Source organism: Leptopilina heterotoma, unplaced genomic scaffold (assembly GCF_015476425.1).
Source record: "Leptopilina heterotoma isolate Lh14 unplaced genomic scaffold, ASM1547642v1 Lhet_480, whole genome shotgun sequence".
NCBI classification, from domain to species: domain Eukaryota; kingdom Metazoa; phylum Arthropoda; class Insecta; order Hymenoptera; family Figitidae; genus Leptopilina; species Leptopilina heterotoma.
Window position 1 is genome coordinate 1 of NW_025111103.1, and position 234867 is coordinate 234867.

At 22.4% G+C, this 234867-nt stretch overlaps 5 protein-coding genes across 8 annotated transcripts; 1 reads left to right on the forward strand and 4 right to left on the reverse strand.

The window, feature by feature from the left end:
• Positions 1–50590: 50590 nt before the first annotated feature.
• Positions 50591–169535, reverse strand: LOC122507615 (tyramine receptor 1). 2 transcript variants are annotated; one of them, XM_043620420.1, is made up of 3 exons: positions 169379–169535; positions 53077–54342; positions 50591–52424 (listed from the first exon to the last, which is right to left on the reverse strand). In XM_043620420.1, exon 2 carries the CDS (start codon positions 54292–54294, stop codon positions 53125–53127), a length of 1170 nt encoding a protein of 389 aa, XP_043476355.1. In that variant the 5' UTR covers positions 54295–54342; positions 169379–169535; the 3' UTR covers positions 50591–52424; positions 53077–53124. The 2 variants fall into 2 exon arrangements, with proteins under 2 accessions (XP_043476355.1, XP_043476354.1); XM_043620419.1 differs by having other exon boundaries at positions 50591–54342.
• LOC122507614 (protein Diedel-like) lies at positions 59183–59563 on the reverse strand. Its single transcript, XM_043620418.1, has one exon. The coding sequence runs from the start codon at positions 59561–59563 to the stop codon at positions 59183–59185; it is 381 nt and encodes a 126-aa protein (XP_043476353.1).
• LOC122507616 (protein Diedel-like) lies at positions 62745–66242 on the reverse strand. Of its 3 annotated transcripts, none has more exons than XM_043620423.1 (2): positions 65695–66242; positions 62745–63205 (listed from the first exon to the last, which is right to left on the reverse strand). In XM_043620423.1, the coding sequence occupies exons 1-2, from the start codon at positions 65832–65834 to the stop codon at positions 62998–63000; spliced, it is 348 nt and encodes a 115-aa protein (XP_043476358.1). In that variant the 5' UTR covers positions 65835–66242; the 3' UTR covers positions 62745–62997. The 3 variants fall into 3 exon arrangements, with proteins under 3 accessions (XP_043476358.1, XP_043476356.1, XP_043476357.1); XM_043620421.1 differs by having other exon boundaries at positions 62745–63960; positions 65695–66233; XM_043620422.1 differs by having other exon boundaries at positions 62745–63922; positions 65695–66229.
• LOC122507613 (protein Diedel-like) lies at positions 82119–82505 on the reverse strand. Its single transcript, XM_043620417.1, has one exon. It carries the CDS (start codon positions 82503–82505, stop codon positions 82119–82121), a length of 387 nt encoding a protein of 128 aa, XP_043476352.1.
• A 10820-nt stretch (positions 169536–180355) lies between the features above and the next one.
• Positions 180356–217061, forward strand: LOC122507618 (delta-1-pyrroline-5-carboxylate synthase). Its single transcript, XM_043620424.1, has 6 exons — positions 180356–180525; positions 191703–192036; positions 201656–202303; positions 209266–210083; positions 213183–213473; positions 216843–217061. Exons 1-6 carry the CDS (start codon positions 180436–180438, stop codon positions 217011–217013), a joined length of 2352 nt encoding a protein of 783 aa, XP_043476359.1. The 5' UTR covers positions 180356–180435; the 3' UTR covers positions 217014–217061.
• The last annotated feature ends 17806 nt before the right edge of the window (positions 217062–234867 follow it).

Sequence of the window (234867 nt, forward strand, 5' to 3'; positions counted from 1 at the left end):
AGCCCTACTAAATCCTGAAGAATAGAGAATTTTATTTCAATTTTTAAGTAGTAGCAGGTCCACCCGGTACGCTATCAGACAATAGAAATTGTGTAAAAATACTTAAAAATGATTTCTCCAAATTTAATATTTCTTATCATCTGACAATTATCTTAGTTCTAGTAGGGTGACCGGAGCCCTACTAAATCCTAAGAATAGAGAATTTATTTCAATTTTAAGTAGTACACCTAGCACCACACACGCGTTCGCTATCAGACAATCAAAATTTGATAAAAACATATTTAAAATTTATTTCTTCCAAATTTAATAATTCTAATCATCTGAAAATTACCAAGTCTAGTAGGGTCTAAGCCTTATACAATTCTGAAGAATAGAGAATTTATTTCAATTTTAAGTAGTAGCACTACCACCCGTACCGCTATAGACAATCAAAATTTGATATAAAAACATATTTAAAAATTTATTTTTTCCAAGTTTAATAATTCTATCATCTGAAAATTACCATAGTCTAGTAGGGTCTAGCCTTACACATGCTGAAGAATAAGAGAATTTATTTCAATTTTTAAGTAGTTAGCACCACCCACCCGTACGCTATCAGACAATAGAAATTGTGTAAAAACATATTAAAATTTATTTCTTCCAAATTTAAATTTCTAATCATCTGAAAATTACCGTAGTTCTAGTAGGGACCGAGCCCTACTAATCCTGAAGAATAGAGAATTTTATTTCAATTTTTAGTAGTCGCACCACCACCCGTACGCTATCAGACAATAGAAATTTGTGTAAAATATATTAAAATTTATTTTCTTCCCAATTTAATAATTCTAATCATCTGAAAAAGTACAGAGTTCTAGTAGGGTCTAAGCATTACACAATTCTGAAGAATAGAGCAATTTATTTCAATTTTTAAGTAGTAGTAGCACCACCACCCGTACGCTATCAGACAATAGAAATTGTGTAAAAATACATTAAAAATTTTATTTTCTTCCAAATTTAATATTTCTAATCATCTGAAAATTACCTAGTTCTAGTAGGGACCGAGCCTTACTACAATCCTGAAGAAGAGAGAATTTATTTCAATTTTTAAGTAGTAGCACCACCACCCGCACGCTATCAGACAATAGAAATTTGTGTAAAAATACATTAAAAATTTATTTCTTCCAAATTTAATAATTTCTAATCATCTGAAATTACCTGAGTTCTAGTAGGGCCGAGCCTACTAAATCCTGAAGAATAGAGAAATTTATTTCAATTTTTAAGTAGTAGCACACCACCCGTACGCTATCAGACAATAGAAATTTGTGTAAAAATACATTAAAAATTTATTTCTTCCAAATTTCATATTTCTAATCATCTGAAAATTACCTTAGTTCTAGTAGGGACCTAGCCCTACTAATCCTGAAGAATAGAGAATTTTATTTCAATTTTTAAGTAGTAGCAGCCACCACCCGTACGCTATCAGACAATAGAAATTTGTGTAAAAATACATTAAAAATTTATTTCTTCCAAATTTAATATTTCTAATCATCTGAAAATTACCTTAGTTCTAGTAGGGACCGAGCCCTACTAAATCCTGAAGAATAGAGAATTTTATTTCAATTTTTAAGTAGTAGCACCACCACCCGTACGCTATCAGACAATAGAAATTTGTGTAAAAATACATTAAAAATTTATTTCTTCCAAATTTAATATTCTAATCATCTGAAAATTACCATAGTTCTAGTAGGGTCTAAGCCTTACACAATTCTGAAGAATAGAGAATTTATTTCAATTTTTAAGTAGTAGCAGGTCCAACCCGTACGCTATCAGACAATAGAAATTTGTGTAAAAATACATTAAAAATTTATTTCTTCCAAATTTAATATTTCTAATCATCTGAAAATTACCTTAGTTCTAGTAGGGACCGAGCCCTACTAAATCCTGAAGAATAGAGAATTTTATTTCAATTTTTAAGTAGTAGCACCACCACCCGTACGCTATCAGACAATAGAAATTTGTGTAAAAATACATTAAAAATTTATTTCTTCCAAATTTAATAATTCTAATCATCTGAAAATTACCTTAGTTCTAGTAGGGACCGAGCCCTACTAAATCCTGAAGAATAGAGAAATTTATTTCAATTTTTAAGTAGTAGCAGGTCCACCCGTACGCTATCAGACAATAGAAATTTGTGTAAAAATACATTAAAAATTTATTTCTTCCAAATTTAATATTTCTAATCATCTGAAAATTACCTTAGTTCTAGTAGGGACCGAGCCCTACTAAATCCTGAAGAATAGAGAATTTTATTTCAATTTTTAAGTAGTAGCACCACCACCCGTACGCTATCAGACAATAGAAATTTGTGTAAAAATACATTAAAAATTTATTTCTTCCAAATTTAATATTCTAATCATCTGAAAATTACCTTAGTTCTAGTAGGGACCGAGCCCTACTAAATCCTGAAGAATAGAGAATTTTATTTCAATTTTTAAGTAGTAGCACCACCACCCGTACGCTATCAGACAATAGAAATTTGTGTAAAAATACATTAAAAATTTATTTCTTCCAAATTTAATATTCTAATCATCTGAAAATTACCTAGTTCTAGTAGGGACCGAGCCCTACTAAATCCTGAAGAATAGAGAATTTTATTTCAATTTTTAAGTAGTAGCACCACCACCCGTACGCTATCAGACAATAGAAATTTGTGTAAAAATACATTAAAAATTTATTTCTTCCAAATTTAATAATTCTAATCATCTGAAAATTACCAGAGTTCTAGTAGGGACCGAGCCCTACTAAATCCTGAAGAATAGAGAATTTTATTTCAATTTTAAGTAGTAGCACCACCACCCGTACGCTATCAGACAATAGAAATTTGTGTAAAAATACATTAAAAATTTATTTCTTCCAAATTTAATATTTCTAATCATCTGAAAATTACCTTAGTTCTAGTAGGGACCGAGCCCTACTAAATCCTGAAGAATAGAGAATTTTATTTCAATTTTTAAGTAGTAGCACCACCACCCGTACGCTATCAGACAATAGAAATTTGTGTAAAAATACATTAAAAATTTATTTCTTCCAAATTTAATATTTCTAATCATCTGAAAATTACCTTAGTTCTAGTAGGGACCGAGCCCTACTAAATCCTGAAGAATAGAGAATTTTATTTCAATTTTTAAGTAGTAGCACCACCACCCGTACGCTATCAGACAATAGAAATTTGTGTAAAAATACATTAAAAATTTATTTCTTCCAAATTTAATATTTCTAATCATCTGAAAATTACCTTAGTTCTAGTAGGGTACCGAGCCCTACTAAATCCTGAAGAATAGAGAATTTATTTCAATTTTTAAGTAGTAGCACCACCACCCGTACGCTATCAGACAATAGAAATTTGTGTAAAAATACATTAAAAATTTATTTCTTCCAAATTTAATATTCTAATCATCTGAAAATTACCTAGTTCTAGTAGGGACCGAGCCTACTACAATTCCTGAAGAATAGAGAATTTATTTCAATTTTTAAGTAGTAGCACCACCACCCGTACGCTATCAGACAATAGAAATTTGTGTAAAAATACATTAAAAATTTATTTCTTCCAAATTTAATATTTCTAATCATCTGAAAATTACCTTAGTTCTAGTAGGGACCGAGCCCTACTAAATCCTGAAGAATAGAGAATTTTATTTCAATTTTTAAGTAGTAGCACCACCACCCGTACGCTATCAGACAATAGAAATTTGTGTAAAAATACATTAAAAATTTATTTCTTCCAAATTTAATATTTCTAATCATCTGAAAATTACCTTAGTTCTAGTAGGGACCGAGCCCTACTAAATCCTGAAGAATAGAGAATTTTATTTCAATTTTTAAGTAGTAGCACCACCACCCGTACGCTATCAGACAATAGAAATTTGTGTAAAAATACATTAAAAATTTATTTCTTCCAAATTTAATATTTCTAATCATCTGAAAATTACCTTAGTTCTAGTAGGGACCGAGCCCTACTAAATCCTGAAGAATAGAGAATTTTATTTCAATTTATAAGTAGTAGCAGGTCCACCCGTACGCTATCAGACAATAGAAATTTGTGTAAAAATACATTAAAAATTTATTTCTTCCAAATTTAATATTCCTAATCATCTGCAAATTACCTTAGTTCTAGTAGGGACTGAGCCCTACTAAATCCTGAAGAATAGAGAATTTTATTTCAATTTTTAAGTAGTAGCACCACCACCCGTACGCTATCAGACAATAGAAATTTGTGTAAAAATACATTAAAAATTTATTTCTTCCAAGTTTAATAATTCTAATCATCTGAAAATTACCAGAGTTCTAGTAGGGACCGAGCCCTACTAAATCCTGAAGAATAGAGAATTTTATTTCAATTTTTAAGTAGTAGCAGGTCCACCCGTACGCTATCAGACAATAGAAATTTGTGTAAAAATACATTAAAAATTTATTTCTTCCAAATTTAATATTCCTTATCATCTGAAAATTACCTTAGTTCTAGTAGGGACCGAGCCCTACTAAATCCTGAAGAATAGAGAATTTTATTTCAATTTTTAAGTAGTAGCACCACCACCCGTACGCTATCAGACAATAGAAATTTGTGTAAAAATATATTAAAAATTTATTTTTTCCAAATTTAATAATTCTAATCATCTGAAAATTACCAGAGTTCTAGTAGGGTCTAAGCATTACACAATTCTGAAGAATAGAGAAATTTATTTCAATTTTTAAGTAGTAGCACCACCACCCGTACGCTATCAGACAATAGAAATTTGTGTAAAAATACATTAAAAATTTTTTTTTCCAAATTTAATAATTCTAATCATCTGAAAATTACCAGAGTTCTAGTAGGGTCTAAGCCTTACACAATTCTGAAGAATAGAGAAATTTATTTTAATTTTTAAGTAGTAGCACCACCACCCGCACGCTATCAGACAATAGAAATTTGTGTAAAAATACATTAAAAATTTATTTCTTCCAAATTTAATATTTCTAATCATCTGAAAATTACCTTAGTTCTAGTAGGGACCGAGCCCTACTAAATCCTGAAAAATAGAGAAATTTATTTTAATTTTTAAGTAGTAGCACCACCACCCGTACGCTATCAGACAATAGAAATTTGTGTAAAAATACATTAAAAATTTATTTCTTCCAAATTTAATAATTTTAATCATCTGAAAATTACCAGAGTTCTAGTAGGGTCTAAGCCTTACACAATTCTGAAGAATAGAGAATTTTATTTCAATTTTTAAGTAGTAGCACCACCACCCGTACGCTATTAGACAATCGAAATTTGTGTAAAAAAAATAAAAAATTTATTTATACCAAATTTAATATTTCTAATCATCTGAAAATCACCTGATTTCTAGTAGGGACCGAGCCCTACTCAATCCTGAAGAATAGAGAATTTTATTTCAATTTTTAAGTAGTAGCACCACCACCCGTACGCTATGAGACAATCGAAATTTGTGTAAAAAAACAAAAAAAATTTTTTTATACCAAATTTAATATTTTTAATCATCTGAAAATCACCTGATTTTTAGTAGGGACCGAGCCCTACTAAATCCTGAAGAATAGAGAATTTTATTTCAATTTTTAAGTAGTAGCACCACCACCCGTACGCTATCAGACAATAGAAATTTGTGTAAAAATACATTAAAAATTTATTTCTTCCAAATTTAATATTTCTAATCATCTGAAAATTACCTTAGTTCTAGTAGGGACCGAGCCCTACTAAATCCTGAAAAATAGAGAAATTTATTTTAATTTTTAAGTAGTAGCACCACCACCCGTACGCTATCAGACAATAGAAATTTGTGTAAAAATACATTAAAAATTTATTTCTTCCAAATTTAATAATTCTAATCATCTGAAAATTACCAGAGTTCTAGTAGGGTCTAAGCCTTACACAATTCTGAAGAATAGAGAATTTTATTTCAATTTTTAAGTAGTAGCACCACCACCCGTACGCTATTAGACAATCGAAATTTGTGTAAAAAAAATAAAAAATTTATTTATACCAAATTTAATATTTCTAATCATCTGAAAATCACCTGATTTCTAGTAGGGACCGAGCCCTACTCAATCCTGAAGAATAGAGAATTTTATTTCAATTTTTAAGTAGTAGCACCACCACCCGTACGCTATGAGACAATCGAAATTTGTGTAAAAAAACAAAAAAAAATTTTTTTATACCAAATTTAATATTTTTAATCATCTGAAAATCACCTGATTTTTAGTAGGGACCGAGCCCTACTAAATCCTGAAGAATAGAGAATTTTATTTCAATTTTTAAGTAGTAGCACCACCACCCGTACGCTATCAGACAATAGAAATTTGTGTAAAAATACATTAAAAATTTATTTCTTCCAAATTTAATATTTCTTATCATCTGAAAATTACCTTAGTTCTAGTAGGGACCGAGCCCTACTAAATCCTGAAGAATAGAGAATTTTATTTCAATTTTTAAGTAGTAGCACCACCACCCGTACGCTATCAGACAATAGAAATTTGTGTAAAAATATATTAAAAATTTATTTTTTCCAAATTTAATAATTCTAATCATCTGAAAATTACCAGAGTTCTAGTAGGGTCTAAGCATTACACAATTCTGAAGAATAGAGAAATTTATTTCAATTTTTAAGTAGTAGCACCACCACCCGTACGCTATCAGACAATAGAAATTTGTGTAAAAATACATTAAAAATTTATTTTTTCCAAATTTAATAATTCTAATCATCTGAAAATTACCAGAGTTCTAGTAGGGTCTAAGCCTTACACAATTCTGAAGAATAGAGAAATTTATTTCAATTTTTAAGTAGTAGCACCACCACCCGCACGCTATCAGACAATAGAAATTTGTGTAAAAATACATTAAAAATTTATTTCTTCCAAATTTAATTTTTTTTATGATCTGAAAATTACCTTAGTTCTAGTAGGGACCGAGCCCTACTAAATCCTGAAGAATAGAGAATTTTATTTCAATTTTTAAGTAGTAGCAGGTCCACCCGTACGCTATCAGACAATAGAAATTTGTGTAAAAATACATTACAAATTTATTTCTTCCAAATTTAATATTTCTTATCATCTGAAAATTACCTTAGTTCTAGTAGGGACCGAGCCCTACTAAATCCTGAAGAATAGAGAATTTTATTTCAATTTTTAAGTAGTAGCAGGTCCACCCGTACGCTATCAGACAATAGAAATTTGTGTAAAAATACATTACAAATTTATTTCTTCCAAATTTAATATTTCTTATCATCTGAAAATTACCTTAGTTCTAGTAGGGACCGAGCCCTACTAAATCCTGAAGAATAGAGAATTTTATTTCAATTTTTAAGTAGTAGCAGGTCCACCCGTACGCTATCAGACAATAGATATTTGTGTAAAAATACATTAAAAATTTATTTCTTCCAAATTTAATATTTCTAATCATCTGAAAATTACCTTAGTTCTAGTAGGGACCGAGCCCTACTAAATCCTGAAGAATAGAGAATTTTATTTCAATTTTTAAGTAGTAGCAGGTCCACCCGTACGCTATCAGACAATAGATATTTGTGTAAAAATACATTAAAAATTTATTTCTTCCAAATTTAATATTTCTAATCATCTGAAAATTACCTTAGTTTTAGTAGGGACCGAGCCCTACTAAATCCTGAAGAATAGTGAATTTTATTTCAATTTTTAAGTAGTAGCACCACCACCCGTACGCTATCAGACAATAGAAATTTGTGTAAAAATACATTACAAATTTATTTCTTCCAAATTTAATATTCCTAATCATCTGAAAATTACCTTAGTTCTAGTAGGGACCGAGCCCTACTAAATCCTGAAGAATAGAGAATTTTATTTAAATTTTTTAGTAGTAACAGGTCCATCCGTACGCTATCAGACACTCGATATTTGGGTAAAAACACAATAAAAGTTCTTTTATGTCAATTAATTTCTTTTAATTAGTAATTTTCTTTTTGTTTATTTTTTATAGCTACTAGTTACTTGAGTAATTTTATTTTAATTTTAATGAACTGGTAAACTAATTATTATCTGTAGAAATTTGGTGTTGGTCACGTGGTTTAAATGGCGTTTTCATGATAGGCAATTATTAATACGGTTTCGAATTCTCACAAATGCGATATGTCAGCTTAATTTTTCAAAGGAGAAATTAATCTCTTCTTGATAATTACTTACCAATAAATCCATTTATATAATTATAAAAGAGAATTCAATAATAGAATGTAATTGATAATTTCTCATTAGGTAATTACTTCTTATCAAGAAATCAAGAATTTTCATTCATATAATTTAGCGATTTTTTTATCGAATTAGTGAATTATACTTATTTCTATAAATTTAATATTATTATTTATGCCCTTCGGTTATGGAGTAAGAGGTCATTTACAAACTACGTCACACTCCTAGGGTGACGTAGTTTGTGAATGACCCCTAATTTTTTTGAATTGAATTACTAAAATATATATATTTTTATATTTTAATATTAAATTATATTTATTTTATAAATTTAATGTAAAATTATATTTATTTTATAAATTTTAATACTAAATTGTATTTATTTTATAAATTTTAATGCTAAATTGTATTTATTTTATAAATTTAATGTAAAATTATATTCATTTTATAAATTTAATATTAAATTGTATTTATTTTATAAATTTAATGTAAAATTAAATTTATTTTATAAATTTACTATTGAATTATATTTATTCCATAAAAGTTTAGTATTCAATAATATCAAAGCCTTTCACATTGTAAGTGCAAAACTAACAGTATTCTTTTGTTTTGAAAAAATTTTCTGATCTAATGATGAGTTACTGTGAACATTAAAATTATAAGAGAAACTAAAGAAGAAATATTTAACAATGTGTGTTATTATTAGATTAGAAAAACGTTGCTGGCACGAAAGAGAAAAATAGATAAAACAAAAAAAAAAAAAATAGCTATTATCTACGAAGACATATCCGAAAAAATATTGTGTACGCGTGGTTATCGTTGTTTCGAATACGCCAGCTGTGCTTTTTCTTTGTCCTAGTACAGCATGTATAAGACTTTCTGCAATGCGCACCATATTCTCATTAAACAAACATAATACAGAGAAAAAAAAATGCTAAAGTATTAATGAATATTTTTTTTCTCATTTAATTAAAATTCAATTACGTACATAGTATAAAATAGAAAAATAGATATTTTTGGATATTAAAAGAAAATATAAGTTTTTTGCTATACCAAAGCAAGAGAAATGAATAAAATGTCGCACGCTTTTTAAAACGTGTTTACAAATTATTTGGCAAGTAACTTCGTCGTACTTGAATAGGATGAGGTGGAAGGGAAGGGGAGAGGAGGTGGAAAAAGAGGGGAAAAAACGATGGGTAAAAAGTTATGTTTCAAAAACATTCAGAGTTGAAATTTCACAACTTGTTGGAAACTATCTTTAAGACGCCTTTTCCGCTAGGGAAGTTTTCTTCAAAGTTGAAAGAAAGTTAAAACGAAAAATTCATCAAATATTTTTCTTCTGTAATTTTTTTTTGCTTTTTTTTTAAAACTGAAGAAGCAAATTTTCCCTATGACGAGGTGAGATTTTTCCTGTAAGTTATTGAAAGTGCCCAATGTGTCAAGTTTGGTGGTAAACTTTTTAAAATAATCGAAAAAGATTATAACAGTTTTGATAAGTAGGGAATATTGTTTTGCCTGACTTTATAATAAGCAAAGGCAATGCACTATTCATCGTATATGATAGACTTGGTGTGTTTAAATGCTTGAGGCATTTTCTCTCAGGAATATATTACAATCTACATTAGCCAAAGGGTTTATAACGTGAAAGTACACAAATTGAAGAATATCAATATTTGCTATTGTTTCTTGTTACTATTATATGGTACTTTAAATTATGCGCTGAGTTCTGAAATGATTCTTTTGTTGTCTTTGAGTTCAATTATTTATTATAATACATTTTAAAATAAGGAGGAATTTAAATAAAAGTTTTTAGAATGTTTTTTCTGTAGTTCTTTGAAAATTTTATTTTTATCGGTAAATATTAAATGAGGTTGATTTCTATGCGGTGCAGCAATTAATTCATTAGAAAAGTTTGTACTTTGATGTTCTTAGTATCACTTTCAAACTTTCTTTTGATGTTAATTAGCTTCATAACTTGAAGCTTTATAGTTTCTTTTAAATCGAACTCTTAATGACTTACGTTTTATATTCAAAATAATAATTCATAATAAGCATCTTTATGGGAAAATAAATATTCTGCACGTCTTGTATTCCACTAAATTTTTTTAAAATCAGTGTAGTTAAAATTAAAATTAGTAAATTTTTTATTAAATTACAATTATTCGAATAATCAACTGCTGTACATTATAAACAAAAACAATTTTTAATAATTTTCCCGCTAACCGGAGAAATGGTGTTATGAAAAATCGATCCAGAGTTAAAAATTCCGTTTTATGGAACTTAGGTCATACTCTTTTTTTTTGACATATTTTTTTCTTGAAGAGAAAAATGAAAATTTGCCGTAAATGAGAATTATTAGCTTTAAATACGTTTTTTTTTTGCAACTGCGAGAAATATGAGGAAAAAAACAAGAATGTTTTTGTCTTCATCATGATACTAGAAATTCAAAGTGCTTTTCAGAATAAAATGTTCCTGGTATTTTTCCCATAGTCTCAAAGCTTAATGCGGAACAACGCAAACGAGTACGTGTGGTTAAGTAAAGTCAAGCGCGAAAAACTACCCTTTTTAAGCCACAAGTTTTTTTTTTCTTTTTTTTTAAGTTAATTGGCCATCCAAAGGGAAAATAAACGTATATTATTATTGTTAAAATGTCTCTGTAAATTAAACATACGATAAATGATAATTTTGATAGTAATTATAACGGTAATTATTATCATAATTATTATCATAATAATTATAATTTGTAAAAATATAATAATTACAAAATAAAAATTGTAATAATAAACATATTAATTAGAATAATAATTATAATATAGATATAAAAAATAATTTTTCAGTTTAGAGGATAAAAAAAGAAATTTTTGTTTTTAGGATATTAGGAGTTTATTTTAATATCAAGAAGTTAATTTTTGTTGTGAATTAATTATAAAATTGAATTAATAATTGAATGTAGTGAGAGAGAAATATGTAGATATAAATTTTTTGGAATAATTGACGTAAAAGTGAATTGACGTTAATAAGTGTTTTAACAAAGTTATATATTTTGTGATGTTCTATTTGCATGTTTAGCGAGCATAGCGTGATGATGGTTCGACTTTGAAATTGCATCAATTTAAATGACCTTCATGAGAGAGACCCCGCCTTTGCCCTCAGCTGCTTCATTTAATTAAAGGCTTTTAACTTATAATCAATTAAGGAATTCCTGTACCTAAATCGACGACTAATTTCTGACCAGGTAAACTACAAACTTTATTAAATTAAAAAAGAAACGAAAAAATAATCTTCTCAATCGTAATATTAGTTACTTGATTCAAATATAAATTAGTGATCAATAAGTAGAAATATACTTATTAAATTATATTTCAATATGTTTAGATTATTTAGCAATATTAAATTATTATGTTTTATTGTTTAATTATAATCTTGTATTTATGAAACATTTATAATTTATTATTTCTATTATTTAAATATTAATAATAATGAATTACAGTCAACTTTCGATAATTAAACTTTAAAATGATTATATAATTACATATAATTTTCAATGAATTTCATTAGAAATTTTAAAGATTACTTAGGCTTTTAAAAATTTCAACAATAATTTTAATTCGTCTGAAATTTGTTAAATTTTTTAATATATATTTAATTCATTATTAAAAATAATTGATTTATAGAAGAATTTTACTCAAAAAAACTAAAAAAATGGAATTTTGGAGAAGTTACAAATGATTGCATAAATTCAATTATTGTCAAAAGTAATAAAATTCTTCTCCAAAATTCAATTATTTTTAAAATTTTTAATAAAATTCTTGGCAAAATTCAATTTTTAGAAATTTTTAATAAAATTTTTGGTAAAATTTCAATTATTTTCAAAAATTTTCCTCAATTTCATATGAATTTTCTATTATTTACAAATTTTTAAATAAATTTCTTATTGCAGTAATTTAATTATTTTCAATAAATAATCAAATTTTTTTACAGGGATTGAATTATTTTCATAAATAATCAAATTCGTTTTAGGAATTTAATTATTTTCATAAATAAAACTCATCGCAGAATTTCAATTATTCTTAATACAATTTAAATCGAATTCCTCGAAAAATGTAATGGTTCTTAAAAATTTTATTAAAAATCGTCAAAAGAATTCAATTATTTAAAAATTTGTTTATAACATTCTTTATGAGAATTCAATTTTAATAAATATTTAATTATTCAATAAATTATTTATTTTTGCATTTAAATAATTCAATTTCTAATAAAAATGAATTTAAAAATGAATATATCAGTTAAAATTTTAGATTTGAATATTTATTATTAAAATTATTTAAATAATAGTTGAATATTAAAAGCATTATAGCATGAATTTTAAGAAATAATTGAATTCTCAAAGAGTTTTTGTTCGAAAATTATTAAAAATAATTGAATTAAAGATGAATTCTAGTTAAAAATTGTAGAAAATAATAATTGAATTAAAATGATGGAAATAATTTTGAAAAAATTACAGTAAAAATATTACTATTATATAAAATAATGATTGTATAAAAAAATGAAGAAACCGATCACTCCGAGTCGAAGCCCTGGAGTAATCAATTTCTTCATGTCTTATAATAAATATTCTTATAAGTTGTTTAATTTAAAAAAGGTTTGAATTTGAAATTTTTTAAAATCTTGATTCCTGTGGAAAAATAATAATGATTAAATATTTATTTAGAAAATAAGTTATTGATGTTTTCGAATAATTTTATAATCGTTTTTAACAAATAGAAATTTTGTAAATATTTTTTCCAAAATAAATGAAGAACTTGTTAAACAAAATTTGATTTATAACATTTTTTTTTACTTTAAACTTGTACTTTGTTTATGACTTTTTTCTTTGTCCGTTTAGGTGTATTTTATCGAGAGTCGATTGTACATTATTTATTTTTAAATATTTATAAATTTATTATACTTTCTTTACTCTTATGAGTTTGTTTTTTGTTTTATTTTTTCAGTGGCACACAGTGAATAAACGAGTACCAAACATTATAAAAGAGGACAATAAAAAGCGAACAATTTGATGAAAGTTGAATAGAAAGAATTAAAAATTAACAGTTTCAGTTACTTTATACCGCGGATATTAAAAACGTTTGTGAAAAAATTTTCAGTTTAAAGTCAGTGCGTGTTGAAGAATTATTTATTTTTCTATCTTGTTGAATTTTTATGTTCAATTTTAAAAAGTTTTTTTATAAAGTGAGTTATTTAGTGTAACGTAAAATTTAAAATCAGTGCGAGATAATCTAAAAGTGTTTGAATCATTAATATGAAGAATAATTTCAAGTTTAATTGAACTTTTAGTTTTAGAAAGTTTTAGAAATGTGTGGAAAAAGTTGAAAATTTTTAAATGTTATATTTGTGAATAATTTTTTATTTTTTTTTATAACTTTTTAATTCAGTTTTAAATGTTACAGGTTTTGCAGTTATTTAGAAATTCTAAAAAGTAATTAAATTTTTGAAGAATTGCAGTTGTAATTTTTGACAATAATTATTTTTCGAAAAGTTTTATTGTGAAAGTATTTAAAATTTTCAACTCCTGTGGGAAAGTAAATAGCGAAAAGTATTAAAATTTTTATTTAAAAAAATTATTGAATTTTTGAAGAATTTATAAATTTTGAAGAAACGGGTTTTTAGAGAATTATAATTGAAACTTTTTGAATATAATTCAATTTTTGAAAATAATATTCAAAATTAAAGTAATTGGAACTTTTTTTTAAATTTTGATGTTATGTATAGAAAAAATTATTGAAATTATTTTTTGAAATTGAATTCTCGAAAATAATTTAAAAAAATAGAAGTAGGTAATTAGAAATTTTATATTTTAAAGAGATTAAATTATTTACTCGCTTGGAAATTATTTTTAAAAATAATTGTATTCTTGAAAAATTGTAAAAAATTTTTGATAGCTACTCTCTTTTACTACAACTTTTCTGTCATAAAATAATTAACGAGAGTCTGATTTTAGTTATAACTTATAACTATTTAAAATTTTCAAACTTTTGGTCATTTATTATTTTCATATTCTTCCGATGGTTAAAAGTATATAAATTCATATTAAAATATTGATTCAAATATTTTTGTTTCGTTGTGCTTGTGTGTGTATGTGAAGTGCTTTAAAAGTTTTGGAAGGATTCCAATCGGGCGTATTCCAATATTAATAGAGGTGAATATAATTATTTGTTTTAATTATTTTGTTTCAACTTGGCTTTGTAATTTTGTTTGTTTTTTTTTAATTTGTAATTATTAATAATTAAAAGTTAAATTAGTAGATTTTTATTTTTGTTATTCTGTACTTTTTCTTTTCCAAATTGTTTATTATTTTTATTATTATTGCTTTGAGAAACTTTTATTATATAATTTTTTCTTTTAATTGCATATTATTTTTATTAAGATTGCTCTTGAAGATCTTTTTCATATTAAAAGTTTTTTTCTTTTAAATAAGAATGCAATCGTAGTTTTTCTAAGAATATCAAATTGAAGCAAAAAAAGTATCAAAATTGTTGTGATGCAACAATTTTGATACTTTTTTTGTTTCAATTTAATATTCTTATAGAAAAACTGTGATTTTTAAAAATTTAATTATTTGGTTATTTATTGATGATTAATATTTACTTATTATCTTTTATTTTTTATCGGTCACGATGGACAGGAAGGAAGACTGGTAGAAAGGAGATATTCAGAAGCAATGACCCGCGACTGCATCTCTACAACATAAAGATCAACGATTGGTGAGTCCCTTCTGTTCTTCAATGAAATACGGTCGAAGCAGGTTGTAATTAATTTCGAAATATCCCATACTGATGGCTAATTAAATCGATTTAAATTAATGTTAATCTATTTAATCAAATTTAGTATTATTTATTAATTTAATTTAATCTATTTAATTAGCAGGTGGGTCTTAATTGAATTTATATTTTTTATAGACTCGGTACTAAAAAATTTACATTTTGAAAAACAATTCTGGAAAACAATTTTTTAAGGCCTTTTTGAGTCGATTATCAAATTGGGGCTTTTTTTTAATCAAAGAAGGGTTTTCTTCAAAAAATAATTTTTTTCCGAAACTGTTCAGAACTTATTTCTGATTCGTAGAAAATTTTTATTTTTTAAAACGATGCTGGTCTTAGTATTTCTTTTTAGGTCCCTGGGAGTCGATTATCAAATTAGGTCTTTTTTCCAGAAAGATATTTTTTTTTTAAAAGATAATGAGAATAGGTTTATTAATTAGTGGATAATTTAATTTATTTTAATTTATTTCAATTAATAAATAGTTAATTTATTAAAAGTAAATAAAAAGTATAATAATAATAATAATAACTAAATATTAAATTAAAATGAATATTTAAACTTTTGTTATATTAAAATAAAATATATTCTGAATGCGAGAATAATAATAAAAATAAAAAGCAACTATAAAGTAGTTGTGAGTTAAAAATTTTCACGTAAAAAGTCTCATCCCTATCAGTCATTATACAGAAGCTTAAGCAAATACCTTATCTGCTTTTAAATGCATGAAAATTTTTGCCGCCTATCTTTAGGAAAAAATTCCATGCATCCGTGAGTAGATACGTTTATCAAAATGTGATTTACCTAGTAAACGTGAAATTTCCGACTTGAGAAAATGAAATAAACTTTTTTTGTGCAAAGGAACCCATATGGGATTCTGTCAAAAGTTTCTAAAATATTGCTGAATAAAAGTAACATGAAACGAATTACTCTGAATTCTAGTCTACTAGTGGATGGAAAACTATTTTACTTTAAAAAATTTTAAATTCCTTTACTACTTTCAATGAAGTTTTCCTATTTTCTTTGTACATTATTACATTTTTATTTTTTATTTCAAAAAGAAAGGAATAAAAAATTTATTGCCTCACTGAATTAATTGTTTCGATTAAAATTTAATATTCACTAAAATTTTACGTTTATTAATATTTCAATATTTATAAATATTTTGAAATATTTTTAAATTCTTTACAATTTTCAATAAACTTTTCTAATTTTCTTTTTACATTTTTATTTTTTATTGCACAAAGAAAATAAAAAAGAATGTATTAGCTCACTGAATTAATTATATCAATTAATATTTAATATTCATTAAAAGTTTACGTTTATTAACATTTAATATTTATTGATATTTTTAATTCTCTTGCTACTTTCAATAAAATGTTATTTCTTTTTATATTTTTTAGGTATTTAGTTTAAATAAAAATTAATTAAATATGAGTACTAAATAAAGTATAAAGGTAATGAAATAAATAAAAATTTGTCAGAAATTAATAATTTCTATTGGAGTGGAAAAATTATAAATATTCTGATAATTAATAATAGAAGACAGAAAATATAGAAAATTTATTATTGAAAAGGAATTTAAAAATTTTTCCAAGTGTTATAGTTTTGTAGACATTTATTGGATTTCAGTTTGCTTACCGGATGAATTGAATTTTATTCTCTTCTAGCGAACTGAAACTTGTCATTTGAACAGAAAACGATATTTCTGAAAATCGTTTAACTTATTGTTCTTTTAGTTTCAATTTCATATGGAATTTATTTGATTATTAGCAATTCTGTTATTCTGACAATTAAACCAAAATAAATCATTTTTAATAAGTTATTAAAAAGTAGAATTCTTCTATTATTCGCGTTAATTTCTTTTTTATTCTACCATTATTTTTTTTCTTTTGTATTTTTTTAATTTAAGATATTTTTATTTAAAATAATCATAAGAATTTAAATTAGAGAAATGATAATTTAATTGAGAAATAATGTTATTTAAAATTTACAATTTTAAATATTTAAAAAAATCCAGTCCCGAAGAATCGAACCCCAGTCCTCACTGTTACGAATCCAGCACTAAACCCACTAAGCCACCTCACTCGGTATTTTTAATTAAAATTTTTGTTTGTTTAGATATTTAATTGAATGCTATTTGTGTAAATATCAAGTTTAAATATTATTTGCTTGAATATTTATACTTTAAATTTTATTTTTTTTAATTTTCCAATTACTTTTGGTGTTTTCACCAATATTCTAATTCAACTAAATTATTTGGTTATATTTTTATTTTTAAAAATACTATTTATTTAAATATTTAATTTAAATATTTAATTTGAATATTTAATTTGAATATTTAATTTAAATTTTAAATTTGAATATTTAATTTGAATATTTAATTTGAATATAATTTAAACATTATTTCTTGAAATTTTGAAATAAATTTAAATAGTAAAATAATGTAAAATTTTTTTTTATATAGAATGAGGCGAGATTATCAAATGTTTTTCATTTTCTGAGAGTAATTATGCACTAATTTTAACTAAAAGGAATTTTTATAAGAAAATAAGTTTTCTTTCACTTCCATTTTTCTTCCACTTCTTAATTAAGTACTTCCGGTAAACAATTTTCTAGAAAGCTGTCGACGTCGCTTTAATGTTGCAGCAGTAATTACATTCGTAAAAATTTAGGTTAGTGTGAAATGAAGCATAATTTTTTTCTTCTTTTTTCTCCTCTCATTGTCCTTGGTACTAAATCCAACTGAATTGAAATCGATAATACCAAATTTTTTCCTTTTTATTTGAAAAATATTTTCTCCCTTATAGATTTTGCAAAGTGCTACCTTTATTTAAAATAAATAACTAAAGAAATAAAAGTGAATATATAAAAATAAGTAAATAAAATATACATACGTGCGTTCGAAGTCGAATGTCATGGATTATATATAACAAATAATAAATATAAAATATAAAAAATAAATAAAAATAAGTATCTAATAAAAAATGCAAAAATAAAAATATATCGTTGGGTATAAGAATTATTTAAAAGAATTTGATATAAATAAGAAGGATAAAAACGAATGAATGGCTTTTCATTTGAGAACAATAAATATTTTTTAGATAAAGAAGAATAATTCAAAAAATTGAGTGGGTAGTTTTTTTTTCTTTTTTCGTATTTTTTGTATAATTTTTTTTCTTTTCAAAAATGGAGATAAATTATATTCCTTTATATATAATGGAGAGAGAATAGCGAACATAATAACAATCAGTTTCTGTCAGTTTGATACCTCAGTGATTCTTATAGTCTTAATCTGATGTTGATAAAAGTTTAAGTATTGTTTTAATTTAAAGTAGTGGCAGTGGGATTTGTCACTATCCGTTTTGCGGATTAGACAAGAATAATTAAATGGATTAACTAATCTGTAGGTGGACGATTCAGGATTTTCCTATTTCTTTTATATATTTTTCTCAGAGAGCTTTTTATTTGATTTTTTTCTGTTTTATTTTATTTCTCTTCTTTTTTTTTACTTTGCTTTGTTTTTAGATTGGATTGTTTAATTTTTAATTAGATTTATTAAATAAATGGAAAATTATATTAACATTAATTTTATTTAATAAAATATTTAAATTATTTTTAATATGGTTTTTGATATTAATATTTAACGTGGATGAGAATTAGGTTCTAAAATTGTTAATAATTAAAATTTATAATTATATTATTTTATAATAGCTGTCGTATCCGTCTTCGACGGGTTTTAGTTTCTACCAATACATTTAACAGTGTTTCTACCAATCTGAAAATCAGAAAATAGCTATTTCGGTAGTATAATATTACTATTTGAATAGTCTCCACCCTTTAGCAAAAAATCAAAAATTATCAAAATTTCGAAAAACCGAATTTCTTAAAATTCAACATTTTTTCTTCTCTTTTATGGCATTAAGTTTCATTATTTTTGTGCTCTTCAAAAATGCTTTACTTATTTAATAGTCTCCACCCTTTGGTAAAAAATCAAAAATTATCAAAATTTCGAAAAACCGAATTTCTTAAAATTCAACATTTTTTCTTCTCTTCCATGGCATTAAGTTTCATTATTTTTGTGCTCTTCAAAAATGCTTTACTTATTTAATAGTCTCCACCCTTTGGTAAAAAATCAAAAATTATCAAAATTTCGAAAAACCGAATTTCTTAAAATTCAACATTTTTTCTTCTCTTTTATGGCATTAAGTTTCATTATTTTTGTGCTCTTTAAAACCACTTTACTTATTTAATAGTCTCCAGGCTTTGGTAAAAAATCAAAAATTATCAAAATTTCGAAAAACCGAATTTCTTAAAATTCAACATTTTTTCTTCTCTTTTATGGCATTAAGTTTCATTATTTTTGTGCTCTTCAAAAATGCTTTACTTATATAATAGTCTCCACCCTTTGGTAAAAAATCAAAAATTATCAAAATTTCGAAAAACCGAATTTCTTAAAATTCAACATTTTTTCTTCTCTTCCATGGCATTAAGTTTCATTATTTTTGTGCTCTTCAAAAATGCTTTACTTATTTAATAGTCTCCACCCTTTGGTAAAAAATCAAAAATTATCAAAATTTCGAAAAACCGAATTTCTTAAAATTCAACATTTTTTCTTCTCTTTTATGGCATTTAGCTTCATTATTTTTGGGCTCTTGAAAAATACTTTACTTATTTAATAGTAAAATGAATACAAAACTATCCTTATCTAACTTTTTCAGATAAATACAACCCATTTCTACAATAAAATTTTTAAAAAAGACGTATTTTGATCAACTTTTTTCTAAAAAAAATAGTGATTTTTAATCTTTAAGCAAGCTTTTCAGGAAAAGTTATTAAAGTTTTTTATTTAAAGATTAGTATGTAAAGTAAGAAAATTCGATTTAAATAACCGATAATTTGTCTATTATCAAATAAATATTTACTTGAATCAAATAAATTTTATTTAAGTAAATTAAATTGTATTTGAATCAATAATTTTAGTATTTGAAGCAAATGCTACTAAACTGATTCAAATATAGAAATTATTTAATACAAGAAAATATTTAATTGACAATAGACAAATAATCGATTATTTGAATCAAATAAATTTTTTTTCAGTGTAATTAATGTTTAATAATAATTAATATTTAATAATTAAAATTTAATAATTGATATTTAATATTTAATATTTAATATTTAATTAAAAATATAATATAAATAAGTAGGGCTCACGGAGTTAGGAATGGAATGAGTAAACGTAAAAATTAAAATTAGTTGAAATCTTAATATAGAGAGAAAATTATAAGCAAACAAAGAAACGTGATATTTTTTGAAATTCAAAAGGCGCGCTTTTTGAGCACAAATGCAAATGAAAAGAAAAAGAAAGGATACTCTTTCAAAGGCAACAGAGGTGATGATATTTTCTGGATTCATGACAGTCGTTACGAAAAAGATAAAATATCTAAGGTTGTAAAAATAAAGATAGTTTTTTTTCCACCTGAAAATGTGTTACTGTTCTATTGTGTCGTAATTTGAGAGAAAAAAAATTGCACCATTATTTTTTTATGATACACATAAAGAGGGAAAGTGTAAAAAAAAAGAATGGTTGTGTACCTACAAAAAAAAAATTTTGTTTTTTACATATAAAACAAGTTGTTCATTTTATGACCATTTAGCTTCCTAAATATATGAAAATTGCGGTTTTGCAAACTTTTGAAAAACTATGTACAAAAGGGTTCGTCTAGAAGATTTGTTAAGAATAAAATTATATAAATCATTTTTTAAGTTGTTGTATAAATATTTGGTGAAATTTACACTTTCATTTGCCAATTTCTTCTATTTTATGATAGAATAATCATTTCAAAATATTAATATTAATATTAAATTAATTATGAAAAAAATACAAAATTTGAATTTTTTGTAAAAAAGAAAAATATTTATTAATTTTATAAATTTTGACAAAATATATACTTTGTATACATCAATCGATTCGTTTTCTTGTCAGAAATGTAATTTTGAGAATAATTAATAAAAATATTAACAAATAAAAAAATTATTTCAAAAAATACAAAAAAAAAATTTTTCTGAATTTTAAAAAAATTGTATAAAAAAAAAATTTTGTAGATATTTTTGAAAATCCTTGTGTCAGATTTTAGGTATTAATGACTGCAATAAACCTGCAAAATTTCAGGACAATCCATCAAAATTTGTATGAGATAATTTGTACACAATTTTTGTGACATACACACACACATACATCTGGACATTTGCTCATAATTGAATATACAAATGTTCTAGATGAAAATGAGTCCATATAACCTTCTTTTAAAAAATTTAAAATCGTCACCAATGCAAAGCTTCCTCATGAGGAAGCAAAATGATTTAATACACACGAGAATGAGAAATTTAAGAAAGTGCTTCATAATTAACCACACACAGCATCCATGAGAATTAGTTATATATACAGATATGTGTGTTTATAATTATGAATTTGTGTGTGTATGCTTCATCACAGATTGGACACGTCAGGTGAATTCTCACTGTTCGTTCTGGGTATATCGACCATATACGAGATTGCGCGCATGCGGCTCTTGAGTTTGTGGATCTTTCAAAGCAAGACACATGAATGTCTCGTGTCTCGTTTATGTAGTCTCGTTAACTTTAGAATTACTCTTTTTTTTTTCTTTTTCTTCTTCTATTTCCTTTTTTTTAATTCCTTCCTTTATTTTTTAATCGGATTTTATCCCCCTTGCCCCTTCTTCTCTCTCTCTCTCTCTCTCCATTCCCGAGAGTTTATCAAGTCACACAAAAACCTTCCCTGGTTTTTAATCAAATCCTAGAAGAAGATCAATAGTACTGGTATAAAGATATAACGAATTATTCAATTACAAACTTGTCACAACTCTTTTCTGTTGATGACATTTTACCGTTGATATCATTTTTAAAAGGGATTTCGTTCTTCTTTTTTTCTTGTTTTATTCTTTACCCTCGCTAATTACTTTTATAGGGTCAAACAATTTATCAGTGATTAAAAGTAATCGAGAAATATTGTAAGGAATTGTTGTTGTTTTGAATGTAGGGAATTTTTTTTTTTTTTTTTTTAATTTATTGGTTTTGAAAATCGATGAAATTTTGATTATGAAAGAAAAATTGGAATGATTTTTTAAGACATTTTATAGGAGTTACTAAATATTTTGTAATTGAAAATAATTTTAAGGAACTGTTGTTTTTAATATAGGGATTTTTTTTTAATTTGTTGGTTATGAAAATCGATGAAATTTTGATTATCGAAGAAAGATTACAATGATTTTAAAGGATATTTTTTGGATTTGCTAAATATTTTGTAAACTGGAAAATTTTGAGGGAATTGTTGTTGTTTTTTATATAGAGAATTTTTTTTTTAATTTATTGATGATGAAAATCCATGAAATTTTTGTGCTGGCTGAAAAATTGCAATGATTTTGAGGAATATTTTGTAGAATTTGCTAAATACTATGTTGGGTTTGCTAAATATTTTGTAGGGTTTACAAAATTTCTTTTTAATTTTTGGAAAATTTTTGCAAGATTCACAGAACGTTTTTTAATATTTGCAAAATAGTTTATATAATACAGTGAAAAAAAATTGATTCAAATAACCGATTTCTTTGTTTATTATAAAGTGAATATTTACTTTAATTTAAATAAATATTTACTTCAATGAAATAAATATTTACTTGAATGAAATATTTATTTTCTTGAATCAAATAATTACTTGTTTATTGTCAAATAAATATTTACTTGTTTGAAATATAATTTTTATTTAAATCAAATAAATTGAATTTGAACCAATCATTTCAGAATTCGAAGTAAATACTAAATACGGTTTAATTGACTTGAACTTCCGTTGACACACTTATTTTTTGCCCCACTGTTGACACACTGGGACAATTTGACTCAAACTTCATCATCTTGCCATTTAATATAACATTTCAGTCGATCCTTTGAAATAAAATTAATAATTTAATAATTAATAAAAATAATTAATGAACTATCTTCAGTTCGATTGTTTAATATTAATTTAAAAGTATTTAATTAAATTGTTTTTAAAATTAAAGTTATTAGTGTTAAGAAATTTACAGAATGAGCTACATCCGTGTTATTAAATTTAAAAAAAAGAAATTAAAACCCAATTTTTAATATAATGAAGGGAGAAATTCTTTTTAATTTGAGGAAAACTTTTTTAATTAACAATAAAAATTTAATTTGAAAATTTTTCATTCTTTCTCTTTGAATTAATTGAAATATTTCTTAATCCGGGTCAAAATAACTCAGTGTGTCAACGGAAGGTTTAATAAAAATAATTTCATGCACAATTAAATATTCATTTATATTATAATTACTTGTTTATATTATCAAATAAATATTTATTATTATTATTATTTGAATCAAATGATTTTTATTTAAATCAAATAAATTGAATTTGAACCAATAATTTTTAAAAATTAATTTTTTTAATTAAAGTTTTTTTAAAAAAAGTATTAAATTCTTTTAGAAAATTTAATTCTTGACGAACTATCATAAAATTATTACTCATAAATTATTTAATGAATAATTATCTATAAAATTAAAATTAAAAATTCAAAAAATAATAGAATTTTAGAAGAGTTTGGTATACAGTTTCGATAAATAATTGAATTCATTGAGTTTCTAATTAGAATTTCAGAAAATTTTAATTCGACTTAATTTTAATTAAGATTTCTGAACAAATTAGCATTTTCAGAAATTGTTATTAAATTTTTTTTAAAATTAATTGCATTTTTGAAAATATACTTATATATTTAATTGAAAATTTTTTCAATAATCGATATTTTGTAAAATTGAATACAAAAGTAGTTTTCAAAATTTTTTCTATGACCTTTTTTTTGAACAACTTTCTCAAAAAATTGTTTCTCTTTAAATTTTAATTAGTAAAAATGTTTACTAAGAATTAGGATTTGACTTTTTGCTCGACTTTTTGCTTTTGAATTCGTAAATTTTACTAAAATAATTATAATAAATTACTAATTCAAATTAGTAAAATTATTTGCCAATTCAAATTTAAAGAGAAAAAAATAATTGATTTAAAGAAGAATTTTAGTTAAAGATTCAAGAAAATAATAGTATTAAAATCTTGAAAATTATTTTTGAGCCATTTTTTAAAAATAATTAAATAAATTTAAAATGTCTGAAAATTATGAAAATGTCAGGGAAAAATAAAATAAAATTTTTTTGACAAACCTAAATAAACAAGTATTCGTTTATTTGAATCAAATAAATTTTTTTTTCAGTGCATTTTATTCAGTCTTTTCTTTTCTAGGATTTTCAAAAAATTTTGCAAAGAAATTTTATGAATATTTCGTGATTTTTTCAAAATATTTTCTAAAATTAAGGCAGTAACTTTAGAATACTTTTAAAAATTTACGAAAGTTTTTCCGAAATTTGCAGAATAATTGTGAAATTTACGCAAAAAATTCTCAAGTTTAACAGAATGTTTAGTAATTTTTACAAGTTGCAGAAAATTTAAAGTAAAATTGTAACATTTGCTTCCACATTTTGTAGGATTTTTATAGAAAAAATTCTTATTTAATTTCGGAGAGGAAAGTAAAAAAGTTTGTAAAATTTACATTACAACCTGATTGCATTTTGCAGTTACAGATTTTTTTCTCTTTCTCTCTCTCTCACTCTTTCTCTTTTGGTAAATTTGAATAATGCAAAAGAATGATTGAAGTGAAGAGAAGAAATCTGAACCATTTTCTTAAATGAATCATCCTTGCATAGCGGGTGTAAAAACTTGTATCATTTTCTTTCGTTACTTTTTTCCACACGATATGCTAATAAATGTAAACTATATGTAAATTGAATTCAAGTCTCGGTTTTCCAAATGCAAAATTTGTCGAATGAAGAAAAAAAAATACCGACAAATTTGATGTAAACATATTCAATTGTAGTTTAACGTAATTTCCTATGCGAAAATTAAATTGACAAATCTGATTTTCAAACAAAATGTAAACTGTCGAAAAATCAACAAAAAAAAAAAGGGCGAAAAGAAAGAAAAAGTGTCTTTTTTAATTCCAGAGGCTAATTACATTTCCCTGTAATCAATTTTACATTGGAGCAAATTAGATTGTTGCGCCTCAGGGAGAAGCAACGTTCAGCTTTTAGACTTGCAATTAATTACTCGCTGACGTTTTACATTAGTGAATATAATACGTTTATATTGTTTATGCATTAATGAGTTTAATTTGAAATTTATGTTATTTTTCCGGGGGGGGGGATAATACATATGAAATAGAAATATTCTGTTAGTTTTATTTTTATTTTTTTAATTTTATTTTGATTTTCATCCTCTTGCAAATTTTGCTTTCATGTTTTACATATTATTGAAAAATTTAAAGAAATAAGTTTGGCAAAGATCAAAGAGAATTTTTTTTTTAAATTGAAATGTGTGTTTTTAATTAAATTATATTTAGGTGGATTTTTGGCCTATGAGAAAATTTTTGTAACGGTGTGTTCAGTCAACTTGTTTATTTTTCTTTTAGCCATATACTAAATATTAATGACCATCATGCAAACGAACGGAAGCTGTTAACTTGATTAAATTACATCAATTTTTTTTTCATCGATGAAAAAGGGAAAAGAAAATTTTTACTTAACATGATTACACACACCAAGGGGTTTATATATAATTTATTCGAGAAATGAAAGAAGGAAAGAATATTTTTCTTATTTCTTCCGATGTTTGATAAATTGTATATATATATTCTTATTTTGACCATTTAGGGCGATAAGAGGGGAAAAAGAAATTAGAAGAATGATTTTTTTTCTTAATAAATTTTTCCATTTTTTATTTTTGATTTATTATTGATTAATATATTCACTAAAATTATAATGAAAATTGTCGTCAACTCGCTTTTAATAATAAATAAAATCGTAAGGATTCATTATTTTTTTGCAACATTAATCGAGAAAATCCACACGAAGAGAAAGAGTATTTTTATTTATTTTCTTTTGCATCTCTGAAAAATTTAACCTCAGAAAAAGATCATTTATTCTTGTAGTTAAAATAAATTTTTCTTTTTTGCTGAAAAAATTTTATTCCAAGAAATAAATAAATTATTGGTTCAACTACTTTTACGCTTTTTTTAAAACTATTTACAAAAAATGCGACTTGTTTTCAAAAATTGCGATTTTTTCCACTTTTCTTCCAAATATTGCAAAAAAATACCATATTTTTAGAGTAAAATGCAACTTATTTTGATTTTTATAGTGTGGAAAATATCTATAGACAAATTTTTGTATAAAATTAATTTTGAATAATTTTTTAAATTAAATTTTCGAAATAAACAATTAAAAAGATTTTTAATAATTGAAATTTTGTAAAATTTAATTGAAAATAATTGACTTTTTTCAAGTATTTTATTGGAATTTTTGAAAATCAATTTTCGTAGAATTTTAATTACTGCAAATTTCGAAAATAATTGAATTCTTAAAAATTTTAAAGAAAAACCTTCAAATGGAAATTTAAAAATGAAAATTAATATAAAATAAACTTCTAAAAATAATATTAATATATTTTTGAAAAGAGTAATGCTCAGAATTTTTTGATTCTGCTATTTTAAAATTCAATTATTTTCAATCTTGTCAAATTACATATTTCCAAAAATTCAAATACATACAAAAAATAATATTATAATTTTTGAGAATTATTTTTTTAATTGTGGAGAAAACAAACATTTTTAAAATTTTTATGAAGTTTAATTCGTTCTTTTTTAAATTATAAAAAAATTATCTTTGAAGAAATTCATTTATTTTTGAAAAATTGTTTTTTTTAATTTAAAGAACAACTTTTTTAAAAATAAAATTTGAAATTAATAAAAGTAATAAAAATACCGTCGTTTATTCGAAAGTTCGAAACTTTACAAGGAAATTTAAAGGTTTTGGTAATTTTTTCTAATAAAAAAAATTAAATTAAAAATCACCAAGGTTAGGCAAATATATTTTTTAAATTGAAAATTCTTTGGTAATAAATTTTTTTTTCTTAAATTGAACATTGATAAATCGATTTCTAAGGATTTTAATATTTTGAATATTTGTTTATCTTAATTTTTTTGAAAGATGGATTTATCAACTTTTGAAAAATTGCTCCTCATTTATAAATTAATCCATTAATTTGAACATTAAAAACTTGGGGTTTATAAATTTTTTATTTGCGAAATTTTTCATCATTAAAGAGTTTTTTGAATTTTTATTATTTTTTGAAAATTTCTTTTCTAATAAAAAAAATTCCATTCATTTGAACATTCAAAACTTGTAGATTATAAATTTTTTTTAATTTCTGGAATTTTTTTTTAATTAAATAAGTTTTTTACTGTTATTATTTTTCGAAAGTTTCTTTTCCTAATAAAAAATATTCCATTCTTTTAAACATACAAAACTTGTGGTTTATGGATATTTTTATTTCGTGAATTTTTTTCCATTAAAGAATCTTTTTTATTGTTAGTATTATTTTTTTGGAAGTAAAAAAAAAAATTGGAAAGTCAGTAGATAGGAAGGCAAATGAATTTTGAATTATATCTGTTTTGTTTCTTTATTTGTTGGAATTCACAAAATGAGTCATTCTTAATACGAAATAAACATTCACACAATTTTTTCTCTTGTTTTTCTTTTTCTTTTCTGTTCTATTTTTTTTGTCGATCATAGTTTTAGTGCTTTAATAGCGATTTTTTTTTTTTGCAATGAAATGTTGATCGAACAGTCACACACGTCATTTTCAGTCATTCGGTTTTACACAAATAAATAATAAAACAAGTATCATTCGATATTTACAATGTTTGAAGCTTCGGACTCGCATTTTTAACGCACGTATGCTGCGTTGCTTTTTGGACGAGAGCAGTTTCACCCCTAATATAACAATTTTTATCTTTGTGCAAATTTTTTTGTTCCTAATTTATATATATTATATATTTTTGTATAATTTATTTTTTAAATTTTGTTTTGTATAATTCTTCTTTTGAATTATTTGTTTTTGTATTATTTCTTTGGTATAATTTACTTTTTTGTATTTTTTTTGGTATAATTTATTTTTTTTGGAATTAATTTTGTTATATAATTTCTTTCTTCTGTTATAATTTTTTCTTTTGTATAATTTTTTTGCATCATATGATACAGTGGAATAGAGGATATAATATAATGACGTAGATTAATTTCTTCTTATTCTCGAATTTTTATTTTCCCTCTGCTTTTGCGTGCCAACTGCGATCATCGTGTTCATTTTCAATACATAGATGAGAACGCAAGCAGCAGCTTTTCAACGATAAACGATAACCATCGAATATCGATGTGCAATCTATGTCCGTCTGGTATTAATGGAAAATGGAACGAAAAAAAGAGTGTAATATGTTCGATAATAAAAACCATCCACGTGTCACGCAATAACGAACTTTTAGTTCACATGGATCGAGGCACTGAAAATACCATTTTTTTCTTTCTTTGAAAATCAATTATAATTTTGGAAATATGACAATTTAGAAAATACTTTGCAAATTTAAAATTTTGAAAATGTGAATTATTTTCTATTTAAGTTAAAATAGGTGTAATAGAGAGTTAAAAGCGTTTAAATATTGTAAGGAATTCTAATTTTGAAATTCATTTCAATTATGAATGACATTCTAATTTTGAAAAGTATTTCAATTATAAAAGATGTTCTTATTCTTGTAAGATAGAAGTTTGAAATATTTAATTTTGAACTTATATTTATAAGAGTACTTATATTTAATTGAAAAATAAATATTTAAAAAATGAATATTTCGATAATTAAATTTTTGAAAAATTAATATTTCGATAATTAAATTTTTGAAAAATTAATATTTTGAAAGTTAAATATTTGAAAAATGAATATTTCGAAAATTAAATATTTGGAAACAAAATATTTGAAAGCTAAATGTTTAGAAAATAAATATTTTTGGAAATTAATGTTCGCAAGATATTTTTTGCAATTTTTATAAGAGCTATTAAATTTTATATAAATAGTAATTAATGTAACATTTTCCCCCTTTAATCCTCTTCCGTTTTGATAAATAATTCTGTTTTAACGAAAAATCAATGAATTTATCTCTCTTTAATTAGAAATCAATTAATAATTTTCACTTTGTTTCATTACATTCATTTTGACATCAAAAGTAATAAATATGTTTGTTATGAAACTTCATTTTGGTTTGATTAACAATCATTTATTTGTGTCAATTGTTTCTTTACATAATTAATTCCAACGAAATATATATGTATAAATAATTTACTCAATGAAGTGAAAATTATTTTTATCAAATTTTTAAATAGCGTAAATTTTGCCCCTCTATATTTGAATAAATAACATTTAAAGTTTCTTATTTATTTTGTTTTCAATAAATTAAAATTTTAATTTAAATTAAAAATTTTAAAAACTACATTTATAATTATTAATTATTTTTAAAAACAAGAAAAAAATTTGACTTTTGTTTAGAAAAAAAATTTCATCGTTGGATTAATTGTTGTTAATATAATTAATATACTTTAATTAATAATTAAAACTAATTAAAGAAAAATATTTTATTTTTGTTTCGAAATAAATGTGGAAAATTTCTTTCTGAATAAAATTTTCCAAACGAAATTGAAGGAAAAAATATTTTATCACTTCATTTTTTAATAAATTATTCATTTTTAGTTGATCGTTTTTATTTTGTAAAAAAAAAAAATAAAGTTTGAGTGGGAAAATTCTAGAAATTGAAAAAAAGTTTTCTTCCTAATGAAACTGATAGAATTTGTAGAGTAAATTGTTTTGATAAAAATTTAATAAGATTCGGGGGCAAAACAATGATTAGAGAAATAATACATACGGCAGATATTTAAGAACTTTTTTTTTGTTATACGATAGTAATTCTTGAGTAAATATTGATTCTATATTGCTATGGAGACTGGAATGGAAAGTACGATAAGACACGGAAATGCTCTTAGTTCTTAGTTTTCTACCCCTTTAGATATAAGAGAGCAATTCATTTTCATTTCCAGTTAAATAAAATAATTCCTCATTAATTTAAACAGATAGACCGCAGTTTATATATATATATATATATATCTTTGATTCAGGAAAAAAAATAAAGCCAAGATCTAAATGAAATAAATTTCTCCACCGTCATTTTTTGTTTCTACGGATAATTATAATTATATCTTAAAAAAAATTATGTTGAAAAAAATTTACTTTTCTGAATTAAAAAAAAATTAGATTAAAAAAAATTTACTTTTCTGAATTCAAAAAAATAGGTTAAAAAATTTTAGTTTTCTGAATTAAAAAATATGAGGTTAAAAAAATTTACTTTTTTGAATTTAAAAAAAAATTGAGTTAAAATATTTTAATATTATGAATAGTTAGTAATTCATATTTTAACTTCTTCATTAAATTCAAAAAAGTAAATTTTCAAACTAAATGAAAATTTTTATTGCGAAAATAATTTTATAATTTTCGTTCCATTTTCCTATAGAGACGAATTTTGATTTTTTCACTATTTGAATAGTTTTAACATGTGGTAGTGTCAATTGTTAACTTATAGGTATTTTTTTTAATTATTTATAGACACTTTCGAGATAATTACTTAATTCTATATCTATAAAAATTGCTTACGAGTGTCTTTTTATATAACGCAACAAAATTAATGAATGTAAATTACAAAAATGTCGGTTTAGAATTTTTTTTTTTCGAGAGCGAAGGATTTTTTTCTCTTCTATGAAACTAAATTATTAACATTAATAACAATTTTTTTAAAAAATACGTAACTAGTGACATTAAAATTTTACTGTTGAGTACAATATTATCAGGAATAATAATTATTATAAATTATCTTAAATTTTTTGTAAAATTTTTAATTATCTCATTTCTTTAAGGGCATTTGAACCATTATGATGTCACAGTTTGTTCAAAGCATTTGTTCTAAAACTGTGACGTCATAATTGTTCAAATTCCCTTAATTAATCAAAAATTTTATTATTGCTAATTATTAATAATCGTAAAATTATTAACAATTTCTTTATTAATACTTTTTTATTATTAATTTTTTATTAATAATTTTATTAATTATCTTATTTACTGTTAATGTTATTTATTAATTGATAATAATTTTATTATTAATAATTATTAATAATAGTGAGATTATTAATAATTTTGTGATCTTTATTGTAAATTTATTAACTTTTTAACAAAATATTTATGATTAATATTTTATTTGTTTATTATTTTTTGATGATTTATAATAATTATTAATTATACGAATTTACGGAACCGAATAAATTTTAATCGGTGATACAATTTTTTTTCTTTTTATTCTGACCAGAGGGTTAAATGAGATAAATTTACATTTTCGCTGAAACGAACAATTAATTAATTAAAACGTTCTTCGTAAAGTAGATTACGCAACTAAACGTGAATTACATACTGTAAATTATATTTAAAATAACACATTTTTCTTTTCTTTAATTAAAAAAACAAAATAAAAAATTCTTAATTGGAAAAAGCAAATTTTTACAATCAAAAATTTATTTTCAATCTAATTCAATATAATTTTATTCTAAAATTTATTTTGAAATTTATTTTAGCATATTTTGAATTTTATTTTAAATTTAGTTTGAAATTTATTCATAAATTTATTTTGAAATTTATTCAAAAATTCATTTTCAAATTTATTCAAAAATAAATTTTTTCTCCCATTACGAATTTCTATTTATCGGTATACTTTTTTCGATAATAGAACTTTTTTTAACAATGAATTAATATTTTTTGTCTCAACTGAAAAAATTGTTAGTAGATTTTTTTCTATCCTTTCCTCGATCATCTTGAACACATTTATAGATTTTAGGGGTTAACTGCTCACGACCCGATTGCAATTGCAGACTACTTTTTTTTTTTTTTTTGGTACTGCTATAGTTATAAATCACAACCAATGGAGTATTAGTTCAATAATTAACTCGATCTACTGGGTGTCCACGTTTTTTTTTCTTATTTGCTACAATTTTTTTTTTTTTAATATATTTTTTTATATATACAATTTTCACTTATTTACGAGGCTCATTAATAATTATATGTATATTATATAAAAAAAGGAAATTAGAATAGTACGTGGAAATTTCTGCGCGTTATAATGTTTTTTTTCTCGCAATAATACTTTTTAGTGTAGTTACACATGTTTTTATTTTATTTTTTTTTCTGTTGTATATTAATTTAAAAAAATGTTTCCTCTGGGACAAAAGTGATAAACGTGCACGCCCTATATATCATATAGTGTGTGTGTTTTTTAATGGGCGACTTGGCTATGCAATTACCGCACAACCCATGCCTGTTGGATCGTTCTCGTTTTAAATTATATACAAGTTTAAACGTGTTAAATGAGATATTTACTTGTATTTAAATTTAATTTCGCATTCCGATTTATTTATCTCGCGTTTTAATGAACTTTTTTTTTTATTGTTTGATACACAAAAACAGAGAATAATTTATTTTCAACTGTCTTATCTAAATATTGAATCCAATATTGTGGCAAGATTGTTTTATTTTTCTTTTGATTTTTTTTGCGTTTTTAATTAGTGGAGAAGTATTTCAAGAAATGACAATTTAAACATAAAATTTACAAGATATTATTAGAGTAATTTTACCTCAATATTGGATGATATTTTTGAGTTGAAAAATTCTTTAACTGAGGGAAATTAATTTTTTCTGTTGTTAAATATTAAACATTAATTTAAAATAATTTAAAAAAGTAATTAATTATTTATTTAATTTAATTTTAATTTAATTAAATATTTTCCGTTAAGGGAAAATTTAGTAAAATTGTTAACTTTTTGTGGTAAATATTAAATTTATAATTAATTAATTTTGGTAATTTATTCAGTTGATGGAATTAATTTATTTTTTCTGTGAAAAGTATTTTTTGTTCAAAATAAAATTTGGTGGTTATTTTCTCTCAGTGAATGAAATGTATATTTATTGAGAGTGTTCAATCCGATTGAAATTAAATTTTGAAATAAAATAAATGGAATAAAAAGTGGTGGAAAAAAAAGTAAATGGAGTAAAAGTGAACAGTGAAAACGAACATTATGAAGATTATAAAAATAAATGGAATAAAAATAAAATAATTTTTTTTAATCATTGGAAAAAAAATTTAAATTATTTTAAAAATGAAAAAAATTCTTTTTCAAGTTAAATTTTTACTATACAAGAATTTTGCGTCAATTATAAATTTTCTAGGAGTAAAAATTAGCTTTTTAATTTTTATTGCAATCAGTTATTTATGAAAATATTTTAAAAAAATATTTCGTTCACTTAAATGTTCGAAACTCTAGGGAACATTTCAATGTGGATTATTTTAAAAAAGACTTTTAGAAGATATTTTTAAAAAATATTTTTTTTAAAAATTAATACTTTGAAATTTTTTGATAATCGGATTGAAAATTCTCATTTTGACTTTCAAATAGAAAATTAGCTCGTTTGTTTGTATAAAAGATTTATTAATATAATTAAAAAGACAATTTTGTATAGTGATGGTTATTTAACGATTTTAATTTTTTTTTTACCTTTTTTGCATGAAAGTGTTTTAAAGAGGGGGAAAAAAATTGGAAAAAACCAGAAATTGACATGTCTTACTGCAGGACTAGATTATAGAGCTTCCTTTGAGACTTAAAAGCTTTTCCCTCGGTTTTACTACATTTCTTTGAAAAACTTTCAGGCTGGATCTGACAGGCGAGGCAATGGACGATATTCACCATCCTTTTATGTGTCACACGTATTTATCGTAATTCGAAAAATCCTGCCCAAGTTCAAAGTCGATATAGAAAATAAAAATAAAAAATTCATTTTTACTGCGGTAATTTTTATCTGTTGAAAAAAATATATACATTCTGGTGAAAAAAAAGAATCTATAAATTTTAATATCGAAAAAATAGGGAGGGAGGAAAAATCTGAGAAAAATAGGGAAAGAATAGGGAAAAATAGGAGAAGAATAGGCAAAGAATAGGAAAGAATAGGTAAAAATAGGTAAAAATAGGTAAAGAATAGGAAAGGAACAGAAAAAGAATAGGGAGAGAATAAAGAAAAATAGAAAAAGAATAGGAAAATAATAGGTAAAGAATAGGAAAAGAATAAAGAAACATAGGTAAAGAATAGGAAAATAATAGGAAGGAATAGGTAAAGAATAGGAAAATAATAGGTAGAGAATAGGAAAATAATAGAAAATGAAGAGGAAAAAATAAGAAAAATATTGGAAAGAAATAGTAAAAAAAAAATAGGTAGAAAAATTGGAAAAGGATTTGAGGAGGAAAACGTTACAGAATAGGAAAGAAAATTGGACAATTATAGTTGAATTGCTTAACTGAAATTCTCACTGCTTCGAGAGGCAAAATGAGAGTGACTAATGTCACAGTGCTTTTCAGTAAAACTTTCTTTTGTAAAGAAACGGTCTTTAGACATTGAAATATTCTGAATAAAAGGAAATAGAAAATTGAGTTGCTTTAAGGAGACTTGGAAATTCGACGTCTGTAATTAGACAACTATTACAATTTACCTAGTGAGAAAATGGGAGAAATGGAATTAGCCTCGGGATTGGGAATTAATGCATATTTATTAGCTTGAGGTGTCAAAGGAACGGATTTATTTTTTTTATTTTTTTTAAAGTTAAAGGATGAGAGAGAGAGAGAGAGAGAGAGAGAGAGAGAGAGAGAGAGAGAGAGAGAGAAAAAGAGACTATCTTAAAGTAATCCTTTTAACGATGGGCTAATCTTTACATTTGACAAGTTAAGACTGTTTTGCTTCAGTTTGAAACTTTTTTAAATAAATGGCCATACTTTGAGATCCCTTTAATCCTTCCTTATTCGTCTCGCTGTAAATTTTCCTTCAAATAAAGTGGGTAAAAGTTTTTTTTTTTTTTTTTTTGAGGAAAAATTTGCTTCATGGAAATTTGTCTTTTCAAGTTGATGTCTGTAAATTTTTGAATTAGTGCTGTGAAAAGTCAGTTATTCTGTGATTTTAATTAGTAATTTAATTTTGAGGAGTAATTAGAAAAAATTTCTGATTTTTTGAGGATCATTTTTTTTATGGAGGAAATATTTTCTTAAGAAGGAAATTAGTTTTACAAACTGAAAAAGAGGTTTACTTAAAATAGCTATAAATTTTACTATATTAGCGAAACTTTTAGTGACTTAAGAGTTGAGAGTTTTGTCTTTTTGGGGAAAATTATCCCTTTTTCTGTTGAAGCTACTTTTCTGTGCAGTTTACTAAAAAAGGAATTATTTGCTTCAAATAACCAATTAATTGTCAATTATCAAATAAATAATTACTTGAATCAAATAAATAATTACTTGAATCAAATAAATATTTACTTAAATCAAATAAATAATTACTTGAATCAAATAAATCTTAACTTGAATCAAATAAATATTTACTTGAATCAAATAAATGTTTACTTGAATCAAATAAATCTTAACTTGAATCAAGAAATATTTACTTGAATCAAATAAATTGTCTGTGCTTTGAATACTGAAATTAGTGATTCGAATACAGTTTGCTTGATTTAAATTTAAAAATTATTTGATTCAAGTAAATATTTATTTGATAATAGACAAGGAATCAGTTATTTAAATCAAATAAATTATTTTTTTCACTGTATTAAAATATGAGAGATCTTTTGTCGTAGGTGTTAATTGAATTAAAATCAATTTTTCTCAATCTTTTATTAATTTAAAATAAATTAAATCTAAAAATAAATTTAAGTATTTAAAAATTAAAATCTAAGAATGAATTTAAATACTAATAAATCTAATAAAGAAATCAAATCTAATTGAATTAAATATTGAATTGATTTCAATTGGACATTAAATTTAATAAATTAAATGCTAAAAATTTAATATTTTTAATTCAATATTGAAAATTGGTCATTATATTTAAAATAAAAATTAGTGACAATGACATGACATGACATGTCGTAAATAAATAAATAAATATTAAAAATTCAGTAATTTTTAATTAAACATTGAGTTATAATAAAAATTTTAATTTGAAAATTTTAGAAAAAGATTGAAAAATAAGATTTAAAAATTGATTTAAAAAATAATTTTAAAGAGGATTTAAAAAATAATAGAATTTCCAAAAAAAAATGTAAAAATTGAATAAAAATTTTTTTTTCAATTCAATATTTAATTAATTTTACGTAATGGTACGTATGTGACAATTGAAATTCTGCTTTATGGAGAGGCAGTAGTTGTCTTGACCTTATAGTCGAAAATTCAATTACAGACGTCTCCTCGCTCTATTAATTCAGAAATACGATATCAGAATTATGTACCTAGTTTTGGTCTCTGACTATATGACTATATAGAAATGAGGAATGAGATTTTCCAATAAATTCAAGACTTCTCTTCTTATTCATGTTGGCCCCTGAAAGTTGAAGTGATATAGATATAAATATAAATATATATAAACATGACCCGGTACCTAAGTACAAAAAATCAATATTTTAGTTTGATTTTTCTTCATATATTTATATTTCAATATATATATATGAAAAATTGCAATAATTTCTCAAAAAAAATAGTAAAACCGAGATTATAATAATGATTGAGCAGGATTTTTTTTTCGGGACAATTTTATTAATTTTATTAATTTCATTAATTTTATTAATTTTATTAATTTTATTATGTTAAAACTTTGTTATTTTTTTCTTCTTCTTCTTCTTCTATATATTGTTTTCTTTAAATTAAAAATCTTGTGTCATTCGAAGCACGGCTAGGAATGTTTTTCACAACCTTATCACAACCTTAATGAATGAGTGCCCTGTTGTGTGGTCGAAAATTACCAGTACTTTCAACTATAGCACTCTAAAAAGGGCTGGCCTTAATTCTTGTTTTTTTGAACCCCCCCCCCTCCCCTTGTATTTTTTAATTATTATTTATTATTTTTATTATTTTTATTATTATTATTAGTTATACTCTTTTATTGTTGTCACGCGTGAATGTGTTTTTTTTCTTGTATATTTATATATATGTGACTGTATATTCTGCGTGTATAATGTATATTATATATTTATATATATATTTGAGGTTTTTCACGTGTACAAGTATACATTTTGGGAAATATAATACTTTCATTCTTGCCTCTGATAGTGTCTCGATTATCGAAGATTAACATTTTTGGTAAAGTTTGTAAATAATACCGTATGTAAATAATTTCGAGTGTAAATACCTAAATTTTTTGTAATTAATTCAAATTTAAGTTTTACTATTTTTTTAGTTCATTTTTTTCATTATAACGGCTCATTATTTTTTTTACTAACAATTCTTTTTCTCTTTACTTGAGAATAATTGGATTTTTTTTTACTAATTGCTGAAACAAAGTTAGTGTGAAGTTACACAAATTTAAATTAGTAAGAACTTTTAGTAATCTTTAGTAAAATGTTACTTTATTTTTGATTTAGAATTTGTAACTTTGTTTGCTAAGAGTTCGAGAGAAAACTTATTAAAAGTTGAAAATTGTTACTAATTTAAATTAGCAGATGACTTTTTACAAATTCAGAACTAGAAAGTATTAGTTAACATATTTAATCAAGTGCGAATTGAATTTTTTTATTGTTACTAATGTTTAGAACATATTTATTAAAATTGAATGTTCTGTGAATTTTTCGTATTTGTAAAAAAAATTAAAAAAGAAAAAATTTAAGCTTAAAACTCGTACTAAATATTTAATTAGTAAATTTTCGTTTACTTTTGGTCTTTTCTGAATGTTATTAATGAATCTTTAATATTAATATTAATTTTTAATATTGAATTCAATATTAAATTTTTACGCTCTCATAAAAAATGAGGTCTTCTTAATATTAAATTCAATTTTAGACTTTTTGTCATTTAAACTAATCACTTGATTAAATATAGGTTAAATGTATTCTCGATAATAGGAAAACAGTTAAATAGATTCATTTCATTTTTTTTTTTGCATAAACGAAAACGGGTTTTTTAAACAGGCGAATAACAGAATGATAAAATATATATTGATATGTGAAATCACGACAAAACATTTTTATATAACGTGGACATTTTTTTTTTTGCTAATTTGTAACGTTTTTAACAATTATTATGTAACAATTTTTTAATCATGTAACGAGAGTAGACAATAATTTTATTATTTTGAAGTTTTTTTTCTTTTTCTTTTTACATATTCTTATCACATGAGAAGTTATTTTCTTCTTTTTTACAAACAAATTCAATATTAAATTGAATTGAATTAAATTGAATTGAATGAGAAAACTTTACGTACATAATGATTATTTTGATGAAAACAATTTTTTTCAATGATGATGATTTTTCCTGAGTTTTGGATAATTTTTTTTTTTTTTGTAATTTATATTCCAAATTGTTTGCTAAATAGTTTCAAATTTTTGAATATTAGAAAATTACAATGCAATGTTTGGAATATTAATAATTATTAAATTCCAATATTAAGAAATAATATTGCTCGAATATTGCAAATTGAATTTTTTTACTTTTTTATTATTACCCAATTTTTGGGTTATTGCCTAATATTGTGGGGTAATACTGCCTAACATTGTGGGGTAATTCTGTCCACAATTGTAGGGTAATACTGTCCAATATTGTCGGGTAATACTGACAATATAATACTAGAAACATTGCACTGTAAAATTTGGTTAATATTGCTTCGCTATTAAATACAATGTGAAATATTTGAACTAATAATATTATTAATTATTAATTATTAATTATTAATTATTAATTATTAATTATTAATTATTAATTATTAATTATTAATTATTAATTATTATATTGATAATTATTGTATTAACTATTATTGTTATAATTACAATTATAAATATAATTATAATTGTAATTATAATAAATATTTTAATATTCGCTCTTTGTTAAAACCGTTTTTTAAATTATCCTTGCAATAAAAATGTCGAATTTTTTATGCCTTTTTACTACTAAATAATAATAGTTATTAATAATATTATTAATATAATAAATCCATAAATAATAATTATAATATTATTATATTACAAAATAGTATAAATTTTAGCTTAAAATGATATCTTTTTTTAAACAATCGAAAGAAAATGTGTAAAATAGATTTTGAGGCCTTAATCAGTGGCAAGAAGATTCACACATGAAATTAATAACATTTGTTTCGTTATTTAATTACTCACAACCTTAATATTTGCAATATTTGTTTTTCTGTTTTTTTTTTTTTTTGCATTTTACTTATTGGTTATAGGTATATCTACCGTTACATCTATATGACAAATCTTTTACCATTTATTATAGCGAGAACATAATTCCTCTCATAACTGGCAATCGGCTTTTTTTATATTGGCTGTTTCCAGACTCTGTCGTTTTTGTCTGCGCGAAATTTGAACGATACGCTGACTGGACGATTCTCTGATTGCTGTCCAAACTTGATGGACGTTTCCAAGTGCCATCGGTTTAGTTCAGTGGAATCGTGAAATTTCTCATGGATAATCTGAATTTCAGATGTCTAGCAATGCCAACCGATAAAACCACCTGCACAATTTTTATTTTTTAACCGAACCCACGCTTTACATGTTATAGATAGAGATAGATTATATCTTTCCAGAGAGAATTTCCATTATCTCGGAATAAATATTATTTCTATTTTCTCGTTGTACCTCTTTTTTTTCTCTTCTCGCCTCGATTGTTGAATAGGATATTTTTATTCAATAGAGATTTTTGAATTTTAATAGAAAAAAAATTGGGATTCTTTTGTGGATTTTCGAATTTGAATTATTGTGAAGTTTGATGGTTAATTGGAAATTTGTCTTGGAAGGAGAATTTTATTGATTCAGTGACCGATTAGTTGTTTAATAACAAATAAATATTTATACTTGAATCGAATAATTTTTATTTCAATCAAATTAATTGTATTTGAACTAATATTTTCTGTGCTTGAGGCGAATAATATTTAGTTTATTTATTTTTATTGCGAATATTTAGTTGAGTCGAATAAAAATTATTTGTTACAAGTGAATATTTATTTGTTTCAAGAAAATATTTTTTTGATACAAGTAATTATTTATTTGTTACAAGAAAATATTTATTTGATGCACGTAATTATTTATTTGTTATACAAGCAAATATATATTTAATTCAAATAAATATTTGTTTGATATAAGACAGGTAACCGTTTATTTCAACCAAAATAATTTTTTTCTGTATTATTTTGAATTTCGAATTGTTCAACTTTATTTTCGAATTTTGAAATAAAATTAGTAGTGAAAGACAGTTTTGGTCAGACCATTTTTAAGTTTCTGTGAACTTTTAGCGTTAGTAGTTAACTGAAATTGTAGTTAGACGTAACTACAATTTTTTGTTATATTTTTAATAGTAAAAATGAAATTGTAATTTTTAGAAAAAAAAAATTTTAATTTTTAGTAGTAAAAAATTAAATTATAATTTTTTAGAAGAAAAAAAATAAATTTTAATTTTTAGTAGTAAAAATTGAATTATAATTTTCAGAAGAGAAAAATAAATTATAATTTTTAGTAGTAAAAAATAAAAGAGAATAAAAGTAGTGAAGGTTTCAGTTATAAAGAGATTCTAGCATTGTTATTATTTTATCAGTAGTAAAAGTCAACTTTAGTCAGACATTTTTTTTCGAATTATTGTTGTAAATTGTAATATTTTAGTTTGTAAAGTTGTAATTTTTAGTTTCAAGCAGAAAATGGATTTTCAATTATTGTTTAGTTTTCATTAACAGTAGTAAACCACATTTATAGTCTGACATATTTTTTCTACTTTTGTAATTTATAAAATGATTTTTTTTAGTTATTTTTATAATCTTTTTCAAATAAAAATTTGTTTTTTCAATAAACAGTTAAAATTTTAACTAATTTAAATAAAATTGACAATTTTTGTTCGTGAATCTCTTAAAATATAAAAATTTTAAAAATGTAACTTTATGGTATTGGGGTTAACATAATGAAATTATAAACAGTCAAGGTTCGATTCCTACTGGGATTAATAAAATTTCTTTTCATATTATTTTTTTGAGAATAAGAAAAAGAGTAAAAAATATTTTATTGGTTCGTTAGTATAATAAATGAACTGATTTAATTTATAAGTAAAGTATTAATTCTATTATTACTAATTTATTATTTTTGTTATTTTTTGTTGAAAAAATTTTTTTTAGTGAAAAATGATTAACAAGTCCAGACTTAAATAAAAAATATTGAAATATTTTCCGTCTATTTTAGTTCAGTTTCATTGAAAATTGATATTTATTTATTTATTAGTTTGAATGTTTTTATTTTATTCCTTCGTTTTTGTGAGGGAGGGGGGGGGAGAATGGATAAGAAAAGTTATTTATGAGTCGCATGAATATTTCCCAAATCTGCTTGACGTGAGATTAATATAAAACGTAAGATTAAATGTAAGATTAATTTGGTCGTAAATCACGTGTAACTTGAAAGCTGCACATTTGTTATGTTTCGCATTTATTTCAATTATTGTGAGGGTAAAATATTATGTAGAAAGAATAGTGGGGACGAAAAAGAGTACTTTCAAAAGAGTAAACAGAGTGTAGTGAATTTATAAAAGTAAATATGATTTTATTAGAATTTATTATTATTGTAATCAATAATTTATTTATTTTTTATTAATATTATAAATTCGAGTAAATTATTTCTATTATTGTTTTTTTTTCATATTTTTTTGTAAATTTCATTAAAATTTGTAACGAAAAAAAAAATCACAACGAAACATGTTTAATAGTATCGGTTTTATTTTCCCAACATTTCAAAGTTTCGTCCTTTTTCGATGCTTTTGCATGTATCTGCAGTTCCATCTTTTTTTCGAAACTCGAACATAAAACTTTGCTTTTAAGAGAATTGCATTTTGCGTCTACAATTTTACAATTCATTTTATATTTATAGAAAATATTTCTTCCTCTTTTTCTCTTAATAATTTTGTTATATTTTTATCTAGACTTTAAATTTTTTATTATAGATTTTATTTTGTTAAATTATTATTAAAATTAAAATTATTTTTTAAAATTAGATACACTTTAAATATTTTTATGGTAGTTTGATTTGATCAATGATTAATGAGAAGCTTATTAAATATTTATTATTTTTATTTATTTTTATTTTATTTAAATTAATTTAAATTTATTTTTTTTTGTTCAAATTTGTTGCAAAAATAAATAAATTTTAATTTATTCAAAATATTATAATTGTATGAAATTTCGGCTGAGTTGATTTCAATTTGATATTATATAATTTAGAATCAGACTAATTAGTCATTTAACAATCAACAATGATTATAAGCTGTTTCAAATTATATATAAATAAGCTGTTAATAAATTTCTCTATATATATTTTGAATTATTACGAGAGAATTAAACTACAAACGTATATTAATATTGCAAATGGATAATGAAATAATGGCAATAATGAGATTCGTTATTTAATAAAGTCGAGTTTGAATAAATTTTAATATAGAACGACAGTGGAAATGTCTTTTATCTTTTATCTATATTGGAATTTTTTTATTTTGATTTTTCTACTTTTTGTACATTTGTAACTGGACAGCGGCCAAATGACCTTTTAAAAATTTCATTTATAATCTAATTAAAGAAATTTTTAAAAATTTTATATTCTAATTGAATTTTTTATTTGTTTTATAATCTAATTAAAAATTTTTGAAAATAATTGTAATCTAATTAAAAAAATATTTTTATTAAAAATTCTATTTCTGTCTTTTAGACAGAAATAGAATTTTTGATAAAAATATTTAAAAAATTTTTTTTCTTTTGCAAAATTTGTTTTTGAATGAAACAATTAATCTAGTTTAAGAAACAGATTTCTTGAAAAATTATCAAAAACTTATTTCTTGGTACATGAAAAAAATAAAGTTTGGAAAAAATTCTCCCGTCTCACATATGTTAAATCATGAATAAAATTGAAAAATCTTTAATTCTGCGACTATTGAGAGAAAAGGACTTATTGATTTCAGTCAATTAAATTCAAAAGTGGGGGAGAAAAAAAAAACTTCTTAATAGACATTCTTTCTTCAAGTATCCTAGAGAAAGTTTAAGAGCGTATAGAATCAATGAGAGAATGTGTTTCATAAAAGATCGCAAGTACTTTTTTTTTCTTTTTATTGCCACTGTATACCGTCTCGTATTTCGGATTATTGATCACAATACGATCTTTCAATTTTCCTATATATTGCACAATTAATTTAATCTTCAATCCAAAGAGACTAATTGTATATATAAATACATAAGTTTCAAAAAGTTTATTATGTTTCAAATATTTTTTTTTGTCCTCGTTTTAAAATTTGTTTCATAACATTTAACTATGTAAGTAACATTTAACTATATACAAAAATTTCCATTCTCATTAAAACTTTTTAATATATTAGATGAAATTTTATAATTTTAAGGAGTTTTCAAACTTTTGTGTAACAATTTTACAAAATTATAGAGTTTTTGCTGTTAATGGAATATTTTCTTTTTTTGATAATTAAATTTTTGAAAAGGCATTTTAAGACATTTTTTTAAAAACATTATACATAATTTCGATATAAAATGTTTGTTTATCTTTGAATATTATTTTTAAATATTTTTTATAATATAAACAAAAATTTTTCTTTCAATGAAAATTGAAAAACATTGTAGGTAATACAAATATAAAAGTAATGATTAAATTACGAAAATGAAACGAACGAAAAAATGGAGACGAGTTTTTTTTTCTTTTTACTGAATTTAGAAAATTAGAAATTAAAAATAAAAAATGACACTTCAGAGAAATTTCTTCTAATTGAAATGTAAATTTATTAGTTATGCAATTAATTTAACCTTTTTTGCTGAGAAGATTTATACCAAATAATTCAAAACAATGGTAATTTATACGATTTTGATTTGTGTATATATATATATGTATTTTTTTCCTGCCTCTTTTTGCTTTTCTTTTCATTTTTTATTCTTTTTTTATCTGAATTTTATGTTCAAGTCGGCGATTAAAGAATGGAGGCTATTTGGGTCCAATTTTATGGAAAATTGTTGGAGGTGAATTCTCTCAAGAGTGCTTAATTTTCTTGAGCATTCTTATGCTCTCTCTCTCTCTCTCTCTCTCTCTCTCTCTCTCTCTCTCTTTTTATATATATATTTCTGTACATAGTATAGAAGATTTTTTGAGATTTAATAGTGACTGACGTTAACAAGCTTTCTCTCAACCTTGCATAAAATTTTAGAAAGGAAATAACACCTTCAACCTTCTAAATTAACCTTCGACCTATTAATGTTTTAATTGGCGTCAGACACTTTCAATTAACGTTTCGAATTCCAACTCTTAGTTTTTAGGATTCAAGGTCACTTTCAAGGATTGAATATCATCGATAAATGTTTGATATAGATGGTTAAAAATTGTTTGATCAATTTTGGAAAATTTTTATCTTCCTTTTTTTGTCTTTCTAGAGTCAGATTATAGATATTTTCAGGGGTAATTATTGTAATGTATACTTTAATTACTTTTTTGAATCTGAATACGTGGAAATCCGCTCTGAATGCGTCAAAAGTCGTCTAAGTAACAAGAGAGGCGTATTTATTGAACATTATTTCCCTAGGGGAATAATGAGTAGTTTATTGGCCTGTGAGTATGGTCAATAAAGTGACTATTATTGACCTAGGCTAATAAATAATCGATTCTTTATTGGCCTGGGGTAATAATGGACTCTTTGTTGACCTAGGGTAATAATGGACTCTTTATTGACCTAGGTAATAATGGACTCTTTATTGGCCTAGGTTAATAATCGATTCTTTATTGACCTAGGGTAATAATGGACTCTTTATTAACCAAGGTTAATAATCGACTTTTTATTGATCTGGGGTAAGAATGGACTCTTTATTGACCTAGGGCAATAATGGACCCTTTATTGACCTAGGGTCAATCAACTCTATATTGACTTAGGTTAATAATCGACTCTTTATTGACCTAGGGTAATAACCGACTCTTTATTGGCCGCTAACTATAAAAAAACTTAGTGTGATTTTTGGTGTTTGTGATAAAAGATAAATTCTTCGCTGTTGATAAATGTTAACACTGAGTAATTTTTGAAGTACTTAGGTTTAAATAATTTAAAGAGTATTTAAATATAAAGAACTTAAAGAGTATTAAAAATTTAATGAATTTAAAGAGTATTTAAATTTAAACTTTAATATATAATTAAAATTGACTATCTGTTTGATGAATGTTAAAAGAGAAAATAAAAATATTGTCTTTTTTTTAAGGGCGAATTTCTTGATCATTGAATAGAGTTAAGCTCGCTCCTGTTTTTTTCTTTTATTTTTACACGCTTGAATTCGTTACTGTATATTGATTAAAATTTAAAAGAGAGAAATTTAAAATCAACATGATATTGAATGCCGTGTATGAATACCTATTTTCACGGTATAGTGAGAAAGCTTTTAAAATAAATCGATGCAGCGCCTAAATTTCGCTGATTCAGCGCAAAGCATTTTTAGTAGGGGTACGTATTTTATTCAGATGTAATAAATGCGAAAAAAAGGTGGCTTTAATCGGTTATGTTTGACTTGATTTAGGTTTCTTCTTTGGTGCAAAAAATCGTTGGTCTCTATTTTTGTTTTTTTGTGGCACTTTTTTGCTGTATTTTGCTTTTTTGTTTTCTTTATTACTTCGCATTACTTTTTCCTTATCGTATTTTTTTTTTTTTTTTTTTTATGCGGTTTACTTTGATTTGCTTTGTTTTTTTTGTTTGCTTTATTTTTTTATTGTTATCTTTATTTTGTTATTGTTTTTTTTATTTAGTTATTGTTTTTTTAATTTTGTTGTTGTATCTTTACTTTGATGTTTTTGTTGTATTTTTTGGTTCACTTTGTTTTTTAATGAATTTTTTGCTTCGATTCGGTTTAGTTTGCTTTGATTTGTTTTTTCTTTTTGCTTTATTTGGTTGTTGTATCTTTGCTTTACTTTGTTGTTTTTGTTGTATTTTTTGATTCACTTTATTGTTCTTTTCGTATTTTTTGCTTCTTTCTACCTTTTGTTTGTTTTACTTTGTTTTGTGTTTTGTTGAATCTTTGTTTAACTTTGTTTTTGTTTGTTTGTATTTTTTGCCTCTCTATGGTTTCTTTCTTTACTTTATTGTTATTGTTGTATTTTTGATTTACTTTCTTTTTGTTGTACATCTTTGCTTTACTTTGCTTTTTTGTTGTATTTTTTGCTTCACTATACTTCTTGTTTTTTTTTGTTTGTTTCGCTATGATTTTTGCATTGTTTTTGAAAATTTCAAATTTTTTATATTTTTTCTTTATATCTTTGTTTTTATTGTTATACTTTCTGTTTTACTTTGGTTTTTATTTTAATTTTTCTTTCTTATTTTAATTATTCTTTCTTATTTTAATTTTTCTTTCTTATTATATTTTCTGTTTCCCTACGATCTTTTCGCTTTGCTTTATCTTTTCTGCCTTTTTTTGCCTTTAATTTTTCTTTCTTATTATATTTTTTGTTTCTCTATCATCTTTTCGCTTTGCTTTATTTTTTCTGCCTTTTTGTTGTATTTTTACTTTACTTTGTCTTTTTGGTTGTATTTTTAGCTTCAATTTTTTTTTCTCATTATATTTTTTCTTCGCTACGGATTTCTTACTTGTTTTGCTTTTTTTTATTCCTTTTCTGTTGTTGTATTTTTTGCTTTACTTTATTTTTCTCTCAGTATTTTGTACTTCGTTTTTTTGTTTGCTTGTTATGCTGTTTTTTTAGTATTTGCCACCGAAAAAAAAAATGTTTTCAATTTTAGACGATTCCTCTTATTTTGCAGCATTCGAGGCAGCATTTTTTCCTCTTACATATATGCACTAAATTTTTCCTTTCTAATTGAGAGGATTTTCCTCTTTTATATTTTCTATTAAATGTCACTTTTTAAACAGTTTGAAGCTGCGTTCAGAAAAACAAAAAACAACATAAAAATAAAATTGCACAAAAAAAAAGATTATTATCTGCTAGCAAAAGTGGAATTAATAAAAAAAGAATACGAAAGTCGTACTCAATCATGAGTTTTCATCTTTAGTTTTCGATAAATAATTTATACAGATTATCATATTTGGTTTTGAATTCTATGCAGGAGGAAAATATACAATAGGACGCTTAGAACTATTAGTTGTTAATAATATGCTAAAGTTGCTGACACAAAATGCATTATAACAGTTGTCTTAATCAAATTTTCTGTTCGAGGAACTGCAAATCTGCAAGTAAGATAATTTAGACATTGTAACCATATTATTTTGTTCTGCAAATGCATATTAGAAAGTTAGAATACAGTCGGTGGAATCCTGATCGTTAATAAAATTCAACTCCAGTAGAAAGAAATTTAAACACACTTTTTCTACTGGAGTTGAAAAAAAGAAATCACTTCTTGTTGTAAAAATAAATTTTCTAAATTCAGAATACGTTCTGAAAACAACTAAAGTCAATGTAACGGATTTGATAAAATTTGCCTTGATTTGCCTTGTGCAGGATAAGGTTTTTTCGATTTTGCGAAAAAAGTATCAGGCGAAATTAGTATAGTTTAAAGAAGAAGAGTCCAATCAGCGTGAATGTAATTATAAATTTTAGCCATTGTATGAGAAGAATTAATGCACGGCGATATACCAAGTGTTTTTTTTTTCTCTCTTTTAGGGATGATAGTTACAACGACGAGTACCAACTACGGTACGGATTTAGCATCTAAACAGCTTAATTGGAGTCTTGGTCGAGTTTTCGTAGAAAAGTCTTATTCGTAAGCGTGAAACGCTGTTCTTACCTTCTTATTTAAGTAAAACGCGAGTTAAGAGGGTTCGAGCTTCCGGATGACTGCGTTGACGACACTGACGTCAACAAATCCCCCCGCCCCTTCACCTCCCCCCTATCTTTACTATATCTTTCCAACCTCAAGGAGTTGGTTAAACGTTGTAGTCTCGCCAGAGTACAAGTTTGTCAGTAAGTAGGTACATACACATAGCGGTCGAGCAATCGTAACATGCTTTTCCAGTGGGAGAGCATTACCATCGATCCACTAACCGGATACAACTGCAAGACTTTGAACAAAGTTTTCGAAGGTGAAATCTCAGCAGTGCAGTGTACCATAGAGAATCCAAGTTTTGAACCGACTATAACACTCCCCCGTCTTCTTTCTCTCTCTCTCTCTCACTCACTCACTCACTCATCCTTAAAGTTGAGAATCAAACTTTATATACGGATCTGAATTAATAATGAGACTTGTGTCTTCACTTGAGATTCATGTATTTTTCGCAATAGCGTGAAACAACACACTTTGTCACTTTACGGCAACTTTCATTTTTCATTGTGCTGTCACAAAAATTTTACCCTCATGTTTTTTTCCGTTTTTTTTTTATTTATAGTGTAATATGTGTATGGGTTTGAAAAAAGCCCAGTGGAGTAGAATTCTTCAGGAGATTCGTTTAATAATTTCACATCTTTCCCTCGTTTTCCTTCACGATTGCAATAAAACTTTTGCGAAATGGGTTTATATACTGGAATCGTGCGAAGGAAATGTGTTATTTTTTTGTGTCACACAGTTTTTTTTTATGGTTGTTCCTTTTGCCTACTGACATTTAAATTTTGATACATCTGTTTGGTTGGCTTTAAATCTGAATTAGGAGAAAATTTGACTTTGACTTTGACAATAATTTTCATTTCCCTTTGACAATAATTTTGACGTTGACTTTAATTTCTCTTTCATTTTCACTTTAACTTTAATATCTCTTTGACTTTGAATTTAACGTTGACATTCATTTTACTTTCATTTTCACTTTGTCTTCGACTTTAATTTCACTTTGACATCGACTTTGACATTTACTTTGACATTAACTTTCATTTTCACTGTGACTTTGACTTTAATTTCAATTTGACTTTGACATTTACTTTGACGTTGATTTTCACTTTTTCTTTGGCTTTCAAAGTTAAATTTAAAATCAACGTCAAAGTCAATGTCAAAGTGAAAGACAAAGTCAATTTAAAGTTAAAATCAAAGTGAAAATGAAAACAAAAGTGAATGTCAAAGTTACAGTCAAAATGAAATTAAAGTCAAAGTGAAAATAAAAGTCAAAGTCAATGTCAAAGTGAAAGTCAAACTGAAAGTCAAACTGAAAGTAAAAATCAAAGTCAAAGTCTTTAAAAATTCAATTTTAAAGTCAAAATCGAATCTTAAGTCAAAGTCAAATTACAAAATCGAAACCCTAGATTTTTCGAGAGCGTGAAAAAAATAGTAATATTGAAGTTAATTTTCGATTTAAATTTAAAATTTCACTAAAATCTGATTGAAATTCACTTATTTTAAAGTGAAAATTGTAGAGGGACTATAATCCATTTTTTTAAACAGCGATTTTACTACTGTGAGAAAGTGTGTATAATAAGTCCTAACACTTTAAGAGCTTGCTGCTCTATTCTAGATATGCAAATTGACTTCCAGTTTACAATTACTGCAGTTTACTTTGGTGAAAGAAATTTTTTTTTTCTTAATGTTTTTTTTTCAGTTTAACTCGATAGTAAAAAAGCAGTAAAACCAGTAGAGATGAAAAGTGAATCATAAAATAAGGATAAACTTATTTTCCTCTTTAAAAATTTCCCGGCAAATGGGATATTTAAAATACAGATAGTAATTCGTGAGTAATTTGCTCTCTAAATTTTATTAGTTGTCTTGAGTGAATAAAAATTAGTCGTTTATTGCTTCGAGTTGTTAGAAATTTCTATACTAATTTCTGGTATTTTTTTTTGCTTGAAAATTAAGTGAAACAAAAAATCTTTCAACTGCTTGACGAAATTTTTAAATTATTTATTTTTTTGGGGGGTAATAACAATTATTTATTTATTATAAAAGTAATTTCTGAATTTGAATTAGTAAAAAGATTTACTAATTTGAATTAGTGACTGAATTTTTGCATTTGAATAAGTAAATTTTACTAATAAACAGTCATTTCTACTAATTTATTAGTAACATTTATTATTTATTTAAAATTTTAGTAAATTTTACTAATAAATAATAATTTATAATTATTTATTAGTAACATTTGTTTTTTCTTTATTTAAAGTTTTAGTAAATTTTACTAATAAATAGTCATTTTTTAATTTTTTTCTTTATTTAAAGTTTTAGTAAATTTTACTAAAAAATAGTAATTCCTACTAATTCATTAGTAAAATTTATTAATTAAAAAGCAAAAATTGAGTCACTAATTCAAAATAGTAAACATTTTTACTAATTCAAATTAAGAAAGTACTTTTATATTTAACGGCAAGTTTCTTTTATATAGAAATAAATAAATGTTCGATCAGAATTTCTTGATTTCGAAACTTTTGTATTTAATTTCATTTTCCGTTTGTTTGTTTTTACAAATCCAACTTTAAAAATTGTTTTTCAAAAATGTTTATTAGAAGAACTTTTTTAAAAATATATTTTTTAAAAATATATTTTTTAAAAATACTTTTATAAAAAAATCCTTTTTTTACAATTTGCGTTTTAGAAAAATTTTGCTTTCTGGAAATAAATATACACAGAAAAAAATAAATTCCATTTTAAAAATATATATTCCCATTTGAACCGATTTGAAATTTTATTTCTCACTCTTTCTCTCTGGTTTTTGCGAGTAAAATTTACTGATTGAAGTTTAGGAGTGGAGTATAACTCTTTTTATTATATCGCGATGGAGAAATCGCGAAAGAAATAAATTTACTATCGATTATTTTCTACTCCACTGGTCTTTTATTAAAAAAATGTTCCATTTATGTATTATTTTTCTTTCTTTTCTTTTCTATTCTATTTTTTTCATTTTTTTTACTTAATTCCTTTCGTGAAGCAGATCGTTTTACACATACTCTTTCTTTCTTTTGTATAACGTCATTTTTACACCTTTTCTATAACATTAAACGAGCTCTTGTGGGTTTAAATATATTTTTTTTATGTCTAACCACCACATAAACCGACTTGAAGCTCATCCACTTGGATGCGCACCTCGTCTCTCTTGATCGTTCTTAGTATCGAAAGTAGGTTAGGCGGATTTGCAGCGATAGCTTCTATTTTCATTGATTTTGACATCAAAATGACGAGAGCAAGAGAGAGAGAGAGATGATGTTCAAAGAGATTGAAAAAGGTTGCTCTCGCTAATATTTGTCACTTAAAATTTTCTCCGGAGAAAAATACGTTATGTTTCTTTTATTCGGGACAATGAAAAGGTATTTCGAAAGATTTCCAGTTTTTCCTATTTTTAATTTTTTCGACTTTTATTTTTTTTGTATTTCGATTTTAACGAATTTGCAAGTTTTGCAAAGTTGTCATTTTACGAAAAATTATTTTACAAAAAAAAAACTACGATCGCTATTCAATTTGATGACAATACTCGTTTTTTGGTGTTAAATTTTGTTTCTGTAAAATAATTTTCTGGAAATTGAAACCTTTTGACTCCTTTAAAAAAAGGATTTATTAAAAATTGACTTTTGAAAAAATAAATATAAGTTAACCGATTTTGGTTCTTAATTTCGAAATCGCGATTATCCTCTAATCAGGGAGAATTTATGGCGATAGAATAACTTTCCTGGAGTTTATAACAACCCTTAGAGAGACCATTTTGATAAAGTGGTATTTTGATAAAGTAGCACTTTAATCAAGCGTTTTACATTTGATAAAGTTTGTAGTTTGAACTTTATTGCTGATAAAGTGGCATATTTTATTGAACAATTAACGTGTATAATTAAGGGCGTGCGATACTGCGAAACTGAAGAAATTCGATATAAAAGCAACGAAATTCCATTTTTCGGTTCGAAAAAAGAATCAATTTTTCTGTCCAAAAAGAAAATTGCGGAACCAAAATTATTTATTCGGTTCGAAAAAAGAATTGTAACCAAAATCCTTTTTTCGATCCGAACAAGAAATTGGAATTATTTATTCGGTGGAAAAAAAGAATTGAAACCAAAATCCCTTTTTGAATATAAATATTTTGTTAATTTTTTCTCTCGGCAAACAGATTCGAATCCATTCGAGCTTCGCTATATATAGAGTTTGAACTGAATGATATCATCTTTCATGTATACGCGGGTACTTTATTGAATATGCTCCCTCGGGCCAAAGTTTCCCGAACGATTCGAACCTCGGTGAAACCACAGTTCGCTCAAGTTGCACGTCCGACGTCTATCGGGAAAGATCTGCTGCATAGTTTCCGATCCCTTGTACATTTCGATAAGGAACTTTCAATTCCGAAAATAAAGAGGTTTTTCTGTAAGTGGCAGGTCTTTTTCCTCTTCGGTGAAACTCTGCGAAATCAGTATAAGATATCTCATTTGGACTCGAAATTGTATACTCAATCTCATCCGCCACTTTCTCTCTTTCTAAAACCAAAAAAAGAAAAAACAAAGAAACAAATTTTACTAGATTTGCATTATTGAACAACAATGTTCGGAGGTGTTTTCTCATTTCGCAAAGTGTATTATTATTTATAGATATTTACAATGTTTTTTTTTTTTTTTTTTTTTGACAACATTTCTCAGCTCTGAAACGAAAAAAACGTTTCGTTGTTTCCAAGGCTTCTTATTTTTATATGAAATTTTCAAGAAGAAGTCTTCCTTCTTTTGTGATGGGATCGATATAGAAACCAACGACAAAGAGTCTGAGAATGTTTGTTTTCGTACTCGTACTCGTACTCGCACACAAACACAAACACCGAAAAATATATTTATTTTCGAGGAATCCTTTTAAAGTTGATTTATTTTTACATCCGTTTATAAAGGTGACTTTTAACGGTCATGCTCGTGCGCACTTTGATTCGTTATATCGAACCAAAGTGTGAAAAAATGTGGAACCTAACCTCACGGTTCTTTATGTCGATTAAATTTCAAATTATGAATCAGGAATCTTTATTTTTTTGTAGATTAATTGATTTACAAAAAAATAAAGATTCCTGATAAAAAAGAAAAAAGATTCCTGGTAAAATGCTAATTTTTGGGTGTTGTGGTTTCTTCCTCGAAGAGCGATAAATCTTACATGAATATATTTACAAAGTCCGGAAGCTTGAACCCCTCAACGAACTCCTTATCCAATATGAAGAAGCCTCCTGAAAGCCCTCCTGTAATCGAGATTGAAGATGGTGTAAATGAGCGGATTGAGAGCACTGTTGACGTATCCCAACCAGGTGATGAAATACACCACTCTATCGGAGGGACAGCAAGAAGGACAAAATGGTACGATGACATACATGAGGAAAAAGGGAAGCCAACAAACGACAAACACACCCATTATAACCCCCAGCGTTCTAGCAGCTCGTCTCTCTTTTGACAGAGAAATTCTCTGTCTTTCTTCAATGAACTGATAAACTGTCGTGGATGTTGTCGCGATACCGGGACCACCACGTCTTGAATGTCCAGTTGTAGCACCAGCCACTGTCACTTCGGTAACATCATCGTCGACAAGCGATGGTTTTGGCTGTGATCTTGGCGTTGATTTCTCATTGTGATTTGTCTCCGAACTAACTGATTCCTCGGCGTCATCAGTTTCACGATGCTTCGCCGATGGCACAACGCCCAATCGACTTTGCTTGGCCCGTTCACGTAGTCGTCTTCGAGTCGCGAGAAATATCTCCAAATAGAGAAGACTCATGAGCAATAATGGTATAAAGAATGAACCGAGAGCTGAATAGATGACGTAGCCCTGCCTCCTTGTCAGTTGACATGGAGTGCCGGGTTCGAGTTCCTCTGGCCAGTCGTTCCAACCGGCTAGTGGCGGTGAACTTATTGCACCCGATAGCACCCAGACGCCCGCTATCGTTGCCAATACTCTCTTTAACGTACGTTTTTGGGCGTAATTTATTGGATCTGTGATTGCCCAATAACGATCGAGGGCAATTGCGCAAAGATTTAGAATACTTGCTGTACAACATAGTACGTCACATGTGAGCCATAATTTGCAGAGATGAATACCGAATATCCATTTGCCGAGGAGCAAATAGGCGACGTTAAAAGGCATTACTAGTATTGCCACGGCAAGATCGGCAACTGCCAATGAGACGATGAAGAAATTTTGCACGATCCTTAGTGGCCGGTAGGTGAAGACACTCAAGATCACGAGGGCATTGCCGAGAACTGTTGCTAGCACTAGAAAGCCCAGAATTAATACGGCAGCTGCAGCCTCCCAGAGGGGAAGATTTGAACCGGTTTCTTCCTCACCGGAACCGCAACCCCCATCTCCGTCGTAGTCCTCTCCCATCGTCCCACCGGGTCCGCCCCAATTTGTTCAGCCCATCCAGGCTTCCTCCTGTAACAGAATTTTTATTTATTGTTAGGCTTTTGCTTTATTTGCTTATGTTATTATTATGATGAGTAGCGGGAAAGATGGTAAAAATTAGGGTATTATTTACCAAGTGCGAAAACATCTACTTTTCGCACTTGGGGCAGACGGTGCTTTGTGTAACACCTATTTGGCAAAAACATCATACATCATCATTTTCATACTGTTTTAATGAAAGTACTTTATGCACCAAGGGCGTAAAATTCTGCTTTCTGCATTAGGTGCACAGAGTGCTTTATGCAACAACAGTTTAGAAAGAGCATTGTTTTCATACTGTTTTTGGGACTAAATATAACTCTATGATGATTACAGTGCATATTATGCAGTAAACAGAAAAGTAAGCAGAAAATTACACTTTTCTAGAGAGTATGCAGAAAATTATTCAGAAATTTATACTTTTTCATATAGCAAAGAATGCAAAAAAGTACAATTTTCTGTACAAAGTACAGAAAAGTATATCAAAGAATGCAGAAAATTACAATTTTCTGTACAGTGTGCAGCAAAGTATGGCAAAGAATACAGAAAATTACAATTTTCTGTACAGTGTACAGTAAAGTATGATTAAAAATGCAGAAAAGTATATCAAAGAATGCAGAAAATTACAATTTTCTGTACAGTGTGCAGCAAAGTATGGCAAAGAATACAGAAAAGTACAATTTTCTGTACAGTGTACAAAAAATTATAGTAAAGAATGCAGAAAAGTACAATTTTCTGTACAGTGTACAGCAAAGAATGCTGAAAAGGAAACTTTTTTGTACAATGTATAGCAAAAAATATAAAAAAACACTTTTCTGTACAGTGAAAAGCAAAGAATGCAGAAAAGTTATGAAAAAGTGTGCACAAAAACACAATTTTCTGTTTTCTGTTTCATAAATTAATGAAAACTGTGAAGAAAAGTTAACTGTTCTTCATGATTTTAATTTTGTAGAAATTCCTCGCTTTTTTATTTTTAAGATTTTAACAAAATGCGACTTTTATCGACTCTTCATTCAAATATTGCAACAAAATATCACTTTTTCTGGGTACAAAACACAAATTATTTTGATTTTTATATAGTGTGAGAATGTTGGTGAAGTTTACAACGTTTATAATAATACTAAAAAATTTAGAAGAAAACAATATTTTTCTATTTAAATTTTTCTCTTAAAAATTGTTTACAATTTTTTTTTTTTTGATTGAAAACTTTGAAAAAATTTTTAAACAAAAATCACTTTTGTTTTCTGCATAAAAAATATTTTTTTCACTCACATGTGTGAAAAATAACTATATAGTCAAAAACTTAAAAAGTGTCAAATATTATTTTTGAATAATTTTTTAAGGCAGTAAAATTTTTGAAATGTATTCCAATTAACAAGTTTTTAAATTATTGAATTTTTTTTTAAATTTTAAGGAAAATAATTGATTTTTTTAAAGTATTTCATTGAAATTTTTGAAACTCATCAAATTTTGAAGAAACTTTAATAGAAAATTCTAAAAATAATTTAATTTCTGAATAAACTTTTTATAAAAAAATCCTCAGATGATTATATTAAAAACAGTATTAAAATATTTTTTTCTTAATGATAGATCGTCCAACATCCTTCCGGCAGGACGAAAAAGACTCAGGTGAGTCCCTCCGAAATCACTAAAGAAAACTAACATGGATTCAGATAAATAAAAAACGAAATATACCATTGGAAAGGTAACGAAACAAGCTTTCAGCGCATATAAATATCGAGCTTGTAAGTTCAAAACTAAGGGCTGGGTAGTTTGAAGAAGTTATATGTTCCAAAAATTCACATAATTTTTAGTCACAGAATGACGAAGCCCGGTCCTGCCGGCAGGACGCTTTTCGCTTTATTTAAGAGACTGCCTAGCCCAGGTTTATAAATTTAAAGACTCGATATTTACATCATTTGAAAGCTTGTTTCATTACCTTTCCAACGATATACTTAGTTTTACATTTATCTGCTTCCATATTAATTTTATAGAGCAATTTCGAAGGGACTCGCGCCTGAGTATTACTCAAATATACTGAAAAATATTAAAAATGAATTTTTTTTTAATTAAAAAATTAGGTTTCATTCTTTGAACGTTTCTGAAGAGAAAGAGACTTGTCCGGTCAAAAAATATTGATTTTTGGGGATTTTACATTAAATTTACGAAAAAATGTTTTTTTCACTGTTTAGAAACATAGCAAGTTTGAAGGCTTTGAAAAATGGTTTAAATTATTATTTTAAAAAGTCAAAAATATGTATTTTTTCGTCTTTTCGTCTACTTTAACACCAAAGAGTGCCAGAAAAGAAAAGTTGAATTCCCTTTTTTTAAAAGCCTTTTTTTCGGAACGTCCTTCCGGCAGGATGGGCGTTTGGACGATTTATCATTAAAAAGTAATACTTAGAATTTTTTATGAAAATTTTTTAAGATTCATATTTTTAATTTATTGAAATTTTATTGAAATTAAAAATTTAAATATTTTTAATTAAATAGTTTTTAAAAATTGAAATAACTATATAAAAATAATTACATTAAGGTTTTGGAGCAAGCAATCTTTTTTCAAAATATGTAATAAAAAATTTTAATTCTTCAAAAAATTGATTATTTTTTAATTTTTCCGAAACTTCTTTTAATAAATTCAATTGTTTTTGAAAAGTTTTACTAAATTTCAATTATTTGGTGAGTTTTTAATTCTGTAGAATTCAAAAATCAATTTTATTTCAGGAGTTACCTTAAAAAAAATTTGTAAATATTAATTTTAAGGTTTTTTAAAAATAATTTTCTATAAAAGTTAATTATTTTAAATATTTTTGGTTAAATATTTTGCAAAAATTGACCATAATAGTTTTTTTTTAATGAAAACTGTGAAGAGAGTTACAATTATTCTAAAGAATTGAATTTTTGTACATAAATAATTGAATTGTTAATGAACTTTGGAAAATTATTGAAAATAATTGTAATTCTTTATTTTATTCATTTGTTAATTTTCGTACTTAAAGAATTAAATTCTTGATGAACTTTCCAAAAATTATTAAAAATAATTGTAATTTTTTTTAAATAATTTTTTTTTATTACTTAATTAATTTTTGTATTTAAATAATTGAATAATTGAAATCTTGATGAACTTTTGGAAAATTATTAAAAACAATTGATTAAGAGAAATTTAGTTGAAAATTCTATAAAATAATTAAATTTTGGAAAAGTTACTGTTGTAATTTTTAGAAATAATTCGAGAAGGTTTGAAATTGAAATTTTTAGTTTTAATTGCTTCTGAAGAAAATTGTTCTGAAAATAACCTTTTTAATAGAAAATTTTACTATTTTTAGAGGAAATTTCATTAAGTTATAATTATAATTTTTATTTTTTTGGCATTAATTTCAATATAATATAAAGAATTTTCTTTTCTTTTTGTTTCAGGTGAGTTAAAAAACATGTTTTCTGTCGAGCTCATTTCGTAAGTAAATAATATAGGATAATTATATATTATAGATAAAATATATTTATCAGAGGAATAATTGAAAAATTCGGATTCGTTTATCAGTAGCTCCACAGTATTTTCATATAGAATTGATAATTATATTTCAATTGAAAGAAAATATTGGAAAATATATATTCGTTTGCAAAATTTATTTTCAAACATTTATAAGCAATTTAGTTTAATTTATATTGTCATTAATTTTTTTTCGTAATGCGTAACTGTACTGGCTGTAGTACAATTATTTTGGACTTAATATTGAAAATCCCCTTTTTAAAACTAAATTCTCTTTTTAAAAATAAAAAAAAATATCGCTGTGATCCCTGTTACCGCAGTACCATCATTATATTTTACCCAGTAAAATATTTTTTACTTCATATAATAGGTACGGATAAATTTTATTTCTTAATTCCACAAGCAGCTTAAAAATTAAAAAAGAAAATTCTCTTTTTTTCATGCGATGGTTTATTAACTTATTTTTTTTATTAGTATTTTTTAAAAATTTTTTTTTATTTTTAGAGTCGAAACAAGATACGAACAAAGCTCATCCGTTAGTTCGTCATTTTCCCCACTTCTATTTCTCTACTCAGAGAAACGGATGCTGGAGAGAAGATGCATCGCGGTACTATCATTATGCTACTGATTACCATAAAAGATGGTACAAAATCTTGTTGCACAATTAGTCGCACAATTTGTCGTACAGTTTATACAAAACAAAAAATTTATGCTTCTCCGTGAAATCTGGATGTTACTACATAACATAATTATTATACATAGTGACACATTTTTCTCTCCGTGGAAAAACGTTAATTTTAGAAACGATGGAAATATTTTAATGAATTTAGATTTTTTTAATTAGGTATGAAGATTAAATTAGATTTAGAGGTTAAATTAAATTTAGAAATTAAATTAGGTTTGGACGTTAAATTAGGTTTAGACATTAAATTTATAGACTTCAATTAGATTTTCATGCTTAGAATTTAGTTTTTAACCTTTGCGCTACCGAGTAATGTTTGTTAAAATTTTCCACCGATTTTGAGTCACTGAACAAAATTTTCATTACTTTCGGAAAAATTAAAAGCATTTCGCATAATAACCTCTTGATGATGAATTTTAAGTCTTTTCCAATATACAAATAAAAAAACGTTCTTAGTCCATATACAGAAAAAAAGTCCAGTAGCGCAAAGGTTCTAAATTAATTTTCCCCTCAGGCAGAAAAAATAATAATAAAGAAGCAAAAATGCAGAATTTATTAAAAAAAATTAATAATTTATTTCGAAAAAGAGGTAAAAATAAAATTACAAGTATAGACGCATAAATTTAATAAAAAAACAAACATTATTCGAAGTTCGTTGCCTATCTTACGTTATAGACCTCATCTCGGTAAATGGCTTGAAAGTAACTTGGAGCGTGTCCTTGAACACAGCCATTGTCGCAATTGCAGCCAAATATATTGCAAGGACCATTGCCACAGTATGTTCCTTCGCCTGGTGGTCTCCCATTTTGACAAACGAATATTTCACAATGTCCATATTTAACATTATATTCGTACTCGGTTAATCTTAATGGAGTTGTCACACCATTATTTGTACTCGCTATTCCTCCGCCAAAATGTGCGCAACTTAAATTCCTGTCCGACTTTTGAAATAATAATTTTTCCTTATAACAACATTCGCCGTGACTTAAATTTGGAATTGTGCAGATTGCCAGGAAGAATACAAAATATAATTTTTCCATTTTTCTCTCTTTGTTTTGTGGATTATTTTTCTTTTTATTCTTATCACAGGAGAGGAGGTATTATTTCTTGTTTAATATTTCTTCTGATGATTTGTATTTATACCCAAATTTTGTTTGTCCGGAGAAGTCGATTATATATTCAAATGATGATCAAATAAAAATTTTTTTTTTATCTCTTTCACTGAATTAATAAGTTGACACTTTTTAAAAATTGGGTTACATTAGATTTAATTTGCGGGTAAAGTGGCACTTTAGATTTAATTGATTGAAAGTTATGATTTTGATTACTATTCTAGTTATTATTTAAATTATTTAAATTATTTAAATTTTTATCGTGTAATTACGATAATATTAAAATTATTATCGTAATTCTTTAAATTATTATATAATAATTTATTCAGTTTTTCTAAGGATATCAAATTGAGACAAAAAACGTAGCAAAACGTTTCATCGTAACAATTTTGATACGTTTTTTGTCAGCTTTGAAAATGACATAAAAATGATATGATAATGTAATATCTCAATTTGATATCCTTAGAAAACCGTGATTTTAATTATTTTAATTCTCATTTTAATTATTCGAATTTTTAATTATTATTTTATTCTTTTTTATTATTAATGGAGACATTTGGTCATTTTTTAGATTTCTGCTTTTGATGAAAGTGAATATTTTGCATTATTATTGTTAGTCATACAAGTGTGTAGAAACTGGAGAGTCAATATAATTTTTAAAGTTGTACCTATAGTTTTAAAGAAATGTAAAAAGAAGATATATCTATACTTTATTGTATCTTAATATATTCGTTTTATATTTTGTAGTTTTATTACTTGGCAGTAAATTTCAAGATGAGCTTTCAAAATGTCATCAAAATGAGAATGTAATATCTTAAGATGCATTAGTATTTAAGATGTAAGACGTATATATAGACAAGATGCTTTCAGAATATAAAATGTTACTGTATAAACCTATAAAGGTAATTTTAATACTTCTCTCTGCATAAGGATAAAACCGTACGACTCGAATAATATTTTTTTCACTGTTTACTTGCAAATTCTAAACAAATTTTACTGTAAATTATTTCAAATTGAATTTAAATTCAGTTAAAATTTAATTGAAGTTTAAATTAAAATTCAGTTAAAAATTTATTTTAATTTAAATTAATTTTTTATTATTAAATTAAATTAAACTAATCTAATTAACATAATAATGCAAAATATTAACAGTCAGACTGAATATCTGTATTAATAATTAAAATGATAATTAAAAACATTGAATTTAAATTGAATTGAAATTAATGACCCGAAAGTTCTAAACGTTCTGAAGTTGTATTTTGTTTATACTTTTGTTTTTTGTTAACTTTAGATAGATTGTATATTTTATTATTATGTTATAATTATTTTTATTTTATAATTAATTAAAATTTGTAATGACAAATAGAAATCGTCAGAATTTTTTTCATTTCTTCTCTTAAAAAGACTAAAACTTTGTTAAATATTATGTTTTGTTAAATTAAAATTATGCAGATTTTTGTTCTTTACTTCTAAACAAAATTAGAAAATTGTTAAACAATTGTGATTAAGAAATAGAAAATTTATTTATTTTGCATTATTTTTGTTTATGAATCACAATTTTTTTAAACAAAATTATTATTTTGTATTAGAAAAAGAAGAAAAATATTTGCAAAATTCCTATTTTTAATTTTCATTTTGGAACAGGATTTTCCACAGGAATTAAGACATTCAAAAATTTCAAATTCAAACCTTTTTTAAATTAAACAAAAAGGATGACCGAGAGATAAAATCATTATTTTATATTATAAGTATATTGTTACTGTAACTTCATCAAAATTATTTTCATCATTTTAATTCAATTATTATTTTCTAGAATTTTAAATTATTTTTTATGAAAATAATAATTGAATTCCTTAAAAAATTTTTATTATTTATGAAAATAATTGAATTCCTGTGAAATTTTTATTATTTATCAAAATAATTAAATGTTTCCATACAATTTTATTAAAATTTTTTTAAATAATTGAATTCTTTTTGGGAAATTATATTAAAATAGTAGATTTTGAAAATGATTGAAATTAGGACAAGAATTTTTTTGACATTTATGAAAATAATTGAACTTTGGAGAAGAATTTTGTTATTTATAAAGATAATTAGCATTTTTACGAGAATTTTTTTTTTCAAATTTTGAACATAGTCAAGTATTAAAAATTAATTTATAAAAGTTACAAAATTTTTTTATTAAACTTCTTAAATTTTAATGTAGTCAGTAATTTTTTTTAATATTTATAATAAGAAACTGTTTCAGTCATTTGAAAGTTCAACAATTTTAGAATATTAAAAATAAAAGTAAATTTAAATTAAATTTTGAAGTTAATTAGAATTAAAATATACAATTAAGATTAAATTTTAAATTGAAATTAGAGTTAAAATTAATTTTCGAATTGAATTAAAATTAAAATATTCAATTAAGATTAAATTTTAAATATTGAAATTAGACTTAAAATTTACTTTTGATTTTTGAATTAAAAGAAAATAAAATTTTACAATTAAAATTAAATTTTAAATTGAAATTAGACTTAAAATAAAATTTTGAATTCAATTAAATTATAATTAAAATATGAATGAAATTTGAAATTTAAATTTACATTATTGGAGATGAATTTTTTTTATTATTGGAACTTGTAATAGAAATGTGTCTTTTCAAACAATTTTTACATATTGACTCTTAAAGTATAATTTATAATTTAATATAATTTTGAATAAATTTGTTTTATCTCTCTATCATTTATGTGAAATAAGTTTGACAATGTATGTAAATTGTTATAGACTTAGTTTGTTCGACTAAACTGAAACATTAAATGAATGTAATTAATTCAATACTAAAATGGAACAATGAGCTCATGACATATTTGAGTGACAATGAAATGACTAAAAAAAATCTTTGAATAAAATTTAAATAAATAAACCTTTTCGAATTTAATTTATTGATCATATTTTATTTACTAATCATAATTAAGAAATTAATCATATTAGATCATAATAAATAGAGTGGGAAAAAGGATTTGAATTTATAAACAAATTTACTGATTAAAGAACAATGTTTATAACTTTAAAAATTTGCAAAAAGGGGAAAAAAAATTTTTAAATACTAAAAAAATGCAATTTATTTAAATATTAAGAACAGTTTATTCTAAATACAGATTTAGGATTTTTGTTTTTTAACAAAAATTTTTTTAAAACATTTTTGTAACTTAAAAATTTTCTTAAAGAATCGAAACACTTTATTTTGATATTAAAAATAGTTTATTTCTGAATACTATACAAAAAGTATGTTTTATTATTTTTTAATATTTTTTTTTTAACTTTCAACTGAATTTTCTTTCAAGAACATGTCTTTGTGAATTTTGACAGTAGAAAAATTAAAGTCTCACATTGCGCACTTTATTTCCATGTAATGCTTTAAAACTTTCGGTAGCATTTCCGGGAATGCAACCACCGTCACAATTGCAGCCGAATATATTGCATGAACCAATGCCACAGTAGGAATCTTTACCTTTGAGTGATTTTCCATCGCCACATGCAAAAGTTAAACAATCTCCACGTTGTTCGTAAAATTTATATCGAAGACTGTAAATCGGAAACATTACAACCATATCATCCATTGGATTATATCCTCCAAAATATTGACAACTCAATGAATTGTCCACTCGTTCGAACTTAATTTTTTCTTTTTCACAACATTCCGCATTTAATAGGCACGGAAATATTGCCAGTGTTACAATAAAAAGTAATGAAAAATTAAACATTTTTCCCGTAATTTGGTGCCTTTGAGTATTTTTTTTCTTTTTTTCTTCTTTCTTCTTTCTTTCTTTATTTTTAGAATTCCTTTCTATAATTCTTTCTACAAACTTCTCTGGACTTTTAAGTCTTTGGATAAATTGACGAATATTTATAATCGATTAATAGATAAATTGACTAATATTTATAATCTATTTTATAGATAAACTGACGAATATTTATAGTCGAATAAAGGATAAATTGATTAATATTTATAGTTAAAAAATTGATAAATTGATAAATTGACGAATATTTCTAGTCGATAGATGAATAAATTAATGAATATTTATAGTTGATTAATGAATAAATTGGTGAATATTTATAGTTAACTTATGTTAATACAATACAAAGGAAATTTACTCCTTTCGTCATTTTGAAATATGTTATGCAAAAGAGTTTTTTTTTAAATTAAAATTGCAAATAGAAAATAGTTTTATTACTTTTTTTTGTTAAATTTTATATAATAGTTTGATCCAAAAATCAGTGTTGCCACGCAACCTGGACAACCTGGAAATGTCAGGGAATTTTATAAAGATTGAAAAAACCTGGAAAAGTTGGAATTTTTATTGGAATTCTGAAAAATTATTGGCTTTTTGTATTGGAAAAATATTCAATTTCTAGGAAAACTCTGAATTTTTGTGTCTATAAACTATGAAATTACCACAAATTCTAATAAAAAACCTTCAATTTTTTCTACTTCAGAAAATAATTTCTTTTCAATTAAATTAATTCTTATTATATAAAATTATTTCTCAAAAATTATTTAATAAATAATTTGATTTAAATATTTGAAAATTAATTGAATTTTAAAAGAGTTACGTTTACAATTTTCATAAATAGATGATATGAGAGGATTTTAATTTGAAATTTTGTAAAATTTTAATTTTTAATGAATTTCATTAGAAATTTTAAAGAACTTAAATTTTTGAAAAATTTTTAAAATTCGAATTATACTGAAGTTAATTAAATTTTTTTAATATATATTGAATTAGTTATTAAAAATAATAATTTTGGTGAAGTTACAAATGATTGCAAAAATCCAATTATGTTCAAAAAATTTTTTAAATTCTTTGAAAAATTTTACTTTTTATAATAAATAATAAAATTCTTTTTAGAAATTCAATTATATTCAAAAATTTTAATAATTTCTTGGCAAAATTTCAATAATTTTTACAAATTTTCCTTAATTCAGTCATTTTCAATATTTACTATTTTAATAAAGTTTTACAAAACAATTCAATTATTAAAAAAAAAATTAATTAAATTTTACGTAAAAAATTAATTATTTTCATAAATAATTAAAATTTCACAGGAATTCAATTATGTATTAACAAATTGTTTAAAAATTTCTTCACAATAATTCAATTATTATAAATAATCAAATTTTTTTACAGGGATTCAATTATTTTCAATACAATTTTAATTGAATTCGTCGAAAATAATTGAAATTCGTCAAAAGAAGTCAATTGTTTGAAAATTTTTTAAATAAAATTTTTTATTAAAATTCAATTTTGAGAAACATTTAATTATTCAATGTTATTTATTTTTTGTATATAAATAATTGAATTCTCGTAGAATTTTCTAATAAAATTTGATTTAAAAATTGAGTTTTAGTTAAAATTTTAGATAATAATTGAATATTTAAAGCCTTATAGAGTGAATTTTTATAAATAATTGAATTTTGAAAAGGTTTGCTACTTTAATTATTAATTTTATAGAACTAATTTCATCCCTGAAAAATCTTTCAAATGATAAATTATGATAAAAATGAATCTTTTTTTAATAAAAAGAAACATATTTTTGACGTCATTGATTTTTGTTGTTGTCTAATTTGAATATTACGATAATTCGTAATTAACGAACAGATTTTTTAATGAATATATTTGAAGTTTACTTTATATCACTCATAAAGAGAATTGAAAATTTGAAAAAATATTTATTTAGTAAACAAATTTTTATTATTTGCGAAACTGAATTTATTTAGGAAATGTTTGATTAAAATAAACTGAAGTAGCTTTCGCACTCGATAATTAATTACAAAAAAGTAGCGAAATTCAATTATTTAAATATAAAAGTTAACTGTTTTTAAGTAATTATAATTTCTTTTATGCGATGAAATAAATTTCTTTTTTGTAATAAGAAGAATTTATTAATGAAGTACAAAAATCATTTGTCACTATTATTTTTTTATTATTTTCTTATTTTTTAGAAATTTCAATTAAATTTTCTTTTTTGACACTTTTTTGTTAATTTTGACAATAGAAAAATTAACGACTCACATTGCGCACTTTATTTCCATGTAATGCTTTAAAGCTTTCGGTAGCATTTCCGGGAATGCAACCACCGTCACAATTGCAGCCGAATATATTGCATGAACCATTGCCACAGTAGGATTGTTTTCCTTCGGGTTTTTTTCCATCGCCGCATGCCGAAATTAAACAATCTCCACGTTTTTCGTAATATTCATGTCGAAGACTATAAATCGGGTAAATTACAACCTCATCTTCTATTGGATTAATTCCTCCAAAATGATGGCAACTTATTGAATTGTCGACTCGTTCGAACTTAATTTTTTTACTTCCACAACATTCCGCATTTAATAGGCACGGAAATATTGCCAGCGTTACAATAAACAGTAATGAAAAATTAAACATTTTTCCGTAATTTGGTGCTTTCTAGTATTTTTTTCCTTTTTCTTTCTTTTTTTTTCTTTTTTTCTTTTTAGAATTTCTATCTAGAATTTCTTCTACAAACTTCTCTGGACTGTTGAGTCTTTGGATAAATTGTCGAATATTTATAATCGATTAATAGATAAATTGACGAATATTTATAGTCGATTAATTGGATAAATTCACGAATATCTATAGTCGACAATAAAAAAATTAACAATAGTTAATAAAATACAAAAGAAATTTACTCCTTTCGGGATTTTGAAATGTGTTATGCAAAAGAGTTTTTTCAATTGAAATTTCAAATAGAAATTATTTTTATTACTTTTTTTTTTTATTAAATTTTGTATAATAGTTTGATCTAAAAATCTTTCAATTGATAAATTATGAAAAGAATGTCTTTCTTGAATTTTTTTTTAATACAAAGGAAACATATTTTTGACGTCATTGATTTTTGTTGTTGTCCAATTTAAATATTACGATAATTCTTAATGAATGAACACATTTTTTAATAAATGTAAAAATTGAAGATTAAAAGAATGTTTATTGTTTAAATAATAATGAGGCAGTTAACTTTATTTCACTGATAAAGAGAAATGCAAATTTGCAAAAATAACTTTATCTAGAAGACAAAGTTTTATTGAATATAAATACTTAATATTTTATTATTTCGTTTAATAATTGTGATTATTTATGAATTATAGAAAAAGAATTAGTTATTTTTTTTTTTTAATAAATCTTTATTATAAATTCCACATATACTCTCTAAATTTTTTTATTTGTATCAATTTATATTTTTTGCAGTATAAAATTATTTTTGACTGTTTTTTTGTTAAACAAACATTTTTTATTATTTAAATTTGACACATTAAGAGGAAATTACATCAAAATCGAGAGATTTTGATGTAATTTTCTTTTAATGTGTCAAATTTTCTTTATAATTTATCTTATGTAATAAAATTAATTGTTTTTAAGTAATTAATTTCATTTATGTAATGAGAATTTATTAATAAAGTAAAAAAATCGATTCTCACAATCATCAGTGATAGAAAGTTGTTTAAAAATTATTAAATTTAAAATATTGAAAACATTAAGAAACAACTTATGAAAATATTTAATTTATTAATCATATTTAATTTATTAGTCAAGAATTAATGAATAATTTTATCTTTAACAATTTAATCTTTTATCTTAACAAATAGAATTGTGAAAAAGTTTTAAATTCATAAACAATTTCTCTGATTAAAAAAAAAGTTGTATAACAATTAACAAATTTACAAATTGACAAAAGGAGAATAAAACATTTTATTCTAATTTAAAAAATAGTTTATTTCTAAATATTGCATAAAACGTTAAATATATTAATATACACTGGAAAAATAATTTAATTGACTTCAATAAATATTATTTGATTCAATTAAATATTCAATTGATAATAGTCAATTAATTGGTTATTTGAATCAATTAAATTTTTATTCAGTGCAGAAAATTAAAAAGAACAAAAAAAAATAAGAAAATAAAAAGAAAAGAAAAAAGAAAACAAAGTGGTTTTTTATATTAAAGGAAGAAGTTATTTTGGTTTTTTATTATTTTCCTATTATTTTTTATAATTTTCTTATTTTTTTCTTTATTTTCGAAATTTTCTTATTATGTTACAAACATTTCAATTGAATTTTCTTTTTTTTTTTGACACTATTTTGATGAAAATTAAACTCTCACATTGCGCACTTGATTTCCGTGTAATGCTTTAAAATTTTCGGTAGCATTTCCGGGAATGCAACCACCGTCACAATTGCAGCCGAATATATTGCATGAACCATTGCCACAGTAGGATTTTTTTCTTTCAAGTCGTTTTCCATCGCCGCATGCCGTAATTATACAATCTGTACGTTTTTCGTAATATTCACGTCGACGACCATAAATCGGATGCATTAAAACCACATCATTTATTTCATTAATTCCTCCAAAATGATAACAACTTAATGATTTGTCCACTCGTTCGAACTTTATTTTTTCAATTCCACAACATTCCGCATTTATTAGGCACGGAAATATTGCCAGCGTTACAATAAATAGTAATGAAAAATTCAACATTTTTCCGTAATTTGGTGCTTTCGAGTATTTTTTCTTTTTTTCTTTTTTCCTTCTTCTTTCTTCTTTCTTTCTTTTTTTCTTTTTAGAATTTCTTTCTATAATTCTTTCTACAAATTTCTCTGGACTTTTTAGTCTTTGGATAAATTGACGAATATTTATAGTCGAATAATGGATAAATTGACGAATTTTTTGTAGTTGAATAAAGGATAAATTAATGAATATTTATAGTCGAATAATTGATAAATTGACGAATGTGTATAGTGGACTATTATTTATGCAATATAAAAGAAATTTACTCCTTTCATCTTATTGAAATGTCATTATTATTATAAATCTTATAAATTCTTTATTATTATAAATCTTATTGAAATAAAACATGGTTTTCTTGAATTGAAATTATAAATAGAAATTAGTTTTATTTACTTTTTTTTTATTAAATTTTGTATAATAGTTTGATTAAAAAATTTTGACAGAAGTCAAAAGTGTTCATTATTTGAAAAATAATGAAGAAATTTACTTTATTTTGAAATTGAATTTATATAAGTATAAAATGATTTTTACTTAAGTTTTGAACGTATGAACGAAATTATTTTTCTGTAATTTAAATATTTTTTAAAAATTAATCTACAAAATGGAGAAATGATCAAAATTAATCATTTACTTATTCAAAGAATAATTTTTTCTATAAATATAATTTTTTTTTTTCATAAAAAAATGCAAATTAAAAGCCGGAAAAAAATTTTTTCCCTCATTTAAACGTTTAAAACTTTAGGAACATGAAATGTTTGATTAGAATAAATACTAAAGCATTGATATTAATATAAGTTTTTTTAATACGATAAATTTTCTTTATGTGATTAATTTCTTTTATATAATAAAATTAATTGTTTTTAAGTAATTAATTTCGTGTATGCAATAAGAAGAATTTATTAACGAAGTAAAAAATCGATTTTCACAATCATCTGCGATAGAAAAGTAGTTTAAAAAAAATATTAAAATTTAAATATTGAAAATAATAAGAAAAAATTTATGAAAATAAAATATTGAAATTAATTATACATTCATTAGTCGAATAATGAATTATTTATTCATTATTTCATTTTTAACTTATTGAGCATATTTAATTTATTAATCAGATATTTAATCTATTAGTCAAATTTAATTAATGAATCGTATTTAATCTCAACAAGTAGAGTTGGGAAATAGTTTTGAATTCATAAACAATTTCTCTGATTAAAAAAAAAGTTGTATTACAAAATTTAAAAATTGCCAAAAAGAGAACAAAACATTTTATTCTATTATGAAAAATAGTTTATTTCTAAATATTACATAAGAAGTCTATATAAAAATATAGAAAGTTAAATAGAGAATTAGAAAGAAAAAAAAATAATAAAATAATACAGAAACCAATTGGTTTCTTTATTATTTTTTTCTATTTTTTTCTATTTTTAAAATTTTCGTATTGAAAAAATTTTTATTGAATTTTCTTTTTTTTTTTTGAAACGTCTGTCAATATTTTGACAATAGAAAAATTAAAGTCTCACATTGCGCACTTTTTTTCCATGTAATGCTTTAAAACTTTCAGTAGCATTTCCGGGAATGCAACCACCGTCACAATTGCAGCCGAATATATTGCATGAACCAATGCCACAGAAGGTTTTTTTATTATCAGGTCTCTTTCCATCGCCACATGCCGAAATTATACAATCTCCATTTTCTTCGTAAGATTTAATTTGAAAACTGTAAATGGGATACATTACAACCATATTGTCCAATGATACCATTCCCCCAAAATGATAACAACTTTTTGAATCGTCCACTCGTTCGAACCTTAATTTTGTCCTTCGACAACATTCCGCATTTATTACGCACGGAAATATTGCAAGCGTTACAATAAACAGTAGTGAAAAATTAACCATTTTTTCGTTAATTGATGATCAAGGGATTTTTTATTTTTTTTTTTGGCTTTACTTTCTAGAATTCTTTCTAGAATTCTTTCTAGAATTATCTCTTGATTTTTTTCTAGAATTATCTCTTGATTTTTTTCTAGAATTATATCTTGAATTTTTTTGGAATTATCTCTTGAATTCCTTCTAGAATTATCTCTTGAATTCTTTCTAGAATTATCTCTTGAATTCTTCGTAGAATAAAATTTAGATTTTATTGAAACTTTTAGGGTTAGACTATTTTTTATGAAGTTTTAAGTCTTTGGATAAATTGAAGATTATTTATAGTCGACTAATTGTTAATAAAATTCAAAAGAAAATTACAATTTACGGTCTTATTGAAATGTGTTATTTAAAAGAATGTTTTTTTGTCAATTAAAAATTTTGAATCGCAAATTTTTATTAATTTTATTGGTTTTTTTTGTCGATATTTGAATACTGTTTTGGTCTGAAAAACTTTTAAATAATAAATTATGATAAGAAGGTTTTTTTTACATTTTTTAATACAAAAGAGATATATTATTAATTTTTTAATGCCAATGACTAATTTTATTTGTTGATTAATTTAAATATTACGATAATGTTTGTCCAATTAAGAATAGAACATATTTTTTTAATGAATATAGAAGTGAAAAAGTGTTTGTTATTTGAAAAATAATATTCGAAGTTTACTTTATTTAAATGATAAAGAGAAATGCAAATTAATTTGCAAAAATAATGTTATCTAATAAATGAATTTTTATTATTTGCGAAGTTGATATTATTTATGAACTGTTTGAATGAAATAAACTGAGCGTTGATTTTAATGTAATTTTCTTTTATGTTGTTACATAAAATTTTTTATTCATTTCTTATGTGTAATTAATTTATTTTATGTAATAAGTACAGGCTTTGCGATTTATTATTATTTATTTTCAAACTTTTTGATAAAATTTGTATAAAATAATTCAATTATTTTAAATTCAATTTTCGTTGAATTTATTGAAACAATTTAATTATTTCTAAAGATACAAAAAATTTATTGCAAGAATTAAATTATTTTTAATACAATTTTAATTAAATTCCTCTGAAAGAATTCAATTATTTTCTTTAATTTTAATGAATTTTTTGGAAAGAATTTTATTATTTTCACAAATAATAGAATTCTTCGCAAGAATTCAATTATTTTCAATATTTACTATTCTATTAACTTTTTTCGTAACAATTTAATTATTTAGAAAAATGTTAACAAAACTTTCCAAAAAGAGATAAATTATTTGAATAATTTTGAGAAAATTTATTTATATTCTTAATTCAATTATTTTCAATACAATTATAATGGAATACCTTGAAAAATTCAATTATTTTCAAAATTTTTTAAACAAAAATTCTTCAAAAAAATTAAATTATTTTTAGAAATACTAACATTTTTCTGCTAGAATTCAATTATTTTGAATATTTATTATTTGTTTAAATTTTCTCGAAACAATTCAATTATTTAGAAAAATTTGAACAATATTTTCTAAAATAAATCAATTATTTTAATAATTTTTGAAAAAAATTGTTTATAAATTATGAATTGAATTATTTTCAAAACAATTATAATTAAATTTCTCGAAAGAATTCAATTATTTTCAAACTTTTTTAAAAACAAAAATTTTTCGAAACAATTGAATTATTTTAATTATTTACTATTTGTTTAAATTTTCTCGAAACAATTCAATTATTTAGAAAAATTTGAACAATATTTTCTAAAATAAATCAATTTTTTAAATAATTTTGAGAAAAATTGTTTATATTATGAATTGAATTTCTCAAAACAATTAAATTATTTTCAAACTTTTTTAAACAAAAATTCTTCGAAACAATTGAATTATTTTTATAAATACTAAAATTTTTCAGCAGGATTTCAATTATTTAAAATAAATAAATAAATTTTTTGTAAAATTTCAATTTCTTTCATAAATATACCTACCTTGAAAAATTTAATTATTTTTATAAATTTCATAAAAATTCTTTGAATAAATTCAATTATTTTCGAAAAATTGTATTTAAAAATTCTAAAAAAGAATTTAATTTTAAAATAATTGCACTTGTAATTTTTATAGGTACATAGTTAAATTTTTAAAATGTTTACATTAAAATTATTGAAACTTTTAATTCCTGTGGAAAAATAAATAACAATAAATATTTAAAGACTTATTTAACAAAAATTGTTCAATTTTACTTTTTTTAACCTTAAAAGCTACTTCTTGCTACTTTCTTTTAAAAATAATCATCAAGTGTGAAATCTGGTAATAAAATTAATTGTTTTTATGTAATTAATTTCCTTTATTTAATTGATTTCTTTTATTTAACAATTCCTTTTTTTAACAATTTATTTTTTTTAACAATTTCTTTTATTTGACAATTTCTTTTATTTGACAATTTCTTTTATAAAATAAAATAAGATTCTTTTATGTAATAAGTAGAATTTCCTTTATGTAATTAGTAGAACTCAATAAAAATAATTTATTAATAAAGTAAAAAAAATCAATTCTGACAATTATCTGCGATAGAAAGTCGTTAAAAAAATATTATCAAGGCTTTAAGTAAGAAAAGATTTTTAGAATTACTTTATTATTAATTTATCAATAAACGTTGATAAATTAACTATAAGTGACTGCAGTCAGAAAGTCATTAGTATATATAGGTATATATATATATATAAAGTAAAATTGACATGTTTGTATATAGAAGGCAATGATAGGAAAACCTTCTCTTTGAACATCAGTGTGGTGGGTTCCAATGTAACTTCATGAGAAGTATTCGACTATTTGTTCTTGTATTCTATGGCTTTGAGTGTATAGTGAAACCATTGATTGGGGTTTGTCCTTAACCACTAGTCTCGAAACTCTATACCGAAATTTTAGTACCTATACCTTTGGTTCGGTTACTATTGGAAAGAAATTTATTAAATAATTCTTGATCTAATGCAGTCGACTCTCGATATATATTGAATTTCGTGAGGGACATAATTTAGAAGTAAATTTAAATTATCGGCGATTTTATTATCGAGAGTTCTAAGTATTGACATTTTTTTTTGTGGAATTTAATTCTTTCATATTTTTTTTTGTTTTGCTTTTGATTCACAGTTTTTCTAAGGATATGAAATTGAGACAAAAAACGAAGCAACTATTTTGATACGTTGTTTTGTCTCAATTTAATATCTTTAGAAACACAAAAGCAAAACAAAAAAAAAATATGAAAGAATTAAATATAAATTTCAAAAAAATAATAAATTCAAATAAATTTTTTTCAGTAAATCTCTAAATAATGAGGGAAAAAGAAAAGAGTTTATTTATTAAATTTAAATGTTAAAAATATTTTGATATTAAGGCTTCTCTCTTTCTCTCTCTCTCTCTCTCTCTATTTATCTTTTTCTCAGTCTCTCTTTCTCCCTTATGATTAACTGAAGTAATCTGATATGCATCATGTTTATATGACACTTGCTCGATCCTGAGAGGATGCTGATAGGAAGCGGCTCTATTTATGATCAACCATATTCAATGAGGAAGTAGCCTCTCGGGTGTGAACAATAATTATTTTTCCGTAAAATTAGTTTTAAGTATAATTATCCTCGTTGAAGTATTTTCTCCATTTTTTTCCATATCATTTGTTAGATTATTATTATATTAAATTTTGTTTGTGTTTCAAGAAAGTGTATTCTATTTTCTTTTCTAAATTTAAATTTAGAATATTTTTTGTAAATTTATATTTATTTATAGAAAATGATACATAACATTTTTTTAAATAAACAGCAAAAAAATTGTAATACTTATTCCCCTAAATCAATTTTCTTAATTAATTAAAATTAAAAACAAAATTGAATAATAATTCCCCTATTACACACTTAAAATCATGCTTTCTCCTTTTTTCTAAAATAGAAAAACTTACAAAAATTGACATTTTTTTGTGAGTTTAAAATTTTTTTTAGTTATGTTGAAGAAAAAAATTTTTACTTTTTGCTAAGTTTAGAAAAATTTTAGTTTTATTGGAACCTAAAAATTTGTTTCTATTTTTTTTATAGAGTTTTTGAACTTGGAAATTTTTTATGCAAGGTAAAAAAATGTTAAATAACTTTCACTACTTGCAAATTAAAGTTTGAAATTGCTGTCAACTTGTACTATTTTTAAATTTCTAATAGTTTTAATAATTTTAATAGTTTTTTATAATTTTACTATTTTAATAGTTAATTTTGTAGGTATATACAAATTTAAAAAATTTTCTTCATTCTTGTATTTTTAGATACAATTTATTTTGAAATATTATTATTTTTAAGGTAAATTTTACTATTTATGAAGTAAATTTTTCTAATTTTTATAAAGAAGTCTTCTTCGGAAATAATTTAGTAAAAGTAAAAAATATTAAAATAGTAAAAGGTATTGATATTCTGGTAAATTGCAATTTGTAATACAAAAGTTTACTAATTTTAGAAAAAAATTTATTATTTCATTTTAAACAATATTTAAATTAAATAATAATAAATAAATAAATAAATATTTTTAATAAAAATTTTAATATAAATTACTTTCTTTTCCTTTTGTTTCAGGTGAGTTAAACAACATAGTATGTTTTCTGTCGAGTTTATTTCGTAAGTAAATATATATATTATTGAAATATATATATAACTACATATTGTAAGTAAAATATAATTATCAAAGAAATAATTAAAAAATTGTGATTTGTTTATTAAACAAAACAAAAAAATCAGCTCCACAGTATTTTTATGGAATTGATAATTAATTTGAAAGAAATTATCAGAAAAAAATATATTATTTGTTTAGCAAAATTTCTTTTTAAATTTGTCATAGTTCGTCACTATTTAATTATTTTTTTACTTAATTCTGAAAAATCCCTTTTCTTAGCTGAATTACTTTTTTAAAAATTGAATATCCCTTTTTTGCCTTATATTATAATTATCAAGATTAACAAATAATTAGTTGCACTATAATTCCATTTAACTAATAATTTTGAACTAACTCGGACTTGGGTACAAAAAAAAATTAGCTAATATTTTGAACTACTTCAGACTTGGGTAAAAAAAATTATTTCAAGAAAAAATTAACTTCGTAGTAGAATTTTATTTATAAAATTGATTAACAATTTCTAAGTCATTACATATTCAGGTATAAAACTAATGGATTTTTATCGTTTCCCTTCTTCTGTAAATTAGAAAAAAATACTTTTGATTTTGTTGAATTTTTGAATAATGTTGATTACTCATCATTTCCATTCACATTGTATACGTCATATTTATAAAGTTCTTCAAAATTTCTTGCTGCATTTCCCCTTATACAGCCTTCACTACAATGACAACCATAAGTATTGCAATTTATTCCTTTGCCACAATATTTTCTTTCTTCTATTAGTGAGCCATCGCCACACAGACGAATTACACAATGTCTTGCATTATTGCTTCGAAGTTGGAAAGATGAATCTCTATAATAGTTGTATGTTGCATTAAAATATTCACAATCTTCAATTTTCGATGTAAATGACACTAGGTGCGATTTACAACATTCCGCATTATAGAGAGACGGATATAATAATAGAGTGATGGTAAATAATATTAGATTACTTTTCAACATTTTTTTTCTCTTCTTCTTTTTTTGATATTTAAAAAAAAAACATTGTTGATTTTAGCTTGTGCGGTTGTATTTATACTACAATGTAGCAAGATAAATTTATTTTAATAAATAATTCAATAATCGATAAATTAAATAGTTTACTCAATAAATAATAATTTATCATAGAATTATTTATCGAATTATTATTATTATTATTATTATTATTAAATTATAATTATAAATTAAAATAATTAATTATTATTATTAGTAATTCAATAATCGACAAAATTAAATAGCTTACTCAATGAATAATAATTTAACATAGAATAATTTATAGAATTACTTTTAAATATTATTTAAATGTTATGTTTAATTAATTTTATTTATTTAAAATTATCAAAAAAGATGATAAAATGTTTGGAGATGAAAATAAAATATTGATTATTTAAATTTGCCATTTGTTAAATTATTATTTTTATATTAGATTGAATTTGTATTTTAGAAAATTATAGCTTCTATTTTATTTTCTAATTTATTTATATGGGAAATGATAAGAAACAAGTGCTTTAATTTTTAATGTATAATCTACAAGTTTTAAACGTTCAAACAAACGAAATTTTTTTTTTTGAAAATATTTTCATTAAATTAACTAATTGCAATAATTAAATGTAAAATTAAAAATTTAAATTATGTCGAAACTTTATAATTATTTTTATTTTATGGGAACGCAAAATTGTAATAAAAATTTAGTTTTCTAGAAGAAATAAATAAATTTCGTTCATTTAGACGTTTAGAAAATCTTTAGGAACATTTTAATACTTAAAAATTTTACTGGGAATAAAAATCTTTAGAAACTTTGAATAATAAACTGATTTATAGTATTTTAATAAAATTTTAAAGTAATTATCTTTAATTACAAAATTTTACAATTTACAATTGTACAATTGTAATTTTATTAAACTCCTTGAAAGAATTTAATTATTTTCAAAATTTTTATAAAGAATTCTTCAAAGAAATTCAATTATCTTCAATAAAATTCCTCAAAAGTATTGAAATATTTTCAGAATTTCAATTTTCCTCATAAATATTTCTTGAAAAATTCATTTATTTAAAAAAATTTTATTCAAATTCTTCGAAAAAATTCAATTATCTTCAAAAACTTTGATAAAATTCTTTCTGATAATTCAAATTTAGAAAAAATTAATCACTTTTTCAATTATTCATTTTTTTTTATTTAAATAATTGAATTCCTAAAAAAAAATTTACTGATGAGAATTGACTTAAAAATGAATTTTAGTTAAAATTTAGAAAATAATTGAGAAAATCACTGATTAGAAAATTAAGAACTCAAATTATACATTTAGAATCTTTATAATTATTTTCATTTAATAGTGACGCATAATTGTTGTAATAAGAATTTAATTTTCTAGAAAAAATAAATAAATTTCGTTTCTTTGAATGTTAGAAAAATCTTTAGGAACATTTTAATACTTAAAAATTTTGCTGGGAATAAAAATCTTTAAAAATTATAAATAATAAATAATTTATAAAATTTTAATAAAATTTTTAAGTAATTATCTTTAATTGTAGATACATTTGTAATTAAATTCATTGAAAGAATTTATTTATTTTTAAAAATTTTATAAAGAATTCTTGAAAAAAATTCAATTATTTTCAATAAAATTCTTTAAAAGTATTGAAATATTTTCAGAAATACTACAGTTTTGTGAAATTTCAATTTTCTTCATAAATATTTCTTGAAAAATTCATTTATTTAAAAAAATTTTTATTAAAATTCTTCAAAAGAATTCAATTATCTTCAAAAACTTTGATAAAATTCTTTATGATAATTAAAATTTAGAAAAAATTAATTACTTTTTCAATTATTTGTTTTTTGTATTTAAATAATTGAATTCTTAAAAAAATTTTAGTTAAAATTTTAGAAAATAATTGAAAAAATCACTGATTGTAAAATTAATAACTTAAATTTTACATTTAGAAACTTTAAAATTATTTTTAATTTACAGTGACGCATAATTGTTGTAATAAGAATTTAATATTCTAAAAAAAATAAATAAATTTCGTTCATTTTTTTTAAAAGTAATTATCTTTAATTTACAAGTGTAATTAAATTCCTTGAAAGAATTCAATTATTTAAAAAATTGTTTATATAAAAATTCTTTCAAAAAAATTCAATTATTTTTAATGATTTTAATAAAATTATTCCTAAGAATTTAAATATTTTCAGAAATAATAAAATTTGTTTGCAAAATTTAAATTATTTTCATAAATACTTATTCATGGAAAAATTCAATTATTTGAAAAAATTTTATTATAATAATTCTTAGAATTAATTAAATTATTTTCAAAAATTTTGATAAAATTATAATTTAATTTAAAAAAAAAATTTATTACTCTATCAATTATTTATTTTTGTATTTAAATAATTGAATTCTCTAAAAATTTGCTAAGAAGAATTGATTTAAAAATTAATTTCAGTTAAAATTTTAGAAAATAATTGAAAAAATCACTGGATTGCAATAATTGAATGTAAAATTAAAAACTTAAATTATGTATTAAGAAACTTTATGATTATCTTTATTTTATAGTGACGCAAAATTTAAATTTTTTTATTGTTAATTACTAATTGAAATTAAATATTATTATTATTTATTATTTCTTTGTCGGTTTCAATAAATTAATAGAAAATTATTAATTAATATTTGGGTTTTTAAACAAATTATTATTATTATTAATACTATTATAGTAATTAGCGAGGTTTTATAAATAATTCTTCATAATTCTTCCGTAAGCTTTTGACGTTATTCACTCTAGATTTCATTCTCAGCAGAAAATATTTCTCTTTGAATATTTTTTTTTTTTTTGAGAAATGTTTTTAAATTATTATTATTTCGCATTTATATGTGAGATTTATCTTGAATTTTCTTTTTGTTTGTTCTTTACTTTTTTTATTGTTGTGTTTATCTGCGCGTTAAATAAATCCTCTAGAATCAAAGTGCAGATAAAATTTTAACTCCATTTTATGCTTAAATCACTGAATCGCAATTCCGGGGAAAATTAGTGACATACCGCAGATTTTTATTTGCCACTCGAATTCAAGTGCGATAGTAATGCCTTTATTCGATTGCCATTCTAAAATAATACACGCAGTGACCGTTATTTTTTTCATTGTTTTTTTTTGTTTGTTTGTTTGTTTGTTTGTTCTACAAATACATTTATTTTTGGTTTAATGACAAAAATGAAATTTAATAGTGTATTATTTTTTTCTCTTTTTTTTTTGTTTGTTATAAATATTGAAAGTGTATTGTGAATTGTAGAGTGAAAATGATAAATAATAAATAGGCACGAAAATTTCAATTCCCTTCGGTTCTTTGGATTCAATATAATGGTCACTCTTGCGGCAAATTAATCTTTGAATCTATTCTATTGATTTTGGAGAGACGAGAGAGGACTCTGGTATAGAGTGATTCCATTTGGTGAATTGATTGATTAGTCATTAATGCGTCTATATCAGTTATTATTAAGACGAAATTTCCCTCCCTTTTAACGAAAGTCAAATATAACAAGATTTATTTGATTAGAGGGAGAATTTTTGGAGAATGATAATTTTCATTAAATTTGAAAGACAATAGTGTGCTTGTTTGAAATTTTGTTTAATAATTCTCGCACATCATCATCATCTCCTTCCGTGAAATTATCTCCTCGGGTGATTATGTTTCCAGACGCTAATTAGTATCATTAGAAACTTGTGGAGAAATTTTGAGAAACAAAAATTTTCAAATAAAGAAAAGAAGGGAATTTTTATTTAAGAAAAGAAAAAAGTTATTTTTTTCTTTTGTTTCTGATTTTGAAATTGATAAATTAGTTTTTTTTCTCACAAGGAAACTTTGTATATTTGTAATGCTTTTTCAGCAATTATTCAATTTGAATTAACAATTATTTGTTTTCAAATGAATATGACGTAAAATTTAGAGTTTATTTATTATTAAATTATTATCAAATTATTAATTATTAATTAATTATCTATTATTAAATTGAAACAAATCAAATTAGATTTTTTTTTAAAATAGTTTTTCCTTCTATTATATTATTTATAAAGAAAATTTTTTCGATTTTTGGAAGATGATGGAAAAATTAAAAAAGACAATCGTTTTTTTTTTTTTTTTTTTTGATTTTGCAAAGTGCAGGGGAAAAAGATTCAGGTTTGCCCGAGGTTAGAAAAATCAGGGAATTTTTAAAAAATGAAATTGGTCAGAAAAATCAGTAAAATATCAGAATATTTTATTAGAAGTACTGTAAAAATAACAAATTTCTACAAAAATTCTGGCTTTTGGTCTCGAACAACCTTTTTTTTAAATATACAAAGACATTAAATTATCCATAAAATAAATTGTTTTGAGTCTAGATTTACTTTTGCTTATTAATAAACAAAAAATAATTTATTCTTATTGTGATTCGAAATTTTTTCTTAATAATAAACAAAAATCAGGGAATTCTTTAAGATTATTAAAATTATTAATAACTGAGAAAAGATTTTAGTTAAAAATAGTTGTAATTTTCAGAAATATTTGATTTTCAAAAAGTTTTTAAACAAAAATTTTCCGATAATTTCAATAACGAAAATTTCTGTGAAGAAATGAATAAAAATTAAATATTTAATAATTCAAAAAAAATTTTTTTTTCTAAATAAATAGATAGGTACATTTTGGAAAATTTATATTTTTGAGAAATTTTAATTCCATTTTTCAAAGATACTTGAAATTTTTAACAGATTTTATAAAAGAAATTTTGTAAAATCGAATTGAAAGTAATTTTTGTCGAAGAATTTCATTAGAAATTTTAAAAGAATCTAATTTTCAAGAATTTAATTTTGAATTTTGATTGAATTCAATTTAATAATTAGTAAATAATTGAATTTTACAGAGTATTCATATGTTTGTAATTTTAAAAAGCAGTAGAAAAGGGTCCAAGTTTCATTAAAAATAATTCAATTTTGAAAGAATTATATTCAAAAATTTTATTAACTAGTTAATGTTAGAAAGTTTAAAATTAAAATTTTTAATTCAAAATTTAAAGTTTTGAAAAATTTTATTTATTTTATTCTTAAAAAGTAGGTTCTTAAAATATTTTAAATCCATTTTTTAAAGATAATTGAATTTTTCTAAAGAAATACTTGATAATTTTTGAAATAATTGAAATTTTCTAAAATTATATTGAAAATAATTAATTGTTTTAATTGAACTAGTTATATAAATGAAAAATGTTTATTAATTAGTTAATTTTAACAAGTTTTAAATTCAAATCAAAGTATTTTAAAAAAAATGTATTTTGGAAAAGTTTTATTTGCAATTCTGAAAAATTTGGTTCTTGAAATATTTAATTTTAATTTTTTTTTAAAGATAATTGAATTTTTATATAAAAGTAAGTAATAATTGTTGAAATAATTGGAACTTCCTAAAATACTTCCTAAAAAAACTTTCCAAAAAGAATAGAGTTTATTAATTAAATTACAACTAAAATTCCCATTATTATTAATTTTTAAATTGTCTTTCAAAAATTGAAGTTTCAAAAATTTGTATTTATTAAAAAACAAGTAGGTTCTTAAAATATTTCAATTCCATTTTTAAAGATAATTCAATTTTTTCTAAAGAAATACTTGATAATTTTTAAAAATAATTGAAATTTTCTATAATTATATTGAAAATTATTAATTATTTTAATTGAACTAGTTATACAAATAAAAATTAAAGTTTTGAAAATTATTATTTATTATTCTAAAAAATTAGATTCTTAAAATATCTGAATTCTATTTTTTAAAGATAATTGTATTTTTCTAAACAGGTAATTGATATTTTTTGAAGTAATTGAAATTTGTTAAAATCAGGAAAAGATAATTGAAAAACACAATCGAATTTTTATTTTAATTCTAATATAATTTATTAATTAATACTACACTCTTCAAATTTAAATCAGTAAAATTTTTAATTTATTTAAATTTAAATCAATGACTGATTTTTTGCATTTGAATCAGTTAAAAATAAACTGACTTTACGAGAAAATTTGTTTACTTGTAAATCAGTAAATTTTGATCTAATTTGAAAAAAAATTCAGTCACTGATTCAAGTCAGTTGAAATTTTAACTGATTAATGAAATTAATTTTGCTAAATAATTAATTAACGAATTAATTAATTTAATTAGTTAGATAATTAATTTCATTAATTTAATAATTTATTTAATTATTGATTAATTAATTAATAATTAATTAATTATTAATAAATTAATTTAGTAATTATTTAAATCAATCATTTTCAGAATATAAAAAATCGTAAATGTATTGCAACATTTTTTTTGTCACTTTTTTTGTCAGTTTCAACAATAGAAAAATTAACGTCTCACATTGCGCACTTTATTTCCATGTAATGCATTAAAACTTTCTAGTGCATTTCCGGGAATGCAACCACCATCACAATTGCAGCCGAATATATTGCACGAGCCTTTGCCACAGTAGGTTTTTTTATCTTGAGGTCTTTTTCCATCGCCACATGCGTAAATTATACAATCGCCAGCTTTTTCGTAGGGACCAACTGGAAATCTATAAAACGGATGTACTATGACCACATTGTCCGATGATAATATTCCACCAAAATGCTGACAAGTCAGTGAAGTGTCCACTCGTTCGAACTTTAGCTCCGTCTTTCCACAACATTCCGCATTTATAACGTACGGAAATATTGCAAGCGACACAATGAACAGTAATGAAAAATTGAACATTTTTTCCCTAATTCTTGATAATCTTCTTTTTAAATTTTGTTTTAATCTTTTTTTAAAAATCTTTTTTTTTTTTTGCACTTGTATCTCTTTGGATAAATTCCTCAATATTTATACTCGAATATGACTTGCAATTTTTTTTTTGACAAATTAATATTTGACATTAATATTAGCCATGAATATTCTTCATGAATTTTTGACAAAATAATAATGACCTAAGATGATAATTAAGAAAATGACAATGGTCCTATTGAAATGTATTATGTAAAAAATGGGAGAGAGGTTCAATTCGAATCGCATGTGTCAATTAGTTTTATTATATTTTTTTTGTTGAATTTTGTATATTATTTTGTCTGGAAATCTTTTAAATGATAAATTATGATAAACATTTATTTTTTTTTGTTTTTTTTTTATATAAAGGAAACATATTTTTGACGTCAGTGATTTTTTGTTGTTGTCTGATTTGAATATTACGATAATGTATTTGCAAATTTATGGAAGACGTTTTTTAATGAATGTAAAAAATTAAAAATCAAAAGAATGTTTATTATTTAAATAATAATGACGCAGATGAGTAAATTTGATTCAACAAAGAAGAATGTGCAAAAATAATTTTATCTAGTAAATAAAGTTTTATTTACTTATTATTTTATTATTTTGTTTTATAATAGTGATTATTTATGAATTATAATAAATATAATTAGAGAGATTAATTTCACACACGAGAGAATTATTGTTTCTTTTTTTTATCACTTTTTTTGTTAACTTACTTTTGGAGTTGGTTTTTAATAAGAAAATCTTTATTCTCGATTTTATTTACTTTCTAAAATTTTTTTATTTCTAGCAGTTTAGATTTTTTTCAGTATTAAATTATTTTTTACTGAGTTTTTTTGTATAAAAGACAATTTTTTTGTTTTATAAATTTTAAGCCTCGCAAAATTAGTCGAATATTTAATTTTAAGGTTGATTTCTATCTTTCCACTCTTGCGCAAATTTGGGCCAATCTTGGCCAAAGTAGATTTATTTTAATTTTATTTTGAATTATTGTTGATTTAATTTTATTTTTAGTTGAGAATTAGTTTTTCATGTAAAATATTTGGAATCTTGGATTTAATATTCCAGATTTTTTCGTTTCCTGTCTTGCAAACTTGGGCCAATCTTGGCAAAGATTGAATTTATGTTGAAATATTGTTTTCATATTTAATTTTATCCTCAGTTGAAAATTAGTCTTTTTTGCGTAAAATGCTTGGAAGCTTGGATTTAATATTGGTCTAATATTTGAATCCGAAACTTTTTCTTCGTTTTTACTCTTACAAACAAGAACCAATCTTGGCAAAAGTTGAATTTATGTTGAATTATTGATTTATATTTAATTTCATTCTCAGTTGAAAATTATTTTTTCGTGTAAAATATTTGGAATCTTTAATTTAATATTCGAGACTTTTTTCTTTCTATTCTTGCAAACTTGGGTCAATCATGGCAAAAGTTTTATATTTTTAATTATCGTTTTCCCATTTAATTTCATTCTCAGTTGACAATTGTTTTTTTTTGTGTAAAAAAATTGGAATATTGGATTTAATATTCGAGACTTGTTCGTTTCTAGTCTTGCAAACTTGGGCCAATCTTGGCAAAGGTTGAATTTATGTTGAATTATTGTTTCCGTATTAAATTTTATTCTGAGATAGAAACTAGTTTTTCGTGTAAATTATTAGGAATGTTAGATTTATAATATTGATCTAATATTTAAATCCGAATCTAGGATTTAATATTCGAGACTTTTTTCTTTCTATTCTTGCAAACTTGGGCCAATCTTGGCAAAAGTTGTATTTATTTTAAATGATCATTTTTCCATTTAATTTCATCCCCAGTTGAAAATTGGTTAAAAATTTATTGGTATTAAGAGTTGATCCGCTACTTAATATTAAAATTAATTATTACCATAATTAAATTGGTTTTAAATTTGTGAAATAAAATATTAAATTTCCATTTTTAATTTATTAATTTATTCTTAACAATTACATTTTGCTAGTTACTAAATTTTTTCCTATTATTAAAATTTATTAATACAACAAAAATTAGAGACTTCGCACTTGATTTTTATGTTTAGCGAAGAAATTTTCTCGTGCGTCTCCCTTAATGCAACCACCTTCACAATTACAGCCAAATAAATTGCAATCTCCTCGACCACAATAGGTACCATTTGGTTTCTCACCATTATCACAAACGGAGATCTCACATATTCTGTCATCAGATTTGCCCAAGCAAAAATCACTCCTTGGATGGTCGAGATCGCCCATACGAATATCGGCCAAACTTCCGCCAAAATGGCTACAACTTTTGTTCTTATCGGTCATTTGGTAGCGCACATTTTTTCTACGACAGCATTCTGCGTTAGTTGAATGGAAAAATGTAGCAAAAATTGCCATTGTCAAAATTAGGCACAATTTGAACATTTTTATGTGATTTTTTAGAAATATTTTTTGTAAATACTCTAGAAATATTTTTATTAATTGTTTTTAACTTTTGTTAACTAGTTCTAACTTTTGTTAATTTTAAAACTTTTTTGTGATTAAAAAACAAATTTTTTAATTAATTTTTCAGTTGTATATTTTTTATTAACTTCTGTTTCGCCTTTGTTTTAGTATATATTTAGAACTGTACTTTTAAAAGAGAAATTTTCGTTTTGAATTTTATTGAATTTTAATCGCAGTATTTATACTCAAATTTTTTGTTTACTTAGAAATTTTTAAAAGTGTAAATTTATAAGAGACATATATTTATTTTTTTTTTCTGTTGAAAGGGAATTATTGACCTTTTCTGTTCTTTATGTTAATTGGAGATAACGTTAAAAGATTAAGATACTTCAATTTAATTTCATTATTAAAGAGATATATTTAGAAGTTTTAAAAGAAATTTTTATTCAACTTTTAATTGATTATTCGACTAATGAAATGGATATTTTTTTTGTTGATTTTAAATAACACGACTGGTGGTTCTAAAATTAGAAACGAATTTAATTGATAAATTAATTAAAAATTTTTTCTTGAAGAAATTAATTGCAAAAAATATTTTTTTTTTGTGGAAAGAGAAAACAAAATTTGGCGCCTTCATTTAATTCTATAGACGGATGTTTGTTATTTGAACTTTAATAAATACTTATTTAAATTTTGAATTTTTTTAAATGACATAATATGTTGTTAAGAAATCCTGCAAATGGTGGAAATTTTTTTTCTTTTATTATTAATTTTGATGTTATTAATTGAATATCAATAAATGATGTTAGCAAAGAGGGGGTATTTTTCATTTTAACGTGTAAATACCTTTTTTCTGTTTAGTTTCAATTTGAAGAAGAAATTTTCCATTTCGAGAGAGTTAAAAATATTTTTCCCCTTTGAATTTTTTTTTAAACATTGAGTTTAATTTTATTAAAAAATAAATTCAAAAGTTAATTGTGAAAATAAATTTTACTCAGAGACTTAATTTTCTTTTTTTTTATTTGGATGAATTTTGAAATTCTAATTATTATTATATTATATTAATTAATTATCATTAATAACTATAATATTATTAACTATAATTATTAGTTGTAATTGTATAATTAATAAAATATATTAATTAATTATTTTAAAGTTTAATTTAACTTAAAAATAATTAAACTCAAATAAATTGCGAAAACAAATTATACTCAGAGATTTAATTTACTTTTTTTATTTGACTAAATATTGAAATTTTTTATTATATAATTAATCACTTATTAATTATTAATTTTAAAGTTTTATTTTACTTCCTTGGACTTTTGGAAAAAATTTCTTTTAGTTTAAGTTTACTTAACAATATTGAACTCAAGTTAATTGTGAAAATAAATTGTACTTTGAGATTTAATTTAATTTTTTTTTTGTTTGGTTAAATATTGGAATTAATTATTATATAATTAATTATATATTAAAAATAATTACTATAAAATTTGCTGTATATTAATTAATTATTTAAAAGTTTAATTTTGCTTGAAAATAATTAAACTCAAATAGATTGTGGAAATAAATTATACTCAGAGATTTAATTTACTTTTTTTTATTTCGATGAATATTGAAATTAACAAATAACAATGATATTAATTAGTTATAATCAGGCCTGGTTATAATTAACAATTGTCATAATTAATTATGATTAACAACTGTATTGATTAATTATAATTTGAAATTAAATTAATTCGTTATAATTAACAATTGTGTTAATTAATTATTAGTAACAATTGTAATGATTAATTATAATCAACAACTATATTAATTAGTTATAATTAACAAATTTATTAATTAATTATAATTAATATTTGTATTGTTTAATTGTAATTAGAATAAACATTTGTATTGATTAATTATAATTATAATTAACAACTGCATTGATTAATTTTAATGAACAATTGTATTAATTAATTATAATTATTTATGATAAAATAAATTATTAATAACTGAATTCTGATAGAATTAATAATTAAATACTGAATTCTGATACGATTTCAAAATATTTCATCGAGGATAGTGCACATTGTAGACGTTCTTTCCGTGAATTGCTCGAAAATTTTGAAGAGTATTCCCCTGAATGCAACCACCCTCGCAATTGCAGCCAAATAAATTGCATGGTCCTTTACCACAATAAATTCCTTCATCTACTGGTCTACCATCGCCACATATTTTAATTTCACATTTTTCTCTTCTAATTTTGTCCAAATAAATATTATTATTTGGATTTAGAATTTCTCCTAAACTCGAGCCCTCAACAATACCATCAAAATCATCGCAACTCAAAGACTTGTCCGACATTGTGAAACGTACTAATTGCTTCAGACAACATTCTGCATTACTTGCTAATGGAAATGTTGCGAAAATGACCATAAACAGTAGTGAGCTTAAATTTAATATTTTTATACATTTCTTTAATTCTTGCATCTTAAAACTTTCACTTTTATTGCTTTAAATCTTTTTTCTAATTGAAGAAAAAAAAATTGTTATATTTATATATAAAAATCGAGAACAGTGGGAATGTTTCTTTATAAATTGAAATGTTTTTGTTAAATAGTTTGTAGAGTTGAAAAAAATTTACAATAATAAAAAAATTAACGAAGAAAAGAATTATTTGTTTCGATGAGAAAAGAAGAGAATCACAATATGTTTAGAATTATTGATTGTCAAAATTATTTGAAATTCAGTTCTTTATTTTCCCTATTTCTAAAGTGCTTTTGTCGATAATTGAATTCTTTTTTTCTCTATGAAAATGTAAATTGCGATAATAATTCATTTGTGTTTTGATAAAATATCTCTTTAATACTATTATTGAAATGAAAATTATATGAAAATTTATTCTGAATTTAATCTCTACGACATTTTTTTTTGTCGAATAAACTCTGTAATGATAATTTTTCTATTGAGTATGATTAAGTTTTGTAATAAAGTATGTTGATTTTTTTTTGCAATTAACATTTTTTTAATTAACATTAAAACAAATTTTGGTAAAAAAAATTTAAATTATTCATGTGATATTTTTTTTATTCCTGTGAAATATTTTTTTAAAATTCGTTTAGTATTTCTGTAGTAATTGTTTAGTAATTGTATAGTAACTCTTGCTTTTATTTTTTATTTTAATGAATAATTTTTAAAAATTTATATTTAAAAAATATTTTGTCCGTTTGAATGTTTAGAATTTTTAAAACTTGATTTTTGAAATTATAAGTAATAGACAAAAATATTATTAAATATTAATGATTAATATTATGAGCATATCTTCAAAAAACAGGTTTTTGGGAAACAGAAAAAATAAAATTACAATAAAGGAAAAAAAGCGAAATATAAAAATATCCCAAATACTTAAAACGAAACTTCGACTATATTTTTGACTACATCATGAAAAAAAAATGATTTATATTTTCTTTAAAATTATTTCTATAATTATTTTTTGAGAGAAAATCAATGGTCAGAAAATATTCTCACACTTTTTCGATTTTTGTGACTACAAAAAAAAAAAAATTGCCGAATGAAAAAAATAATTTTTAAAAAACAAACATTGTTTTTAGATTGAAAATGCTATAAATAACATTTTTATACAATTTTTTTATATGTTAATTCAGTGGTTTATTTTTGTAACTAATTTCAAAACATAATTTTTAAAAATAAGAAATATAAAAAAATTATGATTTAAATTAGTTAGAAAAATAAACAAGTGAATTTCCATAAAAAATAATTGAATAACAATGGTATTTTTTTAAGCATTTTCAACCTAAAAACAAGAATTTAATAAAAATTCTTCAAAAATTGTAAAAATCAATTTTTTGATCGGTAATTTTTTTGTAGATACAAAAACATATTTTTTGCAAATTTACGGATGGATTTTAAAATTTATCAATTTTTAAGAAATATAAATATTTAAAAAGAGTAAAAATATTTTCTGACCATTGATTTCCTCTCTCTTAAAATTACTATAAAAATAATTTTATGGAAGATTTAAATCAATTTCTAGATGTAGTTAAAAATGTAGTTGAAGTCTTCACTTAAGTAAACAATAGATAAAGCTATAAAAATATTTTATCTTCAATGCTTTAATTAGTTCTTCACCTTTTATTTCAATGAATTATTTTCTATAAATACTTATATTGAAAAAATATTTCGTTCATTTCTGTTCAGAATTTTAATGTTTTTTTTGAAATCTTTTAAACAATAAGAAAAAAACAATGGAAAAAAAGTATTTTTAAATATTAATTAATTAATAGTGTAAATAATAATAGTTAATAATATAATACATAATTATTAGGTATATTAATTAATTATAATTATTATTATTATTAATAGTATAAAGAAAAATATATAGATAGACATAAAAATAATAAAAAATATAAAAATATGAAAAATACAAAAAATACAAAAGTATGAAAAATAAAAAATGAAAAAAATAGAAACATAATGCTATTTTCATTGCTTCGAATCCGTTTCTTCAAATGCTTGTATTGACTTTTATCGCAGTGAGAATGTAACGCAGAAATTACCTTAAAACGAATAAATGTTGATGTTAATTAAAATCTACCTCTTGAGAATATTTACTGTATAAATGAGACATAGAGAAGAGAGAGAGAGAGAGAGAGAGAAGTGTTGAAGATACGTAAAGTACGTTAATTATATTTCGCGCAACGAGAAGTAGAACCCTCTAGTGTTATAATTATTCTGTTTGTAACATTTGAGATATTGTTACAGCTGTCGGAATTTCAATAACGTGGTCTAGGTTCCACTGTTTCTGAACTGGTTTGCTTTTGAGCACAATTCCTGTTACGTTTACGTTCAAATGTTAACTGTTTACGACAGTATTACTGTGTGTTTGCCACATGCATACATTTACAGACAAATATTGTCACCCCCCCCCATCTCCCCCCTTCCTCCTCTCAAAGGTGTCACAAAATATAATTACATACTCTAATAGGAGGATAGATACATTGCTAAGTTTATAGCCTCAAGAGTTATTAAAATATTTAATTTTATTGTTCAACTTGTTTTTACTTTGGTATTTGGGGTATTTTTGCTTTTTACTTTTTTTCTTAATTGTAATTTTGTTTTTATTTAGTTCAAAAAAACAGTTTGAAACTTATTATGTAAAAATGTGTCCTATTCTCTATTCAAATTATGTCTCTAAAGTTTTGAATATTCAAATGAATAACAATATTTTTGTTAGTTCATTTTAATTTTATTTTGCAATTCAATAGATAGTACACTGTAAAATAAAAGGTACTAATTTGGTACAAATTTTGGTACTAAATAGTAATTTGGTTCTATTTTGGTTCTATTTAAAAAAATTTTTCTTTAATAAATGCTATAATTATTGTAACTTTTTTAAGTTTGAATGTGAAATAATTTCATTTAGAATTTTATTAAATTAAAATTTTTGAAAATAATTGAATTACTTCCAAAAATTTATATATTAAAATTTTTTTAAATAATTTAAAGTTCATCGAGGAGTTTAATTAAAATTTATTAAAAGTAATTGAATTGTTATAAAGAATTATATGAAATTTTCGAAAATCATTGAATTATTTGGAAGAATTTTATATTTAAATTCTTATAAAGAATAATTGAATTCTTTATTTCTTTCGAGAAACCTTTTTAAAATTGTATTGGAAATAATTGAATTCATGAGAAGATTTTTATTATCTATTAAAGTAATTGAATTTCTGTGAAGAATTTATTTAAAATTTTTGAAAATAATTGAGTTATTTCGAAGAATTTCATTAAAAATTTTTTCTAGGAATTTAATTAAAATTGTATTTAAAATAATTGAATTTTTCCGAAGTATTTGAATATTTATGAAAATGATTGAATTTTTTTGAAGACTAAATTTTTATTATTTATATATAATTATATTTATATATAATAATTTCGAAGAATTATATTAAAATTTTTGGAAATTATTGAATTTTTTTGAGAAACAGAATTAATATTCTATGGAAAGTAATTGAATTCTTATAAAAATTTATGCCAAATTTTTGAGAGTAATTGAATTCTTTGGGAATATTTTATTTAAACTTTTAAAAACAATTGAATTCTTTCAAAAAATTTGTTTCGAATAGTATTCAAAATAATTGAATTCTTGTAAAGAATTACATTAAATTTAAATTGAAAATAATTGAATTTCTTCGAAGAATTTTTATATTTTATGAAAATAATTGAATTTCTTCGAAGAATTTTTATATTTTATGAAAATAATTGAATTTCTGTAAAAATTAGAATTTGATTTTATTAAATTTTTAAAAAATAATTGAATTCTTGAGAAAAATTATATTTTTCATGAAAATAATTGAATTATTGTAAAGATTAGAATGTTATTTTGTTAAATTTTTAAAAACATTTCATTTGTTTCGAAGAATTTTCATTTAATTTTTTCAAAATGATGAAATTCTTTTGAGGAATTTAATTTAAATTGCATTGAAAATAATTGAATTCATTCATAGAATTTTATTATTCATGAAAATAAATGAATTCTTTTGATAAACTTAATTAAAAATTTTGAAAATAAGTAATGTTTTCGAAGAATTAAATTCAAATTGTATTAAAAATAATTGAATTTGTAGGAAGAATTTTATTAAATTTAAATTGACAATTTCTTCAAAGAATTTTATTATTTATGATTAGAATTTTATTTTAATCAATTGTTAAAAATTAATTGAATTCTTATAGGAAACATTATATTTTTCTTAAAAATAATTGAATTCCTGTAAAGATTAGAATTTTATTTTATTAAATTTTTAAAAATATTTCAATGGTTTCGAAGAATTTCAATTGAATTTTTTTAAAATAATGAAATTCTTTTGAGGAATTTAATTTAAATTGCATTGAAAATAATTGAATTCATTCAAAGAATTTTATTATTTATGAAAATAAATGAATTCTTTTGATGAATATTATTAAAATTTTGGAAAATAATTGAGTTGTTTCGAATTTTATTAAAATTGTATTGAAAATAATTCTAAAAAAGAATTTTATTTATATTTTTGTGAAAATAATCGAATTCCTACGAAAAATTTTATTATTCACAAAAATAGAGTTGAATTCTTGCAAAGTTTAAAATTTTATTTAATTCAAATTATAATTTATTTAATTTAAATAAACATTTTATTCATTTTATTAGACTTTACGTCCAAAGAAAGAATTTTTGCATCTGAAAGCAAATTTTTGCTTCCTCTTAAAGGAAGCCTTACAGTGATGTGGATTTCCGAATTTTTTAGAATCAATTATTTTTACAAATTTTCAAGTTTAGTATATTTTCTATATTAAAATTTTTATTAATTCTTGGCAAAATTGCATTCCTGACATGAAAACGAATCGATTCATATATATAAATTATATATTTTATCCAAATTTATAGAATTAATAAATATTTTAATTTTTTACAAAAAATTGAAATTTTGTATTTTTTGAAATTTTATCTTAACACTTTAAAATAATTATTCTAAAATAAATAATTATACGATTGGTATATATATTATATTGAGGAAGCTTAATGATCATGAAATGAACAACTTGTTTATTATTATTGTAAAAATATCAATAAAAGTTGTAATAACCTTATTTATGATAATAATGTTGATGATATTATCAATAACAATATCAAAAAATTAATAAATAATGTTAAATTGGATGCAAAGTTAAAAAATGTAAATTAACCTTAAAAACTTGTTTACTTTTTATAAAAAGATGTTTTTATTTACAAAGAAAGAAGCAAAAGTTGTTTGAGAACAAAATTATTCCTGGATCACATTGTAAACTTCGTCTCCGTGAATTTCTTTAAAAGATGAAATAAATGATCCATTTCTGCAACCGTCTTTGCATTGACAACCAAACCAATTACATGTTTTTTTGCCACAAAAATTCACGTCATCCATTGCTCTGCCATCGTGACACAATAGCATTTGACAACTTCTTTTGTCCTCAATAACATTTGGATCATTATCTGGATTATAGTAATCAGTCACTGCACCATAATGATCGCAGTGTTTTTCTCTTGACCTGAACCAAATTTGTTCGCCGTGGCAACATTTCGCATCACTTGTATTTAAAAATATTGTAAACGTTGCAATTAAGAAAAAAAAGGATAAATTTGACATTTTTTAAAAATTTCTTTACTTTTCTTCTATTCTGTATTTGTGACAATGAAATACTTTAATGGATTTTTGTATTGTTTTAATCACTATATATATTTTTTGTTGATAGCAATGTATATGATGAAAATTTATTGTATTTTATTGTATATGATTAGAATTTGCATAGAAAAGTAATTTTCGCTTAGTTGACTGAGATAATTTGTCATTTATCATTTTTAGATGAATTACATTAATTGTCTTTTTAATTGTCTACTTTAATTGTAGACATAGAGTTAATGGATAAATTGATTGGAATAATTTTTGTATAATTCAGGTCTTTAATTGAGTTTGCTTTGGAGAAAAATGTTAGATGTTTATCATGTGTCAATAATTTAGGCAAAAGTAGGGCAAAAAAAATTAAGATGAATAATTTATAACGTGAGTTGGTTTTTGGAAAAAAATGTCAAAAACAAAAATTGCCTTCGGAATTCAGTAGAAAAATTGTCTTTTTTTCTAATAAAGAAAAATATCTGTATTTTTGCTAATTTTGTATAAAAAATTCAAAATTCTAGAACAAATTCTAATCCTTATAAACAATATTAAATTAACAGATTTTATCAATTAGTCTTTTTTCAAGTTTTTATGTTCTTGGTATTTTTCTTTTTTTCTCTAGTTTTTGAATTTTTTTTCTTTTTTTTCTTTGGTATTTTTTTGTTTTTTTTTGTTTCTCTCTCTTTCGTTACTTTTTATTATCAGCAGTAACAGACAGTTCTAGTTAGATTATCAATGTTTTTTGTTTTTTTTATTTTAAATTGTTAGACCAGTACTGAAAATAAATTTTTAATAAAACAATTTCGAAAACCTTCGGAAATAAATTAGTGGAAAAAGTAATTATTAGCCAGACATGAATTCTTTGAATTATTTCTGAATTTGAGGTAACAATTTTTCGCATTTCTCGTAAGTGGTGAAAGTTAAAGATAGTTGAAGTTTAGACAGACTGAAAGTTCCTGGAATAAATTTTTGATGTAATAAAGTTTACTTTTATTATTTTCAACTTTTAGTTAAACTGAAAATTTTTTAATCCCTCTAATTTTTTAATGAATGATGAAAGTAATTTTCAAACAGACATGAAAATTTTCGAAATTTCGTGACAATTTTCATATATGAGTTGAATAAATAATTTTTAGTTTTCTGAATTTCTGTAATTTTTAAATTAAATTACAGACAATTGATTTCGTTCGAAAAATTCTTATTAGGAAGTGTATTGAAAATAAATTGCTGAGAATAATTTTATTATTTATTAAAGCAATTGAATTTCCGCAGGGAGGAATTATTAAAAATTTTTGAAAATGAATAATCCTTTCGAAGAATTTAATTAAAATTGAATTAAAAATAATTAAATTCTTATAAAGAATTTCATTAAAGTTGTACTGAAAATAATTGAAATCCTGCGAAGAATTTTTTTATTTTTGAAAATAACTGAATTCTTGTAAAGATTGGAATTTTATTTTATTAAATATTTTAAAAATAATTATTATTTTAATTTGTTTTTAAAAAATCGCTTTTTCTTTAAATTTTTATAGATATTTATACTGTTTTTTTTTTCACTAAATTTTTTTTCAATTATTTTTAATACAATTTTAATCGAATTCCTCGAAAAATGTAATTATTCTTAAAAGTTTTATTAAAATTCGTCGAAAGAATTCAATTATTTCTAGAAACTGTAAAAAAATTCTTCTCAAGAATTCAATTATTTCCATAAATAGCAAAATTCTTCAGATTTACTAAATTCTTTTGAATATTATTTTTAACAAAAATTCTTCACAAGAATTCAATAATTTTTATAAATTTCCATAAAATTCTAAAAAACAATTCAATTATTTTCAAAAGTAATAAAATTCTTCTAAGAAATTCAATTAGTTTAAAAATTTTTTTAAATTCTTCATAAAAAATTTCAATTATCTTTATAAATAATTAAACTGTTATCCACAATTCAATTATTTTCAAAAGTTTTAATAAAATTCTACGCCAGCATTTCATAAATTAATAACATTCTTGGGAAGAATATAATTACTTTTATAAATAGTAAAATTCTTTGCAGAAATTCAATTAGTATCAATACTTTTTAATAAAATTGAATTAATTAAATTTTCAATTATAATTATGAACAGATAAGATTATTTTAAAAAATTGAAAAAATTCTTTATTTCATTCAATTATTTTCAAAATGTTTAAAGAAATTCGTCAAAAAAAATTAATTATTCATAAGAACTCTAATAAAAATTTTGAAATCCATTTGTAGATTTATTTGTGTTCGAAATCAAATAAATTTAAATTTGATGAGAAAAAAAAAACCGGGAAAAAAGCGGGAATTTTGTTGAACGAAAATAGTAGACACCCTGAATTTAAGTTCAGATAAAAAAGTGTATTTTTAAGAAATTAAACTATCGATTTGCTAGGAATTATTTTCAATCTATAAACAACAAGAGATTTGTAATAAATAAATTTCCGAGAAAGGTTTAAAATATTTCTTTAATTGATTTTATATGCGAAAGAGATTGAGAGAGCGAGAGAGATGGAGAAAAAAAATATGATTTTTTTTTCTTTTTGAAAATAGAAATCACCTATCGTCAACGTCAGAGTGAAAGTTTTGAAATTTTCTCTCCGAGTATCAGTTTCATTCGTTTAAAGCACTATGAAACGTGCTGCTTCAGCGGGTCGTAGCATCCGCTCTCTCTCACCTAGTCGGCTGACCAAAACCGCATTAATCTACTGCACGATTTGTGCACATCTCCCTCATTCACCGTTATATGGTGACCTACAACTATACTCCTCAACTCTCTGTTGCAATTTCGGACCTTCCCGATCAAATAACTTTATAGTTGAGTTGTCACCAATATTGCAAAAATTTTTCACAAAAAAAAAGAAAAATTATTAAAAAAAAAATCGAATAAAAAAAAAATTAAAAACAATAAACAAAAAAAAAATCAATAATAAACAAATAAAAAAAATAAGATAAAAAAATTGTTGTAATAAACAAAAAATAGGAAAAATAGAAAAAAATGAACCAAAGAAATAAAAAATAAAAAATAAATAAATATATATATTTCCCTTTTTTATTTCTTTGGTTTATTTTTTTTTCTATTTTATACTATTTTATACTGTATTTAATATATTTACCTCATTTAATATTTTTTATATTTAATTCAATTTACATAATAATATTATATACCTTAATATATACAATCTCAATATTAGAAAAGAGTTTCTCAAGTTGCTGTTTACTATATATATGTATACGTGTGTATCTACTTGAGACACTTTTGCATTTTGGTCTCGAAAAGAATTCTATAAATAGAAAATGAGATGCAAATGTTCCTCTCAAAGTTATTTCTTCTGATTATCAATTCAGAGATAGTAGCGAGTAAAATTTCTGAAAAAATTACAAGTCTAATTTTTCATATTAGAGGATTCATGATTTTTCCCCTTTATTATTTGTCTTTTTTTTTTTTTTTTGGTAAATATATTTTCCGTTAGGAACCGAGTTCTAAAGGAATTTTTTTTCTGTTCTTTAAAAGTAGGGAAATAAGTGTTCTTTATATGCAAAGTACTTTTATTACTGTTATTTATTGAAACTTTGAAAATTTAAAATGCTTCGTCTGACTTTTAATTTCGATTACTACTCCGTGTCTGACTGAAATTGACATTTTTTACTTGTTTTCTGAGAGGAAATTGACATTTTCTGGGTTGTCTGACTAAAATTTATATTTTCTACTTAAATTTAATTTTTCTACTTATTTTGTGAATTTAAATTAATATTTTCTATGAGTTGTTTGATTAAAGTAGATATTTTCGATTTGTCTGACTAAAATTGATAATTTCTACTTGCTGTCTGACCAAAGTTGGCATATACTACTTGCAGTCTGACTGAAACTGACTTCTACTACTGATAATCTGGAACTGACCTATCACCTAATTTACTACTAGTTGTCTGACTAAAATTAAAACTGTCTGACTAAAATTAATATTCTCTACTTGTTGTCTAACTAAGACTGACATGTTCTACTTGTTGTCTGACTAAAATTTACAATTTCTACTTAAATTTCTTTTTTCTACCTATTTTGTGAATTTAAATTAATATTTTCTACGCGTTTGACTAAAGTAGACATTTTCGACTTGTCTGACTAAATTTGATTATTTCTACTTGCTGTCTGACAAAAGTTGACATATACTACTTCCAGTCTGACTAAAATTAACATTTTCTACTTGTTGTATGACAAACATTGACATATTCTACTATCTGCCTTACAAATTATATTGTTATTATAATATTATTTGGTTTCTTGTAATAAAAAAAGTATTTTTTTAACTAAATAAAAATTTGACTACAATATTTTCCATTTTAATATTCTTTTAATATTAATTTTGTAATTTTGGTAAATATTGAATCTTGAAAAACTTAAAATAAAAAAAATTGAAATATAAATTTGCAGGGTTGCCACAGATCAGAGAATTTAGGGAAAAGTCAGGGATTTTCATTAAAAGTACTGGAAAAAAATTAAATTTCTAGAATTCATGAGAAAATTTCGAATTTTTTTTTTTCGTTTGCCTCATAAACTATAAAATTACAACAAAACCTTCAATTTTTTCTATTTCTGATAATAATTTTTAATTAAATTCATAAATAGATGAACTTGAGAAGGTATTAGTTTGAAATTTTATAAAACTTCAATTTTGAATGAATTTAATTAGAAATTTTAAAGAACTTAGATTTTTAAAAAATTGTAATATTTCAAATTCTTCTGCAAATAGTTAATTTTTTTAATAAATATTTAATTAATTATTAAAAATAATGGATTTATAGAACAATTTTAGTTAAAAACACTGAAAAATTTGCATTTTGAAGAAGTTAAAAATGATTGAAAGAATTCAATTATGTTCAAAAATTTTTAAAATTCTTGTCAAAATTTCTATTATCCTTATAAATAAAAAAATTCTTCTCCGAAATTCAATTATTTTAAAAAAATTTAATAAAATTTTAGCTAAATTGCAATTATTTTCCAAAATTTTCCTCAATTTAATGATTTTCAATATCTACTATTTTAATAAAATTTTCCCAATGAATTCAATTATTTATAACAAATTTTAATACAATTCTACGAAAACATTTAATTATTTTCATAAATAATAAAAATTCCCAAGAATTCAATTATTTACAAGTTTGTTATAAATTTCTACGAAATAATTCCATTATTTTCATAAACTACACAATTTTTTACAGAGATTCAATTATTTTGGTAAATAATAAAATTCTTTTTAGGAATTTAATTATTATTGTAAATAATAAAATTCATCACAAAATTTCAATTTTAATCGAATTCCTAGAAAAATTTAATTTTTCTTATAAATTCTATTAAAATTCGTCGAAAGAATTTAATGATTTCAAAATTTATTGATAAAATTCTTTATGAGAATTCAATTTTGATAAACCATCAATTATTCAATAATTTATTTATTTTTGTATTTAATTGATTGTAAAATAAAGAAAGGAATAAATAAATAATTGAATTTTCGTAGAATTATCTAATAAATATTGATAAAAAAATGGATTTCAGTTAAAATTTAAGATAATCATTGAAAATTAAAAGCATTACACAGTAAATTTTTAGAAATAATTTAATTTTGAAAAGGTTTTGAATTAATATCTTTGAATATTTGGATTTTTTAAACTTTTAACTAGCAATTCTGCAGAATTAATTTTTTTGAAAAAGTTTAACCTGAATTTTTTTAAAAATTACTTTGTTTTTATTTTCTAATATATTATTAATTGAAGAATTTCCGAATAAACGAAATTCCGTGTCAAATTAAATTGTAAACAAATGGATTTGAAAATTATTTTAAAACTTCTTCAAAAATTTATTAAAAGTAATTGATTTAAATGTAAAGAAAAATTTTATTTAAAAATTGAAAAAAATAATAATTGAATTGAATTGATGAAAATAATTTTGAAAAAGTTACAGTAAGAATATTCTTGTTATGTATAATTATTATAAAATATGAAGAAATCGATCACTCCGAGTAGAAGACTCGGAGTGCTCGATATCTTCATGTTTTATAATAATATTCTTAAAAGTTATTGAATTTTAAAAGGATTAAATTTGAAATTATTGAAAATCTTATTTCCTATGGAAAAATAATAATGATAAATGTAATAGACCATTTTTTTGACTATTTAATGAACAGACCGTATAAAAAAAATATTTTTTCAAAAATTGTCTTTCTCGACGTTATTTTTTCAAAAAAAAATGTTTCAATTTTTTTTCGCATTTTTTTTGCTCGTTTTGTAATTTTTGTCTACTTGATGGTTAAAAATGTGACAGATTATATCTATTTTCGTTGCAATGTGTATCCGACGTATAAATTTAGCGTAAAATGGTTGGCAAAAAATAAAAAAAAAAGAAAAAAAGAAAAAATCTTAGTCACAGTAGCTTGAAAGCATTGGATGTTCACAGCTGTATATGACAGAACATTTTAAAAATTTATATTTGACACACACACGCACATATCCATATATACATTTACACAGAACTTAAAAATTCTTTTTTATATTATTTCTGACAGATTCTTCACAATAAAATGCACAGGGGGAAATAGATTACCTCAATTTTCCCCGTTTTCTGTACTTTAATAAGAAAAAAATGTAATATCCGTTATTAGAATCTGTGTTTATCACTATATTGACTTTTATCTTTCAGTTTTCTATCAGTTTTTATTTGCTTTTTATAGATATTTTTTTATTAAATTTGTTAGATATTTGCTGTTATTGCTTTTTTATTTACTTGACAATTTTATTATTGTTAATATTGACATTACTTTTATTTATTTATTAAATTAAATAATAATAAAATTAATATAAATTTTAAATAAATTTAACCACTTCACTGGCAGGGCGTTCCAAATGGCGTTCCACGCGCCGAGGCCCAGACTGGCAAAAACACCGAAATGGCGTTCCTAATAAAACTTTATTTTTTAAGAGTGTACACTACTTTTAACTTCTACAAAGCAATATTTCTATAGTTTAGACATCAGGGAACAATATTATCACAATAAAAATTTCAGTTTTTGAGATTTTCAATGTTTCTTCAAACGTTGAAATACTCCATTTTTACCACTTTTCAACAAATGGCGTTCCACTTTCTTTCAATTTTTACGCAGTAAAACTCATATTTTTTATTTAAAAAAATGTATTAACATACAATTATATAATAGTATAATGCAATAATTATAATAATAATTATAACAATAATAGTAATTGTTATTATTAATAATTATTATATTTTATTTATCAATTATTTATATTTATTTTTTATTTATTACATTATTATTATTATAATATAATATTGTATATAAATACATTTTTTTTAAATAAAAAATATGACTTTTACGGCATAAAAATTGAAAAAAAGTGGAACGCTATTTGTTAAAAAGTGGTAAAAATTGAGTATTTCAACGTTCAAAGAAACATTGAAAATCTCAAAAACTGAAACTTTTATTGTGATAATCTTGTTACCTGATGTCTTAACTATAGAAATATTGCTTTGTAAAAGTTAAAAGTAGTTTACACTCTTAAAAAATAAAGTTTTATTAGGAACGCCATTTCGGTGTTTTTGCCAGTCTGGGCCTCGGCGCGTGGAACGCCATTTGGAACGCCATGCCAGTAAAGTGGTTAATGAATAATATGAATAATAATAATTTAATAAATTTAAAATTAATTTAGTTCTGTTTTTAATTTAATTACAAAGATATTAAAAATTATTTAATTCTTATTGTAAAGAATTCTATCAAATTTTTTAAATATAATTAAATTCTTTCCAAGAATGTTAATAAAACTATTAAAATTAATTAAATGCTTTGCATAAATTTTATCAAAAATTTTGAAAATAATAAATAAATATTTATCATTACAGAAAAATTAGAGAACGTAAAAAATTGTTTTATTGACTTATTACACAGTTTTGAAAGTGAATGTTTTGATTTTTTGTTTGTGGGGAAAGAGACTTTTTTACTTTACACTCTTTTTTATGTGCCTACATTGAAACAGTACATAGTCTCAGCTTAACTTGTCAGTTTTGGTTAGTTTTGTGATTAGGGTGACAGTTTAAGTTGGAATTTAAAAACTTTTTTCTTACACTTTAAAATGAAAATTAATATGATGGTAATTTTTTTTCTTCTTTTGAGAAAACTTTAAAAAGAATGTACTTTAAAAAATGTTTTTATTCTGTTTTGAATAGAAAAAATTTCCATGTTTACAAATTTTTTTCTTACAAATGTATTTAACTAAATTTCTTCTCCAGTAATTGTTATGCACTGAATTTTTTTAATTTTATTTCAACAATTAATTTTTTTAATTTAGACAAAAATCAATTATTCTCAAAATATTTTTAAAAAATTCTATATAAAAATTAAATTACATTCAATGCAATTTTTAAATATATTCGTCAAAAAAATTTAAAGAATTCAATTATTTCAAAAAATAATAAAATTCTTGTGATGAATTCAATTATTTTGAATATACTTAATTTTAATAAAATTCTTTAAAAAAATTCAATTATTTGCGAAAAAACATTAATTGAATTTCTCGAAAAAATTTCATTATTTTCAAATATTTCTATAAAATTCTTCATAACAATTTAATTATTTCTTAAAATTTTCATAAATTCTTCGAAATATTTCAATTATTTTAAAAAAAAGTAAAATTATTTTATTTATAATCTTTATTTATTTATTTCCGTGTTTACAAATTTTTTTTTACAAATTTATTTAACTAAATTTCTTCTCCAGTAATTTTTATGCACTGAATTTTTTTTATTTTATTTTAACAATTAATTTTTTTAATTTAGACAAAAATCAATTATTCTCAAAATATTTTTAAAAAATTCTATATAAAAATTAAATTACATTCAATGCAATTTTTAAATATATTCGTCAAAAAAATTAAAAGAATTCAATTATTTCAAAAAATAATTAAATTCTTGTGATGAATTCAATTATTTTGAATATACTTAATTTTAATAAAATTCTTTAAAAAAATTCAATTATTTGCGAAAAAACATTAATTGAATTTCTCGAAAAAATTTCATTATTTTCAAATATTTCTATAAAATTTTTCATAACAATTTAATAATTTTTAAAAATTTTCATAAATTCTTCGAAACATTTCAATTATTTTTAAAAATAGTAAAATTCTTCGCAATAATTCAATTATTTTTATACATAAATAAAATCCTTTGCAGGAATTCAATTATTTTTAAAACAATTTTAATTGAATTCCTCGAATGAATTTAAATATTTTAAAAATATTTCCATAAATTTCAATTATTTCCTAAAATTCTAATAAATTCTTTGAAACAATTCAACTATTTTTATAAATAGTAAAATTCTTCGCAAGAATTCAAATATTTCCAATTTAATTTTAATTAATTCTTTTTCATAAAATTCAATTGCTTTCAAAATTTTTAATTAAAATTATTAAAGAAACTCCATTAGTTTAAAAAAAAATGCAAAGAAATTCGTAAAAAGAATTTAATTAGGATTTTTAAAAATTTTAATAAAATTCTTCTCGAGAATTTAGTTATTTTCCTAAATAATAAAATTCTTAGAAGGAATTCTATTATTATCAAATTTTTTGATAAAATTCTTTGCAACAATTCGAAGATTTTCAATACGTTAATTTTGAAATTGAAAATATTTGAAAAGAAAAATTATAAAAAAGTTAAGAAACAAAAAAGTGAATCAGTGACTAACTTCTCACTATCAAATTAGTTATTAATAACTAATTCAATTTACAAAAAAATTATCAAATAATTTGCTATTAATTTAGTTATTTGTAGTAAATTAATAAATTATTACGTAATTTAAATAATTTTATTAGTTCTTTATTAATTTAAATACTATCTAAATCTGAATTAGTTACTTTTAGTAAAAAAACCACTAATTGTTAGTAGAAAACTACTAATTCATTTTTTAAGGATGCTAGTTAATTTAGTAAACGTTGCTAATTAAAAATAATTTAAAATAGTAGCCTTAACAAATGTAGTATTTTACAAATATTTAGTAGTTTTTTTACAAATATTTAGTAGTTTTTTACAAACATTCAGTAGTTTTTTTTACTAAGAATCAGTCAAAAGTGTTTTGAGAGTGAAATTAAGTTTGGAAAGTAATTTAATTTAATTAATTCATTTTTAAAGTTTTTTTTTAAATAAATAGAAACACTGTAAAAATGCACGAAAATGAATAAATTGAGAAAAAGGAAAAAGAGGCATTTAATAACTTTAATTATAATTATATTAGTTTTTAAAGTATTTTTTTTGAGAATAAATAAAAATTTGGTAAAATTGCAGAAAAATAAAAAAAAATAGAAAAAAGGAGACATGACATTGAAGATGATAACAGTAGAAAAAATTGGAAAAACAGAATTTTATTTTTATTGTATAAAATATTGTGGATGCTGTTATTGTGATGTTTATCATAACCATAGTGTCCTTTAGTACGAGTGACAATTTCTAGTTACTGTTATTCGACTGAAAAGCCAGGCCATCGAACCTGGTGTTTTGTTGCTGCGAATATGTGTATACATATACATTGCATATACGTGTAAATATATATACAATATATGTATACTTATATACTATATACACATATAATACGCGTATATGTATGAGGTTGCATGGAACACATTTCGATAAACGTTGGTTGAGCATCTGCTACAATACAATGTATTATATGTATGTGCACGATTCTGCAAACAAGAGAATCATAAGTACTTCTGTTGTGCTACATGAAGAGTATAAAATTGAGAGGAAATTTCCCATAAACATTTTCAATTTTCACCTCTAACACAATTTCCATTCGTTTCGAGAGAAGGAATATTCTTGCAAAAAAAGAGAGAGGAAAAAAATTTCTTTTTTTTTATACATCCTTATATTGATAGAACGTGACATAATATCCTGTAAGAGCAAATACAATTAATATGGAGAATGAAATAAAATATATTTACGAGTCGTAAATATTTTTTTTCAGTCTATACTTTTTATAGTGTCAATAACATACAAAGTACTTTATGTGCAGAGCAGAGTATAGAGATAAGCGTATAAAGAAAATACAGGTCAAATTTTTTTTTTTTTGCTAAACAAATTTAAATGTATGTTTTGTAATAGAAAATTAGTTATTTCAGTGCGGAAAAAAGTTATTCGATTCGCAAGGCCGATTACTTGTTTATTGTTGAATGAATATTTGCTTTGAGGAAATAATTTTTATTTATGAAAATCAATATTTACTTTGATGAAATAATTTTTATTTAATAAAGTAAATATTTACTTGAGTCACATAATTTTTATTGGAGTCTAACAAAAATTGGATTTTTAATGTAATAATTTTCTAAAAATAATCTCATATCTAATTAAAGATGACATTTACTACCTGTTGTCTGACTGGAACTTGAAGTTTCTACTTGTTGTCTGACTAAATAGTGACATACACTACTTGTTGTCTGACTAAATCTTGCGACTTATTTTATTTCTTGCCTTATTAAAAATTGAATACACGACTTGTCGTCTGACTGAAACTGACTTATTCTACTTGACTATTTTGTCAATTTATTCTACTTGTTACCTGCCTAATAATAGAATTTAATACTTATTGTCTGACTAAAACTGATTTATTCTACTTGTCCGAATACAATTGTCATTTACTACTTACTGTCTGACTTAAACTGCCTTATTCTACTTGTATTCTGACTAAAATTAAATTATTCAACTTTTTTCTGCCTAAAAATAGGATTTACCACTTATTGTCTGACTGTAACTGACTCTTTCTACTTGTCTGACTGAAACAGAATTATTCTACTTATCCGACTAAATATTGCCATTTACTACTTTTTGTCTGACTAAAACTGATTTATTCTACTGGTCCGAATACAATTGTCATTTACTACTTACTGTCTGACTTAAACTGCCTTATTCTACTTGTATTCTGACTAAAATTAAATTATTCAACTTTTTTCTTACTAAAAATAGGATTTACCACTTATTGTCTGACTGTAACTGACTCATTCTACTTGTCTGACTGAAACAGAATTATTCTACTTGTTGTCTGACTGAAACAGACTTATTCTACTTGTTGTCTGACTGGAACTGATTTATTCTACTTATAAAAATGCAATTGGCATTTTATACTTGTTGTCTGACTGAAACTGACTTATTCTACTTGTCTGAATAATAAGAGACAATCCTTGATTTAAATCAAATATTTTAATTCTCAGTATTTAGATTGTTTTCGTATTGTTTTTGCCATTTGAAAAAATAAATGAAAACTTTTATTCGAGTTTCTTATCAAAAGATATAAGCTTTGAGTGTATTTGTGAATTATGTTTATTTCCATTCGAGAGATTATATAATACTTAAGTAGGTAAATTCCAATCATAAACAGCTTTTAGTACGCTTATCTAAATGGGCTTTTATTAGTTGCACGTGTATATTTTATTAATGTAAGCGCACGCAGTACGTTATAATCTCCAATTAGTTCAAATCTGCATTTTTATTGTTGTTATTTCACGTATAAAGTTAGTTATTATTATTTATTAATTTTTCGTAGAAAAAAGAAAATAATACTGGTAAAGTAGAAAATTAAATGAATTTTAATTTCTTTATGTATTCATTTTGGAGATTTGTTTTTTGTGTTAAAAAGGAGAAAAACTATTTCTGTTAAAGATTTTTAGAGATTTTATTATTTATTTTATCACAAGCTTGTTTATAAATTTAAACAAATTAATAATTCAACAGAAACTGTATAATTATTTAAGTGTTATCATACATTTTTCGAAAGAATTGAATAGACACATTTTTGGTATCAATTCGTATCAATTTTATATTTTAAAGTTAACAGTGATATATTTCTTATATATAACATTTGAATTATATATAAAATTTTTTGTATAATTATAAAATTCATAAGTCATACAATTGTTATAAATTACGGGATTGTTATAGATTGTATAATTGTTATGAATTATGTAAAAGTTAATAAGTTATCAATTATATAATATTCTTGATAATATGATTGTTAATGATTATATAACTGTCATTGATTATATAATTCTACACAATTATATAATTTTATTTAATTTGATAGTTGATAAATGTCCTTAATTGTAATAACGAGGGTTCTTGAGTATTAAGAATGTGGAGGAAGTTATTGTTATCTCCCCCTTCATCATAAAAGAAACTTGTTATAAAATTCAATCAATTCATAATCTGATTCTCTCCTTGTATTTTTCCCTCTTTTATTTTTATAATCTCAGTGGTAAATGCAATTTTCATTTCATCATGATTTTAGAATGATAACATAAAGTAAAAAGTGACTTTCTGTCGAAATTAAAAAAAAAAATTTTGTGATTTTTAAAAATTACTTTTTGTACTTTATAATCATTGTGAATTGAATACTTTTCGTTTATAGTTTCCCTACTTTTTGGAAATTTTAGTTTCAATAGCAAAAATCGATAGTTTTTTCCTCTTTTCAGTAGTGTAAGCGAAATTTAGTCAGACAAAAATATTTACAAGTGGACTAAATTGTTAATTTTAATAGGTAAATTTTAGTCAGACAAGGATATTTCTATAATGTTAGTAGTTCTACTAGTAAAAAAATGTAATGAGATAAATATTTTTTTAGTTTCAGTAGTAATGGGATTTTTTATTTAGACAAATTTATTTACTTTTTTTGTAATTAATAGTAGAAAGCAGCGTTGATGGGAAGAAATATTAAAAATTTTAGAAGTTCACTATTTTAATTTGTAAAAATTTGTAATTTACGAATGTCTGACTAAAATTAGACTTTACTACTAAATATAAGGTAATAGATGTAACACAATTTTGTCTCATCAAATTCTTCATTTTACAACTTTCAGAATTTTTAATATTTTTTTATCGCTCAATAAAAAAAGCTGTTCATAATTTCTAAATTTCTTTTTTATTCGTATTAAAATTTCTTCTAGTAATAAAGTGAAAGATTTAATAGCTGCCAAAGTAGAGTAAAATCTCGTGTTATCCTATTTTCAGTGGTAAAAGACAATTTTAGCCAGACATTCGTTAATTGATGTACAAATTTTTTCAAGTAAAAAAATAAAAAAAAGTAGTGTAAAATCTTGTCTTATCCTATTTTTAGTAGTAAAAGACAATTTTAGCCAGACATTCGTTAATTGATGTACAAATTTTTTCAAGTAAAAAAATAATAAAAAGTAGTGTAAAATCTTGTGTTATCCTATTTTTAGTAGTAAAAGACCATTTTAGTCAGACATTCGTTAATTGATGTACAAATTTTTTCAAGTAAAAAAATAATAAAAAGTAGTGTAAAATCTTGTCTTATCCTATTTTTAGTAGTAAAAGACAATTTTAGCCAGACATTCGTTAATTGATGTACAAATTTTTTCAAGTAAAAAAATAATAAAAAGTAGTGTAAAATCTTGTGTTATCCTATTTTTAGTAGTAAAAGACCATTTTAGTCAGACATTCGTTAATTATATTGAAATATCTGCTTTAGCAATGGTAAAGGATTTAATCGGACGAAGTAGTGTAAAATCTCTTGTCATCTCATTTTCAGTAGTAAACGCAAATTTTAGTCAGACATTTATTAATTGTCAATTTTTATTTAATAGAAACTACAAAAAAAACTATTGTTAGATGAAGGGAAAAATTTTAGAAATACATATTTATCTTATTTTTAGTAGTAGTAGGTAGTTTTAGTCAGACATAATACTCAGTGATAATAGATAGTTAGTGTCAGACACAGATTTGAATATTTAATGTTATCGCATCGACGATAGTATAATAAAATCAATTTCAATGAGACAATATTTATTATTCTTATTCACTTTCATAAAAATCAGTAGTAATCAATAGATTTAGTCAGACAAAATAAGTTTTATTAAATTGAAACCTCAATTTAAGTGATAGATGTCAATTGTTTTTTGACATTGATAAATTTATTGAATTATTCGTTTTACGTAATTTTCTTCTCATCCGTCTTTTCTCGTTTTACGTAACAAATCGTAAATTAAAATAGAGAACTGTTATCTCATCAGAAAGATTTTTCACGTAAAATTTGAGTAGACTTTAATAAATATTTTTTTAATTGATTATTATTAGTTCTCTTTTTACTCTATGCATCTTAAGTTATTAATGGTTAGTTGTTTCATAAAATAAATTAATAGACTGTGATTATTATTTTATAATTAATTACCTACTAGTTAGCTATTCATTCTTATCTTTTTCATTTATTATTATAAATATTTTATTATTATTATTATTATTATTATTATTATTATTATTATTATTATTATTATTATTATTATTATTATTATTATTATTTCAATATTTTTAGAAGCCATAAAATTATATAAATCAAAACCTATTTTATTTATATTATTATTATTATCATTATCAGTATTTTTTTAAAAAAAGGTTTCAGTTTCGTTTAAGTTATTTTTTTAGTTCTTTATAATTATTTCAAGCATTTGACCGAGAATCATTATTAGTAGTTTTAGCAGTAGTATTATGGAAAATAATTTATTAGAAATGTAATGTAAAAAAATTTTTAAATTGTGTACAAATATTTTTTTAAATAAAAAATTTATGTAAAAATAAACATTTTTTTTATTATTTATAAAAAATAAATAAAATAATACAATTAGCGAGATAAAAATAAACATATTACCCTGAGTGAAAAAGAATTTTTGTTTGAAATAAAACAGAAGGGAGGAATATTATTTTTTTAAATTTGTAAAATTTGATTTAACCTGAATATATTTTTAAATATGTAAATAATTTAAGTCTGCGCGTTAAATATTTGCAGTTTACATATATTAATATTGCAAATTCATGAATATAATATTTTATGCAAATGAAACGTACCATTTTCGTCTTAAGCAAACTAAAATTTCATTTTCTCTCGGCTTAAGCAAAATCGGTTAGTTGACCACGAATTTCTAAATTAGGTACACATAGAAATCCATGTGTGGATTTAGGTGGAAGAATATTGAGTGGTATTATACGTTTATACGTGAATTATAAATCTAGGTGAATTTGTACCTCTCTCGTTTATATTAAATTTTGTCATCATTTTTCAACTTATATTCCAAATTTAATTTTCTCTATTTTCTTATTTTTGGAGAATTTTCTAATAAATATTTACAGATTTATAATAAACTGAAAGAAATTTCCCAAGATACGATTTTCATTTTATTTATTTTATTTGTTTTCTTTTTATCAGTTCGGATATGTTTTCACAAAACAAAAAAAAAATATATATTTTTGTCAGTTTTCATCTAGTTGGGAGAATCAAGTTACGTTAGCTATTACTATCCGTCAGGGTAATTTGAGTTGCGTCGTTTCGATTTACAGCTCGCATTTTGAGCACTATCTAATACCTATATTCCAATATTGCGATAAGGTCAATTCTCTCAGTTAACGGAAAATTAATTTTTAGAAAAAGAAAATCGTTTTTTTCCCTTTTTGAGGAAAAATTATTATTATTATTTTTTTTTTGGAAATTATATTTCCCCTCAATTGAGCGAGTGTATAATAAAAAGTTTGATGATGATAATAATAGTTTTCTACCTTTGTGAACAAAGGGGATATTTTATATGACATGATATTGTCTCTTCCTTTTGAAGAAAGATAATTGTTTTCAACTTTGACATTGGAGAAGGAACTTTAGAAGGGGATAGAATAATATATGGTATATGGTATATGGTATATATATATATATGTATTTGTAGTATATATAGTATGTGCTTGGAGAGGTGAGGACTATACGAAATCATGAGTTGACCCTTACAAAGTTCCAAGAGAGGATGAAGTCTATCCGGAGCTTATGCAACAAGGTTTATGTTGGTTTTGGGCACACAATATCTGTGTGGAAATATTCTAAACATCCCACAGGCGGAATAAATTTCACCCAAATAAATGACAAAAAAAAATAGACCACATAAGATAAATTATTATTCTTTTATTAATAATTTATAGATTTTTTTGGAGAAGTTCAAAAGAAAACTAATCTATTAAACGAATTGACATTTGTATAATTTTTCTTATTCATAATTTGCGAAACTTGAGTTTAAATGAATTTTAATAATTTGTAAAAATTACAATTATAACCATTTCTGAATTTAATTATTTTCTACAATTTTCAACTAAACTTTATCTCTGAATCAAATAATTTAAATAATATTCCAAAAGTTCTTCTAGAATTCAATTATTTAAATACATAAACTCAATTTTTTATAATTGTGACTCTCCATAATTTTTTTTAAGTTATTTAGGTTTAATATTTTCAAAAAAAAATAAAGAAATTCTTACAATTAATTTTTTTTCAAATATTTTAAAATAATTTTTGAACGATAATAGTTTTTTAATGTTGAAAAATTTATAAACAATTAAAATTTGGTAATACTTTTTTTAAATAATTGAATTTTTGAAAAGTATAAATAAAAATTATCAAATTTTTGAAGAATTTTAATTATAAACAGGAACATGATTTTTCGCAAATTTTAATAAATGCAAAAAGTAAATTATGAATCTTAAAAAATTGTTACAAAATAAATTCTAAATAATTAGTTTTTAAAAATATTTTATTAATGTTATTTTTCGAATTTTTGGAAGAATTTTTAATTAAAAATTTTAAACATTATTGTTTTCTCCAAAATGTTAAAAAAATTTTTTAAATGTTATTATTTTTGAAAATATGTAATTAAAAATATTAAAAATTTCGAATTTTAAAAAATAAGAAGCATATTTTCATTTTTAAATTTACCTTTAATGATTAAAAGATTTTCATTAAAATTTTTGATACTTTAATTATTTTTAAAAATTTGAAATTAAAATTATTCAAAAGTTGATTTTTAAAAATTGTAACAAAATACTTGAAATAAATAAATTATTTTTAATTAAATTTTACAAAATTTTAACTATTCAAAAACAATTTTTGAAAGATTTGTTTATAGTTATTTTTTGCATTATAAAAATGAAAATAAGTTGCACTTTTTTAACTAAAAATTGTGGTATTTTGTTGCAATGTTTAGAAGAAAAGTCGAAAAAGTGAAAATTTTTGAAGTCCTTCTAGTAAAAAAAATTATTCAGACAAATTTTTATTACTTTCAGTAGTAAAAGAATATTTTAGTCAGACAAATCCACTAACCTCTTAAATTAATAGTAAAAAAAAACTCCGTTGATGGGAACAAAAAATTAAAAATTTTAGAAGTCGTTCACTATTCTAATTATTAAAAATTTGTAATTTCAGCATGTCTGACTAAAATGGAACTTTTCCACTAAAAATATGGTAAAAGATTTTCCATCATTTTTTCCAATTAAATTTTCCCCTTTGAAAAGGATTTAATAATTTTTATTTTAATTTGAGTTTCTCTAAATATTTCTACCTTGAGGATTATTAAATTTTTTTTTCGCTTAATAAAAAAAAACTGTTCATAACTTCTGAATTTCTTTTTTATTCGTGTAAAAATTGCTTCTAGTAATAAAGTGAAAGATTTAATCGGACGAAGTAGTATCAAATATTCTGTAATTTTATTTTCAGTAGTAAGAGTCAATTTTAGTCAGACATTGGTTAATTTAAAAAAATTATGAATCAGAGTATACATAGAAGAAAGATCCATTTTTTAGAAGCAGAAAAAAATAAAAAATAGATATACTCTCATTTTCAGGAGTAGCAGACAGTTTTAGTCAGACTAAATATTAAGTGATAATGGACAGTTAGTGACAGGCATATCGATTTGAAAATCTAATGTTATCGCACTTTCAGTAAGTATGAAACTACTTTAGTAAGACAATATTCGTTTATTATTCTTAGTCACTTTCATCAAAATCAGTAGGAAACGAAAGTTTTAGTCAGACAAAAGAAAATGTTTAAAGAGAAGAGTAATATTTATATTTTTCTATTATTTATTTTTTTTACATATTTATATTTTTTATTAATTATTTTTATTTATATTTAATATTTCTTTTAATTAACAGTTAAGTAATATTTCTTTATATTAATATTATTATTTATTTCTATAATAAATAATATCAGTATAAATAAGGAGTAGTAAGGAGTATTATAAATTAATACCAGAAGTAGAATAATTAAAATGGAAAAAATTGAAACAGTTATAGCATTTATTTTTATAATATTCATATGTAAATAAATATTTCAATAAAAAAATATTATATATACAGAATATATATATATAAATATATAAATAAAAAAGAGAAAGAGAATTAATTAGAATGAAAAAAATATAAAAAGATTTCTATACCATATTGTGTTTTTTTCGGGGTGCTTAAAAGTCAATCGGATTTTATTTTTCATACGCGATAAACAGCAGATGAGGGGAATTTTTTATAAAAACATTTTCTTTTTTTTCCTATTTTTTTTTTATTATTATTTTTCATGTATAAACATGAATCCTTTATGTACAATTATTTTCAAATGCATTCAACTGCACTATATAAACGATAGGCAGCAGTTTGAAAAATGACAATGAATAAAGTCAACCATCATGGTCTGGACCTGTCGGGCGATAAAAATAAAAAATAAAAAAAAAATTGTGAACAAAAATACCTCTCGATACCTTATGTTTTCTTATCATATTTTACCATTCTCAATAATCTCCATTGAAGCGCGAAAATTTCTTTTTAAATGTTTTACAGTGGAAAATATGACAATATTTATGAAAAAAATTTTTTAATTCAGATAACTTGACTTTAAAATTTTGTCACTTGAATAAATTCTGGTTATTAATATTGTTAATAATATTAATATTTATTTGTATCACTAACACTATTATTAATAATATTACTTATTAATATTATTATTATTATTAACTTATTAATATTATTATTATTATTAACTTATTAATATTAATTATTATTAATTATTATAATTAATTAACATTATTAATGTTTTTTAAAATTGTCATTAATAGTTATGAATATGATTGTCAATACTTGTCAATATCAATTGTATTAATTAATATTTATAAACTTCAAATTATTTTCCTATAATTAAAACTGTAAATCACATTCGTTTTGTGATTTGAATTTTTTTCCTTTTATTATATTTGACATTCTTTTTATATTCTCTTCTCTATATATATTTTCGAAGAATCTCATTTGGCTCTCTAGCCGTTTTATTATACATACGTACATACTATATACATATCTATATATGAAGAAAAATAAAATTGACTGTAAAGCCAAATGAATTTTTCATCATGTATATGTAAAAACCTTTGAATACGAAATTTACATGGAAATTTCTCATTTTTCTTTTTTTTTCTATTTGGAAAACTTTTTTAATTTTGGAAATAGATTAATATCGTAAAGATAAAATGGATATATTTTTTACGAGACGCTCGTTATAAACTGATAGAAAACTTTTTATGTACTTTTGTTTGTGTGTATGTATGTGTTCGTGTGGATTTTTTTTTATATAGAAAAAAACTTTCGTAATGGTTACAATTTCCAATTGAACTGAACATTTTAATTAACGTTTGCGGTGTTGAGTTGACTATATATCACGTATTTGATTTTTCATTCATTTAAATGTAAGGAAAAAATTGCTGTCTGCAATTTGGTTACTTATTTGGAAATTCTTATTTATTTTATTTTTCGACTATTTTCGAAAAGACGATATTTTTAAATTTATTTTTAAAAAGTGAGACTTTTTTCTTAAATATTGCAAATAAAATAATACTTTTTTCTGGTTTTAAATAAATGAAACTTATTTTGATTTTTATAGTACAAGAAAAAATAGAAGCCAAATACTTGAAATATTATTTTCGAAAAATTTTTAAGGTACTTTTTTCGAAATATATTATTAAATTAAAATTTAAAAAATTAAAATAAAAAATAATTGGTATTTTCAAAAGTATTTTATTAAAATTTTTGAACATCAAATTTTGAGGAATTTTAATTGCAAATTTTGAAAATAGTTGAATTCTGGAAAATTTAATTGAAAAATTTTAAAACAAAAATTTGCAAATGAAAATTAATGAAAATAAGCTTTAAAAAATTATAATAAACTATTTTTTAGAAATTGAATTCTTCGAATTTGTTCACGATTTTTTTTAAATTCGATTATTTACAATCTCTTTAATAATATATTTCTAGAAAATTAATAAGTGTTTTTAATTATCTAAAAGTTCTTAAAAAAATTAAATATTCTGGAAAAAATTTGATTTATACTACATTTAAAAAACAAATTCTTAAAAGAATTATAAAAATTTAAAAAAAAATATGTTAGTAATAGTTTTTTAAAATTCAAACATCTTCGGAAACAGTAAATTAAAGTTCTTTTTTACTTTTTTACACATATTATTCAAATTTTTTAGAAATCATTTATTTTAATATTTCTGTAATTAAAATTCTTTAAAACTTGATTATTCTTTAATATTTTCAAAAAAAAAATGTCTCAATTTCAATTACTTGAAAATTTTTTATTTCTGTATAAAATAATTTTTAAAAATTAATTTTAAGAATTTTTTTATTTTGTTTTCTTTTAATTTTTTTTAATTCTTTACAATTCCGGCAATATATTTTAGATAATTTATCTTAATAAGGTAAGAAACGACCAGCAGAAAATTATAGTAACAAGTATTATAAAATAAAATGGAATTTTTGTATTTAAATAATTTAATTCCCGAGGGACTTTCGGAAAAATTATTTAAAATATTTGAATTCTTGAAAATTTCAATGAAAAATTTTCAAATGAAAATTTAAAAATGAAAATTGATAAAAATTAGTTATAAAAAGTAAAAATATTTAATTTTTGTATTATCGTAATTGAAATGTCAAAAAAGTTTTAAAAAAATTATTAAAAATTTTTTATTTCTCTATAACATAATTTTTAAACACTAATTTTTAGAATTTTTTTATTTTGTTTTATTTAAATCTATTATTTTTGACATTTCTAGCTATATATATTTTAAATAATTTTCTAAATAACGTAACAAAGGACCATCAGAAATTATAGTTACAATTATTAGGTACAAAACAATTATCGAGAAACGTTGAAAAAAATTATTTATAATATTTGAATTTTTAAAGATTTAAATGAAAAATCTTGAAGTAAAAATTTGAAAATGAAAATTAATGAAAATCAGTTATGAAAAATAAAAAAATTGAATTCTTCTATTAAATTAATTAAATTTCAAAAAACTTTAGAAAAATTATTAAAAATAATAATTGAATTTGAAAATAAGTTTAGTTAAAAAGTGTAGAAAATAATTAAATTTTGGAAGAGTTTTTTTTTAAATTTTTATAAATAATTGAATTTTAAAAGTATAAAATATAAAATAAAATAAAATATATAAATAAAATATAAATTTGAAATATAAAGTCGCTTTTTCAGTAGTAGAAATAAATTACAGTCAGACAGAGGAATTATAATTGTCTAACATTCGCAATATAGTAGAAATAAGTTTCTTTTAGAGAAATATTTCAATATTCGTAGAAAAAATTATTTTTCAGTAGTATAAGTAAATTTTCAGTCAGACATTTTAAAATTTTTTTGAAAACATTAAGTTAGCTTTTGATAAAACAGTAATTTTTCACTTATGGTATTTTCATTCTCAATAGTTATAGTTATTTTAGGTCAGACATAAATAGAATGCTTCATTTTCAATAGTAGAAGTCAATTTTGTGTCAGACATTTCAATTGTTTTCAGTGAATAAGGTCGGTTTTTGTTTAGACACTAATTTTTAACTGTGTTTTTAATTTCAGTAGTAAAAGTTTGTTTAGTCAGACGTGAATATAGAATCGATTTTTCAGTAGTAGAAGTAAATTTCGGTCAGACAATGGAATTCTAATTTCTTTAAATTTGCAGCAGTAGAAATAAGTTTGTTAGACAAATACTTTAATTTTAAAATTTTATTTAGTTAGTGTTTTTAGATAGTTTATTATGAGAAAAAAATTTAAGGCGGGTGGAATCGAACGCGCTTCTATTCACCAACTACTTTGCTTTAAGCACCTCAGCCACTCCACACAGTAGTTTGAAAAGTACCATTCATAGATTCTCTTTGATAAAAACTATCATCGAATGCTATCAGAAGAACCATCTTTTGCAATCGGAAGAGAATGGAAAAATTTTATTACCCATAGGGAGTAATTGAAGTTATATGCAATAAAAAGTGGAATATTTTTTTTTTTTTGCAGTAAATTAGTCATCGAACTCGATACACTTGGAAAGAGTATATATACAGAGAGAGAAAGAGAAAGAGAAATACATAACAATGAAACAGTGTTATTAATTGTTTCTCTTGGCGACAGAAATGTCAATACCTGGGTCACTAGCCGCGAGCGAGACTGCAACAAACTCTTGTGGGTCTGCTCGCGTTGATAGGAAGTGCAAGTGTTCTGAAATTGGAAAATGCACCCCTTTCTGGGTCATACTGAGATTAAGTTATGAATGGTCAGGTGCAGAGTTTCAAATAACGTTACCCAAGTATAACGCTGAATAGCTCGTCGCATTTCCTTGGTGCAACACCACCGCCCTGTCATTGTTTTCCGTACTTTGGTTTCACTTTACTGGTGTGTTGAAGTTCCTTTATCTCTAATCTATTGTTGCACTGTTTCACTACTGAATCTCAATGTAACTAACAGACCAGCACATTTCACGGATGTTAAATTTTTTACTTCTTCTTCTTCTTCTTCTTCTTCTTCTTCTTTTTTGTTTCATTCCTTTTTGCTTTATTCCTCTTTCCTTTTTGTTTTATTTTTCTTTTTTTCCATTCCTTTTTTCGTCTCCACATCTCCCTTTCTTCATTTCTCTTTTCAATTTAATGAATGGAAGCAACTTTCTAATGAAATTATTTTTTGCGACAAAAACGAATTTTGAAACTTATGCTGTCAGAAATTACTATAGAAATGTGATTTTTCATTTTTCTTGACTCGAATCTTATCGTCATTATTGGTTCAAGGTTCAATTGTACTATTGGACAATTGAACCTTGTTTCTAGAACAAACACAATTTTGATTGTGGATACAAGAGTCAAATTGCAGTTTATTAATTATTAATTATTGACCTCAGGGTTATTTTTACTGTCGTTCGTATTTAGCGTCGAAAAGATGCTTTTAATTTCAAAATTATTTGATAGGTGGCAGGAAAGTTTGCTACTCACAGAGTATAAGAATCAGTAATCATATAATTAACGATATAATTTTTACCTAATGAATTGTATTTCTTAATCTAAATTAATTAAAATAGAGCAACTAATTTTATTCTATGCAAATATTCACTAACTTTTAGCAAAATATTACCAACTTTTAGCAAAATATTACCAACTTTTAGCAAAATATTACTAAATTTTAAGTAAAATATTACTAAATTAAAACTATTTTTTTCAGTAGTTTTAATTTATTTTACAAAATTTTTACTAAAAATAAAAACTGACTAAAAATTAGTAAAAATTCTTATCATTCTAAATTAGAGAATAAATTTTCATTCATTTGCCGACAACAATTAATTTGCTGGCTAGCTTCTTTCTGCCTCTTTTTAAAATAAAATTAGCAATTTTAAAAATAATAGAATTTAAAAATTTTCTAATTTAAATTTTTGCTGAAAACACTAAAAAAATTCAATTTTGGAGAAATTACAAATAATTGCAGAAATTCAATTGTTTTCGAAAAAAAAACTTCTTCTTATAAAATTCCACTATATGTTTAAAATTTGAAAAAAATTCTCGTAAAAATCCCAATTATCTTTATAAATAACAAAATTCTTCTGCAAAGTTCAATTATTTTCATAAATGTCAAAAAAATTCTTGACCTAATTTCAATTATTTTCAAAAATAAAATGCATTTTTCTAATTTCAATGATTTTCAATATCTACTATTTTACTAAAATTTCACAAAAAGAATTTAATTATTTCAAAAAAAAATTTAATAAAATTTTATTTAAACATTTAATTATTTTCATAAATAATACAAATTTCACAGGAATTCAATTATTTGTAAAAATAATAAAATTATTTTAAGGAATTCAATTATTATTTTCATGAAAAATAATAATAATAATAATAATAATTTTGTTAAAAAAATTGTGATTCATAAACAAAAATAATGCAAAATAAATAAATTTTCTATTTCTTAATCACAGTTGTTTAACAATTTCCTAATTTTGTTTAGAAGTAGAGAACAAAAATCTGCATAATTTCAATTTGACAAAACATAATATTTAACAAACTTTTAGTCTTTTAATGAAAAGAGGTGAAAAAATTCTGATGATTTCTATTTGTCATTACAATTTTGAATTAATTATAAAATAAAAATAATTATAACATAATAATATAATATACAATCTATCTAAAGATAACAAAAAACAAAAGTATAAACAATAGACAACTTCAGAATAATTTGATAATAATAATAATAATAATAATAATAATAATAATAATAATAATAATAATAATAATAATAATAAATTAATTTTGTAGATGCATATTAATTTTTAAATATTAACTTGTTAAAAAAGTAGTTTTGCATGAATTAATAATTAATTAGACGAATAAAAATGATTAAATTGCTTTCAAAATATAAATGAGTGAAGCCGTTAATGAAAAAGAAATGTCATTAGTGAAATGAAAGTTTCCGAGGGATTTTGTAATGTTGAATTTTTTACAATTTTCATACATGAAATATGTAAAGTCTCATAAATCTATAATTTGTGTTGAATTAAAAATAACTCGAAAAAAAAAGAAAAGAAGGAAAATTAACCGTAGGTGCTGATTGATGACAAACATTTAAAAACACTAGTGTTTTCGATTAATTTTAAGAACTAAATAAAAATTAGATTTTTAATTCTATTTTATAAAATATTTAAAAGAAATTGTTTTAATACTTTATAATATATTCTTAAAATTTCTTAAAAAATCGATTTTTTTTGTAAATTTAAACAATTTTTTGTTTGAAATTTTTTTTGAAACAATTTGTCTTCATTTTTTTTAATTTTTGAAAATTTGTTTTTTTTATTTTCGTTTTAAAGTTTTTTTTCGGATAAATATTGTTTGTTGCAATTTTCTTGTCTTGTTTGTAGTAATTGAATTTTTTTTCGTGCATATTTACTGGAAGTCATATTTTATGCTAAAATGAATGACTATCATAATAACTACTGCATTATTTATCAGCATCTGTATTAGCGTAGTACATATACTATATGTATGAAATCTAAATTTAATCATGATATTTATGATTCAAAACAGTTTCAATTCAGAAATGATTGCCTTAGTTTACTATCTTGCCAATCATAATAATTTTCTCAATATGATTCGCGAATTAAATTTCCATAAATCGATTTCAATTTAATAATTCCATTTCTGGGGAAAATTGATAATTTTCATCAATTAAAAATTGATTTTTTCTTCTGTATTTAGTTATTTCGCAGTAATGATAACTAAATAAATAAATTTATTTTTAAATTTAAAATCAGTATCACAGAAAATATCTGATAATTAAAATCAATATTTAAAATTTTAATTTTAAGAATTTTTCAAAAATTCATTTTAGAATTTAAATATTCAAATGAAGGAAAATTATTTATTTCTTCTTAAAATTAAAATTTTATACAGTAATTTATTTATATATTTTTTATTTATTTATTTTATTAATAATTTATATCTTTGTTAATATTTAAACTTCAAAGTTTGTGGATGATTAAGAGTATAAATTTACATGTGTTTATTTTTTTATCCCTTTTTTTGTGTGGATATTTTTACAAAGTCTCTTTCATCCTGCAGAGAATTATCAGAGATCCGAATTTATCGTTATCAATATTTTTATTTATTCAACAAATTTATTTGATTTTTTTCTCCAAGTTTTAATTCCAGATTTTTTTTTTTATTTCAGTTTATGAGTTTCTTTTTTTTTTTTGCTTTTGACGAAGCTTTGCTGTATAAAATTATGCATTTGCGTTATATTCCATTTGCAAACGGAAGAGCGCATGGCATAACGATTAAACTAAAAAAAAATAAATAAATAAAAAGAAACATAATTCACAGTTCTGTACTCTTTACATGTAAAAAGTAAAAGCAACTGTTGTAATAAATTTCTCAAGCTTATGATAAAGTATTCCGTCCAACGCAACCGGAAAGAGACTACAAATCGAATGGGGAAAAATTTTTTACAATAAAATATATATACAGCAATAATTTAAAGAACTTTTTTTTGTTTCCTCTTTCTTTCTTTCTGTGTGACATACATTTGTAGGAACAATAATAAATGTACGAGAATTGTTGAAGAAATGAAGAAATATTCTAACAAAAATTATTAATAGACATTTGACATCAATTTTGTTTTTAGAAACTCTAAATATAAATAAGTTACATTTGTCAAAATATGCCGCAGGTGCGAAATATTCTTGAAATAGATGAAAAATTCGTGAATTTATTCTTCGGAGATATTTTTTTTTTAAATGAAGAAGTACAAAAAAAATATCATTTCCAAAAACGAATTTGGTTTGGCGTCTAAATAAAGTAGACGAAATTTTTGTAAAAATAAAAATACAAAGTGAATTGCTTCATGGCAAATATATCTCGAGTTTCAAATGAAAAACACAGATTCGAACTCCATTTAAAAGCCAGTGTAGAAGAAAAAAGTGGATTTGTTTCCGATTTCTAGGAAAAAAAATAGTGTTTGTCTGAGTATCTGCGAAAGCAGAGAGAAAGAGACAAAGTAAAGAATGTCACATGATGTTTATCTTGAAATTCAAATCAGAATTTTTCTCTCAGAATTGTTGAGTTTATTCTGTTCATCTTCTTTTTTTTTCTTTTCTAGGAAAAAAGAATCACTATAATTAAATAAAACAAAGTAAAAATATCGAATTTCTTTAATTTTAATTAAATAAGTCTTTTTTATTTTGAATTTTAATTAAGAATTTTAAAAGAATTTAAATTTTTTTGAAGAAAAAACTTTATACTAATTTAAATAAAATTCACTAGAATTTTTAATTAATAACATTTTTTTAATATTCAATTAAGAAAAAATGTTTTTCTACTCTAATTTTACTAAATTTGCATTTACTTCTTTTTTAGTATAAATTACAATTACAATAATAAATAAATTGTAATTAATTCCTATTAACGGAAAAAAATTCGAAAAAAATAAACAAGGAGAAAAAATAAATTGTTTTATTTATATTAATTCTTTTTACTTTGAAAAAAATAAATAAATAAATAAACGTAAATAAAAAAAATAAATGATTTTTCACTTTTTATCAATTAAACAATTACGTGAAACAATTGGGAAAAAAAAATTTTAAATAAATTGAGAGCGAAATAGTTTTTCTCTATTGAGCTTTCGGGATGAAAAAAACTGAAAGGTGAAAAAAGAAAAGTTTTCCAATGATGTTTTTTGCAAATTGCATGAAATGATTCCTCGGCATTTCATTACTAACTTTATTAATTTAGACTCGCGGAGTACATCCACTAATTAAAAAGTAAATTTTTCATTCTCCTTTTCATTACTTGGGCAAGTTTCGTAAATTAAAAATAATACTGGACCGTTTTGTGGCTTGAAAACATTTTAATTTGTGGTCCGCAATGAAGAAACAGTGAGAAAACGATATTTATTCTAAAAGTTAAGAATTTAATCTACTCATATTATTCTTGCAATTAGAATAGAAAATTAATTGTTTTTTAAAAAAAAAGTTCATTTATTTATTTAAGTTTAATTATTTAATATATTTTCAAAAAAAGTTTAAAGGAATATTCAAAAAATTTTATTAATCACTGAATTTTTTATTCATTCAGAAACTATATTTTTACTTATTTTTGCTAATTACTTTTTCATTATTTACTAATTATTTTCTCATTGTTTACAAATTAATCATTAATTTTACTAATTTTTATGAATTATTTACTAATTATTCTTTATTTTTTCCTATTGTTTTTTAATTATTTACTAATTTTTACTAAGTATTCACAAACTTTTATTAATTAGTTACTAATTTTTAATAAGTACTTATTAATTTTTTAAAGTTATTTTCTCATTATTTACTAATTTTTAATTACTTTTTACTACTGTTTACTAATTATTTACTCATTTTTACTGAATATTTACTAACTTTTAATAATTATTTAACTCATTTTTACTACACTGAGAGAAATGGATAGTCAGATTTTGATGTTAAAAAGATGATGTTACACGATACTATCATTATGCTACTGCCAACCATCACAGATGCTAAAAAAAATATAGTTATGCTACCCCGTACTACCAAGATGTTACTCCTGATGATATTGATGGTAACGGTGACTATCTAGATAGCTGTCTGTATACGTAGCATTAAAGATGGTCACCCTAACCACAATTATGTTACCCACTACTATAAATTTCTCTCCGTGTAAATATTCACTGATTTTCACTAACTTTTGTCTCTTTAATTATTAATTATATTAATTATGATTATATTTTTATAATTTTTTACTAATTTTTTTACTCAGTATTCACTAATTTTTTCTTAATAATTTACTATTTTTTAATTACTTTTTGTTTTTTTACACTAATTATTTTCTAATTTTGAATTACTTGTTACAATTTTTTTCTAACTATTTACTAAGGTTGGGCTACAGTTTTTATAAAACGAATTTTCTAATTTTTTATTTTCTAAAAATTTTTTTTCTAATAAAGGTGAATTTTTAAAAAACTTTTTTCTAATGAATGTGATTTTCTAATTTTCTTTCTTCTAATAAAGGTAATTTAAAAAAAAATGTTTCTTACATAATATTCAATTTTTGAAACAACGAATGATTAAAAAATAAAATTTACGAAAATTTTTTAATTCTTTAAAAAAAGTACTTGAGATTTCATTAAAAAATTATAATAAAAAATAGAAATTATGCGAATTTTTCAACAAAATTTAAAAATAATCTTGTTAAAAATCGTAATTAACAAATAGTAATTATAGGGATTTTCTTCCTAAAAATATTTAAAATTTTCTAAAATGTTTTATAAATAAATTAATTTTGGAAATTTTGGTATAAAAATGATGCAAATTATTATTTTTTTTCAAAGAAGAATAGAATTTTGTTAACAAATTGTGACAAGAAATAGTCATTTTATAAAAATTTTTCTACTTTTTCAAAAAAAAAAACTTATAATTTTGTAAACAAAATTGTGATTGAGAAACAGAAAATATGCAAAATAGTTTCTATTTCTTAATATTAATTTTTAAAAAAATTTTCTAACTTTTATTAAAATTATGTAAATTTACAAATTTTAGGAAAATAAATATTAGAAATCATAACTTTTTAGAAAAACTTTTTTAGAAATCAAAATAATTGTAAATAAAAATTAATTGATGCAAATAAATATGTTCTTTGAATATGATAATAGTCGCAAATATTTGTTTATTTGAATAAAGTAAAAATTGTTTCATGAGTTATCTTCTTAAAATAGAAATTAATTTTGTTTGTAAATTAGAATAAATTTATTAAATAAAGAAAAATAATTTTCTCTTGGGAATTTTTTTTTAAATAAATTTTTTTTCGATTTAAATATACAGTTCATGTCAAAACGGTCGACATACTAATTGACAATGAATCGTATAATGAATTACATTAGAAATTAATGGGAATCCTTCGACACTAATTGTTTTTCAATATTTTATTATCAATCTATAATTATTTCTTCTCTTTCATTTTTTTTGAAATTTTCTTTTTTACATCAAAGATACAAAACTTAATTGTATTTCGGTATTGCATTTTCAATTTAATTGCCTTCTTAATGTTGCATCTTGCCAGGATCACGAGAGAAAATGAGGTTTATTAATAATTATGAGTCTATATAGAACATTCCCTCAGAGAACAGTTTTCTTTGAATCAAAGAAATTCTCCTATATTAATAATATAAAGTCAAAGAACAATTTTTTTTATTTAACTAAGCTTTCTTGTTTGTGAAGACGACATTTTTTTGTTGATAAATCAAAACAAATATGATAAATAAAATAATTATTAAATAAATAAAAATTATTCTTTAAATCAGAGAAATAAAAGAAAATATTAAATAAAAAAAAATAATTCTTTAAATCGGAGAGACAAAAAAATTTATAAACTGAATAAATTCTTTAAATCGGAAAAGGAAAAAAGTTTATTAAATAAAAACTCATTTCCTTAAATCGGAGAAATAGAAAAAATTTAGTTATTTTATTATATTTATTTTAAAATTTTAGTATTCAGAAATAATAAAAATAATTCTTTAAAACGGAGAAACAAACAAAATTTAATAAACAAGCAAAAATAATTATTTAAATTATTAGAAAATTATCAGAAACACAAAAATTTTTATGAAATAAATAAAACTGATTTTGTAAATCAGAGAAAAGAGAAATGCAAAAAAAATAAAAAAATAAAAAAAGAGAACAAAATTTCCTGGATACATAAACTAAAGTGATTATATAGTGTTAGAAGTAGGTTAAATGTTGAAGGGATTTATTTTTTTTTCTCCTTTGATATATTTCACAGGATAAAATTTCTAATTTTTATTCCTATCGATTCAGAAACATTTTGTGTTATTTTTTTGTCTATAGAGTATAAAAACAAACGGAACTCCAGCTTTTTAGCTTCAGTAACATTTGATTCATAACGATAAGAAGAAATTTCCTCTTAGCACTTTTTGCACATTACCTTAATCTTCTCTCGGTTATTTATTCTTCTTTACTTTATGTAAATACAAAATCCCCCCCAAAGAAAATCATGACTTGAAGAAAGAAAAATGCGGATAAACATAAAAAAATTGCATAAAAAATGAAAGAGAAGATTTTTTTTTGAGAAATCACCAGAGAAAAAGTTGAATTTATAAATGAATTATAAATTTTATAATTTTATAAATTTTATAAATAAATAAAACAATTTTTTATCAAAAAAAGAAATCAAAAAGAAAGGAGAAAAAAATAGTAAAATTCATTCCCTCTAAAAAAAACCTCTCAATAAAATGAAAATTAAATTAAAAATCCATTTGAAAATATAATTCAATAAAAAAGTAGAAAAAAGCTCCATTGAATTTACATGAAATTCTAGATAAAAAATAAAAAAAAAATTATTTTTTTTCACTCTTCTTCCCCTTCTCTTTCTCCCTTTTGTATATTTGATAAAGGGTCAATTTATTTTAAGTAAGTGGCTTGCAATCGATTACACACGTATACATTTACACTTATTGCTAGAAAATACTTTTCAAGAGACACAAAAAGAAAATGGGAAGGAAAAAAGAAAGAGAGAAAAAAAAACTAGGAAATATATCTGTTGGTCCTTTTTTTAGCCTTCTTTTTCTGTATAGTGTGGTTTACCTTTGCGCAATTTCTACTATCACGCCACTTTTCACAGCTAACATCGACCGAAGTAAAACTCCTCTTTTCTTTGAGGTTTCTACGTGAGACACATTAAATAAACCCCAACAAGATCCTTAATTATTTAACTACCAACGTGCTTTATTCTAATCGAAAAAGTTAATATATTTACGAGCAAAGAAACACAAAAATTCACTTATATTTATACTTTTTCCGAGGAATTATTATGCGAGAGATGATAATTTTTTATAAACAAGAAAGCAGCTAATTCTCTAAAAATAAATTAGTTAATTTATTTATTTAACTTATTAATTTATTCATTCAATTTATTATTTTTTTTTTTCATTTAATTATATGACTTAAAAATTCTAAATGTTGAAATAAACGTAATTTATTTATTTATTTTAATATAATAATTTTTCTTTTCTTTTTGTTTCAGGTGAGTTGAATTATGTTTCCTGTTGAGTTAATTTCGTAAGTAAGTAAATGTATATTGTAAGGAAAATATAATTATCAAAAGAATAATAAAAAAAATTGTGTTTCGTTTATTTAATGAACAATTATTATTTTAATGGAATTGATATTGATAATTAATTTAATTGAAAGAAAATACATTCGTTTTGTAAAATTTTTTTTAAATATTTGTAAGCGAAAAGTTCTGAGTTTTATTTTCAGTAGTAGAAGTCAATTTCAATTGTTTTCAGTAAACAAATAAATAAATTAATTAATTAATAAATAATTTTGTTTAGACACCAATTTTTAACTAATTGTGTTTTTAGTTTCAGTAGAAAAAGTTTGTTCAGTCAGACGTAAATATAAAATCGATTTTTCAGTAGTAGAAGTAAATTTCAATCAGATAGAGGAATTCAAATTTCTTAAGAAAAGAAAAATCTCTGTTTTTAGGCTGAAAATGCTAAAAAATGCAATTATTCTTCATTTTTTTAAAATGAAAATTCATTTGCTTATTTTTGTAACTAATTTTAGATCATAATTTTCAATATATAAAAAATAAAAATACAAAAAAAATTAGGATAAAATTGTGATCTGAAATTAGTAAAAAAAATAAACGAATGAATTTTCTTTAAAAAAATGAAAAATAATTGTATTTTTTAGCATTTTATCCTAAAAATAGAGATTTTTTTCAAAAAAATAATATAAAAATTTTAAAAATCAATTTTATTATTTAGGAATTTTTTTGTGGATTCAAAAACATATTTTCTACAAAATTACGCATGGATTTCAAAATCCACCAATTTAAAAAAAAAATAAAAAATTCAAAAAGGGTCAAAAAATATTTTCTGAGCGATTTCATTTTATGACCATTGAATTCCACACAAAAAATTACTCTAATAATAATTTTGTTCAATATTTAAATTATTTCTTTAATATATTTAAAAATATAGGTGTACCCTTTCCTTAGGAAATTTGCAGGAGTGGAACTAAATTTCATTTGGACAAATGTTTTAATATTAATAGGAAAAATTATTTTACAGTAGTACAAGTAAATGTTAAGACAGACATTTTAAAATTTATTTCAATAAATAAAGATAATTTTTGTTTAAAAAAAGTAGTGAGTTGCATTCACTATTTAAAAAAAAATTAAATTTTGTAAGAGTTGCGTTATTTGATTTTAGATATAATTGAATTTTCGAAGAGTTTCGTTTGCAATTTTTATAAATAATTGATTTTTGAAAGAATTGCTTTCGAAAGTTAGGCAAATATTTTAATAGAAAATATTATTTTACAGTAGTATAAGTAAATTTTCAGTCAGACATTTTCAAATTTATTTCAGTAAATGAAGATATTTTTTGTTTAAAAAACAATTTTGAAAAAGTTGAATTCATAATTTTCATAAATAATGAAATTTTGTAAGAGTTGCGTATTTGATTTTACAAATAATTGAATTTTCGAAGAGTTTCGTTTGCAAATTTTATACATAATTTAATTTTCAAATAATTGCTCTTGAGAGTTAGATAAATATTTTAATAGAAAAAATTATTTTACAGTAGTATAAGTAAATTTTTAGTCAGACATTTCTAATTTTATTTTAGAACATGAAGTTAGTTTTTGTTTCAGCAATAATTTTTTATTTATATTATTTTTAGTCTAAGTAGTAAAAGTTTGTTTAGTCAGACTTAAATATAAAGTCGATTTTTCAGTAGTAGAAATAAATTACAGTCAGACAGAGGAATTATAATTGTCTAACATTCGCAATAGTAGAAATAAGTTTGTTTTAGAGAAATATTTCAATATTCATAGGAAAAATTATTTTTCAGTAGTACAAGTAAATTTTCAGTCAGACATTTTTAAATTTATTTCAATACATAAAGTTAGTTTTTGTTTAAACAGCAATTTTTCACTTCTGGTATTTTCAATCTCAGTAGTAAAAGTTAGTTTAGTCAGGCATAAATAGAATGCTTCATTTTCAGTAGTAGAAGTCAATTTTAGTCAGACATTTCAATTGTTTTTAGTGAATAAGGTCGGTTTTTGTTTTGGCACCAATTTTTAACTAATGATATTTTTAATTTAAGTAGTAAAAGTCTGTTTTGTCAGACGTGAATATAAAATCGATTATTCAGTAGTAGAAGTAAATTTCATTCAAACAGAGGAATTCTAATTTTACTAAAATTTGTATGAGTAGAAATAAGTTTTTGATGGACAAATATTATAATATTATTAAAAAAAATTAATTTTCAGTAATATAAGTAAATTTTCAATCAGACATTTTTAAATTTAATTTAGAACATAAAGTTACTTTTTGTTTCAGTAGTATAAGTAAATTTTCAATAAGACATTTTTAAATTTAATTTAGAACATGAAGTTACTTTTTGTTTAATAAACAGTAATTTTTTACACTTCTGGTATTTTCAATCGCAGTAGTAAAAGTCTGTTTTGTCAGACGTGAATATAACATCAATTATTCAGTAGTAGAAGTAAATTTCAGTTAGTCAAAGGAATTCTAATTTCTTAAAATTTGCAGCAGTAGAAATAAGTTTCACTTAGACAAATATTTTAATATTAATTGGAGAAATTATTTTACAGTAGTATAAGTAAATTTTTAGTCAGACATTTAAAATTTTTTCTTCTTTACTGTCATAAATTAGATACTAATGACACTTTTAGTACTATTTTTTATTTCTAAATTCAGTTCCGTGTAAGATTAAAATAATTCAAATATAAAATAAATATTAATTTAAATAAATATTTAATATTAAAACAAACAAATATTATTTAATTATCAACATTTTTTCTCTTCTTTGATGAAAATTGACTATATTTTTTAGAAGGTAAATGCAGAGATTTTTTCGTTTGGTTTTTGAAAAAAGACATCGCTATTTGTTTGCTTAGGATCTCTTGTCGAGTGTGCATGTATATAAATATAAAATATAAATAAGCGAAGAAGATTTCACAGAAATCTCATCTCAAAGGGAATATACACTGGTTATATGTTTGAGTAATTGCTAACCGTACAAAATACGCACGGGACAATATTAGATGGAAAAGATGACTTTTGGCTAAAGAAAACGTTGTCTTGCCCTGGGCTGTGTCTGATGAGAGGCGCCATTTAGGGCAGCAGTAATCTCCCGGCTTTCTTGTCAACCTTGCGAAAGAGAGAGAAAGAGAGAGAGAGAGAGAGAGCTTTTCTTTTTGTCTAAACAACTACCGCTTTTCAATTCAAATGCTGGAAAATCCTTGGGGGGGTTATACAATCTACATATAAGTATAAATATAAATATAAAAATAATTAATATAAACAGAAATATAATTGTGAATATAAATAAGTAGAAATTATAAATATAAATAAATATAAATAAATATAAATTTACAGATTTTCTAAGGATGTCAAATTGAGACAAAAGAAGAATCGAAAGGGTTGCTTCGCAACACTTTTGATTCTTTTTTTGTCTCAATTTTGATATCCTTAGAAAATCAAGGATATAAATAAATAAATATATATTTTTATAATTATAAATATTATAAATGAAATTTAAGAAGTTGCATTGTAAAAATGTAGATTAAAATCCCTTTGAATTTTAATTGACCCAGATGTTGAAGATCAAGCGCATATAAATGTCAAGGGCATTGAAAGAAACTTTTTTTCCAGTTGAATATATTTTTTTTTTTTTTGCTATCGAAAAATCACATTATATGGAAAAGAGTGAAGGAAAAATTTCTCAAAATTCACTTGGCGGAATTTTTCTTCTGTCACAAAGATATTTCATTTTATTTTTCCCTTAACTTTTTCCTGATTTCTAGTCGCAGAATTTTTATCCTTTTCCCTGAATCTAGAAAAAATTCTGCTTCACTTCAAAAATTATTAGATACTCAAGAAAATGTTTCCAGTACATTTATTCGTTCGTACCTTCAATTGTAAATTACTGTTTAAACAAAAACTAATTTACGAACTTGTAAAAAATTAAAAATGTCTGACTAAAAATTTACTTATACTACTTAAAACCAATTTTACTACTTAGACTAAAAATAATGAAAATAAAAAAATATTGTTGAAATAAAAACTAACTTTATATTCTAAAATAAAGTTGAAAATGTCTGACTAAAAATTTACTTATACTACTGTAAAATAATATTTTCTATTAAAATATTTGTCTAACTTTCAAAAACAATTCTTTCAAAATTCCATTGTTTATAAAAATTGCAAACGAAACTCTTCAAAAACTCAATTATTTGTAAAATTAAATACACAACTCTTACAAAATTTAATTATTTTTAAAAATTGTGAATACAACTCTTTCAAAATTGTTGTTTAAACAAAAATTATCTTCATTTAGTGAAAAAAATTTTAAAATGTCCGACTTAAAATTTACTTATACTACTGTAAAATAATTTTTTCTATTAAAATATTTGTCTAACTCTTAAAAGCAATTCGTTCAAAATTCAATTATTTATACAAATTGCAAACGAAAGTATTCCAAAATTTAAGTTTTTTTTAAATCAAACGCAACTGATCCAAAATTGCTGTTAAAACAAAAATAAATTTTATTTACTGGAATAAAGTAAAAAATCTCTGACTAAAGATTTACTTATTCTACTGTTAAATAATTTTTCCTATTTTAAGAAATAAAAGAAATTAGAATTCCTCTGTCTGGCTGAAATTTACTTCTACTACTGAAAAATCAATTTTATAAAATAATTTTTGGAAAATTCATATCACTTCTGTTTTAATTAGGTTAAATTTTTACTAATTCAAATTTAGAGAATAAATTTTTTGATATATTATGTAATATCATTGCAAAAAAATTTAGAAATTATAATTTACTTCACACACAATTTTGCGTTAATATGTGAAATTTTTTCTATTTCAAAAGTTAATATTTTTGTAATTTCTCATCAATTTTTCGAAGAATTTTTTATTGAAATTTCGTAAAGATAATCGAATTCTTTTGAGTAATTTAATTAAAATTGTATTGAGAATAATTGATATCTTATAAAGAATTTTATGAAAAATTAAAAGAAAATTGAATTCTTTCGAAGAAATTTTATTAAAAATTTTATTTTTATTATCAACTAGATACTTCGTTTGGCGGCCGTGACATTTGCTACTTATTTAAATTATTTATAAAACAATTAAAAACACAAATTTCATAAAATTCAATTATTTTTTTAATTTTTGAATAAAAAATTATTCCATAATAATTCATAAAAAAATATTTTTTTCTCGATAGTTTTTCAAAAATTAAATTGTTCGAAAAATTTAATTTTAAATCTGTAAAGTTCAATTATTGTTAAAAATAGGAAGAGTTTGAAATAAATAAAATCTTTTCAATGCTGAAGAATAACATTCAGAATTTTCTTATCAATTCTTGAAATTGAATATTATTCTAGTACTTTTGACAAAATTCCCTAACTTTTTCCTGACTTCCCTGAATAAATTTAGAAAAGTAACTCTTCTAAAATTCAATTATTTATAAAAACTTTTAGGTATAGACGACAAAATAAATACGACGATTGTATTTATATTTAATAATTTAAAATAAATTTCAATGATAAAAATATTTTTCTCTATATCTTTTTCCAAAATAAAATAAAGTTTCTTTTTATACCAAAATTTAATACTGTAATCCATTTTTAGTTATATGATTTTCAAGAGAAATAGAAATTTTTCTTCTTTCCCCCCCCCCTCAAAAAAGAGAAAAAAAAACTTTTTCTTTTCTTATCACCACAGTAAATAGAAAAATTTTCCATCATATCTTTGTCGTGTATTTTTATTACAGCAGTTAAACTCGATTCTCGAACTTTATAACCGACCAATGCACAGCAAATACTCAACTATATAAGTTGAGAAGACATTTCTTGTGATCAGAATGGTTTTACTTTGAACGTTTCAACGAAATCACGTACTTAAGGTTCGATAAAAAAAAGGAGAAAAAGGAGAAAAAAGAAGGAGAAAAAAAGGAAAGTTCGTTTAAAAGTCAAAAGAGAAGATAGTTCCCTATGGTTGTTCCATTCTCGCTATATGTGAGAAAACTCTTCTTTAACCCCCCTCCCCCTCACCGAAAAAGACCCATTTTCATCCTCACGAAAGCAATACACTTGGAAAATACGATATTATTATCCAATATTTGTTACGTGATAACAACCTTATCGAAGAGTTGAACATTTTTATATTCATAAGTTTTTTTTTTCCTGCTTTTTTTTTGTCGTCATATATTTAACAGATAGATATATTTTTATAACAAGAATAACAATTGTTCGATAAAATAAAACGTTTAGATTTTAAATGCACTTTGAGGAAAATTTATTTCAAATAACAAAATATTTTTTTGGTTCAACTAAAAATTTGCTTCTCGTGAACAAATTTTTTCAACGAATTCAAAATTAATTATATTTGAAATTTAACCAAACACGTTTATTTAAACACCGTTTATTTGAATGTATCAAATTAATACTAAAAGTGGATCAAATTGATGCCAAAAATTTGGACCAATTTTTGTTTTTCTTTATTTAAAATTAGTAAAATTTTTTTTATTTCTAATTCAAATATTATTTAACTTCATTATATTTAAAAATATATTTTAAACTTCAATATTATTTTTTAATAATTTAATTGAAAATTATTATTTTGAATTATGAAAATTATTATTATTTTTCAAGAAATAAGAAAATAATTTTTTTAGTGAGTAAAAAGTTTTTAAATAAAGAAATATTAAAATATAATTAAACGAATGTAGGAATGATTTTTTCCTCTTTTCCAAGAATTGTTGACATTTTTTTAAAATGAATTTCAAAGGGAAAGAGAATTTTTTTTCTGTGAAAAAAAAATTGTTGTACACTAAATAGTATCTTTTGAAAGTAATGATCTATAACAAGATAAACTTTGCAGTCTCCATTTCTCTTTTTTATTATTTCCATTTGGCGGAAGTATAGCAAGATAACTATAGAGCAACGTTAATTTTAAACTACTTACACTAACTTAAAGATCTGGAAACTTTACAAAAAGTTACAGGCAATTATTCTAGAAAGACAAAAACTTTTCAGATAATCTAAAACAAAGTTTGTTCACTGTTTCCTTTGGATAATTTTAGCTACAATCGGTAGAGGAGTCTCCTTTTGAATTTTTGTTTTGTTTTTGTTTTATGAAACTTTAATGTAAAACACTTGTTAAAATGGGATACTCATCGTGTTTAATTATTTAAGATGAAAGTATAAGTTGTATTTTTTGTTTACTAATAGTATACAAATAACTTTTTTATTATTTATTTTTTATAATATACGCATTTGTTTACTAATTTTTATACTACAGTTTACTACTTGTTTACTCATTTTTTTTCTTATGATTAATTATTATTAATTAATTATTTATATAGTCTTAATATGTTAATATAATTAAAAATATTAAAAATTAGGGATATTTACGTCTGACTAAAGAAAATTTTACTACTTGGACTAAAAATACCAGAAGTAAAAAACTTACTGTTTAAACAAAAATTAATTTCACGTACTGAAATAAATTTAAAAATGTCTGATTGGAAATTTACTTATACTACTGAAAAATAATTTTCCTTATTGATATTATAATATTTGTCCATTAAAAACTTTTATCTACTCATACAAATTTTAGTAAAATTAGAATTCCTCTGTCTGAATGAAATTTACTTGTACTACTGAATAATCGATTTTTATAGTCACGTCTGACGAAACAGACTTTTACTACTTAAACTAAAAAAAAACATTTGTTAAAAATTGGTGTCAAAACAAAAACCGACCTTATTCAGTGAAAACAATTGAAATGTCTGACTAAAATTGACTTCTACTACTTAAAATTGAAGCATTCTATTTATGTCTGACTAAACTAGCTTTTACTACTGAGATTGAAAATACCAGAAGTGAAAAACTGCTGTTTAAACAAAAACTAACTTTAATGTACTAAAATAAATTTAAAAATGTCTGACTGAAAATTTACTTGTACTACTGAAAAATAATTTTTTCTATAAATATTGAAATATTTCTCTAAAAGAAACTTATTTCTACTATTGCGAATGTTAAGCAATTATAATTCCTCTGTCTGACTGTAATTTATTTCTACCACTGAAAAATCGACTTTATATTTAAGTCTGACTAAACAAACTTTAACTACTTAGACTAAAAATAATAGCAATAAAAAATTATTGTTGAAACAAAAACTAACTTTATATTCTAAAGTAAAGTTAAAAATGTCTGACTGAAAATTTACTTATACTACTGTAAAATAATTTTTCCTATTAAAATATTTGTCTAACTCTCAAAAGCAATTCTTTCAAAATTCAATTGTTTATAAAAATTGCAAACGAAATTCTTCAAAAATTCAATTATTTGGAAAATTAAACGGAACTCTTCCAAAATTTAATTTTTTTTTAAATAGTGATTGCAACTCTTTCAAAATTGTTGTTTAAACAAAAATTATCTTTAATTACGGAAATAAATTTAAAAATGTCTGACTGAAAATTTACTTATACTACTGTTAAATAATTTTTTCTATTAATATTAAAACACTTGTCGAAATGGATTTTTTTCTATTGCTGCAAATTTCAAGCAAGTTGAATTCCTTTGTATGACTAAAATTTACTTCTACTACTGAAAAATCGATTTTATATTTACGTCTGACTAAACAAACTTTTTCTACTGAAATTAAAAACAACATTAGTTAAAAATTGAGTTTAAACAAAAACCGAACTTATTCGCAGAAAAGAATTGAAATGTCTGACTAAAATTGACTTCTACTACTGAAAATGAAGCATATTCTATTTATGTCTGACTTAACTCACATTTACTACTGAGATTGAATATACCAGAAGTGAAAAATTGCTGTTTAAGCAAAAACTAACTTTATGTACTGAAATAAATTTAAAAATATCTGACTGAAAATTTACTTGTACTACTGAAAAATATTGTTTCCTATAAATATTAAAATTTTTCTTTAAAAGAAACTTATTTCTACTACTGGAAATTAAATAGAAAAATTAGAATTGTTATGTCTGACAGGAATTTACTTTTACTACTGAAAAAGTGACATTACATTTATGTCTGAGTTAACTAACTTTTACTACTGAGACAGAAAATATCATAAAGTAAAAATTTGCTGTTTGCACGAAAGCCCATTTTTTCTAGTCACAGAAATCAAAGTATGCCTGACTGAAAATTTACTTCTACTACTTAAATGTAATTTTTTCATATTTCGAATGACCGACTAAAAATTTATGTTAACATTGCGATTTAAATAATTCATTTTTTTTACCACTGTGACAAAAAATTCCAGAAGTAAAAAATTACTATTATAAGAAAAAGAGTTTATTTTCTGAAATAAATTTAAAAACGTCTGACTGAAAATTTGACTACTGACAAATAATTTTTAATAATAACACAGTTTTTCCAAGGATATGAAATTGATACAAAAAACGAATCAAAAGTGTTGCGAAGCAACATTTTGATTCGTTTTTTGTCTCAATTTCATATCCTTAGAAAAACGATGAGAATAAATATTTATTTATCGAATTATTTAAATAAGAAGAATAAAAAATATTTTTCTCCTACGATAAAAGATAAAGAAATTGATTCTCCTTTTTTTCTTTTTTTTTTTTTTTTTTTGCTTTTTAGAAAATAGTGTGACATTTTTATTCGACTAAAAAGAAAAACTTATGCTCGAAATTTGAATTTAAATGAAAGTTTGAACATTGATTTCTCTCGTAATAAACTTTTAAATGCTGCATCTGCCTTCGCAGTAGTAGGTTAATAAATCTTTCCTAAATCGGAGATTCGACCTCAGCTCAAAAGTTAAACCGCTTTAAAGTGAAATGGATTTGAAAGTTTAGCATCCATTATGCTTTTAAATTATGCAGAAAAGTAAGTCTATTCATTTCCTGAGAATAATAAAGTAACAATTATTTTATTACAAGCTTATTCATACTATATTGTTATAAATTCATTATTAATGAAAGTTCATTTAAATTTTTAGCTTCGAAATTATACCAGAGGAGAAAAAAGATTTTAATTTATATCAACTTTAGTAGAGATTTAAATAATTATTAAAATTAGTGAATTTGTAAAAAAATTCTGTAAAAATTAGTGAATTATTAAATTACATTATTAAATGTAAGTGAATAATTAGTAAAATATAATTAATTATTCACTAGTTTTAACTATTTACTTATTTTTACTATGGAAGAATATTTCATTTTTCTACTTTAATTATTAATTTTTTAATATTAGTTTCATATTCATTTTAAAAAATCTAAAAATTGTATTTTTAATTTTTTAATAATTAGTAATTCAGAAAAATTCTATTGTAAAATTATGAAAAAACTGTATTAAAAATTTAATAAAGATTTAAAAGAGAAAAAAATCGTGATTGGGAAAAATTCGTAGTGGATAAAAAAATAGGGAATAAAAATTAAAATCATTTATCAGCGTTTCAGAAAGAGATTTTTCATTTCTTGTCCTAAATAAAAGGGGAGTTTTTTTAAAATAAAAAAAAAGCTTTGAATTCTGAAAAGACAATATTTGTAAAACGCACATTTTTCATCAGAGAGTTTAGTTGCTATAGAGTGCACATCTGGGAGATTCAAAGAATGGGGAACAATGCTGAACTAAAATCATTAATGGCCTCGTCAGTTATTTAATGTCAAATATTCTCCTTCTATCTTCATAAAATGTCTCCTCTCAGGAGACAAATGAAAAGTCATTCTTCTTCCCTCCAATAGAAAATGCTCTTTGTGACAGTTAATTTCTTTTTCGATATACTGACACATTTTTTATTATTATTTGTTTAACACTAAAAAAAAATTATACTCATTCCGCTCTTTTATAAATTGAAGGGAAAATTTCCTCTCGAAATTTACATTTTCCTGAAAAATTCTCTTTTAACAATTTTAAAATTCAAAAAATTTCCTTTTTAAAAAATTTTGTTTGCATAGAATTAAAAAAAAATAGTTTTAAAAGAATTTAAAAAAAATGTTTTAAAAGAATTTTTAATTCAAAGAGAATGCACTTAAATTTTTTCGAACAGAAAAAAATTTTTGTTTTGAATTTTTTTCTATATTTTTTGTATAGAAAATTAAACAAACGAAATTGTATTATGTTGAAATGAAAACAAAGAGAAAAAAAAGTTATAAATTAATTACTTTCATTCAATTAATTACTTTCAAATAAACCACTTCGATAAAAAAAAAATAACAGCCATTTATCAAACTTTAAAGAAGAGAGACTATAATATAAAAAGTTTCAATATGTGTGTAAAAATCGTTTCGACTCTGAAAGCCATTAAAAACAAAAATTAAAAAAGTTTAAACGTTTGAGAGAGAGGATAAAAATATTTATAGCGAATGAACACTTTTTTTCTCTTTACAATTTTAATTAGTTTTTTTATTTTTTTTTCGAAAAAATCTTTGCTAAATTCAAACTAATTATAAAATATTTTCCACAATCTCTACTTTATGAATAAATCTCGAATACTTAATTAACACATTTTTTAATCATAAAGTTATTAGAAATTTTTCACATAATCATTTTTATCAATTGATGAAAGTTGGGAAAGAAAAAAATTTTTATTAGAAACAAAAAAATTATGAATATAATTTTTGAACTAGATGTGACAAAAAGTATTTTCTAACTTTATTAGTCAGTTTGTGAATCAAGAGTCGAAAAAAATCTTTTACATTCTTCATCATCATGAAGTTGTTAAAAAGCACTTTAATTTAAAAGAGCGCTACTTCTAACTTTCTAATGAATGAAAGTTTAAATGTTAATTTTACGCTTCGTGCGGTAAATTAAGACTTTTTTTTCTTCTAAAAGAAGGCAAAAAAAAAGTGTGCAGTCTTTCATTCTTCTATATATTATTTAAAATGAAAACTGATCTTTATTGTTGAAATTCTGTTTTCTAAAGAATGACAACTATTTCTTATATAACTTTTTCTTTAATAAAATAATTTCTCCTTAAAAGTGGAAAAATGAAATTTTCTCTATAGTAAATTATTATGAATTTCCACAGAAGAGTTATAAAATATTCAATGATACAGTTAATTCATAAAATAAACTGAAAAAAAATTATATTGTTCAATTAATTATTTCTTTGTCTACTATCAAATAAATATTTTTTTAAATCAGATAAATATTTAGGACTTGGAAAAAATGAATATTTACTTGAATCAAATAATTATTTACTGTAAATAAATTAATATTTACTTGAATCTGAAAAATATTTACTTCAGTCAAATAAATATTTACCTGAATTTAATAAATATTTAGATCAGTAAAATAATTATTTACTTGAATCTGATAAATATTTACTTCAGTCAATTAAATATTTACTTCAGTCAAATAAATATTTACTTCAATCAGATAAATATTTACTTCAGTCAATTAAATATTTACTTCAGTCAAATAAATATTTACTTCAATCAGATAAATATTTACTTCAGTCAATTAAATATTTACTTCAATCTAATTAATATTCAGTTCAATGGAATAAATATTTACTTGAATTAAAAAATTATTTACTTCAATCTAATTAATATTTACTTGAATCTGATAAATATTTACGTCAGTCAAATAAATATTTACTTCAATTAGATAAATATTTAGTTCAGTCAATTAAATATTTACTTCAGTCAAATAAATATTTACTTCAATCAGATAAATATTTACTTCAGTCAATTAAATATTTACTTCATTCTAATTAATATTCAGTTCATTTGAATAAATATTTACTTGAATCAAATAATTATTTACTTCAATTAAATTAATATTTACTTGAATCTGATAAATATTTACTTCAGTCAAATAAATATTTATTTCAATTTAATTAATATTCCGTTTAATGGAATAAATATTTACTTGAATCGACTAATTAAAATAAATATTTACTTCAATTAAATTATTATTTACTTGAATCTGATAAATATTAACTTCAGTCAAATACATATTTACCTGAATTTAATAAATATTTACTTCAATAAAATAATTATTTACTTTAGTAAAATAAATATTTACTTTATTCTAATTAATATTTAGTTCAATGGAATAAATATAGTTACTTGAATCAAATAATTATTTACTTTAATCTAATTAATATTCAGTTCAATGGAATAAATATTTACTTGAATCAAATAATTATTTACTTCAATTAAATTAATATTTACTTCAGTCAAATATTTACCAAAATCATATAATTTTTAATTTAGTGAAATAATTTTTACATGGACCAATAATTACAGTTTCTGAAGCACATACTATTTAATTGGCTAAAATAAAAATTAATTGATACAAGTAAATATTTATTTGAGGATAGTCGAGTAATCGGTTATTTGAATTAAATAAAAATTTTTTTCAGTGTATATATAGAGAGATAGACAGAGTTCAGATTGTAATGTTCGTCAGTTTCAATTGCCCGCTTTTAGAGTACTAAATTCACTCACGTCAATTTATTACAAAATTAATTAGATATATTCGCACGTCAATGACACTTCGATTTTCCATTCATTTTACAATATTCTCAAAATCAAAACAAATTAACGAGATTTAAAAATATTTATTTTATTCTTTTTGTTTTCATTATTCCATTTTTTTTGTTTGTATTTTTATTTTGTTTAAATTTGTATTTTATTTTTTCGTTTATATTTTTGTTTTACTCTTTTTGTTTATACTTTTGCATTTTTTGATTATATTTGTATTTTATTTTTTGTTTATGATTTTATGTCTTGTATTAATATTTTTATATAAAAACTACAAAGCATTATTTATTATTTTCATAACATTAAAAATTATTGAATAATTTGTTAAGTATTTATAGACATGAAAAGAAACGTTATTGAAAAATAATTAGTTCACTTATTGCTTTATTTGACATTTATCTAATAAATATATAATTAGAATATGAAAAATTATTTGATTAATATACTTGATTATTGTTTACTTGACCCAAATGTGAAAAATTTAACTTTTATTGAATTTCATCTCAATAAATGTTTAATAAATAGAATTTTTTTTTCATTTAACAGAATTAAAGGTAAAAATTGCTTTAGTCTAATTAAATTTCCATTGACAATTAGAAAGAAAACGAAAATTGAAAGTTAATTTAATAATTATCTATAACAATTGCGTAGTTGTTGATTAAAATGTAAATATATAATAATTTATTAAAAATCTAATAATGTATTAGAAATTATTATTTATAATAATATAATTATATTTATAAAATTTTATTATAATTCATATAATTATAATTGAACCGCCGGCGAACAAAAGGATTTACGCGTAAAACGCCGTCGTTTCAGTTGGTATCCGAGTGATATTTTTTTCCATTAAAAATTTTAATTTTTAATTTTTTTATTATTATAAATTTTTAATTTCCTTAAAAATTAAAATTTTTAGTGAAGAAAAATGTCACTCGTCGGGAGCTAACTAAAATCACGGTGTTTGTCGCTAACGGTTCAATTATAACTTAATAATAAATAATTAAAGTAAATAATAAATTGAAAATTTAATAAAAACAAAAAATAATTTAAAACCTTTTAATTATTTCAATTATTTGAATTTATATTTAAAAATAATTGTTACTCTTTGAATTTTAATTCATAAAATATTTTCCCGTATATTTAAGTCATGCGTAATTGCGATTAATATTTTCAAGGAAATTATCAACAAAATTCTTCGCATACCTTTTAGTATAACATCGAAAATGACAATGAAATTAAATGAAATAGTAAAACGTAAATATATATGTGTATAAAAAAAAGTTTAATTAAATTTGTAGAATAGAAATGATAAAATCTGTAGAATTAACGCAGTTTTTCCTAAAGATGTAAGTAATTTTAAGTTATGTATTAATGTTGGGATTACAATAGAAAATCTTTTTCATTTTCTAAAGTTGCATTTTTCAATTTTTTTCCTCTCTTCTTTCTTTCATTCATTTTTCTCTTACTTTTTTTTTTAATAGACTGCTTTTTAAATATCGAATGGGGCTCATTTCATCGCCAACAAGATTCCTTAAAGCGGCTTTAAATAGGAATAATAAATTGCATCATGACTTGGAAATTAAAAAAAATAATTTTTCCCAAGAAAAGCTTTTTATAACGATAATTATGGTTGTTAGAGGGAGCTTTTTTAATATTTGCGAAATTAGAAAAGTTACTTTAATAATGATTTTTATACTGGGGCGAGGATTTTTACCTTCTTTTTTTTTAATAAGCAAAGAACAAAATTTATCAATTATTTTTAGCAAAAAAGAAAAAAAATATTTTTTGTTGTTATTCTTATTCTTATTCTTATTCTTATTCTTATTCTTATTCTTATTCTTATTCTTATTCTTATTCTTATTCTTATTCTTATTCTTATTCTTATTCTTATTCTTATTCTTATTCTTATTCTTATTCTTATTCTTATTATTATTATTGTTATTATTATTATTAGTAAATTTAACTAATAAATTAGTAGAAATTACTGTTTATTCTTAAAATTAACTAATACGAAAGCAAAAAGTCAGTCGCTAATTCTAATTGATAAACATTTTTACAAATTCAAATTTAAAGAGTAGTATGATAATTTTTTTGTGTTTCATTTGCATACGAACAAGTTTTAATTAAAGACCATTTTTTTCGTTTGGTAAAAAAAAGTCGTGGTTCGAAAAAATTTTACACGCATTTGTTTATTTGTCTATCGTTTAACTGGTGAATTCCCATTTTGGCTATAATAGGAATTCAACCCGAGTACTTGAGAAGTCCCATGTGTGTTTAATTAAATAGACAAAAGAGGTGAAAATGAGAGTGGATTTGCTCAGTAAATGGAACATTTAAGCGTTTTATGTTTTTCCTTGCTCTCAATATAATTGAGTGTTTTTTTTATGGAGCCTCTAAAGTGGTCTAATTGGATAATAAAATAAAAAAAAATAAACAAAAAACGAAACATGTTCTTAGGAGAACTCGTAACATTTTAAAATATTGTCATTCCTCTGTGGATTTTCTGTATAATTGTTATTTTTTCCTTTTGGGAATAAAATATTTTTTTGAACAAATTTTTGTGGAATTATTTAAATTATTACGTGAACGAATCTGATGAATTAAAAATGAAAAATTAAGAGCTTGATAACTTTCTTGCATTTGATTGTCTTTTTATAAATTGGTTTTTATTGTTTTAATAACAAATTTGCTGTTTTAACAAAATCCTTCTTTTTCTACTGAAACAAATTTAATTTTGTCTGATTTAAAATTTACTTCTACTACTGAAAAATAATTTTTCTCATCAATATTTAATTATTTGTTTGACAAAAATTTATTTCTACTACTGAGAATTTAATAAAAAAAATGGAATTTCTATGTCTGGCTAGAAATTGACTTTTACTACTGAAAAAGTGGCATTATATTTATGTCTGACTAAACTGTCTTTTACTACTGAGACTGAAAATTGCAAAAGTAAAAACTTGCTATTGCACCGAAAGCTTATTTTTTCTACTGAAACATATCTATGTATGTCTGACTGAAAATTTACTTCTACTACTTGAAAAGTATTTTTTTCATATTTCTAATGTCTGACTATAAATTAATATTATCACTGCGATTAAAATATTTAATTCATTTTTACTACTGAGACAAAAAATGATAGAAGTAAAAAATTACGTTTATATAAAAAAGTGATTTTATATTCTGAAATAAATTAAAAAATGTCTGACTAAAAATTTACTTATACTACTGAAAAATCTATTTTATATTAACGTCTGACTAAACAAACTTTGACTACTGAACTTTTTAGTAATCACTAACTAAACAAACATTTACTATTCAGACTAAAATACTAGATGTAAAAATTCGCTGTTTTATCAAAAGTTTATTTTTTTTTCTATTGAAACAAATCTAACTATGTCTGACTGGAAATTTACTTTTACTACTGAAAAATAATTTTTTCTATTAATAATAAAATTGTTGCCTAACAGAAACTTTTTTCTACTACTGCAGATGACAAGTAAATATAATTCCTCTGTCTGACAAAAATTTACTTTGACTACTGCCAAATCGACTTTTTTATATTTACGTCTGCCTGAATAAATTTTTACTACTGAGACTGACTAACAACACTAAAATTCATAATAAGAATTAAATCTTTACCTATAAACTTTTGCTACTTAAGGGAAATTTTTTAGTACTAATTTCTTATGTCTGACCAAAACACACTGTTACTACTTAATTAAAATTACTTTTTAATCCCTAACAAATCTTGTTTGCATTATTTAATTAAATTAAAAAAAAAAAAAAAAAATTGGTGCAATATTTAAAGTAGAATTCAACTTCTATATTCAGAATTCTGTTCTGATATTAGCAATAAAAGTTGGTAATGTTTTTAAATTCTTTTTTCTGCAATAAGAAATCGCTCAAACTTTATGTAAAATTATAAAAGAATGACAGAGTGCGATATTAAGGTAATTTATTCATGAATAACCGAGAACACTTATTCTTTACATTAAAAAAAAAAAGATAAAAAAAAATTGAAGTAATATATTCTACCAAGTGAATAAAATTCTCGTCAGTATACCTAGTTTTATATGAAACATAAATTACACTTTTTGAACTTAAAAATTTAAACCATACGATTTAAAAATTGTAATTTTCGTTCTTCTCTTAAAATGCATAAATTTTTTTTTTCTGCGAAAAGAAATTGAAATTTATTTATTTATAAATATATGAATTGAAATGAAAATTACTTTTTTACATTAACCCCACATTTATCTTGGAAATATATTGACGTGTGTGAATGTCAGAAAGTGCGCATCTACTTAATATTTAATCGATGCATCTGGCTCCATTCTAAGACTCACAAGAAAAGATGGAAAATTGCATTGAAAAAGTACTTTTGAAAAAAAATGTCCTTTCTTTCCCTAATATCCATTATGAATATAAGTCTGAAGTTTATTTCTCATTTGTAAAACGTCTCACAAAGAATAATGTCCTGCATTCAAGTTCTTAATAACCACTCTTTTAGAATAGAAACCGGGTTATCCCATTTTTTTTTATCCTTCTGCTTCCTTTTTTTAGTCGAAATTACGAGATAATTTCTGTAAAAATTATAATCTATATTTAAAAATATATCTTGGCTACTATTCAAGAATAAAAGTAGCTTTGTTGTAGTTCTTTTATTTTTATTGTTTAGAAGTAAATGAAAAATGAAATCTTCTAATAAAAATAGTTTTTTATTTTCCAGTTCTAATTTCATTTTGTGAATACTTTTTTACTTTAACTTGACAATTGGTTTTAGTTAAAAAAAATTTTTTTTATTTATTTAATTATATTTTTATTATGAAAATACAAAACTTTAGCAAAATTATATTTTTATAGAAGCCAAAAGTAAAAAATTGTTTTAATTTAAAAAAATGTTTTTTTAATTAAATTTTTTCATTAAACACAAAAGTGAACAATTATTTGTTACAGTTGGACAAATAATATTATGGAATCGAATTCTTTTATTGAAGCCAAAAGTAAAAAATTTTTGTTTATAATTAAAAAAAATTTTATGAATTTAATTTTTCGATTGAAGCCAAAAGTGGAAAATTGTTTGTTATAATTACAAGAAATATTTCGAATTAAAATCCATTGAAGCGAAGAGAGAAAATTTTTTTATACTAATTGAATATTTAATGAAAATTTTATTATACTATTTTATTTTTGTATATTTTTTTTTTATTTTGCGAAGAGGAAAAACAATAAATTTGATAAATTTTAATCCACAACATTAAGTTTAACTGAAACTAGAAATAGTGACCCCCACATTCTAGACACGATGTGCAAATTTTCCAGAAATCAAATTATTGGCCTACCACATTGCTGGCTGGCCTGAATAGTAGGCAAAGTAAATTTTGATAGTGCAAATTCCTATCTCCTACACCATTCTGACAATACAAATTTTCGGTTAAATTGGAGAAAATTTTTTGCATATAAAACAAGTAAAAAACATTTTTTTTCGATAGGGGAAATAGTTTGCAAAAAAGAAGTAAGTGAAAAATTTTAAATAACAACTAATGTCGAAATATTATTTTAATGAATGTGGAAAAAATGAGAAAATATTAAAAATAAATAGATGAACAGTAAATTGATGATAAAATGAATAGAAGAATTCAATTTTGTATCTAGAAAAAATTTTAACAAAATAATAAATAAAATAATAAATATTGTCTGAATTTTATAATAATGGCTAAATTAATTAATGTAAAATAATGTCTAAATATTAATTAGTAAAAAGTATGTCTGACTTAAAATTTACTTCTACTACTGAAAGAACAATTTCTCAGCAATATTTAAATATTTTTATAGACGAAAATTTATTTCTATTACTGAAAATTAAATAAAAAATAAAACTCCTATGTCTGACTAAAAATATACGTCTACTACTGAAAAATAATTTTTCTCATATTTCTATTGTCTGACTAGAAATTTACTTCTACTACTGAAAAATAATTTTTCTCATATTTCTATTGTCTGACTAGAAATTTACTTCTACTACTGAAAAATAATTTTTCTCATATTTCTATTGTCTGACTAGAAATTTACTTCTACTACTGAAAAATAATTTTTCTCATATTTCTATTCTCTGACTAAAAATTTACTTCTACTACTAAAAAATAATTTTTTTCAAATTTTTAATGTCAAACTAAAATATTCTCAAGAAATAATAATCAGTAAACAATAAAATCACGTAATGAACTAGAAAAATTTTTTTAAATATTTTAAAATATTTTGAATAAAAGAAAAATTTCATATAGAAAATTAAAATAAAACCAAAGAAAATTTTTCATTTATGGTTTTTATATATTAAGGTGAAAAGAAATTTTTCTCTAATTTAAAAAAAAAATCTTTTGTCTGAAATGAAAGAAATCTTGAAGAATCTCTTTTTTTGTGTATCTTTCGTGTGCATGAAAAATATTTTCTCGTGTGTACAAAATAATAGGTATTTTTTTCTAAAAATTAATTAACATAACAGTAGTTTTCCTTGTCTAAGAAAAATATCGTTTTTTATAAAGGAAAATATGAAAAATGTTTAATTTAATATTTTTTATATTTTGTTTAATATTTTATTTAATATTTCTTTATTTCATTTTTCATTTCATTATTTAAATTTTCAAAACCGAATAATTATTATTTACTCAAAAAAAAACCTTTAATCTAGTAATTAGAACTAATGGAAATAATAAGAAAATATTAATTAGAGATTCTCTGGATATAATTTTCTATAAGACGTTTCAACACATTTTTTTGCATGTAAATATATGAATAGAGAATTTACAACAGGTATTAAAACGATGTACAAGCAAAGGTGGAAGCTTTAGCAAAAGGGGAAAACATATTTTAAAGCGACTTTTCTCCAAAGAAGCTTCATTTGCCTAATTGGAAAAGCAACGTGAAAAAAGTTGACTTAACGAAAAAATATCATTAAAAAAATTTACCATTTTTCTCTCATAAACAAAAATCTCTTCAGAATATTAACTTCAATAAATCATGTCAAACATGAAAAATAAGAATAATCAGGTTAGTTAAAATTTTTTCTAAATAATTCAATTTTTTAAAGTAATTGTTCATTAAATATAAGTTCCTAAATTTTTGCAACATAAAAATTCTATGAATTTTTTTTTATTAATTTCAATTATTCGGGAGAAGAACAAACAGTTTAAAATATTTATAAATAATTCAAATTTTAAATAAATGGTTTACAGTAATTAATTTAATAACAATTTTCACATTAATAATGAACTGATTGTTATAAATTAATAAATTCGTTATTAAATTCTCATTAAGGGATTATAGAATTTGATTAAATAAAAATGACTGACTAGATAAATGCAATAATTCACCACTTAATATAAATATATATTGAATATCATGAGACATGATAATATATGTTTGGAAAATTTCGTTCATAAATAATATTTTAATAGAAGCATATTATTCGAAATTTCCAAGTAAATCTGATTAAATATTAAATGTTTGATGATATAATAAATGTTGTATATAAACGTGCGAAATTCTCTAATTTGTCGGCTGTATATTGTAAAATGAGTATATCATAGTTTACGAGGCAATTGCATCAGGAGCTTTAATTATTTGCAAGCTGATGTTTGTGGCACGATCGTGAGAATACATGATTGGACATATTGAACGAAAACCTATCCAGGAAGTACCTGTTATATAACAATTGAATTCCACAGAAAGAGAATTCATACCTTTTTTCAATTTTCTCCAACTATACATATTTTTTTTTTATTTTTATATTTTATTCCCCTCGTTTTTTCTCCCTATATATATATTCTAGAAGCACAAAAGCTTGTTTTTAATTTCAATTCTTCAGTGATGAACTAAATTGAATTAGGAGATATTTACAAAAACTCAAAAAGAAAAAAAGATGGGCGGAAAAAAAATAAATACATTCAAAATTATTCTCTTGAATATTTTGTTAGAATAATGAAAAAAATATTTTGTTTTAAAATTAACTAAATTTATTTTCTTACGTAGATTGACTATTACTACTTATTTACTGGAGTGAGCTTAAAAACCTGTCTGACTTAAATTGACTTTTACTACTTTTTAAATTTAATAAGTTTATGAAATTATCTGACGGAAATTGATTTTACTATAGAACTTCCAAAAAATGTCTGACTTAAATTGACTTTTACTACTTATCTACTATTTTGAGTTTATAAGATTGTCTGACAAAAATTGACATTCACTACTTATTTACTATAGTGAGTTTATAAAATCGTCTGGCATAAATTAACCTTTACTACTTAATAACTACGTTGAGTTTATATATTTAAAAAAATTCTTTAATTGTCTGACGTAAATTGACTTTTACTACTGAAACTGAATTTTTCAACTAAACTAGTTTTAAACTTTTTATTTAATTTTGTTTGCCAATTAATTCAATTTAAAATAAATTATTAGCAAAAATTCTCGCGGCTAACTTCTTACTACGTTTTTCAAACAAAATTAGCAACTTTAAAAATAATAGAGTTTAAAAATTTTCTAATTTAAATTTTTGTTAAAAACACTAAAAAAATTCAATTTTGTAGAAATTACAAATAATTGCAGAAATTCAATTATTAAAAAAAAAATAAAATTCTTCTTATAAAATTCAACTATGTTCAAAATTTGAAAAAAATTCTCGTAAAAATCCCAATTATCTTTATAAATAACAAAATTCTTCTCCAAAATTCAATTATTTTCATAAATGTGAAAAAAATTCTTGTCCTAATTTCAATTATTTTCAAAAATTTTTCTAATTTCTATGATTTTTGATATCTACTATTTTAATAAAATTTCTCAAAAAGAATTCAATTATTTAAAAAAAATTTGAATAAAATTGTATTCAAACATTTAATTATTTTCATAAATAATAAAAATTTCACAGAAATTCAAATATTTTCATGAATAATACAATTTTTTTGAGGAATTCAATTATTATTTTTATAAAAAATAGTTTAAAATTCTAGAAAATGATAATTGAATAAAAATGATGAAATTAAATTATTTTCAACAAAATTCAAATTCTTCTTATAAAATTCAACAAAGTTCAAAATTTGAAAAAAATTCTCGTAAAAATCCCAATTATCTTTATAAATAACAAAATTCTTCTTCAAAGTTCAATTATTTGTATAAATGTCAAAAAAATTATTGTCCTAATTTAAATTATTTTCAAAAAATGTTCTAATTTCAATGATTTTCGATATCTACTATTTTAATAAAATTTCCCAAAAAGAATTCAATTATTTCAAAAAAAATTTTAATAAAATTGTATTCAAACATTTAATTATTTTCATAAATAATACAATTTTTTTAAGGAATTCAATTATTATTTTCATAAAAAATAATTTAAAATTCTAGAAAATAATAATTAAATTAAAATGATAAAAATAATTTTGATAAAATTACAGTAACAATATTCTTATAATATAAAATAATGATTTTATCTCTCGGTCATATTTTAATTATTAGAAAACATGAAGAAATCGATGACTCCGAGTCTTCGACTCGGAGCAATCGATATCTTCATGTTTTCTAACAATACTTTCATAAGTTGTTTAATTTAAAAAAGGTTTGAATTTGAAATTTTTGAATGTCTTAATTCCTGTGGAAAATCCTGTTCCAAAAATAAGATTAAAAATAGGAATTGTGCAAATATTTTTATTCTTTTTCTAAAACAAAATAATAATTTTGTTAAAAAAATTGTGATTTATAAAGAAAAATAATGCAAAATAAATAAATTTTCTATTTCTTAATCACAGTTGTTTATCAATTTTCTAATTTTCCTTAGAAGTAAAGAACAAAAATCTGCATAATTTCAATTTGATAAAACGTAATATTTAATAAAATTTTAGTCTTTTAATGAAAAGAAGTGAAAAAAATTCTGATGATTTCTGTTTGTCATTATAATTTTGAATTAATTATAATATAAAAATAATGATAACATAATAATATAATATACAATCTATCTAAAGTTAACAAAAAACAAAAGTATAAGCAAATGACAACTTCAGAGTCTGAGGGACAGAAAAAGTGAATAGATTAAAATTACGATCCTAATTAAAAAAATAATTATTTTCTTTCTCTTTTATATAAATAAATAAATTAAAAAATAAATAATAAACTTGAAAACAAACTTGAAAAAATTTTATTAATTGAAAAACACTTTGTGGATAAATGATAAATAATTGTGTTAATTATAATAATAATAATAATAACAGTAATAATAATAGTAATAATAATAATTAATCATATTAATAGTAATTGTAGTACCTAGTAATAATAATAATAGTTTGTATTATTATCATTATAAATAAAATAATAAATAAAATAATGTACAAAAGTATTTAGAGCAAAAGGTTTAAGATTTAATTAATTGAAAAATTCTTCCCACGCGAATGAAGCTTATAATAATATTATGGTTGATTAAATTTTGATTAAAGGGTGGAGAAAAAAGAGTGGCCGTTTCAATGGCAAAGAAAATATAAGTCGGTTTAGAGCCACCAATTTAAAGCGACTTCCCTCGAAAATACCCATTTAGACAAAATTGGGTAATATTCGAAATGAAAGTATTTTCAATACGCTTTGAAAGCCTTCAGTTTTTCTTCTTATATGAAATGTATATATATGTATATACATATGCGGTCAAATTTTTTTTAAAGCTTGAAATATATTGAAAAGACTTAAAGTCCTTCATTATATTAATTTTCAAATATCTATGAATTTTTATCATATTTCTACTTATATTTTATTTCTATTTTTGCATTTAAAAAAAGGATAATATTCTCTTTTTGTAAAAATATGTTTTTAGAATTTTTTGTAGAAAAAAGTTGTTCGAAACATATTTCATTAAATTAAAATATGTATGGAATTTATTTTTATATTTAATTTATATTATACATTTTTTTGATAAAGAAAAATTTACGTGTACTTTTAAAAGTATTTGATAATTTAGAGGAAAATTCGAAAAATTCTGATGGTATTTAATATTCCAAATTAGTTGAAAGTTCAATTTTTTTTGTTTTAAATAATGAGAGTATAAATTTCATGAAGTTGAAATATTTGTAAATTATTTATGTCAGAAATTCAGAAAAATAATTGTAATTCTGAAAGACGTGGTTAAAATGAAAAAAAAAAATATTCTAGAAATTATTTTACTCAAATTTTTTTAAAAAAGATGAAAAAATTTGAATTTGAATAGTTTTAATAATATAAATATTACAATGTTTGAAACTAAGATAACCAAAATAACTTTCTCGTATAATTTATATTAAATTGATTCACTGCTAAATAGACACGCAGATCATAAAGGTTTGGAATTCCATATTGATCAATTAACTAGTGGAGAATGTTAATCTTTACCTATCTCACACCATCTCTCGACTCACATTCCATTTTCAAACCATTCAGTTCAGCCATTTAACACGGAAACAGGAACTGGGCACAAGAAGAGAAACGGAGGAAATTACACACAAGGAAATTCCTCCAACGTTCTCTAATTGAACACGAAATTGATTAAGGACCCTACTTCCGACTTGGTCAACAGAAGGAAATTTCCAAATTACTTATTCTATTTTTTTTCACAACTTTAACTTTCTCAAAGTTATTTTCTATTTTGAATAAAAAAAAAATCTATTTTCAAAAGTTTTAAACAATTTAATTGATTTTTGATTAAATTTTTTCGATTCTTCTCGTCGTTGAAGGGGGAAAGTGGGAATAAAAATTAGAAAATATTTTTTCTGACTGAAAAGGGGATTGACTACTTCTTTTACTACTGGGACTAAAATTAAAGTGATAATTGAAAAGAATTTCTTTGATTAGAATTGATTTTTAATATTAAAACGATAATTAATCATTACGTCTGACTGAAGACTGACTTTTACTACTTAAACAAAAGTGAATAATCACGTTTGACTAAAAACTGACATTTACTACTTTAATAAAAGTGAATTATTACGTCTGACTGAAGACTGACTTTTACTACTTAAATCTTAAACGAAAATGAATAATTACGTCTGATTTAAAATAAACTGTTATACTACTGTCACTATTCTCTAAATTTGAATTAGTTTAAAATTACGAATTTGATAGTAGTAAGTCAGTAACTTATTCAACAATTAATATTTCTACTAAATACTAATCTAATAGTAAACTAACATCTAATAGTTAATAATGACTAATTTTCCACTAATAATGAATTATTTTTAATAAAATCTAAAATTTCAAAATATAATTTCTAAAAAAAAAATTTTATATTTATAAATATTTATCATGTTTGACTAAAAACTGCCTTTGACTACTTGAGAAAATTTCTGAATAAACCACCTTCTTGTGACAAAAGACTTGCTGCTAGTACACTGCAAGTAAAGTTTGAGCAATTAAAAACTTAACGTCTGATTGTAAATTCGCCTTCTACTACTAGATAATTAAGTTCTTAACTAATTTTCAATGTCTGACTGCAAATTTACTTCCACTACTGCGACTACATAAATCTTGCTGTCCGACAAACTTACTTTTACTACTTGAAACGTAAACTTTAATTCATTACCACACACGTCTGCCTAAAAATTGACTTTTACTACTGAAAGTAAATTTTTTCTAATTGAAAGATTTCCGTCTGACCTGAATTGATTTATACTACTGAAATTAATACTGAAATTTATTGATTCGATGTGAATTTATCAAAATGCTTGAGCTTTACTATACTCATTTACTGTATGGATTTTTAAAAATTGTCTGACTTAAAATTGACTTTGACTACTTATTTATTAGTAAGTTTAAAAAAAATTGACGGACCAAAATGGACTTTTACTACTTATTTATAAATTAATTTATTATTATTGCTAAAATTGACTTTTACTACTTATTTACTACTTTTATTATTATTACTAACTAATTTTATTTTATTTTGCAATTTACTTATATACTAGTGAATTGAATATTACAAGCTAATTTAATTTAAGTTAATAAATTATTTATTTACTAGTGAATTTTATAAAATTGTCTGACGTAAAATGACTTTTACTACTTATTTACAATAGAGAGTTAAAAAATTGTCGGACGCAAAATTGACTTTTACTACTTATTTGCTACAGTGAGTTTATAAAGTTGCCCGACGGATTTGACTTTCACTACTTATTTCTTATATTAAGTATATAAAATTGTCTAAAATATATTGACTTCTACTACTTATTAACTACGTTGAGCTTTAATATTAAAATTTTTGTTTGATTGTCTGACGTAAATTGACTTTAACTACTTATTTACTACAGTGATTTTTTTATAACTGCCAGTCTGACAAAAAAAAAATGACTTTCACTACGGAAAATGTATTTTTTTTACATGAATTTTTAGACTTTTGTCAAAACCAATTTATCGAAAAATGAAAATATAAAATTTTATTTCTTCATACTAATTTCACATTTTTATGCATATATTTATTTAGTGAAAAAAAATAACAAAACGGAAAATAAGAATATATTTTCATGAGATATAAAATCTTGAGAAGAAAATTTTCTTCCTATGAGAGATATTAAAAATGTCGATATACTAAATATACATCATTTTAGAGTAAAAAAAAGAAGAAAAAAAAGAAAAAAAGAATATTGACAAGAAAAATTGTATACATTATTACGGTGAACGCGTAATGCCTATTCTTCAATAGCAGACGCTACTGATTTACATAATAATGTTACATTGAATAAACAGCATTGAAATTTAATCGAATATATACATATTATTATTTATGACATGCAATATACGTTACTTTTAATAAATTTTATCTACAATCAAAACAGTAAATAATTTCACCATTATATTGTATTTCAATCGGAAATAAACAAACAATATGCGAACGAATAATGTGTAATGCAATCGTTTATTTAAAAAAAAGAAATAAACAATAAGTAAAGTTATTAATATAATAACAATAATAATCCCTTTAATGTTCTAAACAAATTTATAAAAATATTGGGAAAATTCGATAACAATTTAATAATTTCGACAATGTTATAAATAAATAAATAACTAGAATGGAAATAATATCCTTAAAAATAATTATAATAAGCTCTTTATTTTGTTTATTAATTTATTTATTATAATAATTAATCTAATATATTAGGCAATTGCTAATAAAATTATTAAGTAAATTGATTAATAAAAGAATAAATTATTTTTGTTTGTGCTTTTTATATTGTTTATTAATTTATTTAACATTTTGTTTTGTATTTCATCAAACATTAGGAATGTTAAAAGAAAATTTACATTTAATTAAAATAATCGTATTGATAATAAAATTAATGCTAAAATTTTACCATAAAAAATTATTAAAATAATCGTATTGATGATAAAATTAATGCTAAAATTTTACAACAAAAAATTTTGAATAAAATTCTAAATACGAATTTATTAATTATTAATTAACCGAATTTTCTTATAATACATAATGGCTAATAATTATTCAGTAAATTAATTAATAAATAAAAAAATAATTTTTGTTTGTGCTAATAATTAATAAGTAAATTAATTAATAAAAGAAGAAATTATTTTTGATTGTGCTTTTTATTTTGTTTATTAATTTATTTATATGTATAACATTTTGTTTTGTATTACATTAAATTTTATAAATATTAGCAGAAAATTTGCATTTAATTACAATAATCGTATTGATGATAAAATTAATGATAAAATTTAATGATAAAAAATTTTAAAAACGAATTCAAAAATTATTAATTAATCGAATTTTCTTTTTTCAAAATATCTAAGGCGCTTGTGTCATCAAATATGAGTGAGTAAATCTTCGATTACGATAATTTTTATTATTGAATTAGAAAATTGAATATAAAATTATATTATTTAATTAATATATGTTTAAAAGAAATATAGTAAAAAATGTAACAATAATAAATACAAAAACTATGAAAATATTTATATATTTATTATTAGAGAGAAAAATTATCAATTTTTTTTAATTCCCACAAAATGAATAAATTCATTAAAAATTAATTGAATAAAATGAATGAATCCATAAAAAATTAATTCAATAAATGAATAAATTTTAAAAGATAAATAAATTTTATTTTAATTTAATTTTATTTTTATATTTCATTTTATATAATAAATTATTTATAAAAATTTTATTCATAACAAAAATCGAATAAACTTTGGATTAAAATTCGATTTGATTTTTCTAAGATAGAATGGAAACGAAAATAAACGTTTTCTGTTCACATATTTATATATATATATACCTACGGTGGAAAATAAGAAAAACTAGAAAACAGATAAAAATAAATCCCCAAGTATTTACGACAAAAAGAATTATTGATTTAAGTGCAAAACAGTATTACAAAAGTTTTCTACCTTTTTAACTTTTATACAATACATATCCCTCAACCATAATAAGGCGTATATAAAATAAAAAGAGTGCCTTCCACTAGAGATAGCGGAATGCAAATTTTCTGCATAAATTTTCTCATCGACTCTGTGATTCTTTTTCTAGTGAAAAATGTTTAGTCACAGAATTTGTGTATTTTACGAGAAATTTTTTCTTCCTTTTCCCTTTTTTTTTTTTTTTTTTTTTTTGTTGTCTTTTAGCTTTATGTTGAGAAATAGAAAAAGAATGAGAGAAAAAAAACTTCTGATAAAATATGACAGATGTGAACTAGTTTTTTGTTTCACATTTTCTTGTTTTTTACATTTGTTTGTTATTCAAATATAAGATGATAATTTATAAACAGAAAAAAAAGAATTTTAGTATCTTAAAATTTATATTTTCCGTTTGTATATGCAAATTATGTATATATTTTTTTCGGTATATTTTTTCTTCTCGACTGTTTCTGAATAGTCTGTTACTGGAAAAAAATTTTAAAAGAATTTCTTGTTTTTTTTCTATCTATGGTATAATTTTCACTGTAATTTTTTTATGAAAGCTTTATTTGTTAGAAAAGCTTTTACTAAAAAGCTCATTTCACGATTTGAGTTCATCTAAATTTGGACTAATTAACTCGACTAATTAAGCTTTTCCAAGTAATTACAAAAGTTTAACGAAATCTTTGTTAAATTTTCCCTGATAGTAAAGAAAGGGGGAAAGTTGAAGAGGATTTATTTTTTGTTAGGTAAATTTTATTTCTGTTGATGCAGGAAAATAAAATTGTGAACTTGTAAGTAATAAGTAACTAATTATTAAAATTTAATTAACTAATTATTAAAATTTAATTAACTAATTATTAATATTTAATTAACTATAATAAGTATCAATTACTAACTACATTAATTATTAATCATATAAATTATTAATTATATTAATTATTAATTACACTAATTATTAATTACATTAACTATTAATTATATTAGTTATTAATTATATTAACTATTAATTACTAATTAATTAGTTATATTAAGAAACTAATTATTAATTAACATTTCCTTATCCTTATAATGTTGAAATTTTATTTACTTGAGCAATTTTTTTTTCCAATTAAGTAAATTTTTAATTAAAGAAATTAGGTGAATGTAGATAGTGAGGGAATTATTCTATTATGGATTATTTCTAATAATATTTAATTAGAGTTTTATAAAAGGCCAGAGCAAAAGTTTCATTGTGGATCTATTATTCTTTCGATTAATAGTGTATATATTGTAAAATGGCAAATAATACTCGCTCACTAATTCGCTTCTATTGTCGTCACTCCAATAAAACTTGGTCAACACAGAGTGAATACTAAAATGGAATTTAATTATTTTTTTAGTGCGTTAGATCAGTGAGCCAACTTTCTTCCTTTGTCTTTTCTATTATATTTATTTATGTTAAATTCATTAAACGAATTCAGTAATATTTATGTATTCTCTGAATATTTTATTTAAATCGTTCTAGTTTAAATTTAATTCTGTAATTTTTGTTTTAAAATTATGTAAAATTAATTATAAAATTAATATTTTATAATTGTTTGGAATTAATTTTACATTTTAGAATTGTATAGCATTAACTGTATTTATATTTTATAACTGTATAAATTATATAAAAAAAAAAACTAAAAATTATATTTATATAATTAAGTTGGTAGATTTTTTAGTTCAGTTTTTTTTATTAATTATATAATAATATTTTATTACAATCGATTATATGATTTTATTTTATAATCACAAAGCCTTAATTAAATAATTAGCATAATTTTTCGTTTTGTTAATTTTTTCGTACAAAAATATAATAGTAAAAATATTTTTAAAAATAGAAATAAAAAAGTAACAATGAAAAAATATTTTAGAAAACTGTAAAAATGGTAAATAAAAATAAAAAATAAAATAAAAAATAGAAATAAATGAATAGAAATAAAAAAAATTTAAAAAAAAATAAAAAACAAAATAAAAAACAAAAATGAAACAAAGAATAAATTTACTTCTTAGAAATCTGAATTGGTAAATAGTTGATTCTTTATGTCGTATAGGGATTTAATGTAAATTTTAGTTCTGAATGATTATATGAAAAGTAATGAAAGTGATGTGTAATGAAATTCAGCGAGGTGGAATAATTAAAACTTAGTTTTGGTAACTAAACGTTACTAAATGTTTACTTGACTCGGTACACATTCGTAAATAGTTAAATATATACTGTTTGCTTCAAGTTTTGCAAATATATAAAGAACGCTTGGTTTTAGGGCAGAAAGACTTTTGTCAATTTTGTTTTTTTCACAGTAGTGAAAAGATTCGTCTCTATTTAATGTTTCCTATGATTAATTTAAATTTTAACGAGGAGCTAAAGTATTTTTTTCTATACGAAATACGCATTACAGGAAAGAACATTTTATTCAATTTATTATTTTTTTATATCACTATTATTTTATTATTTATTTACTATTACTAATATTTTTTAAATTGTTTATTAACTGTTACTATTATTTTTTTTACTATTTATTAACTATTACTATTATTTCTTTAATTATTTATTGATTATTACTATTATTTCTTTAACTATTTATTGATTATTACTATTATTTCTTTCATTATTTATTGACTATTACTAGGTATTATTTCTTTCATTATTTATTGACTATTATTATCGTACCTATTATTTTATTCTATATTAGCTAAATAGTTCATGTATTTGATTATTCATTTTGAAAATTATTTATTTATCCAGTAATTTTTTCCCCTTGAAAAATATTGAGATTTTGCCGTAAAGATAGTTTTATGAAAAAAAATGTAAAAGTAATTAGCACATTTTTAATTAACAAACATTTCCCTTGCTTACAAATAAATTCATCTTCATATTCATTTCACCCTGAATGTTAATAATTATTTTCCGACTCAACATTTTTCTTTTGAAATATGTTGAAAAATTTAAAAAAAAAATTGTTACATTCACAAAGATGGGGAGATAGTATTCAATATTTAAATAAAATTATTTTGTATTTTTTTTTATTATTTCTTTTCGTGTGTAAAACATATGAAAAGGGATTATTAAAAAATTTCCAATTAATTAGAGAATACTAATTACAATGATAATGGAAAACCGAGTAGAAAACAAAAAAGAAAATGAGAATAAAATATTTTTAGAAATAGAAATTTTGCATTTTTTAGAAAAAAAATTTTTATCAGATATTTTTTTTAGTGGGAGAAATTAAAATGAAAATAAAAATTGGAAAAATTTCATTTACTTCTTTTTTGTGTTAAAATTTCGTTTCAATTTATAAAAAAAGGGGTCTTTCGTGATAGAAAGCAATGACCCATTATATTTTATATTGTATTTTTCCTCGAAAATTTACAAATTGATAATCCCGCTTTCTCTCTCCTATATATTTATGCCAGTAAAAATCTGGAATATTGCCAAAATTTTATAGCGACCAGAATATTTATTTCTCTGATTATCAATTTATTTTCTTGATGTATTTTTTGATGTCGCAATTTTTTTACCATTTGAACAATGGATACTTTTTGATAAAAGTAAATAAATAATATAATAAATAATAATAAATAATAAATACTAATAAATAATACATAGTAAACAATATAAAATAAATAGGAAATAATAAATAGTAAATAGTAAATAGTAAATAATAAAAAATAAATACTAAATAATAAATAGTAAACAATACAAAATAAATAGGAAATAATAAATAGTAAATAATAAAAAATAAATACTAAATAATAAATAGTAAACAATAAAAAATAAATAGAAAATAATAAATAAAAATAGTAACTAATAAATTGTAAATAAAAAATAGTAAATAATAAATAGTAAATAAAAAATAGTAAATTAAACAATATGGTTAAATTATTAATTAACAAATATTGCATTACTAAAAAAAATTGATATTATATTAGTAAATGCATAAATAAATTGACCTAATATTAAAAAAAACTAATATGTATTCTTATTGTTAAAAGCAGGGAAATGTATAATTGGAAGAACTATTTATCTCGCTAAAAACAACTAGAAAATTAAAAGAGTATGTGTGACTACCTAATTTGTTTTCTAATTATTTTCTCATTATGTGAAGGAAATGAAAACTACGTTCTCGTATTTTTCTTTCTTTCTTTTTTTTTATGTTTTGTTGTTTTATTCATATTCCTTTATAATAAAAATTAATTAAATTATGTAGATATCCGAGAGAGTAATACATTTTCTTTTATTATTTTTATTGCTGTTTTAACGCCAATTTTTTTCATGACTATATATATATTTAGCAGAATTTTTCTTCTTTATTAAAATTAATCTGAAAAAAATTAAATTACGGCTTCTATGACAAATTATTACGATAAAGTCAATGGAGTGAAAAGTTTTAATGAAAATATAATTAAACGCAAAAAATATATATACATATACATATGGTAACGTCGTTAAAAACTTTCGGAATGCATATACAATAATAAAATGAGGCTAATAATAACAATACTAACTTTATTCACTATTTGAAAATATTTTAATTTCAGATTTTTTTATTATTGTTTTTTTTTTTTGATCAATATTTTTTGTTTTGACCATATAACTTTTAATTTTGATAGTAATAATTAATCAATTGTGAATACATGTCAATCATAAAAATAGCAAAAATAATATTTAATATTTATTAATAAATAATTTAATAAATCAATAAATTTAATAAATAATTTAATATTTCTATTAACAATAATTGTTGAATTAATTTATTATTAATTAATAATTAATTTAAAACAAAAATTATTATTAACTAAATAATTAATTATAAATTATATATTATATATTATAAATTATCAATTCATAATTTCTTTCAAGTAAAAATGATTATTAACGAAATAAATAATTATTAATTATTTATTATTATTAATTAGTTTTAAGTAGAATTCATTATTAACTAAATAGTTAAGTCTTTGATTAAAAGGATTATTTATTTGAAAATTAAATACTTATGAATATAAATCAAAATAATAATTTACGGTTGCAAATAATTAAAACAGGATTTCTTTAGAAAAATAAAATTAATTTACAATTTCTTTTCTTTTTGCAGTTTATATTTAATTGATCATTACGTTGTTGAGAGGGATGTGAAAAATTAGCAAAAATTACTATAATGCAAAAATGACTTAATATGACGTGTTTTTCAAATCAGTTAAGAAAGTCACGCACATTGTTGGCATATATAAATTACGGCAGGTGTACGTTAATTATGTATATGTAATAGATTCCAAGACGCGGAAAAATTCAATGGAATTTCTCAATCAATTTATTTCTTTATAATTTTATCCATTATAAGCACTATTTAATGACTGTAAAAATTATATTTACAAAAATAAAATAATTTTACTGTAACAATATAATATCTACCAGTTAGTCATCTCTGTTCTTTAATTAGACATTTTTTAACAGTAAAAAGTAATTAATATTTATTTAGAATAAAATAATTAATAATTAAATAATTAATATTTATCTTACGAATCAGTTAATTTTTACTATAAAAATATTTTTACAAAAAAGGTTCGATTAAATTCACAGAAGTCGATATTTTACTATGAAAATTTACTAAAATGAAGAATTTAATTTTACTGCGCAAAGAATTTAAAAATTTTTAAAATCAAAAAAAAAATTTTACTGTCAAACTATTCGGTCTTTTCGATTCTTTAATTAACATTTTTTATGGCAAAAAATTACTAATTAACTTTTATTTCACAAAGTTTTGCTAAAAAAAAGTAAAACTATTTTTTTACAATAAAAATTATTAATTAATTTTCATGTTACAAATTAGTTAAATTGTACTAAAAATTATTTTATAAAAACACTTCTTAGACATTTTGTGATACTAAAAAATGAATAATTGATTTTTATTATATAAATTAATCAATTTTTACCTACAAATATTAAAAAAAAAATTTTTTTAAATACACTAATGTCAATATTTTACTGTGGAAATTAAATAAATAAAATAAATTAATTTTACTGTAAAAATGTCGAAGTAGTCAAACTTTTCAATTTTTTAATTAACATTTCATGATAGGAAAAAAATAATAATTAACTTGTATTTTACAAATTTTTCTAAGAATATTAAAAAAGAAAAAAAATTGTTAGTAAAAAATAGATAATTAATTTTTATTTTTCAAATTTGTCATTTTTTATTAAAAATATTTGTTAAAAAACATTTTTTTGACAGTAAAAAATGACTAATTAATTTCTATCTTACAAATTATTTAATTTTTACTTAAAATATTTTTAAGAAAACATTCTTTTGACATTTTATGACAGTAAAAAATGAGTAATTAATTTTTATTATATAAATTAGTCAATTTTAACTACAAACATATAAAAAACATTTTTTTTTAAATTTACTAAAGTCAATATTTTGCTGTAAAAATTAACTAAAAAAAAGAAATCAATTTTAGTGCACAAATAGAAAACTAGTTAGTCTTTTTTTATCTAATTAACATAAAAAATGTTAATTAGATAAAAAAAACTTATTAGTTGAAGTAAAAATGGCTCATTAATTTTTTAATTTTTAAATTAGTCAATTTTAACAAAAAATATTCAAAAATGAATTTTTTTTCTGACGATTTTCGACAGTAAATAATGACTAATTAATTTTTATTCCAGAAATAAGTCAATTTTAACTAAAAATATTTTCAAAAAACATTTTTTTTTAATTCACCAAAGTCAATATTTTTCTTTTACGGTAAATTTTCTCCTTTATCGATTATTATTATACATAAAAAATTATATATTCCACTAGAGAAATTTTTCATAAAATTGTTTACCCGTGTATATACAGGAAAATAGAAAAAAGAAATAAATTGAAGAAAAAATTGAATAAAATTCAAGTAGGTACATAGAATTTTGTTTTTCAAAGTAAAAAAAAATTTAATAATACCTCGAATTGATAATTGAAGGTGTGAAAAATTAAAAAAGAATAGAAAAGGGTTAAAAAAAATTTGTTGAAATACGATGTGGGAAATCGCGTGGAAAGAAGAAGATACGTAAAGAGGTGTGATGTAGTGGCTGATGGAGATTTACGGGTGGATGCTGTGGTGATCGAACGTGTTTAAAGAAGGCCGCCGAGCGATATTTACGCGTCCTCAGTGGGTGCCCCCCGCCCTGCCCCCTACTCCTCACCCTTTTACCTATACCTATATATGAGTTATTTATAAAGTGATTCCGCGATAATCAATAACCTATGCCTTTTTCCTCCTATACTATATGGTAAAATTCGCTCGGGATCAGAAACGTGTCCTTGTGTATATAAAACGCTGAGATTCTCAGGGACGAAAGTTGCTGTGAATTTTTTTTTTTTTTTTATTTATTATTATTAATATATTTATTTTCTTTTTATTACCACACTACTTTATAGTATTTATTTTTATTTACGTATTTTTATTTTTCATTTATTAATTTAATTATTCTAAATAGATATCTAGGGGGGAAAATATTAAATTTCTAGAACTTTATGTATAAATTTGAGTTTTGGTTGTTAATTGTTTTTTTTGGTACAAAAATTAATTGTAAATTTTTTACAAAACAAAAAAACTGTACTCGTAAGAATTTCAGGAAAAATTCGTATCAGTGGTAAAAGTCAATTTATAGTCAGACGTGGAATTAGTAGCTAAAGATAATGCTAGAGTTATGACTCATTTTGAAAAATTGTGATAGTCGTAAAATTTAATTGCGGTAAAACTACGAAATTCAAGGTATTGTTTATATCAGTAGTAAAGGTCAATTTATTGTCAGGCACAAAATTTTTTATGAGTTGTAAAAATGTGTTTGCACTTCTTTCTTAAGTTATGATATTAGTTGTTAAATACAGTATCAATAGTAGTTAAAAAATAGTGAAAGTTTTTGTATTAGTAGTAAAAGTCAATTTTTAGTCAGACATGAAATTTACATTAGTAGAAATTTTTTTTTACACTTGCAAAATAAAATAATAAAATACTAATACAAAAAAATTGAAGGGATATTTCGTGTGAATAATAAAAGTACATTTATAGTCAGACATGAAATTTGTATCAGTAGTAAAAGTCAATTTATAGTCAGACATTGAATTTTTGTCGCACCTAAATATTCTGGGAAATATTATAATTAGACTTATGATTTTCAGTAAAAATAAATTACAATAATAGTAAGAAATTTAAATAATAGTTTATATCAGTAGTAAAGGTCAATTAATAGTCAGACATAAAATTTCTTTTGAGTAATAAAAAAAGGGTTTCAGTCGAAATTAATACTTTCTTCTACAATTATGATATTGATAGATATAAATACATTTACAATAGTACTTTGAAATTGATATAAAAATTTGAATTAGTAGTAAAAGTAAGTTTTTAGTCAGACAATAAATTTGTATCAGTAGTAAAAGAATGCTCTAATTGGACTTTACAATTATTTTTAAAAATTCTTATAGAAGTGAAAACCAATTATTATGATAGGAATAAATTAAAGGAAATTTCGTCGCAGTAGTAAAAGTCAATCTATAGTCAAACGTAGGACTTGTAAAATAATTGCAACTATTAATGTACTCTTATTCATAAAATTTACAGGAATTCAAGTAAAATTTTCTGTCAGTAGTAAAAGACAGTTTATAATCAGACATAAAATTTATAACTGTGGTAAAAGATATTGTCAAACTTTATAAATAGTAAAATAAATAGTAAAATATGATTATAAACTTAGAATGGCATACAGATTTCATAAGAGTAGTAAAGGTCAGTTTATAATCAGACATGGAATTTATAACAGTAGTAAAACAATGGTCTCACTTTAAAAAAAAGTAAAATAAATAATAGAATTCAGTAGTAGAATTCGAATAATAAAAAATTTGCTTGTGTCGTTGTTTTACCCTCTAGAAATTAAGTTACTTGAGAATGTCATTTTTCATTGCTTTTATTAATAAATTAGGAGAAATTACTAATTATTAGTTAAATTTACAAGCAAAAATAGCAAAAAGTCAGTCACTAATACAAATTAGTGAATATTTTTATTAATTCAAATAAAGATCGTAATAATTAATTATTTTTAACTTATTTTGATTTAGACAGTTAATAACTGTTTTTTTTTTAAATAAAATTAGCAATTTTAAAAATAATAGAATTTAAACATTTTTTAATTTAAATTTTTGTTGAAAACACTAAAAAAAATTCAATTTTGGAGAAATTACAAATAATTGCAGAAATTCAATTATTTAATACTATGTTTAATATTTGAAAAAAATTCTCGTAAAAATCCCAATTATCTTTATAAAGAAAAAAATTCTTCTCCAAAATTCAATTATTTTCATAAATGTCAAAAAAATTCTTGTCCTAATTTCAATTATTTTCGAAAATTTGTCTAATTTCAATGATTTTCAAAATCTACTATTTTAATAAAATTTCCTAAAAAGAATTCAATTATTTAACAAAAATTTTAATAAAATTGTATGAAAACATTTAATTATTTTTATAAATAATAAAAATTTCACAGGAATTCAATTATTTTCATAAATAATAAAATTTTTTTAAGGAATTCAATTATTATTTTCATAAAAAATAATTTAAAATTCTAGAAAATAATAATTGAATTAAAATGATGAAAATAATTTTGATGAAGTTACAGTAACAATATTCTTATAATATAAAATAATGATTTTATCTCTCGGTCATATTTTAATTATTAGAAAACATGAGTCTTCGACTCGGAGCAATCGATATCTTCATGTTTTCTAACAATACTTTTATAAGTTGTTTAGTTTAAAAAAGGTTTGAATTTAAAAATTTTTGAATGTCTTAATTCCTGTGGAAAATCCTGTTCCAAAAGTAAGATTAAAAATAGAAATTGTGCAAATATTTTTCTTCTTTTTCCAAAAAGAAAATAATAATTTTGTTAAAAAAATTGTGATTCATAAAGAAAAATAATGCAAAATAAATGAATTTTCTATTTCTTAATCACAATTGTTTAACAATTTTCTAATTTTGTTTAGAAGTAAAGAACAAAAATCTGCATAATTTCAATTTGACAAAACATAATATTTAACAAAATTTTAGTCATTTAATAAAAAGAATTGAAAAAAATTCTGATGATTTTTATTTGTTATTACAATTTTGAATTAATTGTAAAATAAAAATAATTATAACATAATAATATAATATACAATCTATCTAAAGATAACAAAAAACAAAAGTATAAACAAAAGACAACTTCAGAGTGTGACGGACAGAAAAAGTGAATGAATGAAAGAAAGAATGAAAGAACATTCAAATTATTATAGTTAATTATAATAAATGTTTATTTGTCTCAGAATCAACTAAGTTATTTATTTTTTTTAAATAAAAATTTTATTCGACTTAAATAAAATTTTATTTTAACCAAATAATATTCATTTGAAACAAATAAAAATTCTAGTTGGTTCTAAGTCAAATATATCTTTTCTCTACATGTATTATTTATTTTATTAATAATGATAATAATAATAATAATTGAAAAAATATTTAGTTTGCCTTTATTGACCGAAATAATATTTTTTTGTTTATCCAAAAAAAAGGAGAAATTCATTATTTATTTTTGTAAATCACAGCCCTCACGTTTACTGCACTGACTTAAAAAAAGAAAGATTTTATTGTAAAGAAAAGCAATTTTTTTTTTGTTTAAATTTCGCCCACGCGAAAATCTTGAAAAATACTTTTATTTTCTTCTTGTTTTTTTCTCTTTGTTTTAATTTGAGAATCCGTAACACTGAAACTTGCCCTAGTGTATGATTATGTTTCTCTCAGCTTGATTCGAAAGTTTCCGTTAACGTAAACTTCCCTCTTTTCTCATTTCTATCCAGTATTTCCGGGACGTCGGACACCTCGGAGGTCGTGTTGCATTTTCATTATCGCGCTCCGTTTCCATCGTGATCTACCTAAGCGTTCACGTGGTCCGACGTTATAAAGGGGATGTTTCAACCCCCTCTCTCTCTCCACCCACAGGAGAACAAGGGAGAGAAAGAGAGAGAGAGAGAAAAATAGAAAGATAGAGATAGATATAGAAAAAGAAAAAAAAGAGACATACCTTTTTAGCTGTCATTTTTTCAGATATCTTTTTTTTTGTGAAATTTTATTATACATCATTCATCAGTGATTCATTCTTCTTTATTCAAACAAATTCCTCACGTACCTTCGTTTTTTCGATTTACATATATATATATATTTATACGTTTTATAAATAACTTTCAAATACTTTTGCCCTTCTTTTTCTTTTATATTATTATATTTTTTATTCTTTTTCTTTCTTTATTTTTATAAAGTAAAATACAATATAAAAAATATATATTAAAATTCTTTTATTTATTTGATTTCCTTAGTTCTTTTTATTTTTTGAAATAGAACTGTCGTGAAATAACTGAAATTCCTTTTTCTTTGAAATTCTTAAATTGTCAAAGTTTTTGTTGTTGAAATTTTTGGGTAAAAATTTTTAATTAAATTCAGATGTTAACAAGGGAAGTGGTTTGAATTTTCTTTTTCTGTATTAAATTGTTACTACGTGACTTTTTTTGATTATTTTCGTTTTTATTTTGAAAATTTATTTGGTGAGAAATTATATAGAGATTGAAGGGAGAACAAATATTTAAGGGTGAAATGAAATTATTGAATGAAGGAAGTTATTGATTTTTGAATAAAGGGAGATTAGTAATTTTTTTTTTCCCCCTAGTTGGAAAAAATTTTTATCTATTTTTAGATTAGATTTTGTTAATGGTTTCTTTGTTTGAATGAATGGAAAACTATTTAATTAAAATGAGTATGCGAAAGTGGCTATATATTAAAAAATTAATGGGCATTTTTTGTCAGAAATGTGTATTAAAAAATTAATACGAATTAATTATTAGCAGAAAGTCTATTAAAAAAGTAATGAACATTAATTATTGTCAAAAAAAGGAGTAAATTTTTTTTTAATTTACTGTAAATTTAATTTAGAGAATGATAAAATATTTTTAATTATTTTCAAACAAAACAATTATACAATAAAAAATAATTTATTTACTATCAATTGATTGAGGCAAATAATTTTTTCCAATCTAAATACTTATCTATTTTTAATTTTTTTTTTTTTTGTAATGAAAGTAAAATGTCCCTAAAGATTCAAACATTCGAATGAACGACGATATTTTTAATATATCAATAAAATTTTGATTTTGTTAGAAAAATAGGTACTTATCTGTTAATTTAGAAAATTGATTCCTTTCTCTAGAAATGTTGAATTTATTTTAATTTTTAATTTTATTTTTGTAATTATCGAAAATAGTTAAAAACGAAAAAAATATTCATTTATTCCATTGTTCAAAATTTTGGTTAAAATAAAATAAAAATAACAATAAAAAATATGAAAATATTATATATATATAAAGAATGGGAAAAATACTAAAAAGTTTAAATAATTATTAAATACGTTTATTATTCTTTAAAAAATCAATCATCTGTAAGTAAAATTACGTTTTGCGTGGAAAAATTTTTTTTTAATTAAATCATATTGTGTTAAACAGGTTGGAAAATTTTTTTAAGCTAACAATAGAAATTCCAATATAAAATAAAAGAAAATAAAATTTTCTTTTCAATATAACAAACTTTTAATCAAAAATAGTAGGAACGCAACTAATTTTTTTTTGTTAAATATTATATTATTATTAATTTTTCCAATAGTATTAATACGTATATATAATAATATTTCAAATACCATTCATGTTATAATTTATATTATGAATAATAATAATAATTTAAATAATATCTCTCTAAATCTAAATTAGTTAAAAACGACTAATTGTTAGTAAAATGTTGGAAGACTATTTTCTTTAGCACTTGGTAAAAAAAACTAATTATTAGGAGAAAATAATTATAAAAAATAATTTTAAAATAATTATTAGTAGAAAATAAGTAATTATTAGAACAAAATAACTAATTATTAGTAAATAAATAACTAATAAAATATTCAAACTCGACTAATTCAATTCGTTAAAAAAAGTTTTGGTTAATTTAACTAAAACTGAAAGTGAATTTAACTAATAATTATTTATTATTTACTATTTAATTGGTATAATAATACTATTTGAATAAATGCCTGAGTTTTTCTTTTTACTACCAAATTAGCTATTTTTAACTATTTCAAATTTAGACAAAAAAAAGAGTGAAATAGTCTCTCTAAATTTTAATTAGTAAATAAAAATGTTTACTAATATGAATTAGTGCCTAACTTTTTGTTTTTGAATTGCTAAATTTTACTGATAAATTAGTAGAAATTACTCATTATTAGCAAAATTTACTAATTCAAAAGCAAAAACTCTGTCACTAATTTAAATTAATAAAAAATTTTACTAATTAAAATTTAGAGTTGGAGTAGTAAATTTAAAGAGCAGTAAATTTAACTAATAAATTAGTAGAAATTACTCTTTATTAGTAAAATTTACTAAATCAAAAGCAAAAAGTCTGTCACTAATTTAAATTAATAAAAAAATTTACTAATTAAAATTTAGAGAGAGGAGAATAAAATGTTGAAACTTGAAAGTGGTAAAATTTACTGTAAAATAGTAATTTCTAGTAATTTATTAGTAAAATTTACTAATTAAAAATCAAAAAGTCAGACACTAATTCAAATTTAGAGAAATATTAAGAATTGAAATTAACAGCGAAATTAACATTAATATTACTAATATTAAAATTATTAAAACTACTGATATTAAAATTATTGACATTCATATTAATGACATTAATATTATTATTATTCAAATAGTCAAAAAACAAACAAATTTATTGGTTCACTTTTAAAATTAACTTTCCTTCCCAAAAAAAAAGGAAAACAAACAAAGTCCATGTGATTAAAATCTTGTACAATTTTAACCTAGATTTTCAATTTTCGAACAATAAAACACTCGATGCTTGTTATTGAAACAAAACCAGAAGAGAAAAATAATTCGCAAAACTAATAGTAAAGAGAAATTGTAAGGAAAATGAAAAGAGGGTAAAAATCATGAGCACACCGTCTCATTATCCTTATCATGTGTCTCAAAATGTACCTTTACTTATTATTGTCCACTTGATAGTAGTAAAAAAACAATTTTTTACTCCTTTTCCCAACTTTGTTTTAATTGACAATTTCTATTTTTTTAATTGTCGTCATATTTTCCAAACAATAATTGTTTTTCCTCCAAAAATTCACGTACACTGTAAAAAGATAGGTACTAACTAATTTAGTACCAAAATTGGTACTAAATCGTAATTTGGTTCTATTTTAGTACCGAAATCAGCTCTAATTTAAAACCTTTTTTTTATAGTGTATATAGTAACAATTTCATTCCGATATTGCTAAACAGAAAAAAAAGAAGGGCCAAAGATTGTCGCGCACTTTTTTTTTCATTTCATCAGCACCGGGTTTTTTCAAAAATTAAGATTGGTGAACGAAGAATTATTATGTGATTGATCTCGATAACTTTTCTTTTCTTTTTACCTGGAATCGGATTTTTCGAGATGCAGGGCGCGGCGGCATGGTCCCGTCGCAGCGCTGTTCGTCGAGCACTGAGCTCATCTTCGTTTACAGTCAAACTGAGAAAAGGGGTGGGGGGAGTGAGTGAGCGAGAGAGAGAGGGGGGAGTTTTTGCGTCGACGTCGACGTTGAAAAGACGCAAACGTAAAGTGAACGTAATGCGCAGACGCCGCTTTTCCAACGAGCGAAAAAGAAAAAAAAAAGAAAAAAAAAGGAAAATATACGAGAACGATGACGAAAAACACGAGAAGGGTGAAAAGAGACGCGTTTTCTTAAAAGCCCGCCTTTTTTTTCATAATACTTTTTCACTGTTTCCTCTTTCTCTCTTTCTCTCACACTCTCTTTTAGTTCTCTTATCCTCATTTATTTGCACATCTTTGGCAATCGTTCTTTCTTCATTCAGAATAGATGCTTTTTACATAGTACGAGCTCGTGTCGTTATTTTGCCCTCGAGAGATTATATTACTTGAGAATGTCAATTTTTTTCTTTTTTCTCTTCCACATGTCGAGTTTTCTTTTTTTTTTTTGAAATCTACTTTTAATTGGGAAAAAAAAACAGCTGGAAGGTTAACGAACGAGGAGGATTTTTTATATATAATATACTTACATATAGGGGATTATTAAAAGAAAAATTAAGATGACTTCAGTGTATGAATTTCGAAACTTTTTTTTTCAATGTATAATTTTTTATATGCTCTTTGGCGCTGAATGTCGTAGTGTTTGCTAATAATGAAATAGATAAAAATAAGTAGTAACAATTAGTTTATAGTCAGACTTTTTTAAAATTATTTTTTTCTTATTTCTTTTTATTTATTCATTTCTTAATTGTGATTTTGTTATTTAGTTTTTATCTTTTGTTATTGTAATTATTTACAGTTTTTTATTAGTGTTATTTAGCTATTTATTCTTCTTTTTATTTATTATAATTTCTGTTGTTTTCCCTAAATTTGAATTAGTGACTGACTTTTTGCTTTTGAATTAGTAAATTTTACTAATAGATAGTAATCTCTACTAGTTAGTAGAATCTTTGAAATTAGTAAATTTTACTAATAAATAATAATTTCTGATAATTAGTAAAAATTACTATTTATTAGTAAAATTTACTAATTCAAAAGCAAAAAGTCAGCTACTAATTCAAATTAGTAAACATTTAATTACTAATTCGAATTTAGAGAGAATAACAAAATTTATAATAAATAAAAATAAGAATAAATATCTACTAATTAGTAGAAATTACTATTTATCAGTAAAATTTACTAAATTGTAAAATTGTAAATTTTAAAAATTAAGTTTGTAAAATTTACTAATTAAATTTTTTTAATTGACTGACTTTTTGCCATTGAATTAGTAAATTTTACTAATAGATAGTAATCTCTACTAGTTAGTAGAATCTTTTAAATTAGTAAATTTTACTAATAAAATAATTTCTACTAATCAGTAAAAATTACTATTTATTAGTAAAATTTACTAATTCAAAAGCAAAAGGTCTGTCACTAATTTAAATTAATAAAAATTTTTATTGATTAAAATTTATAGAGTTGACTGAAATAACATTAGTAGTGAAAGAATTTTGCAAACAGAGAACAGATTGAAATGCATTATTTAATTTTTTTATTATTAAAATAAAATAATAATATACAATAGTTACTGATAAATTCAGGGAAATTTCATATAAGTAGTAAGAGTCAATTTATAGTCAGACATGGAATTTGAATAGTACTTAGAAATAGAAAAAATTTGGTATAAGTAGTAAAAGTCAGTTTTTAGACAGACATGGAATTGGTGTCAGTAGTGAAAGAATGTTTTAATACTTTATACCAATTTTTAAAAATTATTAGGATTGGAAAATTACAATAATAAGAAAATTTGGAAAAAATTTTGAATAAGTAGTGAAAATCCATTTATAATCAGACATAGAATTGTTATCAGTAGTAAAGGTCAATTTATAGTCAGACACACAATTTTTTATGAGTTGTAAAAAAAAGTGTTTACACTTCTTTCTTAAGTTATGCTATTAGTTGTTAAATACAGTATCAATAGTAGTTAGAAAATAGTGAAAGTTTTCGTATTAGTAGTTAAAAGTCAGTTTTTAGTCAGACATAAAATTTACATCAGTAGAAATTTTTTTTAACACTTGCAAAATAAAATAATAAAATACTAATACAAAAAAATTGAAGGGATATTTCGTGTAAATAATAAAAGTACATTTATAGTCAGACATGAAATTTGTATCAGTAGTAAAAGTCAATTTATAGTCAGACATTGAATTTTTGTCGCACCTAAATATTCTGGGAAATATTATAATTAGACTTTAAACTCATTTTTCATTATTGTGATAGTTGTATAATTACAATAATATTAAGAAATTTAAGAAAATTTTTCACTAGTGATAAAAGTAATTTTATAGTCAAACATAGAATTTGTATCAGTAGTAGAAGAATGTTTTAATACTTGATTCTCATTTTTAAAAGTTGTTAGAATAGGAAAACTACAATAATAATAAGAAACTTTGGAAAAATTTTGAATTAGTAGCAAAAAATTAATTTTTAGTTAGTCATAGAGTTTTAATTGCAGTAGTAATAGTCAATTTATAGTCAGACATGGAATTACTGGCCAAAGTATTCTCCTTAGTATTTTGACTTATTTTTAAATATTATGATTTTTAGTAAAAATAAATTGCAATAATAGTAAGAAATTTAAATAATAGTTTATTTAAGTAGTAAAGGTCAATTTATAGTCAGACATAAACTTTGTATGAGTAATAAAATAAAGGTTATTATTCGAAATTTATACTTTGTTCTACAATTTTGATATTATTGTAGTTAAATACATTTACTATAGTACTTAGAAATTGATATAAAAATTTGAATTAGTAGTAAAAGTAAGTTTTTAGTAAGACATGGAATTTTTATCGGTTATTAAAGGAATATTTTAGTTAAACTTTACACTTTGCCAAAATTTTGATAATATTAAAATTTAATTTTGTTCTAAAATTATAAAATAAAATGATATTAGTATTATTTATTATTATTATTATTATTATTATTATTTATTATTATTATTATTATTATATTAGTGATTTAGTATACAGTTGCATTAATTACTTAAATACAGTTTAATTTAATTGTTAAAAAATAGGTATTAGTAGCAAAAGTCAGTTTTTAGTCAGACGTGGAATTTAGAACAGTAGTAAAAATATCTTTTTAAATTAGGCTCTTTTTTATTTTTTTTATAATACTTTTTATTTAAATTTTAATAATTCTATTAAAATACTGTTAAATTCGCAGATATTCAAGTAAATTTTGTCTCAGTAGTAAAAGTCAGTTTATAATCAGACAGGGAATTTATAACAGTACTAAAAGAAAGTCAGGCTTTATAAATAATAAAAGAAAAATAGACTTAGAAATGCACACAAATTTTGTATCAGTAGTAAAAGTCAGTTTATAATCAGACACGAAATTTATTACTCAGTAGTAATAGAAAGTAAAAGTAGTAAAAAAAAGTAGTAAAAGGAAGTAATTTTAATATATGTCAGTAGTTATTTTACTGTCATTATATTTTTCCAACCATTATATTGTTGCTATTAATTTACATTAAGTAAGAAATTGAATTTTCTCCTTATTTCGAAACTTTTTTTTATTTACAGATAAAATAAATAAATTTCACATAAATAATATTTTGAATTACTTATTTCTCTTTCTTTTATTGACAGGAGAAAAAGTTTTCTCTGACTTGTCATATTTTTCTATTTTTATGAAATGAAAGTGTTCCCTCTCTCCGATTTTAGTTTCATTTGTCTGGCAGGAAGTAACATTTTCTACTTGAAATATGGATTTTTTACGGATTCGTTTTTCTGTTTTTATTTGTCTTGACACATATTGCCGCACATGAAAAATTAATTCTTCCTCTCTCTCTCTCTCTCTCTCTCTCTCTCTCTCTCTCTCTCTCTCTCTCTCTCTCTCTCTCTCTCTCTCTCTCTCTCTCTCTCTCGCCCTTTCCATATACATTTATAAATAAGACCTCTTCAATTTAAACTGCTCTTCTGAATTATCACTATTATTTTTGTAATTTCCAAGTTAAGGTCCATAAGACTTTTGTCATTTTTTCTACTTAACAGAATTTCGTGGTACTCGACGCTATTTTTCTACTTGAAATGCGAATTTCGTCGTCTTACCCAACATATTTTTCTACTTAGAGAATAAAAGTCTCTCGCAAAAATTTATCACTGTTTGTCTGATCAAATCTTGACATTTGCTACTTAAGGGGTTAAAATTGTATTTTCAACTTGTTTAATTTATTGTAACCATTGATTTTTTCCAACTAAATTTTAATATTTCGTTTTGAATTAAATTCCACTTGTTGATTTATATTTTATATTTAATTAAAATTTTTTTTTTAAATTTATTTCCAAATTTATTTTCTTTATTTCGAAATTTATTTCCTTTATTTCCAAATTTATTTCCTTTAGTTCAAAATTTATTTCCCTATGAATAGAACATTTTTTATCAAATTTGTTTTTATACTTTAATCAAAAATCGATTGCATAGAAAACTATTTAAGAAAAAAAAGTGAAAAATCGGTTGCATAGAAAACTGGTTAAAAAAACAATTCATTATAAGAAGCAATAATTTGCAGAATATTTTTTCTCTCTCTCTCTCCTTCTCTCTTGTTGAAAAGAATTCTATTATAAAAATTGATTTTTATCTACACTATAGAACGTCAGCGTCGTTGAAAAATATTTATGATAAAGAAACAGTTTTTCGCTTCATAGCCTTTGATATTCAAGAAAGCAGCATCGCTTCGTTGCGTTTTTAAATTGACGAAGAAAAAGAGATAGGTCATCATTATTCTCAAGTTGTACTACCATAAAAATTAAATATTATATATACCCATAAATTTTTTTATTTATTTATTTTCTATTAAAAGCCATTTTATTTTTAAATGCAAGATTAATATTTTTTTACTACGATTATCAATTTTTTTTTCCTTTGATTATTATTTTTTTACACTTTCTTCTACTTTTTCTTTTTTTTTTACTTTTTAATTCTTTTAATAAATTAGTGTCTCTCCAAAAATAGAAAATTCATTTCGACAATTTTTTTTGCAATTTAAAAGAAAAGACTTTTGATAATTAAAATTTTTTTACTACGATTATTAATTTTTCTCCTTCGGTTATTATTTTCTTTACTCTTTCTTTTATTTTTTACATTTTTACTCTTTACTCTTTTAATAACAGGGTTGCCACAAATATTTAATTTTATTTTTCTCTGACTTTTCCCTGATTTCCCGACACAATTTTCACATTTTCCCTGACCCTAAAGAATATTCTGATTCACTCTAAAAATTATTAGATACTCAAAAAAAATATTCTTAATGCATTTATTTGCGAATTTCTTAAATTGTAAAATTATTCGATAACATCAATAACTTCTTTTCTAAATAAATATTTAATCATTATTATTTTTCCTTAGGAATTAAAATTCTTCAAAACATTCAAATTCAAACCTTTTTGTAATTTTGTAAAAAAAAGTTAATTATTTACAAAAATCCTAATAAAATCCTTCGCAAGAATTCAATTATTTTTATAAATAATAAATCGAATATTCGGTAATTAATTTTTAAATCAATTTTTATTAAATAATTCTAAAAAAATACAATTCTTTAAATTAAAAATTAAAAACCGCTGCCAAGTTGTATATTTTTTTGTATAATTTTGGTGCTCATTTCATGAACACTTTACTTCCTCATAGAGATAAAAATAATAGAAATATACAAATAACTTTTTATAAATATGGTAAAAGTGATTGAATTTTGGGTCAATCAATTTATTTTTAAATACCTTACAAGATAATTACAATAATTTAATAGTTAAACAAAAATTTTCAAACAAAAAAGTTGAGAAAATGTCATTTTTCACAATTTTTGGATTTTAAAATACCAATAATTTAGAAATTTATTATCGAATTAGGTTCAAAAATAGGTCAATCGAAGCGTTTTTTAATGCTCTACAAGTTGATAACGATAATTTTAAAGTTACTTCAATGTTTTTCAACAAAATTTTCAAAAAAGTCTTATTTTCCAAAATTTTTGATTTTTAAAAGTTTAATAACTCCGGTTAATATGGACGAAAAATTTTCAATTAGGGCTAAAAAGATGCGTCTAAAAAAACTCTACAAAATTATGAAAAAACATTTATAGGTGTCCTAACATTTTTTTAAAGTTATGGGCAAAAAACGTTTTTTTGGAAAATTAAAAATCAAAAAAAAATTTAGTTAAACTTTATTAATATATTAGAAAGTACTCTCGCTTTATGTCCGCAGGTGAGATCTACAATTTAAAAAAAAATCCAGCCCAAAAGCTCTTCATGATTTCGAGATATTTATGAAAATGTGATGTTTACACACACACACACACACACACACATACGGAATGACATTTTATAAAAATGTCATTTTTGAACTCCTGAGGTCAAATAACATAAAGATATATCAAAAAATCGAACTCAAAAAATTTCGGTATTACAATACTTCCTCTATGAGGAAGTAATAATTTATTGAATAATTGAATGTTTGTTAAAATTGAATTCTCATAAAGAATTTTATCAACAAATTTTTAAATAATTAAATTCTTTTGACAAATTTCAATAAAATTTTTAAGAATAATTACATTTTTCAATAATTTCATTTTTTTATTATTTATGAAAATAATAATTAAAAAGTTTCCCAAGAATTTTATTAAAATTTGTTTAAAATAATTGGATTTCGGAGAAGAATTTTATTATTTATAAAGATACTTGAAATTTTGACAAAAAATTTTCTTTTAATTTTGAACATAATTGAATTTTTGCGAAGAATTTTATTACTTTTGAAAATAATTTAATTCTTCAAACGAATTTTATTCAAGTTTTTAAAGATAATTGAATTTCTATGAAGAATTTTATTATTTATGAAAATAATTCAAGTTCTTCGAGTTTTTAAAAAGAATTGAATTCTTGAAAAGAACATTGTTAAATTTTTTTTAAATAATTAAATTCTTGCGACGAATTTTATAAAAATCTTTTTAAATAATTGATATTTTTCGAAAAATTTTATGAAATTTTGTATTTTAAATAATTGAATTCCTGTGAAAATTTTACTATTTATGAAAATAATTAAATTATTTCAAAGAAATTTCTTTAAAATTTTGTAAATAATTGAATTCCTGTGAAATTTTACCAAGAATTTTATTAAATTTTTTTTTATTAATTGAATTTCGAAGAAGAATTTTATTATCTATCACGATAATTGAAATTTTGACGAGAATTTTTTTTTTTAATTTTGAACATAATTGAAATTTAGCGAAAAATTTTTCTAGCTTTTGAAAATAATTGAATTTTTGGAATCACATTTGTAACTTTTCCAAAATTTATTTGTTTTAGTATTTTTAACTAAAATTCTTCTATGAATCTAGTATTTATGAAAATTGTAAAAATTATTCATTAAATAATTTATAATTTATAATTTTATGACAGTTCTTGAAAAATTAAGTTATTTAAAAAGAAATTCTTGTCAAAAATAGAAAAAATTGAAGGTTTTTTTATTAAAATTCGTGATAATTTTATAGTTTCCGAGGCAAACAAGAAAGAACATCAAAATTCAGAGTTTTCTCATGAATTTTAAAAATTTAATTTTTTCCAGTACTTTTACTAAAAATTCCTGACTTTTCCCTCATTTTCCTGACCTGTGGCAACCCTGAATAAACTTGTGTTTCTCCAAAAATAAAAAATTCATTTCATCAATTTTTTTTTTAATTTAGAAAAAAATACTTTTAATAATTGAATTTTTTTTTTAAATAACAATAAAAATGTGCATATTGCTCTTTTAGCTGTTTTCATTTATATAATACGGTAATATATAAATCCTTTATATATATAAAATATATACAATACACCCACGTCAGTATTGGTAGCAATAAACGGGTTTCAGTTTCTGTCCCATCCCAATGCAATTAAATCTGATTTCATTACCGGGTGCATTTGTCCAGCAATGAATCAGCAATCAGAGATTATCGGAAACATTTCCCCCTATACACATGTACAGCGTCAGATACGTTGCAAACCAAGAAGATTGTCCCTTCAAAGATTACATTTCGATATTACATTGTAAAGTAGAGAAAAGTAGAGAAAAAAAGGGAAATTATTACAACTGATTATTTTAAATTTCACAAATATATTTTTGATAATATTTCATTTATTTTCTAATTAGCATTCAATTTTTTACTCTTTAAATTAGAATTAATAAAGCTTTTAAGTATTTTAACTAATTTCACTTATAGTGTTTTACTGACTGACTGACTAATTTGCTTTTGAATTGATTGGAATTTTGAAATAAATTAGTAGATAAATTTCTTTTACTATTAATTAGCAAAATTTACCTTATATTTTTTTTTGTACAAATTATTTGTAGCCAGAGAATATTTTTTTATTAATACAAATTTTTATCTGGTTTTTCAATTATTAATTAATATCAATATCATTATTAATATTAGTATTATTATTATTAGATTATAATATTATTATCTAATTCTTGTCCCCCCCTCCCCCTCTAAATTATTATTATTTTATTAATCAGCTCCCCCCCCAACCTATATTTTAGGCTCCAATTTTAGTGTTTTATTTAATTTTTGATAATTTTTAAAAATCATTTTGAAATTTTTAAAATTAATGAAATTCTAAATTAAGGGCATTTGAACCATTATGACGTCACAGTTTGTGCAAAGAATGTATTCTAAAATTGTGACGTCATAATGATTCAAATGCCCTTAATGTTTAAAAAATTGAATAACAAAAATTAAATAAAATTGAATTATAATGTTAGTATTCAAAACAAAAATTTGATATAAATTAAAATTTTTGAATATAATTATATTCCTTCGAAAAATTATATCAGAATTTTTTAAACTAATTAAATTCTTCGGAAAAATTTTATTAAAATTGTACTGAAAATAATTTAATTCCTATGAAGAATTTGATTATTTATAACAATAATTGAATTCTTAAGTAGAATTTTAACTTTTTCAGAAAATAATCAAAAGGTTTCGAAAAATTCAATTAAAATTTTTGAAAATAACTTAATTTTTTCCTAAAAATGTATTAAAAATTAAAAAAAAATTTAAATAATTGAACTTATTCGAGAAATTTGATTTCAATTTTATATTGAAAATTATTGAATTCCAGCGAAGAATTTTAATATTTTATGAAAGTTATTAAATTTTTAAGAAAAATTTTATTACATATTTTTGAAAATAATTGAATTATTTGAAAGAATTAAATTCAAATTATATTGAAAATATACTTGAATTCCTCCGAATAATTTCATTCCTTATGAAAGTAAATGAATTTTTTTCTCAAAGCTTTTATACATTTTTTTTTGAAAATAATTGAATTGTTTCGCAGAACTGAATAAAAATTGAATTCTTATTATGAATTTTATCAAAATATTATTAAATAATTCAATTCTTTCGTAAAATTTTATTAGAATTGTATTAAAAATAATTGAATCCTTTTGTGAAGAATTTTATTACAATTTCTGAAAATAATTGAATACTTCTAAAGAATTTTATCAAAATTTTAAAAAATAATTAAATTTTTTCGCAGAATTGAATTGAAATATATGAAAATATTTATTTATTTCGAGGAATTGAATGTAGATTTAATTCAAAATAATTGAATACTTGTAAAAAATGTTATCAATATTTTTTGAAAATATTTGAATTTCTTCGAGAATTTTTTAAATTTTTTAAAAATTTTTTAATTTTTTTTTTAAATTGTAATAAAAATAATTGAATTTCTTCATTAAATTTTATTAAATTTAAAAAAAAAATTGAATTTTTTCGAGAAATTTTTTTTTTAAATTGCAATGAAAATAATTAATTTCTTCCTATGAATTTTATTACTTGTGAAAATAATTGAATTCCTGTCAAGTATTTTTGAAAATAATTAAATTGTTTTGAAGAATTTTCCTCAAAATTCCATTAAAAATAATTAAATGCCTTTGAGAAATTTTGTTTAAAATTTTATTGAAAATAATTGAACTTCAGCAATGAATTTTATTAAAATTTTTTGAATATAATGAAAATCTTTCCACAAATTTAATGATAATTGTATAATTAAACATAATTGAATTCTAGTAAAACAAAATTTATTATCGCAGGAAATTTTATTAAAATTTATTGTATTGAAAATAATTGAATTCCTTCAAAAAATTTGTTTATTTAGGTATGAAAGTAATAGAATTCCTCCAAAGACTTTAATTATTTACGTGAAAATAATTGAGTCCCTCCGAAGAGTTTAATTATTTATGATAATAATTAAATTTTTGCTAAGAATAAAATTAAAATTTTTGAAATTAATAATCAATTAATTAATAAGTGTATTATTTTTTAATTCTGTATCTGAAATTATTCAAAAATTATTTATTTGTGTTAAATAAACGTATATTTGTCTCAGAATCAATTAGGTTATTTATTTTTCTTGAATAAAAATTTTTTTTCGACTTAAATAAAATTTTAATTCAACAAAATAATATTTATTTGAAACAAATAAACAGTCTAGTTGGTTCTGAGTCAAATATATCTTTTCTCTGCATATATTATTTATTTTATTGATAATAATAATAATAAATATTGGTAATAAAAATAAAAATTATAAAAATAATAATAATAATGATTATAATAAAAATAATAATAATAAAAAAATAGTAATAAAAATAATAATAATAATAAAAAATAGTAATAATAATAAAAATAAAAATAATAATGATTATAATAATAATAATATTGATATTTGAGTAAACAATTTCTGTTGAATGTTAATTACGCCAATGCATCGCTTAGGAAACTGAGCCCCCACCAGCATAATAGAATTTAATCAAAATTGATAAGAGTTTCTTGTCTCGTGGAACTCTTGTAATGAATGTCAGTGTGCTGCTGAACACCGCGATCATTCCTTCGACTCTCGAGAGTCTAATCGACGTAAGGAGAAGATGTACGCGGTACTTTTATCGCTGAGATTAACGAGGTTGGCACCCTCTATTGGCAGATTTGCCTCCTCAGCTTCCGGTCATCTTCCACCTGTACGTAATTATCCTCAAGAAGTGATTAATTATTCCCTCTATGTATATTGATTTTCATACACCCACACACACACACACACAAACAAATATATAATCCCAACTACTATCGCGATGATAATGTGCTGTTTGTTTTTCTAATTAGTCACTCATTTTGGAAATTTTATCTAAAATATTATTTTAACTATTTGTAAATATAATTAAATATAATGAATAATTATGAATTGCTAACAATAATATAATTATAAATGATAAATATAAATAAATATAATAGTAAATATAAATAATTAAAATAAAAAGTTATTGAATTAGTAAAGTAATTTTTATTTAGTTAATTTAATAATTTATTTTTATTTTAATTAATAATTTTTGAAAAGAATTTTATGTTTGAGAAAAATTGATTAGAAAAACAAAAACAATTTTTTTTTTTTTAATAATATTCTTCTAATTTTTTGTTCCTAACTTAAAAATTGTTTCTCGAAAAATATTTTCAATATTTAGAATGATTTTAATTCTATTTTCGTCTCGTATGATAAGAATAAATTTTAGTAAAAAAAAAAAAATGATAAAATATGGGGAAAAATACACCACTATATATAGGAGGGATATTTTGAATTAACTGTGAGAAAAGAAACTACTTCCATAACAAAAAGTATTGTATAAATATTTATATTAGAAGTTAATTTTGCTTTACCTTTCATATTAAATTCCAGTTCACCCCATATTCTCAAACTATACCCTATATCCTCGGGGGAATGGGTCGAACTCAATAATATTCAATATACAAACCAAATCACAAAACTAATTCCTCTCGACAACAGGTCAAAAATAATATTAGTTGAGAAAACAATTTTTTCAACTTTTGTTTGTTAAGAAAATAAGTTGCACTCGTTGACAAGATAATTATAAAATTAAAATTGCGATTATAAAATTCAAGTGTTAAAATATTATTTTAAATTATTTTTATTGGTTTTTTGTTTTATTTTTTTATTATACTATATTTTTGATTAATTAATTAGAATATCATTTTTATAAATATTAATTATTTTATAAACATTAATATTTATTTTTATATACTGAAAAAAATTACTTGATTCAAATAAACAATTTTATTATTATTATTATTATTATTATTATTATTATTATTATTATTATTATTATTCATATTATTATTATTATTATTATTATTATTATTATTATTATTATTATTATTATTATTATTATTATTATTATTATTATTATTATTATTATTATTATTATTATTATTATTATTATTATTATTATTATTATTATTATTATTATTATTATTATTTTAATTTCTATTGTATTCATTTAGAAAAATTTTTTTCAATCCAAAAATATGTAGCCAACCAAGAAAAATGCTTTAATTAAACATATTAATTTTATAATTCAATTATAAGTAATTTTTATTGAATAAAATTTATTATGTATTATGTTGACTGTATAACAAAGATAATTATTTTTATTGAAAAATATTGTTTTCTCAGTGTTGTATTTTTAATTAATTAGAATATTTCTTTTATAAATATTAACAATTATTTTATAAATATAAATATTAATTTTTAAACAGTGGAAAATAAATTTATTTGATTAAAATAAACGATTATATTATTACTATTATTATTATTAATTAACTATAATATAATTTGAATGTTCTTTCATTCTTTCATTCATTCACTTTTTCTGTCCCTTACACTCTGAAGTTGTCTTTTGTTTATACTTTTGTTTTTTGTTAACTTTAGATAGATTGTATATTATATTATTATGTTAGAATTATTTTTATTTTATAATTAATTCAAAATTGAAATGACAAATGGAAATCTTCAGAATTTTTTTCACTTCTTTTCATTAAAAGACTAAAATTTTATTAAATATTACGTTTTGTCAAATTGAAATTATGCAGATTTTTGTTCTTTACTTCTAAACAAAATTAAAAAATTGTTAAACAATTGTGATTAAGAAATAGAAAATTAAATTATTTTGCATTAATTTTCTTTATGAATCACAATTTTTTTAACAAAATTATTATTTTGTTTTAGAAAAAGAAGTAAAATATTTGCACAATTCCTATTTTTAATCTTATTTTTGGAACAGGATTTCTAATAATTAAACATGACGGAGAAATAAAATCATTATTTTATATCATAAGAATATTGTTACTGTAACTTCATCAACATTATTTTCATCTTTTTAATTCAATTATTATTTTCCAGAATTTTAAATTATTTTTTATGAAAATAATAATTGAATTCCTTAAAAAAAACTTTATTATTTATTTAATATTTAATAAATTTTTATTATTTATGAAAAAAATTAAATGTTTGCATACCATTTTATTAAATTTTTTTAAATAATTGAATACTTTTTGGGAAATTTTATTAAAATAATAGATGTTGAAAATCATTGAAATTAGAATAAAAATGCATTTTATTTTTGAAAATAATTGAAATTAGGACAAGAATTTTTTTTACATTTATGAAAATAATTGAACTTTGGAGAAGAATTTTGTTGTTTATTATAAAGATAATTGGGATTTTTACGAGAATTTTTTTCAAATTTTGAACATAGTTGAATTTTATAAGAATTTTTTTTTTTTTAAATAATTGAATTTTTGCAATTATTTGTAATTTCTCCAAAATTGAATTTTTTTTTAGTGTTTTCAACAAAAATTTAAACTAGAAAATTTTTTAATTCTATGATTTTTAAAATTGCTAATTTTATTTAAAAATAAAAATAAAAGTAAAAATTTTATAATTTGTTTTTAAGGTAAAATTATTTTTCTTGCAAAAAACTAAGAGACAGTATTTAAGGGATGAATTTTCATTTAGAAAGTTTTTGACTAATTAAATGTAGCAGAAAGCAGAACATTTTATAGATCATTTTGAAAATTAAGTTCGTGTTGCCTCGAGTAAATTCGTGGCATTTGCCCTGGGTTAGAAAATAAGGAACACGTTTTTGTGCTTTCAAAATGTGCAATGTGTGTATATATATTTGTTGGAAGAAAACTTTTGATACTCTATTCACTGCAGTAACAAAACCTGACAGTCTGAGAGAGAGCGAGAGAGAGAGAGAGAGAGAGAGAGAGAGTACAAAACAAAGTAACTGGATAACCAATAATAACTATTTTCCGTGGACATCTCTCTGTGAAGCTTGAATTTCTCTCAATTTCATTCTTTTTTCTATTTTTTTTTTTTTTTGTTTTTTTGTTTTTGAGAAAATAAAGGAGAATTAAATCGAGTGAAAAAAAGTAAACAATGGAATATAAAGTCAATCAGAAGCAGAAAAATTTTGACACATCGCATTACAGGTTCTAACATTTTTCTGAATTTTTGCAAAAAGAAATCTTAAACTATAAGAAATTAATAATTACCAAGTAATAATTAATAATTACCAAATAATAATTAATAATGACCAAATAGTAATTTGTAATTACCAAATATTAATTAATAATTATCAAATAATAATTAATTGTTACTAAATAGTAATTAATTATTACCAAATAGTAACTAATAATTATCAAATAATAATAAAATAATTAATTAATTAACTAATTAATTAACACAGTTTTCTTGAACGTGCCAAACTGATATTTAAGTAGATCAAATATTGATGCCAAATATTTGAATCAATTTTTTACTTGAACCACATTTTAGGTATCAATTCGTTGCAATTTGATAGGTACTTTTATGTTAACAGTGAAAATGTAATAATATATTTAAACAATTAAATGCACATTCAAATAAAATTAAATGAATTAAATTTCTTATACAGACGAAAGTTGGAAAAATAATCATCAACATGGAGTAGAAATTAAAAAATTATGAAACACTTTGTCCCACTATTTATTAATGAAAAAATTTTTAAAGCACAATTATTAATTTATTATGCATGCACAAAATATTTCTGTCAATTACTTTTCTATTCAACAGTTATTAAGAAATTCTTTTATTATTCTTGACAATATATTTTTAGACGAGAATTCAGAAAATAATAGACACCCTGAAATTTATTTACTTGATGAATCATAGCACGCAACGCATGATTATCATATTATACATATTTATATAAAAAAATATGAATATTTATAAAGATATATAAAAGTTTTCGAAATCATACGCATATAGGAAAATACACGTATGAAATAGTTTGTTTTTTATTTTAATTTTCATTTTCAAAGAATCAGTAAAAAGATTTAAAGATTTGGCCTATCTTATATTGTAATCATGTGAGTTCTTTTATAAACAGATAACAAAATATTCAAAGATAAGTTTATCAAGATGAATTATCTTCCGCAATGAATCTTGTGAAATACGTACAGTTTCCTAATTATGTGTATATTCTATATTTTTTTCGTAAATTTTTAAACTATTACTGTTTTGTTCTGCAAATGGAAAAATTTTAGAAATTCAAAGGGAAAATATTGGAAATTAAAGGGAAAAATTTTCATTTAACATCGAAATTAAATCTGTTTAAGATATCAAAGTAAAATCGAATGATTTTGCAAAATAAATAGAAAAACACATTTTTTAAAGATATCAAGACAAAATAGAAAGATTTTGAAAATTAAAAGAAAAAAATTACTAGAGATATCGAAAGGATCTGAAATAAATAGAAATTTTCTTTTTTTAATTTTCAAAACAAAATAGAAAGATTTTGAAAATTAACAGAAAAAAATTATTAGAGATATTAAAAGGTTTCGAAAATAAATGTAAAAAAAAAAAATTCAAAGATATCAAAACAAAATAGAAAGATTTTGATTATTAAAAGAAAAAAACTATTACAAATATCGAAACAAAATTAATTTTTTTACATGGAAAGAAAATGAATATTCAATTTTATAAAAGTATTTTCTATATTAAAATCTTTTTTTAATTTGTACTAAGAAATATTTTCACTAATAAATTATTTTATTATCTTTTTTTAATCTACTAAAAAGTAATTTATTAAATAAATTGTTTTCATATCTTTTTCTAAAATCTTTGTCTAAAATCATTTTTAGAATCTTTTCCTAAAATTTTGTTTTTAGAATTTTTTGTACTATCTTTTTGATTTAAAAATTCATTTTTTCTTCCCAAAGATTTAAATAGAACTCGGGCTGAATTTAGAAATGAAAAATAGTATCAAAAGTGTTATAAAATGTTCGTAATAGTTGCAAATAGTCGCAAATTAAAATGCAAGATTTTGCTTTCGAAAAATGTTGTGTATAAAAAATAAATTGATCTTAATTTTTTTATACATCCGGTAGCAATATTTCAAAAAGAATTTTAATTTTATTTTATAATTTTTCATGATCGAAGTAATTCTTTATTTTCCAAGATAAAAATAATTGTTTATTTTCTAATATTTTCCATGATCGAAATATTTTTTTTTCTAATTTTCCACATGATTGAAATAATTTTTCATTTTCTAATTTTCCATGACCGAAGTAGTTTTTTATTTTCTAATTTTCCGCATATGATTGTAATAATTTTTATTCATTTTAAAATTATTTTCTAATTTTCAATGATCGAAATAATTTTTTTTATTATTTTCCGAATGATTGAAATAATTTTTATTCATTTTAAAATTATTTATCGAAATAATTTTATATTTCCTAATTTTCCATGATCAAAGTAATTTTCTATTTTCTTATTTTCCTCATGATTGAAATAATTTTTATTCATTTTGAAATTATTTTCCAATTTTCAATGATCGAAGTAATTTTTCATTTTCCAAGGTCAAAATAATTTTTTATTTTCTAATTTTCCATAATCAAAGTAATTTTTTATTTTCCAAGATCGAAATAATTTTATATTTTCTAATTTTCCATGATCGAAGTAATTTTCTAATTTTCTAATTTTCCACCACGTATATATATGATCGTAATAATTTTAAAAAAATTACAACACACACTTTATATATATGAGAATATTATTTTCAGTTGACAGCATTCCTGTCACGGGAAACGTGTATTAAATTTTCTAAATAAAAAAGTAATAATGAAATTCAAATGGCGGTGAAAAATGCTTGACGAAAAGTTTTTAAAAAATATTTTAAATAAAAAGAAGAAAATAATGCCAAAAAAAAAGAGAAGAAAATTAAAAAAAAACTTGAGGCTTGATTGGCCTTTTGTTTTCTGCAGGAGAAACGAGATTTTTTACAATTCGTTGATTTCCCTGGGAAAATTTTCAAGCGTATATAATCTGCACATAAGATTGAAAATTGTCCGCTTTCACACCATGTTGATTCTTGTATATATGGGTGATTCTCCGCGTAGCGCACGATTTGGTTTATGAAATTTAAAAAATTTTTTTTTATCGTTATGGTTATTATCAATATATTTTTTTTGAAGATAAAGGCTTTAAAAAGAAAAATCCATAGCGGGCCGGAAAAATTATTTATAATTTTTGTTGTAAACAAGTGTAGTAATTAACTAATTCACTGTTTCGACAGATTCTGTCAAAAAAAATTTTGCGGTAATTTAAACAATATTATAGCGTAAATCTCATTTAAAAATTATTATTTTGGTAATTTATGGAAACTTTTGGAAATTTATGGAAATTTTCGCGATAATTTCATAAAAATATGTAAAATTTAAATTATTATTAAAAATTTGGATTTTGGTAATTTATCGAAATTTTTGCGGTAATTTATGGAAATTTATAAGGTAATTTATGGCAATTTGTAAGGTAATTTAAAGAAATTTTGTCGGTAATTTTTAAAAATATGCAAAGTAGAAATCACAATTGAAAATTTTTATTTCGGTAATTTATGGAAATTTTTGCGGTAATTTATAAAAATTTCCGTGGTAATTTATGGAAATTTATTTAAGTAATTTATGGTAAACTTTCCTGAGCTATAGGTTTTTTTTTATTCCTTATATATGAAATGAATTTTTTTTTTTTAATTTTTTTTATTCAACTGTACTAAAGTAGACGATACTAAAATGTCAATAATAATTGTATTTATTATTGCATATTACTAAAATTATTAACTTTTTTTTCAAAACTTCCTGTGGGGACAGGTAAAATTTTGACGTTTTTAGCCTTAAAACCGCTTATTTATGAAAAATTATAATATTAGATACAAAAGTAATTATTGGTTTTTGTTTCTAAACATATAGATAACCTTTTCACGTTGGAATTGTAAAAATATATGAAAATTATTTATTATTTTTCCATTACAACATGAAAAAAACCAAGTTCTGCACAGAAGAAAATATGTGTTAAATTTGTTGCGTGTACTTTTCAGACTGTGTTGTTTTAACATAATTTTTGTGTTATTTTAACCCCATTAAAAATGTATATTAATTTAACACCCTCTGGTGTTAATTTAACACACTCTAGTGTTATTTTAACACCGATGAAGTGTTAAAATCACACAGTGTCGGTTAAAAATGTTGCGTGTTGTTTTAACACTACTTTTAGTGTTAAAATAACACTTCTTTTTTCCTGTGATGCGCTACGCGGAGAATCACCCATATATATATATATATATATATATATATATATATATATATATATATATATATATATATATATATCCATATAAAATGAACGTGTCAGTTATATAGCACGGAAACCAGGAATATTATTGACTTGTTGGATTTTGCATGATCCAAATTGCAGCCAAATATTCTCCATGTTTCCCTTAACGAATGTAGCTGATGTCAATCGTCATTATAATTAACGGTAGTATTTTCCAGAAGTGTACATATATATATATATATATATATGTACACATATGTGTGACTTGTTCCGTATCGCGCAGCAATGTTCAGGTAGACAAATTACTAACACTGCATGATTGATTATCGCGTTGTTTATCACAAACAATTCATGTGTGGTCCATTTTCATGCGCGCACACACTATAATCCTCCAGAGTCTGATCATGAACCAGACGATAAAACTTGTCTATAAAATGTTCAGACAGTTATCCGTCACGTTGTAGATCAAAGTTTCAATGTTTTCTTTCTTTTTTTTTTTTTATTTTTGTTTATATTCTATCTCAAGATATCGAATTTATAATATTTTATTTTATCCATTTTATCCATACAGAAAATATTCAGTCGTTAATTTATTTTCCTATATTACGACTTTGATATGGGTGATTTTTCTGAAAGTTCTACTTTTGAATTTTGAATTTATTTTCTTTTTGAAATCATATAATTTATTTTATTGAAACTACTTTAATTCGTACTCAAGGGTTTGAATTTAATTTGCGCAAAAATAATTCTTCTTTCTTGTTTGAAGAAAATTTTCTTCAAAAAGGACAGAAAAATATTATTTTTGCGCAAATTAAATTTTTCTTGCTTCATTTTATTATTTTTAATAACAATTAGCACGCTTACTACGCGCGCGGCTGACTGTTTACTCACTTTTTTAAATAAAATTAGCAATTTCAAAAATAATGAAACGTAAAAATTTGTAATTAAATTTTTTTTTTATAAAAATAAAATTAAAATTAAAATATATACTTTTAATATTATTATAATTATAATAATGATATATTCTGACGTAGGGAATGCAGGGAAAAGTCAGGAATTTTTATTAAAAGTACTGAAAAAAATTAAATTTTTAGAATTCATAAGAAAATTCTGAATTTTAGTATTTTTTTTTGTTTGCCTCATAAACTATAAAATTAGAAATTACCACGATTTCTAATATAAAACCTTCAATTTTTTCAATTTCTGAGAAAAATTTCTTTTTAAATATATAAATAACTTCAATTTTAAACAACTATCATAAAATAAATAAATTATTTAATAAATAATTTTACATAAATATTTCAAAATTAATTCAATTTTAAAAGAGTTGCGTTTACAATTCTCATAAATAAATTAACTTCAAACGGTTTCAATTTGAAATTTGATAAAATTTCAATGTTGAATGAATTTAATTAGAAATTTTAATGAACTTAGATTTTTAAAAAATTTTAATAATTCATAATCTTCTAAAATTAGTTAAATTTTTCAATATATCTATTTAATTAATTATTAAAAATAATGGATTTATAGAAGAATTTTTGTTGTAAACACTAAAAAAATTTAAGTTTGAAGAAGTTACAAATGATTGCAGAAATTCAATTATTTTCAAAATTAATAAAATTCTTATTACAAAATTCAATTATGTTCAAAATTTACCAAGAATTTTATGAAAATTTTGAAAAATAATTGAATTTCGGAGAAGAATTCCATTATTTTTTAAAGATTGAAATTTTTACGAGAATTTAAAAAAAATGTTAAACATAATTTAATTTATGCGAAGAATTTTAATTACTTTTGAAAATAGTTGAATTTCTAAAATTCATTTTTAAAAATCAATTTTATTTAGAAAAATTCTATGAGAAATCAATTATTTAAAAGCAAAAATAAATAAATTTTTTAATAATTGAATATTTCTTAAAATTGAATTCTTATAAATAAATTTATTTTAAATTGTATTAAAAATAATTGAAATTCTGCGATAGGTTTTACTGTTTATGAAAATAATTGAATCCCTGTAAAAAAAAAATCTTGTATTATTTATGAAAATAATTGAATTATTGCAAAGAAATTTATAAAAATATTTATAAATAATTGAAGAACTGCGAAGAAATTGACTATTTATGAAAATAATTAAATATTTGCATAGAATTTAAAAAAAAATTGTGTTAAATAATTGAATTCTTTTAGAAAATATTATTAAAATAGTAGATATTGAAAATTATTGTATTGTTGAAAATTTTTGTAAATAATTAAAATTTATCCAAGAATTTTATTAAAATTTTGGGAAGTAATTGAATTTTGGTGAAGAAATTTATTATTTATAAAGATAATTAAAATTTTGACGAGAATTTTTCTAAATTTTTTAACATAATTGAATTTTTATAATTAATAAAAATTCAATTGATTTAAATTTAGAGAGTTTTATTGTTGCATTATTTTTTTTTTTTTTGTATGTTTCTTACCTATAGAGAAAGTATTGTTTAATTATTTTTGTATTTGTTATATTGCTGTATTATTGTATATTATATAAAGAAAAGTTATTTTTTTCTTGATTTTGTCGTTAAGAAATGTCGTTTTTATATTAAAAGAGTGAAATGTTTAATTTTCGTTCTAGAAATTTACGAAAAAGGAAACAAATGTTCATATACAGAAATGGAAATATTTTTTGATTTTACAAGATAGAAATATTAAAAGAGTGAAATGTTTAATTTTCGTTCTAGAAATTGACGAAAAAGAAAACAAATGTTCATATGCAAAAATGGAAATATTTTTTTATTTTACAAGAGACAAATATTAAAAGGGTGAAATGTTAAATTTTTGTTTTAGAAATTTACGAAACAGGAAATGAATGTTCATATGCAAAAATGGAAATATTTTTTGATTTTACAAGATAAAAATATAGAAACATAAACTAAAGATTCAATCTTTGCCTTAGTTTCATAGTCAATAGTAATTTTCCTTGTAGCGTTACACCTCATGACATGTGTGTATATGACTCCACTTGGGAAATCTACAGGAAACACCATTTCTCCAAGATTCCTCGACACACTTTTTTTTTTACTAAAATTTTCTCATCTCACAAACACTTTCCTTTTTTTCATAACGCGAACAAACTTTGTGAAATAATATATATGTGGGTGATTTTTCTCAAACTACTTTTGTACTATACTTTAATTTTTCAATTTATTTTGTTCACAGTTTTTCTAAGGATATTAAATTGAGACAAGAAACGAATTTTTTTTTGTCTCAATTTCATATCCTTAGAAAAACTGTGATTGCAAATATTTTTACTCAGAGAAACAAATACGAAGTTTTTTTTGTCTTAATTTCATAAATTTAGAAAAATTATTGTGTTTGCAAATATTTTTGCGCAGAGAAACAAATACGAAGATTTTTTCTCAATTTCATATAAAGTTAGAAAAATTGTGTTTTGCAAATATTTTTGCGCAGAGAAACAAAAAGAAAAAAAACTAAAAGACTTTTTTTTACTAAAAAGTAATTTAATTTAATTTAATTAAACGAATTAAAAAAAAGTACAAAAAAAAAATTAAAAAAAAAAAAAAAAAAAAAAAAAAATTTTAAATTAAAAAAAGTACAATAAGTATAGTAAAAATCGTCATTATTTTCGGTGTTTGTTTCGTTATGCAAAAAAAAAAAAAATTTTTTGCTCGATTATAAATGTATAATTTGCAGAGTAATCGATTAGACATTCGACGAGATCATCAAACAGCGGATAGACCACGTAAAGGGACATTCATTGAAAGGAGTCAACTTAAATACGCTCGTAGATTGGTGGTAAAATTGGGAAGCGCTGTAATTACAAGGGAAGATGAGCATGGACTTGCTTTAGGTCGTTTGGCGTCCATTGTGGAACAAGTGGCGGAATGTCAAATTGAGGGTAGAGAATGCATCATGGTGACAAGTGGCGCTGTGGCTTTTGGGAAACAGAAATTACATCAGGAACTCTTAATGTCACTTTCGATGCGAGAAACACTGAGTCCCGCTGACCATTCACGAGAATTTGCAGGTAGAACATTCATATCTAATTTACAAAATAAATGCCAAAAATATTTTCTTCAAAAATAAATAGAAATTTTTTTAAAAATAGATGTTAATTTTATATTATTTAATAAAAATAAAAAATGGAAAACTATTTTAGAAAATTTTTAACTTTATATTTGGAAACCATTCGAAAAAGATTTAATATTTGTTCCTATATTGAACAGAATAGGATAAAAAATTTATTTGGATTTATTTCGAACTCGTGGATTTTTATTTAATTTGGAGTTAAATCAACTCTAAAGGGGAGTGAATTTAACTCTATTGCTTTACACCAAGACATCATGGGAGTAAAAAAATAATTAACACACTTTTAAAATATGAAAAATCGGAGAAATATAACTGTAAATTAATTAATTAAAGTATTATTAATTAATTTATTACTAAAATATTAACAAACTAGCAAGAAATTTATTTTAATATTATTTAATATTTATTTAATATTCCATTTCTTATTATTTTGTAAATTAAAAAATTTTATATTTTAAAGAATAAACATCAATTTATGAATGATTACAAATTTAAAATTTAAAGAATTCACTGATTAATTACAAAATATTGAATATTCTTGTTTATTATTATTATTGAAAAAATGTAATAAAATTTGTCGCAAGAATTTCACTATTCTCATAAATAGTAAAATTCTTCACAAGAATTAAATTATTTTCAATAGAATTTTAATAAAATTTCTTGAAAGAATACAATTATTTTCAAAAATAGTAATTAAATTTGATTATTTTCAACAATTTTTATGAATTTTTTTTTTAAATCATTATTTTCAAAATTTTTAATAAAATTCCTTAAAAAAATTAAATTATTTTCAAAAAATTAGATAAAATTCTTCGAAACGATTCAATTATATTTATAAATTGTAAAAACCTTCGCAAGAATTTAATTATTTTTATAAATATGAAAATTCTTCGCAAGAATTAAAAAATTTTCATAAATAATAAAATTCTACAAAAGAATTTAATTATTTTCATAAATTTCTCGAAAGAATACAAATATATTTTTTGAAATATTATTTAAATTCAATTATTTTTAAGAGTTTTATTGAAAATTCAATTATTTTCAGCAAAATTCTAATATAAAATTCTTTGAAACAATTCAATTATTTTTATCAATTGTAAAATTCTTGTCAAGAATTTAATTATTTTTATAAATTGTAAAATTCTTGTGAAGAATTCAATTATTTTTGTAAATAATAAAATTCTTCTGAGAAATTCAATTATTTTCAGATACAATTTTAATTAAATTTCTGGGAAAAAATTCAATTATATTCAAGATAATTTTAATGAAATTTCTCTAACAGGCTTCAATTATTTTCAAAATATTCAATTAAAATTATTTCTAAAGACTACATTATTTTTACGAAATTTAATGAAATTCTTTTTAGAAAAATGTAATTATTTGCAAAAACTCTAATAAATTTGTTTAAAAGAATTTAATTTTCTATGAATAATTTTAATATAATTGAATAGAAAAATTGTTAATTACAATTAATAATAAACACGATTTTTTTAAAAACTTAAAGAAATTCTTATTAATATTCAATTATTTTCAATATTTTTCAGTAAATTTATTAAAAAAAATTTATTTTCAATTCTATTTTAATTACATTTTTTCGATAAAATTCAATTATTGAAAAAATGTTAATAAAATTCTTGAAAAGAATTCAATTATTTTCAAATTTTTTTTATAAATACTTTACAAGAATTCATTGATTTTCAGTACATCGACAATTTGATTGTTTCTGAAAGTAATTGAATTCTTAAATAAAATTTTATTAAAACTTTTTTAAATAATTGAATTTCTGAGAAAAAATTTTTTATTTCTACAAATAATTGAATTTTTGCAAAATTTTAAAAAATAAGTCCTAAATTTTTTAGAAGAATTTTATTAAAATTATATTTAAAATAATTGGATTTCTATGAAAAATTGAAAATTTATTGATATTATTATTTAAGAAAACTTCTTGAAGAATTTAAAAAAAATAATTTAATTTTCCCTGGAATTCAATTAAAATTGTATTTAAAATAATTGAATTCCATCGAAAATTTCATTATTTTGAAAAATAATTGAATTCTTGAATTGGATTTTATTAAAAGTTTTTTAAATAATTGAACTCCTTTGAAAAATTGAATTATTTTTTTTAAATAATTGAATTTTCTCTGAGAATTTTTACAAGATTTTTCAAAATAATTGAAATTTATGAAGAAATTAATTAAAACTGTATTGAAATTAAGTTAAATAAGAATTTCATTATTTTTAAAAATAATTGAATTTCCTCAGAGAATTTTTACAAGATTTTCAAAAATAATTGAAATTTTTGAAGAAATTAATTAAAATTGTATAGAAAATAAGTGAAATCCTCATAAGAATTTTATAATTTACATAAGAATAATTGAATTTTTTATGAAGATTTTTATTATTTAGGTATAAATTGACTAAAGAATTTTATTACAATTATTGAAAATAAATTGAATTCTTCATAAAATTCAATAATTCAATGATTTTCAGTACATTAATTTTAAAATTGAAAACATTTGAAAAGAAAAATTATTTAAAAAGTATTAAATTATACTTTAAAATTTTAATTAAACTTTAGTTAAGAGTAATTAAATATTGATTAATTAATTATTATTATTTTAAATTAATTGTTTAAATTAATTTTATTAATTGTATTATAATTAAATTAATTAATATAATTAATTAAAAAAAATGAAATAACATCTTGTAATAATTAATATACATGCATAGTTAATTTCTGCTTGTCGAATCCAACAAATATATGTAAATATAATATATATATGTTTGTAGGAAACTAGCATACATTATTAGAATCTGATGCATTACTTGCAATCCCTGCTCTTGTCGTCATTTATTATTACTATAATACAGTATCTCGTGATCCGAGTGACATTATCATTGGTATTTCATGAATCAAATCGAGTCTATGCAGAAATGTGGGAATTGGATATTGCCCGCGCGCGAAGTCTCATAACAAAATACATATATATAGATGTACATACGCACGTAATCGAGATATAAATTTCCATAAAACAAACTCTCTATATATGTAAAACTAATTAATCTTCAAAAAAAAAAAAAATATAACTGAATTTTTTTTTCTTGTTATTTTTTATCAAAGGCGAAAAAAAATTGTTTTTACAAAAAAAAGCTGGAAATTAAAATAAAAGTGAAAAATTATTATTGAAACAATAAAAATCACTTTTTAAATTGTCTGTGGAACAATTGCCGATTAAACTCTTTGAGTAAAACACAAAAGAATAATAATCCTATTTTTACTTTTTTTAATGTTATTTTTTTTTATTGCCCTATTTTAATAATCCTATTTTATCGTATTTTGTTTTCCTTTTTTATTTTTATTTCTATTTTATTCTATTTTAGCCTATTCTTCATCCCATTTCATTCTATTCTTTATACCATTTTAGCCTATTCTTTATCCCATTTTATCCTATTTTTTATCCTAATTTAATAATTTTATTCTTTTTTTTATTTTTTATCTTGATTTTTATTTTCAAAGTTGCTACTAAAAATAATAAATAACTAAGTAATTAATTATTTTGACAATTATTAACAACGTCAACTATTTGATTGGTAAAAAAAATAGTAGAGAATGAAGCAAAAAATTTTAACTTTTTTTATTGTTCACTATTTTTTTAAACTAAATTAAATTAAGTGGTAAATGAAAATTTTAACAAGCTAACCACTAGCAAGACAAATAAAAGAATAATGAAAAAATAGTTTATTTATTTATTCTATTTTTCACTCCGTTTATAATTGAATAAATGAGTAAATAAATTAAAAAATATTATTGTAAATAAATAATAATATAAATAAAATAAATCGGTTTGCCCGTCTATTATTAAATAAACAAATAAATAAAAAATTATTATTGAAAATAAATACTAACATAAATAAAAAAAAACTAAAATATACCATATTAATAATTTAAATAAATATAAATATTACCAAATTGACATTATTTTCAAAAATTCAGTTACTTTTAGCGAATTCAGAATAAGAGAGCAAAAGTATTAAAATAATAATAAACTCCAAGTGTAAATGGAAAACTAAATCTATTATTATAAATTTAAAATCTAACCAAGCAAATTTTGTAAACTCTGTTCGACATTCAATTATTTTAGATTCAGTTATTTTATAATCATATATTTATACTCGACTCTGTTTAATAACGAATAGAGAGTGATTCAATCATTGAAGAACGAGAATTATTTAAATGATATTTTAAAAATAGTATTTTACCCCTTTTTGTGTTATTGTAAAGTCTGCGTCATACTCTATATTATATATTTTTAATTCAATTTTCACTATAAAACAGAATACATTTCATTTTTATCAGCTCTCAAGAGTAGCCAGAGGCAAAAATAAATCATGCTCTACACATATAATATTTTTATGTATATAGAACATCTAGGAAAGTGTGATAGAAAAAAAACACACTTGAAATTTTATAGCCTCCTAATATGTATTTGATTTAAAGGGAATGAAATTTATCTATCATAAATTTTGCTCATATAAAAAGTATAATACCTGTTTTTAGAAACTGATACTATAAAACGATTCACGTTTACCTGAGTGTTTATTGTTTTTTCTAATACTTCCATTTATGCCAAGATTTAATTTCTTTTTTAAACCTTTCCTCGTTTTTATTTGAATCTGAAAATTACACTTTTTGAAAATTGGATTCAAACAAAATTTTTATTTAAATTTTCAGATCAATTTCGGGTATGAAAATTGCGAACAAAAATTTATTTGTTTATTGTTTTTCTTTAGTTTAATTTTTAAGAGCAATTTTTTCTCCTTTTTCTGTTTAATTAGGTAAATGAACAAATTGATGAAAAAAATTCTACACGAATTTTTCTATTAAAAATAAAAATAATTATTGCGTTTATAAAACTGGACAATTTTTTAAATCGTTTTTTATGAGAAAATAAAAATAATTAATTATTGCGTTTATAAAACTAGACAATTATTGAAATCGTTTTTTATGTGAAAATAAAAATAAATAATTATTGTTTATCAAAAATTAAAATAGACAATTTTAGAAATTTCTTTTTATGGAAAAATAAAAAAATCCCGTCTTATTAAATATTAAATTATTGCTAATAAAAATAGATTATTTTTGAAATCGCTTTTTATGACAAAATAAAAATAAAAGCCTGCCTTATTAAATATTAAATTATTATTTACAAAAATAAATAATTATTCCTTATAAAAAAAGACAATTTTTGAAATCTCTTTTTATGACAAAATCAAAAAAAGAAAAAAAATTCCGCCTTCTCTCTTAATCTTTTCTTCTTTAAGACAGAATAAGTTTTTTTCTTCTCTTTTCACCCCTCCTGCTATTCACGAGTTTTAAATACAGGACTCGTTGAGACTGTTTACTATCTGGCATTTTTTTTTTCTTTTTTCTCTTTTTTTTTGTCCTTTTGTCATGAAATAAGGATCTCACAAGCCCTTAACTTTTGTTAAACATAAAAGGAAGTATTAAAAGTTTTCTCTCAAAATATCAAGAAAAGAAAAAGATATCTGTTTATCTATTTGCAAAACGTGAAGGTTGGCAAAGGGAAAAAAAATAAAAAAAAAATAGACGTGTGGAAAGTTATATTTTTCTTGAGAAAAATTGACAACTATAGAAATATTACTGTTTGCATTGTTACATACAACATGGATAATAATAACAATTGAAGGGAAACTTTTTTATGGAAAAAAATTTTTCTTGAAATTTATTCTTTATATATTTTTATATAAATAAAAAAGTATTTAAATAAATTTTATTGCATATTTTTATTTATTATGGACTTTTTTCTTTAGTTTCTCGCTTTTGTTTTCGTCGAGGTTTTCGTTTAGTAACTTATTTTATTCAAATGGGGCTAATTTAATTTTAATTTAAGAACAAAATTTATTCAAAACTATTTTATTCAAATTTTATTTTTTTTCTATTTATCTTTTTAATTTTTATTTTTGAAATAAAAATATTTTATTTTTTATATTTTGTGTTATTTATTATTTATATTGTTATTGTTAATATAATAAAAATAATAATAATAATAATAATAATAATACCTAATAATAATAATAATTTGAAAAATTCTGGGAAAATTCAAAATAATAATAATAATTTTAAACATTTAAAAAAAAACATTTTGTTACTTTTTTCAAGTGTATAATAAAAAATTTAAACGACAGTATTTTAAATCGAGTGTGTTAATAAATTTAAGTAATTTCCTGTCACACATGATGAAATTCACATCAAATGAAATGAAATTATGTCTCGATTATAATTTATTATTTCTAAACGAACATTATATTTCGAATGCATCAAACATGTTAACAATGAAATTGAAATGTAATACCAATTTGAAGAATTTAAATGAATGTGATTCGAATAGATAATTTCCAATTTGATCATTAAAATGTAAGTGGTCAACCGCATTCAGGAAATATTGGACACATTTTCCCTTTTCACTATAATACGTTTAAATTGTTAAAAAAAAATGTAATCATAAATTACTAAAGTTTCTCCTGAATTTTCGATTTCGTAAATCAAATATTCTACAATATTCTAGTAATTAGACGAAAATATTTTTTTTTGCATTTTAATTATTATTATATTTCGCTTTTAATTATTATTATTACAAATATTGTCAAATAAAAAAATAAATAAACATAAATTATATATGTAATAATGGTAATTATAATAATTAATAAAAAGAGAATAGAATGGAAAATAGAAAAAAAATAGAGAGCGTATTTTTAAATTAGAATTATAATAATTAATAAAAAAAATATGGAAAGAGAGTAGAATAGAGAATAGAAAAATATAGAAAGCGTATTTTTAAACTCTAGAATTACAATAATTACTAAAAAAAAAAAATATAGAAAGAGAGTAGGATTAAAAATAGAAAAAAATAGAGAGCGTGTTTTTAAATTAGAATTAGAATTAATTAAGAAAAGAAAGAAAATAGAATAAAGAATAGAAAAAAGGAGAGAGCGTACTTTTAAATTGGAATTATAATAATTAATAAAAAAATATAAAAATAAAATAAAATAAAGAATAGAAAAAAAGAGATCAAAATTTTAATTTATAATTATAATAATTAAAAATATTTTTAAAAAATATAAAAAGAGAATAGAATAGAGAATAGAAGAAAAATTAATAAGAGTGTATTTTTAATCCCTATTATTTAACATATATTCTTTTTATTCAAGCTTCTGTTAAGATAAATAAACACTAATTAGATTTTACTAATCAGTTTATAGTATATTATGAATTCACATTTAGAAACGAAATTTTCGTACAATAATAATAATAGGTGAATAGGATTTTATACTTTTGTATTCTTGTATAAATTTGTTAGAGGTTGAAACTACACAGTTTGATTGCCATCCAATTATATTATCTAATTTCCATTTATACTTTGGTGACAGAAAATACCATCGTGTTCGCCAATAATTGCACGTCATAACCAATTTAAGCAAAATTCATTTTTCCATTTTATCAAGTGGAAACGATTCACTTTAAATTTATCCAAATGAAAATTTCATTATATTTCAATTATATGGCAAAATTTTTAATTTGCATTACACTTAAGTTATCTCTTGCAATGAATTTTTAATTTTAGAAATTTTAAGTATTGAAATATTTTGGAAATTATTTTAGTTATATTACTATATTTTTTTAATTATTAGTAAATATTGGACAAACAAAAAGTATCCATAAATACTTTTCACTGTGAAAGAAAAGAAAATCGAAACAATTAAATTAAAATTCGAAACGTAAATTTTTAATTTTAAATAATTTTTTTTAGTTTGATGCAAGAAAAAACTGGAATCAAAATTTAAATTCAGAACTGAAATTTTTAATTTTAATTACTTTATTCATTGTCTACTATAATAATACTTTTTAGACTTTTTGACCAAAGAAGATGAAAAAAGAATTGAACGCAATTTAAATAAAGTGAAATAAAATCCCCAAATGATTGAAACGATGAAAAAAAATTACAATTTCCAGGAAAAATAGCGTGTTAAATTTCTTGCAATGTTGTATATATAGTTTGAATAAATCACAAAAGCTCGACCGCATTCGTATCAAGATTTTCAATTCAAAGTTTTATCGCTGTGAAAACTTGTCCTCACTAGCAAACAAACTTGCAATAAACAACTTTTCCCAAGAAATTTAAATTAACATTTTCCAGGCAAGTTACTTTCTGAAATACAATTATTGGCAAACTGTCAGAAACAATTTGTTTCATTCTTCTTTTTTGTCTTAATTTTTTTTTTATTTCCGCCAATGAATATATTACAGCATAATAATTATCAATTTTTGTCAATTTTTTTAATCAACATTTTTCATTTTTTTAATCAATTTTTAATTCTTTCAAACAATTTTTAATTAATATCTGGGTTATGAAAATTAATTTAATTCACAATTAATAAAAAGTAACCACAGCCGATAATCAGCAGAAGATAAAAAAATATTTTTGAGCGAACTGTACCTTTTTTTATTAACAATTGACAATAAAAAAATTATTTGTTGGTCCTAAACTATGACTAGACCAATTCCAATTAATATCTGGGTCATGAAAATTAATTTAGGTCACAATTAATAAAAAGTAACCACAGCCGATAATCAGCAGAAGATGAAAAAATACATTTAAATTGGAACTGTAGGTTTTGTTTATTAACAATTGTAAATGCAAAAATTATTTGTTGGTCCTAAACTATGACTAGACCAATTTAAATAAATATCTGGGTCATGAAAATTAATTTAATTCACAGTTAATAAAAAGTAACCACAGCCGATAATCAGCAGAAGATGAAAAAATATTTTTGAGCGAACTTTTTTTTTTTTTTATTAACAATTGTCATTAAAAAAATTTATCCAAATTATTTGTTGGTCCTAAACTATGACTAGACCAATTCCAATTAATATCTTGGTCATGAAAAATAATTTAGGTCACAATTACTAAAAAGTAACCACAGCCGATAATCAGCAGAAGATGAAAAAATATTTTTGAGAAAACTTTATCTTTTGTTTATTAACAATTGTTAATAAAATTATTTATTTAATAAATATTAATTTCTGTTAATTTAGTAAAGTTTACTAATAAACAGTAATTTTTACTACTTGATTAGTAAAATTTGCTAATTTAAAAGCAAAAAGTCAGTCACTTATTTAAATTAGTAAACGTTTTTACTAATGAATTAGTAGAAACTACTATTTATTAGTAAATTTTACTGATAAATATTAATTTCTATTAATTTATTAGTCAAATTTACTAATTCAAATGCAAACAGTTAGTCAGTGATTCAAATTATTAAAATTAATTTATTAATTAATTAATTACTAATTAGAATTTAGAGAGCAAATACATTAAAAGAAATTTGAAGTAAATTCAAATAAATCCAAATAAATTTTGAGTGAATAATTTATTTTTTTTTGTTAATATTTGAGAAGCGAGCGTTTTATAAAAAAATTGCATTGTCCATAAATTTATTTTCTACTCCAAAAAAAAAAAAAAAAAAAAAAAAAACAGGAAATCTCCTAGAGCCAAGAGCAGCGGCTGCAGTTGGTCAATCGGGTCTAATGTCCCTTTATGACGCAATGTTCGCACAATATGGAGTGAAATTGGCTCAGGTTTTGGTGACAAAGCCCGATTTTTATAATGAGGAGACGAGGAAAAATCTATTCAGCACACTGAGTGAATTAATAAGTTTGAATATTGTGCCAATAATAAATACAAATGACGCGGTGTCGCCACCGCCGCAAGTCGACGAGGAGGTTTCTGGGGGTGGCGGACGACGTGGCATTTCCATCAAAGACAATGATTCATTGGCGGCAATGCTTGCCGCTGAAGTTCAAGCTGACCTCCTAATTCTCATGAGCGATGTGGATGGAATTTATAATTTACCACCTTGGCAGGACGGAGCAAGGATGCTGCACACGTTCACGTCCGATTTGCGCGGTACCATTAAGTTTGGGCAAAAATCCAAAGTCGGCACTGGCGGAATGGACGCAAAAGTCAACGCTGCACTTTGGGCATTGGACAGAGGTGTTTCTGTTGTTATTTGCAATGGCACTCAAGAAAAGGCCATTAAAAGTATATTGTCGGGAAGAAAAATTGGCACACTATTCACTGAATCAACGACATCATCAGCGCCAGTTGAGGTTGTCGCCGAAAATGGTGAGATTTTCTTTCTTTATTTATTTCTTATTCCTTTATTTCAATTCAATTGCAAATATTTAATAGCTTTTCTTTCAATTCGTTGAAATTGAATTCAATTCAATTGCAAATATTTTAATTCAATTCTAATAAAATTGGAATTAATTTAATTTAATTCCATTAAAGTTGTAATTAATTTAATTCAATTCTTTTAAAATTGCAATCAATTTTATTCAATTTCATTAAAAATGCAATCAATATTATTCAATTTCATTAAAATTGCAATTAGTTATGATTCAATAAAAGTAAATTAGCAATTAATGTTAATTCAATTACATTGAATGAAAATTGTCATAAATTTAAATTGAATTACACTAAAGTTGCAATTAATTATAGTTCCAATCAATTAAAATTGCAAATAAGTTTACTTCGATTCAATCAATTACAATAGAAATGAATTTTAATTTCAATAAGTAAAAGTGCAATTAATTTAATAAAATTTCATTAAAATTGTCGTTAATTTTAAATTAATTACAACAAAATCACAATTAATTTCATACAATCCCATTAAAATTGCAATTAATATAATTTAGTTCCATTAAAAATGCAATTAATTTAATTCAATTTCATTAGTTAAACTTAGTTTAATTTCAATTAAATTTTGTTCCAGTCAATTAAAATTGCAAATAAATTTACTTCGATTCAATCAATTACAATATCAATTCCAATAAGTAAAAGTGCAATTAATTTAATAAAATTTCTTTAAAATTGCAGTCAATTTTAATTCAATCCCATTGTAATTGCAATGAATTTAATTTAGTTCCATTAAAATTGCTATTAATTTTATTTTAATTTTATGAGAACTGTAATCAATTTAATTCGATTTTATTAGAATTGCAATCAATTTAATTCAACTTCATTAGCATTGCAATCAAAGGAATTAAATTATCAATTAATGTTAACATAATTAGATTCGATCAAATTAAATTATCACTTAATGATAATTTACTTAGATTGAATTAAAATTGAAATAAATTTGAATGATTGCAATTTAATATAGTTCAAGATAATTAAAAATTCAAATAATTATATTTCAATTAAATTCAATTACAAAAGCAATTCATTAATTTTAATTCTTATTAAGTGAAAATGCAATTAATTTAATTGAATTCCAGATAAATTTTAATTAATTTAAATCAATTCCATTAAAATTGTAATTAATTTAATATAATTCAATTAAAATTGTAATTACTTTAAATGTGATTCCATTAAAATCGTAATTAATTCTAATTATAATTAATTAAAATTGCAATTAATTACAATTCAATCAAATTAAATGATCAATTAATGTTAATTTAACTAATTTCAATTATATTAAATTAGCAATTACTGTTAATTTACTTAGATTCAATTAAAACTGAAATAAATTTGAATGTTTGCAATTTAATATAGTTCAAGTTAATTGAAAATTAAAATTGTAATTACTTTAATGTGATTCCATTAAAATCGTAATTAATTCTTATTCTAGTTAATAAAAATTGCAATTAATTATAATTAAATTAAATTAAATTAACAGCTAATGTTAATTCAATTTAATTCAATTGAAATTGATATTAATTTGAATAATTGAAATTAATTTTACTCTAATTTAATTAAAATAACATTTATTTTTTTTAAATCCATTCAATTACAATTGTAATACATTTTTTATTTACTTCAATTTCATTCAATTAAAATCGCATTTCAATGTAGTACAATTGAAATCACAATTAAATTGAAAATAAATTGTCATTCAATTCAATTAAAATTGCAATTAATCTTAAACCATTTTAATTAAATATAAATGAAATTTTTATTCAATTGTAATGGATTTTGATTTTAAAATTTTTGTGAGTAGTAAAATTAAAATTTTTATAACTTAGAAGTTCAGGAAAATTTTGTTTAAGTTGTAAAAGTCAATTTTTAGTCAGACATTGAATTCGTTGAATTATTAAAAGAATGTTTTATTTGGACTTTACACTGATAATTTAATTTTAATTAAATACTTAATTTGAAAGTAATCATTTAATTGTAATTAAATATTTAATTTGAAAGTAATAATTTAATTCTAATTTCATATTTCTAGTTCTAATTAAATAAATTCTGTAATTGAACTAATAATTTTTTACATTTGAAACAAAACCCATTTGTTTCAAATAAATAAACAAATTGTTTATCTATTTTAAAAACGAAGAAAAAGATTCATATAAATGAAAATAGAATTAAGAAAAGACTAACTTTTTATTTCACTGGCTGTCCATTGATTTTCTAAAACTCTGTGGATTAATTTTTTTCAACTTTTTTGAAGAGAGGATATTATTCCACAATTATTAGTTTCGAAAAAATAGAGAAACTTTTATTAAAAAGCATAAAGAAAACTATTTGGTCAAACTGCATGTGGTATAAAACGATTCTTTAAAACTTGAAATTTCTTGTTTATATACTTGAAGAAAATAGAGAGAAAAACTTTTTTATTGAAAGTGCTTTTCTACAACTTTGATTCTAATAGAAAATTGACAATGTTAAGGAAGAACTAATTTTTTTAATTTAGACATTTTAATTTAAATTTATTAAATTTATTAAATGTATTTAATTAATTTTTAATTATTTTTAATACTTTTTTAATATTAAATTAATTTGTTACTAAAAGGTTTAATTGAACTTTAGAAAGGATTTTATTTTTAAACAACTTACTACCATAAATGATTTTATACTACTGCTATGTTACTAAACGATATGCTAATTTATTTTGTATTTTATTCCGTTTTATTGGTACTTTATTTTTATTTTAAAGCTTTTATTTTATTTATTTGTTTACAAGTTAACAATTAAACTTGTTCAATTATCGCTTGGCACCCAATAACCGAATTCTCTTTCCATTTGTGCGCACAAATTACCATGTGTCCTAATTCCTTTGTAACCAAGATTTGAATTTTGTTCAATTATCATTAGGAGGTGTGAATCACTTCGCCACTTTTCGAAATTTAGGAACTAAAATTCTTATTGAAAAAAAATAATAATAATCTCGAAGGCAATTTTTAAATTACTTAGAATTAAAATATAAAGTAGTAAATTAGAATCGAAATACAATAAAATAGTAAATTTAAAATAAAAATATTAAAATATAATACAGCATTAATAAACAATAAACAGAAGCAACAAGAAAATGGAAAAAATTGAAATACAAGAAGATTAAATTGGAAATTGATCGAATAAAGATAAATTGTAAAGAAAAAAAACTGATTGATAAGCATTTGTCTTAAATTGAAAAGTTTGTATCATATATTTTTATCTCAACTTATTTGTTCTCTTTTTTTTGTGGTCTCATATTGAATATTTGAAGTGAAAAAAAAGGGAAAATAAAATATCAATTTCCTCGAAAATATTTTCTTTTAAAGAAAAAAACTCGCTTTAAATTCCAATGCAAATACGAAATTGAACCAAAGATCCTTTCTCTCGAATCAACATCATTTCCCTTTTGGCATCTCTCGTCCACTTTAATAAGAGCACCAAATGCGACTCACTTCTGTGACTTGCACCATATAGAATTGAATTCTTCGTGTGCCAATGTGAAAGAGAACAAAATAAATTCCAATACTAGAATGATTTTTCGATAGCGACAAATGGCTTAATCGAAAATTTATTTCTGTTTTGTCATATTTTTAGCGCGAAACGAATTATTCTAATTATTTATCTCCCCTCTTTTGTACCATCAAATTTATTTTTCTTAATAATAATAATAATTAATTATTTGTTTTATTTTCCATTTGTAATTTCAAACAAACAAAAAATAGAAATTATGTGCAACAAGTAATTCATTTTGGAAATTGTCCAAATTATGGCTAATGATATAATGAAAATCTATGATAATTATTAGTCAATGATAATTACAAATGATGATAATTACAATTTGTTAGTTATTAGGAATTAATCATTGAGTAATTATCGTCAATAGTGTCGTTAAAATATTGTTGATATAAAAAATTTTTTTTTTTTAATTTCTTTTCTTTTACTACTTTTTTTAGTTTTTTTTAATAAAACAAATAACTGATCTGCAATACTAATTAAGAGAAATTAGAATTTTTAATAGCAAAAAAGTGGAAATTTTAAATTGGAAGCAAAATTTAAAATTTAAATACAAATATTTAAAATAATTTGATTTATTCTTTAATTTAAATTTAAAGAAATCTTAAATAAGAATCGATAAAGAATTAGAAATTTTTAATTAATAGTAAAATTAGAAAATTTCGTACCTAAGTAAAATTGTTTTTAGTAATAAGGGGAAAAAGTTTTGTCCCACTGAAACTTTCTTTGACTACTGATGTTGAAAATGGAAAAATTTGTCTGATCTTAAATTGACTTTCACTACTGATTTTTAAAAACTGGCACAAGTCTTATATGACATTTACTACTAAGACAAAAAAATTTTATGCAAAAATCTTTTTAACATTTGTCTGACTAAAACTGTCCTAAACTACTAATATATTAATATACAATTATTTACAATCTTGTCATAATGTAATTGTAAATTTAATCAACTTTTTAAAAATGCTTACTGGGATTTCATTATCTTGAGAAAATTTTAATTAAAATTTTTCGAAAGACTAATTCTTTTTCATAATTTCTAACTTATATTATTAAAAACTTGAATAATTATTGATAAATAAATATTTAAATACTTATTATTTATTTTTTCATAGAAAGTAAAATTTTTAATAATTATAATGTAAAAATTTTTTGAAATTTAATTATTTTTAAAAATGACAACTGTAATTCATTGAAAATTCAATTATTTTTTTCCGAATCTTAAAGAAAATTATTCAAAACTTGAATAATTTTTTAGTAAAATATTATATTAATAGATTTTTAAAATAAATATTTACACATTATTACAGTATTACAAAAGTTAAAATTTACAAAAATTTAAATATAAAATTTTTTTTACATTGTTGTTAAATTTTTTTAAATATTTAAATTTCTGGGAAAATTTTTATTATTTGTAAAAATAATTGAATTGTTGCGAAGGATTTTATAAAAATTTTTGTAAATAACTGAATTTTTTAAAACTATTTTATGTAAATTTTAAATAATAATTCAATTATTTCGAATAATTTAATTAAAATTGTCTTACAAATAATTCAATTCTTGATACGAATATTATTAAAATTTTAGAAAATAATTATTTTATAATAAAAAATAAAATAATAAAACTACGGAGGATATATTCAATTGTTTGAAATACAATTTTCTTAAAAATTGTATTTCAAACAATTGAATTTCCTTCGTAGTTTTATTGTTTATGAATATTAATTAAATTTTTGCAAAGAATTCTATTAACATTTTTCTTAAATAATTTAATTCTTTATTTGAGAAATTTTATTTAACATAGTAGATATTAAAAATATTTAAATTTCAGCAAAGAATTTAATTATTTGTGAAAATATTTTTCTTACGAAAGATTTTATTAATATTTTTGTAAATAATTCAATTTTTTAAATCATTTTATGAATATTTTAAAAAATAATTGAATTATTTCGAATAATTTAATTAAAAATTGTCTTTAAAATAATTGTATTTTTGTAACGAATTTTATTCAAGTTTATAAAAATAATTGAATTTCGGTGAAAAATTTTTTTATATTTATAAAAATAATTGAATTCTTGAAAAGAAATTTGTTAAATTTTTTTTTTAATAATTGAATTTTTGCGACGAATTTTACAAAAATCTTTTTAAATAATTGATATTTTTCGAAAAATTTTATGAAATTTTGTATTTTAAATAATTGGATTCCTGTAAAAATTTTTATAAATTTTGAAAATAATTTAATTTTTGGAATCATATTTGTAACTATTACAAAATTCATTTGTTTTAGTATTTTTAACTGAAATTCTTCTATCAATCTAGTATTTATGAAAATTGTATATAAATTATTCATTAAATAATTTATAAGTCATAATTTTTTTATTGTTCTTGAAAAATTAAGTTATTTAAAAAGAAATTATTGTCAGAAATAGAAAAAATTGAAGGTTTTGTATTTAAAATTCGTGATAATTTCATAGTTTACGAGGCAAACAAAAAAAAACATCAAAATTCAGAGTTTTCTCATGAATTTTAAAAATTTAATTTTTTCCAGTACACTGAGAAAAAAGAGGGCGCGTTGCAGCACATTTTCGATTCATGTTGCGCGACTCAACCCTGTGTTCTGCTAGACACTTTTCTGGGGCGTGCAGCGGACCCCTGAGTCGAGGCGAGCTGTATTTGAAGCGTATTACACGCTCTTTGGGGCGTGCTGCACGCCCCAGAAAGTGTGTAGAAGAATTCAGGGTTGAGTCGCGCAACATGAATCGAAAATGTGCTGTAACGCGCCCTCTTTTTTCTCAGTGTACTTTTACTAAAAATTTATATGACTTTTCCCTGATTTATTTCCCTAACCAATTTTACTTTCCGTGACTTTTCCTTGAATTTCCTAAACTGTGGCAACCCTAATCTAAAACTAAAACCAATGTTTTTTTTTAAAAAAATGCTTCAAAAATTGTAAAAATTAATTTTTTCATCCAGTAATTTTTTTTATAGATGTAAAAACATTTTTTCTACAGAATTACGAATGGATTTTAAAATATTTCAATTTGTATGAAAAATAAAAATCCAAAGATGGTAAGAATTTTTTTTGACCATTGATTTCCTCTCAAAAAATTATAAAAATAATTTTGTTGAAGATTTAAATTATTTTTTTGATATAGATAAAAATGTAGTCGAAGTCTCCCCTTAACATTAAATTACGAATGGATTTTAAAATCTTTCAATTTTTATGAAAAATAAAAATCCAAAAAGGGTCAGAATATTTTTTGACCATTGATTTCCTCTCTAAAAATGATAAAAATAATTTTATTGAAGATTTAAATAATTTTCTTGATATAGATATAGATGAATTTAAAAAATTACAGCAAGAGCAGGAAGTCGAGTCCTCCAAGCCCTCGAACCAGAGGAACGAGCAAAATGCATCAACAAACTTGCCGATTTACTAGAATCAAGACAAAGTGAAATTTTGGACGCAAACAATAAAGATTTGGAGGAGGGTAGAAAATCAGGTCTAGCGAAACCACTTCTCTCACGCCTATCACTGACACCATCGAAATTAAATTCCCTAAGTGTAGGCCTGAGGCAAATTGCCGCCTCATCATTGCAGAACGTCGGTCGTGTGATTCGACGCACGAAATTAGCCGAGAATTTGGAATTGCGGCAAATAACAGTGCCAATTGGTGTTTTGCTGGTGATATTTGAATCGCGACCCGATAGCTTGCCGCAAGTCGCCGCCCTCGCAATGTCAAGTGCAAATGGACTTTTATTAAAGGGAGGAAAAGAGGCAGCCAACAGCAACAAGTGCCTAATGGATCTCGTGAAAGAGGCACTAAGTTCAGTTGGTGCGGCAAATGCCATTTCTCTTGTATCCACGAGGGAGGAAATTGGTGATTTGCTCTCAATGGAGAAGCACATTGATCTTATTATTCCCCGGGGAAGCTCGGAACTTGTCCGCTCGATTCAGTCGCAGTCAAAGCATATACCTGTCTTGGGACACGCCGAGGGCATATGTCACGTTTACATTGATAAGGAGGCCGATTTGGCAAAGGCCATGAAAATAATTCGCGATTCAAAATGTGATTATCCAGCAGCTTGCAATGCAATGGAGACACTATTAATACATGAGAATCTTATGAGTACGAGCTTTTTCTCTGACGTTTGCAATGTGCTGCAACGCGAAGGCGTAAGTATAGAAGGAAAGAAAAAAAATTTGTGTCTCTAAGAAAATATTTATACAAATATACATTTGTATAAAGAGAGAGGGAGAGTGCGAAAAGAGAATTTTCTCAAGAGAAATTTGTAGATGCAAATTATTTTCATATAGAAATATTCAAGTAGGAAGTGGAGGGTGAAAATTCTCTTATCCTTTTCAATTCGTAAATTCACATTTGTGAAGAAGGACTTTCTTTCGAGGGGTGCTGAAAATATCCCATGAAAAATTATTTACGTGGAATTTTTATTAATCTAACTTCTAAAATCTAAATTTTATTTTGCTGGAATTTTCTTTTAGTCGAATTCAATATTTCTCGAATTAGTACAGTCGAAAAAAAAGACTAGCTTAAATACTAATACTAAAAAAAAATATCAAAGGCTATAATAAAAATCAAGTTAAAACAAGAATTCTTGTTCTTGAAAGTAGAACAAAAAATAATGAATTAGTTGCAATTGCAATCAATTCAATTCAATTAAAATTGCAAGTATTTTTAAATATTGAAATTGAATTATAAAATTTCAATTATAAAATTCCAATAAAAACTACTTTCCATTCAATTGAAATTGAAATAACTATTACTTCAATTGCAATTAATTTCAATTCAATTAAATTGAATTTAAAATTAATTTTAGTTCAATCAAATTAAAGTTACAATTTATTAATTTTCATTTATTGCAATTGAAAAGTTACAAAAATAATTGCAATTAATTTCAATTTAATTCAAATGAGTTAAAGTTGCAATTAATTTTAAATACATTAAGTTCAATAATAAAATTGTAGTCTCTAAATTTGAATTAGTAAAAATCTTTACTAATTTGAATTAGTGACAGACTTTTTGCTTTTAAATTAGTAAATTTTACTAATAAATTATAGTCATTTCTACTAATTTATTTGTAAAATTCACTAATTCAAAAGCAAAAAATCAGTCACTAATTCAAATTAGTAAACATTTTGGATTTACTAATTCAAATTTAGAGAGAAATACATTTTTTTCCATTGAATTAAAATTACAATTTATTTTAATTCAATTACATTAAAATTTGATATTAATTTTAATTAAAATAAAATAAAGATTTAATTAAATATACTTCAAGTTACTTCAAATTTCAATTTATTTTACTTTAATTAATTTTAAGTACAATAGTAAGAAATTATAATTCAATTCAATTGCAATTGCATTTTTTAATAACTTGCGTTAAAATTGCAATTAATTTTAAATCAATTCTATTAGAATTGCAATTCAATCAATAAGCATTAAAATTAATTTTAATTCAATTTTATTAAAATACAAAAAATAGTTTTCAATTTAGATAATTTAAAATTACAATTAATTTTAATACAATTTACTTTAATTCAATTGAAATTGCAATTTATTTCAATTTAATTAAAATTGCAATTACTTTTAATTCACTTAAAAACAATTCATTTAAATTTTTTATTATTATAACTCGAATTAATCAAAATTTCATACTATTGTAATTCAAATAAATTTAAATTACTATTATTTTCAATTATATTAAATTTTAATCCTAATTAATTTTAATTTAATTACAACTTCAATTAATTTCAATTTAATTGAATTCAATCAGAATTGCACTTAATTTTAAATTAATTCAATTCAATCAAAATTGCAGATAATTTTTATTGACTTCAATTCAATTAAAATTTCAATTAATTATAATTCAATAAAATTGAATTAAAATTGCAATTAATTTTAATAAAATGAAATTGAATAAAAATTGCAATTAATTTTAATAAAATGAAATTAATTTAAAATTGCAATTAATTTTAATAAAATGAAATTAAATTAAAATTGCAATTAATTTTAATAAAATGAAATTCAATTAAAATCGCAATTAATTTTAATAAAATTAAATTCAATTAAAATTGCAATTAATTTTAATAAAATGAAATTAAATTAAAATTGCAATTAATTTTAATAAAATGAAATTCAATTAAAATCGCAATTAATTTTAATAAAATTAAATTCAATTAAAATTGCAATTAATTTTAATGAAATGAAATTGAATAAAAATTGCAATTAATTTTAATAAAATGAAATTCAATTAAAATCGCAATTAATTTTAATAAAATGAAATTCAATTAAAATTGCAATTAATTTTAATAAAATGAAATTCAATTAATATTGCAAATACTTGTTAACTTAGTTCAATTAAAATTGCAATTAATTTTAATTAATCGTTAAATTCAATGTTTCATTAAATAATTTTAATTTAATTCAGTTAAAATTATAATTACCTTTAATTCAATTCAATTGAAATTAAAATTGCTTTTAATTCAATTTAATTAAATAAAAATTGCAAATAGTTATTAATTCAGTTCAATTTCTTCACATTAATTCTAATTTTTCAAAAGCTTTAATTTAAAATCATCTAAAATTTAAATATTTCTAAAAATTCACGAATTATTGTAATCTAAAAAATTTTTTACGTCAAGCATAATTAATAACTCTAAGAAAAATAATTCTATAATGTAATTTTTTAACGTTTTTTTTTTAAATGGTATTCCTGTGAAATTATTATGCAAAATTCTAATGAAATCCATAGCTAAAATATCAGAATTATTTTTCATAATAACGGATGAGTTGAAATTGAAATGAAAAATGCTGTCAAATACTAATTTGAAAATTATAAATTCAGTAAAAGGAAAAAATGCTACTGAAATAAAATTTAAATTAATACGAATTCGAAAATCTGACTCAAATACGTTTTCACAAAAATGAGATTTCAGCAAGGATTACTTTTTTACATTTTTGTTAATCTAACCCGTATAGTAAAATAAACAAAACCCGGTTATCAAAGAGATATAGAAAAAATATTCACTTTACCTAAAAAAAAAATTTTTTTGAAATATTTATTTTACTAACAAGTGTTTGTATTTTTTCGCACTCATTCTCTTTTTTTCGATAAAATTGAAATTTTTCAATATTTCGATATAAAACTAAAAGTTTTTATTTAAAAATTTTTTTTTTATTTGATAATAATTATACTCGATAATAATTTTCTTTTGTATTTTTCTATTTCTTGCAAAATAAAAAATTGTTTATAGGTCAAGATTAATTCAGGACCAAAGCTACAGCAACAGTTAACCTTTGGCCCGCCGGCAGCAAAAAGTATGAAGATTGAATATGGAGCATTAGAATGTACTATTGAACTTGTCACGGACCTTGACGACGCGATAAATCACATTCACAAATATGGAAGTGGACACACTGACACAATAGTCACTGAAGACATGGAAAGGGCAAATCATTTTCAAAGGGAAGTCGATAGTGCATGTGTCTTTCATAATGCCAGCACTCGTTTTGCCGATGGCTACAGATTTGGCCTTGGTGCTGAGGTAAGCTCTTTTAAACATTTTCTCTCTCTATCTCTCTCTCTCAATATATAAATAATTATCTCAGCATTACATTTTCGATTAATTAAAAGTTACTCGCCTCACTAATTTTCGCAGAATTATCATTTTCCGTCTGACGAAAGCACATCAAAGTTATACAAAAAGTTTTTTTCTCTTTTTCCTTTTTTCAAGAAATAAAAATACACGGAGAAAAATACAAAGTAACTTTTACTACTTTTATAGTAAAAATTTCCGGTAAAACATTTCTGGTAATTTTTACTACTTTTGGAATAAATTTTGCTGCGTTCGAAGTACATATTTGTAAAAATTAGTAAAATTTACTCCAACAGTAGTCAAAATTACTAGAAATGCTTGCTTTTATTATAATAATAATAATAATAATAATAATAATAATAATAATAATAATAATAATAATAATAATAATAATAATAATAATAAAAATATTAATTAATAATAACAAAAATAAAAAATAGTAATAATTATAGTACAAAGAAACGTAAAACATTTTTATAATAATAAAAATAAAAATAAAAAAATAGTAATAATACACTAAGAAAAAAAATTTTTCTAATCCACAAAAATATATTGCCAACCAAAAAAATACATTTGTATTAAACATATTTTATAATTGAATTAAAAGTAATTTTTATTAAATCAAAATTATTATGTTTAATTCAAAAATAGTTTTTCTTTGACTATATAGTGTAGTAAAAACAAAAAAAAATAGTAATAATAGTAAAAAAAAATAAAAAAGAATAATAATTGTAAAAACAAAAATAAAAAATTAGAAATAATAGTAAAAATAAAAAAAAACGAAATAATAGTAAAAACAAAAATAGAAAAATAGTAAATTATAGTAAAAAACAAAAGATAGTAATAATAATATATAGTAACAATATTATTAATAGAAATAATAAAAAATTAATAATAATAAAAGTATAAATAATATTTTCCCTTTAAATAATAAAAAAATTAATTCTCTTTGTAATTTACTGGACAAGATAAATTTTTTAGCTTTTATAACTATCGATATTAAAAGTGAATATATATACACAAGAGACTTACCAATATAAATAGGACAATATTGATTTCTTTTAACGTTCCAATATATAAAAAAAAAGAACGTTTCACTATTGTCCTATATGAATCTTTAAAGGTTTTTTTCTATTTTTTTTCTATTCGTTGTTTTTTTGTGTGTGTAACTGACTTACAGAAGCTTTTAAAATAATCCTTCGTAAAAATAAAGAGTCTGACAATATATTTCTCGTATAACTCTAAAAGCTTCGGTGAATTCTTGTCAAAAGAAGGCATTTTTTTTTTTTTTTGCAATTTTAAGTAAAATACGTTTAAGACATTGAATAGATTATAATAAAAAAAAATTGATTCAAAAACATAGCCAACAGATTTGAATGCATTTACATTCGATGCTTTCATAACGTTCAGAAAATATAATATTCAATTCAACACATATTTGTTTTTAAAAAAAGCAAGTAAAAAATTGTTATTTTACAACAGGAAATTATTTTTATTATTATCGTCATTATTATTTTTTTTTATTAATATTATTATTATTAATATTATTACTGTTGTTTTTTTACTACTATTTTTATTTTTATTCTCCCAAAACATTATTTAGCTGAAACAGTTACAAATTTCGCTTAATTATCGAAATTTTTAATTCTTTCAATTAATATTTTCGCTATTCAAAAAAAACTTATTAATAATTTAAATTTAACACTTGGAAACTTTATAATTTATTTGTTTATTAATTTTTTTTACCTGACGCAATATTATTGTAATAAAATTTAAATTGAAAGAAGAAATAAATAAATTTCGTTCATATGAACGTTCAAAACTTTAGGAATATAAAATACTAATTATAATAATTATTTAATTAATTAAAATATTTCAAATAAATAATTAAAATTTTAGATAATAAATGAAAATGTGAGAAAAATATTTTTCTGTAAGATAACAATGCCGATTTCAATTTTTCAAACCAAAAATAAAAATACCCAAAAAAATACAAGAAAAGTTTTCAAAAAATTTTGACAAAATGTGAGAAAAAATTATTAATTTCGATAAAAGTTAAGAATTTAAATGTAACATTTAGAAGCGTTCAATTATTTTTAAAATTAGTAAAATTTCTCAAAAAAATTCAATTATTTAAAAAAAATGTAATAAAATTCTCTGCAAGAATTCAATTATTTTCATGAATGATAAATCGATTATTCGGTAATTCATTTTTAAATCAATTTTTATTAGAAAATTAATTGAGAATTCAATTATTTAAATTAGGAAATTAATAATTTATTGAATAATTGAATGTTTATTAAAATTGAATTCTCATAAAGAATGTTATTAACAAATTTTTAAATAAATTCATTAGTTTGACAAATTTTAATAAAATTTTTATGAATAATTACATTTTACGAGGAATTCAATTAAAATTGTAATAAAAAATCATTAAAATCCTGCGATGAATTTTATTATTCATGAAAATAATTAAAATTTTCCCAAGAATTTTAAATTTTTCTAAAATAATTGAATTTCGGAGAAGAATTTTATTATTTATAAAGCGATACTTGAAAATTTTTACAAGACTTTTTTGTTTTTAATTTTTGAACACAATTGAATTTCTGCAAAGAATTTTATTACTTTTGAAAATAATTTAATTCTTCAAACGAATTTTATTCAAGTTTATAAAAATGATTGAATTTCTGTGAAGAATTTTATTATTTATGAAAATAATTGAATTCTTGCAACGAATTTTATTCAAGTTTATAAAAATATTGGAATTCTTGAAGAGAACTTTGTTACATTTTTTTTAAATAATAGAATTCTTGCGACGAATTTTATAAAAATCTTTTTAAGTAATTAATATTTTTCGAAAAATTTTTTATGAAATTTTGTATTTTAAATAATTGAATTCCTGTAAAAATTTTTATACTTATGAAAATAATTGAATTATTTCGAAGAAATTTATCAAAAATTTTGTAAATAATTGAATTCCTGTGAAATTTTGCCAAGAAATTTATTAAAATTTTTTTAAATAATTGAATTTCGAAGAAGAATTTTATTATTTATCAAGATATAAAAAATACGAGAAAAAATATTTTCCTACAAAGTAAAAAAAACGACTAAAATTTTTCCAAACAAAAAATAAAATCCCCCCAAAAAATACAGGAAAAATTATCAAAAACTTCTACCAAAATATTTGTAAAAAATAATTGTAACACGGAATGCAAGTGATTAAATTGAAAATTTGATAATTTCAAATCAATTGAAGATTATATATATGTATAGGGGGAAAGGTAATTCAAAGTTTGATTGCACGAATTGTTATTGCAGGTTGGTATCTCGACTGCTCGAATTCATGCTCGAGGTCCCGTGGGAGTCGACGGTTTATTAACGACAAAGTGGATCTTGCAAGGAGATGGTCACACAGCATCCGACTTCTCGGAAACTGGTGGTAAAACTTTCCTTCATCAGAACTTGCCAATTGACAAAGAGGTGAACTGAATTTAAAATCAAATTTCTCAAAAAAAAGAGAAAAAAAAGAAACAAAAATATGAACGAGAAAGAAGAAAACAAAAAGACACAGAAAGCTTCCGAACTTGGCTGTGAATATTATTGTACATTTTTTTCTTGCGAATAATGTACAAAAAAAGATAAAATTTGATAAAAATTTGCCTTTGAAAAATAATATTTATATCTTCACTCTAAAAGAGTAAAAGGTAGAAAGAAAAATATAATTTTTATATCTTTACACCAAAAAAGAGGAAGAAGTATGGAAAATTATTTTTTCAAAGTGTCTAGAGAATTTATTTTCATTTAAATCGAGTTTGGAAATTCTAATTTTTTTTTAAAGAAGGAAATATTTTTAGAAACTTTTTAATTGTTAAAAATTTTTACTGATGGAATGGGAATTAACGAATTCTTCTTTATATTTATATATATATATTGAATCTTTTAGAATAACTATTAAAAATGTATATATGAAATTAATTAATTAATTCTCGAGAGTTAAGTCCCTAATCAGTGATTTCCTTAATTATAATTAATTTATTATTTATTAAACTTTTTCGAATAAAGAAAATGAAAATTTTTCATTGTAACTTCAGTAAAAAAATAATTGAAGTTCCCCTCCATCATATTTTTCTTTTCAGTTCTGGTAAGACGAATTTTTATTGTCCCTAAAGTTTCGAACTTTCAATTAAAAGACATTTTTTTTATTAATTTAAAAAATTTAAATTTTTGTTTTTCATCAATTTTCTCGAGTCTTTTATTATATTTATTTTATCACTATATTATTATTAAATAAATATTTCAATTATTTTTCAAATCAGTATAGTTATTTTTAAAAATAATAGATAACAAAATATTTCGTTTAATTGAACGTTCAAAAATTCAGAGAAATTTTATTCAACAATTCATACAGCTTTATTATTAAATGTAAAAATAGTTATTATTGTAAAATTTTTTGTAAGTAATAATTGTGACGTGACTATAATTGAAGAATAATAATTTTCTGTAAATATAAATAAAGTTTGTAGGTAGTAATTTAATAATTTTTGCAGTAATTTAATAAATTTCGTAGTAATTAATTTTTGCAGTAATTTGATATTTTTTTCAGTAATTTATTAATTTTTGCAGTAATTTAATAAATTTTGCAGTAATTGAATAATATTTGCAGTAATTTAATATTTTTTTCAGTAATTTATTAATTTTTGCCGTAATTTAATAAATTTTGCAGTCATTTAATAATTTTAACAGTAATTTAATAGTCTTTGCACATAGAATAAATTTTGTAGTAATTCAATGACTTTTGCAGTAATTTAATATTTTTCCAGTAATTTATTAATTTTTGAAGTAATTTAATAAATTTTACAGTAATTTAATCATTTTTGCAGTAATTTTATAAATTTCGTAGTACCTAATTAATTTTTGCAGTAATTTAATTTTTTTTCAGTAATTTATTAATTTTGCAGTAATTTAATAAATTTTGCAGTAATTTAATAATTTTTGCAGTAATTTAATATTTTTTTCAGTAATTTATTAATTTTTGCCGTAATTTAATAAATTTTGCAGTACCTAATTAATTTTTGCAGTAATTTAATAGTCTTTGCAGTAATAGAATAAATTTTGTAGTAATTTAATCATTTTTGCAGTAATTTAATAAATTTTAAAGTAAATTTAATAAGTTTTGCAGTAATTTAATAGATTTTACAGAAATTTAATAAATTTTACAATAATTAATAATTTTTTTGAGTAATTTAATAATTTTTGCAGTAATTTAATATTTTTTGCAGTAATTTAATCAATTTTACAATAATATAAAAAATTTTGCAATAATAAAAAAAAATTCCTCAATAATATAATAATTTTGCAGTGATGGCTAATTTTAAGTTTGAAAATAAGTTGACAAGTTCTTCGCATGCTTCAAGACATGTAAAAAAAAACTCTCTAAACGATGTTTGAAGCGGGTCGAAGTTTTCCAAGTTAGTTTTTTTTCTCTTATCACAATAGCACATTCTCGGATTTTTTTTTATATATATAACAGGCAAACATATATCAGGCCAATACGAGATTCCTTCTCCAAACTACGAATAATGTTATATACGGATTTTAGGTCAACAAATGGACTTGAAAAGTTGATGCGGAAAACTTGGCAACGACTGTTTGTGGCTGAATTTCCTTCTCCCGTACAATACATCAAATACAGTTCAAATTAATAATTCTTTTCTAAAGGAAAACTAACTTGTACTTTTTTTTCAGACAAATTAGTTGAAAAATTGCCAGACGAAAATGAGAATGAAATAGTAGAAAAAATAATTTCTTTTCAAGTTGAGTGAAAACAAATTATTATGATTTATTAATAATAAAATAATTTTTTCAGTTCGAAATTTAAAAACAAAAATTGTATCACGAATTAAAACAATTATTAAATAAAAATAAATTAATAATTAATAGTCTACAATTAAAATAACAAAATAATTTTTATTTGGTCGAAAAAAATAATTATTAATTAAAATTAAATTTATTATTATAAATATTATATTAATTAAAAATTAATAATTATTAATTATTAATTAAGTTTTACTTAATAATTATTTTAACACAGAAAAAATTATTTTTATTAATTAATTAATATATTAATTGACAAGAGTTTGAAACTTCTTTTGAAAAAAAAATCTCAAAAATAAAAAAATATGAAACGATTTATATTCACAAGTTGTTTTTCTTCTAATTTAATACTGTTTTTAATGAATAAAAATCGAATTTTATCGCCTTTGACGATCAGTGATGCAAACTAACATAAATTTGCGAAAAAATAAAATAAAAAAAAAACAAGGAAAGTAAACAATTTTGCTATGAGTAAAGAAATAGGAGTTGAAACTCTTGTCAAGAATATTTACATAAAATATTTGAAACTCAACTTTCGTTTAAACATTCTAAACTTAGAAGGGGAATTCGTTGATAAAAGTTTATCTTACGAAAAAGAAATTTGACTTTTACAATAAATTGTTTAAAATAGAAGTAAATTCTGTGGATAAGTTTCTTGTGGAACTTTTCTAACTTCTGTAAGATGAGTTTTCAAACAATCAACAAAGTAGAAGTAAAAACTTTATGACCAAGTTTTTCTTGATAGATATAAAGGCATTTTTTTTAATGAAAGCTATATTAGTTAAAGTATTTTTTTCATCACGAGGAACTCAATATTGATTTTTGTTTTAATCTGAATAATTTTAGATATTTGAATGTAAGTCTTGTTTTTAAAAAAATTTTTTAGACGAATTCTTCATTACACTCAGGAAAATAATAAGTTTTCATTAATTTATTATTTATTCTTAATCTTTATTTATTTTAAAAAACTTTAATTCATTTAAATAAATTGTATTGATTTAAATAATATTTTTATTTGGTTGAAATAGATTTTATTTGGTTTAAATAAGAGTTTTAAGTTCAAATAATTTTTTTTGGTTCAAATGGAATTTTACTTGAACTACAAAACTTATTTAAAACAAATACAATTTATTAATTTGTTGAATAAAAATTTTATTTTGAAACAGAAAAACTTATTTGAACCGAAGAAAATTAGATAGAAAAATAAGAATCTATTTATTTAAACCAAAAAACTTATTTAAACCAAATAAATTCTATTTGTTTCTAATAAATTTTTGTTGTTATTTTTATAGTTGTAATAGATTTCTAAGTCAGTTTTCTTGGTTCAAATAATTTTTTTTTGGCTAAAATAAAATTTATATATATTTGTAATAAAATCTTTTTTGCTTCACTTAAAGTTTATTTTGCTTTAAATAAATTTTTAAAAAAATTTTTTTGGTTCAAATAAAATTTTTAATTGGACCAAATAACTTTTTTTGGTTGAAATAAAATTTTTGTTTGTTTATTAAAAATTTTATTTCGTGAAAAAAAGATTTTTTTGGTTCAAATAAAAGTTTTATTTGTTTCTAATTGTTCTATTTTGTTAAAATAAATTTTTTTGTTCAAAATAAAATTTTTATTTCTTTCAAAAAAATTCTTTTTGTTTCAAATAAAGTTTATTTGGTTCAAATAGATTTCTAAGTCAGTTTTCTTGGTTTAAATAAGTTTCTTTGGCTAAAACTAAATTTTTATTTATTCGTGATAAAGTTTTTGTTGCTTCAAAGGTGCCGTGAATGTTAGCGACCTGCCATCCGCCAGACGCCTCACAAATCCACAGGCGTCGCAACTGAATAATACGAAATGATCAATTATTCATTCTTTCTTTTTCGCGATAATTTCTTTCACTATAGAGTTAAATACAAATATTCTACGAACATACTTTAACATATAAATCAATTGTTTATTAACAATTTAATTTTTTAAAACTCTTAGCTTCGGAAAACTCGAAAATTCGATTGTCTGCTAATTGGCGGATGGAGAATTTTGACTAGTAATTTTGCCAAAATTATTTTTTTTAAGGAAATTCTTGTAAATAAACATCTAATGAACAATGGGCACCAACAAAATCTATTGTTTATTAACAATTTAATTTTTAAAAACTCTTAGCTTCGGAAAACTCGAAAATTCGATTGTCTGCTAATTGGCGGATGGAGAATTTTGACTAGTAATTTTGCCAAAATTATTTTTTTTAAGGAAATTCTTGTTAACAAACATCTAATGAACAATAGGCAACAACAAAATCAATTGTTTAATTGCAGTTTAATTTTTTAAAACTCTTAGCTTCGCTAAACTCTAAAATTCGATTGTCTGCTAATTGGCGGATGGAGAATTTTGACTAGTAATTTTGCCAAAATTATTTTTTTTAAGGAAATTCTTGTTAACAAACATCTAATGAACAATAGGCAACAACAAAATCAATTGTTTATTAACAATTTAATTTTTTAAAACTCTTAGCTTCGGAAAACTCGAATATTCGATTGTCTGCTAATTGGCGGATGGAGAATTTTGACTAGTAATTTTGCCAAAATTATTTTTTTTAAGGAAATTCTTGTAAATAAACATCTAATAAACAATGGGCATCAACAAAATCAATTGTTTATTAACAATTTAATTTTTTAAAACTCTTAGCTTCGCTAAACTCGAAAAATCGATTGTCTGCTAATTGGCGGATGGAGAATTTTGACTAGTCATTTTGCCAAAATAAATTTAATGAGGAAAATTCTCGTAAATAAACATCTAATGAACAATGGGCAACAACAAAATCAATTCTTTAATTGCAGTTTAATTTTTTAAAACTCTTAGCTTCGCTAAACTCGAAAATTCGATTGTCTGCTAATTGGCGGATGGAGAAAATTGACTAGTAATTTTGCCAAAATTATATTTTTTAAGGAAATTCTTGTTAACAAACATCTAATGAACAATAGGCAACAACAAAATCAATTGTTTATTAACAATTTAATTTTTAAAACTCTTAGCTTCGGAATACTCGAAAATTCGATTTTCTGCTAATTGGCGGATGGAGTATTTTGACTAGTAATTTTGCCAAAATTATTTTTTTTTAGGAAATTCTTGTAAATAAACATCTAATGAACAATGGGCAACAACAAAATCAATTGTTTAATTGCAGTTTAATTTTTTAAAACTCTTAGCTTCGCTAAACTCGAAAATTCGATTGTCTGCTAATTGGCGGATGGAGAATTTTGACTAGTAATTTTACCAAAATTATTTTTTTTCAGGAAATTCTTGTTAATAAACATCTAATGAACAATGGGCAACAACAAAATCAGTTTTTTATTAACAATTTAATTTTTTAACTCTTAGCTTCGCTAAACTCGAAAATTCGGTTGTCAGCTAATTGGCGGATGGAGAATTTTAAATAGAAATTTTGCCAAAATTATTTTTTTTAAGGAAATTCTTGTTAACAAACATCTAATGAACAATAGGCAACAACAAAATAAATTGTTTATTAACAATTTAATTTTTTAAAACTGTTAGCTTCGGAAAACTCGAATATTCGATTGTCTGCTAATTGGCGGATGGAGAATTTTGACTAGTAATTTTGCCAAAATTATTTTTTTTAAGGAAATTCTTGTTAATAAACATCTAATGAACAATGGGCAACGACAAAATCAATTGTTTAATTGCAGTTTAATTTTTTAAAACTCTTAGCTTCGCTAAACTCGAAAATTCGATTGTCTGCTAATTGGCGGATGGAGAATTTTGACTAGTAATTTTGCCAAAATTATTTTTTTTAAGGGAATTCTTGTTAATAAACATCTAATGAACAATGGGCAACAACAAAATCAGTTTTTTATTAACAATTTAATTTTTTAACTCTTAGCTTCGCTAAACTCGAAAATTCGGTTGTCAGCTAATTGGCGGATGGAGAATTTTAAATAGAAATTTTGCCAAAATTATTTTTTTTAAGGAAATTCTTGTTAACAAACATCTAATGAACAATAGGCAACAACAAAATAAATTGTTTATTAACAATTTAATTTTTTAAAACTGTTAGCTTCGGAAAACTCGAATATTCGATTGTCTGCTAATTGGCGGATGGAGAATTTTGACTAGTAATTTTGCCAAAATTATTTTTTTTAAGGAAATTCTTGTTAATAAACATCTAATGAACAATGGGCAACAACAAAATCAATTGTTTAATTGCAGTTTAATTTTTTAAAACTCTTAGCTTCGCTAAACTCGAAAATTCGATTGTCTGCTAATTGGCGGATGGAGAATTTTGACTAGTAATTTTGCCAAAATTATTTTTTTTAAGGGAATTCTTGTTAATAAACATCTAATGAACAATGGGCAACAACAAAATCATTTTTTTTTTAACAATTTAATTTTTTAACTCTTAGCTTCGCTAAACTCGAAAATTCGATTGTCAGCTAATTGGCGGATGGAGAATTTTGACTAGAAATTTTGCCAAAATTATTTTTTTTAAGAAAATTCTTGTTAATAAACATCTAATGAACAATGGGCAACAACAATATCAGTTTTTTATTAACAATTTAATTTTTTAACTCTTGGCTTCGCTAAACTCGAAAATTCGGTTGTCAGCTAATTGGCGGATGGAGAATTTTGACTATAAATTTTGCCAAAATTATTTTTTTTAAGGAAATTCTTGTTAACAAACATCTAATGAACAATAGGCAACAACAAAATGAATTGTTTATTAACAATTTAATTTTTTAAAACTGTTAGCTTCGGAAAACTCGAATATTCGATTGTCTGCTAATTGGCGGATGGAGAATTTTGACTAGTAATTTTGCCAAAATTATTTTTTTTAAGGAAATTCTTGTTAATAAACATCTAATGAACAATGGGCAACAACAAAATCAATTGTTTAATTGCAGTTTAATTTTTTAAAACTCTTAGCTTCGCTAAACTCGAAAATTCGATTGTCTGCTAATTGGCGGATGGAGAATTTTGACTAGTAATTTTGCCAAAATTATTTTTTTTTAAGAAAATTCTTGTTAATAAACATCTAATGAACAATGGGCAACAACAAAATCAATTGTTTAATTGCAGTTTAATTTTTTAAAACTCTTAGCTTCGGTAAACTCGAAAATTCGATTGTCTGCTATTGGCGGATGGAGAATTTTGACTAGTAATTTTGCCAAAATTATTTTTTTTAAGGAAATTCTTGTTAACAAACATCTAATGAACAATAGGCAACAACAAAATCAATTGTTTAATTGCAGTTTAATTTTTTAAAACTCTTAGCTTCGCTAAACTCGAAAATTCGATTGTCTGCTAATTGGCGGATGGAGAATTTTGACTAGTAATTTTGCCAAAATTATTTTTTTTAAGGAAATTTTTGTTAACAAACATCTAATGAACAATAGGCAACAACAAAATCAATTGTTTAATTGCAGTTTAATTTTTTAAAACTCTTAGCTTCGCTAAACTCGAAAATTCGATTGTCTGCTAATTGGCGGATGGAGAATTTTGACTAGTAATTTTACCAAAATTATTTTTTTTAAGGAAATTCTTGTAAATAAACGTCTAATGAACAATGGGCATCAACAAAATCAATTGTTTATTATTAACAATTTATTTACTATTTTAATTTATTTATTAACAATTTAATTTTTTAAAACTCGTAGCTTCGGAAAACTCGAAAATTCGATTGTCTGCTAATTGGCGGATGGAGAATTTTGACTAGTAATTTTGCCAAAATTATATTTTTTAAGGAAATTCTTGTTAACAAACATCTAATGAACAATAGGCAACAACAAAATCAATTGTTTATTAACAATTTAATTTTTAAAAACTTTTAGCTTCGGAAAACTCGAATATTCGATTGTCTGCTAATTGGCGGATGGAGAATTTTGACTAGTAATTTTGCCAAAATTATTTTTTTTAAGGAAATTCTTGTTAACAAACATTTAATGAACAATAGGCAACAACAAAATCAATTGTTTATTAACAATTTAATTTTTTAAAACTCTTAGCTTCGGAAAACTCAAATTTTCGATTGTCTGCTAATTGGCGGATGGAGAATTTTGACTAGTAATTTTGCCAAAATTATTTTTTTTAAGGAAATTCTTGTAAATAAACATCTAATGAACAATGGGCATCAACAAAATCTATTGTTTATTAACAATTTAATTTTTTAAAACTCTTAGCTTCGCTAAACTCGAAAATTCGATTGTCAGCTAATTGGCGGATGGAGAATTTTGACTAGTAATTTTGCCAAAATTATTTTTTTTAAGGAAATTCTTGTTAATAAACATCTAATGAACAATAGGCAACAACAAAATCAATTGTTTATTAACAATTTAATTTTTTAAAACTCTTAGCTTCGGAATACTCGAAAATTCGATTGTCTGCTAATTGGCGGATGGAGAATTTTGACTAGTAATTTTGCCAAAATTATTTTTTTTAAGGAAATTCTTGTTAACAAACATCTAATGAACAATAGGCAACAACAAAATCAATTGTTTATTAACAATTTAATTTTTAAAAACTTTTAGCTTCGGAAAACTCGAATATTCGATTGTCTGCTAATTGGCGGATGGAGAATTTTGACTAGTAATTTTGCCAAAATTATTTTTTTAAGGAAATTCTTGTTAACAAACATTTAATGAACAATAGGCAACAACAAAATCAATTGTTTATTAACAATTTAATTTTTTAAAACTCTTAGCTTCGGAAAACTCAAATTTTCGATTGTCTGCTAATTGGCGGATGGAGAATTTTGACTAGTAATTTTGCCAAAATTATTTTTTTTAAGGAAATTCTTGTAAATAAACATCTAATGAACAATGGGCATCAACAAAATCTATTGTTTATTAACAATTTAATTTTTTAAAACTCTTAGCTTCGCTAAACTCGAAAATTCGATTGTCAGCTAATTGGCGGATGGAGAATTTTGACTAGTAATTTTGCCAAAATTATTTTTTTTAAGGAAATTCTTGTTAATAAACATCTAATGAACAATAGGCAACAACAAAATCAATTGTTTATTAACAATTTAATTTTTTAAAACTCTTAGCTTCGGAATACTCGAAAATTCGATTGTCTGCTAATTGGCGGATGGAGAATTTTGACTAGTAATTTTGCCAAAATTATTTTTTTTAAGGAAATTCTTGTTAACAAACATCTAATGAACAATAGGCAACAACAAAATCAATTGTTTATTAACAATTTAATTTTTAAAAACTTTTAGCTTCGGAAAACTCGAATATTCGATTTTCTGCTAATTGGCGGATGGAGTATTTTGACTAGTAATTTTGCCAAAATTATTTTTTTTTAGGAAATTCTTGTAAATAAACATCTAATGAACAATGGGCAACAACAAAATCAATTGTTTAATTGCAGTTTAATTTTTTAAAACTCTTAGCTTCGCTAAACTCGAAAATTCGATTGTCTGCTAATTGGCGGATGGAGAATTTTGACTAGTAATTTTACCAAAATTATTTTTTTTCAGGAAATTCTTGTTAATAAACATCTAATGAACAATGGGCAACAACAAAATCAGTTTTTTATTAACAATTTAATTTTTTAACTCTTAGCTTCGCTAAACTCGAAAATTCGGTTGTCAGCTAATTGGCGGATGGAGAATTTTAAATAGAAATTTTGCCAAAATTATTTTTTTTAAGGAAATTCTTGTTAACAAACATCTAATGAACAATAGGCAACAACAAAATAAATTGTTTATTAACAATTTAATTTTTTAAAACTGTTAGCTTCGGAAAACTCGAATATTCGATTGTCTGCTAATTGGCGGATGGAGAATTTTGACTAGTAATTTTGCCAAAATTATTTTTTTTAAGGAAATTCTTGTTAATAAACATCTAATGAACAATGGGCAACGACAAAATCAATTGTTTAATTGCAGTTTAATTTTTTAAAACTCTTAGCTTCGCTAAACTCGAAAATTCGATTGTCTGCTAATTGGCGGATGGAGAATTTTGACTAGTAATTTTGCCAAAATTATTTTTTTTAAGGGAATTCTTGTTAATAAACATCTAATGAACAATGGGCAACAACAAAATCAGTTTTTTATTAACAATTTAATTTTTTAACTCTTAGCTTCGCTAAACTCGAAAATTCGGTTGTCAGCTAATTGGCGGATGGAGAATTTTAAATAGAAATTTTGCCAAAATTATTTTTTTTAAGGAAATTCTTGTTAACAAACATCTAATGAACAATAGGCAACAACAAAATAAATTGTTTATTAACAATTTAATTTTTTTAAAACTGTTAGCTTCGGAAAACTCGAATATTCGATTGTCTGCTAATTGGCGGATGGAGAATTTTGACTAGTAATTTTGCCAAAATTATTTTTTTTAAGGAAATTCTTGTTAATAAACATCTAATGAACAATGGGCAACAACAAAATCAATTGTTTAATTGCAGTTTAATTTTTTAAAACTCTTAGCTTCGCTAAACTCGAAAATTCGATTGTCTGCTAATTGGCGGATGGAGAATTTTGACTAGTAATTTTGCCAAAATTATTTTTTTTAAGGGAATTCTTGTTAATAAACATCTAATGAACAATGGGCAACAACAAAATCATTTTTTTTTTAACAATTTAATTTTTTAACTCTTAGCTTCGCTAAACTCGAAAATTCGATTGTCAGCTAATTGGCGGATGGAGAATTTTGACTAGAAATTTTGCCAAAATTATTTTTTTTAAGAAAATTCTTGTTAATAAACATCTAATGAACAATGGGCAACAACAATATCAGTTTTTTATTAACAATTTAATTTTTTAACTCTTGGCTTCGCTAAACTCGAAAATTCGGTTGTCAGCTAATTGGCGGATGGAGAATTTTGACTATAAATTTTGCCAAAATTATTTTTTTTAAGGAAATTCTTGTTAACAAACATCTAATGAACAATAGGCAACAACAAAATGAATTGTTTATTAACAATTTAATTTTTTAAAACTGTTAGCTTCGGAAAACTCGAATATTCGATTGTCTGCTAATTGGCGGATGGAGAATTTTGACTAGTAATTTTGCCAAAATTATTTTTTTTAAGGAAATTCTTGTTAATAAACATCTAATGAACAATGGGCAACAACAAAATCAATTGTTTAATTGCAGTTTAATTTTTTAAAACTCTTAGCTTCGCTAAACTCGAAAATTCGATTGTCTGCTAATTGGCGGATGGAGAATTTTGACTAGTAATTTTGCCAAAATTATTTTTTTTAAGAAAATTCTTGTTAATAAACATCTAATGAACAATGGGCAACAACAAAATCAATTGTTTAATTGCAGTTTAATTTTTTAAAACTCTTAGCTTCGGTAAACTCGAAAATTCGATTGTCTGCTATTGGCGGATGGAGAATTTTGACTAGTAATTTTGCCAAAATTATTTTTTTTAAGGAAATTCTTGTTAACAAACATCTAATGAACAATAGGCAACAACAAAATCAATTGTTTAATTGCAGTTTAATTTTTTAAAACTCTTAGCTTCGCTAAACTCGAAAATTCGATTGTCTGCTAATTGGCGGATGGAGAATTTTGACTAGTAATTTTGCCAAAATTATTTTTTTTAAGGAAATTTTTGTTAACAAACATCTAATGAACAATAGGCAACAACAAAATCAATTGTTTAATTGCAGTTTAATTTTTTAAAACTCTTAGCTTCGCTAAACTCGAAAATTCGATTGTCTGCTAATTGGCGGATGGAGAATTTTGACTAGTAATTTTACCAAAATTATTTTTTTTAAGGAAATTCTTGTAAATAAACGTCTAATGAACAATGGGCATCAACAAAATCAATTGTTTATTATTAACAATTTATTTACTATTTTAATTTATTTATTAACAATTTAATTTTTTAAAACTCGTAGCTTCGGAAAACTCGAAAATTCGATTGTCTGCTAATTGGCGGATGGAGAATTTTGACTAGTAATTTTGCCAAAATTATATTTTTTAAGGAAATTCTTGTTAACAAACATCTAATGAACAATAGGCAACAACAAAATCAATTGTTTATTAACAATTTAATTTTTAAAAACTTTTAGCTTCGGAAAACTCGAATATTCGATTGTCTGCTAATTGGCGGATGGAGAATTTTGACTAGTAATTTTGCCAAAATTATTTTTTTTAAGGAAATTCTTGTTAACAAACATTTAATGAACAATAGGCAACAACAAAATCAATTGTTTATTAACAATTTAATTTTTTAAAACTCTTAGCTTCGGAAAACTCAAATTTTCGATTGTCTGCTAATTGGCGGATGGAGAATTTTGACTAGTAATTTTGCCAAAATTATTTTTTTAAGGAAATTCTTGTAAATAAACATCTAATGAACAATGGGCATCAACAAAATCTATTGTTTATTAACAATTTAATTTTTTAAAACTCTTAGCTTCGCTAAACTCGAAAATTCGATTGTCAGCTAATTGGCGGATGGAGAATTTTGACTAGTAATTTTGCCAAAATTATTTTTTTTAAGGAAATTCTTGTTAATAAACATCTAATGAACAATAGGCAACAACAAAATCAATTGTTTATTAACAATTTAATTTTTTAAAACTCTTAGCTTCGGAATACTCGAAAATTCGATTGTCTGCTAATTGGCGGATGGAGAATTTTGACTAGTAATTTTGCCAAAATTATTTTTTTTAAGGAAATTCTTGTTAACAAACATCTAATGAACAATAGGCAACAACAAAATCAATTGTTTATTAACAATTTAATTTTTAAAAACTTTTAGCTTCGGAAAACTCGAATATTCGATTTTCTGCTAATTGGCGGATGGAGAATTTTGACTAGTAATTTTGCCAAAATTATTTTTTTTTAGGAAATTCTTGTTAACAAACATCTAATGAACAATAGGCAACAACAAAATCAATTGTTTATTAACAATTTAATTTTTTAAAACTCTTAGCTTCGGAATACTCGAAAATTCGATTGTCAGCTAATTGGCGGATGGAGAATTTTGACTAGTAATTTTGCCAAAATTATTTTTTTTAAGGAAATTCTTGTTAATAAACATCTAATGAACAATGGGCAACAACAAAATCAATTGTTTTATTGCAGTTTAATTTTTTAAAACTCTTAGCTTCGCTAAACTCGAAAAATCGATTGTCTGCTAATTGGCGGATGGAGAATTTTGACTAGTAATTTTGCCAAAATTATTTTTTTTAAGGAAATTCTTGTTAACAAACATCTAATGAACAATGGGCATCAACAAAATCAATTGTTTATTAACAATTTAATTTTTAAAACTCTTAGCTTCGGATCGAAATTTTCGATTGTCCGCTAATTGGCCAAAATGGATTAAGAATTTTGACTAGTAATTTTGCCAAAATTATATTTTTTAAGGAAATTCTTGTTAATAAACATCTAATGAACAATAGGCAACAAACAAAATCAATTGTTTATTAACAATTAATTTTTTAAAACTCTTAGCTTCGGAAAAACTCGAAAATTCGATTGTCTGCTAATTGGCGGATGGAGAATTTTGACTAGTAATTTTGCCAAAATTATTTTTTTAAAGAAATTCTTGTAATAAACATCTAATGAACAATGGGGCATCAACAAAATCATTGTTTATTAACAATTTAATTTTTTAAAACTCTTAGCTTCGCTAAAACTCAAAAATTCGATTGTCCCAGCTAATTGGCGGATGGAGTTATTTTGACTAGTAATTTTGCCAAAATTCTTTTTTTTTAAGAAAATTCTTGTTAATAAACATCTAATGAACAATGGTATACAACAAAATCAATTGTTTATTAACAATTTAATTTTTTTAAAACTCTTAGCTTCGGAAACTCGAAAATTCGATTGTCTGCTAATTGGCGGATGGAGGAATTTTGACTAGTAATTTGCCAAAATTATTTTGTTTTAAGAAATTCTTGTAAATAAACATCTAATGAACAATGGGCATCAACAAAATCTATTGTTTATTAACAATTTAATTTTTTAAAACTCTTAGCTTCGCTAAACTCAAAAATTCGATTGTCAGCTAATTGGCGGATGGAGTATTTTGACTAGTAATTTTGCCAAAATTCTTTTTTTTAAGAAAATTCTTGTTAATAAACATCTAATGAACAATGGGCAACAACAAAATCAATTGTTTATTAACAATTTAATTTTTTAATACTCTTAGCTTCGCTAAACTCGAAAATTCGATTTTCAGCTAATTGGCGGATGGAGTATTTTGACTAGTAATTTTGCCAAAATTTTTTTTTTTAAGGAAATTCTTGTAAATAAACATCTAATGAACAATGGGCAACAACAAAATCAATTGTTTATTAACAATTTAATTTTTGAAAACTCTTAGCTTCGGAAAACTCGAAAATTCGATTGTCTGCTAATTGGCGGATGGAGTATTTTGACTAGTAATTTTGCCAAAATTATTTTTTTTAAGGAAATTCTTGTTAATAAACATCTAATGAACAATAGCCAACAACAAAATTAATTGTTTAATTGCAGTTTAATTTTTTAAAACTCTTAGCTTCGCTAAACTCGAAAATTCGATTGTCTGCTAATTGGCGGATGGAGAATTTTGACTAGTAATTTTGCCAAAATTATTTTTTTTAAGGAAATTCTTGTTATTAAACATCTAATGAACAATGAGCAACAAAAAAATCAATTGTTTATTAACAATTTAATTTTTTAAAACTCTTAGCTTCGGAAAACTCGAATATTCGATTGTCTGCTAATTGGCGGATGGAGAATTTTGACTAGTAATTTTGACAAAATTTTTTTTTTAAGAAAATTCTTGTAAATAAACGTCTAATGAACAATGGGCATCAACAAAATCAATTGTTTATTAACAATTTAATTTTTTAAAACTCTTAGCTTCGGAAAAATCGAATTTTCGATTGTCTGCTAATTGGCGGATGGAGAATTTTGACTAGTAATTTTGCCAAAATTATATTTTTTAAGGAAATTCTTGTTAACAAACATCTAATGAACAATAGGCAACAACAAAATCAATTGTTTATTAACAATTTAATTTTTTAAAACTCTTAGCTTCGGAAAACTCGAATTTTCGATTGTCTGCTAATTGGCGGATGGAGAATTTTGACTAGTAATTTTGCCAAAATTATATTTTTTAAGGAAATTCTTGTTAACAAACATCTAATGAACAATAGGCAGCAACAAAATCAATTGTTTATTAACAATTTAATTTTTAAAAACTTTTAGCTTCGGAAAACTCGAAAATTCGATTGTCTGCTAATTGGCGGATGGAGAATTTTGTCTAGTAATTTTGCCAAAATTATTTTTTTTAAGGAAATTCTTGTAAATAAACATCTAATAAACAATGGGCATCAACAAAATCAATTGTTTATTAACAATTTAATTTTTTAAAACTCTTAGCTTCGGAAAACTCGAAAATTCGATTGTCTGCTAATTGGCGGATGAAGAATTTTGACTAGAAATTTTGCCAAAATTATTTTTTTTAAGGAAATTCTTGTTAATAAACATCTAATAAACAATGGGCAACAACAAAATCAGTTTTTTATTAACAATTTAATTTTTTAACTCTTAGCTTCGCTAAACTCGAAAATTCGGTTGTCAGCTATCTGGCGGATGGAGAATTTTGACTAGAAATTTTGCCAAAATTATTTTTTTTAAGGAAATTCTTGTTAACAAACATCTAATAAACAATAGGCAACAACAAAATCAATTGTTTATTAACAATTTAATTTTTTAAAACTGTTAGCTTCGGAAAACTCGAATATTCGATTGTCTGCAAATTGGCGGATGGAGAATTTTGACTAGTAATTTTGCCAAAATTATTTTTTTTAAGGAAATTCTTGTTAATAAACATCTAATGAACAATGGGCAACAACAAAATCAATTGTTTATTTGCAGTTTAATTTTTTAAAACTCTTAGCTTCGCTAAACTCGAAAATTCGATTGTCTACTAATTGGCGGATGGAGAATTTTGACTAGTAATTTTGCCAAAATTATTTTTTTGTAAGGAAATTCTTGTTAATAAACATCTAATGAACAATGGGCAACAACAAAATCAATTGTTTATTTGCAGTTTAATTTTTTAAAACTCTTAGCTTCGCTAAACTCGAAAATTCGATTGTCTACTAATTGGCGGATGGAGAATTTTGACTAGTAATTTTGCCAAAATTATTTTTTTTAAGGAAATTCTTGTTAACAAACATCTAATGAACAATAGGCAACAACAAAATGAATTGTTTATTAACAATTTAATTTTTTAACTCTTAGCTTCGCTAAACTCGAAAATTCGGTTGTCAGCTAATTGGCGGATGGAGAATTTTGACTAGAAATTTTGCCAAAATTATTTTTTTAAGGAAATTCTTGTTAACCAACATCTAATGACATTGGGCAACAACAAAATCAATTGTTTAATTGCAGTTTAATTTTTTAAAACTCTTAGCTTCGCTAAACTCGAAAATTCGATTGTCTGCTAATTGCGGATGGAGAATTTTGACTAGAAATTTTGCCCAAAATTATTTTTTTTTAAGGAAATTCTTGTAATAAACATCTAATGAACAATGGGCACAACAAAATCAGTTTTTTATTAACAATTAATTTTTTAACTTTTCAGCTTCGCTAAACTCGAAAATTCGGTTCAGCTAATTGGCGGATGGAGAATTTTGACTATAAATTTGCCAAAATTATTTTTTTTAAGGAAATTCTTGTTAACAAACATCTAATGAACAATAGGCAACAACAAAATGAATTGTTTATTAACAATTTAATTTTTTAACTCTTAGCTTCGCTAAACTCGAAAATTCGGTTGTCAGCTAATTGGCGGATGGAGAATTTTGACTAGAAATTTTGCCCAAAATTATTTTTTTAAGGAAATTCTTGTTAACAAACATCTAATGAACAATGGGCACACAACAAAATAAATTGTTTAATTGCAGTTTATTTTTTAAAACTCTTAGCTTCGCTAACTCGAAAATTCGATTGTCTGCTAATTGGCGGATGGAGAAAATTGACTAGTAATTTTGCCAAAATTATATTTTTTAAGGAAATTCTTGTTAACAAACATCTAATGACAATAGGCAACAACAAAAATCAATTGTTTATTAACAATTTAATTTTTTAAAACTCTTAGCTTCGGAAAACTCGAATATTTGATTGTCTGCCAATTGGCGGATGGAGAATTTTTGACTAGTAATTTTGCCAAAATAAATTTAATGAGGAAAATTCTTGTAAATAAACATCTAATGAACAATGGGCATCAACAAAATCAATTGTTTAATTGCAGTTTAATTTTTTTAAAACTGTTAGCTTCGGAATTAACTCAGATAAGGTCTCTGATGTCTGCTAATTGGCGGATGGAGAATTTTGATAGTAATTTTGCCAAAATATTTTTTTTTAAGGAAAATTCTTGTTACTTAAAAATCTAATGAAAAATGAGCAACAAAAAAAATCAATTGTTTATTAACAATTTATTTTTTAAAACTCTTAGCTCGCGGAAAAACTCGAATATTCGATTGACGGTCTAATTGGCGATGGAG

Excerpts from the sequence above, each read along its gene's own strand:
- LOC122507615 (XM_043620420.1), bottom strand. The coding sequence starts at position 54,294 with ATGGGAGAGGACTACGACGGAGATGGGGGTTGCGGTTCCGGTGAGGAA.
- LOC122507614 (XM_043620418.1), bottom strand. The coding sequence starts at position 59,563 with ATGGAAAAATTATATTTTGTATTCTTCCTGGCAATCTGCACAATTCCA.
- LOC122507616 (XM_043620421.1), bottom strand. The coding sequence starts at position 66,069 with ATGTTTAATTTTTCATTACTGTTTATTGTAACGCTGGCAATATTTCCG. Across the intron at positions 63,961-65,694 it reads ATGGAAATAAAGTGCGCAAT|GTTTTTTCAATCTTTATAAA; the intron begins GTGAGTCGTTAA and ends CAACTTTTCCAG.
- LOC122507613 (XM_043620417.1), bottom strand. The coding sequence starts at position 82,505 with ATGTTCAATTTTTCATTACTGTTCATTGTGTCGCTTGCAATATTTCCG.
- LOC122507618 (XM_043620424.1), top strand. The coding sequence starts at position 180,436 with ATGTACGCGGTACTTTTATCGCTGAGATTAACGAGGTTGGCACCCTCT. Across the intron at positions 210,084-213,182 it reads ATGTGCTGCAACGCGAAGGC|GTCAAGATTAATTCAGGACC; the intron begins GTAAGTATAGAA and ends AATTGTTTATAG. Across the intron at positions 213,474-216,842 it reads GATTTGGCCTTGGTGCTGAG|GTTGGTATCTCGACTGCTCG; the intron begins GTAAGCTCTTTT and ends TTGTTATTGCAG.